This window comes from Plectrocnemia conspersa, unplaced genomic scaffold, assembly GCF_051122295.1.
Source record: "Plectrocnemia conspersa isolate PC_06_02 unplaced genomic scaffold, ASM5112229v1 ptg000002l, whole genome shotgun sequence".
In the NCBI taxonomy this organism is placed as follows: Eukaryota; Metazoa; Arthropoda; class Insecta; order Trichoptera; family Polycentropodidae; genus Plectrocnemia; species Plectrocnemia conspersa.
In genome coordinates, this window is record NW_028277166.1 from 16,875,988 (window position 1) to 17,147,746 (window position 271,759).

At 30.8% G+C, this 271,759-nt stretch overlaps 14 protein-coding genes across 63 annotated transcripts; 10 read left to right on the plus strand and 4 right to left on the minus strand.

Moving 5' to 3' along the window:
• Positions 1-3,901: 3,901 nt before the first annotated feature.
• Positions 3,902-25,490, plus strand: Pvr (PDGF- and VEGF-receptor related). Of its 23 annotated transcripts, XM_088181565.1 has the most exons (25): positions 3,902-3,985; positions 4,061-4,283; positions 11,159-11,512; positions 11,591-11,718; positions 13,362-13,530; positions 14,638-14,779; positions 15,078-15,229; positions 15,762-15,942; positions 16,022-16,145; positions 16,256-16,610; positions 17,036-17,342; positions 18,012-18,170; positions 18,253-18,383; positions 18,456-18,618; positions 18,691-18,933; positions 20,088-20,312; positions 20,390-20,561; positions 22,521-22,636; positions 22,717-22,880; positions 23,235-23,357; positions 23,428-23,600; positions 23,670-23,814; positions 23,886-24,078; positions 24,205-24,695; positions 24,777-25,490. In XM_088181565.1, exons 5-24 carry the CDS (start codon positions 13,441-13,443, stop codon positions 24,630-24,632), a joined length of 3,786 nt encoding a protein of 1,261 aa, XP_088037691.1. In that variant the 5' UTR covers positions 3,902-3,985; positions 4,061-4,283; positions 11,159-11,512; positions 11,591-11,718; positions 13,362-13,440; the 3' UTR covers positions 24,633-24,695; positions 24,777-25,490. The 23 variants fall into 23 exon arrangements, with proteins under 23 accessions (XP_088037691.1, XP_088037690.1, XP_088037692.1 ...); XM_088181564.1 differs by having other exon boundaries at positions 3,902-4,283; XM_088181566.1 differs by having other exon boundaries at positions 3,902-4,283; positions 22,569-22,636.
• Positions 25,491-29,447: 3,957 nt separating this feature from the next.
• On the minus strand, positions 29,448-36,380 carry snz (sorting nexin snazarus). The gene is made up of 15 exons (XM_088181580.1): positions 36,199-36,380; positions 35,854-36,082; positions 35,468-35,781; positions 35,231-35,403; positions 34,975-35,161; positions 33,956-34,226; positions 33,683-33,892; positions 33,428-33,602; positions 33,013-33,350; positions 32,815-32,946; positions 32,314-32,588; positions 31,956-32,249; positions 31,766-31,899; positions 31,420-31,568; positions 29,448-31,314 (listed from the first exon to the last, which is right to left on the minus strand). The coding sequence occupies exons 2-15, from the start codon at positions 36,079-36,081 to the stop codon at positions 31,258-31,260; spliced, it is 2,937 nt and encodes a 978-aa protein (XP_088037706.1). The 5' UTR covers position 36,082; positions 36,199-36,380; the 3' UTR covers positions 29,448-31,257.
• Positions 36,381-38,172: 1,792 nt separating this feature from the next.
• On the plus strand, positions 38,173-41,167 carry Vamp7 (Vesicle-associated membrane protein 7). Its single transcript, XM_088206169.1, has 5 exons — positions 38,173-38,394; positions 38,477-38,690; positions 40,282-40,510; positions 40,582-40,649; positions 40,722-41,167. Exons 2-5 carry the CDS (start codon positions 38,487-38,489, stop codon positions 40,875-40,877), a joined length of 657 nt encoding a protein of 218 aa, XP_088062295.1. The 5' UTR covers positions 38,173-38,394; positions 38,477-38,486; the 3' UTR covers positions 40,878-41,167.
• An 8,973-nt stretch (positions 41,168-50,140) lies between these two features.
• On the plus strand, positions 50,141-119,316 carry LOC148237880 (proton channel OtopLc-like). Of its 4 annotated transcripts, none has more exons than XM_088181190.1 (9): positions 50,141-50,852; positions 95,164-95,406; positions 102,542-102,667; positions 109,090-109,207; positions 109,295-109,400; positions 111,857-112,072; positions 116,727-116,887; positions 117,001-117,166; positions 117,430-119,316. In XM_088181190.1, exons 1-9 carry the CDS (start codon positions 50,623-50,625, stop codon positions 118,434-118,436), a joined length of 2,373 nt encoding a protein of 790 aa, XP_088037316.1. In that variant the 5' UTR covers positions 50,141-50,622; the 3' UTR covers positions 118,437-119,316. The 4 variants fall into 4 exon arrangements, with proteins under 4 accessions (XP_088037316.1, XP_088037318.1, XP_088037317.1 ...); XM_088181191.1 differs by lacking the exon at positions 50,141-50,852 and adding an exon at positions 69,343-69,747 and having other exon boundaries at positions 117,430-118,569; XM_088181192.1 differs by lacking the exon at positions 95,164-95,406 and having other exon boundaries at positions 50,142-50,852.
• Positions 119,317-122,669: 3,353 nt separating this feature from the next.
• Positions 122,670-125,147, minus strand: LOC148237881 (telomerase reverse transcriptase-like). Its single transcript, XM_088181194.1, has 2 exons — positions 125,024-125,147; positions 122,670-124,945 (listed from the first exon to the last, which is right to left on the minus strand). Exon 2 carries the CDS (start codon positions 124,930-124,932, stop codon positions 122,728-122,730), a length of 2,205 nt encoding a protein of 734 aa, XP_088037320.1. The 5' UTR covers positions 124,933-124,945; positions 125,024-125,147; the 3' UTR covers positions 122,670-122,727.
• Positions 125,148-126,995: 1,848 nt separating this feature from the next.
• On the plus strand, positions 126,996-187,339 carry OtopLa (proton channel otopetrin-like a). Of its 20 annotated transcripts, none has more exons than XM_088205265.1 (16): positions 127,070-127,343; positions 161,528-161,692; positions 163,278-163,444; positions 176,494-176,678; positions 176,751-176,995; positions 179,921-179,998; positions 182,285-182,393; positions 182,461-182,621; positions 183,861-184,023; positions 184,111-184,266; positions 184,335-184,748; positions 184,913-185,138; positions 185,208-185,492; positions 185,989-186,229; positions 186,788-186,955; positions 187,040-187,339. In XM_088205265.1, exons 2-16 carry the CDS (start codon positions 161,549-161,551, stop codon positions 187,178-187,180), a joined length of 2,883 nt encoding a protein of 960 aa, XP_088061391.1. In that variant the 5' UTR covers positions 127,070-127,343; positions 161,528-161,548; the 3' UTR covers positions 187,181-187,339. The 20 variants fall into 20 exon arrangements, with proteins under 20 accessions (XP_088061399.1, XP_088061396.1, XP_088061401.1 ...); XM_088205269.1 differs by having other exon boundaries at positions 186,049-186,229; XM_088205267.1 differs by having other exon boundaries at positions 184,162-184,266.
• A 4,873-nt stretch (positions 187,340-192,212) lies between these two features.
• LOC148237883 (TIP41-like protein) lies at positions 192,213-194,290 on the plus strand. The gene is made up of 5 exons (XM_088205244.1): positions 192,213-192,425; positions 192,603-192,782; positions 193,572-193,782; positions 193,921-194,079; positions 194,153-194,290. Exons 1-5 carry the CDS (start codon positions 192,298-192,300, stop codon positions 194,246-194,248), a joined length of 774 nt encoding a protein of 257 aa, XP_088061370.1. The 5' UTR covers positions 192,213-192,297; the 3' UTR covers positions 194,249-194,290.
• A 2,095-nt stretch (positions 194,291-196,385) lies between these two features.
• On the plus strand, positions 196,386-202,525 carry LOC148237884 (uncharacterized). Of its 3 annotated transcripts, none has more exons than XM_088205462.1 (10): positions 196,386-196,471; positions 196,534-196,720; positions 196,789-196,916; positions 198,599-198,859; positions 198,931-199,090; positions 199,157-199,320; positions 201,109-201,274; positions 201,471-201,782; positions 201,872-202,041; positions 202,157-202,525. In XM_088205462.1, exons 1-10 carry the CDS (start codon positions 196,420-196,422, stop codon positions 202,432-202,434), a joined length of 1,878 nt encoding a protein of 625 aa, XP_088061588.1. In that variant the 5' UTR covers positions 196,386-196,419; the 3' UTR covers positions 202,435-202,525. The 3 variants fall into 3 exon arrangements, with proteins under 3 accessions (XP_088061588.1, XP_088061589.1, XP_088061590.1); XM_088205463.1 differs by having other exon boundaries at positions 196,404-196,471; positions 199,157-199,324; positions 201,113-201,274; XM_088205464.1 differs by having other exon boundaries at positions 196,404-196,471; positions 202,140-202,324.
• LOC148237885 (transcriptional adapter 1-like) lies at positions 202,448-204,109 on the minus strand. The gene is made up of 3 exons (XM_088205470.1): positions 203,469-204,109; positions 203,158-203,408; positions 202,448-202,831 (listed from the first exon to the last, which is right to left on the minus strand). Exons 1-3 carry the CDS (start codon positions 204,006-204,008, stop codon positions 202,681-202,683), a joined length of 942 nt encoding a protein of 313 aa, XP_088061596.1. The 5' UTR covers positions 204,009-204,109; the 3' UTR covers positions 202,448-202,680.
• A 1,603-nt stretch (positions 204,110-205,712) lies between these two features.
• On the plus strand, positions 205,713-207,411 carry LOC148237886 (TNF receptor-associated factor 6-like). Its single transcript, XM_088205469.1, has 4 exons — positions 205,713-205,863; positions 205,951-206,102; positions 206,179-206,494; positions 206,560-207,411. Exons 1-4 carry the CDS (start codon positions 205,822-205,824, stop codon positions 207,319-207,321), a joined length of 1,272 nt encoding a protein of 423 aa, XP_088061595.1. The 5' UTR covers positions 205,713-205,821; the 3' UTR covers positions 207,322-207,411.
• Positions 207,412-208,159: 748 nt separating this feature from the next.
• Positions 208,160-238,941, plus strand: egr (TNF superfamily member 12 eiger). 2 transcript variants are annotated; one of them, XM_088205467.1, is made up of 7 exons: positions 208,160-208,721; positions 232,868-233,132; positions 233,204-233,402; positions 233,466-233,643; positions 233,705-233,849; positions 238,245-238,396; positions 238,521-238,941. In XM_088205467.1, the coding sequence occupies exons 1-7, from the start codon at positions 208,365-208,367 to the stop codon at positions 238,788-238,790; spliced, it is 1,566 nt and encodes a 521-aa protein (XP_088061593.1). In that variant the 5' UTR covers positions 208,160-208,364; the 3' UTR covers positions 238,791-238,941. The 2 variants fall into 2 exon arrangements, with proteins under 2 accessions (XP_088061593.1, XP_088061594.1); XM_088205468.1 differs by having other exon boundaries at positions 233,520-233,643.
• Positions 238,942-244,792: 5,851 nt separating this feature from the next.
• Positions 244,793-260,654, plus strand: LOC148237888 (uncharacterized). Its single transcript, XM_088181372.1, has 11 exons — positions 244,793-245,064; positions 251,481-251,752; positions 251,814-253,616; positions 254,377-254,507; positions 254,566-254,781; positions 257,340-257,424; positions 259,040-259,084; positions 259,182-259,394; positions 259,462-259,847; positions 259,916-260,065; positions 260,130-260,654. The coding sequence occupies exons 2-11, from the start codon at positions 251,497-251,499 to the stop codon at positions 260,184-260,186; spliced, it is 3,342 nt and encodes a 1,113-aa protein (XP_088037498.1). The 5' UTR covers positions 244,793-245,064; positions 251,481-251,496; the 3' UTR covers positions 260,187-260,654.
• A 1,014-nt stretch (positions 260,655-261,668) lies between these two features.
• On the minus strand, positions 261,669-267,038 carry LOC148237889 (deoxyribodipyrimidine photo-lyase-like). 2 transcript variants are annotated; one of them, XM_088206192.1, is made up of 10 exons: positions 266,763-267,038; positions 266,246-266,690; positions 266,059-266,179; positions 265,828-265,998; positions 265,565-265,757; positions 263,237-264,700; positions 262,609-263,169; positions 262,346-262,538; positions 262,037-262,278; positions 261,669-261,973 (listed from the first exon to the last, which is right to left on the minus strand). In XM_088206192.1, the coding sequence occupies exons 6-10, from the start codon at positions 263,577-263,579 to the stop codon at positions 261,813-261,815; spliced, it is 1,500 nt and encodes a 499-aa protein (XP_088062318.1). In that variant the 5' UTR covers positions 263,580-264,700; positions 265,565-265,757; positions 265,828-265,998; positions 266,059-266,179; positions 266,246-266,690; positions 266,763-267,038; the 3' UTR covers positions 261,669-261,812. The 2 variants fall into 2 exon arrangements, with proteins under 2 accessions (XP_088062318.1, XP_088062319.1); XM_088206193.1 differs by lacking the exons at positions 261,669-261,973; positions 262,037-262,278; positions 262,346-262,538; positions 262,609-263,169 and having other exon boundaries at positions 264,578-264,718; positions 266,763-267,027.
• Positions 267,039-267,499: 461 nt separating this feature from the next.
• On the plus strand, positions 267,500-268,727 carry Ccs (Copper chaperone for superoxide dismutase). Of its 2 annotated transcripts, none has more exons than XM_088205460.1 (7): positions 267,500-267,633; positions 267,752-267,829; positions 267,900-268,014; positions 268,082-268,242; positions 268,303-268,410; positions 268,472-268,527; positions 268,590-268,727. In XM_088205460.1, the coding sequence occupies exons 1-7, from the start codon at positions 267,619-267,621 to the stop codon at positions 268,717-268,719; spliced, it is 663 nt and encodes a 220-aa protein (XP_088061586.1). In that variant the 5' UTR covers positions 267,500-267,618; the 3' UTR covers positions 268,720-268,727. The 2 variants fall into 2 exon arrangements, with proteins under 2 accessions (XP_088061586.1, XP_088061587.1); XM_088205461.1 differs by having other exon boundaries at positions 267,515-267,633; positions 267,904-268,014.
• Positions 268,728-271,759: the final 3,032 nt, after the last annotated feature.

Genomic DNA, 271,759 nt, shown 5'->3' on the forward strand with positions numbered 1-271,759 from the left:
ATAAGAACTCAGCTTTAAACGAATTAAATTTATATATGTACGGATATTAAATAAAAAGAATAAAAAAACTTTGATATAGATTGAACTAAATAATAACTTTTTAGTGTAAAATTCAAAGCTTCATCAGCAATATGTTTCCATATACATTGTGATAATAAAATGCTTAAGAATAAGTCGCTAATCTGATGTTTATTATTTAGCAAATACCGCAATATTATAAATATTTAAGACAATAATATTTTAATCAGGAACTTTTTAAAAAATATTTGTGTTTTTAACTCGTATTTTGTGGTAATATATTATTGTTAATTATTTTTATTTTTGGTTGAAGCATTTCCTTCATTCCGTGAAAATTATTATTAATTTATATTCTAACACAGTAATTAGACATCACAAATTTATCAATAAAACCATGAAAATCGTCGCGAACTAAACGAACGTCTAGTTAAGTTTTAGTCAAGGATGAGTCATGAGTAAAGTGAAAGTTAAAAGTCTAGATATACAGGTGTTTTGCATCATAGCGCGAGAAAACCCAGTTGTGTTATCGTTATTAATCTTTGAAAAAATTATTAATATTTACTTAGAGGGAAGATTTGTTTAGAATTTGATATTATAATTAACATGTTAACGGATGTTTGCGGTAGGTTTTATTATCTTGTTTTGTTTTCAACGCATTATGGTAAAATAATATATATATGTGTATATATAATAATTAAATAAGCAAAAAAATATTTAAAGTAGTGGCAGGTATTCAAGTAATATTATATTTAAACAGTGAAAATTGTTTATTATGAAATATGAAACTATTGTATAAAGTTGGAAATGGTTTTTTATCTTAAAGTATTGTTAATATTGCAGTATTATATAAATAGAAAATGTGATATTTTTTGTTAAAAAAAAAACAAAAAAAATCTATTTATCTACAAATAATACTTTCGCCGTTGTTTTATTTTACCGCTACTACCTATTTACATTTTGTCTAATTTTCATTCATGTTAATATAAAATCATATATAATTTTGTCAAAAAATGTTTTATTTCTCTAAATTATTCCAAGCGTTGCACACGTACGTCGAAAATATGTCGACAAAACTTTGAATGCATTTATTGGCTTTGTGTTCAAGCAAATTTTGCCAATTTAAATTTATTATTGCTAAAAAAACTTCTGTTAAACAAATTTCAGTAGGATTGAATTTTTTACTTATGCAAATAACTCAATAATCTTAAATTTACAAGTGTAAGTTTATTGTAAAATTTTTAATTGGAACATGGACGTTTCATGCGGTGTTAAGACTGCATGGCGCGATACTTGACAGTTTTACGTTGTCAATTATTGCTCTTAAACTGATTTTTTCCTTCAAAGGGTATCTATATTTTTATGATATGGGATGAAACGGAATCATACGCTCTAATTGTGCATAATTGTTATTTATTATTGTGTGTCTGCTATAAAACAAAAAGATTAGAAAATTTAGTAAGTCGAAAAAAAATTAACCAATAATCTCATATCAAAAGTTCGTATGCTAGTATTTTTTTAGGTTGGGATAGTGCTAGCTCGTATTTAATTCAAGTGTGTTTTTATCCAATTTTTTAGAATAAAAATTAAATTAAACATTTTTGTAATAATCTTTTTACAAAATAAAATTAATACAGTGTAAGTATGATAGTTGGTCAGTATTTCAGTTAAAAAACAATAAATTAAATATCAAAAATATATTATAATTTAAATACTTTAATCGGAAAATAACTTTTTTATTGTACTTTTTTAAATAATTTGTAAAACGTTAACCATGAAACTTATATAATAATAATTTATTGAAATGTGTTTAAGAAGAATAGTATTTACTGTTTACAAAAATTAAATGAGTTTTGGGTATACATAGTATAGGATGGTAAATATAATGATGTTTTTAGATGATTTTTCGTCTATCATAATCAAATGCGCGGCAAAATAAATAAATTATGCCGCGTGAAATAACGGCCAGTGGTTTATAACCATTAAGCAATTTATAAATAGCTAGTTGTCGACTGAATCGTAAATAATTTGAATATTGGACCGCTGGTATTTTTTTACTTCGCGCTCATTTTATAGCGTTTTGCGCTTATAAGATCGATCAATGATTTGCATTCATACGAGAGAAAAAAAAGAATGGTTACAATATAATTCAATCTAGTTTATCGCTGTGCTGTGGAGTTTTGAGTTGGAGTCGAAGTCGGAGTCGGCGGAGTCGGAGAATTTTAAACAGAGTCTGAATCGGAGTCGTAAAAAATCGACCTACTCCAACTCCTTTTTAACTCTTTCCACTCCGACCAATATATTTTTAATTGTTCGTCGTGTGCCATGCGTTTTAAGTCGGTAATATGAAGTAAACAAAAGTTATTATGCACTTAATAAAATGCCCGACAACAGCGTGGTCACACGTAGACACATACAATGGCGTGGCACTAATCCAAGCGAATGACATCCAGGGTCATGTTTTTACACTGGTCATATTTACATATTATTTACTAATTACTTTCACATCTATTTCGCTAACACATCATCAGACTCACATCCTGTCATAAAAATTCAGAGCTCGACAACATTCCCAATAATACATATTGGAAATCATGTAAATTATATACCAAAAATGATTATTTATTTTTTGTTCTTTTTTCTTTGTTGGTATTTATGTGAAAATAAATAATTAAGATACTTAGAAATAAATGAAATATTTTAAAATTATCTTTAATTAATTTTTAAATTCGAAGTCGGAGTCGGGAAAAAATTCCAACGACTCCACAGCCCTGGTTTAAAGACACAAAGAGTACATTTTGGGATTTGGAACCCTAGGGGTGATTGACCTCGTGGCCAATGAGACTGAATGTGGAATCTAGTAAGAGTTTTTTTCAGGGCTGTGGAGTCGGAGTCAGAGTCGGAGTCAGAGTCGGAGTTGGAGTCGTGGAGTCGTGGTGTTTTGGCCGGAGCTGGAGTCGGAGTCGGAGTCGTGAAAAATGAGCGACTCCGAGCATTTTTTAAATTATGAAATTTATGAATTTTTAATTGCGTAATAATGAATGTATATAGCGTATTAATATTAAACGTGTAGAAAAACACCAAAAATACCTGATAAAATTAAACTTTTTTGAGTCGGAGCCGAAGTCGGAGTCTGAGTCGGAGTGGAGTCGTGTTGTTGGTAAATATCGGAATCGGAGTCGTGTTTTTTTAACGACTCCACAGCCCTGGTTTTTTTATTGCAATATTTACATACGATTATATTTCTCCGAGCGGTGGTGAAGGGCAGTTCCTCTTGCGGCGATGGTCGTTCGGGACTTCAGGTCGTCTCTTCGCGTCTGTTGAATTTTATTTTTTACTGTATTATTGATTAATTACGTGACTTTTTATGAAAATTAATTCAACACTTACAAAAATATTGAGTGTGGAATAAATCCGAATTTCGCACTTAAGAGCCTTACACGGTAATTCGGATTTATCCGCACCTAGCACATAAAGGGTTAAGCCTATTTGTGTGTGCGACGGTTAACGGACGGTTCGATCCTATTTCCGGATATGCGGCCTAAATAAAGAATTGTTTCTTCACATCTCTCTCGCCATATATGCGCTTATAAATAAAGCAAACATTTCGATAATTGTGTTTACTAGTCCTCCACCATTTATTAGGCCGAATTTTTTGGCAACTATTTGAGGACGAAAGTGGTAATGATCTTCATTCAAAACCATGTTTTGATACGAGTATTTCTCCTTTGTCTTCGTTCTCATTAGCCGGTTCCGAGTCAGTATCATTTAAATATTCAACAAAATCTCGACATCACTATCATATTTATTTTCATTCAAAAAGTTGGCAACCACTGAATATATGTACTTATCAAGCAACTCAGTCGCCTACAGCAACATTCCGCTCAGTGTCCATTTTGCTTTCGCTCGGCTAGTGCGTCGGCGGTTTCTAAAAACAAATACGAAGCAGTGATTTAAATAATATTTTTGGGTAAAACCTCAAACAAACCAGTTTTTAAAAATAATCAATGAAACAATATTTGTGATGTAAAAATTAAAATTATAGCAAATAACGTTTTACACAAATGTGGTTATCATTAATACAATAGTAATATGTTGATAAGTGCGGTTATATCGCTCGGACACTTCCGTACATTGTTTTGTTAGCTACAATTTGGATAACTCTGGACTGCTGTCGACATGTATCAGAGCTAGATGTTAAAAAATAAACATGGCTCGCCTCAACGTTTTTGTAGTAGCTTTAGCTCTTATCTACGTTATCGCCGCTGGTAAGTACATTGCCATATTTTAAAACTAACGGTTATGGTCACAAGTAGTACTAATACTTGTTTATTATAATGACGCAAGCAATCTTCTCATCGCCAATAAATATTATGGCACATAGCTTGCATTGTTATAATACACTACAACTCTGATTGATGCACACTTTTGTTTGAAATTTTTCTATTGCCAGACTAATCTAATAAATTAAAGCTTTTGGTATCTATCTTTCTAGGTAGATCTGCATAATTTCACACATATCAACAATTTATACAGGTGTTGAAACCCGTTTTGCGTAGCGTTTGGAAATGTCAATGTTTGACAATCAGTCGGCTCTGGCCGTCTTACGAAATGGTAGTAAATACTTGAACACAAATACATGTGTTCAAGTAGATTCAGACCTCAGTACTAATCAGCTCACGTATCCAGGTGTAAAAAATTGCGTGCAATTCGATGCTAAGTTATGGCAAAAAGTAAAACGGTTTCTTCTTGTTATTGTTTGTCATAATTTGACTGAGAGCAACGTTTTTTATTGCAAACAAAAAATAATGATTCATACTTTTTTATTGACTTGTATGAGAAACTTATTATATATAGTATGTACCTATATTAAAAATAAAATCGATTCGTCATTAGTCATAAATAATAAAAACTCGTTTTATATGTATTACTATGATGATGCATATGCATCTTATCGATACATAGACAATTAAAACACGATATACATGCTCATAGTGAATAAACTGATATGCCATGATCTATTATCAAATAATCAGAATCGCATTGACGTAAACGGTTTACTTGAATATTATTATAATCTAATAAAATAATTTACCAGTAAAAAAAACAGAAAGGATTTTCCGCATATTTTTATTATTATTTTGTGGTTAATGACATCCTTTTTAATATGTAAATGTATTATTTTATTTTTAAAAATAATAACCGTATGAAAATATGAATTTTATTGAGACAAGATATATCATATGGCAACATTAATGTATGTAAATACCCCAATGTTTGAAAATATTAGTTTTTGCTTAATTAAAAAATATATATAAAACCAATGTTTATATTATCATTAATAACTTGATAAATTGATTTAAAACAAGAATTGACAAATCCAAAACCGAATTATTAGACATCATTATCGGTTATAATGTTCCGATGAATTTCAAGTTAGTTATAATTTTGCGGTTCTGGTTTATTAAAACCACTGCATTTTAATTACTGCAACACGTGACACATTAATTTATATTTAAATATGATTTAAACGTACACTCTGTATTTATAAAAACGTCATTCCTTATCAAATCAAGTAATCGTTTAACGCTCGCTATAAACATTCCATAAATATATGTATTTAAACATAACCTGTTTATAACGTCACTCATGTTCTTAAAAACAAATATCAACAAATCTATATTTAATAGAACCACAAATTTATGATCAAAATTCCAATGTGCGAAACGATAAACCAGATTTAGATCGCTGCAAAAATAACTTTACTTTACGATAATAATATTTCACGATTTACACATCAGCCAGCTATGAAACAGGCTACCCCATTGCGTCACAATAGTAAAAAACAATAATTAGTATTATTACAATACACAAAAAAATACATAGTAAAAAAACGGACCTGCTTCTCGTAGCTGACTTTATGCATATCCAATGTCACGAATTAAGGAGCTAGATGGCGATAGCCATAGGCGAATCGGCTAGTGCGAACGTCCTGGCATCAAAAGAGGTTCCGGAACCCAAAAATGGAATTCTTTGAGAATAGTTTGATTGTCGATAGCAACCTTCAGTTGTTTGAAAAAATGCTTAGCAACATATAACTTTTCGCGTGAGCTCAGTGAATCGTATCCCAACGCTCCTTAAACAAAGGCGCCTGGATACAAGAACGGATTATAATTAAATATCTCTTATAAAAGTACCTCAGGAACCATTTTAGGTTAAGGGGGAGTATTTGGATATTTGGGTCTTCTAAATTATATATCCTGATTCAAAAACGCTGCAAAGTGTCATTGAGGACGCAAATAACTGCTACGCAACAAAGACATATTTTCACCAAAGAGGGTAATTATAACGTGTTATTTATTTGTTACCCTTTTTTCCCCTTGGGCTATTGTGTGGTCCGTTCAGTTACACTTTTTTGTCACGTTCATTCTTATTATTGTCATGGTTACGGTGATTAAGTGCGTGAGTTTCAAGAAGAACCCCCGCAGTGACATAGGAATTTAAATTTTTAATATATTAATTACTAAATAATATTATTAGAAAAACATATTCCAATACATATTCAATAATAATTTTAATGAACGTCTTATATATTTTATTAATATAACAATATCATATATTGACAAAAACACTTTTGCTGTTGAAACATAACTACCTACGTCTTTTGTTATATCTGTGTTGGTACACATCTGTATTCCATTTTCAGATATTTATAATAAAGGCCCTACAATTTACGATAGCAGAATTCTTACACAATTTAAACAAGTGTATGTTATATGATTTTTTTAGTAAAAATTGACAATTACAGCCAAATAAATATATAGTTGTCACCGATTCTCACATTTTCAATCTGGTGATTAATACTTACTTCGTTTATTATGTCCGATTGACATACCCAATTGCTACCGATTTACTACGTTGTAACGCATTGGTCATACGCCGTAACATTAAAATAAATACTGTACTATTTACTTGAATTTTAACCTACTAGAATCTTTCTTTATGGTAAATTATATTTTTTTTTAAATTGCGTCTTATTTATGACCAACAGTTAATTTTACTTACTGTTTATTAATTTATGTTTTTAAACACTATGTTCACCCATTGGCGTCTAAAAGATTTCTAACCTACATTACACAATCACTAATAGTAAATGAGTTTCAATAATGATAACTAGACCAGTTCGAAGGGCCTAATCCTCTTCAGTCGTCTTTTTAAATTGTCCACACTGAGGAGTTTTCTGCCTCGATGTTGACGTGCTCTTGAAGCATCGCTTCATGTTTTAGCAGCAAAACGTTTTCTAGCACTGGCGAAATCTTTGACACCTAGGTCACGATGTATGTTTCTATTGCGAACATACTACGGAGCATTCACAATGTTTCGTAACACTTTATTATAAAACTTTTAATCATTTTAACATGGCACTGCCTGGCACATCCCCAAAATTGTTTGCCGTAGACCCAAAGTGGTTTCAGGATTTGGTTGTATATCTTGATTTTATTGTATATTGAAAGTTTGGAGCATCTTCCCATAAGCCAATACAACTTTCAATATTTTATTTTATTTTATAAATGTTCCTTCCACCGCAGTTTGGTGTCCAAGGTCCATTATGGGTTTCATTATTTTCACTAAGCTCTAGAATTTTTCCTTACGTTATAATATAATGCCTGCACTACACTCTCTGGAAGTTGGCCAAGGTTGGCCAAGGACAGAGAATAGAATGGGTTACTTCGGTCGAGTTCGGTTCTGCCTGCTCTAAAATCTCTCGGAAGTTGTCCGAGGTTACCGAGAACGGGAGGTAAAGTGGGAGTAATTCAGTCGACTTGGCCAGCTTCATGCGCTTCCGAACATTGTCGGTATATTTCCGAGTCAAAGGGACCGAAGTCGGAGCTGCTCTTTCGAGCGCGAGCGGTGAGATACTTCCCCTTTCGCTCTCTCGCGTTTTAAGTGACGAGAGTGAGAGAGATAATGATATGGTGCTTCGCAAAATGAGATAGAATGAGTAACTCGGTTTAATGTCAGTAAGCGCGTAAGCGTTCTATGGTTAACGCGCATGACGAGCGCTGCATCGTGGTCACGTGCTCAAGTTATAATACCACATGCTATAGTGGGACGCATGTTAACATGCTTTTATGAAACTCGATCTTCAACAGACTCTTACTGACATATTTGAATATTTTAGGGCAGCAAAAGGGACTAATTATATTTTTGATAGTATATTCTTCTAACAGATATCGTTATTATATATTTTTTTCATATAAAATTAAATAATTAAAAAATAATTAGTGGTACTTGATTTTGTTAAAAAAAATCATTTCGAATATCCTAGATCGGTTTATATAAATGTCACACCATAACGAATTCTTATTTAGAATCGATGGCGACAAATTCTAGGATAGTCACAGATGTGGTGTTCGTATTCTGAAGTAGCATTTTTATGCCTCATGGCATTTTGCAAAAGCCGACTAAGATTTTGCGTAAATTGAATATTTACGACCGAAAATTTTTATTGATATTTTATTGGTGAGTGCCCAAACAAACTTTTATAATTATCAGTAGCGTAATTTTAATAATATGACAATTTAAAAATAGCAATTATTTGGCACATTCTTGGATCGCGCGCAAATATGCCGGCTGTACGTGACAGCAGCCGCCGTCCGAACATCATCCACGCCGCGAAGCGCGCGGGCATATGAGATCCGCGACAGTGTGGGCGCCCACTCGAAGTCGTAGATCTCGGCCGACTTCAGTGTAGCTTCGGTTCGGACAACTTCCAGAGAGTGTAGTGAATGCATAAGGGATTTTAAAATGCAATCTCGTCCTTTTTGCGATTTTGACTTCCTTGTTTGTGAAGGATTATACATTCCGAATTTGAAATTGAAATAATCATTGTTTTATGTATTCCATTTTTGCGTGAGAATCTTGGTTCAGATTAGTTTTTACTAATAGCTAATTTGTTTTTAGGGACTCTTGGCGTAAGTTTTGATTCAAAATTATTATTATATGATATTTGAAAACATTGGTTATCAATCGTTAGTTTTTTTGTTCCGTGGGGACTAACCACAGAAAAAAATAAGCGACAAAATAATGCTAGAATTTTGTACACGTAAAATAATAATTCTATTAAAAACATAAAAATACATATTTGTAGTCAACTAATTAAAACTAGAAATCGACTTAAAGTTTGCTAGGTTGAAACTTTGTATACTATACATATATTTTAGTCGATAGTTATTATTGTAAAATTGTGTTTCCAATAACTCTTCTACTTAATTGAGAGAAACATTTTTGTCTCACCCAAAATACTCGGATTCACAAAACTATTTTTATTTATGTCTCGTCTGGTTGCTTCTAATAAGTTTACAATTTAATAAGTTCAATGACATCACATTAAATTTTTTTTATATATACCATTACTGCTTACTTACACACAATTTGAAGGATCGCTGACATGTATAATACATATGTAAAACAACAATTGAACATATTCAAGGCCTAATGTAAATACTATTCGTTCATTCCATTTTTAGTCGCAATTAATACATTTTTTCCGACAAAACCCAAATGTTTTCATTTCCTTTTTATATTGCACTACACTTTTTTGGCTAGTTTATATTATGACAATAAAATTGTGAGACTATTTCAAAGATCTCAACGGCAAATAACGAATCAAGACTCGTCTAATAATATCAATGATCATAAGATGAGGTCAGATTATTCACGACCCACAATGGCAATGTTATTAAGCTATTATACTCTTTGTATGTATAACTAGTTATTCGAATGTCTTGTTATTAATAATGTCATTTAGATCTTCAGATAACAATGGAGATCAAAGGCATTTAACAATTTATTTTAATCTCTAATAGATATATGAACATATACGTAAAAAATGTTTAATGCTATTATGCGTTTATTTTAAATCCTCTCAAGGCCGAAATAGCTTAAGACTTAATTTTCGTTTGTCTGTGCCATGTGTACATTTGCCATATGCTAAGCCTGTGAAAATGCAATAACACATTAAAAGTAATGTAATAATTAAAACAGAGTATGTTGAAAAGAGGCCACAAACTATTTTGATCTTGACTTGAGATACTATTGAGTAATGAACCGCAGAGCATAAACACAATACATGTGTGTTTAACGTGCTTAACACTTCGTTATATTCATCGATGACTCATCATTGCTTAGGTAGATATGTGTAAAATACCGAGACTGAATCAGATTCTCGGTGATTTAGTCACCTTCAAAATCGTTTGTGTTTTGAATATAAATGTCCAAAGACAACAATAAAAAAAACAATCAAAATTTTTTTGAAGTTACTCATGGTAAATTGCATTGTTAATGTGTGCAAATGTGACGAATATAATCAATATAAAAATACTACTGAATATATAGAAATGTATAGACAAGGATTTAAAAAGGGAAAAGTCTAATATTCAATTTTAATGGCCTTAATACAAAATAGTTAAAACATTTCATGTACGAAATATTTTTATATAAAATATATAATGGTCCACACTTAAAAATTATGCACCATCCTGCCTAAATTATTCCAACTCCTTGTAGCTATCGTTGAAAACATCATTGTGGGCGAATCCATCAGGCACGTGTGAAACCGGCCTAATGGTTCTAAAACTTTTACAAATCAGATGACAATCAAATATCCACAATAAAACATTGTCCTGAGAGCAATTTTTGTGAAATATAAAAATTAAGGAAATAAAGAGAAAGATAGAGAGTGAAGTCAGAGCCAATACAACGTCTACTCATTTACAAGTCCTTCATCCAATCAATTCCTCCTGCCGGTCCTTAACAAGAAGCTGAATGGCATAAGAGTTTTTGTTCTCGTTCTTAACGTCCTGATCGAATTGTCGACACCACCTACATCAACTTCAAAGTGCTTCATTAAATACACCCTACGTCGAAAATACAAAAAATATTATATAATGAATTATTATATAATATCACATAAACTGACAATGATAAAAATAAAAACATTAACGAAAAGTTCAATTAAAGTTTCGCGTAAAAACACTTTCATTTAATGTATTTTTTTTTATCATATCGACGATATATTTGCAATGAAAAATATTTTATGCTAATAAACACAAATTATTATATTTTAATATGTGCTTTGCAGAATCATTGATAAGCTATTACGATGGACCTAAAATCGATCCATCCGGAGAGTACGCCGTTGTTATGAGTGGAGAAAACATAACTTTGAGATGCGAAGGAAAGGAACCACTAACATGGGATTACGGTGGCTTAGAAGATTATGAAAATGAATCTAACATACACATATACGTATCCAATACATCGGACGAACGCTACCCTTATGGAACCCTTCTGAATATTGTAAACGCCACCGTTAATAACCTCGGATACTACTCATGCATGTACAACCGTACTGACTACTATAACATGACACAATTTCAATTGGAGGAATTGGAACTAGAGGGACAATCTAAACGGATTTATCTATTTGTGAATGGTATTTTATTTTGTCGATCACTATTTTTTTTATTTTTTATTGCAAGTATGTTTTATTTTACAATTGAAAAAACTTTAGATTCCGTGGAGCTAATTAAGCCCGGGTTGGATATAGTTATTCGCTCAATAGAATACAAAAACATAGTAATTCCTTGCATTCCAACTTCACCCGATGTGGTTGTTACTCTGTATTTGGCTGATGAAAAGGTATATCAAAATATTATGTTAAATTTAATCGAGATGAGCTGAAAGATTTGTTTTCATTTGTATATAATGGATGAGGCACGAATATTGTTACAAGAAAAAAATGCGAGTCCTGTTGTTTTTATATGCGAAGGATGTATAAAAATTTATAGGATTTTAATGTTTGAAATCAATATAAGCAAATTGTTACTTGGGAATAACGATTATTTAGTCATGAAAAACATTATAGATTCACAAACAGCTAACATCATCATTATCTAATTTCGGAACAATTTGCTTGATTTAGTGACTGCTAGACGATAAATGAGTGGATAAAAAGTAATCTAAGAAGATGTTCTATAAAGCTTATTTTTCAGTGATAAAAGCGCACCGCAATGAACAGTGTAAAATTAATTTTTAAATCAATGGTAAAATTAAAGATACTTTCCTAGAACTTTTTAAACATCCTTTATACTGATATACACATGTAAGATTCATAGTGAAATATCTACTGTTTTGAAATTTGAAGAGTTGCTTGAAGTCCTACAACTAATTTAGTCATTAATTTACTTTATTATTATGATGCAGGGTGTATTGATCATAAACGTTAGATCTATTGGGGACAATTGGGAATCCCGAAAGGTCTGAGCTAGAGACAATTATTATGAGTCGAATTGTATTCGACACTAAACTTCATTAGACATTTTTACTTTTTACACCAAACTATTGAGATATTTACTGTGTAGACAAATACATCTCATTTATTGTTTAATAAAAATAGCTATTTATAAATACAGCACAATACAATTTCGCGTTGTTTCACCACTTGAATTTTAACATTGTTTAAAAGTACTATACAACTTCACAATCAACACACTACTCATTTTGTAACGATTAATTGAATAATATCCAACAATTTATCATTAAAACTTCATTATTTTAATTAATGGATTCAAAATGTACTAGAAGCAAGACATTAACTAAAATTGCATGCTTTAAGACTATCGTTCAAATAGCATTTATAGCATTTTAAAACTCGTTCTAAGACATGACTTAGATTTGTACATCTCTTCGTTACATTATCCATATATTTTTTTTAATAACACTGCCTATTATCTTCCTGATAACATTTTGATTGGCTGTCGATGAATCTTTCACTAAAGAAATTAAATCATCAGCTTGGAGTATATTACTTGTTCCCCTCTAGCCCAACGTTCTCACTACGACGGCGAGTTTGTAATATGAACGCTCGATAAGCGGACGTTCACACTACGACGGCGACGGTGTGATTTTATTACTTTTAACTTTTGAGAAGTGATAATTGTTTTCTTACGCTCCCCTATTGGACACAATTCGGTTATAATATACTTCGTAAGTCGTAGAGGGAGTGGTCGGTTAGCTCGTGGTATAATTGTGTTTTTAATCGTATTAATTTTGTGTTTGTTATTAATATTATTAATCATGTTTGGTTAAAAAAGCAGATATTAAACGTTATTCATTCCTTATCCTATACATATTTACATATACAATATGTACATTAAAAAAATGTTTCTTTACTATCGTCCTTATCCATAAAATCATATATTAGCCATTTAATGAGATAATAATTTAGATAAAGCCTAAAAAGTTATACATTTTTAAATTCACATTCTATATATTATGTTCAGGTGATACCTAATCAAAAAATGAAGAAACTTAATGATAGAAAAGTGACATATAATAAATATAGTGGTTTCACAATACCCGATGCCCACGTTCAAGATGGAAATTTTCTATATAATTGTACCGGTACTCGACAAGGAACTGATTCACAATATTTTTTTGTGGATGTACAGCGTAGGTCTTTTTTAAACATTAAAATTGCTATATTAGTCGTTGGATGTACAACTTATTAAATTCAATTTAAAGCAAAATATATATTGAAGTAAATCAATTTTCAATTTAAAAAAATATGTTTGAGTAATATTTTAAATCGTAAAATAATGAAAAAATAATAAATTCACGAATGTTGAAAACAATGAACTAACTGTTGAAGATGATTAAGGTAATTTATTTAAATATATTATGTTAATTATACAAACTCTTTCTTTGAAAATGGATTTAATCAAGTTTGATATCTAATGACAAATATGTATAATATATATGTACATATACAAATAGCTTGTGTGTAAATATATAACTACCATTTTGAATAATAATAGATTTTGTAAATATCAAAGGACCATAAAAATAAGTTCATCTGGGAAATTTTCGTTCATTTTAGTAGTGTTGCGCGAGGAAAAAAGCTACATCAGACAAGGATAAAACGTGGACAAAATTTTTTGAAAGGACGTCTGTCAACTTACGTTTAGAACTCATAATTATTTAAGTATAATGCTTATACACCACTCTATACAAATAAATTAAATTAACATATTTTTTTGCAAATCTTTCGGGGGGAAAATATTTTTTTCTGTTGGAAGCTGAAAAAAAGGTCACTTTGGACATTTTTGTTTGTATACGTATTGCTAAACGAGCAAAAATATCTACGGTGACCTTTTTTTGTTTTAGCTCCCACCAGCATCCGTAAACGATTTTTTTTAGCTTTTTTTTAAATTTCATTTTAAAAACATGAATTTGTCCGCGGGCCGCCAGTTGCACCGCGCTGATCAACATTATAAAAATGAATATGGTAGCTTTATATATTTATATACATATGCACATAATAGCTCCTACTAAATCCTAATAATAACGTTATAATATTGCTTATTGAAATATATTTTCATAATATAATAATGTAAATAAAAATATGATTATAATTTCCAAAAAAATAAAATATTAACCTTTCACTATGGCGATGTATGAACGTTTATTTGACTGGAGTAAAAATCCATAAAAGTTATTGATACATGAAAACAAATCAAGGTCATCAAACTGATTCGTTAAAAAAATTCATTATTGCAGATTAAAAGTTATGATCCTAAAAAAGGGTTTTATCTTAATGAAATTAACCAACCACATGACATTTTAGTTGTTTGTAAAGGCACAAGAGGGGGTATAATAAAAGAAAAACATTTTTTTTTTGATGAGTTCAGAAAAAGTAAGCGTAAGTAAAAATGATATCACAACATTTACATTTATTGGATATTTTGGTGCAGTTTTGGTTATACATTTTCATACTTTTATAACTAAAAATTTTAACAGCACGCTTTTTTATCTGTATGTATGTATCATGCATCGTTAAAATATATCTAAATTATTTTATTAACTTTGCTTTATTAATTATTACTTATAATACTGCTTATGTACTAATTAATCTAATATTTCTATAATGATTTTATGTTTATATATTGTAGATAGATAACTAATTTTGTATATAAATAATTAATTATGTATTTTTTTAGATGTCACAGAGTCTGTGCCTATGCCAAATATTAGTCATGCCGATAATGGAAAGAGTACTGTTGGTGGAGAAATACATTTAAATTGTACAATCGAAGTCGAAGACTCTGTAACATTTAGATTAGATTGGGAGGTCCCCAACAAACACATTGAAGTGAGTTTAATTATATTAATTATATAAGGAATTTTCTATTTAATAAATGTTTACAATGCTAATAATTAAAGGTCAAAATTCCAAATCAGTTTTATTACAAAACAATAATAAATAAAATACAAGGATTGAAAATTGATAATATATAAATATAACATAAGCATATAAAACATATACACATTTCTTGAGGATTTATTGTACTTTTGATATATCTTATGAATTAAATGTAAGCAATAATCAAATAATTACATTAATTTATTATTAGAGGTTGCGTAGTACGCAGAAGTACGCTTATTTAATGTAATTTTCCGATACCTTTTGTAGTGATTATGGAAAAATGTACTCGAAGTTTTGCTTTTAACTGCTGTCAATTTTGTCAAAAAAATATAAGAAAAAACTTTACTTGTTGGGAAGAAACTAATAACAAATTTTAAATGAGACTATAGTCTTACATGCAAATCTGTGTGGCATATATTTGCAATAAAATAGTTTAGCACAGTGTTTTTAATTAAAAAAAATTACTTTTCACATCCAGCCGAGTAGAATAAACAAAACGCGTGCTAAGAAAACCGCTGATAAAAAAAAAGGTTATACAATCGGTGTGAGCAGTCTTACACTATGGAATATAACCAAGGCTGACCAAGGAAACTACGTATGCAAAGTAATAGACCATAATAATAATACAAACTCTAATGAAAAAGCAATATTAATTTATGGTATGTATAATGTTTATATATTTTATTTTGTGTGTAGTATAAAAAAGAGCATTGGTTTAATAATCTCTGAATATTATAGAAAATGGTACGTCGTTCATACTTTTTAAAGATCCTGCAAATTTAAAAGCAGTAAATGTTAAGCAAGGAAAAACAGCCACAATTCTTATACATATTGATGCCTTTCCACCCCCGATAATAACATGGTAAGTTTTTCATCAAGAAAGCGAAATCAATTGATCTATACTTTTTTATGATCATTTGTATCTTTGAATAACCTTGTTTAAATACTAATATATCAGTCGACATTTTATAGGTACGACAATAAACGCAAAGAGATTATTTCCGATTGGATCGATTCACCAACCAAAAAATACAAGATTTTTATTAAACCCGACAAAACAATGTTAAATATATATAATACAACGTTGACAGACACTGGGGTGTACCAATTGAAAGGTGACAATGGCATATCGGTCCAAACTTTCAATATAACAGTGTTTGTGTTAGACGCTCCAAAAATTAACTGTTTTGTCAGCCACTTTTATAAAGCTGGTTCAAAAGCACATGTACTTTGTACGGTAGATGGATATCCATTACCAGAGATTGAATGGTATTTTCAATCTTGTGACGATGCTCTAAACTGCACTTTACCGTTGCAACAGATACAGGTATTTTATAAACGATAATATATAAGTTGTGTCCAAAATGATAAGATATTTTTGAATCATACTTTATTGAATAATAATATTTTTGTGGTTATTTTGTTCAACTTTTTTAATATATTTCAAAAATAAAGTGTTTACAGCAAAAACGTTATGCTAAAAATTACATCCCCTTTGCTGTTGTGCATGCTGGTGCATTGTTATGGTAAAGCAGCGACTAATATTTTTAATGCTTCAATATCGACTTTTTTTAAAATATTTTCTGTATTTTAAGAATAGAATACCTTGTTTAAATTGTAATGTAATTAATGTTAATAAATTGTTTAGTTTCAAAATATATAAATAATTTTGACATAATCTTCGTATATGATTAAGAAACTCACATTTACTAATAAAATTCATAAAATTAAGCATGTATATGATTATTGCAGAAAACCGACTATTCCGTAGAAGAAATCTCAATGATATCGGTGAAAACGATCGCCACATTGCTAGTAGAAAAATCTGGAAAAATAATTTGCAGCGCAAAGAACAAGATTAATGAAACAAAAGTAGCTACCAACTTTCACGTAACTGATGTAGATAATGGATTTGCTGTTACCGGAAAGAAAGATCCGATCGCATCAGGCGATATGGTAAACTTAACTTGTTCGGCATCAAAATATATGTATTCGAATAACATAAAATGGTACAAATTTATTAATAACTCAAAAGTTGAGTTATACAAGGATCAATATGGTATGTATAACAAACATATACAGTATATATTTATATTTAATAGAAAAGAGCAAAAGTTTGTAATAATTCCATTAATTGTTGTTTAGTAACACTATGTCAGTCTACATTATTTATATCTTATTCTATAACTAGGTATAAACTTAAATAAATTAAACTCATGATGTTTAGAAAAACACGTTTTAAATGAGTCAAGAATATCTTGTATTTTGAATTTATCTTTGTAAATTGTATTTGCCATCTATGGAGAAACCATATTATGGGACAAAAGTTCAATGTATTTACCCTGCTTTGTCACAATTATTATCTCAAGCAGTGGTATAACTCAAATTCTCTGCAAAAATCAAGTCATTGATAAAAAGTACAATTATTAATGAAGAAATACCTATATCTGTATTTATGTATTGAACATTTTTTTGTAAGAAAATATAGGTATGATTTAATGTGACAAATTTTGATTCCAATGTAATTTTCCATGTATTACTTAGAAAAGTTTATTACATAAATTATAAACAAAACTCTAGTATATATGTATAAGATAAAGGGAATGGGAGACTCTTTGTACAATGGTGATAGTGGTATCAAAACTAAGTAGTTTTTGCCCCATTCTACTTTATTATAGCTGAATATGTTTCTTTATTACATAATAATAAATACAATATTTTATTACAGGATATAAAATAATCCCTAAAAGTACCCCTTATTCACACCAAGTGTTATTGTTCATACCAAATATAACAAAACAACATTCTGGAAGTTATGAATGTTTAGTTGAAAGCAAATCGGAAGATAAAACAAATGAAAATCAGATTGTCAAACTAGATGTATTCGGTAACAAACAATTCTATCAAACTTCGACTAATAGATGTTTATATAATATAATATGATACCCTAATCATATATTTGTTAATAGATGTACAAAAACCATATCTTGAGTCGACAAACATGAACGGAACTGAAGTTTCGTATGAAATCGGTGTCAAAGAAGTATATTTCGAATGTAAAGGTCGAGGTATGCCGATTCCAACTATCACATGGGAAAAGGTAAAATTAATGTTATGTATAAAATAAAAAAAAACAATACTATTTTTAACAAATCCATATAATTTTTTTAAGGACGGTAATCCAATCAATATGACTAAGGATAGAGTAACCCTCACTGAAGACAGGACGCGTCTACATTTTGACTATATACTGAAAGAAGACATCGGTCAATATAGATGCATTGTATCAAATAGAATAGCAACAGTAGAAAGATATATGTCATTATATACAACATGTAAGTTTTCATTATAATTTATTAGATAATATTTTAATGAATATTCATATTTATTTTGATATGATTTTGTAGCTTCAGAGTTCAAAACGACTTACATTATAATCATTGTCGTTCTCATGGTCGTCTTCTTGACACTCATTTCTGTATTGAGCTACAAAATAAGGAAAGAGAAGAAGCTGATCACAATAGCAGGACTGTTACATTTCGAAGATGGTGCCACTGAAAGTTTGAATCCGGAGCTAGGAGTAGATGATCAAGCAGAACTATTACCTTATGATAAGAAATGGGAATTTCCCAGAGAAAAATTGAAATTTGGTAAGAGTTTTATAAAAAAAACTAGTCTCCGTAATCGACTTCGTCTAGATATCATATCTTCCACACATTTCACTTGCTTATTTTTTTAAATATTGCGTTTTGATCCCAGTGATAATTTATCCTTTATACCTTCAGACAAGGTTTTTTGTTGAATTATTTTTATCTTTAAGAACATGCAGAAATTTTTTGTAGCCCCATTGATGCTTTGCTGTGATATAAAACTAACCATGAGAGAAGCATTTATTTCTAAAGTCAATTCCTGATACACAGAGTGACTGTCTTTGAGACTTATTTATTATCATACTAAAGTACCTTAAAATAGAAATTCAATCCCCTTGAAGCAAAAATACAAATCACTAGGAATCGTAGATATTCTGAGAATAATCACTTTCTTGCCTTCGAGTATGCCAGTCAGGATAAAAAAAATTACATTTTTATTTAATGCCTTCTATCACACAATTATGGTTAATCTAAATCTCCTAGCAGCACAGAGCTACCATCCTTGAGAGTTAGTTTGAATTTAATAATTCAATTATATAACTGGTAGCTCTTTAGTTTATTATTTTGTCAATTTAATAATGTGCTGTAACTCGCATAACCTCTTATCTCTATAAATTAATTTAATCGATTTATTAATTAGCCATAATTGTCCTGCGATTATTCTCCTTAATCGACCTATAGTATTTTTGATAACTTATAGCAGGGCTGTTGAGTCGTTATAAATATTACCGAATCTGACTGACTCCGACTTCGATTTTAACATGTTGCAATAATCTAATCTTAAATTTAAATTTAAAATTTTCCATCCATGATTTTAACTGAATTAGATCTTAAAAAAATACTTGCTTCTGGAAAGTCAGCGCATATGAAATCTCTTAAATTAGATTTGATTATTTTAAGCGCGGAAAATAAACCCTCTTCAAAACACTCATTGTGTTAAAAATAATTATAAAAAGGAGTCCATCGATTTTTTACGACTCCGACTCCACAGCTCTGCCTTATAGACATATTTTTCACCCATTGAATCAATTTCTGTGATATTTGCTATTTACGGAAAATAACTATAGTTTCAAAATGAAATAAGCCAGAGGCGGCTGTATCATTAGAGAAAATTAAAATAACTAATCTATTATGTAACTATAAATTATTTACAGGAAAACAGCTTGGTTCGGGTGCTTTCGGTGTTGTTAAGAAAGCTGTAGCCCAAGGTATCATAGAAGAGGAAGAATCCACGACCGTCGCAGTCAAAATGGTTAAAGGACTATCTGATCCAGCTTTAATTAAAGCTTTAGCGTCCGAACTAAAAATCATGATACATCTCGGTAAACATTTGAATGTTGTCAATTTGCTGGGAGCTTGCACGAAAAATGTCACTAAACGTAAGATTTGAGTTGTGTTAAAAAATACCTTAAATTGTATAAACTAATATATAATATAATATACTTTCTGTTCTTAGGTGAATTGTTGGTGATTGTTGAATATTGCAGATTTGGTAACTTACGCGATTACCTCTTGAAAAACAGACATAACTTTATCGATCAGATTGACCGTAAAACTGATTTACTAGATCCTAGTATTGGTAGTGAAATTATAACTAGGGCATTGTCAGTGAGCAGCAATAAGAGCGTGTAAGTATTTATAAAATGATAACATTGGAATGTTACACGGGAAATAAATGTGATGTTTAGAATCAATATCAGACATGTCCAATTTGCATGGTTCTTTTACAGAAATATAGAACAAATAAGTATTTTTAAAATCGTTTTAAAGTTGAATACTACTTTACATGCAGACTTCTTTCAAGCTTTATCAGACTCGGATAAATTAAAATAATAGTCATGTGATTAGTCATTATTTTTTAGAATTTGCTTGTATTTTGCCGGTACTCCAATGGTTGTTATTTTTATTAGTTTATATAGGGTGTTCCAAAATTAACGAACGAAATTATATTCAACAAACTCTCTTCGCTGTGCATGGTCATTAGACTTCAGTTGTTGTGTTAATTGAATTTTGTAGGCATGGAGACCAGGTGTTTAGCGTCTCCAACTGATCCAGTCTCTCTGAATTTAAAACACTATTCCGACCATATTTTGTATTCAATTTTCGAATTGCGGCCGCGAAACTTTCATTATTTTTGAGATATTGTTCAATAACGAAAACACGTTGTTGTATCGTGTAACGCTCCATTTTTGGTAAAGGTGACGATTAGCGTTCGATATTATTAAGTTGGCAGCACTACATTGCACGCACACGCACACATGCTCATTCGCAGTTTGACGTTTGATGGAATGCTGCGCGCGCATCCATAACATGACATTTGTTTATGTCAGCTTCTGCATACCTAATAGATAAATGATGAACATGAATACAAAATAAAGTTTTGTTATTTATTTTATCGATAATTAGTAATTTAAAAAAATGTTCATCTCTGAAATGATTTCTATACGTAAATTCGTGTAGATATGACTCGAATAGATAAATAGTAAATGAGTTCTGTCGTCTTCCTGCCATCGTGGGATCAAGAAACAGTAATGCAATGCCAATCGCGCAATAATCGCCAAACGTCAAACTTTGAATGAGTAAGTGTGTGTGCATGTACGTGTAAGCTGTGCTCTGCAGTGCTGCCAACTTGACAATATCGAACGCTAATCGTCACCTTTACCCCATTTTTACTAACCCTAAACTCTCAGCTGTCAAATATTTTTTTCAGTGCTGCCAACATTTACTGCACAAATTGCGTTAATTTTAAAACGCCTTTTTCTTGATTTTATCAAAATTAGATCCAACATAGTGAGTCCTATTCTAAAATTTATAAATTTGCTAACATAAAATACAGACATTTCTAGTGGATTGAACTAAAAATTGAAATTTACTAAAATGCAAATCAATGCGACATGTCTGAAAATCACTCTAGACGTAACAAGAAATATATATGTATAAATGAAATTAAGTAACGATTTTTAAGCTTTATAGCAAAATATACATCCGTTTTAGTTAAATTGCTATTACATTAGTGCACGAAGTTTGACTTGATTTTACAAAAATACATATTTTAGATCAAACAGATAAGCGCTAATGCAGTTGTGTTCAGATTAATGTTTTTTACTGTCCACGCTTTAAGTGTATTGATCTTTTTACTAAAAACCTTATTTATAGGAGGGAAAATATCAAACTTTAGTATATTAATAACCTTTTTAAGCGTACCGGTTATAAATTGCCTCTGATTAAAACACTAATAGTAAAGCTAATGATGAAATTAAAATTATTTTTTTCAAATAATGCAACATATATACTATGAGGACATTAAAAACTATGTTAATATATTTTTGATAACATTGTTTTATTATATTCTCCTTCCATAAATGTATAATTTAATAACTTAGAACAATTATTGTAATGGGCAAGTCTACTAAGTAATACAAAAAGATGGATTTTTAAAATATCACTACATGAGTGTGCAAAAATGTATTGCATGATATTAAATTTACTTTGCTAATTTATATATATATACTAATGCGTGTGTGTGTTTTTTTTTACTAATTGTGGTATTGGTGTTTGTTGCATGTAATTTATTACACACAAATCAGTGCACTTAAATCAGCTTCGCAACCTTTATTAGCTAGAAGTGTTTCTAGAGAGGACAGCTGCTACAATAGCAATGGAATAGATACTGGAAACACAGTAATATCGATGGTACCCAATGGTAACTAAACTCATTACTTAAATGATATTTATACATTAACTGATGAGCAAATGTAATATGTTTTGATATGTTAAACATAGGAGACGATGGACCTATTACAAGCTCTGGTAGTGTACAACCAGATTGGCGGTCAAATTACAGAGGAGATTATTACAGTAAAGAAGTGAGACCAATTACGACACACGATTTATTGTGTTGGTCGTTCCAAGTGGCTAGAGGCATGGAATATCTTGCTAGGAGAAATGTAAGAAAATTAGAGTAGAACAAAAGTATGCACTGAATACATGTTATGTCGTTTGAGAATTGGTAAACTCACTAAAATAACCAGTACTACGGGGGAGTGAGGACCACTCTCCGCAACATAAAGGTCTGGTAAGCTGGCCCGATGGGGTTGGACTTGTAGGGTCCAAGTATCAACGATAGTAGTTTACGCATTGGATTAATGTAGCTCTTTTCCTAGTAATTGGAATTCCGTTATTTTCCATTCGTGTTACACATGTGGCCGTGCAATAATATATGTTTAAATATAATTTAATTTTTATGACATCGTATATTTCAAAATTAACCAAAGTAGAATACAAAAATGAAAACATTTTAGGTATTACATGGAGATCTTGCAGCGAGAAACATATTATTGAGTAACGAAAACATTGTAAAAATTTGCGACTTTGGACTTGCCAAAAATATGTATAAAACTGACAATTACAAGAAGAAAGGAAACGTAAGACTAATGCTCGCTTTAAATTATTATTTTGTTAGATGTGTTATTATAAAATTTGTCTTATATATAGGGTCCTTTGCCTGTGAAATGGATGGCAATAGAATCAATCACAGATAAAGTATTCTCAACCCAATCCGACGTTTGGTCGTATGGTATTGTTCTTTGGGAACTTTTTTCTTTAGCCAAAACGCCTTATCCTGGAATGGAGGCCAATGCAGAATTCTATAAAAAACTAAACGAAGGGTATTTATTTTACAAAATTGTTTTATAAATTAATTAAATATAATAACACTTATAAACGATTAATTTCAGATATAGAATGGATAAGCCTGAATATGCAAATCATAAGATTTACGAAGTAATGCTTGAATGCTGGCGAAGTAGACCGAATCAAAGACCTACTTTTTCAGAGTTGGATGAAAGATTAGGTTCACTACTCGAAGACACAGTTAGAAAAGTAAGTCGTAAAGTATTAGAATTTATATACAATATTATCTAAAATATATTTATAAACTAATTTTATTCTAGCACTACATCGACTTGAACGATCCTTATGTGGATATGAATAATAGATGGTTAGCTGATCGTGGACAGAGTGATTATCTGGCTATGATGAATGCCCCAGATTATAATAATTTTGTGAGCGATGCTGTTCATCAGTATGAAAACGATCCATTCGGTGGTTCTACAAGAGTTAATCCATCATCTCCCGATGAAGTTGGTATGTATCATATTAACATAATGTATTATTGTTTAATGACTAAAACCTAAAAGACCTGGGTTCGAATCCCATTTGGAACCTAGTATATTTAAATTTCTAATGTGGTTAAATGTTGCTTTACTTCAGATGTAGAAGGTTATTTACTCATGAATCCTGCGAAACCCAAAGAAGAAAATCCAGATAAAAACAACATCATGGATTCAATGAACGAGCACGAAACAGATGCCAAAAAACCCGAGTTAGTCCCTATGCTCGTACTGCACAGTCCAACTAAAACTACAGGTTCAAACAATGAAGTTGAATCATCATTAACCGAAAAACCTAACTCACCACATCCCGAGAACGACATGTATGAAAACCTAAAAGATAAACCGTTTGAAATTCCCAATGGCAAAGAAAACATACCCATAGCCGAAGATAACTATTTAACTATGAACAAGGAGACACTTGGGAATACGTCGTTCTCAAACCCATCTTACGTAGTAATGCATCCGAGCTATCAACCATCAATTCCTAACATCTATAAAAACATACCTCCTAACATAGTGACTTGAATCGCTTAATGTTTGACATTGTTTTGTGGATATTGTAATTAACATCTGCATGTTTTTTTACATGTGTGTGTTTTTCTTTTTATAAATATTTCATATATATTTATTAATCAACAGTAAAATAATTAAATTATCTTCTTTTTGTAGATGGCCATAAATCACTATTTAAAAAAAACTGATTTGGAGATTAATCTGCAGTGAGATGAAACCAAGTTTATAATTTGTAGTAGCATGAGATAGTTTACGCTGATCAATGCTCGAAGTGAGTGTTGACTTTGGCCATGTAACTAGTGATCTTTTCTCTCATGAAATTCAGACGACTTGCCTGTGGCCTGAAACGGCGTGCTTATTTGAGCACTGACCGGCGTGAAATCAACCATGCCGCTACAACATAATTAGTAGATAATACTGTATAATGAGTCAAATTTTCAATCTATATGAGCTATGAATTAATATTAGATTACATATACTGATCAAAAATTATTTGAGAAAAAAATTTTTCTGTTAATATACTTCTTGCAGTAGTGTTTGACTGTTGGATGAACTTTTGTGAAGTTCATCAGGTTTTGATTTATTATGTCCTATTTATTATCTTTAAGTGGTATCTTAATCTGGGATAGGGCCAAAAGTCTGGGGTTAAGAGAGACTGATAAAACTGAAAAGTTCCTTCTAGTCATGAGCAACGGATTTTGTCAGTATTCTTCAGTAAATTAACATTAACAACGAAGTTCTTATTTCGATCTCAATATCTCGAATTGTATCTAACTTTAAGATGTAAAAACATTGGTAACTTTACTTTAATTAGTAATAAAGTGGCAACCGGTTCGGTAAAACACCCCACATAAAAATTACCCACAAAAATGAGAAAGGCAAAAAAATGTTCGCAAATGTAATTTTTACTATGTATGAACGTATACATATATGAAATTTGTTAGAAAATATACATATTGCTGCTTAATACGGTTGATTTCGTTGAGTATATCTTTTTTACAAATTATTTAATTGCAAAAATGAAATAAGTAGTTTAGATTATTATATATTATATTGAATTTACAAATGTTTAAGAAATTTTATTATTGGTATTATGTGAACATTTTAATTAAGAACTTACCTATTATTATTATTATTAAAAGAAAAGCTTATCCAAAGTAATTTTTAATGCATTTCTGTTAAATTGCATGAAAAATGACACAAAACACTTTTTGATAGCAACAAATATGTTGAAAAAAAACTAGTCTTTTAATGACAATTAATTTCATAAAAATATAATATTAATAAAGATAAATAATTTTTATTACTATAAATTAGACTTCAAATATAGTAATCTAAATTTATTTAAATTTGAAGTTGGCTAGCTTTCAGTAATGCTAATTTTTGTAGCATAAGTTTAGTTTTGAAATAAATATATTATAAATTAAAATTAGTTATATTTTCTAACATTTTCCATGTGGGCCTTTTCAAATCATCATGGCAGCCATATTAATATGTGAAACAGTGTTTCTTAAATATAATTGTGGCAAGCCTTAAATTTTTTTTACTATTTAGTATTTACACATTTGTATCGTAAAATATAATTATGTAAAGCAAAAGTGGAGCGATTGGCGTATTTGTCTTTTCAGCTAGAACAATCTAAGATTTTTATATTGACCTCAAACTCGGCAATTAATTTGCAATGCAAACTATGGAGAGCCACTGCAAGATTTTACCAGTATAAATGTTGAATTTACACATAAAGCTAGAAAGGCATAACTGAAAATAATACAATAGAAATATTTATCAGATCAGTGATTTGCAATCGATTTTTTTTATAAGAAGATTGGCTACCGCGCTACAACTCCTTTCCATGAGGTATGAACATGGAAAAGCTATAAAAAACTTTCTTGTGATAGTCCATAATGCAGGATTAACAATAGGTGCAGGATTCTGAACTGCGCCTTAAGTTGTTCATTAGTTCTTTTTTCGATCAGTTCTTCTTGTAATATGACATCCGATTCTTCAATATCACCGTATGAATCGATAATCCATTGTGCTATTTCCATAGTCAAAACATCTTCAAATCTAGTTTTGAAGTCTGTGTGAAGAACATTTAAATGTTGAACGTAGGTCAAAACATCATCATCCTGGACATTTGTCAATGGGAAAATTCATGTCTTTCGATGCTTTGCTTCAATAGATTAATTCTAGTAAGAAAAGTTTGCAATGATGTACTTTGTTTATGTTAAATTCAGACTGTCACCTTGTAACCGAAAGTTAACTTCATTTAATTTAGTAAATAAATATGTTAAATAGCTAATATCTGGCTTCCGTTTAATTAAATGTTCTTTCAAAATGAGATTTCTAGCATCCATAAACTCTAAAACAGACTCAAAAGGTGGAAAAAACCTTAGTCCAGAGCCAGCGTATTTCAGTGTGAAAGAGTAATCGATGAAAGTCCTCGTCATTTTCTTCACACAACTGCGCAAATAACCTAAAATTTAATGCGTTGCTACGAATCTTGTTTAAATAATTGAAAATAATCTTTCAAAGCACTGACTATTGATTCGCCTTTAGTGTCTGTTGTCAAAGTTCTCGCAAAGAGCAGTTCTTCATGGATTTCTTGGTCCATAACAAAACAAATAAAAAAAAAGAATAGTGCTTCATTACCAAGTATAGTTGACTCGTCCAGTACAATAGAGAAATGGTTCGTCTGCAGATAATTACACAAAAAGCTTTCCGCATTGTGACTCATTTCATCAATACATCTTTGAACTGTGTTGTCGCTCAAAAAACTTCTTTTGAGTACATCATGTGCAAGCTTGCAAAATCAGCTGTTCCCCAATAATATGAAGCTTTCTTGATTTTGCTATAAGTTATGAAATAATGTAAGACACCTGCAAACCATCATCATCTCTTTTTAACATTGAAGCAAACATACTGTCCGGTGAAGTTCTCTTCGAAGTTTTTTTGTGTTTTGAAGTATGTCGAATCTTTGTTTTATCAGTGTGGCACCTTCTCAGGTGATCCTCTAGCTTAAACGGTATTATAGCTTCATTGCTTAAAACTCTGTTGCACAAATGGGGAGATGTTTCTCCGACAGGGATGGAATGAAGCCGAACTTCAAATAATCTACGCTATATTGTCTGCATTTCTTTTAAGCCTCGGACATGTTGAGTAGAAGATATATGAAAATAAAAAAATATATGTCGTGTTATGGTTTATAATTTAATTAACACCAAAAATGCGGATATTTCATTCCAATATATATGTATATTTTTATTTTATTAGTGAAACATCAAAAAATAATTTCTATGTCTATTATAAGTATTATGTACACACAATCTGTGTTAGGTGTATTATGTTATTTACCGAATATCTGAATGTTGATGATGACTTGATGTGAATGGGGGTCCACTCATGTGTATACCAAAAAAATTCTCGCTCACATGGACCCCCCAGTAACTTGTATACTAGTTTTGTAACATTGTTTTTGCACTTCATTATTTTATTTATTGTATAGGGGAAGAAACTGAGTCCTTCTTTACTTTTGTGAGGTCTTCGGAGTATCAGAAATTTTGTACTTTAATTTTATTGACTGTTATTTTTACTTTATAGTTAATTCTCAAGTGTATGGGTAGCCGGCTTTATTGCATTGCTTCGGTTAGGACTTACTGTGTTGTTAAGATGGCCTTGATGTAGACAAGTTTGTTATGCAACAACGATAATAAGATTTACCATATATTATTTTATAATGATTATGTCAATTTTAAGATATATATGACCAATGTTAATTTTTTTATTTAGGATATATATGATTTTATGACCTCTGTAATTATTATTAATACTTTTTAAACAATATTTTTACTGTTAATTATTTAAATATATGTATATATACATATATTGTTTATTTAATTATAAAAATAAATGCATTTTAGAATCTTGCTCATTATAAAGTTATATTTCTCATAATAAATTATTTGTTTATTAGACATTAATATAATATAACACCGAAATCTGATTGTATTTTTTTACAGTATTATTACTTTTTCTTAATGTTATTTGATTTTTTATAAAATTATGTTAAACACGTTATTTTAGTTTTTTTTGTTTAATTACGTGCAGAATACAATTATGATCTCTGTTAAATAAATAAGTAAATCTAAAATTGACTAGCTGGACATAATCACTGTCAAGTCAATGATATATGTTTATTATTATATTATATATTTAACTTTGTTTTTTAATTTCTCGAGCAATGGATTAAATATAATATAAAATATAAGTACTTTTCTGTTATATGAGGCCATTTTTTAATATTAAAATAATAAATAAAAATCACTTGTAAGAATTATTTTTTGGTATGAGGCAAACTTTATTTTTAACATTATAAATAAAAAAAAACTTTAGCCGAAAAGAACATAAAAATGGCCCCCGGTTACAGGAAAATACCAAAATATATAATATTATGTATTAAAAATATATTTTTTATTAAATACAGTAGACCCCCCAATAACACGGTAAATTGGGGATGTGCTATTTTGGTGCGTGTAGTTGGGGAACTGGAGAATAATCATACAGACTTTTGCGATATCCTCTCTTTGGCTCATTCACAAGTAAAGGACACCCAAATAGCACGTCCCAAATTGAGGGGTCTACTAGGACACCCAAATAGCACGTCCCAAATTGAGGGGTCTACTATATATCTTTTATTATTTTATTGTTATGTAAATATTTTTTTTATTTAATACTATATTATTCACTTTATTTTTTCACTTTCACATGAACAAATATTGTACAAATTTCATCATATAAATGTTAATTTTAACAATAAAACGACTTGGATTCCAGCATCGTTATTTATTTATATTATATATGTATATCTCAACAGCAAATATTTTCAATAGATACATTTTTCATCAAGAGTTTTCACTTTATATACATACATTAAAAGCATGTATACATTTGACATAACATTATATAGTGTAACACAATATTATTATCTTTATATATTGACATGCTTCATATTAAACCTAGACTTAAACCGAGAAAAAATCACATTATTCAGAAAATATAGTCTTTGGCTTTATAGAGACGTATTTTTTTACATTATTCATGACTCAGTTCGATATGTGAGCTTATTTAAGGGGTTCGTTTCAATTCGATATTAGAATCATACGTTTCGTAAAATTTATTATCATGCGAGAGAGCGTACATATAAAACTTTCATATCAAATTATATACGCATATATCAACGTTGTTATAAAATCGTAAGTAAGTGTGCAAGCAATAGTCAGTCGATGTTGCAATTAGAAATGTGATTATATTTATCTATCAAAAAAGCCTGATATGCCTTTTTATGTAATCAATGAATAACATTTTAAAATAATTGATTGAAGGATATAAATCAATTTAATAAAACCCTCTTATGAGTTTAAATAAGAATCCACTATGTGGAAAATACTTCACCTACTAAGTACAAGAATATTTTTTTATTTATTAAATTTATGTGTATTATAAATATGCTACTCAAATAACACTTATCATTTTAATTCAACGGTGGAATGAAATGCTCATGATTTAAAATAAAATAAATAAACAATATCAACAAATAAAAATTTGTACCGTTTGATACAAACTAAATAATTATTTTTCTAATTATTAAAATCGTGGATATGCCTATGAAATAAATTATTTCATTTATAAAAATGTAAATAATTGACATTAACACAATATTGAGAGAAGCACAGTAAACGGTTAAATTAATATAAATTCATACCATAGATTAAAATAGTAGCTGAAAAAACATTACTTCATTTTAAAGTTACTATGGCACATTACATACCTGAAACATACAAAAGTGAATCAAACAAAAACCAAGCAATTTTCCCGTAAGTTGGCAGTTTAGTTATTAATTAATTAAGTCTTACATACCTATCATTTTTAAAATTACGAAGTGTTTTTTTTTGACTCACCTTTGTATCAAATAAGAACCAATCTAATACAGTAACAAGACACAATAACTTCTTTTGTAATATAACAAAATAGAATGGAATGTGAATCAAATAATATTTCATAATAAATAGAGTTACCTTAATTTCAATATTTCACTTTGTGAAAGACCAGAATTGATTCGAGATCATAAACGTTAGAAAAATATAAAATTTTAAAATCTTGATCCAACTAATACTGTATTATCGATAAAATCACATATTTTTCCTTAGAGAAGTATTAAAAAATAAAGCACAGCTTTGTGTGCATTATTCAATTATCAATTTACATCATATATATGTTATATAATAACTAATATAAAGATGTATCAAACAACAGTAAAAACAAAATTGTTCTCATGTGCATAAATCGAAAATGATAGCGAATAAATGAAAACAGCTATAGTAAAGTGCCGGCAAAGAGTCGACAGGTACTGGATGATTTGAAGTTACCGATATTAATAAAATACATACATATTCTGTGTGTATACCAAAAATAAACACACAATATGAACGCTCCAATATGCAATTTTCAATTAATCTAATTTCATCTATAAACATATATCATCACAAGTTTATTTATACTGGCCTACTAATAACATTTTTTTTGATTTACTAACATTAAAATTTTCTATTTAAATTATTCAGAAACACATGTGCGTATATTAAAGATGCTGTCTCAATTCCGGAAAGACTTGCACTAGCAACAGCTCAAAGAGATCCTGAAAAAGAAAAAAATGATTCAACAAAAAAATTAAAATACAAACTTCTCAAACTTTTTTGAAAGTGCTCCAAAAGTTGCATAAGTAATTATAAATAATACTTACATAAAACAATTGTTTATTCTGAATATGATTCTGCAATGTATCAAATATTTTTTGAGCTCCTCTTTGCGCAGATTGAGCACCCATAAGACTATTCAACACTTCAGGAATATTATTGATGAACTTTTTGCGTGCCAATATTCTTGTTTCATCTAAAAAAACAAATATTTAAAAATGTATCAAAATTTTTAGTATTGATAAGAAAAGAAAAGATCCAAAAGTTTTCAGTGATTCGATAAAAAAAATAAAAATTTAAAGAAATGTATACTCAGAGAGCAACCGACAGAAACTCAATTGACTTTTGTATGTTAAGCTGTTTGTAATAATTTTAGACTTGTCATATACTTACCCTTCAACTGCTGTGATCGAGTCTCAGCAGGTTTTGCCAGTACTCCACCGGGCCACCAAGATTTGATAACAATCGTAATATAATAATGAAGCATTGGTTCAGAAAATACCCACGTTATTGTATCGCGAATTTGCCTGAAAAAATCACAAGTTACAAATTGTTTGAATAAAAATTACACATTAACAAATACCTGTTTATTGTCCTGCCATAAGTAATTTGCACAAACGAAATAAGAGTCTTTCGGAGCCATTTGAAAACGCCTCTCATATCAAAAACTTCTCCCATAAGACCATAGAGTGGTTCGGCAATAGCATCTTTAATATCATCATTAGCTGCGTTTGGAATTCCTCTTCCAGAACTAACGGTCTTAGTGCCAGTTTCTCCACTTTCACCGTCGAGATATGACGAAATGTCATCTTCTTCCCCGGACTCGCGAATTGTTTGTTCACTTTTCTCGTACGAATTGTGAGAACCGCTTTCATTACTGTTACAATATGGAAACTTAGAATCAAAATAACAAGTCTAGTATTTTATAGTAATAACAATACCTTTTAAAGAGCGTCGAGAATGAAAACCTGGATTTTTTCGGCGATACGTTATTATGCTTGAGATGCTCGGAGCTCGGACTTAAAAATTCGTAAATTGCCTCACTTTGATTCAAATGCTCATCTTCCAATATGAACTCCAGATATTTTTGGATCTGCATTTTGGCTTTGTCGAGTGAGTTCTTATCGTTTTTCGTAAAAAGGAACTTGAACGAATTAGACGGAAGTTCTAGATTTTTGATCCCAGAACAGAGAGGTCGTAATTTTCGATGTAGTTCCTTAAAATATTTAATATATATATAAAAAAAAAACTAAATGATCATATTGTATCATATCAAGTTGCGTATTTATTGTTACATATTTAAAATATTTCATTACTGGAAAGATAAGCCGTGCAAATATTATTTATATTGGTAAGCATCAGCATATATTGATGTTACTCTCAACATTCAGTTAAATATAATATATAAGGTATTAAGAAAATGTATTTAGAATTTAAATTACTTGAAATTGTGCCAAAGTTCTCAACAGCACCCAACCGGTTGATATTCCTTCTTTACTGGTAGAATCTTCTCCTGACGGTTCGTCACTATGAACTACTAGTACAAATTGTGGAAGCTGAGTATCCGCATCGATCTATAAAATACAAAGTATTGGATTGTTTATATAATTTTAATATACACATATAAAAAGATTACTAACTTCAGCATTATGAACAGTAGCTCGCCATTTTCCTAAATGTTGGGCCCATGCATGAGCTCTTGCTAGATGAGCTTCCACTCGATGCCGTTCTTCAGTCAAACCTGCAACTTCTCTACGCAAAATTTCTAATACTTTCGATTCTGGTTTAAGCGATACTTGCAACGCTTGCAAAGCTTGCATCTTATTATCCAATCTCTCTTGAAGTTGATCTAACTTCTTACGAGCGTAGCTAGAATGCTCGCCAACATTCAAAGTACCGATAGCACTATCATTTGAAGATACCGAATCACCGGATAATTGCCTTTCCTCCATAGGCGAACTTTCAACGATTTGTTGATCTAAAATAATATCAAAATAAACGTATATATTAAACATTGAAACCAAAATCAAGTTATCTATGAATTTATTTATTTACCTGTATTTTCTTCATCGCTCGCTAATGCTTTAAGCAGTTTCTTATATTGCTCGCTCAATAAGAATGACTGATAGTATTTGTCATGTAACGTGTTTAGCACCATTTGTTGCACTTCGTAAAATACTTCAGGTCCTTTATCGCCCAATAAGAATGCCTCCATTCGTTTCCGTGTTTCCTTAATTGATTATATAAAAAACATAATAAAGTAAATAAATATAATAAAGTTTTAAGAAATGTTTCACACATCCAATCTACCTTATCAACTTTAATCTCGGCACTAGGCGATCTTATGTACGTATAAAATATTTCAGCACCCAATTGATGCCAATTGCTTCGTCTACTAGATCGTAGCTCTTCCACAGCCATCCAGTATCCAACAAGTCCTTGAGAACATACAGTTTCCAAAAAAAGTGATAAGTACCGTCGACCCAAAACGCTTTCCAAGATAGTGCTCAATGGAAGAATCTTAAGAAATAAATTAAAATAATCAGAAGAGTTCGAAAATTTGATATAAAATTAAAATTATACTTTTGCATTATCTAAATCGTGTATCGGAAATGGCCCGTCCCATCCGAGAGCCGTCAATGCAGCTTCACATTGACCTTTTGCATAAGAAAGTTGAGATATGTATCGTTTGAGCTTTCTAGCAGCTGCAATTTGACGTCTTCCCCCTCCGACAGTATTCGAAGACATTCGTCCTAAGCCTGTGCCTTCAGCTCCGGCGTCGACTTCGATTCCTCTGGCTCTATTGACGTTTTGTAGCGTGGTCGCTTGCATAATCTCAGTTACGATATTATACCTAAAATAAAATAAACATATATACACAATTAAATTTTACACATATCCTTACCTATAAATGCTCAATAGTTATAGGTTTTAAATTTTAATCTGGGCTTAGGATCTTTAATATTTATTCTTAACAAACAATAGAAGAAGAAGGATTATTAAAAAATTTGATTTGGCCACCCCAATCACCTGATTTGAATACAATTGAGCTTTTGTGGGATAGCCTGGATCGGAATATTCGTCAACACTCACTAAACTACCAAAAGGCTTTGCGGGAATGAGTACATAATAGCATTAACAAGCACCATTTTCATTACATTATTTTCAATAGATGTACTTTGAGTGCATACAACAAATAATGAAATTCAAAAAGTTTATGAGATTATGTCAGTTGTAACATGTTTATTTTACTCTAGTGACAAGATAACGGACGAAGAAGAAGCTACCAGTTATCCAGCTGAGTTATTAAATGCAATAAAACGTAGAAGATCACAACAATACAAACTAAACCTCAAGGTTGGTAGCTCTATTATGCCGTTGATGAATTTAGATTCACCTAAAATGTGTGATGGAACACTGTTGGTTGTTAAATCGATTCTAACTGGCTTATTTTTATAGTCACAAGAGTAGTTGCTTAAACTAACAAGAATTGACTCGGGAAATAAATGCTTCTGTACTGGCAGATAAAAATCATTTAATGGAAAAATGTTGAAGGATATATAACTGGGGTATGTCAGTAATAATGTAAATCAACGACTAACCGTATTTGTTTTAACTTTGCCACATCATTACAGTTCTGTATGAGTTTTAGAAAATCTTCAAAACTCTTTGCATACTCGAGTGTACGATTATGAACTGCGGCCGCCGCATGCTGTGCTTCTAAATAATTCAATATCTTCTGATTTAGATAATCCGGCTCAGTGACCATTTGAATGACTGGATATAAAACTGTAACACATTTCAATATATTTATTATAAATCAAACTGTAATATAAAACATAATAAGTAATTTAATACTTTTGCATGCAAGAACTTCTCGAAGCAAATGAGTAGCCGGAGCGAGCGAGTAGCACCTCGGAAGTAAAAACATAATGAAAAGTTCGCTCAACTGTCTGATATATTGCAGTTCTCCTTGAGCTGACGATAAGTACGGCGCAATAGTAAAAATGGCAGGTTTATTTGTTTCAATACTGAAATTGATTTGAATATATTATGAATTAATTATGATATTAATTTTATTAACGTAATACATACGCAGTTGATTTAGCTATTCGTATCTTCTCAAAGTGCATGGTGATCTTGGTAATCATATCACAAGCGATTAATTTATCAACGTTTATTCTAGATATTCTTTCATATAGATCTTGCACAGCTCCCCATAGATCTTCTTTGAAGTGATCGATTACGACATCGGGCTTGTAAGCGTAATCTTTCAACCACACGAATAGGAAATCTCTCAGAACCAATTCAATGAGCTGCTGTAACAAACCGTCAACTGTTCGACCAAAAACAACTGGTAAATGAGGCTGTTGTGTGATTGACGGTTTCGCAAGTTTAATCGGTTCATTCTATTAACAATACAATATACATTTTAGTATCATGTATTGATATAAATTAAATCAAAACAATAAGATACATACCCCAATATTGTCCCTTAATACTTGAAGATCTTTCTCAACCTTCTCTAATAATCCTGAAGGTGTTTGGTGTTGAGAAGATAGATAAATATGCGCCCAAATCGCCGATGATACTCCAAAAAAGATAGAAAATATAGTGACGAGCATAAAACTCGACATGAAGTAGAACCATGGCAGCAAAACTGTGCAAAATATGACCAAAAAACCAAACCCGGCTATCAGTATGTCCATTCTAAAATGAAAACATTATTAAATGTATAATTATTATAAATCTGATTGTTAAATCGCGCAAAATTTAGTGAAAAGTTGTGCAATTTCGGTAAATATGTTTGTAAATTCACAACATACGCCGCAAACGGAAGTAATCCAATTAAGTGCGGCTGATTGAACCAACGCCAATTATGAAATGTCGCCAAAGATGTTAAGTGTCACGGAAAACATTATCGATTCCAATGGTACAATCATCGGGAATTTCAAACATGATTGGAATCGACACACGATTATTTGACAGCACGGTACTTTTTGACAATGACAACAAAAAAGTCGGCCATGAATATTCATTATTTTTTAAATACTCGTAAGTAAAAATTTAAATATTCAATTTTTTTATTATTATTTATGAAATAAATATTTCTATATTAATCTTTATTTTTTAAATTATTTTAATGGAAATAGTTTTAAGATTCACGACTTAGAAAGCTCAATAAAGTGAATATTTAAATACAAAATTAAACTTTAGTAAGAGAGTCAAATAAAATCATATTTGCGGGCGGTGTTGATATAAATACTAATAGCACAGACATGTGATGTAAGTTGTCTTGAATAAGATAGCTGTGCCAGAGAGCAGCATTATATCAAGAAAGTATGGCCAATCAGAAATACATGACATCCTGGTAGCAAAAATATTGAGAGAGAATGCATTATTGCTCCGAAAACAATTTCTTATGTAACAACTTGTCAAGGCTTTGCCAAAAGAAGAAGAATGTTTTAAGTATCTCTATAAGCAATTCCCTGGTTTGTCAGAGCCAAAGTTAAAGAAAGGCATGTTTTGTTGGACTCGACATCAGAAAACTTATGAATAATGAAAATTTGGGAGATAAATGTGAGAAAGAGGCGTGGAAAGCATTTAAACTTGTAACCAGCTTTCTTGAAAATAAAAATAATTAAGCTATAAGTACATTGTTGAAGATATGTCCAAAAATTCAAGATCTTGGGCTGTGATATGAGTTTAAAAATATAATTCCTTCATTCACATCAGCACTTCTTTTCTGAAAATTTGAGTGCAGTAAGCGAGAAGCAAAGTAAAAGATTTCACCGAGATATAAAGATAATGGATATACATTTACACTCTTATCGTTATTTATTTAAATATAATGTATAAATGTCTTAAAAATATGATAGCTATTCTTACCGATATTATTATGGATTTCTGGCACAAAATCAATTATTACTTCTCAGAAGTCAGAAAGTGCACTCCCACTGCGACGGCACGATTTTATTCATTTTAACGTGGATTTTTGCCTTTTGAGAAGGGATAATAGTTTTTTGAGTTCTCCTATTGAGAAAATTTCGGTTTAGATATTCTTCATTTGATTTTCACTTATTATAAGTCATTATATTATTATAAAAAGTATTATTATGAACCCTAGATAACCGAGCGTTAAAACTACGACGGCACGATTTTATTGCTTTTGACGTGAATTCTAAACCGGGGTGTCATTTGAGGAAGGGCCAGGTCACCTGGCCCAGGTGGGAGCATCTGTCTCCTCGAATTTCGCCAGAAAAATACACGTCGTTTAATAAAATGCTGTGAATCTTAATGAAATCGAAATATAAAATATCAACTACTGACTGGCCAACTTTTGCCCTCTCTGGAAAATGCTGAAATTACATCTTGGTGGCACTATATGAGCTTGAATAGTTGAAATGAAGTATTCTAATTTTACCACTTAAGGTTGAATATTTTTTGAGACATTTTATTATTCAAATTTTACAACTTTAAAATTTATATTACTTAAAATTGGTATTTAGATATTTGGCGATGGGATGGTGACAGGTAGCATTTAGACACAGATTGAGCCGATGCAGTAATGTTTGTATTGGTGATTAAAGTTATTTACATGGTTTATATATAAGAGGCGCGGATCAGCACTCCGGACCCACAACCGGCCGTTGTAAGTCCCACTAGGGTTGCCACTCGAGCTAAAAAAACCCGTCACGCCCGTGTTACTAGAGCGCCGCCAAGTTTTGGCCATAATAAAAATTTATATATCAATATAAACAGGCCCCGCAGATACAAAAAACATTATTTTAAAATACGATATACGTCGGTGACTATTAATTTATTATATATCGTTCTATGAGTATATTAGATTCTAACGAGAAAATAGTGTAACAGTAGATGTCATCGTCGTAGAAGTTTTTTTCGAGGGGCAGCACTGACATCAGCCGCTTATTGTTGTCGAGACGTCATTCCGCGTTAATCATCCTGCACTTTGTTATCGTACATTACTCGGTTTTGTGTTAGTCACACTGTGGCAAAAAGTAAGTGCGCTTTTTCTTTTATCTATAATAATGTTTACCTATTTTACAAATATGTCATTTTTATATTTTATTAATATGGCAGATCTTGCACAATGCCAATACTGTACAGCGTAATATCGAGGAACACCGTCGTGCTAGCGAAACATGCGTCATGCGCAGGAAATTTCGCCGAAGTCACAGAACAGATACTGTCGAAGATATCTCCGCACGTCGACAAACTGACATATTCCCATGGCAGCTACCTCTTTCACTACATAAGTGAAAACAATATTATCTATTTCTGTATAACTGACGATGTGAGTGTACTTTTTTACCTTAGGTAGTCAAATTTAATTATATGGACCCAGTATAAAATTAATTCCTGTTTTAAATATGTTTATGTATGTAACTTAGTCAACTTATCTTTTGTCGATATAATATCGTATATAGCGCATATTTTACTTTTATTAAGAATGTTTTGTTTACTATTTCAACTTTTATTGCTTCACCCCCGCCACTGATGTTATCTTATATTAGAATATGATTTCTATTGTGTATAGTTTATTTAAGCTAAAAGCTAAGTAATACATTCATTCAAAATATACATATGTATTCTATTAACATATAATTTATACTTAATTGCAAATCAGCAATATACTTTTCTTTGTGAAATTTTAATAATTTTATAAAATTACTTTTTTCTCTTTTTAATATTTTTCAAGTTAGTTCAATATATACTTTTACACCTTTGTACAGAATTTCTCTTCTAGTACTCATCTTTATGTATTTAATTATTGGATATATTTAAGAATACATCCCTTATAATTATAATGTGACACATTATAACCAAATGTGTGTTATTCGACGTTGCTTTAATTGTAACAGTATTGAAGTAGTAAAGTTGATTCCCACTCTAATTAGGAAATATTTATGACAATAGATTAGTGTAAATGAACAGAATTCTAACATTGTACTACAAAAAAAGTTTCGCCCTTGTCTCCCACCTTTAACCAAATCAAAAATTATTGTCACCCACAAACAAAATTATTTTAGAAATCTATTTTATTATATTTTCAAAGTGATAATTAAATTTAGTATCAGTATATATTTATATATACATATACTCCTAAGTACTTAATTAAATTAACTATTTTTTTGTATTAATTTATCATCACTTTTGCATTGTACATTAGTTAACACAAAACAAGCACGCAATATTTTTTAAGGATATACCTTGTAGCGGTCGAAAATATAAGGTGTCTTAGATAAATACAGTGGGTTATATAAATCGCGATAATTTCTGAACTACTCTACATTTTAAAATGATTTTTTATTATTAAAATGTAGTCACAATTATTTTTTATAGTTTTACACGCATTTAAAATTTACAAATATCTGCCATTTAAAAAATAAAATAAAGCGGATATATAAAAATAATTTAAAAGAAACGTTCGTATTCTATGTTCGAAACAAAACTGAAGTCATATAGAATTTCAGGTTCCTGCCACACATGTGACAAATTCAAACTCATAAAAAAAATAGTAGTAGCAGAGCATCTATGATGTTCCCAATATTATCTTATATATAATTGTTCTAATTGGTATAAACATAGTACATGTCTCGCCTTCCTTCTTTTATCAGTTTATGAGAAGTTAACTCATCATCGTAAAATGTTTCACTAAAATATAAAAAGCAAAAACATCATATTTATTTCGTCATGCTTAATGTGGTCATTAACATTCAATGCACCATATATTTTACAAATGACCTTCTGTGAATGTATCATTATCAACAAAAAATTAAAACCACCGACCACATATGCAATTTTTTCTGAGCTACAAATTATTTAATTAATATTGAATAAACTTACATGTTCGAGTAAATGATATATGTTGTTTTATATTATAGCAATTTGAAAGGTCTCGTGCGTTCCTGTTTCTTTATGAAATAAAAAGAAGATTCAATGCTTCGTTCGGAGAAACTGCAACTACGGCTATTGCGTATGCAATGAATAGTGAATTTTCAAGGGTTCTTGCCAACGAAATGAAACACTATAGCGAATCTAGAGATATTGACACAATTTCAAGAGTACACGGAGAACTTGACGAACTCAAAAGTATAATGGTGAAAAACATAGGTAATTTTTTTTTCCGTAAATAATATTGCTAGTGAAAATTTTGATTAAAAGATAATATTTTATAATTTTAGATAATGTAACTTTACGAGGAGAACGCCTAGATTTGTTGGTCCACCAAACAGCGAATCTCGCTAATAATGTGAGTCTTCATTATCAAAACGTTCGAAAATAACTATGATTTAAAATATATATTATTTTAATCTTTTTCCAGTCTATATCGTTCCGCGACACATCAAGAAATCTAGCAAGATCCATGTTTTGGAAAAATGTCAAAATCTATGTCATTCTGGCTATCGTCATCATCGTTATATTGTATTTTATCATATCCATGTCATGTGGAGGTCTCGCATGGAAAAATTGCGTATAAATTACTGGCTAAATAATTACATTTCAACTATCAATTGATACAAGGGTGAAGTTTTATTGTCAATAATTTAAAGACACTGTTTGTGTATAAATGAACTAAAAATATCTATTCCATTATATTGTTTAATATTTCTTATAATTATAACATACTGTATTAAAACTTAATGAACATAATAAAGTTTCTCATCTTCAAGCAATTTTTAAAAAGATGCTAGTCTCTTAAGAAAAATGATTCGGAATGAACTGCGTGAGATCAAATATATTGTTAAATAAAGCTTTAATCGCATCTTATATTATTATTTTTCTTGCACCAATATTGCTTTATATATAATCTTTATTTTTTGTCTTATATGACATTGTGTATGCGTTTTAGATTATTTTTAGTTACGAAATTAGTATTTTTGTATTATCTATAAACTATACATATTCCATATTATGTTTTTAGGGATTTAAAATATGGATAAAGGAAGAGGAATAGTTTGATTGTGTTATTCAGTACATATTGATATAATCTTTAAACTATAAAACATGAAAGGAATACATAAATCTACTTTGTATTAAATTCATAATATGAATTGATCTTTTTTATACATAGATTATATTGATATTATTTTATCTAATGATTATATTATATTATATTAATAACCTGTATTTTCCCAATGTTCCATAAAATGTAGTTAAAATCAGTGTTCCAATTTATTGAGCAATATTAATATTTTATATTATTAGAATATTGTAATATCAAAATACAGCAATAATGATAATGATATGTTGTTTTCAAAATAAATATTGAATTTGTACATTTTAATCTATGTTTTATATAGATATGTTTTACTAAAAAATCCATAAAAAATAATATGCTATCGTAATAATTAATTTATCTGTTTTATGTTTCATTGTTCGTGTCATTTTGAAAATGTACCATAAGGTTATTAAAAATATAAAAATGTATAAAAGTATTGTTAGATAAATTGTTTTGCACATTTTTGATATATGTAAATTTATACTTGTATAAAAACTGTATGATAAAATATATTAAGTATACATATTATATTACACCAATTAAAAAAATAACATCTTTATTTTATATATTAATTAATGAAAATAATTTACCGTTGAATGAGAAAAATTTATGATGTATACAAAAAATAATTCTGATGGCAGCGGTGAGTATGAAGTTGCTATCGGACTGATTAGAATTAATTTATCGGTTAGGTTTACTCTTATAAAATGTCTAGCAACACTCAACAGGTTGAAAACTCTTTCAAGAATAATTATCAATTGTTTCTCTTCAACAGAATTCTTCAAAAGTTATGAACCATCTTTGTATATAATTTTTCTATACTGGAATGATGAACTTACATAAATATTTGGATTCATAGTAGTAAAAAAAGCAGTATACTCAACAAGTATGTTAGGTAAATATGTATATTATGGCTTTCGTATCTGGCTTCGGTCGCGTTTTACATCCATTTATATCGTATCTTTCAACACTTGAACACAAACAATGTTTTTGATTTTTTTAGACCATATAGGTGCTTTTGAATGCTCAACTCGTGACATGACTTAAATTATCATAAGAGAAGCATTCATCACTCAAGTAAATTCCTGTAACATTAAATGATTGTATCTTATTTATTGTCATAGTGAAGGCAATGTGAATTGTGAATTGAAGTCGCTCGGAGCGACTTCAATTCACATTGCGGAGGATATATTTAAATGTTCCAGTTAGAAATCTCATCTCAATTACATTTTTATGCATTCATAACCAATCTGAATTTCTCAGTAGCTTCGTAGATAGTTTATACTGTGATAATACAAGTAAAATGAACGTGCTGCAACTGGAATATCAGACAAGCTAAGAAAAATTGTTGAACGTAATTTTGACGAGTACTAATTAAGACTACTACTGCGTGAATGACAACAACCAGCTGGATATTAGGTTTGAATAATGTTTAAATAAAAAATATATAAATCATGCGCACTTATAAAATACATATCTTCCACTAATGGAAACAATCATTGCGTATATTTATTTAAATGATTGTCAGAGGTATATGGTTTAAATTGTAAGGTATTTGAAACAAATATACTTTTATCAGACGTGTATACATGTAATATTTTGTCTTCCCTTTTATTCTGATAAGTCGATTCACTTTTCCTTGCAAGACTACCCCCATTTCACTCAAGTGGGGTAACTTCGATCGCAAGATTAATCATTCGTTATGGACCATTCCCATGGTTACTGCACGACGCTCTCCCTTCCTTCTCATAAAATTCTTTCACTGTATACGTAATACACAAAATACACAATATTCCAAACGCACGGTACAAGGAAAAAACATCGTTCAACCGACCATAAAAAATAATTAAATTGCCGATTAGGTAGCAATACCAAATTATTAAATAATAGATGCTATTAAAATATAATCGCTTGCAATGAAGCTTAATAAAAATATTAAACAGCTGTTATTAATAATAAATTATTAATAATTACAGTTATATATTATTTATGTATCTAAAATTCCCTATAATTTTCCATAAGTCAGATAATCTAACATGAATCTACTATGCCTTATTTTTTACCCCCCAAAAAATAGGCACACAATAATAATAATAATTCGATTTTCATTTAATCAGATTCAATAGGCGTCTTTACTTTATTTATATGTGTATAATAAAATAAAGTTTCTCTACAATTTTTATTTTTAATAAATGTATTTATTCTTTTAATAAAAGTTCTTCCCATTGAATTGTAATATGGTTGATAGACTGCTTGCTGAAGTTGGAGTGTTGCTAGGCTGTCTTTTCCGAAGAAGTGTATTGGATTTTACACTCATGATCTTTGCCATTTGGAGGGATTGATTATTTGTACTTATCTTCAATCAGTTGGAGCTGATTGGAGTATATGTAATTTGTAAAATAAGGTATTACTGTCGGTTAGATGGACTGCTTAAATTGTGATCTTTTACAGAGGCTCGAACAGTGTTTTTGCTACTTGAAGTATGCAGCGATACGAAGAATAGATTCTGCAAAACAATGAATTTTATAGATTGTCGTTTTCTTGCCAAATATGACGTTAGCTTTTAGCGATTACATTTTCTTGTTACCGCTTTGTATTAGCTGTTAAATAAGTCAATGACGATTATTGATATGTTATAATTCAGATTGATAATTTAATGCATTATTTTAGTGGCTCCATTGTTTCGAATGATTACATTAGGCATAAATCCAAATAGCGGCTTTCGCTGCTTTACGATGTCCTTTATCGTTTACGTAATTTATTTACAAGTATGTTATTGATATATTCTATGATAATATTGTTGATGTTCATACGTCAACAATATTAAATAATAGCAATAACATACTTATATATTATTATATACGATAGTATTTAAAATATGCAATGCCTATGAACATTATTTATTTTAACGAATATTATGCGTTTTAAGTTGACGAGTTGTATTATTATCGGCTGTTATTTTGTGCAGCAGCTGGATCTGTCGTGATGTGTTTTCGCTGATGTGTCTCGTGTCAATGAAGTATCCTGGTTCGTCTCTGCTGCTGTGACTCCTTGGCTTCTCTCACTGCGTCTCCCTTCTGTGACCAAGTGTCACATCTTTTATATTGTAGACAGCTCTGGCGAATCACGTATGAAAATGTATTGGGGCCAATCGCATTGCTTCTTGAAAATGAGCCGAAAATCAGACATAAACAAATCCTAAATTATTTTTATATTTTTTGTAGATTTTTTATTTATCTAAAATTTGCGAAATTCGTCACTCCCTCATAATTGTCCCAATATTTTTTACGCAGTGAACGTATTGAAATAGAAACGGTTCAAATGGTCACTCCGACGCTCGTTAACCAAGAGTTAGAAGAACAATAGTATTATGCGCAAGGTAGAACGTATTGTCTGGCGCAGATCCTTTCCGAACAAAGAGTAGCTTTTAGTGAATAATGTCTCGGGAAGGATGTGCTATTATTGTTAATTATTAACGTAATTGTTTGGTTACGAGATCTCTTTTTTATTGTTGTAAAAATACTGTGTGTGACTTTCAAGACTTTTAAACTCTATTTTCGTTTGTTCGAAATGATTGCTAGAGTGACCTCTAATTTTAACAAGTGGTTAAACACCCATATTGTAAAAAATATATATTTCTGATTTTTTTATTACAATGTATGTATTTGAGTCTATTTCTGAAACATATGTACGTGTATTATGTAAGCACATTTTTTATAAATATTTTTTTTTTATATTTAATACAATTTGATATACTATATGTTACGATGAATACACGATGCAGGGGGTTGAACGTTTATTAATCAGGTTTTTCCGGTTTTCATGATTTAAAAACATGGAAGGGTGCAGTTAGTTACAAAAATTTAAACCACACTATAACTTGTTTATCTGTTATTTTATACAATTATAAACATCATACATTGATTCTAATTGAATTTAATACATTCCTTGAGATCTTTAAAAATATAATAATAACTGTTTATTTAAAGAATTTGCGTGTCGTTGTTGTGAGCTTGCACAAATTACTTATGCTGAAGTGCAAATACTGATATGTTATATATTTAATATAAAAGCCTAGACGAGTATGTATAATATATACATTTATTTATGCGATATTATTAACACAACCACTGAATTATTTTGTTTGTGATCTAGTGGCCTTTCCTACCACTGGATCACAAACACAATGTCCTTGAATTAGGTATATAAATTTATTTATCTATTTATTTAAATAAATGCGTCCTGCATATAAAAATATAAGTACATACCAGCTGGAATGAAACCAGTTCCTTCCTACTTTGCACTTTCATTTTCACAAAAAGCACATTGAAGATCAGAAGTTGTGAAAGATCTGTAGACATTACGGTGTATATATTTTCGAGCAGCTATCGACTGAATCTGAATTTGTTGGTGTTGTCGCTTGGAAGTGAATTACATAGTTATCTTATGTTCGTATATGAATAAGCTATATTCCTGTCATCTTCATGGCTGTATTCATTCAGATGTATTCTATCAAATCTGTGCTTTGTTGTTTGAGTTAAGTTGACGAAGCTACAAAAATATTTGAAGATCCTTCATTATTTTACAAAGAGGCTTATTTTTTTACAAATATATACGAATATCTATAAATATCATAATACATTTACAAATCCTACTTTAAAGCTATTTACAAATGATACTTGAATTAACATTTATATTGATATTTCTTGCATACGAAATCGAAGGATTAATTACGGTTACTGTTAAGCACAAATTTTATAGTTTAGTTTTGTGAGTGTTTTATAATATACATTAATTGACATAAGGGAGTTATTAAATAAGATAGAGATGTAACAATTTGAATTTTTCTTTTAGTTCTAAATTGACATTTTATTTTCTATGATATATTGTGGTAACAAGCGATATCAGTAGATTATGTAGCCCATAATACAAGTTTTGTTATGAATGTTTTTATTGCTAATAAATTCTGAAGCTATTATTTTTTGCTCTATATTTTTTTATTTAAATTAGATAAGTGAACAACGATATCGCCTCAAGTATTATTCGTTATTATATTCAACAATATCTTTCTTTTTCATTTTCATAAATGGTTTTATTTCTAGCAAAGCTCACAAAATCGTTGTAAAACCCTACTTTTGCTTAGCCATCAAATCTCTCAGTGACAAAACACATCTCTATATTGAGCATTGTTTCGTGCCCGAGATCTAATATAGTTAATCGTTGATACTACAACGTCCATTACATTTTTAATGTCGAATTTATTTTGAATATAAATTTTCAACGTGTTCAACAATTAAAATTTTTAACTAAAAGTGCTGATAGATTTAATTTTTTACACAGCAAGTACTAATATTATTAATATATTCTAACAAAAAAATTGAACAGACCTATGATACAAATAATTTTTATCTGCAGCTGTTTCGAATTTGATAATTTTCACAGCATGTTTTGTACATAGTGCTGTTTGATTATGCAAATGTTCATATTGTCTTCATTACTAAAATATTTTATAAATAAATTAGAGATGTTAGTTTGCCTTTCTTACTGAAAATTATAAGGGGTTTCAGTGATTCATTTAGAGATATCGGTAACAACAAATCACTTTTAAAATGTAATTCTTTAATCGTCCATGATGAATTTAGACTTCATGCGAATGATACTAAACATTGAAGAAAGATCGCTATACAACAAAAGGATAGCGCAGCAATTAAGATAGAATTCGTGCGAGGCACCCAGTATTGCACAATAACCACGAATATTCAAACATTACCGCAACCATAAAAGTCTAAACTATTGTATGAGAAAAACACGCGCCGGAGACAATACGTTCGACATTGTACAATTACCATTGTTATTCAGAGCCCTTGGTTAACGATCGCCATAATTGTCACATCTGGAGCTGCTTTCTCTGACACGTTAAAAATTTAAAGGTGTGTTTCCAAAGATTGGTTCCAAATTATCCGATTCGTTATAGCTTAAATATTAAAGATGTGACACTTGGTCACATTTGAAGAACATCACGAGCAGAGCATCGGAGTATCAGGGTCTCACCGACAGAGCATTTATTAAAAATGACACAGAACTCATATAAAATCCGGAAATATAATATGTTTAAGGATACAAAAACATGACAATGTGAAGCAATTGCTGATGCACATAAAGGTCATATTAAACATGAAGTGAATTCAGAAAAAAATTCTGCTATTATTACTGATGAAACTTCAGATGTAACAACAAAAGTACAGAATTTAATATTACAGCAAAGCCTTTCTAATATAAAATAGTGCAAATAATTTATTCAAACTCTAAATGGATTGTCTGAATTCTTTTCTAAATCTTCAAAAAGATTATGTTCTTCTTTGCGAGAGTTTGAAGCTAGAAGACTTCCTTCTGTAGCACCTACAAGATGGAATTATACATCTCGATTAAGTAATCCAGTACAACTAGAGTCTCCAATTACTCGAACCTTCAACTACTCGAGTATCGAATATTAAAATTTTAAAATACTCGAGTACTCGAGTACTTTCGAGTATTTACCAAATGTACCAAAATAGCTATTATTCAAATTCGTGCACATATAAATAAATGAATAAAATACTTGGTATGTTAATTTTTACAATTATTTTAACTTCACGAACATACTTTTTAAGAACAATAATGCATAAAGTGTCTCGAATTTAATATTACTGCTAACCTTTGGTTTTATTATTACCGTTATGGAAAAAACCCTTTCCGTTGCTGTTGGTCTTATTGTCATTAACGCGTTGGATAAGGCTTCTAATTTATATCTGTTCGCTTTTTATAGATATAAAATTTTTTGAGCTCTTTTTTTATGTTCTCTTCTTTTATTCCCTTCTCTGCTTTTCTCTTATTTCCTTCGACTATTGACAAAATAGCATTTTGTAATTCTTCTTGAATAGATTTTTTTTCTTAAACATATACAATATTCTACTCCTTCTGATTATTGCGAAGAATTTAAATCTATATCCTTCGAAGATGTATTTGGGTGAATCCCTTTCACTCTAGAGCTAAACGGTTCGCAAAGAACTGACTTTACTTTAAATGCCTTTAAAACACACAATTGTTTTGATTTATATTTTAAGCTGAGGGATCAGTATAAACAATTTACAACACTTTACGCTACAACTGCATAGTCATAAAACCTAATTTTTTTTTTTGATATTTAATATTGTTCATTGCCATAAATTAGATAAGTCGGGACTGTCGGACAGAAAACACAAAATAAATTTCTCCGTCGTACCCACTAACATAGCCGACGACCGGAACTATGCAACTATGGTACTATGAAAAAATTATACCTGATAGTAACCGCTCTAACTCGGGACTTCGGGCATAAACGCCAAATAAAAGCAAGACGTTAACCTTTACCGGACCGAGCTAAAGTTATTTTTGTTTCTGAAATATTTCAAAATTTTTTAATTTCGAGTATTAACCGAGTAATTTTCAAAATACTCGATTATCAAGTACTTGAAAAATAGACAAGTATACTAGAGTATCGAGTACTCGATTACTCGAATTGGAGACTCTAAGTACAACAATACAGATGTAAATTTATAGACTTTTTTCGAGACATTTTGGAAAAATGTGAATTATGGGGTTTTGATACCGTAATAATAGCACGAGGCTTTTTGAACTTTTTGGAAGATTTTCAAACTATCAAATTTTTTCAAAACTTCTTGAAATAACTGATGTATTATATATCATTTTACAAACTAAATCTTGAAAAAAAATACCGACGTCTTGAAACAAATCAAATATGAAAAGGATAACAATTGTGATAAATTATGGAATTCTCATGTATCTAAAAAAATATGTATACGACCGAAGACAACTGAGAAATGATTCAGTTATTGATGAAAAGATTGAATTTAGTCAGTAGACAGTATGTGTATGAAAATTGAGTGCCAATTTTCTTCACTCCTTAAGCTAGAATATTACCATCTCTTTACAAATTAAAAATATACGCAATATAAAGAAAATTTTCCGAATGATTTAATTAAAAAACTAAAATAATTTAATACGTTTAAAAAACGAGCTTACTGTTATTTTTTCATGCTCCGAATTTTCATAGAAACCTGTTATTATGAATTATTACAATTTATAAAAAAATAATCTTGAATCAGGTTTCCAAGAAGTATACAAATTAGGTAAACTGATATTAACTATTCCAAGCAGTACCGCTTCAGGAGAATGTTCATTTCTGATCATAATAAGATAAATAGTTGTTATAGAAGTACGCATGGCCAGAAATGACTATAAAAATATATTTATCGAACTAAAACAGAAAGAAACACAGCGTAATTTAAAAATGTATCAAAGGCGAAGAATCGAATTAATGTATAAATAATAAATTATTTTGTTTTCAAAATAAAAATCTTTGTTGTTTGTTTTTTTCAAACAAGCACACCTAACAACGACACCCACCGTACGCCACTGGTATAATTTTAAATTAATATTATTATTTTATGTCATTTATGCAGGATATAATGAATAAAATTAAACTTAATCACCATATGTTAATTGAACAATATCTGTCGCTTGATATTATACATCTATAACGAGCATATTTTTATATGGAAATCTAATCTCATAATACAAAGCAATAAAGACACTTCCGCTCCAATTTAAACGGTTGCCGACCCCTGAATGCAGGGGTATTCCAAGGGTAGGATACCTCCCCGGAGGGCGAGCGGCAGGAGTGAGGGGAGCTGCAAGTGCCTCACACTAGAAGCGACCCACGGGTGGGTTGCACGTGTCCTGTGCGCACATCCTTTCACGTCACAATTCATCCTCAAAAAAATCCCCAAAAATCCATCCAAAAACAACGACATCTTACAGTGTACTGTCGCGTTCAATAAATGCGTTCGTCTTTCGAGAAAAGCTTCCACGGAAGAAGCTCCAACCCCGCGGAAGAAACGTAAACATTGCGTACGCTGAGAGAAAGAGAAGCTCGCATATCCATTGAGGCATAGGCTCTCTTTGTTTAATATTTTTACCAGCGCGACTGGTTTCTGGACCCAGTGGTCGGTCACGCCTCGACATGTGAGGTACTGTATATATTATAATAATAGTCGAATAAAACTCGGTTGTGCTCAGTATATCCGTCTCAACATGCAAGATTGATCTGTGATTATTATTAAGTATAAATGTATGTGTTCATTGGTGGTCATAATCATGTGAGGTGGTCTAGTCATCATCAAAAATGGAAGACAGTTCGCCGGATCTGTCGCTCAAGCTCAGGCGGGGCTCGAGCGACTCGAGGGACTCTTTTTACATGGACTTTGCTCAAGGTATAGACTCGGACATCGAAGAGGTTACTACTATAGAGAGGCCCAGATTACAGCCTCCGGACACTGGCACAACTGATGGAGGAGACACGGACACTCTGGCCACTCCCTCGGGATTGGATGACACCAAGGAAATGCCGCCGCAGTGAGTATTTTTAAAGTTTCATTCATAAAAAAATACTACAATATATTGTTGTAGTATTGTACGGAGTAGAAGCGCTGCGCATGCGCAGAGTTTTGACAGTTAGGACGCTATCGTAGTACGTGTATGCATTGTTAATAATATTGTATGAATGAAATTGTTGTGTTGAAATTCGAAATCATATTTTATAATACTCAATAATCTATTTAATTATAGTAATATTTTTAATTATGACAGGTATTACACATTTAATTAAAAAACCCGAACAAGGAAATAGTATTCCAAGCAATTATCATCCTATTAGCGTATTATCTTAAATTATAAATGAACAATTTGCTTTTCGTGAAAAGCGGAAATAAATACAGCTATTAATGCTAGATATAGAAAAAGCATTCGACACCATTTGGCATATATGTTTGGCTTAACATATAAATTATTTAAATATAAATCCCCTGATTATATTATACACTACCTGAATGTTGTTTTAATTAATTATTGTATGTAATTATTATTAATAATAATCAATAAATCCGATCTTCCAGAGACGATTTAATTATAAAAGCAATATGATTCATATGTGAATCAAACCCAAGTCTTTCAGGTTAATAATTGTGCTTGTTAAAATAAAATAATTTACTTATTAAATTGTATCACCTATTCATTTACTTTATGTTTTAAAATGCGTAATACATTTAATACTGAGTTTGACATTAAGTACGTTTTATAGCTATACAATAATTTGCAAACAATAAATTAAGTTATAAAAATAGATTTAATGGTATTCAAGGCAACCCCCATTCGTTATAAATTTACTGTTATTTTACTAGTCGTTTCGAAAACAGCAAACTCTTTAGTTAGAGCCTGATTTTTATATTCATCTCTGGATTTTAATTATTTTGCTATTAAGCTTTCTGTTATACAAAGATACATTTAGTTAATCTGAAAAATGTACATATGTTTAACAGAAAGCATTTACATACATATGTTTGGCAAAACATGATCAAATTTAACAATCTGAATAACTAAACTTGTAGACGTTTACAACTCAAGATTTGGATAATACTAATTATTACAAGAACTTCCTTATAAAAATTCTAAATACTTCAATCAAATCTAATGTCATGTTGAAAATTATTTTTTTGTGATTTTTAATAATTCAATGATAAAGCGATATTTTTGTTATTAGTTTGAAGTAGAAATATCTTTCTAAAATTTAATCCTGAATACAAAACTTAAATTGAAAAGTTTTGTTAGCAGACAAGCAATAGAAATTCCCGTCACACTTCCGGATTTCAATACTAGAACCCCACACAACCCAATTTGCTCGTTCGTCACCAGCACTTCTATATCCCACATCTAATGTGATTCTCATGCCACTTTGACACGCAACAGCTTTCACGCTTACAACAACGTCCTCCTTATGACCGATTACAACCAGCCGCGAACTCAGCTGATGATGAATAAGTAACGGGACTCGTATAGACCGCTGTGTGAAAGATTGATGCAGAGATGTTATCGAGGCCCTTTATGGACACCCTTATTTGGTTCGAAAGCTCTGAAAGGGGAGCTTTTTTCTGCTTTTATTTCGAACACGTTCTGCGGTGCACGTCTTCTATTCTTGGATTCGGATGTGACTCTCGGGCTTTTGGTAAGAATTACGATCGGTCGTTAAGTATGCGTGATTGATGGATGAATCACTCATAAAACTCGGCGTGGGGTTAATCGACGCTTGATTTAATGTATTTTCGATTTTAACGTATATAATAAAACTAGATGCAATGAGCGCTGCAGTCTGTTTCCTAGCAAAATTATAAGGACTTTATGGCATCATTATGCTTGCTCTGGTGTATTTTTTTAAACATACGATGCTCATAAAAATCATCCACCAAATTAATTATATAAACACTTATATGTAATAGCAGGTACTAATTGATTATGTGTATAATGATACCATACCACTTGAAAATAATTAAGTTTACACGTAAAGTTGGGTTAAGTTTAATTTTAAAATAGTTTGATGATTCATTCGCTATTAGTATAAATAGCAAAGATTCATTTCGTCGTCATCAGATTCTGATTCGTCAAATCTATGAATCATACATTTTTAATCCCAATATCCCCAATCTACGCAAAGTTTGACTAAATTTCGAGTCCGTCGGAAGTGTTTTTATTGATATTCCACCCTCCATTGTTCACAAGTTCATCGTACCAATGCTGATGAGTTATGACCCAAATCTTTCCCCTCTCTCTATTTTCGACGGGGGTAAATAGTTGTCATCCACGGCGACGGTGCTAAAACGCCCAGCTGAGGAATGTTGCCAGGTCTTCTTTATTCAATTCAACAGACTGGAAGAAAAAACTCAAGTGTTCCTTTGAGCGTTTAAAGCTTTAGTCAACGGCGTGTCTTCGTGAAGCGGCTTTACGAGCTCTTAAATTTTGATCGCTTCCTAGATTAACCAACTCTTTGCTTGAAGAATAACGCTTGGTAATCAAGAGCTATGTAGTTAAATAACGAGAAAAAAATGTGTGAAGCACTCTAGTGTGATAGTTTAAAGTTTTTCATACTGTAAAGTGGTCCTTAAGTTTCAATAAAAAAAATATTTATTGTTCCATTGTTTACAGACTAGAAATTGGCTTACATGAGATGATTTTTTCCCAGTAAAAGCGAATTGTATTTTTATTGTCCCATTATTTAATTTAAGTGCAAAATCGATACCAGCTTCTTTTCAACAACTGAAATTATCCAGAACCCAAATTTAAATTTCACCCCTCCCTCGCTTAATAATGTATTTTATTTAAAAGCTCCAATCTTTTTTTAGTTTTTCTTTGATGCTGATTATCGCCCTTTCCATTTTTTCGATTAATTCAAAAATTTTTGCGATGATTCAAAAATTAAAATTTAGATTAATCGTACAATGTTTTATGATTTGTTATTATATTTTGGAATTATTATGTTTAAACCTTACAGTGCGTTAGAAAAACCTGTAAAAAAATGTCTTCCTGGATAATCCGTCACTGGTTGTCCCAAATCTGGAGTCAAAATCCTAGCTGCTATCCGTTGACTGCTTGGTTCTCATTCGAATCCGAATAATGAATATAGAGTGCTGCTCTGCTGCCAATATCCGAATGAAAATGTCTTCTCTAAAGCATAGTCTTGTCTTTTATTCCTTAAATTTCTCTGGTCGAAAGGCAAACGGCTCTTTTATTTCGTGCATTTCTATAAGCATTCAGAGTTCATAGGGTGAACGAATTTTTTACATAAAAGTTCATTAATTTTTTTGTCGAATATAACGTTTACTATTAACGACTTCCTTTTGGTGTCGCCGCTTTATTTTAGCTGATATTTGAGTTGTCAAAATTGTTATAGAGAATTAGTGAGATTAAATGCATTATTTGAGAAACTTCCACAGTATATGTCTTGACAAGAACATGAATATTTAAATTTTACTTTTTTATGGTTGCGAAATATGATTTTGACTGTGTGTGTTTTGACTACATTGTTAACATGTTCTTGCCTTAAATGTATTTCAAAATTTGGCTTGGTTTTTTACTACCGAAAATAATTTCATAAGGAAGGAAAGTTCAACTGTTTTATTTATCTGTGAAAGACATTCTTATTTTATCGAAAATATGTAATACTAATTTTTACAGTCCAAAATAATATTGTTCGCTATTTCTAATAAAAAGTTACCTTCAATTTCATAAAAACCCTTTATTTATCTACCTATAAGTAAAGAGAAGAGATAATCTAGCTGTAATTTTAGGTTAAATCACATTTTTCTGTAAAAAAATACTGATTTTTTTGGTGTAAATTAATAAAATGCAGTAAAATTATATTTTTTTTAAATATATTAAAATTATGTTTCCTTTGGTTAACATGTTTTTGTCTTGCACTTTTCACATATGACGTGAAATATCAGTAACTGACCATTCACCCGAAAGACCTTGGTTCGAATCCCATATGAATTTTGCTGTTTTTTAATTTATGCCGTACCTGGGTGATTATTTTATAATTATAATTCCGATTGATCATCATAGATTTGCTTTACCCAGATTTTTCTAATCTCTCGTGATGATTAATTTAAATTAATAAAATAAACATAAAAATTTATCGACTATTTGCGCTTAGGTCACTTGAACGATGCACATTGCAGTTATTTTATATAACGTTAAAATAGGGGGGATCTACTTTATTAAATGGGGCATTATATTATAGTATTCCGTACCATACTGTCTGTCAAGACACTGAAAATATCGATCTTCACTTGAATCGCAACTAGCTTGTAGCGATAACAAGTATATTATATCATGTTAATAAGTCTATTTATAAACTGGAAGCTGGAGTTACCGAGAATTCAATTAGAAGCCCACAAACCCTCTTCACAGCCTCATGTTTCAATAACGACACTCAAATTCATGAAAACGTATGAGTATGATAAATTGGACCGAAATTTTTCTAAACTGTGAACCGTTTTTTTTTTGTTTTAGCCTGTTGACAATTTACGTGATTTTTATTTAAGATTTTTTTATTCAAAGGAACAGCATTGTGATTCTGACCCTCTTAAGACTATGGCCCCGGGGTGGTAGTTAGACCACTGAATTGCACGCTTTTAAGGTTCTAATCCTGTCTGACCGAATCGCTAGATCGAATTTCATGTTCCCTTTTATACCGCAGTGTCGTTGGCCTTTAGATTTATAGTCGCAAACGGCTAGCCGTTAACTATCGGCTGGACATAAAAAATAGTTTCATTACTGTGATCGCAATAGGTTTTCTCCAGATTTAACCCATCTACTGATACTAGATACAAATGAAATTTTACGGAATTCGGAGACAGAGTGCGACGAACCCGGAGATCTTTCCCAAATTTGAATAGCGTTTCGCACGCGATCATTGTCTCGCTTCCTCCTTTGCTTCTCTCCCTTCTCGTGAATTCTTTAATAGGGATTTGGGGAATGATAGTGGAATTCGGCCGTAAGGGGAATCGTGGCAAAGGGTGGAAAACATCAGTAGATATGTACAATAAAAAGTTTTCGAAGGTGAGATGAAAAAAGAGTTTAAATAAAATTAACGAATCGATTAGTTGTGATTAGGGATTCCAATCCCGGGATCCCGAACGATTTTCAATACCCGATGAGTCCCGGGATTATAAAACATAATCCCGAATTTTTCGGATTGATTGATTTATCAAGCACAATCGAATTATTATTGACAACATCGTTATATTTCGTGTACAAACTTGCGCGAGTTGCACGTGTCATATGTGAATCTTTGAGGCTGTGAGTCTGAACGTGCTTTTTCAGCAGCAGGCTGCTTAGGAACCAAAATCAGATCAAGGCTAAATGATAAAACACTTGATGCTTTGATGTTACTTTGTGAGTTTTATTCAAAATAATGTTTTCAATTAATTGTGTCTATGAATGTACATATGTACATACATTGTCAAAAGTTCATTTTTTTCTTCTCAAATAAATATATAAGACCTAGCCTTTTTTATTTTTATTATATTATTTTCTATTTTAAGCCCAAGACTAAAATTATACGTACTTTATACATTGTACGTTATTAAAAACAGATGTAAAAATATATTGTATTATTCATTTGAAATTATTTTTATCGATAAAATAACATGAAAATTATCCCGGGACTGGTCCCGGGATCCCGGGATCGACTAACTGCAATACCGAAATCCCGGGATCAAAATTTTGGCCCGGGATTGGAATCCCTAGTTGTGATGTATAAAAGCAATTTTAGTATATTATTGTAATCGTTTACAAATCAAGCATAAATTTAATTAGCATAATGATAAAGATTTATTAAATATTCATAGTAAAACAATTTATATCGTTCTTAGTCGTTTTTCATTAAATTCATTAAATTATTTTAAAATAGGTTTACACACATATGCTATCAAAGGATACGCGTTTTACCTCATTTAACTATACCCGAATATGTATCTATTACATTTAGACTCTAATTTATGCATCAAGCTCGTTGGTTTTAATTAACTATAAAAGCTTTTTAGATGTTACTACCATGTAACTCGCACGCTTGAATTTAAATGGAGGTAATTAATAAATGATAGGTTATAACGATTTCCGCTTTTTGTTGTATACAGACTGATTGTTGGTAATGGTATTCATCCTCGGTTAATAATAAAAAACGCACAACATCGTTCAATATAAAATGCAACATAACGAGGGTGACAATTGGTTCAAATTACCAGAGTCCGTGTATCAGTATATATGTGGATAAATAAGTAATTATATACAGGATCATCCAGCAAAAATATATTAATATTTATTGCAAAATATACCTTAAATTTAAATGGTTAAAAATAGGTCGTTTAATTTTTTTTTATTCTGTTCTTATATTATAAGGCTGTTCTAACATAGGTGTATTTCTTCTAAATGTTTATGTATACCAGCAACGATGGTTTCACTGCCAGGTTTTGTTGCCATTTTGACGTTTCTACGAAACATATGGACCTTCTTTCGGAATTCTAACCCTTCGGGGTGTGACTTCGCAGCCAGTAAGACGCTGATGGAAACTAATGAGAAATTTATTAGTTAAATTTACATATTGCGACAAACTATGATTGCCGATATCGTTATTCTCCGAGCGGTGGCGGAGAAGCTGGCGGAGAGATGAAGTCTAATTGGTGTGGCAGCGACAGTATAGCGAAGGTTGATCCTTTCTGCTGCGGTGCTCTTATGATGGAGTCTCTCTCAGGATGTGAACGTCCATGAGCTCCTTCGAGTGTCTGCTTGAACCTCATTGGAGACCAGCATTATGTATTCAGGGCTGTAAAGCTTGCTGACCAATCACAATCATGCAGTGATCATCCAGCCAATTGTTGCACTCACTTCTTAAAACAATGACATACATATGTATACCCTTTTAGAAAGCGACATTTGCTTGATGGACATTTCCGAGGTCAAATTGTGCAACGGGAATATTGTGACCTTACGGTGTTTTTTTTCTTCCGGTGATATATTGTTTCTCGTGACCGTTTCGTAATAAAAAAATAGAGAATCATTACTTGTTATTTATGCGGGAACCCCTTTTTTAGTCCCACTATTGTTTTGTTTATCTTTATTGATTTTTTGTCACAGATTTTAACGCGAGTAGTGATTCGTGTTAGATTTATGATGATTGTTTTTTTCTGTGGCTATTTATTATACAGTTAGTGTTCGCAAAATCTGTCTGTTGATTGAAAATTGCTATTTTTGAACCGGTTTGGTTCAACAATACCAATTTTCAAATGTCATTTTGCAGATTTCTAATGCTATTGGTATTAATAATTAATCCTGTTTTTAAAGCGGCAATTGCGCCGGAAAAAATATTTTAGCGCCATATCGTTAGTCTATTGTCTTTTGAAATTTCTTTCGCTAGCGGCTAGTAAAAACGCTATTGTTGACCATTCTTTTTTTAAACTTTTATTTAGTACAATTATTTTAAAACTTTTAAAGATAGTTAACTATTCAATATTGATTTGTATTTAATTAACTATTTTTTTAAATTTATTTATTTTATACTTATAGGTATATTTTCACTGGCGTTTCAATAAAGACTTTTTATTGGTTAATATGTATTTCTACTAGCGAATATATAATTGAACTGATCGGTGTTAGTAAAATTATATGCTACTCTAAATTGCCGTTGAAAATCAATTTGACAGTTGCGTTTTGTCCATTTGCCTCAAACCAAAACCTAACCTAAACGAAATAACCAAAACCAACTTGACCTCATATAAGTTCTAAAACTAACTTTAGTTTTTATACTTTCGTCAGGTTAGGTTTAAGTTTGATTTAATTTATTTTAAATATTGTAGTATTTTGTCGAACGATGTGATCATCCGTTTGTCTACAAAACTGTCTACTGATACTGGACAGTGAAATTGTGAAGCAATTGTTTGGTCAATTGTAACCAACTAGTACAGTACATATATGGTATAGAAAAATATATATAAACTTAATGCAAGTGAAATATATTAATATTATATAAAATATACGTTTCTAGATTTTTATTATAAAATATTTACAAATATGTAATTATAAAAGTTTAATATAATATATTATTAATAGTATTAAAAAAATAAGGGTAGATTTGTATTAGAAAATGAGAAATAAAGTTTAGTCGGTTTTCTAAATGAGATTAAGTTTATAATGTATTTTACAATTAGCTATAAACTAAAATATAAATAAATTTTATTACGATGCTCAAAAAAACATTTTTTTTTCTTTTTCTCGTTAGCTTTAAAACAAAATACTAGTCATATGCTGTACCTAATTTTTTGCTCATTCCTTGTAACCTAGTTGTATGATATTTTTTAATCAACAGATGTCACTGTAGCTTGAGCCATTTTTAAAATATATAATAAAAACGCATTTTCATAAATAAAAATTTGAGTCTGCTGCTGTGGTTTGTACCCGTGGCCTCTGGGTTATCAATTTCGACCTTACATACTACGCTATTCCGACCTTTATAATTTAAGCAATACAATTTATTCTTAACAAATATTTTTTTTTATTGCCTTTAAATGTGAATTTATCAATCTTTTTTTAAATTAAAATTTTATATTCAATAAAACAGTTTCTTAACTGAAAGTTTATTAGAAATATTTTAACCATACAAATATATAAAAAAAATCTACTATGTAATTTATTTGGTTATCTCTGTATACCACACATTTTTAATAGCTATCTCACCATATGTCAGTCTAATGTCTATTTCTTAAATTAGTTTGCGTCATATGCTAAGGGCACTTTTATCACTGCTCTGTCTGGATTGAATTAAAAATGGCTGTATTTGTTTTGAGATATTTAATCAAATTATTATATTAATACCCATTTTGTAATGATTTATTACGTATTTTTTATTATTCACATTTCTTTTACATGAACTTGAAAAAATTATATTAATATCCAGAGCACCCGGCATACTTCCTGGCAAGCATTCACACCGCATGTCTCATTGTCTGGGTATTGGTCCGGGCCTCCATGACCATTATGTTCCATTTCCTGCTCGTCCTGCACATACGTACGTAAACATATACACATTTATGTACGTATACTCCTACAATAAAATAGAATCGGAAGTGGACCGTCTTCCGGGCAATCACCGATTTCGATCACGATCTTCTGCCTATTCAGATAAGTGTGATAGATTGGAATATATTAACTGCATATTCTTATGGCTGCTGTTACAATGACCATCAATAATTCAGAATGTTAATATCTTATAAAACCGATAATCATAAATAACATATAACTATAGTTTTCTTTCGTATCCGGTTTGTCCGATTTTTGTTCTTAGTTGTTTCGTATTCTTTAACACTTAACCATATACAATGATGGTAATAATTTATGGCATAATAGAGGTTTCAGTGACATTGCGATAAATGTAAAATTAACTTGACTCTCAAGTTAATTCTTATCGCATTTGTCGATTGCAAAATGAATCTGGAATTGTTGCTACGAATTAAATGAATTATAGGAATAAACAAATTCTTACTTAAAACAAGTACAGAAAACTCATCAAAGGAGTCTGCGGATAGTCGCTTACATGCAGAATAATTATATATATAAATGTATGATGCTGGTGTTGTAAGTTACACAAAGCACGTCAAGTTTGTTCTAATATTAGTAAGCTAAATATTTGATCTCAAAATGGAATGGAACAAAGGTATAATACTAAAAGCAAATATGTCTCTATCAAATGACCCGAAAGGGTCCTGATCCTTTTATTTAGCCTTTTTATGCTTGGGAAAAAATTAACAATTCAATCGTCCCATTCAAACAAAGGTCAGATTAAATCAATAGTCCATTTTTTCCCTCGCCTTATCTTAAATGTAAATTTACATTTTTACGTAGTATTTACCCACGTTAATTACCGCTTTAGTTACGTAATTTACCGGTCGATAATATCTAATTTTTTTCTCTCTCTCCCGTCACGGCGTATAAAAAAATTAAAAATCGGGAGGGCTGTTAAGTTAATTAATGTAAGAATCCATTATGGGGAGAATTCCTAAAGCTTGTTATACGGTTGCGTGTATGATTGTATTATTTTAGGACGGGTATGTCAACAAATTAGGACAATTTAGTGATCGATGATCGTCCCAGTTTTTTATACTATGTACTTATGAATACATGCGGGTATTAGTTTATAACTATAAGTAATCAAGCTAATTAAACGAACCTTGTTACACTAATTATAACATAAAATATATATTTAATGGAAATATTAAAAATTATATTACACAGGCTTCTCAAAATATGATTAATTATTTTAATAACTATATAACAAATTTAAATAATCTTAAAATATTGATGTACGTACATTTGGACAAGTATCTTTACTAGATTATAATAACTATTGTGCTATATAATATTTAACAAGAGCGTTAGATGTCTGGCTCGTTTCCTGATTATATAAATTTGAGAAATTAAGCATTTTAAAATATCATATAAAATACTAGCACGATAAATTCGCTGACTATCGACCTGAAAGACCTGGTTTCGAATCCTATATGGACCTTAATGTTTATGAAATTTAATCCTGTCTATGAAATTCAATCGATTATCACATATTAGATTTAGATTTTCCTAATCTCACGGATGCGTGTCGTGCTGATTAATTATAATCGAGCTAGGTCGTAAGTATTAGGTATTGAAAACTCTCTAATAATAAGCTACCTTAGCTTTAAGAGAATATCCTATGTATTCAACAAACAAAATGTTAGTTAAAACCTGTTTAAAGCATCAATATAACTTTACCAGTAGGTTAATATACAAATATATTGTTTTAGAAAGTTCATTACAAAGCGAAGAAGACATAGAATATATACTATTAAAATTATAAAGCTAAAATGTCATTTTTAGCTATGTAAATATTAATGAAAGAAACATAAAAGTAATTATTTTTAATTCTCAAGTTTCATAGTTATCTCTTTATTTTTAACTAGGAACCTGTAGTCACTTAATTTATAATCAATTCTTTATTATTCAAGTATTTTACAGTATGGCAGTGCTCTTTAATTTATTATATAATAAATCTACTAATATTTTTTAATCATTTTCTTGACTCATTTTTTATCGTTTTAACTAGAGCTTAGAAAAAATGTATTACCTTTTTGTTTATTTAGCAACGAATAATATGTTATTGTTGGTCTAATTAGTTTTGTTTATAATTTTAGCGCTTTTCCAGTTGATTTTTCTCTCTGATTAAGCATTCGACAATTATTTTAACTAACTTTGGTGTGTAGATTTTAACAAAATATTATAATCCTTCTTCGTTTGTAACGACCAAGCTAAATCGTCGCATTTAAACAATACAAGATATGACAATTTCTACTCACATGTATAAAAATATCGACATTTAAGCTTACCGGGAAAATATAATTTCTTAAGTAAAAGGCTACCGATATGACGGTAAAATTTCCTTTCTGGCGCAAGTTATAATATTAAAACAGATATTTATTGCTTTTTCTGGCGCGTGTTCAAATACAAAATATTAAACGAACACGCAGTGAAACCTAGAAAACTACCGATACTTGTTTATGCATATATTCGGGTGTAATATGCATCTAAAAGCTAAAATAAGTTTATGTATAATAAGTTTAAATCACTTATGCTGATCAAGTGTAGCAGAAAAATTGTAGATCTCTTTGCATTCCTCGCGCAATATCACATTTCACACTAAAAGTGACTTAAATATACTTTCGACCATGAGCTTGTCACCAGTGGAGCTCGCGCCAAATTGACACAGACGCTCAAGTGGTCGACAATATTGCTACTTCATTATTCTATAAGTTTAAAAAAGGCGTTCAATCTGTTTATTTCACTTTATTGATCCAATTTAATCTTATCAACTCTGAATCGATCTTTAAGATGACTTTGAAATTTGGAGCTATGGCATGAACGATCCATCACGTATCTATATATATATTGAAAATATCAACCCACTGCACAAATTGTATGGTTTGACTATAAACATAATATCTACGCATGCATTGATATTTTTATTATCAAAAATCGTTCAATCATTGCCTCCATTGTATGTATTTTTGTTATATGCCATATTATATTGAACGGAAAAATCATTATTTACATTCTCATACTGTGGTTTTTCTTTAGTGTTATTATAATCAGTGTTGTGTTTTAATTCCTAATTTTCACTCTTATTATAAAATTTGTTATTGAAATAGCATATTTTTGTAGTAAAAAATTGAATAATTTATTGAGTAATTCTTGAGAAGATATACTACTCAGAATCACTCATGAAAATTGATGGCGAACTTATGCTATCAAGTGCAACATTTAAGATATTATCACAAATGAACAAACACAATTATCTAGTTCTATTGAATCGTCCGATGAAATGGTACTATTTAGAGGATTTTTAAAGAAGTAAAGAATTGGAAATAGGTACATAGATTTTTATTTCTACAGATGTGGACATTAAATTCATATTTAATAACTTTAACCATGTACAAAGATTAGATAGAAAAAAGCGTATTTTAAAATTTTGGGAAGAAAATAAAAATACATATTCTCATTTATACAAAATTGCAATGATTTTTTAGGAGCTTCAGCAACACAAGTTATTGTTGAAAAATATGGTAGAAATTTAATTTTTAATACAAATAAAAGCATTGAAAACCGTAAAAACCGATATTTATTCCGGAACTGAACCTATATATATATATATATTTTTTAATTGAACCGGAACGAAAAAATAACGGTTCAATGCCCTAGAATAAACTCTTAAAAATAAAATCCATAAGTTCTGAGCTGTTTATTAAAATATCAACTTTTGAACTGATGAATTAGCTTTTCTTTTAAACCTATACTTTATTAGAATCGATTCGAAAATTTCCACACGTTCAAAACATTTACATTTTTCCATAGTACTTTCTCATCGCGTGACCTAAACAATTTTACCTGTTGATCGAAACTGGGTAGCAAGTGTCACGTACGTGCACTCTGAAAGCATTACCTGTAACGATATCAGCAATGCCTTCATGCCACAAGCTAGCCACATTTCTTATAAAACCATACAATATACACACACACGCCATCGGTTATTGACATGGCTACAAAGGGAGGTGGTTGCGAGCGGTGGTATGGAAATAACCCCAACGTTTTGTTCAATTGCTTGGAACTAAATGACGCACACCGGCGGTGGTTGTTGATAACATCGAAAATGTACTGTACCGATTTTTGTGGGAGATTGTGGAAGATATGTGTTACTTTTTGAGCAAAAGTAATATTATTTTATTGAACGATTTATTAAAGAAATTTAAGTCTTATTGAGAGCATTTCTATATATTGTTAAAAAAACTGTGTGTAATTTTTTGTCAAAAAAAATTACATATTGATTTGAACTTTCATACATGTTTTTAAAATGTTTCGTTTTTTATTTCTATTTTGATCTTGAGTAATTTCACTAAAACTCTTTACATTTTTAGTTTGACTATATGTTATAAAAATTACATTTTTTTGCAATTTAGTATAATATACTATATTTATGCGAAGCTGTACATAGATTTAATTATGTATTTTTAAAGCAGAACAACATTTATGTATAAAAAATCGTTTAAATAATTAAGCCAAATATTTTTTAAGGAATCACAAAAACAAATTAATTTATTAAACGAAGGTCGAATTTTTGACCATTTTTTTAACCGCCGGAAGTTTTGCATAAGTTTATAAATAAATATTTATTTTACTTTTTTATTTTTTTTAATTAATAAATATCGTTTTTCTGGTCTTAGTTTACCTAGTTTTTCACCTAAATTACAGAATTTTGAATGTCTTATTTTATTAATTATTTTTTATATTAGCGTAAATAAAAATAAAAATATTAGTAAAATAAGCAACCACATTTTTAATTTATACATCACACTAATAAATTTCTTAAAAAAGTTTTCACTGATATTGTATTGGTGAGTGCCCACACAAGCTTTTATAATTATCAGTAGCGTAATTTTAATAATATGACAATTTAAAAATTGCGATTATTTGGCACATTTTTCGATCGCGCGCAAATATGCCGGCTGTACGTAACAGAAGCCGCCGTCCGGACGACATATGAAATTTGCGACAGTGATCGCTTACTCAAAGTCGTAGGTCTCGGCAGACTTCAGTTGTAACTACAGTTTGGACAACTTTCAAAGAGTGTAGTGCAGGCATAATATTTTGTCAATGATGTGATGCCACAATTCTGTGGTCTTTGATCATGTAAAAATACGCGAATGTGTATTACCAGTAACGTTATATTTTCACTGGCGTTTCTGTAAAATCATATTTAAATATGTAAATTTACACCGGTAGATACATATTTATACTAGCAAAAATATAATTTAACTAGTAGGCGCTAGTGAAATTATATGCTACTCCGAAACGTTCATTTGCTGTTCCAACTCAAACCTAACCTAAACAAATTAAATTAATCTAATGTATTTTTTAAAACTATTTATAGCTTTTAAACTTGCATTAGGTTAATTCGTTAGATTTGATTTTAGTGTATGAACTTACAATTCTAAGAAACTCTGTAGAAATACGCGTATCAGATCCTCTGATAAATAAAAAAATACAGTCTTACTGATACTGAGCAGTGAAATAGTAAATCAATTGTTTGAAGCATTTTAACTGTCTGAGTTACTGAAATTATATTTATATAGACATATTTGTCACATGCAGAAATAAATATCCCAGCAAAGTATAAATTCACTGTAACATATACATTTATAAAGTATAGTGCAAAGCCCTCTATTCAGATTATTAATTATTAATATCTACATACTTTTCAAGCACACGCTTTCTCACAAAACTTTCCTAGTCATTTAATCCAATTTCGCAAAGTATCCATCTTTACACGCATATTTCCTCAACAATTTCCACAAAACGCGAGTTTTCATCTCCAGCCGCGAGATTTGGTCCCTTTGAAAAGTTTTCCCCGAGCATACATTTTCTCATAACGCTTAATTTTCAACATTATTACGCGAGGAAACTTTTTCCTCGGATATAAGCCCCAAACTCGTCCGTGAATTCATGTTAAATTCTCCAACCACCATCCAACTACAGACTAGATGTCTGAGTAGATTTTGTATAACTTGTAACTAATTACACATCTTAATGAAACAAGCTTCTTTTTATTAATCCTACTTGTATTTTTACTTGAATTATATTTTAAAATATCTCAGTTAATTTAGATTATGTTTAAAAAAATGATTTTACATTTAATATATTATATGGCAGATTTATTTTCTAACGAATTAATGTTTACACTAGCACTTGACGGATTGCACGTGTGTTTGAACATTGACCACGGGATGTATCGCATGACCGAGAACATCCCCTCATCAAGACTTAATCGATCACCACAAAGAACCATTAGGGCCGTGTCATAAAAGGTCGTGGGGATGTAAAATGGTTTGACTCAGTTAATTGCAAACGCCCAACCCCCAGTACAATTTAATGTTGCGCTATCAATAGAGTCGTTCTCCAAGGGTGAAAGGATCTCATTTTGATACAATCGAAGCAGGATACTATGTATAATATTTAATCAGTTTTACAGTGATTCTCGCCGCTCTTTGTTTTCGTGAATGCGGGTCGGGTATGATTATGTAGGCTTAATTTTAATTTATGATGTTACGATTGCTTTTTGGGTTATGTAGGTATAAAGGTGAAGTTAATGTTTTTCGCTAGGGTTTTATTGCATTCATGGTGTAATTAAACCTTATATTAGATATTAAACTTGAGAATTATTGCAAACAATTTCATAAAATCTACATAATACATTCATATTTATCTACTTAAACGTATAGTTAAAACAGAAGGTGTAAATTAATTAAAATATGCAAAAAAAATGATATATGTATACATATAAACAATTAGAACAGATCAACACAATCTGAGAATTGGTTTAAAATTTAGATAACTGTGTTTATCGGATATTTATCTTATACGGTACTTTAGAAATTATTTTTAGGATCTTCAGGTTGTGTAAATTCCTATATAAACTTAAATAAGTATTTTCCTAGTTTCAAGATGCATATTTTGCAGAAATATATTAAGTAATAATATTTTAATCACAATATTTTTCATTTCGATGAACGACGACGATAATAAACAATACAATAGGGTGAAAAACCTGGATCGTTAATCGCATAATTAGTTCTAATTTATCCGAAACTTGAATTTTTTTATTAAGAATATAAGTGTATTTAACTACTTGCAACAATTTATTATTTGGTTATTCGCTATGGGTTTTAATAGCGAAAATAGAGTTTTTATATATGTTAACTTTTAGTAAGATTTTATCTAAGGGTTAGTTTTTACATTGGTAATGCACTTATATTCAGGAAATTTAATAACTTAATTTAATAATCGGTAGATTTGTCCATTATTTTGCCAATTTATTAAAATTAACGTGATGCAATCGTCAATTATAAATTCAAAAAAAATACTTCATCAGTTGCGCATTATGTTTTTGGTTGAGGTGCGCGGACCGTCCCGGGTGGCACTTACTTGGGGGCGGCATTTTCGCAATGGAAGGATCGCTCGTTAATGTGATACTTGAAATGAATGCGTTAAAAATATATATTCACGAATAGCTAAGGGTTAAATTAAATATGTGAAAATGATGAACAAAAGTGTTGTTGACTTGAAAATTTGCAATCAAATGTTTATATAGAAATTTCATATCGCTAGTAATCTGTTTGTTCAAAAGTATTGTACATATAATAAAACCAGCTTATACATTTTTAATAAAAAAAATTAGTTTATATTATAATAAGTATTTCATTTTATTGTTAATTTGATTTCACTATGTCCATAAATTTTAATTCGAGGTACGTATTTTAAAATATTTCAATACATATTTATCAATTAATATAAATAAAGCCCGCAAATCGCTTAGTAACATTTATCATAATGTAAATCGACATGTTGATACTGTAATTTTATTCGTACATACCATTAAGTAATCATCCATTTAAATACCATATAATCCGTCCATTATCCATTTGATGGACAATTTGGTACGTTTAATACGCAAATTTAATGGCACGCGTATTATTTTGTATCATTAAATAAATTATGATAATAATAGATTATCAAATACTAGAATGTGCCTGGATACTATGGGACACTATAGCTGTAGAGCTATTATGTGTGACGACTGTAATAGCAAGATTGGCGGAAAGGTCGGCTTAAGGTGGAGGTCACTAGGATAACCGTTGAAGGGGAATACATTATTTACAGTAAGCTTCAATGGTTTAATAATGCGCTATGAGTGGATCCGAGAAGGAGTAATAAAAATGCGCCTATCTACAACATGTTCCATAAAGATATTAGTTTTCATTGTAGCTAGTTTTTAATACATTATGTTCATAGGTTAGATCAATACGATTTAGCTATATTATATATCACATGACTGATACAATAAAAGTTGATTTTTAAAAAACTATATTTTTCGCATTTTATTGCTCTTAATTGCCTTAACTTATATGTATATGTATGCACAAATACATATAAATAATTATATGCATCATCAGTAGCGCATAGATGTGAAGTGGTTTCGTGGAAGAAAGGAACAGATCATTAGATAATAACATTATATACTGGTAGTTAGGAACAGATAAGATTCTACTGTTACTAATAAGTTCTCGAAACAATAATGCACACAGATAGTGTTGTGCTCATGCATGTGCTCGCGCCACACAAATTTATTCAGCGCTAGCTGCTCAAGGACCACACATTAAAAATGCAAATATTTTAATTGAACCATTCGGCCGTATTTTTTTAAATTATTAAAGCATTGGATGTGCAATTCATTTTAGGTTTTTATATGTAAAAGCCTTAAATTATCAATTAAAGATTTCCATACAATTTTGGGGACTTGTACGCAATACAATGGCTGATAAATTTTTCATTAAATTTGATTGTAGTTCCTCATCATTTTGCGTTAGTTTATTTGCGAAAAACTTTATTATTTTAATTTTAATCTAATATTTCCTGACACCCAAAATTTAGTTTTTTATCTATACAGTAATATTAGACGTGAATAATCGATCAATTCTGTAGTTTATACTGTCCTGTATATCACACCTAGGTAGTAAGATATTAACTCCAAAACATCGATATTGATCAGATGGCCAAAGATTGGAAGGGACGTTGAACATACCCTAGTTTTGAAAGCTAACAACGACAGAACTATAGTCAGGAACTTACTTCCTTCAGAAACTTTAATTATGGATTTATTCTAGAACTACCACTTTACTTTCAATTTGATCTGAAAAACCGAGAGTTACCGATTGCTAAATTTTAATGTATCCATATCTGCGTAGTTCGTCAAACGTTTAACAGAGTCGCCTTTCCTATTATACATTTGCAGAACCCCAATGCTTTCGTCCGGACTTTAATAGCTTAATCTGTCTGACGGATGAAGGATCCGACGATTAAATGATTTCGATCCGATCCAGGACTCAGTTCTCCAAGCATGCTGGCCGAAGAGCCCTCGCACACAATGTGGTCCTGAACCACCCGGTGTTTTTGTGTTATACCTTAATAAAAAAAATAATAATCCGGTTTGTCGAACGAATAATGGTCTAGCGTCCTTCTCTCTTAACTTTTCGGTTGCTAGGAGGGAGAGCTGGCAGATTTGTTTGGAAATTTTCCATCTGCGCAAATTATTTCAGGCATATTATTATTCGAAAGCGGCGGCGAAAGTTATTTCGTTTCACAGTTTAATGCCTTTCGGCGTTGCTGAAATTTAACGAAGTACCCTTTCAATTACCCTGCTGACGTTTACGAGTGTGTAGCGTAATTAATACCGGAAAATATTATATAATAGAGAGTGAAAAATGAACAAAATGCAAGAGACTACGTTTAGGTATGTATTATGTTTATACATACATATTACATTGTTTCATGCAAAATTCAATTTGCGGTAGTGTTATTAGACTATCAAAGTTATGTTGTTGATTATAAGAGCAATAGATTTACTTATTAATATGAATAAATCATTTTATTTGATTTTTTAAATCATTCATATTCAGAAAAAAAATAGGAGGAAAAAATAAAAATGTATTACTCTCAAGATCATAAAAAATTGCTTGAAAACTTAATTTTTTGTTGCACTATTTTTACTCAAAAATGTAAATACAAGATAATATTAATTTATAAAAAATAGTTTGACATATAAATCCATATTTTTTTCTCTGTATATCTCTTTAAAATTTTCTTCTCTTCTCCCACGGCGTTGCAGAAATGTAAAATGGTTTCTTTCTCGTGTTTAATTTTTGTTCTGTATGTACCATCTGCTTCCTTGGTTGGACCGAATATTGTTCTCAATTTTTTTTCAAAGACTCTGAGCTGGCTTTTTACCCTTTGTGTGGTTCTCCACGTTTCACTGCTATAGGTATTGATGAAGCGGATAATTGTTTTATATAGATGAGTATCCATGAACGCAGGACCTTCGAGTATGCATAGTAACATTTATTTACTAGTAGAATACGTTTTCTCATTTTTTCGCTCAGTATATTTCAAGCATTAAGTGAAGATACTAAATAGAGGAGCTATTCACGCCCTCATTCTATCACCTGAATACTGTATATTGGCTGGATCTCTCATTGGCTGATCATGAATTTCGTTTTGTCCTGGTTTATCTTCAGCCCATATTGATGGGAAATATCTTTTATTTTTTCGCCATGTTTGATGATGCTCTGGTTACGTTTACTTGTTATTAACGCATCAACAGAATATGCAAACACTATGTATTATAATCTATATATCCATTTATACTTGGATTTCTAATTATGGCTTCCATCATCAGCTTAAAGATAAGTGTGGATAATGCATCTCCTAGTTTGATACCCGATTTTATTTCAAACAAAAGAGATTGTGATTCTCGAAGACCTTCGATTGTTGACAGCACTGAAATGTTTATCGACATACAACTTTCTGCGAGAACTCAGCGAATCGTATCCCAACCCTCCTAAAAGAAAAGCGCTGGGATATAAAAACTGATAATAATAATAAGTAAATATCCTATTATAAAGGAATCTTATTAAGAACCTTTTCTGAACCTTTATGACTAAAAGAGAGTATTTGGTTATTCGGTGATTCCAAATTATAAATCCTGATTCAAGTTTATTATTATAAATGATGTATTAGAATATATTATGTTGTGCTCAATAGTGAGATCCCTCTATAGTTATTACAATTTAGTTCATCCCTATTTTTCTATACGTGCAAATTACGTTTTCTGTTTATATTCATTATTTTATATATTATATTATTGTAAAAAGAGCATCACCTCTATACATAAAGAGCTCTCTCTTATTTTTGTCCACCCCTGGTGCTTTGTGATCTTATTATTCAAATGTGGGATCATCAATGTTCATCTCTGCTGAGAAGTAAGATGCTTCTTGGATACAATTTTGCTTAGTAGATTTTCAACGAACTCGTACCATCTCCCTATGATTTCGTCTTTCTTTATCAGGATTTTTCCTTTCTTATTTCTGCAGGCATTGAGCTGTGCTTGGAAAGAATTTATAAAAAAAATAGAGTTGCGTACTCTTCTTTTTTCTATATTCGCACCATATATTTCATAATTTCTGCATAATTTTATAGGTATTTTTCTCTTCTATTTGTTTATTTTTGTGTTGTTTTTTGTGCTCATCTGTAAATTAAAAGTGCTCGGTAGTTCTATACGATACTAAAATTGTAATCTTTAAAACCAAGCAGTTAAGAGCGTTTACTCTTCTGAACGTCTCAAAATGGCTCGTATGGGGGTCCGATCGAACTGATACTTCGCTTGTTTTGAAGCAAAAAACTATTTTTTTTATATTTTATTTAGATGTAGTTTAGGCTTTTAAACGTTTCATGTATAGCGATCTTTTCGTTAAAATTTAAACCTACTGAGTTACTAGTGTTAAATTTTTATACTTGTCGCCATTTTGCAAAAAAATTGACACATTGGATTTTGCTAACGAACATATACAGGATGCTCAATAATTCTATACTGTCACAAAAATTCAATTTTAAATAAGCTCACACTGACCCTAACTATATTGCAAGTCTTATGAGCGTATGTATGGTAGGTCGATCGACTCATAACACTAAACGTGTTTTGGAAAAAAAACTTTTTTTTTTAATTTAATTTTTTTAAACGGTATCGTAAGTATATTCGAAAGCTCTATTTCGTATCAAAAATTCAAGTCTATATCTTTAAAAGGAACTAAATACAACCGTTAACTATAACTTTTAGCCATTTATCTGCTCAATTCTGTCCATAGTAATATTGACATTTTCTCTTGCACTTATGGAGTTTTGGTTCAATTCGTATGGGACAATGCACACCTGTTGAGGTGATTTGTGTCTGTTGTTTTGTCTTGTTTATATTTGTATGTATTATGATGTATTAGTACTTTTGACTATCGTGACGCATTAGGTTTGCCTGTCAGATCACGATGGTTATAATTTTAATAAATAAATAAATAAATAAATATGCCAAGTCGCATAAAAGCTCGTTCGGGGGCCCGGTCAATTTACCGTAAGACTCGTTTTTTATTAAAAAAATTGTTTTTAAATGAAAATTAAGCTTCTAAACACTTTTTGCATACGTCATTTTTCAGTAGGATTTTATTTTGCAAAGTTATGACACTTTTAATTTTTACGTTGGCCGCCATTTTGTAAAAAAAAAATATATATTTTTTTCATACAGAACGTATAATTATACAATATTTTAATTATTTAAAATATTTGAGAGGTAGCTTAATAAATTTAATAGACTTTAATTTTAAATTATACCTAATAAATATAATTGTTCACGATCAAGTGACAGTTATTATATTATTAGGTATGGTAATTAAATTTTTATATGCTCATAAACTTACTGCCATTATAAACGAACCAAGTATCTATATATTAGTTATATAGTAAATATACTATATAATATTATGCTCATAATTTGATTATCTAAATATAAAATGCTCCAATATAAATAATATATACATACTGCTGTACGGTATATCAAACATAAATCAAATTTTACCCTGTAAAATACTATTTTTTTCTAATCCACCACAAAACTACTATAAAATTAATTATAATAAATTAAAAATCAATGCGAGTTCACTAATTTATTAAATGTATGCGTCCCACTAATTGGAGGTAAAGCATTATGTTATTGTTTGACGAGGCACAACTTAGTTACAACTTAGCTATCCATTTTATTTGCCTAAAATTAATATAGGTTTGCAATATAATGTATTAATCAGCAGCTTAATATTTATAACATAAAGATAGCAGTATTTTATGTAATTAATATAAATCCTGCATATTTAGATAAATAATAAATCAAAGACAGAACGATTATAAAAAAAACTAAAAAAATTGAGCACAAAATACGATTTGCTACGAAAAAAAGCATTACATATAGCACAAAAGCTACTTTCTGAATCCCCACTGAATTTGGGTATACTGAAACGAAAGTTTTTCGCTCTCGTGCAATTCCCATAAGATTTGCAATTTTCATACGACGCTCCAGCGACTACTTGAGCATTTTTCAACAAGACACGGGTGTTTTTTCTCAGTCTATCTAAAATCTAGAAAATAAAAGCAATTTGCTTCTCTATGCTATAAGTATTTTGCTGGATATTATTTCAGGCGTCCCCCTTTTTGACGAATACGGCGTGTAAGAAATCCAATTAACACCATACTTCAAAAGCAAAGTTAACCGGTAGGACAATCAAAAGTTTTTAATGGGCTTAACTGTGAACTCTCCTCTTTCTTTCGTTAGTATGGCTTTCAATAATTTATATACATACATCCTGTATAAATTTTACACATCAAAGGGGTAACAAATAAGTATTATTTTAGAGAAAATGTCTGAGTTTAATATTGATAAAACACATATTTATGAATATAGAAATTTCTTATACCACAGTTGAATCTGTTTCTTTGAATAATAATGTTTATTGTGAAAGTACTACCTAGAAAGTGGGTGCTTTTGTAAGCAATGTTCCGCTCCTTTTATTTTTTGTTTATTTGTGCGGCACCTATTAACTTAATATAAGCTCCGTAGTTTTGACTCAACTAACGTTTTCAATCGGTCATTATAAACTTCATCTTTTAAGCTCTCGTTCTCAATACAAACATTTTGCACTCATCATTGCACTGCATGTTCTTTAATTGTATCCTTACTAGAAGCTATATTCACGCAGTTACAGCTGCTTTACCACTAGAGTCTCCAATTCGAGTAATCGAGTACTCGATACTCGAGTATTTTTGTCTATTTTTCAAGTACTTGATAATCGAGTATTTTGAAAATTACTCGATTAATACTCGAAATTAAAAAATTTTGAAATATTTCAGAAACAAAAATAACTTTAACTCGGTCCGGTAAAAGTTAACGTCTTGCTTTTATTTGGCGTTTATGCCCGAAGTCCCGAGTTAGAGCGGTTACTATCAGGTATAATTTTTTCATAGTACCATAGTTGCATAGTTCCGGTCGTCGGCTATGTTAGTGGGTACGACGGAGAAATTTATTTTGTGTTTTCTGTCCGACAGTCCCGACTTATCTAATTTATGGCAATGAACAATATGAAATATCAACAAAATTTTTTTTAGGTTTTATGACTATGCAGTTGTAGCGTAAAGTGTTGTCAATTGTTTATACTGATCCCTCAGCTTAAAATATAAATCAAAACAATTGTGTGTTTTAAAGGCATTTAAAGTAAAGTCAGTTCTTTGCGAACCGTTTAGCTCTAGAGTGAAAGGGATTCACCCAAATACATCTTCGAAGGATATAGATTTAAATTCTTCGCATTAATCAGAAGGAGTAGAATATTGTATATTGTTAAGAAAAAAAATCTATTCAAGAAGAATTACAAAATGCTATTTTGTCAATAGTCGAAGGAAATAAGAGAAAAGCAGAGAAGTGAATGAAAGAAGAGAACATAAAAAGAGAGTTCAAAAAATTTTATATCTATAAAAAGCGAACAGATATAAATTAGAAGCCTTATCCAACGCGTTAATGACAATAAGACCAACATCAACAGCAACGGAAAGGGTTTTTTCCATAACGGGAATAATAAAACCAAAGGTTAGCAGTAACATTAAATTCGAGACACTTTTTGCATTATTGTTTTTAAAAAGTATGTTCGTGAAGTTAAAATAATTGTAAAAATTAACATACTATGTATTTTATTTATTTATTTAATGTGCACGAATTTGAATAATAGCTATTTTGGTACATTTGGTAAATACTCGAAAGTACTCGAGTACTCGAGTATTTTAAAATTTTAATATTCGATACTCGAGTAGTTGATGGTTCGAGTAATTGGAGACTCTACTTACCACCCGTTTTTATCCCATACAAAAATTTGCTTCCTTTAAATTTTTATTATAATAAATATAATTTTTTAGAATACTGCATCTTTGATGCAAACATTTACAATTATACCAGATAGGAGACGCTAAGCTTTAATCTGGTTAGTAACCGAGCGCCCAGAAATGGGGGAGGCGTTCGTATCACGCGGGAAGCGAAAATTCTGTCACTTAATTGAATTAGGCAGGAAGATGAAGAAGCAGAAGAAGGACGAAAATGTATATAATGTACAAGTAATAAAAGACGTCGCTCTGTTTGAACGATTCGAAATGAGAGAGCGTTTGTGCTTTTGATACGTCTACGGCAGTATCGATCTTACCGCTAAATTCAATTTAGAATGTCTTCGTAAAGATTTGTTTAAGAGATGGTTGTGATGGATACAATTTTATATTATGAGGGATGTTTGTAAAGTAAAGATATAAAGCTTAAATAATAACATTTATTAATTTTCGACATAATTGACATCAATGTATTTAGTTATTTTATTATTTTTTTTATAATATTGTGTATGCTTACATTTTTGATAGATTAATATTTCGTAGTTTTATATGGATTATAATTTTACTACTGTTTTGAGCTAATATTAAACCTGAATGAATAATATGCATGTTAAATACATTTCATTTACAACATAGTTAAGATTTATTGAAAACAGTCCTTCCACCAGATATTTGTTGCTGTTGTGTTTATTTTGTTGCCAATTTAAAGTGATTCAGAACAAATACGTACACATCCGTCGCGTATCTATAAATAATGTCAAAACTTTTTGACTCACCCTCTACGTAGGATTTGCGGAGACAACGTCTGCAATTTAGAGGATTTAACAAACTCCTCCACCGCTAGACACGACTTTCGGCTAACTGTTCTTGTACAAGTACACTGCATGCACAAGTAGGTATGCCTACATGTGTATATACATAGCGATGTCGCAGACGAGCTATTCAAAAACATTTAGTCTTGTGTTTTCGTGAACGAAGTAAAAATTTACAAATCTTTTCGTAGATAGATTTAGTTGAAAAGAGCAATTTTGAAAATCCGCAATATTGCAGCAGGCTCAAAAGCTACAGGATAAAGTGATTCTAATCTTTAAATTTACTTTTAGTAATATCATTTTAATGCGGCAACAATTCATATTTGTACCGAAGACTTTATTTATTCTTGGTATCTTCACATAAAATATCTCCTCATATTTAATATTGCTGTTTTGAAATAATTAATGCCAATGAAAGCAATGATTTTTTGGCGATATTTATACAATTCTTCGAAATGAATCAAGGATTTCTTCTGCAAATCACTTCTTCAAGCATCGAAAACCTAGTGTAATTTAAGATCGAGAATATTAAGTTGTGATGTGATATCTACCATAAGATATAATTTATGCAATCACTCATCTTCTGTCAATTCTGAATATTGCACATTATTTTTTTTTTTTAGGAATATTTTAATTTCGTTTTTCGCCATGTTAAATGTCAAGAAAACTGTAGTTGTTTTTAAAACTATAGCTAAATCATTACCTAAAAAAATTTAAACGATTTCTCAGATTATTTCATTACAATTAGTAAACAACATTTCTATAAAAATCGAATTTATGAAACTCACAAAAAAAAATACGTAAAACATCTATATAATTCTTATGCTTTAATGAAATAATAACGATTCAATACATTTGTTATATATATATACATATATACAATAAATTGCATAGAAATGTGTTAAAGGCATGATCTCAATTCGCCCTTGGTTTTTTGTCAACGAACCATCTATCGACGTGAACTTCAGCTTTGAAATGAATCCCTACATTCCCACTGCTGATAAATGTTAGTAGCGAGGGAAGAGCAAAACATTTTTCGCAATGATCAAAATACCTCTGCGTCATTGTTGTTCTTTCATTGTTAGAACCACGTTAATATCCACGTGTCACGACGCGTTCCTTTGTTGGATTTGCACTGAACGTGCGACAACAAAGCTGCGGGGTGCATCCTCGGATATCATCACCTTTTTCTTTACGACGAGAAAAGCGTGGCATGGGAACGACAAGGGGGCTGCCCTTTCCATTGTTAGCTACCAGCTAGTGCACAATAGGGCTACTGTAGTGCGACAAGTGAAACGAGCGTTTTCCTGCCGGCTTCGCCAGGGCAGACAGCCACTTGACTTCCAGACGTGGCACAGGAAGCGATGCAAGCTTTCGCCGGGCAAAGGCTTTCACGGTCGTGGTACTACCTAAGGTTTGCCCAACGATGGCTTTTTACTGGAATCTGCCACATAAAAAAACACGACATGCTATGATATTTTAGGAATCAATTTGGACCATAGTTAAAGGAAATCCTGTTTAAGGCAGGGCGACACGAAAACATAATGTGTCATAAAATATTATTTTCCATATATGAAATTAATATTCTATGTACATTTATATTTGGGTTAATTCAGTTTTGGCTACAAAATCAATATATATAAAATTAATTGAGCTAATTTTTATAACTATAAACATGTCTCATGTCATCAATCTTATTTTTAAATCCGTTTTATTCCTACAAAAATGTGTTTATTGATGAGTTTTACAGTACATTTTATTTTAGTGCTTCAGTTATTTTAAACGTAATTATATTGCAAAATAGCACATAAAAATGAACTGATAAATACGACAGCAATTCAAAAAAATAAACCTTGCAATCACTGCTATAGATTGTGTGGTACGTTAAAAAATATTGAGCTGATCATTTAATTTTCGTGGATTTTTCATGGGTCTAAACGTATTTTTGAAAATTATATATTTTTTTAGTAAAATTGTATATTTTATATTATTTCTAAGCAATAATTTACATAAAAATGAAATGGACTATCTGAATAACATTTTAGTTATAACACGGACAATGATCTGAGTCACGTTAATAGTTTCTTGTAATAAATATATTCTGATAATAAAAACGCTAGCTTTTTATTAGCATCTGTGATAGTATTGTAGTACAGGTGGCCCTCGACTTTCGCACATAATTGGTTCCTGAAAATGTGTGCGAATGTTGAATGTTCGAAAGTAGAGGGAAGTAAAAAAATTGAAATTCTGTGTATTTTAAAATATTTATTTATCAAATAAATATAAGATGTTTAAGTGGGTTTTGCGGGTGTTTCCTTTGAAAAGTTATCAAGAGCTAACTGTTTTCCACATTTATTTCTTTTCTTCGTATAGTATTTTATAACATGCTATGTTTTTATTGACCGCCCTACGCACTTGAGATATGCGTTCTCCATTGGGATCACAATCTTCCATAATATTTAAAAAATTGTCAAGATGCGTAAAGGCTTCATTTACATTTTTCATTGTTAAAGAGTTTTCAAAAATAAATCTGTTTCATCTACATTAAATATTTGGCTAGAGGAATATTCTGCATCTTTAATAATTTTGGATAATTAGGAAATAAATTCTTTTGCAGCATCTTTATCCGCATCAGCCGAATTTCCAATAAATTTAATATTATGAAGAGAATACCTCATTTTAAAATTGTAAAACCAACCGTTACTTGCTTGAAAAACTGTGTTAAAATCTTTTTTTTAATCTATCTTTCCAATCTTTGTGCAAACTAAGAGCTTTTGATTGAATAATTGAAATACTCAGAGGGACATCTTTTTGATGTTGGTCATCGATCTATGATGACATGTTTTTTTGCCGTGTTTTTTAGGAAACATATCTTTAAAGATTGTGGAAATATATCTTTAATTTCCACAGTTTTGAACGTATTCCTTAATTATATTTTTTTTTGCAAAATTGATCGTAAATCAGTTTGTATCATACGAACGTCCAATTGATGCAAAAGATTCACCGCTATCAGGCGTCTAATAATTTCCATCTTTGTTTCGATCGTGGGAAGTTTGTGAGTCCTTGATTTCTTTTTGTTCGTATCAACACTTTAAAACTTTTTTAAAAAAAAAATTAAATTAAAAAATATGTTTTTTTTTTAAATGTGCGAAATAGCGAATTGTGCGAAAGTCGAACGTTCGAAAGTCGAGAGCCGCCTGTATATGAATCTCCATTTAAAATTTGTTTTAATCACCATTCAATTTTTTCTTATTTAAAGCTCTAATAACGGTTAAAAATCGAGCATTTTTTATGCTTTAGTGGGTTTTTATTCGATGCGTTGAATATGTATTTACGCTGATTAAATAAAATAATGATATATAATTCTAATTTAAAATAAATGTTTTAAATAAATTATTAACTGAATCTCCAATTTTTTTTTATAAAAATAAGTTACAGTTATTCACATAATTTACAACGATAATTATAGTATTAGAATCTCTATATCATTACGATGATTCTAATCCTAATTTTAGTATTAAAATTTTGCTGAAAAAGCTCTGTACATTTACGGTCTCCAAATTGTTTCAGCATATAGCATTTATTATTTATTTATTTTATTTTATTAATTTATTTAGCTTAATAGCTAATCTTTACATCTAACAAATTTAGTAAACACATATAAAAATATATAAAAAATACATAACAGGAAGAAAAAATAAAAATATACAATAATAAAGTCTTAATATTATAATTTATTTCTATATGTACGAAGGTGTTTTTTTATTCCATTTATGAAACCCGTTATATTTTTGCTGTTTCGGATTTCTCTTGGAAGACTATTATATAAATCAAAACCTCCGTACATAATTCCCCTAGCCGTACTCGTTTTCTTATACTTAATTATCTTTAAATTTTCTCTATTTCTAGTATTATATTTATGTACATCTTTATTTCTTATTAAATACTTATTAAAATATTTTGGTAACATATTATTTTCTAACTTAAATATAAATACTAAAACATTCATACTCAATATTTCTTGAACATTCAACCATTCTAATCTATCAATCATACTTTTACAATTAGTTAATCTATTTTTATTTAAGATTACTCTCATTGCCCTATTTTGTAATTTTTGCAACATTTGTTTATATAATTTATTTAACATATTTAACAGTGTTGCACAATAATTAAAATGGGGCAATATTATACTATTGTAAATTTTTTTTTGTATTTATACTTAATATATTTCTTAATCTAGATAATAAACCTATTTTTCTACTAATTTTTTTTAATATGTAATTACAATGTTCTTTAAAATTTAATTTTGTATCAACAATTACTCCTAAATATTTTATATTATCCACTATTTCTATACTAGAGTTATTTATTACTATTTTGGTACTATTATCTAACACATTTTTATAATTAATAAACATACATTTAGTTTTATTCTCATTTAATTTAAGTACATTATTCTTTAACCATATTTCTAATATACTTAATTCATTATTTAAATTATTTACAATTTCTTTAATGTTATCACCTATGCAATACATTAATGTGTCATCCGCAAATAGATGAATTTTACATTTTTTCACGTTATTAACTATATCATTAAAATACAAAACAAATAACAATGGTCCCAATTTAGACCCTTGTGGTACTCCATAAGACACTAATTTCTCTTCAGAATATACATTATTTATTTTAACTTTTTGTTTTCTTTTATATAAGTAATTATTAAACCATCTTAAAATTATATCACTTATACCTATACTCTCCAATTTCTTTAACATTATGTTTCTGTCTATTGTTTCGAAGGCTCTCTTGAAATCCGAGAAAACTGCTCCAATGATTTTGTTTGTATCCTTAGCCAACAGCCAATCATTTATCACTACTTGTAATGCAGTTTCAGTGGAATGCTTTTCTCTGAATCCCGATTGTTGTTCACATATTATGTTTTGAGAAGTAATAAATTCCTTTAATTGTTATCCATATTTTATTATTATTAATTAATATTGTTTTTAAATCTGCAGTAAAATTTAATGCTATAAAAAATAATTTCTAATTAATTAATAGATAAATTTAGGAATTTTGCGAAAAAATCTTTGTAGTGAAAAATTCTGTTTTAACCTTTCCATCTTTTCTGCGAAAGTGCATAGTCTGATAATGCACACGTAAATTTCAATATTTTATTACAAACATAAATTCATCGCATAATCATTATTACAAACATAATTCTTTGTCATTTAATTCGATAACAAAACAATTCATACTCCACTCTGTTTAAAAATCACAACATTTGAAGTTCACTTGTTTCTTTTTTTCTGGCTTAATTAGTGACACAATAATCCACGGGTAATAAAATAAGAACGAAATATCGCAAAAATCGTTACACGAGACACTGAAGAAGCTATCAAATTGTGCAACGTCACAGTGGAATGCGAAGAGCAATAGGGGCACCACTTAAGGTCAAATCTTTCAACTTCTTAACTCGATAGTCGGCCGTTCCGTTATAGTGCAAGCTTTGAAATTAAAAAAAAATATAAAATCTAATCTAATCTAATCGCAGTCCGGAATAAAATATGTAGCGGACCAGATTTGTCCCGCGGGATGTAGTTTAGTAAGAGCAATGTCTTTATTGCTACTAATTTAGGTCCATCCTTTTAAATGGACAAAGCTTCATTTTGTTAATTATTCATATTAAAAATCAATTGTAATTGTTTTAGTTGGATTCTAAAAGCTTATGCTTACGATTTTTGGTAGATTTCGTCTTTAAAAATGCTTAACAGTACTTTTTTTTTTGTGGAAGTTTGTTGATTTATTATTTAAATTTGTTCAATTTTACAACACTATTTTTATCTCACACTTAAAACAGTATATTTAAACTATTTCCATATGTAATGCAGATAGACCACTGCGGATTTTCAGTATTTGTATATACATTAGTCCCATCTGTATCCTAATAGCACAATAAGCTTTTAAATAAGATTATTAAACAATAAAAAATCACCCGAGCAGAATTTTGTTAAATTTTTTTTTCTGTAAAATTAGTTGCATCTCTGCATAAATGCAATTTCATCAAGCCAAAACTGAATTAACAATATAATTGTAATGTTCTTTATATTTTATGGTTAAAATTTAGATATGTGTATATTATGTATCTTAAATAGAGTACATAACACATTTTTCGTGTCACTTTCACGATAGCCCCGATGGAATAATACAAACGTTATATTATATTATTATTTTATATATATATCCCTTACAATTCGCAATATGTGTGTATCAATAATTCTCGTACGCTGACGCTTCCTCTTTTATATATCGAAATAGAAAAGGGAAAAAAAGAAGAGAGAGATAGGCCAGAAAATCAAAAAGCGAATTTTACCGCTATGATCAAAGGATATTTTCGGCGAGGCGTTTCGACCTCAATTTTCACGTGAGATTTACTTTTTTATATAGGATATATGCACACGTGCGCGTATACAGGCGTGTGCACGTGTACATAGGCATGGGTATATATCACATAAGTGGTTAAGAACCGACCCCACCGTGCGTGGGTACGAAATAGGTACAAATTTCCACTCCCTTGCACTTATCATTTTCAACGCACACGCTTTACGGCCTTTTTCCTTGTTCTCGTGTAAATTGATAAAACCAATTTACACGATAGAAAATCTAACGAATGTCTGAATAAGTAAAAATATTTTTACAAAAATGCATGAATTCGATCGACAGTTTCAGATAAGATTTTTCTATATTTTCTAATATTTTTAAATACTGTCGTTAATGTAAGATTAAAAGTATTTATAGGAGTAAATAATATCTTTATTATAAATATATGTACTCTTCAAAATATTCTTGACAACATTAACTATTTAAAAAAATTCTCAGTACGGTCCATGATTATAGCAAATTTTCTGATATGCTGGAGACAGACTTTTAAAATTTACATTGCAACTGCACAATTATATTATATAACATATACTTATAAGAAAAGCATCTCAAACTAAAAAACACGGATAATCCAAACTGTCAAAATTTGGTTTAGATATGCTTTATTCAATTCTCAATTATTGTTTACACATTGTTTATAAAAATCTTAATATGAACGCTACATTTTGGTCCCTTTTTAAAAACATTACCTAATATTTCCGATATAAAAAATATCTAAATTATTTAAAAAACCGCTTGAAAAATATGTCGAACTCACCTCGACTAAGAGTTTAAAAGGTTAAAATATCTATGATATATTTACAATACATATTACCGTTTTTTTCATTTTTTAATAATTTTTCTCTTGATAATTTTCGAATATCCTATATTTTATAAGAGCTATTATATCGATATATCATTCCCTTCCTTTTGAGATGTTTGAGTCATGATTGAAAAGTATCATTTGAATCGCGATCAAAACACTTCTCTGTGTTTTCCCGATAAACATTTTAATTATTTTATTAATCTGCATATTTCAGATGTATCTACCTCAGTTTCTTATAGTCCAATACGTATAGCATCCAATGTCATTTTTTTCCCCAGAAATCGAGCCATTATCTTTCTCAGCAAAGTTTTCGGATGAACATCACGATAAAGCCGTTTCATTGATAATGTAACATTAGACGGTAAAAATTGTATAACCATATGACCCTCGTTCTTTTCAATAGGCTTTCGTTCGGAGCATTACCTTTTAACAATACTGCTTTAAGAGGCAAACCTTTATTTTTTTTAAATCTTTCATTTAATGAACTTTCATTCATGTTCTATTTTAGTTATAATAATCAACAGGAAGATTTTTTATTTCAGTCCACTTATCTTACCACATCGTTTGTTTTATATTTCACATTTTCACAACAGACTTTTTTTGTTTATATATATAATTTTATTTTACCGAAAAAATATTGATTTCTTAGTACGCTTACTGATTCGTTGCGGTTTTTATTAACTGATACCAAAATTTATATATTTTAGATCAAAATATATATTTGAATTACTCACACCCAAAGTGGCAGCTTTATAAGACCATACCTACATAGGGCTAAACTTTTCCAAAGTATACCGAATTTGAAAATGCCCTTTAAACTTTCAAACTCAAGTTTGAGAATATAATAAAGAATTTAAAGAAAAAAAAACGCAAAAAGAAATAAACCGCCGTACATTTTATAAGGCATTCAATTATGGCTCGTCCCGTGAAACTTTTACCTAGCGGTGAAAACGAAAGCGCGGACGAAAGGGAAACGACGTACTACGCCAGGGATCGGCAACATTTAAATATTACGACCACTCGTGTCTCATTGATCGTAAGAATCAATTTTGAGGTTATGGCCTATGGTTTATAGCCGCACTGAACCCAACGATCCAACGCTGTTTTTTACTTTGCAATTTTCCGAGAAGCATCTAGGAAAATTAAAATATATTTTTAATTTATCGTTATGATAAACTAACGCTTAAATGCATTTAATAAATGCATTTTTATATATTATGTATTATAGAAAGAAAAGCTATTGAGCTTTTCATTAATCGTAATTGAATATTTGCTGATTTTATAAACTGGTTTGCTTCACTCTATTCTAATCCATGATAATATTTAATATAGATGTCTATGAGCGCGTAGATATATATGTATATATACACACATATACACGTGTTTTGAATGTAAAACAGTCTTAACAATCAAGTCACGCGTCCGTGGTCAGCTCGCAAACCAATTTACCATCCCTATCCAATAAGCTAGCTGAGATTTCCACCACCAAGGTCCAACTCCCTTCATATAATCAAACAAATCAAGCTGTTATTGCATTAAACGTATGCGAGTGCTTCTCAAATATTACCGTGTTTTAAAATAAACTTATTATTTAGCGATCAGAGAATTTATAGAATCTTTTTAATACTTAAACATAAAATAAATTATAAAGTACTTATATCAAAGTAATACAAAAAACTATCGAAAAAAAATATTGCTTGATATACCGTTTATGAGATATTTATCTCATAAAGAATCACATATTGTATCTTATATTTTCACTGTTTTAGTGAAATCATATCCAAATACATTTTCACTGATATATGTATTTTTACTAGCGAAGAAATAATGCAACTGTATGCTGCTCTACAATGTCTATAAAACTGAATATTCTAGTTGCGAAACGTAAATTTGCTGTTTAAACCTAAACCTAACCATAACAATTTTTTTCCGGAGGGGGGAAACCTTCAAAAGGCACCTCCAACATATTTTTCTGCTTTCGGTAGTGTGGGATTTTTACCCACTAACCCCCCCCCCCCTCTGCTCCTGTCAATTTCCAGGTATATTGCTTTTACGCATTAAATTTTTATTGTATATAACCATAACAAATTTATAAAACGAGTTTTTACTATAGTTTCGCTTATTGCACTTGACCTACATCTGAAACCTCTCACACTGCTCATGCAGTGTGTCCTGAGTGTACGCGTGCCACTGAAGATTTTGTTCGTTTGCTTTTTAATTCAAAGAAACGTTAAAAAGTACACGTGACTACTATTCGATTTACGCGATATTTCCTGGAACGTATCTACCGCATAAATCGAGAGATGAGTGTACACAATTACGCAGTATTGCAATAGTATCTGTGATAAAATTATTTATAAACTACCTGTTACTTTTATATAGCATAAATTAATGCATTTTATCAGTATGTTTGCTTTATTTTATTTACTTTCTGAATCATATCTGTGACTATGGAGTATTTGCAAGATAAAAGCACATTTTTATGATCGCATTTAGCACTGTACAGGTATTGGTGGTGGTCACGTAGAAGCTAACCATTAAATTTGGTTAGTGATAATTTGTTAATTGTTGGCCTAATGATTTATGTATGACAGTGACAGACCCACCAACATACTTATAATATATTACTTATAGCTTATCTCTCACATACTATACAAAAAATAAAAGTCACTCTGCATATGAATTATATTTAGATTCAATTTAATTTTAGATATGTTATTTAATTAGATTTTTGGTTAGGTTAAGTCAAAACAAATAGAAATACTTATGTTACTGTGATTTTCCTAATATTTAGCATAATATTATATCACGCCCTTATCGTTATTTAATTAACACGTTCTCAAAGCTTCCAAAGGTGGCACGGGCATCCGAAAATTACGTCGAGATATTCGCGTTGCATTCTTGTTCCCCCGGAGCGTTGGCGTATAGATCGTGATGTGGGGCGCAGTCGCACACCCTCAGCCTCCGCCCACCACCCGATGCCGACGAACCCCTTTTTGCGGATTGGGGGTGGGCGGTGGGACAGTTTGCCCGAATAAGCCGTGCTTATACACAATTGAGAGCGAGCAAGAGGGTATTCCACGCGCTGCAAAGCTGTCATAAAATCGGGTTACTGCTCGGCACCGTGACAACACCGAGGCTAATAACATAAAATTAACGTGAAACGTTGTCTATTAATATATTCTGGGATAAGTGATTGATTGATGGTCGTGAAATTTTTGCTGATCGTAGATGAGATAAAAATAAAAAAATCAGGAGAGCAATACAAGCTATTAATGACCGAGCAGCGTAGGATGATTCATAAATATAGCTACAGTAATAAATGTGAATCTTACGTTATTGTTGTTGTTTATTATTAATCTAAAGATATTCTACTTTAATTATTATAAATTATTTATATGGTTAAAACATTGCTATCGATGGTTTTGCTTCAACAACACTTCATGGATCGTTTTAGTTTGTCCTGATTGAGTGTGGCGAATAAGTGGTAGTCGGTTGGCGATGAATCGCATACTACGGGAGATAATGGGGCCGGTCGCCGAAGCGTTGCGACTGGCCATCGTTCCTTTGTCGCCGCGTTCTGTCAACAAGTATTCAGCCTCTTGTTCAATTTTGCTGCTGTGACTCCGTGGCGTCTATGTGTCGTCCTTCTGCGTCTCTTCTCAGTGACTAAGTGCCACATCTTTTATAATGCTGGTTCAAGACAGTTCTTTCGAATCACAGATAAGGATGTTTGCAAACCAATTGCATCGCTTCTTGGACACAACCACAAAATGTGTTCATGCCTTCAAATATAAATTGTCCAGATGGTAACCAAGGGTAGAAAAATAATAGTAATATGCGCATGGTAGAATGTATTGTTTAGCTAGCGCGCTTTTTTTCCAAAAAAATATTAGTTTTTTCAGCAGTACTTAACGAAACTGTTTGCTGTGTTAAATACTGTATGTCATTTCTGGTTTTCGTTTATTCGAAATTTGTAGTAATAAGAATAAATTATAACAAGTTGTTGTAACACATATTATATAATTTATTCTCAGCTATTAAAAGCTATAATTTTACATGTTGTACTATCGACTTCAACTAAAAATTATATATACTAAAAAACTAGATTTAAAATACTTTAAAATATTGTTATACCGCAATCTATCATAAGCTATATGCAAATTTTAAAATTCAATCAAAATATTATTGTATTGATTACCAATAAATCAAAAATCAATGATATATGTATGTATAAAAAAACAATCTCTCGATAAAATCTATTACCTATAATAGATTAAATTTGATGTGGATAAAATCTTACGATACGAATTATATAAGCGTATAAATCTACATATATAGCTATATATCTTATATTTGGTAATTAAAAATAATATTTTTTTAATATTTTTAATAAATGAGACACTTAATTTGTCATACTTTGTATAACATCAGATTTCATTGTAAATGTATCAGGTGTCTTAAGTATAATACAAGCTACGTTGTAATTGGATTTTTTAAAGATAATTCTTTAAAAGGAAAAAGGTTTCTTATTATTATAATAAATTATAGATACAATTTATCAAACCGACATCAACAACAATATAATAAAACTTTTGAGAGATATGATAAATTTGAGAAATAAATTTCATTTCATTCCACTCTTATCTTCAGCGTTCACTCGGGACGAAAATTCTTTATGGTACTTTCTCATAAATCAAAAACTTTTCTTGCGCACTGAGAACAAATTTTAACGCTTTAATAATTCACACTAAAGCTCTGAATAGTTTCATTAAAAATCTGACGAATTATCTTCACTCCATCATAATTGATTTAATGTGCTAAATGAAGTGTTATATAATTAAATAAATATTTATATAGAGGCTAATCACGACAAATGTTAAAATGGCCAACCAATTTTAGAACCCCATGTTGGGTTTGTGCTTTCGAATGGATATAAAAAATACTAAATTCACCCCCAAGCCAATTCAATCCGCCCCTCGGCTGATCACACGTGAATTTTAAATTAATATTAGACGAGTTTCGCTAGTATACTGTAGAAAAAAAATTGTTCTAAAATTAGATTCGTTAACAGGTACAGGATGTTTGTGAAGGAATTTCCTGAATGGTTGTTACGTTTGGAGCGTCGAGTGATTCATTAACAGACACTTGAATTTTTTGCCTTGACAGATGTGAACATCTACACCTATTCGCAACACGTGTCTATTCTGCAGAAATAGTAATATTTTTTTAATATTATATGGTACATAATGACACATTTTTTTATGGACGTTTGCTAATGACTGAAAAAATCTATTTGTACGCTTTGGAGGCGTTTTTCTCTGTAGAAATCGCAAAAAATATACAGCTTATCGTCGATCATTATGTTCACTATTGATTTTTAAGACTATGTTGATCACTTCCTCAAGTCGTAATGATACAGTTTTCAGATTAAAGATAAAAATATTATAGCTCACTTGTACATTTATCTCATTAAAAAAAAATATTCCGTAATTTTTTTCTGTCGTTCGTTGTGAACGTCCGATGTGTTTTTTTTTTTCAATGTTTACTTATTATTGAAACAGTTTTAGTATTAATAATAACTTTATTTAAGTACTATATGCTTCCAGTTTCACATCTATCAAAGCGCATACGCCACATAATTATTATATTATGTACCATCCAATATCTTATGGAGTTCCATACAAAAGCTATATGGAGGCTAATTTATTTGGCCACAAGCTAGGCGGCGAGAGCAATACTATTCTTTGTTTAACTACGACGAAAGACGGTGACCGGCGGGGCCTCGACCGCTGATTTAATACCTTTGAACTAATATAACTATTCTTCAATCAAATTTTACTGCAACAGCCTAATTTGTGTCTAATTGCCATCCGTCACCACTTGTCCGCCAAAGATATGATTATAAATTAGCATATTTTCGCTTTAAAAAAAGTATAAAAATAACTTACAATTTCTTGGGCAAAGCATGTCCATATACATGTATACATTTATGTATCTTGTACAAAAGTACCTTTAGAAACTTGGCGTAACTTATACGTATCCATGAAAAGCTGAACCTTAATAAGATCAGACGATGCAAGGCTTTCCATTTCCAAAACTTCACCTGAAATTACTAAAGGATGTTGCGAGTCATTAATTAAAACGTGCATTTCCCCTTTCACGTGTGTATCTCCATATGTATGTATCATATGTAGTTTAACTACTGCAAACTTACGGTTATGGAGACAGAAACGTAACGCAGTTTGCGGTTTGCTAAAATCGATTAATAACCACCATTGAAATTTATGGAAGCGTCAATATCCACGCGCACATATAGATATAAAGTGGCATTAGGGGATTTATTTGGCATTAGCATACGATCAATATAAGTCATTTATATCGCACGGTTCGTTAAATATAATGCGATCGGTAGCACTAGCAGATTAGTTTAATCAACCCCATTTGGTGCAGAGTGTCTGACATTAATTTTGTTGTAGGTATCAACCAAATACAGAATGGCTTAAAAAAATAAAATTTTATAAATTGGAATATTTATGAATTTTATCTATAGACAAAAAAAATAGTAAAATCTGTTTTATTTATTATTAAAATTAATATTAATTTAATCGAAACAATTTATAACTAATTAACAACACTTTACAATTTTGTTAATTAAATCGAATGCGTTGCGTACTTATCGCACCTCTCATCTTCTCCAAAGATTTATTGACAGATATCACAGCAGTAATCACCTGGGTGTAGGTTATTTCATTTCTATATGTCATACAAATTGTATTTGCCAAGTTAATCATTTTTTTATTTTTTCAAAAACCTTATTTTTTTAACTCTTAACATGACAATACGTCAACCGAGGTCGTTTCAAGGATTTATATAAGAGTTTGCTTTTATTTATGAGATTTTTTCAATTCAGATGGGAGTTCAATAACAACGGTATTTTATCGAACTTACACAGTGAATGACTTGACACCGTTAATCTTAATATGTGAGGAAAACGCTGTCTTTGATCTTAAGAAAATAATAGTCTTTGTCTTGGCATCGTTTAATTTCATTTTTTTTAAGAAGTAGAAATTGTTCAGTCGTCGCAAACCGTTTTCCAGCCTTATATAAATTACTTTCCTGCTGGATGAACACATATATCGCGGCAGCCGCATTTAATGTTGTAGTGTATAAAGAAAAAGACAAGGCCTGAGAATGGTGCCCTGCGGTGCTTATCTTTCTCAGAGTTGAATTTGTTAGGCATTAAATCAGTCATAGGATTCAAGAGTGTCGAAAACCTATTCAATGTCGATACGAGCCACGATAGTATATTTACAAATGTTTAATTAAAAATTTAAATTTATGACTCGAGTGAAATAATGTGGTTATATTTATATAGAGGTGGAGTTTTTTACAAAATTGTTTTTTTGTATTATATTATATTTTATTGTGAACCATTTTTTACTTTACGATGTTCTTAAGCGGTGTTACGATTTTTAAATTATTAGTACGGCAATTTAAAAAAAATCGATTTAATTTTATTTCAGTTTTTATTAATAAACGTTTTTTATTTCTTTCCTCTTTTAAGTTATGATTTTTTTTATTTTTTAAATAGTCGAAAATTTTAAATAAGATTGCGGAATAGGTTAATTAACGAACTTATTCTATATATTCATTAGAGCTATTTTTAAAATAATTTTCATGTCAATATGACTAAAACTACGACAGTTATCGTGTTCTCAAATTTCGCTATTTTCTCTCTGATTTTTTTAAACGAATACAATTTTTTTAATTTAATATGATCTTTTCTTTCTTAATTGCTTTAAATTTTTAATTTCTATTTTTACAAGCTCTTTACTTTTTTCTCTAATATTTTTTTGCAGAAGCTGCGATTTTTTGCATAGCCGCCATTTTAAAATAAAATTTGATAAACTAACTTAACCGAGATATTTTTAGAACAAGCTTTATATCAATATGAAAACAATGACAGTTCTTGTCGTATCCTCAAATTTCGTTATATTCCACATAAAAGGTGCGATTTACTAGGGAATTATTTTAAGAGATGTATGTGCATTTAAACAAATACTTTGTTTCATAAAACGAATTCTTTGTGCATTTATGGAAGGTATATCTTTGGATTTTTTCTTCGCTCTAATATGTGGCGTAGCTAGGATATGTGGTGCCCGGGGCGATCCTTAAAATTGCCGTCCCCCCTATACATTTTATACATGGTCATAAAATCAGTATTTATTAAAATAATTAATTGGTTATTAATAAGCTTTTGTTATTTGTGGATATATATTAGTGCATTTAGGGTTAAGTACCACAGTAGACGATCCCATCGCAAATATGACGCCCCCAAGCAAGTGCCGCCCGGGGCGGCCCGTCCCCCTCACCCCACCATAGCTACGCCACTGGCTCTAATGCTCGCTCGCTGCCTTATTAATATATCCAACGGTAATTCACAAACAATTCGTTTTATTGAACAATTATTTTATATAGTGCTCATTTAAATTCTCCTTCCATATAATTGACAAAAAATAGTAAAGAAACATACTTTAATTTTTAATAAATTTATATTCTTAAAAGTTTTTTATCTCTTCACTTTTTTATTTTTTCAATGATTTGAAAAACCGCCATTTAAAAAAATATATTGTGTTAGACTGGCTAACAAACTTAGCCGAGATATTTATTTTATCAACATCTATTTAAAGATCTTGTTAGAGAAAATAAGTTTCACGAATATGTCAATAAAACTTCGGCAGTTATCTTCCTAAACTGTCATAAATAACCAAAGACTTTCTAATTAAAGTTACGTTATTTATAAGTTGATGCATAAATAATGTCGTATTTTTACATAGATTATGATTTCATTTTCTTTAAACTAAATTTTACTATTTGTGCAAAATTTTGGCATTGTATTATTTAAAAGGTTTCTTTTAATACACTCTTCAGTTTATAACTGGCGGTTGGGCTAAACCCTTGTGAAATTATTTTTACCTTGATAATCAATTGATTTAACCTTCATCCGTCCCTCAAATCGACTGTACACTAAAGTCCCTCGGGTCTTTTTCGACCCAGGTAGAAATTTTTGACTTAAAAGAAACAAAATGCAAATTAATTAAATTAATTTTATTAGTAACGGTAATGTTGACTGTTTACGAATAATAAAGAGCGATTTATGGGTTACTTATTTATTTATTACATTTATTACATACATTATAGGAAAGTGCCTTACAAATAAATCTTTTACAATATTTACATTCTAATGCATGTTTATTGTCCGATTTTGGGCAAATGTGACATCTACCTTTTTTTTTGAACACGTATCCTTGCTGTTGGTACTTCTAAAGGAGATGTAGTTGTGCATTTTTGTTCTAATATAAATTGTTGTCTTTTATCAATAATTTGCCCACGGTTTCAATGAAAATTCTCCTTTGATAATTTTTTTTTATATTCCAATCTGGATAAATTCATGTAAATATAATAAATGCATTTGATATAGATATATCTAATATATTGGCAAAAAAAGTAATTGGTCATCTATTTGTTTTTCTTCGAGTACTGTAATTGGCTATTTTTGTCTAAGGTATCAACTCCTCCTTTCGTTGCATTATAATCTAATATAATGTTTGGTTTATTTTCAGAACCACCTGACAATTTCTTCGTTATATGAAGAGTGCTCTGAAGAACAACACATTTCTTTTTTTTAGGAATGTATGACACTAAAGATGTATTCTTTGTAAATGCAAATTTTGAAGTAAAAGTTGCTTTGCCTTTTACTTCGAGCAATACGGGTGGAATTGACGTTTTATTTTTTTGAATAGTGCCAATCATAGTATTTTTTTTTATAAGTAACATTTGACCTTGTTCATAAGAAGTGAAAAAGTTGTCAACTGTTACATTTCTCCCATCAAGTTGTTGACACAAACCTAAAACCGCTCGCCTTCCTTGATTCCTTTCAGGTGCTTAACCAGCTACTTTTCCAGTGTATATATCTATATTCCAAACATAACTATTTTTGCTAGCACCCAAAATGTAATCCCATATTTAGCCGGCTTTTTTGGCATGTATTGTCGAAACGGAATTGTATGAAATCAATTGCTCATCGATTATTACATTTTCGCCCAGATTATAAAGGTATGGTAGTATTTCAACCCATTTATTCTAAAGTTCTCGAATTGGGGCTAATTTGTCAGTATTTCTTCTAGCAGCTCGTGTACTACGATCATCAAATCGAATGACTCGATATAATTTTGAATCGTTTTAGTTACATAGTAGCCCTGAATATATGTCGACCCTTTATTTCGTGCCATAAATTTTCCAAATCCTCATTATTCAATTTATATATACCAGCTAACAACAAAAGTCCAATATATGCATCCAATTTGATAATATCAATATTTTGCAATCCTATTTATACACGATTTCCTTCCAAAATGGTATTTTGAATAATAATAGTTTTTATAGAATTTGTAAACAATAATTGAAATGCAGAGTTCTGTTGATATGCGAGAAACAGCATACCTTGTGATTCCAGGGGTAGTTCTAATCATGTTTGATGATGATTGACGACTATGTTGAAGGCTTTGATCGCCATTTAATACCTTTATCTTTAGAAAGATATGATTTAGATCCAGGAGGTACATCATCTATGTCACTATCAGAAGTTTCAGTCAATTCTTCAATATGATCTGACGTCTCTGAGCAGGTATCATTTCCCGATGAAAATTCAAGTAAATTATCTTCTATTATAATCACTTCAAAAGAGTATTTCTTAGAAGGTGATAAACAATAAACATCTGTTTGCGCCGGGAATTCCAATAATTTGACCTAAAATAGACTTGGGTCATTTTCGACCCGAGGGACTTGAGTGTTACTTTTTTTACAAGAGATAATCCAGGTAACATATTTATTTTTTCTTTTCAAAAATTAGTTTATTATCTCAACAAAATCAAAGTCACGAAATTACAGATATGTAGTATTAATATTTTAAGATATATTTGCAAAACAAAATCGCTTCGGGTCGAAAAAGACCCGAGGGACGGATGAAGGTTAATAAAGTTTGTATGAAAAAAAATCTTTTCTTAAAAAATACTTCTATTTTATATATAAATTAACTTATAGATTTAATATTAATTTTAAATTATGAAGGATAAAAGTCTTTTTACAAATGTGTATTTTGGCAATTTCATATTTGAAGCACAGTTCCATTTATTATGTTTTACCTCTTCTTATCGATTATTTTTTTCATTTTTGTCAATTATAAGCAATACTCAGTGGAATCAATAGTTTGATTCCACTAAATACTACTTCCAATCCCACCAGATACACAACATGACTTTCTTTGGGTTTCAGAGTAATTGTTTTCGACCAACGTTGAACTGAATCCAACTTTCATCGCCAAATCGCCATCGCCATCGTCTAATAAAAACTCGTTTTATTGCGTTAAGCAGAACTTTTCATCTCTATATACAGCATCGGGTAGAGCACAAATAAGTTTTAGCCTTTTTGGTAGTAAAATACCATATTATTTAAAAAAAAATCTTTTTATTTTCAGATTTTTATTTATAATAAGTATAGCTGAAAATCTGTTTTTATAATTGTAATTCAATTAAAACATCGATTCTTCTAGAGAAAATTGATTTAACTTATAATTATCGTTTTAGAACATTGATCACTAAATATTATCTGAAATAGTTGTTCTTTCATAAGCTTCTATGGCTTTATAACATCTTCGTGGTCTCATAGTCATTCATTGATCGATATCAAGCACTTTTTAATTCCATATTCATTATGACGCGGAACCGCCCCGCGCATATTCCGAATAGCATTAGATCAATCTTCATTCATCCTTTTTGTTTTGTGCTTGCAGCTGCTTTTCGATCCCGAGTAATAACTTGAGCGGCGGATCGAGCTCCAGGGCCTCCCTGCGCGACGGTGCCGAATGCGTCACGCCGGGGGCGGAGGCTCCACTTCCGAGTCCAGCTTCTCAAAACCCCACGCTCGTCTCCCCGGAGACCCTCAGCCGCCGGAGCAGCCCGATCGAGGGCAGCGAAGCCCTGGGGCCCGCGCCCTCTTGCTCCTCCCACCATGTGCACATTGAATCGCCCCTCAGGTGAGTGAGTGCTAACTCCTCAGAAAACTTTCCTTTTGTTTTTCGGTACTGCTCCTTCGGGAGCTTTGCAAACGCGCGACGTGACGTTTGGGAATATGGATAAGTACGTAATGATCAATAGATTCAATACCTAGCACCAGGGTAATGATGAGGATATAAAGGTGTCCGTTTTCTGTATTCAAGATTAGATTAGATGAAGGTTTTTTTTCTAATTTATTTCTGAAAAGAAATCCTTAGATATTTTCTAGGAAACATTGCGTAAATCGTGGCATAGAATAAAATTTGTAATAAAACAATAAAATAGTTTGCACGCTTACTTTTTAACATTTCTTTAAATTATAAAGTAAATGAATAACATTTTCAGCCACAAGTGTGCACTCCAAAAAGCAACTCAAGACCAAATGCATGGGTAGTGTGAGTGGTTCCAGATGTAAACTATTTGATCGTTTTATAACAAATTTTATTCTATTGCTTGATTTACGCGATATTTTCTAGAACGTATCTACCGCGTAAATTAAGGGATGAGTGTATATTATTAAACTATTGAGTTATACGAATTAAATATTTATAAATTATTGTAAAAAATAATATATTTTTAATCAAAACCTATTATTCGTATTGAACAACAATTTTTTCATGAACGGTTCAAAGAGCGCTATGTTTATTAATAGTTTTTTTATTTTTTTGGAATAATTTACTTATAAAAGTATTAGTATTTTATATAAATTAAGTAAATTTACCAATGCAATAATTTAATATAAATTTTTTTCTTAGTAAAATGTAGTTAAAAATGGAAATAATAAATAAACCACAAGTTAAATTTTAAAGAAAATGTTATAGATGATTTTGATAATTTATGAAAGATTTTCATACAACTCGATTTTTTTTACATATATGGTGTTAAAGTATCCAAATCTGTTAAAGTAGCTCTTTATTTGTGAATTTTTGGACCTAATATGATATATACGAAATAATTTAATTTAATTTAATCATCACGATATTTATCGCCAAATTTACCACTGGTGTATTACATATTTTGATCAAAAAGTATTTTGTAAAAAATAACTATTTAATTGTATTCATGATTCAAGTTGACGCATTGATCATGAAAAAAATTCGTTTTTCGTGTTAAAAGCGCAATAAATAAAATTCCATTATTATATTTTATTGGCTGACAAGCTCATTCGTTCCTTACGATAATTGATTCCGAAGAATTAGCACCTCTAAATGCACCAAAACGGTCGTTCATGGCCTTTAAAAATACAAATGATATTTAATTGTATTGATAAACAGAATGCGAAATGACAAGTGCGAGGTTGACAAATCCCAATATGTTGAAACTCTGACAGTTACGTAGATATACAAATAAAAAAGAAAATGGAAATATAAACATATAAAAATATAATTAGACATACCAATATTTGTAATTGGGCGTCAAGTCGGGATTGGGTGGGTGATCAAACCTCCCTTAGTCAAAGCGCATATATTTTACATTAAATTCGGAATTCGCTTTTGTCAGAACTTCCATAAGAACTTCCTCATGATATCCCTGACTTGAGATAAAAATGATTTCATCCGAAGTCTCACTGAAGTGGAGCCACGCAGACCATCGACAGATAAAAAATAACATTTACTATATGTAAAAAATACACCCTGACACATAGGCCATGAAGCACTACTAATTATTTGTTTATTGGTATTATATCTCAATCCTAGTAAAATAAAAATCAAAATACAAAGTCACAATTGACATACAAGTTAATTTAATATTTGCATCAATTGACTAACGAAATGCTTTATTTGGTATGATTTAATTAACTTTATCAAATTGTTTCTTTTATGAAATTATACAGGGTTAACCATTCGAGGCTATGGGTATTGGAATTGCAAAGAATGTTTATATATGTACACTTATATATGCTTTTGGTAAAATATGTTTTTCAATTTCCTTGAATATATACGATATTTTCCCATCTTGAAAAAACACACAATAATGGATTTTCCCGCATATCTATAATCTATATGTTTACATATAGCCACATACATCCACTAGCGGTATAACAAAATCCGAAAGCATTTAATCATACAATACGTACACAAAGCATCAGATTTACGACGTTCTCTATCCCCTTCCAAACAGCGAAAGATTGAACGTCTATTTATGCACATACCTAGATTTTTATCATAAATCACGATGGCGCGAGCCGGAAACGCTCATATCACGGTGACTTATCAGTGCTGCCAGCGGTGAAAAAAATAATAACAGCGCCGGGGAAAATAGATTGAAACGTTTACAACGCGAAATCTGATGTGTCATGAATATTATATTTGATATATTGAAAGCGCAGCCTCTCTCCTATGCTACGCGTCGCACACATTTTTGGTATCTTTATTTTTTGCTAATCGATAAAAATATATTTAATTACATAATTAAGCAATTATATATTTTAAATCAGTAATCATGAAACTCATACTTTTCTACAAGCGGATTTATTCTGATTAATATTTTATAATCAGTAAATTTTGAACTGGCCCAAAGAAGTAAACGTCTTGAGAATATAATGGGTACTTGAAATCATCCTCATTAGAATGTCTGATTGCTTAACATCATTGTCGTTTCGCACTTTATATAAGTACATATGACTGTGAACGAGTCGCAAAACAATAGTATAAATAAAATCGTAAACAAGTTCACCCCTTCGAGGGTCTTTAAATGGTCCAGCCTGGGTCTTTTGCTCTTCACCTTATTTATTAATGACATAAATACGACAAATACAAATTCAAGTCTTCTTTTGAATGCAGATGATTTATCAAAACATGCATTCGATTTATTGCAGACTTTAAATTTAGATTGTCTGTATACAGTAGTCACCAACATACGGCCCGCGGGCCGGTTCCGGCCCGCCAAAGATTTTAATCCTCGATTTCTGCGTATAAATAATTCATATTGGATACATCAATTTTATAGAATTTTGTTATTTGGTTGTGAATTCACAGCAGCTATATTTCAATTCATCAATCGGAATTTGATTTGGTAGTAAGTAGGTGTGGACCCAAAGTAAAAAAGTTGGGTATTTGATCGTCTTTCCGTTAATAGTATTTGCTATACAAATATCGTGACTAAAAAACAAGTTTTTAAGTTCCTAAATAAACTCCATAATCCACCTAAATGAACAAAGTTTCATTATACACACACAATAAATCTCTCCGAGTAACGAACTTGTCCCTATGCGACCGTTATTCCGTACAACCTGAACTCCCAAAATACAACTTTTCGAGTCGAACTTCCCAAGTCACGATTTTAAAAGACTCACAAGAGAGTCAAAAATACCATGGTTTATTTATTCGTAAACATATTATATGGTATACACAATTGAGATCTACACGTGTAATAAATCAGAGTTTAAGACCGAAGAGAGAGAAACTTGTCTACGTATGCTATTTACCAAACGCGGGCTTTGTTTCTCGGCTAAATATTTACTCTAAGCACAGACGTGTGTATACTGTATACTCCTGTTTTAATACGTAGCGCTCGGTTCGTTTATCCCGCGTAGAGACAAAACGTTTTAGGGTGTTTATTTAGGGATCGATATGTCAGAACGTCTATTATAAGGAGCGTTCGGCGTGAAACCACGATGGGCAACTTTGGCAGTTTATTTATCACCCGAAACCCCTTTGCCCTTTCGGGGGAAATGTTTCACAACTATCGACTGTAGGAAGACATGTGTCATCTGCAAAGGTTCGGGGAGATATAATGCTATCGATGAAATCAGAGTTTTGAGTTAATTAAGGGGTTAACTCCCGGAAACCTAAGGAAATAAATGGCTTTACAAATATATATATATTAATAAACAAAATATGCTTCATTTACATAAATAGTATTTTGCTAACGATTTAACAATAAATGACTCCATTGATTTAAAAAATCTTAATTTTTAAAGGTTGTGAAATCGTTAGATGTTTTTATATTATTACTCTGATTATTTAATTTCGTATTTTAAAGAGATAAGAGTAAATGTTTTAATAGGCAAAAAATTGTAAGGGAAGAGTCAAAGTATGAGTTTTCGCATTATTATTATTATTTTTATTATTTTATTAATATATTTAGCTTAATAGCTAATCTTTACATCTAACAAATTTAGTAAACATATATAAAAAATATATAAAAAATACATAACAGAAAGAAAAAATAAAAATATACAATAATAAAGACTTAATATTATAATTTATTTCTATATGTACGAAGGTGTTTTTTTATTCCATTTATGAAACCCGTTATATTTTTGCTGTTTCGGATTTCTCTTGGAAGACTATTCTATAAATCAAAACCTCCGTACATAACTCCCCTAGCCGTACTCGTTTTCTTATACTTAATTATCTTTAAATTTTCTCTATTTCTAGTATTATATTTATGTACATCTTTATTTCTTATTAAATACTTATTAAAATATTCTGGTAACATATTATTTTCTAACTTATATATAAATACTAAAACATTCATACTCAATATTTCTTGAACATTCAACCATTCTAATCTATCAATCATACTTTTACAGTTAGTTAATCTATTTTTATTTAAGATTACTCTCATTGCCCTATTTTGTAATTTTTGCAACATTTGTTTGTCTAATTTATTTAACATATTTAATAGTGTTGCACAATAATTAAAATGGGGCAATATTATACTATTGTAAATTATTTTTTTTGTATTTATACTTAATATATTTCTTAATCTAGATAATAAACCTATTTTTCTACTAATTTTTTTTAATATGTAATTACAATGTTCTTTAAAATTTAATTTTGTATCAACAATTACTCCTAAATATTTTATATTATCCACTATTTCTATACTAGAGTTATTTATTACTATTTTGCTACTATTATCTAACACAGTTTTATAATTAATAAACATACATTTAGTTTTATTCTCATTTAATTTAAGTACATTATTCTTTAACCATATTTCTAATATACTTAATTTATTATTTAAATTATTTACAATTTCTTTAATGTTATCACCTATGCAATACATTAATGTGTCATCCGCTATAGATGAACTTTACATTTTTTCACGTTATTAACTATATCATTAATATACAAAACAAATACTCCATAAGACACTAATTTCTCTTCATAATATACATTATTTATTTTAACTTTTTGTTTTCTTTTATATAATATTATATAGCAATATTACTCCTAGTCTGTTTAGGTTCGTTTTCTATACATTGCTTCAATCTCCCTACATTATGATTCCGTTGCAATATTCTTCCCTGGTTTATAAAACGATCGATAAATAACTCCCCAAGGGTTTTAACCATCTGCACAATTTAGTGGTCAGTTCGAACAAACGAAAAGACAAACTAACACGTCTCAAAAGTAAGGCCAAACAATGGAAAAGTGATCTCGAGACTGTCTAATAGCACATTCCTCCCGTGACGTTAATCACCTATAAGTACCGTTGAAAAAACTACTATTTATTTGGAAAAGATGCGGGCTAAACAAATACTCTACCCTAAAATTAGACAAACATATATCTTTAAACTATTCTATCGTATAATATTAGAACAATTTTGGTTTAGTTAAGTAATATTAAAAAGCTCTTTATTTTTACATTTTATACTTAAGGAATTTGTGTGACATAAAAAAAATATTTTCATCCTTTAACCATAAAACCTTTTTATACAGTAGTGATGCAATTAAAATTCCATAAGCTCACGGGACGGTATAATAAGTTAAAACTAATTAATCCACATCACATAGAGATAGTATTAATGATACCACATTTGAGTACCTTTATTTTTAATGGGACAAAAAACAGAAGTATCATGACCCTTGTTTGGATCGTGTATTATGAAATTGTAGAATATAACTAAGGAGTTATATTGAAGAGTTAACGTGACAAAAAAATCATTCAATCATAAATTAAATATACAAGCTTTTTAATTGAATGTAACTATAATCTTTAAAAATAAGTAGTACAAAAATAATTGAGCCGTATGTAAGCACCTATGTACATCAAGCTAAACCGCCGCTCTACATTTATGGCTTATTTATAGTCTATTTGAAGCTTTTATGCATTCCCAATTTGTCTCATTTGCCTCAGGCTATCTGCTCCCACAAACGCAAAAGGGAGAATAGCGATCTCACATAGCTGTTTATACTTCGAAAGGCTTTTTAAAGATTAATCTTAAAAACCTTACCACGAAAAACAAGCTATTCACACGTTCTTAAAAACAAAGATAATAAAAAATACACATATTGTATTATATCGTAGTCCTTTTTGGCTCCATACAAAGCTCGTTAAGATAAAAAAGGCCCATGGAAATTTATTGATGTCGGTCAAAGGCCCACACTAGATCTTGTCTAAGGAACGCACGAGGCCAGGGAAAAAGTTAACTTACCGAAATAAATTCACTTAGTTTTAACGAAGTAAATGTTACCTCTTTTTGTGAATACTTTAACAAAGATGTTTAAAATTTAAAGCTGTTACTTCCCTTCAAGAATTCCGTTATTAATGAAGATCGCTTTAACTCGTTAAACGCCGCTTGTTACAACAGCTTAAACTAATGATTAGGGTGCTATATGACAAGCGGTTTGTTGTTAATCTTACAAGTAGTGTTATACTAATATTATTAAATATTACTACAAATATATAATTTAAGTGTTTAATTTAGAATGCTTATTCGTTTCAATATGATATGCAACAGGTATTATTATAAACATAAATAATATGAAAAATATGTTAGATTTTACCACGAATCTTATATTTGGCTCACCATATTACGCGAAAAGATTTTTCATAAAAGCTGAAGGAGTCTAAGTACCTATGTTTAAAAATTCTAATTTCCTTCTGGCGACGTTTGTCACTAGCTAGGGGAAACGCGACAGTAATTCAAGGGATCCTTTATAGAGAAAACTGTCCCAACTCGCAATTTTCAAACAAGAGAGTGGCATAAGGAACCTAAGGTGGTTTTTGTCGCTACGTGAGAATAATGCGAAACAACCCCATCTTTGAATTTGCATGCATATGGGCATCAAGATTGCGGTTTCGTTTCTTAACGCAGTTTCGCCGAAAAGAACAGATTTTGTATAAAATGAGGTTTTTATGATATTTCCTTTTTTCTTTCAGATTACCAACGCCGCCTATGATCTCGTTTCCGCCTGCTCTTTACCATGGGATGCACCTTCCTCCACCTCCGCCGCTCAGAAGACCGTCCAGAGCTGCCCAGGGTCAACACGTGCATGCAATTGGAGCGTGAGTATAGTTTATATCTCTTTATAATAAAAACAATTAGATATATTGTATATAAAATTTAGAGAGAAACAAATATTAACTCATTTTAATTAAATACTAAAAAATGACGATTGAATCAGCCATAATGAACGCGTAGTTTGTTTTTTATATCGAAAATTACGAAACAAAAAATATATTTTGCGTAAAAAGTGCAGTAGGGTGGTGCAAATGTTGAAGACGGCTTTAGGCGACGATGTTATGTTAAAACGAAGGGTTTATAAATGGTACAAACGTTTCTAAGTGTATGGGAAGTTTAACACATAAACCACCGATAAAAATGTAATGTACTTTGTAATAAATCATTATTAGGGAGATTGCTAAAAAAGTACAAAACAAAGTTGCTGGTGTAGTGGGCATTAAATGAGTAGCAGGCATATTTGTTCCAAAACTGTTGAATTTTCAACAAAAATAGCACCGTTAAAAATTAATATACAATAGTTAAATATAGCCTCTGTTTGTATGTTTACGATATCGAAACAAAGATCAATCATATTAACGGAAACGCCGTGAAAATCTAAGACTAAAAAAGCAAGTCAAGTTCGATCGAAGTTTGAGGTTCTCATTAACATGTTCTTTGATTATATTAGTTTGTACGGATGTATATTGATAATATCAAGTACTTAAAATTGATGACCCAAAGAAAATGGAATGATGGGATTGTATATATGTATATATCTATTTCCACAAAAGATTTTAATAAACCGACGCAACTGCGGCTACCACTCGCGACAGTCCAGGTAGGAGGTTAGGCTTAGCCTCAGTCCACACTGTATGCTAAAGCATAAACCCGACTAGGTTAGAGTCCTAAATTTTGAGCCACATGCAACTTTTGAAAGAGGTTAATCCTTAATATTAATTGTTAATCCTTAATAATCCTTAAGCCTACAATTCAAACACAACATAACTGCAAATGATGCCTGATACTCTTCCACGTCACAGATTTTATTATTTAAAGAAAGTTTATATTTTTAGTTTTGATGTTAGAATTCCGTCATCTATTTGATGTAGTAATATCGATAATAACGCGGTGAATGTTGACTTCAAAGTCGTTCATCGTCTTTATTGTATCGGCGTAAACTAGCGACTTCACATATCCTTACATAAAAAAATCCAAAGTCCATTACGCGAAATTATCTGTTCATAGAATGTTTCCTTCAATAAATTGATTGTGGCGCGCGCTGTGTGACATGTTGCGTCGTGTTATTAAAACCAAATCTCTTCTACATTAATGCCATACAATTGTGTAACGAAAAAGTCAGTAATCATGTATCTATAGCGCTCTCCGTTGACTGTAACGTTCTGGCAGGCATCATTTTTTAGGAAATATGGACCAATGATTCCACTAGCCCATAAAGCGCACCAAACAGTGACTTTTTGTGGATGTACCGGCGTCTCAATAATGGGTTATCTTCACTCCAAATGCGTAAATTTTGCTTGTTAATATAGCCATTCAACCAAAAATGAACCTCATCGCTGAACAAAATTTTCTGGTGAGAATGAGGATCAAGAGCAATCTCGTTTTCGGTATATTCACCGAACGTATGACGAGCACGATAGTCAAGCGGCTTAAATTCTTGAATGAGCTGAATCTTGTAAGCTTTCCAAGGTTTTTCCGCAAAATCTTCCATATAGTGGATGGACACAGCTCCAATTGCTGTGCACGGTGGCGAATCGACTCATTCGGGTCCTCCTCAATACTACGCTTCACAGCGGAAACATATTGGGTGCGCACTGTACGACGTCTCTACGGATGCGTATAATCAATTAGAGTATGCGTGGTGCAAAAACGATCCATGGTTATTCGATTTATTTGCTCGGATAGACGTTTTTGTCGACCGTAAAATGGACGTAGCGCACAGTAAGTCTATTTATGGTGAAATGGCAAACAAATCAGCTGTCAGATGTCAAATGGCTGTCGCTGGAAAAAGTGTTGTCAATTCGAAAAACAAATCGCTTAAAAAAAATTCCTTTATATTTGCTTGAACGTATATGTATGTAGTCAGCTATTAAGTTATATATGTATATATGACTTATTGTCGGTAAAGATAACTGTTTTCAACAGGTACGATGTTAGTTTTTGTATATTATTAAGCATGTACATTTTTATATCAGGTGGAGGAGAGCTCATCCAAGATTTTCCATTCTTTGTTCCCTTATAATCGACTTTGGAGCTCAGCGCTAGCGCAAAGTGGGTTTTTCGCGCTATTTATTTGCGGATCCACTTTGCGAGAGAGCAATGGCAATACGTGCGGCCGGATTTTATTCCTCTTTTACCTTTTGTTCTTATGAATGATTTATGTGTCGGCGGCTCGAGTGAGATCCGTCTGCGCTTTCAGACTCTTGCCGCTCTGGTCTCTTTTCCCGTCATTTGCGCCCTTCATACCTATCAGCCGGCACTCAACCCCCTAAATCGAAAAAGGAAGCCGATGGGTGGAGGTTTTTCCGGAGGCGGCGAAGGAGTCGATAAGTTCAGGGACCTTGGGTCCTGCGAGCGGGAAAATTCTATCGCATACCGCAAGGCTCTCTGAGCGAAATTGCTTCTAATGTGGAAGTGCGGCAAATAATAGCTCGTGGAATATATACCGACAAAGAATCCCATTACAGGTGGCTCGGCTTTCTTATTAATTCGAGTATGCGAACCCTTTAACCTTACATGTATATATGTATATATAGCTCTATAGATGCTCTTCATTTACTTTATATGTTATACCTACGTTGTATCTAAAGAAGCTAACATAATTATTTTCTTCTTCAGAGTCATACCCATTCTTTCATATGCGAGTGAACAAGCCTTTAATAACATATGACAGGCTTGCCGTATATTACTTTGTATAACGGCATACATATTATTTTCCACGACAATGCTGTCCATGGATGACATCTGCGAAGAACGACTTTTCTTTAGGAAAGAGAAATATGTCTAATAGTATAGAGACAGGTGAATAGAGAGGGTATTTGATTTCAACAACTTCAAGTTTCCTTATTCCTAAAATTAGTTGCTCCATATTTGATACAAATATAGTCTATATGCTGCTTTATTATAAGTCATATTTCATGTGACATTCCCGAATTAAATTGTCACACCTTATATAAATGTCTTGTTATTAGGGAAAACATAAGCTTTTAAGTAAAGTTCTTTTAATAGTCATTCAAATTTAGAATGAAGAAAAAAAGAAAATACTCAAAGTGCGAGGCAATCAACGAGATTATAAGATTAAGATGCGTTTTAAGTTAATCCCTTATCGCGGTTGAGAAGGGTACTCTGACGGTACATAAATTCATCCCTTTGTTCCACAATGAGACACTCGGTCCGTGCCTTCAGCTCTTTTGCTATTTTTCCCCTTTATCTACCCACAACATTATCCAGAAATGGGTTACGTTACGTAAATATTTTTTACACGAACACTGATTTATACGAAAGCCGTAAATACAAACTCGTAGCTAAAGTATTTTAATTCACAGAATATAAAGTATTAATTTGAAAAAAAAGTTTATACAAAATTAAAATTGAAAAGTTTTGCCTAAAGCTTTTAGCCCACCCCATAAAATATACTACGTTACATTGTGCGTAAATTTCGTGATTTATCATCCCCGATAAAAAAAATACACGAACATGCTCGCATTGATTAATCTTCAGTGAGTTTTATTCTGCGTATTTGCATATTTTTTCGATTGTGCTCGTTCCGGTCGTTTACAGCCCCGAAGTCAATGTTTTTCGAATCACCGCCTAGATTGATGTCTTTTAAAAAATATATACTATATTCATTATACGCATTCTCTCAGTCCTAAAACAATTCACGCAAAAATTCAATGGTGCTTAACGCATTTTTAATGACACGTTCTTGGGTGTAATTTATCATACGAAGTACAAAAAAAATATAACAACGCAACTCCCCTTCCAGCCCAGTGACCCAAACTTTGGGATAGAATTAAACTCTGGATTTGCTCATTTTTTAATACGGAAAATCTCGCGAGTGCCTTTTTTGTGCGAAATTCTGGACGGAAATGAATTGCTAAAGTTGCGTGTGTTATTTTTTTTAATTCTGATTAAAAAGTTTGCCTACCATCATTAATATTCGGATTTAATAGTAAAAATAAACTTGTGACGTGGTGCTTAAAATGACCGTAGCAAATCTTAATCTTGTATAAGTATGATGTTTGTTTAGTGATCCATTTATATTTTACTAAAAGAAGCGCTGCTGTTGAAATTTTTATTTATATTAAATACTCAGGTAAGAGTATCGTAAATTTTAAGCGGAAAAAGTAGAAGGTTATCACAAACTTTGTGACATTTAAATACGTAATCTGATTTTACGTCACTGTCAAAATTTTCGTAGATGCAATACCTCTGTATACAATACTTATTAAATCGCAATATTTCTTCGTAGTTTACGAAACAAAAAAAATATATTGAGCTCTAAAAAAATATTTTTATATTTATACCGTCTGTTCTCCACAGGATTCAATTTTATTGCTTTTGACGTAAATCTTCATCATTTATTTTTATTTTATATTGTTTAAGATTACCTGCCTGATGGTGTTTCGTGTTTCCATGAATTGATTTTTTTCCTCAGATACAAAAAAATTTTAATTGCCCTAATAATGCTACATTGTTTCATAATATTTATGTTATTTATATAGTTTTTTTTATTTAACTTAACTGAGCTGGAGAAGTACTTAGATCACCCAATATTTGTCTAAAGTGGCCTAGCAATAAATAAATAAATATATTCCTCAATATTCTTAGTTGAATAGAGTGGGGTAAATAACATTTATTTTGATGCGTATATATTTCGGCGTCCAGTTGGACGCTGAAAGAGCTTTTTAATACAAATGTAACACAAGCATATATTAAAATAATATAAAAATAAAATTCAGGTGTCAGTGCCGGGCGGCGGCGTCGAGTGAGTAATATTCTATGTTAATCCAAATCGATTATAACAGGCGATCGGAATAGATTTAAAGCAATTGATGGTACTTCACAGTAATGAAATTATCAAAGTACTCGCTGTTACCTTTCGAAATTTTTAGATTTTTACTGTCTCTAATTTATACTTGTCAGTTTGTGGCAATAGTTTGAGTCCATCGCTCTCCTTGCGTCTGTGTGACTTTGTGAGTTTCAAGTATTTTATACTGTATTTAGGTGTTTCGAATATGTCAATTTATGTTTGGCAAAAAACCTTTGTTTGATTGTTATGAAAAATTTATGGAAATTTGTATGGACCCCACTTGAATTTTCACAAATGCGATTTTTTATTGACGCTCTCCATAAATACCTGACTATTGCTCTGATACTTTCACGAATTTTATTCTTCATGTCAATAAGAGCTTATTGACAAGCGCTTTTTATATATCCCCATAAATTAATGTGCTCGCTAAATAAAATTAAATTTTCTGGAAATCTCCAAGGTATATTCATGGTTTTTCATATACGATCTGAACTAATTTTTCTTACTTTATGTGAAATCATTGACAAGTTCTCGTATTATGGCTTACCTCAAGAAGAACTTATTTCATAAAATTGTCACATTTATGTAAGAACAATGGAGCGATGATTTTCAAAGTAAAATTCAAGTAAAGGTTTATGCATTATTTCAACGTAATATATTCCATATTATTTTTCTTAGAATCTAAAATAAGAATAAAATAATATATAGACTCTAAAAAACTATTTATATTTTCATTATTAAAATTAAATATGGCCCACAACGAATAAAAAAAAAGTTGTGTAAATATTAAAACGTGTTTTATCATAATAAAAAAATAAACTAATACAAATTATAATATAAAAACGTTTGCAAATAAATATATAAACTTAAAACTTAAACTATGCAGACTTAATTGATAAAATTAAGTATAGAAAACATAATTTTTGCTTTAAAAAATAAAATTTAATTATAATTACTTGACAAGTTTCCCAATGCGTCATGATGACCATTATAAACACGCTAATTATACCATTAAATGTTAATTAAAAACAATTAAAAAAATATATTAGCATCTTCTCACATAAATTTGCAGCTATCGCAAAACTTTTTTTTTTAAATTAATACTGGTTTAAATATTAAAAAAAAAAATTCTAATTCAGGACTGTTTTGTGTAATCACTTAAATTCGGCGCGTAATTGATTTTGTTCGGTAATAAAGAAAGTTAAAGATCTCTCTTAAAGTATTTTGGTATTATGTTGACTTTTTACATATAATGATATATCAGTGGTATAAGTTTTTGACTAATACCTGAAAGACCTGGACACTAAGAAGTATACCAAAATATTATTTTAGCAAAATTATAGTTTTTTTATGTTTACGCTGAAGTAAAAGTGTCTATCTAGGACCTTTTCAACCGTACGATATCTCACTATATATATTTTCTTATTTTTTCAGAGGGGATGCTTTGGCCGATACCTTATCGGCTCTCTACGGAAAACTTCTGGTGGTGATGGGCATCGCTTTTCCCATGGCCGAGGTCATCTCTACATACATACCGCCCTCGTTCTATGAGGTACATACACAGATACGTTAATCTGCCGATCCTTTCATTCTTTTCACCGCGATCATTACGCACACTAATCGTTTTCTCTTCTTTCAGGGTTTCTACTTGTACCTGTATTTCGGCAGCATGGCATTTTTGCTGTACATGTACGCGGCCCTTTTGAGGGATCGGTCAAAAGCGCTGAAAGCCGCTGACAAAGAAAGTGAGTATAATGCGATGAGTTTCATGAAAGAAGTGTGTTTAAAAATAAAGGATGCATAATTAATTGGACGCCTGGTTGGTATCACAAAGAGGAGTCCTTTGTGGTAAGCGTGTAAATAAACAACGACCACTCGTGTAATTTATTCTCGAAAGCTTCGAGTGCTCCTCTCTCTCTCCATCCATTGAATGCCACTTGAGCGTGCTCGCTAATCCGAATCTCTCTGGATTTGCAGCTTTTTTTAGCTCGTGCTTTTTAACAACACGAATTAAATGGACGTCGATTTTTCACGATAAACGCTTTCGATAAATTTAACTGAACACAATTCAATTTAACCTTTGGATTTTTACTGTTTCAATTCGTTCACTAGTCACGTATATCCATTTTGTGAGATGGCGAAAATATGTTTTATTTGTATTAGTGTACTATTACTAGAGAAGCATTTATTTGTTTATTATATTTGTAATCTTTGATAAATATTATAATACATATTTATTAACTATTATTGAATATCATATAAAATATTTCGAAGTCGTATTTAAAATGCAGACATGCCCCAATAATATTTATATTAAATTCAAATAAAAAAACACCCCTTTTGCCACCGGTTATTTCGATCATTTTCTGTAAGGCAAAGTAAAGCAATATGTTTTATTTTTAAACATACATATCATGAAATTAAGACATGTCCAGAAGTGATATGCAATTAAAAATAATTCTATAATGCGTTTGTATTCTATGTTTCCTTTGAATACGTTGTTTGTGGTATGTTACCATGCGATTACGTAAACCATATAGGCTGATACAGAAGTAAATGCTGCATGTATTTTCATCATTAAAATTCACATAGTAATAAAAGTTTTTCACATACGAATTTTCACACATCATAGTGGCAAATGTGTTCATTAAAATTAATTTTATATTATTTTTAATGTTAAAGTTCGTGCACCTGGCGTGTTTGTAATTCATGTTTTCACCTTTTGGTAGCTTTCGTCTGCGCTTTATCGCCGGAATTTCATCTCTGCGACGGAAATTCACGGCAGCCTTCTACCGGAAATGGGATGTTAAATTATGTTTTATTATGGAAAATGCAGCCGGGTCCGCTCGGAGCCGTTTGTTCCCGGTTGTACATTTACCGGTTAACCGTCTACGGCGCGTACATTTATTGCTTTTTTTACTTTATATTAAAACATTTTCATTTTAATTATTATGCGCAGTTAAGACTAACATTATATTAATAATGTGTACTTTTATAATAAGATATCTAAAACATACACAATTGAAATTTTGATGAACTTGCTTCAGATTATATAATTGACTAGCGCTACATATGCGGTGTTAGATTAACGCAAATAAACTTGTGCTTAGATCGAAAGTACCATTTTCTTCGGGTTCCTAAAGTGTAACTGAGCAAAATTAAGATAGCATATATTATACTACGCATTTATATTGTAGCGGTTTCAACCACTTGCACAATATGTTATAATTTAGAGGTCATTCTAACGATCATTTTGAAAAAACAGAAACACGTATGGCGCGTACCGTGAGATACTTTCCTTTTCGCTCGCTCGCGTGTTAAGTGACGAGAGTGAGTGAGAGATAAGGGCGTGCGGAACGCATGTAGCGCACGCCTCACTCTCGTCACTTAACACGCGAGCGAGCGAAAGGGAAAGTAACTATTTTTTTATTAGCCATGCAGTATATATGAGAATCTTTAACTTATTATTTTTAAAACTAAAAGAACAAATTTTATGAATGGGCTTAAAATTGTTAAAAGAAAGCTGAAAAAAATTATTAAAAGATATTTGCGATTAAAAAGTATTAAGGTTCTTCGTGTTAATATTTTTACCATTTATTTTTTATATGTTTTATATAAAAAAAAAACAGTGGATCATAGAAATCAATTTAAAATTAGTTTGAAAACCATTTCTTTATAGTTTTACGATTACATGTATTTTGAATTAGAACGCTTTGATATAAACGTTAGAATATTATAAATATTTTAAATATATACAATAACTTTTATATTAGTAAAAAAATATATTTTTAAGTAAAAATTGGGAACTGCTGATTTATGTTTATTTATATAATCGGCATATTCTCCCTCCCTTTGCGGTAAATTAATGTGCATTTCACGGCGTTGAATATTAATGAAACCCCTTCTGGCAGCTGAAGGAGTAAAGTCCTGGAAAGTTTTCTCGTCAGGTACTTGAACTTCAGACGCCGTTTTAATCACGCGTTTCTTCTTGAAATTCACAATGTATTTCAGTTTATACAACGCGCCGTGAAAAAATTCCCACTACGAGAACACAAAAAAACGCTACATAATTGGAATTAATTTTTTTTTGAACGTCTAATCCTCATCAAAACCTTACACCATATACCGTCTGGCGCCTAAACGAATTATTTACTTACCATAATTTCCAAGTAAATTTTAAAGTTGCTTAAAATTATTCCAGAGAACCGCTCTTCTTTGCCCACGCCGCCGAGGTCATCGTCTTCTGATTCTGGAGACGAGTCAGAAACGTCTAGGAAGCAGACCGATACCGAGATGTCCACTGCCACTGATTCACAATACCAAGGAGGCCTGTCGAAAAGGATGTCTTTGGGATTTGTGGTGGGAGGACCGAAACAGCATCACTATGGCAGCTTTTACCTCAGAATGGGAGCCGTTGGTGAGATGAATATTTATAATTTAACCTAACCTGTGTATTGCATATAAGCCGCTCTAACTTAGTGATTAATTCAACTTGGATAAGATAATCTTCTTTTTATACCATTATTTAAGTCTATATTTCGTGTTTGTTTATCATATTGAAAACTTTAAATGTTTATTAATAACATTGGATAACTTATGTTATTTTAGAACGTCTTATTTCAATACGGTCCGTTTCGAATGAATAAAAATCGACTACTTGATATGAAACGGCATAATACAGCACCACAAATCTATACCCGCTACAAAACTCTTCGATATCAAATTTATTGATTTATGAGGGCACATAAAAATCAAGTTTCACATGAGCTTAACAATATCATTCTAAAATCAAATTCCTACTTAACTGTCGTTAGAGAGAAGTAAGAAAAAGAGCCCATCGAAATAATTCGTCGGAAATTCGCGAGTGTCAAATTACAAAAGGAAGCGGCATCGAATTCGAAATCGATTCTCAGCGAGCGATAAGAACGTCTTTTGGCTTTGTCCTCGGCCATTTTCCACCCCTCGCTTCCTTTTTGTGGATCCAATTTCTCTAGTCGTCTTCGCTCGCCATTCCGTGTAATTTCAATTTATCACGCCGCCAAAAGAGGACGCTCGGCCCTAAAAGTTATTTTACATATTGCCCCGAAAGTGTCTCGTTAGACTCTCCCTTTGAGGCGTAATGAAACGGAAGTGCCGCCGCGAAATAAAAAAAATGCTTTTTTAATCGGAATTCGGTAGAAAACGAAAAAATCTAAAACAAACGTAATAAATAAATGAATTACTTTGCGGAAGGGAGAAGTAGAAAAAAATGCGCAGTTGCTCCCCCTCACCGCTATTACAACGTGTCGCCACGTTGTAATAACACGGGTAAATGTATTTAACCGCTTAAGTGTCGTGGTGGTTTATTTTGCGAAAGAAATCTAGCACTTAGATAAATAATAAATATAACTCGGAATAAAACCTATCTATCTCAACGAATATAACGCCACCGTAGAATTTTCAAAATCATTGATAATTTTTAATTTGGTGTTGTTACACGACCGAAGATAAAATTATACTGATTTGGTTTAAGTAGAATATCTTTTTCATAATCATAAAAACAACGATTTCAAAATCAGATACGACCATAACAACTTTTTTTTTCATGCTCTAAGCAAAATGCTTATGATTCGTAGTGAGATATGTAAATACAGAATAAATGTTATTCGCTGATAGTTATATTTATCTTTCACCCTTCGCCAATTATTGTCCTGCGTCCGATGTAATCGAACAAAATTACCAGACCGTGTATAGCCAATAACGAACCCCGAGCTCTGAGTTTGACAAATTAAAATTTTCTAACTAACGAGCCATCACTAGTTGGACATGTCCAGAAAACTACGCTTTGGGCCGCAATCAAATTATTTGTTCTGCGATGCTATTGCGGTGTTTAATTAAAGTCATACTCGTTTAAATTTAAATTTAATTAAATTAGTAAGTGATGCGACTAAAACGGCAAAAGGCGTGCGGTGACTCGTGTCGCTTATTAAATTTTAATTATTTAAATTAAATTAAGACGATCGTGAGCTAACGACGATGGTAAAAATAATACATAATATTAATATTAAAGCGAAATAATACGTCTCATCGCTCCTTTTGGCGCATTTTGAATCTGAACTTTCTCCTATAACCGTATAAAATTCAGATAACACAAGAACTGAAGCCTAAAGACCATAGAAAGCGAAGAGTTTTCGCAGATTGGGTGTTAGAGAATCAGGAAGTTGATGCTGATTTTCAAATATATTCCAATGTGTTTCACGAGAGACCATTACATGCACAAAAAGTGACTGTTTGGTGCGTATTGTGGTCAGGCGGCATCACTGGGCCTTACTTTTTTGAAAACGATAAAGGTCGGACTGTAACAGTCAACGGTAAGCGCTACAGGCGCATGATAACCGATTATTTTTGGCATGAACTCGAATATATTGACGTAGAAGACATGTAGTTCCAACTAGACAAAGCAACTTGTCACACATATTTTGGATATTTTGCGTGAAAAGTTCCCACGTCGCATTATTTCACGTTTTGATGACGTCAACTGGCCGCCAAGCTGATGCAATTTGACGCCGTGGAATCTTTTTATGGGGTTACAAAATTTTTATCAAAAACTCTGCCAAAAAAAAGTAAGCACAAGACTTTTATGAATTTGGAATCAGGAACCTCACAAAATACATTTAAATCTATGGTTACTATGTTTAAAAATAAATAAAAAGATTTTCTAAATGTATTATAAGTCGATATCAAAATAATATAATATCCCATATATCCCATTTTTTCCATATATTACAGGAAACAGTAAAAAATGGACATATGAATCAGATATAAATTCTAGAGTTTAGAATCTAACGGCTCACTGAATCATTATTGTAATTCAATAATATATATATACCTGTAACCCAATTCTTGATATATTCAATATTACTAAAAAATAAAATCAAATGATTATTTAATATATATTGCATATTAATTTCACTGTCCAATCATTTCTTATCACCCTTTCAATTTCCATCCCTTCGATTAAAAATTAACGAAGTTTTACTGTATATGAATAATGAAACAAGTGACCCTTCGCTTAAATTTTTATTTAGCTTCACAAAGGGGGAAATAAAATTGCCCAAATAAGTATCCAAAACATGCGGGTGTTATCTTCGCATTTCACTATACTCTATTTATCATACTTCATAGTAACATGCATTAAATAATAAGTGGCTTTTAATTCCAAGAGATGAAAGCCTTCCCGCAACACCATAAAGACGAACTCGCAATAAAATTTCAACGAGATCTGTTTGTTTACGCTATCGTTTTAATATTCACGACTCATTAAAGTTTACCTAAAATTTTATGTCGCTTTATTTTTATATGTCTTCCTTTAAACATAACATAATTCGAGGGATGCGAGAGTTATGGCGCTGTTTTTATGAGCCATAACTGTTTGTTTAATCAATAAAAAACTGAAATGTGAAACGTATCGTGTTTAACACATGAACGAGAATTAATGTATTGGATATGATTATTAAATCATATTTTTTTATTAATAGAAGCAAGCTAGCAATAAAATTATATATAAATCCCACTAGATTATTATAGGAGCAAATATGCTTTATATTTAGAGTATTTACTATGTATTTAGTGTTTTTAAACTAATCTAAATTGACCCGAAATGACATGATATTGGATTGTATAAATAAAAAGTTTAATACTATTTTAAAGATAAAGCTTAACATTGTTTAGACTCTGTAAGGTGCTCGAATTGTTCCGGACACAAATTTTGCGGACAGAATTTTTTTTTTGCGGACAAAAAGATATTTTTAATATTATACTTAAATAAGAATTTAATATTAACATTTAAATTGTTAAATTTTATGAAAAAACGTTTTATCAGTGTTTACTGGTTAAAATGTTATAAAAATAATCAAAATAGCAACAACAGCTATTTTGAAAAACTGTTAAAACATGTTTCACGCAGTAAAAATATTAATTCATTGGGTTTAATTCTAGTTAATTGCTACATTGAACTCGGTAGTTAAAAATTCAACAATCCAAATGCTTACCTTATTTTTTTATTTTAATATGATATTAAAAATCTTTGTCCGAAATAATTATTGTCCACAAAAATCCTGTCCGCAAAAATCAAATAATAATTCAGTGTCCATAAAGATCGCGTCCGGAATAATCACCGAACTACTTTGTACAGCTTCGGCGGGTCAGGTCGGAGGAACGGGTTAAATAAATAGTATATAAACGAATTGCTTCGCTTGCAAAGTCATGAAGATTCTAAAGGTAGGTATTTTATATTCGTTAAGGAAGAACTGCGGAGTTGTTGCACTCATTTATACATCTTTCCATCGGACAAAGTTTGGCGATTTGTCTCGTAGCCAAAACGAGAGTGCAATGAAATAAAATAAAGTAGTGTGACACCCCCCGAGCTTTCGCTTGATGTAATAATTTACCGAGCTGGCATTAGTCTTTGTTTGGTCCCTACGCGTTTCACGTTAGCACAAGACCCCATGCCAGATAACGACACATCGCAACGACTTCCGCACCATTAACTTACGGCGGAATTCTTAAGAACTATACACTTCTTGAAAAAGTCTTCCCTATACGACTATTTATTCATCAAAGTAACACAATAACATAGGATTTATGCGTATCTCGTTTCAGCTTCATGCTGAGTAGATATTAAATAACAACGTCTAAAAGAGTTGTATTTCCTCTTCATATATGATATTGTGCTAAAATGGATTAACTCTCATTTGGGGCAATTGTATTATATAATTCTGTTGATGCGGGAAAAGATAGAAATATCTTCAGAATATAATAATAATAACTTATTTAATCAGGGTTCGTGTATATATTCTGAACGCTGCTTCTGAAATCTAAATATCCCAAAATTTTCAATGTAATTCTCACATATGTAGCGTTACCAAAACCATAAACGTTTGAGGATCTGTGTGGTTGAAAAATTAAACCACTTTGTATACACGAATATCGACTATGGAACTACTCTGTCCAACTTGAATCAAATCGCTTCATATGATGTAGAATGATTAATTTATAATGTAGGTTAATAAATTTTATTAATTTTCTTTCAGCATTCGGAATTGGCTCTATGATATATTCTGGACTGGAGTTTGGACAATACTTTGAATTAGAACCTGATACCAATTGCCATAATGTGCTGTTGGCGCTCACTCCTGCAACGCGAATGGCCTTCATATTTATTCAGATGTATTTCATTTTTCTAAATAATGAGGTAATCAATCAAATTTTCACACTTGAACTAATACATAGCTCTGAGCTTGTAGAGGAATATTTGAAACTAATTAATATCTGTCAGTACTTAATTTAACTATTAAAATGTTTCAGCAAATGAAAGTTTACAAACATAAAGTAGTAGCACGATTTGGACTGATGCACATGGTCGGCACTAATTTGTCAGTTTGGCTCAACGTCCTTATACAAGAAACGAAACACGAGATTTTAACGTTTTACAATCCTGAAAATAACACATTGGGTATATCACACAGAATAAGTATGTATTTTTTAATAATATTTACATAAACCCCAGATCTATTAGGTATTAGCCACCGACTTATACAACTGGTCTATCGTGTTAGTGTTCAAGTTAATTATTTTGTAGTGATTTATTTCATATTTAAAATCGAAATTTACATACATTTATGCTCTATAATCTATCTATTATAATCAACTGTAAATCTGCAATTAAAAGAGTATTTCATTAAAGCAAAATTATTGCAATCAACATGTAATTTATGATATATTTTTTCATTTCAGCTTTAAAGAATACGTTTAGTATTCTTGGAACACCTGTGCCTTCCGATCATCCGGCAGCAGCACATCTCAGAGTGGCTCGCGGCTTGAAAGGTCCTCATCACATATTCGAATGCAGAAGAACAAACATCATGGGTACGCTCGTTCAAGATGCGTCTCCGTTTTTGTTCCCTTGCACGATCGAATACTCTCTCATATGCGCCGCCATCTTATACGTCATGTGGAAGAACATCTCCAAGTTTCCCAAAAGAAACGTAGCAGCGGCTTTGAGCAAGCTGAAACTATCAGAAGGCCACGCCTATAAACGATCGCCGCATCTCTACTCCGTTGACTGTGCGAGAGCTCACAAAGGTCTCTTCATAGGGATATTAATTTTAGTATTGACAATAATATCGCTCATACTATTCTTCGTTCTGATCTCAAAGAAAGAGTTTGTAAACTTAGCCGTCATTGAGGTGAATATATGTGAGTTGACTTTGTACGCTATGACTACTTTGGCAACGTTGATTGGTATGATACAAGTTCGGCATTTGAGATACGACGGCAACAGAAATCTAGAGCTTGATAATATATTATTAATAGGCGCTCAAACCGGAATGTTCATCTATAGCACGTTCACTATAATAGGTGGACATTTCACTATTGAGAAGAATACTATTTTGGTATTGATAACGGCTTTATCTTCACTTATACAAACGACATGCCAGACGATGTTCATATTAGACGCGAGCAAAAGATCTGTATCGACTCCGGAGCAAATAAGAAGAAAACCAGGCAGGGAGATCGTTACGTTCTTACTCGTGACCAATCTTGCCATGTGGGCCATAAACACTTTGGAGAAGAGCAGAGCCGAGTCGCATCCGATTCAGTTGCACTTTTACGGACTTTGGGCTTGGACGATCATCACGCACGTCTCGATGCCATTGGCAATCTTTTATCGGTTTCATTCTACCGTATGTTTATGTGAAATATGGAAGAGAGCGTACAAAATGAAGCCTACGTACATGTAGCAATCAAAACGGAGGTATTGAGCGATTATAAACAATTGAGAGGCCATTTTTTGCTGTTAAACTTGACTGCTCATCATTATGTTGTATGAATTTATATTTATTGAATTGATGTCAATTTAAAGTTATTATACCTGATTATTTTCAATACCTCTATTTAACATCATAGAATACACGGTACAAAAAGTTTTTTACTGTATAAATAGAATATCCTGGTTTATATGACAAATTAAGTGCTGATTGCAAATCTGTACAGTTTTTTTGTTAATCGATTTTGTTACTGATGGTTTATGCTAAAATTGATTATACATGATATATAACACATTTTTCAGTATAATATTAATAATGTGTTATTGTATTGTTATTATTATAATCAACTAAAACAAAAAGCATATTATCTAAAAACTAATTACAGAAATTGACAATACAATATAACTTACTGGTTGTTTTTTGTAATGTCTTCGAAAATCGAAGTTTAAAACTTCGATTCAAATTAATGCAAGTTATACTATATACAACATAATCTATCATTATCAATATAAAGAATACAATTATTTTATCAAAATAAAGGTGTTACTTAGCCAAAACTATCAAAAATAAAATCGGCTTAAATAAAAAAGTATATAGTAGAAAAGAAGTTATATTGGATTTTCAATCAGTGCATATTTTCAAATAAATCATTTATAGGAATAAAACTAGTTGTACAGTGATAGGTATTGATATCCAAAATACAAACACCATTACAACCAAAGAATATCAAATGGTTTTTTCCATGTGATTGTTACAAAAAATAGGCTTAACTATAAAGTTTTATAACGAAATGTCTGTACATAAACGTTGAGTTTCAGTTGAAATCCATTGAAATCTATTTATTGTTATGTGATTTATTTCATAGTGCATATTTTATTGTATTTATAGCGTTTTACCCTATTTTGCTTGTGGATTGTTTTTGAATCTCAACCGATATAATCGCCCATTCCAATACCTCCCTAACTTGTATAGCGTTTAGGTCTTTACGTGTTCAGTTTCATATTAAATTCATATTTTTTGTACAACCTTTACATGTAGATGTTTTTTTAAGTGTAGTGTAAATTTTCAGATGTTTATACACCTGTGATTTTATGATATGAACTTGAATTCAACTGAAAACATATCCATCAATATTGTATTCACATTACAAAGAAGATGTTCACTAACATAAAATTGACTCGTATTAATGTTGATAGTAATATTAAATTACAGTCTTCCTACTATCACACAATATTGTACAAATAGTTTTAAGCATGTTATTACATAATATTCTACATTTCCTTTTTTTCGGATTCTATGTAGTACTACATGAAACATTCATCTTGTAAAGGTATACAATTTCAATAAGAAATTATAACACTTATGTATGTATTTTATAGTTTATATAACTCTATGTATGTATATATAACGTATGTGTCATCATGTGGATGATTCTTAATGATATTCAAAATTGTTTAGTTCCGATCACAGACTGAAGACGATCAGAAGTTTTAGACGAATTACTTTTTTTTGTACATATCTCAATCTTTCAATAAGTTTTTTTAGAACAATTTTTTGATATTAAAGAAGTAAAGTTTTCTTAAATATATACTATTTAATATGATATACAATTTTTTAATGATATACATTATATACATACAAAACGAAAATATTTTATAATACACTTTTTTTTATATTTCGGGATCAATGGAGTGTAACGTTTTTTTGTAGGATATTTTTTATTTATATTTGAGAAAATAATATTTTTCCACTGTGCCATAATGTAGTTAGGTGTATAATACAATATTTTGTTATTATTTTAATATTATGTATGACAATATTGCTAAAAGGGTAGACCTTAATATTTTAACTAATCACTTTTAAAAACTTATCCATATTATAATATCAAAAAAAGCGTAAACCTAAAATATTAGACGAGGTAAATTTATAATATAGTATAATAAATAGCATACTTTAAAATCTTGAATAAAAACTTTCCATCCGGTAATTATTGTACGAAAAAGGGCTTAGTTCAAGTTTATCAGTGCTTAATAAAGTGTTTGAATACCTTTATAAAAAATATTTTGCTCACCATGAATCGTTAAAACTGTGGAACGGACAATATTGTCTTGTTGCAACAAAACACCTATCTACACCATTTGATTTGATTGCAGGCTGCAAATTATTCTAGAGAATAGTTCTTCATTTGCTATACTAGTAACAGTGTTCCCCCTGGGCAGTGCTAAAATATTACCTACTCATTCATTTTAAATGAGTCAGCATAATCCTCACTCATCGATTTTCCTTTACGTTACCTTTAAATGTTGCAATGAACTCTGATGTCTTTATATGCCTGGCTTAGTTGTAAATATTATGTTATAGAAGTTTTACTAGTACATTCCTACACTTGCTGGGGTGACAAACATGTATCACCATACTGAACTTCAATGAATTTCAATGGTTTTTCCCATATAACTATTCAAAAATTGAACAACAATGTGCTGCTCCACTTTATTCCATGTTTGGTCATTTTAAACTACTTCTGTATCTTGGTGTAGCATTTCTGATTCATACTGCCATCTGTCGGCCACTTTTCGAACTCTATGTAAAACTGCTGCCAATTTACAAAGCTATAGAGTAGTGTTTTAAGCTTTTATAATATATTAAAAATTGGTTGATATAACCATCTCTTACGAAAAAATATTGATTAGGTATATCAGACATAGTACTATATAAAATTGTCATAAAAAGCATTAAACACTATTTTATTCAATCGACAACAGACTATATTTATTATGGTTGATAAACTCATTTGCGATTGAACAGTAATTTGTCTATATATGATACAGTATTTTTCAAGTTGTGTAATTGATAGATATTCAGTACATCGTCCACTTTCTACACGTGGACCCATTTATTAGTGCTAAGGTAATTAGTATTTAGTTTTTTCCAAGCAGTTCATATAAATTAAATCGGGTATTTATTTAGGTAATTTATAACTAAAATGTAAATAATATCTAAATATATATGATGGCTTATTAAGATCATAATTATGCCATTGATATATAGTGTGGGTGTTACTCGCCTGAGGGCTGGAACAAAGTGTTACAATAGTTCTCAGAATTCAAAGCAAAGTTTGTCTTGCTGCTAATATATCTATAGTATATTCTAGTTAAAATATTAAGGTCTATAGCATAAAAATGTTTTTTTTTTATATTTAATTTATTTTTAGCCGTACAATATCAATTGAGATATCGAAAAAAGATTATGGTATGATGATAATGCTGGAATTTGAGTGAATCTGAAATAAACATTTTTATTCCACTGTGGTGGGACCAGGCGATGCCATCTATACGGAAGACTGTTGCGGATCGCATAATGATTGGATTATGATTGTACTAATGTAATGGTTGCATAATGTTTCGGATGTAATGATTAAATAAGTTTAGGTATAGTTCCTTCTTTTGCATAATACAAAAAAAAAACGCTCCTTATTCTCTAAACTATACGATAATTTTCACTTCATTCCTATCGGGATTAAAATATAATTTTAATTAAACCTTTGCCAAAGATGTGTGCATAAATATATACATGTATATTGTATAAATATTTAATGTTGTGACGAAAATTACTCAAGATGATATGCTTGAAAGTGTATGTTGATATTTATGAATATTGTGCTTTATCGTTGTTGAATCTGTTTTATTACTCGCAGTTTTTATTTATTTCCCTTTGTTCATTTTATACAAATCGTCAATAATCAATGAATATTTATCTCATTCAATATGTTGTATGTACAAAATTTACACTGTCCATAGTTAAATTTGTTTTGTACATAAGACACATTGTAATCTGATACTGAATTAAGTTTTGTTGTAGATATTATATATACGATTATGTTATTAGTATAAATAGTTTCGGTGAATGTATAGTATTTTTAAATCTCAGCTTATCATGATGAATTGTTAAATTTACGGCTGCTATGAAAATGTGTTATTGTTTTTTCATGTTTATTATTAGTTACTATGAAGATTATTTATGCAAATTATCAATATTATAATAATATATGCAAATTGTTTATATAAAAAACAGATTTCTGCAATTTGTTTTATAAAATTCTTCATTTGACGTTGCTTACAAGTGTCGACGTTGAATTGTGATTTTTTTATATAAGAAAACCAATGCTTTCGTCCTATTCGTAAAGGATATGACTAAAATACTCGTGTAATTTTTATTAAAAATAATTGTATTCCACAAATTAGTTTTATTTATACATTCAAATATATTATTTACAATTTTTCAAACCTTCAAAACCTAGAGGCATTATATTGAAATTTTTAATCTGACGTCTCATCTCTGATCTTCGACAAACATCTTTAACAGCAATATTAATAAGAAATCCATCAGAATCAATCGACATGTAATGATTTCTCCATTTGCCTTCAATGCAATTCGATTTCTTTAGTTGAATGCTAATCAAAGGATTCAGCTTTGAGCAAATGTTACTTTTACAAGCGAAAAGACTTAATGCCTTATAAGCCACATAACGAAAATGATTGATACAGAATTTAAAATTAACATTCTTCGGTTTATTTTCCATTATTATTTTTATTATTAAATCACACATTCTTACAACAACTTTTTCTTTATACACTTTGAATAAAATATCAGCTTTAAAGTCCGTATCATCACAAAATAAGAGTGTTATAATCGTACAAAATTTATTAGCCGATATACATAAAGTAGTGAATATATTCTTCCAAATTGTATCTTCAGAATTAACCAACAAGCTTAAAATTAATGATGATATTGGAATAGTCGTTTGAGCTATTCTCTGCTTTAAAAACTTGATTTGATTTGAAATTGATTGATTGAAAGCAATTCTGTAACATATCTGACCACAATAAACAGTCTCATCTCTGGATACCTCTAAATTATTTGTATTAAAAGTGTATCCATAAAAATTAATGTTTTGATCAAAGCGACCGTGAATTGTATTAAAGTTTGTAATTGTTTTTTTACAATTGATCTTGCCTAAGTTGACCATTTTCTCTAAAAATGATTTCGCCAACAAAATATCATCAGATACAAAAAGATAATCGTCTACCAGTCTGATCAAAAATTTTATAACACCATTTAAATCAGTCCTATAATCATTCAGATTATTCTCATCGAAATTATTATAGAATATATCGCATAATATTGGAGAAAATCTCATTCCTTGCACAAGACCACTTTTCCATTCGTATACGCACGATCCGTAACGTATCAATATTGGCTTTTTTAATTCTTCGTTTAACTTCTGATACTCTTTACAAATTGTTCTTTTAAGCTCAATGTTCTTCTCTCGTTTTTGAAAATTAAAATGTAAGCTTCCAAGAATTGATTTTAATTTTACAATATCAACCGAACCGAATGCGTCGGCTAGATCGACTTTAACAAAATATAACTTAGGTTTATTCTTTTCATACCATTTCTTACATAACAACACATATTCATCATCAATCCGATTCATTAGATTATAATTCAAGTTGATTGATTTAAAAAGAAATCTTCTGTTACACTCTAATCTCTTTTCTAATTGTGTTTTTTTCTTATATCTCACAATTACTCTAAAAGTATCGTAAGATTTCAACATCAAACGCATAACTGGTAAAGTTTTCTGAAGCGATTTATTTTCACATCTTTTATCAAATAGTATTTTTTTCTTAGTTCTTACTCCATTACTGTATATGTTACACTTTACAATCTTACCGTTATTTTCAAGAATAGAAACAAATCTACTACTTAACTTTTGCCAGTGAGATTTGAAGTAATAATATAGTTTCTTAGACTCGTGCGTTAATTTTGTAGTCGTCACATGAAAGTTTACGGCGAGAATGGAACATACTACATTCTTAATAATAAAAATCAAAAACTTCATCAATACAATTTTTTTATCAGCTTCAATATTAATAATATTTAACCATGCAACACTGTTAATATCCCATTTTTCAATCACTTTATCAGTCGTTACACATTGCCCGGACATACTGTTTATTATTGTCGATATAAACTTATAAAATGTTTTACGATTTCTCATACAACCGTAAAACTCTTTAGGTATTAAAATTTGTAAAATATGAACAAGCACTTTAGTTATTTCTTTATTATTAACGTGCAAGTCTGTTTTAAGTTTCAAATTAACAAAATACGACTTGAAATCATCTTTTAAACTGATTTGAAACTTTTCCTTTATTTGCAAGCACATATTCCAGGTGTGTGGTAATAGCTTTTCTGCCAAATTTTCGTTATTTGTATCCAAAATATGCTTGAGTAAATCCAGGGAGTTTAGCTTCTTCTTGCACAGAATATTCGATTTATTACTTGCGATATTGCGACAGAATGCCTTGTTACAGAAATAATCTGTAAAGCATATTGTTTCTCTGATGTTTTTTATTTGATCTGAAGGTTTGAAGCGCTTTTCTCGACTTTTGAAATTTATGTTCATGTTTCAATATAACCTAAAATGTGTAATTATGAGAGTGTGCATTAAATCTGATAATATTATATTAACACATAATGAATTTTAACTGACTTACAAAATTTAAACTGTTTGTATTCACATTAAAGACTTTAGAACATTTGTTTGAACTTCTAACGTCAAGCAACTGTCATAAAACAATTAATCATAAGCAAATAAGGAACATAATCGCTTGCATCGAAGGCAAACTTTTAAAATAACGACATTGACATTTGTCTAAACAAAAAAAAAACCGTCCAATAAAAAAATGATTATTACATTTCTATTTTTATTTATTCATTTCAATAATAAAAATAAAAAGCTTAATAAATTACTTTTAATTAATATAAAATTCCATCACGATTTTTTTTGCTTACTATTATTGTTTCTTCTCTTTATAGTATTTTCTAATCAATCATGCCCATTTTGACGCGGACGATTTACAACTTCTAAGAAGTGATTTTTTTGCGCTCTCTCATTCAAATTCAAAATCTCACATTTCAGAAGTAAACGATTTACGTCAAAAGCAATAAAATCGTTTTATATCTGTCATAGTAAAAATGCTAAGTTAGGGTGCCTGAGCACAAAATTAAGGTCTCAAAAAGAAGATATCTGAGAAAAACATGAGGTATGGCGATTCTTCATGCTAGCAGTGTCGATAATGAGACTTCGCAGATCGCGTGTAGATATTTATTATGCTCAAGATATATTGTTATGATATTTGAAGAAACGTGCGTTGAGAAAGTCTGGCGGTGCTTCGCCTCGCTATCTGGGCAGCCTGTTTAATGTAACTAACCTAAAAAAATACTCGCAGTACTACTTCCAGAAAATTTTCTATTGCGAAATTAAACTAGGATGAGATAAAATTACAATCGACTAACGCATACATAGCGCATATCATTACGGTCAATCAACTAACGCATACATAGCGCATATCATTCAGAAATCTTCATCAATAAATTTCACAAGTTACTGCCGACTTAGGAAGCATTATAATTTATCTGAACCCACACTTAGACCGAGAAAACAGCCGCTTCCCTCTTCATGTCAACCCTGATCTAGCTACGACTTTCAGCTTATACTTATTTGTAGCCGACTGGATTATACAGACACAGACAAATCTATGAGAACATATTTATAGTAATTACATGAACTGAACGTGTTTTAAAATTTGTTGCAGAATATTAATAATATAGATTATAAATCATAACTAAATAATTTTCCTTCTAAAAAATAAACCCGCTCATAGCTAGGTCAGTACATATTGTTCAATAATATTTATTTTAATATAATTATTACTACTATATCCATATTTTCTATCAAAAAATATCTATATTAGTTTCACAAATATAAATTTTAGAATTCCAAAAGATACATACATATAACACAATTTTTTTTCATTGACACCCTCCGATTTGTCAACGAGTGATAGGGGCTAAATTATAACAAAATGGGGGAGAGATTTCGCCGAATTACGCAGATAAATCTTTCACATTGATCATAACGAGCAGATAGAATTACTCCATCGTAAAATAAGCGCTACTTTGACTCTCTTGTTAAAGTATAATATGTACTTGAATGTGATGTCATACATACGTACATCATTCATACAAATAAACATGATTAATCTAGACAACTTATGCTTTCATGTGATGTATAATGCTCAAACAGGATAGAGTCGAGCAACACCAAAAGTGACGCTGAATGCATTTCTTTACCCCTCCAAAAGTATTTGAAGCTGCATCGAGAGCTTCTAAAACTATTGGCATTTAACCAAAAATCTACGATTTTAATAGCTTTTACCATTTTAATTGATATACATATTGAGTTTGCATCATTATTCCTATGCCAGTCACTCCTTTTAGCATGCTTTGTTTATTTTATTAGCATATGTGTTCCATTTATAAAATAAATATAGTAATATAAATTCATCGATCCGCAATGTTCGTGACCTATTATAAATATATCTGCCCTTATTTTGTGCCACAATATCTTCCCGATCGCATGTTGAAAACGTGTGGTTTGATGCATAGGCGTATCGTATAATTTATGTACTTTTTTTTTCTCTGTAGACGCATACATACATACATTTACGCTGCCTGCTTAGTTAGTGGACGAACTCAGCTCACTCTGAAGTTATAGTTCGTCGCGTCTGGTCGACTCGGTCTGAGCCCAAAGTTTTTTTAAACCAAAGTTTAGTTACACTCGATGTAAACAACCGGTGTATATATTACAAGACTTACGCTATCAATTTTATGTAACAAGTTACGGTCACGGTTGAACCGCCGTTAAACGATAGCATTTATAACAGTAGGTACAAAAAATTGTTGTGTTTTGTGAGTGTATCAATAATAATCAACTTCAAGGCACATCGTGATTGAACTCTTCTTCGAAATGGCGTAAGTTTGTTTTATAATAAATGTTGTTATACATTAGAACGAGTTTTTTTTCCGATTTTAACTCGACGGTCGACCCAAAACTAGTTTGATAGACTGTCAAGTTAACCGTTCGTCTATTCGAGGGTAGTGGTTAGTCAAGACTATAAAAAAATGTTCGGAAGCTTAAATGGGAAGAGAGGGGGAGTGCAACTATGGTTTCGAACTATGACCAAGCCCTTTGTCTACTGTGCAGACGAGACTGTTTGAAAAGTAGCGTAAGGGTAGGGTTGCCATTTATTTTACAATTCACCTTTGACCTCTTAAAATTTTATGATTAATAATAAATCCCAATGAATGAATTTCAGTTTTTATTATAGAATTACATATGATACATACACACAATTTATTTTTTTTACTTCCCTCTACTTTTGAACATTCAACATTCACACACATTTTCAGGAATCAATTATGTGCGAAAGTCGAGGTCCTCCTGTACTTAGAATATGATAAGAGGGAGATTTATTTTTTTCAATTTTAAAATATGATTATTACTACATTCAAATGATTTCCTGTCGGTATTCTACCGCATGCAGAATTATGTAGAATGCTTCTAATGTGACTCATTTTACAAAAAATAGGAATTATATAGTAGACATCCTGTGTCATACAAGAAGAAAACTTTGAGAAGGGAAAATAATGTAAATTCCTACCTCATTTATCGATAGTTTAAATAAATAGGGGGCAAATATAATACACTATATATTTTAATTAAAATATTTATTTTATAATATAACTCCTATTTATAATAATTAATTTCTACTTGGCTACTTAGAGCTAAAAGCGATTACTTTTCACGATAGTTTTTGTCAGTTTTATGATACTTTATTTTCATGTTTTTTAATTTGCATATTGCTACAAAACCCGTTCTTGCACTAATACACATCTTAAATAGAACTAGAGAACAACATACAAAAATATGTAACAATACCATAAAAAACAAATACGTTAAATTTGAACATGTTGACTTTAGTGATTGTTTTTTATTTATATTTATAAGAAAGGGATCTTTTTTAAGCTTAAAATGTATTTTCAAGGTCTAATGATTAGGAAAAATGTTTGTTGTTTTCTATTCTATACTATTTTATCCTCTCCCCCCACCCCATCTCTTTCATTAATTGTCAAAATAAATGAAGTGCAAATATAGTTCAAAGTATATATTATAATCATAGCAATAAGTTTTGAGAGAACTTTAATTTGTATATATTATAAAAATAGAAAATAAAATAGGCAAGCGCCGCTTTTACGTCCCGCTGGTTTTTATTTATTGTCCTGATCTAAGTGTAGGGTGTTTATATTTGTATAAGGATATGTTATGTTATACAATAATATTATTACTGTGCATCAATGTTGAGCGTCTTTGAAGATCAGGTTAAAATCTTGATTTTGGACATCATAACTAGACCGGGTATATGTGAAGAGAGAAGCGGTTGCTTTTTCGATCTTAACCGTCTCCGTCGATGGTCGGCGTAGTTCCACTTGGTTCGGGTTCAACTACATGAATTTTCGTGTGCTTGAATCGGGAAACTAATCCTATGTATACGCTGATGAATGATTAATTATTAATTAATCCGGATTCTAGGGAATTAATAATTATTCCTGTAGAATATTAGGATCGTAAAGACTATTGGCATTTTGGTTTATTGCGCTTTTAACGCGTATATGCGCCGAGTATTTTTCTCACGATGAATGCATAAATATTTATAAGTGCTTTATACCTAACTGAAAGTGCCCACAATATGTGCATGTATTCAAACAAAATACAATACATATTGCTATAATTTAATAATTAGTTTTTACTTGGCCACCAGAAATGCCTTTACAGAGTTTAAAACGATCACCTGTTTTGCGAAATACACAAAAAAAGTATTCTCAAATCGCATTGTTAATATTATGATACTTGCGTGGAATTTTAAAAATAAGATGAACATTACAAAAATAATGACGATATATAAACATCATTTTAATTAATGAAAGGGGGATCTTTTTTATATTTAGTTTCACATGCAACTTTTGAATTCCAAAGATTCAATGTCAATCCACATTAGAATTGAATAATTAATGTTATATATTATATGTTATATGTACAATATTCTTGATAAAACTCCTGATTTTTTTGATCGAAATATGCCAACCCTGACAAAGGGGGAGTTTGAAAACTGCAGGAGAATAAAGTAACGTCGCAATAAGCGCTGGGGAGAGAAATTAGGGACGCTGTACAGCATCAAACAAGGGGCTTCGATATTTTTGGATCGTACTGCTCAGACTGGTTTTCCGTATCTTTTAAATGTTTTTAAAAACAAGCTAAGATTTGGCAAGTCGGTCCATCGAGATTCCATCGAGTACAGTTGGATTCTGGAACCTGTTCCAAAGTACGACTATTAAATATTATTTGAACTCTCCAATTGGCACCTTTGTGTGGCATGGTGCTAAGAATTTTAAGTTTATCGTTAGTGCTAAAGATTAAACTCTGCTTACTTGTCTATATTTACCCCTTTTATGGTCGCGCACGTATCTTTCGTGCTTGACCATATTTATGTACATACATTTAAACGAACGTTTCGTTGTGTGGAGCAATTAAAATCTTAAAATGGAAACGGTGTGCCTACTTGAAATTGTGCATGTCGCTAGAGCTCTTTGTGCACTATGCACCCCTCTGGATATCAACAAAAAAAGTCTTTGTTTTAAAATATAATGGCCGCAAGAGTCGCCGTACTTCGAAATGGTGCAATTAGTATATGAGTCTTTAGTTTTCGAATCCATAACGAACTGACTTAAATAATGAAGTTGTTTAAAGTCGTAACAAATGGTCGCTGTGACACTGAACAGTCTTTACACATTAGCATGACACTCTGGAAGATTGAACCCGTGACCCAAAGGATGCTAGACCATTAATTTGTTCTACACGAACGCCTACTTTGAATTAGTGGAATAACATAGAAAACATCTCACGTGTCATTACCTCTTTGTAGATATATGCTAGTGTGTGGAGTTCTCGAGAGTTGACCAAGACGGAAACGGCCACAAATCTTAGTGGGAATAAATTTTCAATCTCGTCTGTTTGACGACGCTTATTATGCTGATTGGCAGCGAAACGGTTGCGCTCCTTTAATGGACCGTGACATAACCATAAGACGAAATTGGCACGTTAAACAATTGACAAAAAATATTAACCAATTGCACATTGCTTTGAGAATCGCAAGTGGGTTTGACCAGGAAACCGGGGTTGATCGTCTAATATCCGGACTTGAAGTGCTGTGTATAGAATATAATATACATAGATGCATTCGGTCGGAGCACCTGTTAAGATATTATAAGAATCGGATTGGGCGAGGCTGTTTGAAAATCAACCCAAGCTCCTTTGTGTTGACGTTCATACATACGCACATAAGGGTGGGCCTGTTCAGTTAGGGGTGGGTGGATATGGCGCATGCGCAAATCGGAAAATCGGCTCGATAGGCCTTGCCTACAGGTGGTCTGGCGGCGCGCGGTCTACTATGTCTACCCCATCGACCCACTGAACGCCCACCCTTAACTGTGATGCATTTTCGCCAAACAGCCATCATCACGCCCCTTTCCTAGGTGTTTAAATCTGGTTAAATCACCAAAAGTCTTCTGTTTTATTCTCGTTTAAGCCAATTAGCTAATTTTTTTCAATTTCTAAAATTATACTAATCATATAGATATATTTTGTGAGCTTCTATAGCTCTAATAACAATTACATTACATATGTTTACAGACTAGCTTATCTTTTTGTTTATAATGTTACATTTTTAATATTTCTATATCTGTAGAAAATGATTTGTGTGCACTTATTAAAATTAAAAATGCAGTACATAACATATACGCATGTAGCGTGTAGTATAAAATATCTACAGTATAATACATACTATATAAATGTAATTCTTATGCTTCCTCTACACTCTCTGGAAGTTACCGAACCAAAGGTCTACCGAATATGGTCGAGGTCGCCGAGATATTAGAGCGGGCAGACCCGAGCTCGACCGAAGTAGCCCCGAATTAACACATTATATTTTCCGTCCTTGCCCAACCATGGCCTACTTCCAGAGAGTGTGGAGGAAGCATTACACATTGACATAAAACTTTGTTATTTTTGACATTCATGGACGATAAAGTATTTAGCCCCGCAGGGCGAATGATATAATAAGTACTATTGTATTTGGGATCTCATAGAGGGTTTGCCGAAGAAGTAGCAATTAAGATGTTTTGATTTGCAAAAACATTTTTATGAATATAGATGCAGGCCTGCCGAGAGGAGGGGGGAGAAGGGACAAATTCCCGGGGCTCGTTTTCCTTGAGGGACCCGATTGGAAAAATCAAAGCAAGAATATATTTATAAAAAAAGTAAAAACCGACCTCAAATAACGAATCTGAACCAAACTACTTGTTTGATGTGTTTCAGGTATAAGTTCCTATAGACCTTTTTCATGCATACAAGAAATAAAAGTAGCGGAACATTGCTTTCAAAAGCACCCACTTTCTAAGTTGTACTTTAACAATAATCATTAATATTCAAAGAGGCAGATTGTTGCTTTTTGACGCGGCTCTTTTATGTTAAAATTTGTTTGCAAATAATTATTGACTTTATTGCTTTTTGTACCTTTATTGCTTTCCCAGGGAAATTTATTCTCTTTCAACAGAAATTTTCGAGATACAGCTTTTTTTTATTTTTAGTGTCCTTTGATATTTTCAAAATCTGATCACCTTATCTAAGGAGGCTTCTCTCCGTAGGTACATCTCTGGGGCTTGCAGTTTTCTGTAACGGGGCCCAACTGGCTTGGTTAGCTGTTGGGGCCCAATAAGCCAAGGGCAGAGCCCCGACGCCAAGCGCAAAGGTTGTCTCTGCCGTCTTTCCTCGTCAGCGAGCAATCACTACTGGGTTTTGGCTCTAGCACCTGTTATGTCTGAAAGAAGAAAGGGGTTTTCAGAGCTTTGAATAAAAAAATTAATCTTCGACTATCACCTTCTAAAAAAACAGTTCATTATGTCGTTACGAGAAATGGTTTAACGTTACATATGTATATAATTGTTATTTCACATTATTAATATATTTTTAGATGTAAAAGTTTAATCAATAAATAAATTAGGACGGAAAAGCGCAGTCCGTAACGTCTTGGACTCGTAATTGTGGGTTCGACCCCCCTAGCAACAGCATTTGAATTTTTATTTATAAAAAAATATTATTGAAAAAACCGGACGCAGCTTTAGTGGCACCTATTGATTATAAACTATATTACACATAATAATTTATAAAAAAATATTTAGATGTCACCGATTCCCAGACTTTCAGTCTCGTGGTTAATATAATACTTGTAGGTATGTATTCATTATATATGACTGACTTACCCAGTTGGTACAGATTTACCCCGTTGTCCCGCATACGCCTGTGAGGTTACAACCGAAGATTTAAAAATAAACAAATAAAAATGTTTTATTTATAAATTTTCAAATGTTTATTATTTTTATTCATATCTTACTTTTTTAAAAGGGTGCAGAATCGTATTTAGTCGTGCAGAGCAATTTTTATTTGAATATACTTTTTGCGATTGTGCAGTGAGAATATCTTCTAAGAACTCAAGACACCTATTTACTGGGTCAGTAATTTAATTAAATTGTTGATAGTCTAATGGTCATTTGTTACCTGTCAGAAATTATAAATGAGTCTGTTTCATATATTAAATGTTAAGTTTTAAAACTAAATGATTAGTTCTATTTTGATTGAATATTGCTTTATGAATAAAGAATAAATTTTATATAATTTATTTTTACAAAAATAACATTCTAATACATACTACTGTAACGTATGTATGTACATTTGTAATAATAATATAAATTAGTTTCGGTATGGTCGCTATGACAGGCTAGTATTCTATTCGGCATTTTAATATTTGTTCAAGTATTCGTTCATATTTGTAGTGAAATATTTTGAAATTTTCATTTAAAACACATGTGTGTATCATTTCTATGGTTTTGTGTATTACAACAACGCAAGTGACTATTTTTTCTTCGATGTACTGTTTCATTATCTAAAGCCCAATTATGTTATTTTTAGTATTGGAAATTTCGCTTTATGTTATTTATAACTACCATGGCCATAACAACTAATAGTCGTCAAACAAAATATTGAAGTTGAAAAACACTTTGACGTAGCCGAAATTACTCATATATCTGAGTAAATGTATTGCAGCTGTGGACTCTCAATGGTCAGTATTCACTATTTTTAATCTTTTTATAGCAAAACGAATAGTCTCGAGTAATTTATATTTATTAATTTTATTTTTTGATTTATATTTATGTTCAAGTAATTTAAATTTTTGCACATACCATGTTGTCTTTCCTGCAGCAGGTTAAAATTAAACCTTGTATCGAATAAAGTTAAAAACACAATTATTTTTTAAATTAAAATGAATAGTTTTGGTACTGTTCATTGTTTTTTTATGACATAAAATTATGTGTGTATTAACTTATATTCATACTTTTTTTCCTCTCATTATCTTATATTCTATATAATATATTTAAATACTAGCTTTACTTTCTGTTCATTCCAAAGGTGACTGAGCATTAATTAATCGACTATATATTAAAAGTAGTATTGACTTTCAAAATAAACCTTATTCTTAAAAGTATATATAATATGCTCAATTCACCCGAATAAGCTATAAAAATAGCATTCAAAAAATATTTTATGAATATTAACATATTAAATAGCTGTTTGTTGTCATTTACATGGTAGTTGTCTTCACAGTTGAAACGGATAATCAAATACAAACTAATCAAAATCACATTTTACAAATTGTCTTCACTTGTTTTCAAATGTTGGTTTATTACTTTATAAAATATTTTTGTAGAACGTAATTATCTCATATTCTAATTATATTTCGTTTGTTTATTTTTATATGAATCACACATAATATACTCGACCTTAGTTTGTTAATGATAACATTGATAACCCATACTTCCTCTATGTTACATGTAAATACTTCTATTGTATGACTCAACATATACAATTATTTATCAAGTTAGCAAAAGTTTAGTGAGTATTGTTTGAAGACAGTAAAAAACAGATCATGATCGATTATTTAATTAAATGGGCACCGTTCTAACCATTAAAACCTCTTAACTTCTGTATTATGTTTCAGCTTACATCGCATTAGGTTACACGTACATTTTCTTAGATACATAGCTGGCGTTTTTTTTCTCCCCTTCGCGAGTGTCGCACTTTCGATTCTATTTTACTCTAATCCAAAAGCCAATTCCGAGGCTTAGCGTTCCGCATCACCCTCCTTCGTTATTTACATGGGTATGAGTCAGCGCATCTATCGTGTTCCTGCCACAGAGATGAACGGAAATAATAGAGCACGTGCGTTTTGGCACACTTCCGCATGCCTCAACGCAGGAGGTCTAAAAATAGTAAATTATGATTTTTTATTTATATTGATAGCCATTGTTCAAAAGTAAACGAACATGTAGCTCTTGGATTTTGGCTAGAAGCCATCCGACTTTCTTTAACGTTGATATAATCAGTATTGCTTATTTTTTTATAAATTAAAGATATTCGTAAAGTATAGTTAGAAAAATATTTTCAAAGCTTTTTACTTTGAAATTAGTTAATAATACATTTATAACACCCCTTTATTTCGTTAAGGTTGAAAATGAGTTTGTTGTTTTAACGACACTCGCGCCTGTTCTTTTCGACACCAAACGAAGTTTCCGTAACCTAATATTTCGGTAACCGTTTCAAAAATAATAGTTCTGATTAATCGACCGTTAAACACGTATTAAACAGATTTTTCTTAAATTTATTGAAAGAGTATTTCAGTGATAATATATTACTTTCTTCCAGCTTCAAATATTGCCAAAGTTTGCCTGTTTAAAACGCCATAAAAGAGTTAGGGATGAGTTTCAGCGGCAGTTGAACGAATTTCAACCAGTAATCATGGCCAATATTTATTATTGATTTAATTATGTTTTTTCAATGTTACAAGTAATAATGTATTTTCGTCAAAGTACCGAGTATTTACATACCGGATGCTCTGAAAAACAGGACATGTTCGCAAAAATCTAAACATCTGGCAACACTTATTCATAATTTGGTCATAATTCGACAAAATTTCCATCTTAATACATTCATAACTGTCAAGTATAGCAAATATTATTTTGATTATTTTTTTTAATTTGGCCATAACATCACAAATTGCGTGTACTGTCGTAATTAAAAATGCTTTAGTTATTATTTGTTTGTTTATATCTCAGGATAGCGCGAGTGGGATTCGCATGTATGAAAAACGAATCGATGAAAAGTTGAGAGCGACTGCGTTGGCGCGTGCAGGCTCGCGTGCCATCGTTTGCGCGCCAATGTTCGGAAGTAAAAGGCGGCAAGCGGCAAACGGCTTCGAGAGGCCGACGCGGCGGCCGGACGGACGTTCGCGCATAATTTCTTATATTTACAATTTCCCATCATCCGAATCGAACCGAACGTTTGACGTTCGAACGACGACTGTAAACAATCGAAACGAAAAATTCATAGACAATCGACCGAAACCGAAAATACGCGCGCCATGTGTTGCTTTCAATAAAACATAAATAAAAACATGAACAATAATAATAATATAATTAATTGTGATTTGTGCGCGTCGCAGAACAGAATCGAGCCCAAAATGTCTTAAATAAATCGTTACAAAAAAACGCGGGGGGCGAATCTGTTTGCCATTTTCTCTGTTGCTCGTCCTGTCAAAAGGTGAGTGAACCCTCCCACCGAATGCACACCCTGCGCACTGTATTGTTTGGGGTTGCGCGTCTTTTGCCTTTTTGTGTTTTTATTTAGCTAGAAGCTGAATTTATATTACGAAAAACTGTGTAGGCTGCCCAGGTTGCACACATGAAACACGGATTAATTATCCCGGACGTCATAAAGGCGGCCGCAACAAATCTGCGACCCACGCTTTGTTTTTCATGGCGTAATATTTTTTGACATATGGCTGTAATCTAAATTATTCGATCGTTAGTTATACATTTTGGCCATAACACCTTAATTAGATTAAAAGCGCTACATATAAATACATAAAAGTGAAAAATAATATTTATTTTATTATTACAATAAATGATATATTACCATATACATATGTACATATGTATATGCTCAACGTAAAATAATATCATTTTCGGAGGGGGTATATACCCAATTTACCTACTTTCCCCGAGGGAAGGTAATCTCTAGTTACGTCACTGGATTATAACATAAAATCAGGGCTGCGAAATCGGAGTCGGAAGCATTTTTGGATCACAATCAGATTTCCAAAACCTAATCAAATAATTTTAATGAAAAAGAAACCTTGTTATTGTCCCAATAACAATTAAATAGCCATACACGTTAGTTAATAAATAAATTTTGCACTCTAAGAGTTTAAATATAATAGTTGCCCCTTTGAATACCTGAGCTTAATTAAGACAAAATCATACCCTGATAAACATTTTGCTCAGGGTTAGATTTAAAGTTTCTGTTTTGGAATTTGCGATGTAAATTTCTCTTCAATAAGTAGTATTTCTATTGAATCTTACTAAGACGCGGAATGAATATAAAGCTTTTCTTTAACATTGATTTTTTCTGTACTAATTCAATAAATCCATTATTAATTGACTATTACTTCCATGTGATCATGTCATAATAAAATATATAGAGAAATACAGTGAATGCGTCTTAATCCAATGTTGAAAATCCTATTTTAGACAAAAAATAAAAATTGCGAGTTAATTGACCGAAATTTTACGAAATTAATTAAACGTTTTTTGTGTGAGTTGTGCGTAATTCATTTTTTTAATAAATTTTATTTAATTAATCTACACATAGAGGAGTCGGACAAAAAAAGGATGGAATCAGTCGGGATTTTTCGTGCTTACTCCTCAGCCCTGCATAAAATATCTTATAGTATTCTAGTCACGTTTTTCGCATAGCATATAATATCATGTCACAAGCACGGAAAAGGTTCAATAAATGTATTTCCTCTGCATTACTGCAAAGTAATCGTTTTTGTAAAGGCATAAAGGTACTTTTGTCCTCCCCTTACCGATCAGTAAATATTGTGTAATATTCTGCAGGGCTGTACACAACATGGCCCAATTTAGTCTGACGCTAAACGAGCGCTAAATGAGCGCTAAATCGCGTTCGTCAACCAAACAATTCGTTTGTCGTCCTGGAAATTAACAATTTATTAACGGGTTTAATTAACACCGACTTGCCGGGGACGTTTGTCCATTAGGCCGATTAGACGACCCCGGCTAATCTATTATCCAATTATTACATAGCTTATAAGTATACATGGTTATTTTTTCTAATATAATTAAGCTGACACTAAACTATTATACAACTTGGAGAAGGTTATGTAATCGAATGTTAATTACAATTAGCACGGAATTGCAGATGAACTCTTACTAGGATTACTATACGTTTCGGTTTCACACCATATGTTCCGGTTACACACAGTCATACAACCTAGCACAACTCAGTATCCCAAAATGAACAAAAAAAAATGTGAAGAGCTTTTTTTTTAAAAAAAATATCGTAACAACCTTTTTTTTTAGCTCTCAATATTTTGCGTTCCAACCTCAAAATGTAAAATTTTCTGAAATAACCTTTTTTTATTAGCTGTCCCAGTTTACATAATATTTATTCTTCTTAATTGTTTCACATGTTGTCCAGTTAATAAATGTTTTTATTACGGTATGAGAAGCCCTTAATCTTCAAGGATTCAATAGCGAAAACGAATTTTAATGCAACAATATGTACATACCGGACATAACCTCAAAATGTTGTGTGAATAAATAATCGTTTTACCTATTTTTTCCACCGACTTATAAGAAATCGAACATTGGTGATCGCAATCGGTCAGTCGAATGTATTTTCATTTTAATATGATACACAATATATCATATCTCGTGCTAAAACGTTTGTCTAAACAAAATATTTGTTGAAATCTGAAAAATGCAATTAAAAGCCTCGGGGTTGAACCATCACATAAACTTGAATAGGATTTAATAATAATATTTGTATGAAGCAACATTAGATACGTTTATCTGGTGATTTCTCCACTGGTAGACCAACATCAATAATTTCAATAGCAAGTCGCCTGCAGGAAGTAAAAGTCTGGCCACCTATAAAAAATAACATTTTTTGTACTCTTGAAACAATTTTCAATTAGTATAAAATCACATGCAAAACGATCAAGCTGTCGGAACCACTCGAAACAATGCTACGAAATTAAGCAAAAGTGGACTTGCTAAAAGCTTATAACTCTATTGTCTTGTTTGTGTCCTTTGGACTTTCTATGTACCAAGATTTTTCTCGTTGGCGTTATACAAATTCAGCGAATATCCATTAATAGTCAAAGCCCTTGCAAAAATAATCGGGATGACTAGAAAAATGTGACGGTCGGTAACAAATACGAAGGAATGTGTTGCATCTCCACCAACAATTACTCAGCATCCTTCGGACCCGTATTCCATAGAATTACATCATTACCAACATTACCTATTCTATTTTTTGTGCTGAAGATTTTGATTTTTAAATATATCAATATCCGAAGAGTTTTTACTGTCACTAGATTTCATTCATAGTATACAACTTTGTTCTGACTCTTTGCCGAAATTTGATAAATATTCTCGACATTTTTATTTGCCGGATTGTTTTGGCCCAATTTAGTAAAATGTGAATTTTATACGAAATTTTAGATCCAATATTTATATTCCACTGCTAAATTGCCGTCTTTCAGTAATGGTCGCATTATATTGTACCCAAAGGAAACCACTATAGCTAATTAATTTATCGAGGCACTTGAGTCACTCCCCTCAATACATGTGAAAAAAGTTTTATTATACACCAGGTGTGTTAATCATGGTCTTGTATTAATATAATAACTATAATGACTAAATCGTTAGATACTTTTATAATTTACGTAATTCACATAGATCACCCGCATATTATCCAGTGTTTACTAATCACAGATTGTACATAAATTTTAAGAGAAAGTGAGGAATAGTTTGAAGTAAAAGTTAATATTTTATACATAAAAAACGTATTTATAGGAAAAAGTAGAAATTATCATAGGTACTTTTGAGTGTGGTTTGTGTGTATGGTATACATAACCGGTCGTTGAAGATATCAACGCCACAAGATACATGGATGTTTCAATTGTTAAATAAACGAGAAACGGCAGCCGGTAAACCTGTCGATTCTGGTATGTCATCGTATTTGATACATGAGTATATATTTAATTAAATATGACATAAGATATATTCCATTTCAGCATTGATACTCACAGATATTAATAGTCTTCTAAATATTATGACAACACCCGTTATATTCTATATAATGAATGTGCTACAAAAAGGGTTTACAGACAGTAACATAAATTTTAGTGAAAAATACATACCCAAGATTCTGTCTTTTATATTTTAATAACATAAACAAGCTTGTCATGTTTAATTTTTATTTTAGACTCTTGAATGATCATGTAAAAATACCACACTCTAGAATTCCTAGATTTTATTAAAATTTATACAACTATAGTACAAATGTATTTTAGTTATATGTCTAATTTAGAAGAAACAAACAGTATTTCATATGCGTGTTGTAATAATGATATTCCAAAATCGTAATTCTACAATAGGCACTAAATTTTTTATCGATACTTTTTTAGTACAATTCAAACATTGCCCCGACAATGTGACGTTGTTTAAATATTGATTTTAATCTATAGAAACACTAAGGTAATAACTATTAAAGGTATGTTCTGTCCTTGATTATGTAATAATAACATTATTGGCGTTGCGATGCGGTTGACTTGTCATCATACACTGCTCCTTTCAGTACAGCATTCAAGGTCTCCTTGAATTGCAGTTCTATTGATCTCAAAACGATTTGAATGCAAATAAATCGTAGGCACATCTCCAGCTGCTAGTTGCCCCAAAGGCGTTCGTGTCTTTGCATAAATTCTTTCCATTGATTCGATTCGAGACATGGTAACATATGGAAATGTATATAATGTAATCGTTGACCCCCGGTTGAGGTCTCGGTCGCATGTTTTATTTATTTATTTTGAGAAAAATAAGCACTTTAAATAACCTAAAAATATGCAGGTATCTGTATGTCATTGTTTAATAGCTAACGATGAGCAATATATTCGACACTGCATTCGTTACGAGTTTCAATAAAGAAGAAACGCCGCTTAAACGTGAAAATTGATCTGTTCGGGTATCAAAAACGTGCTGTGTCTCACTTGAAAATATTGGTTTAGGCGCCACAAAAGCGTTTATTTCGATGTCATTTATCAGCCCCGTTCTGAAGATGAAATACACGTTACTTAGCTTTTTAAGATGTGAAGGCTTGCGTATCGTGCATTTTCTTATTTTCATCTCATTTACGTTTATTAGTTTTGACATCACCCTAAGGGGTGTGACTTCGCTGTCAGTAACCCGGAGATGGAAACTAGCGAGAATTTTATTAAATTGTATTACATATTGCGACAGACTATGATGGACGAAATCATTATTCTTCGAGCGGTGGTGGAGAAGCTGGCGGAGGGATGATATCAGTGGGAGATTCTCAGAGTTCTGATTTGCGTGACAGCGACAGTCTAGTCCCGCTCTGCTGTGGTGCTCGTATGGTGGAGTCCCTCTCAGGATGTGAGCGTCCATGACCGTATGTTGTCCGCGGGTGGACGGGCGTCTGCTAGTCTCTTCGAGTGTCTGCCGCTGTCTGCTAGGTCCTCCCTGGAGACCAGCCTTATGTATTCAGACCTGCAAAGCTTGCTGATCAATTACAATCATGCAGCGATCATCCAGCCAATCTTTAGAAAGTGACGTTTGCTTGATGGAAATCTCCAAGGTCGAATTGTGCAACGGGAATATTGTTACCTTACGGTGTTATTTGTCTTCCGGTGATATATTGTTTTCCGTGACCGTTTCGTAACAAAGAAACATTCATTCAATGCACCGGAGAATCCTTGCGTGTTATTTATGGGGAAACCCTTTAGTTCTAGACGTAACGAGGGCTTTTGTGCGCTCCCACTATTGTCTAGTTTATCCTTATCGATGAATAATCATTTTTGGTCACAGATTTTAACACAAGTTTTAAGAATATGACCATAATGCCTTTAAGTGCCCAATGCATACTGGTGATTTTATTGATGACTTATAGGTGGCATCCGCGGTATATGGGTTAATGGCACAATAATCCCTGTTGTTTTTATATTGCTAACAAATTCAGTTGTATCATAGAAATACGTATTTTTTGCAAGTTTGTCAGCCAGCCTATTTCGCCGGCTTGTTTCAAAATGGCAACTATTAAAAAAATCTAAAATATTCGTAGCTCCGTTACAAAAAAAAAGTAAAGAGGTTCAAAGGTTTTATAACATATTTATTAACTAAAATACAGAAAACTGGCCACAAGACCTTCGACGAAATTATTTTTCCAAATTAAAAATATGTAAAAAATTCTTTATGGTTAATTGCGATATACAGTATGGATTTTATTTATTAAATATTAAATTTTGCGCCCTAAATGATATTTATATTGTTTTAAAACAGAAATTAAAAAGAAATTAATGTATAAAAAAAGCTACAAAAAATGTGTTTTTTTTTTAAATGTATATAAACCAGGGCTGTGGAGTCGCTAAAAAAAACACGACTCCGACTCCGACTCCGATTCCGATATTTACCAACAACACGACTCCACTCCGACTCCGACTCCGACTTCGACTCCGACTCAAAAAAGTTTAATTTTATAAGGTATTTTTGGTGTTTTTCTACACGTTTAATATTCATACGCTATACACATTCATTATTACGCAATTAAAAATTCATAAATTTCATAATTTAAAAAATGCTCGGAGTTGCTCATTTTTCACGACTCCGACTCCGACTCCGGCTCCGGCCAAAACACCACGACTCCACGACTCCGACTCCGACTCCGACTCCACAGCCCTGATATAAACTAGTTCTGTTTTTTTGCTTTATATATGTATAGTCTTTTCGTTAGTTTTTTATTATTTTTAACTACCTAGCTAAAAGTATTACTTAATATATAGACGAGATTATACTTAAAGAAATTGCCTTAAAGATTTATTTTAATAAAAAAAATTGACTATAACTAAAACATTGCCAGAAAACACTAGTTGTAAAATCAGCGTATTATTTCATATTTAAATATACAATATATGACAAAAAAAATGCATTCTAATAAAAACAGAATTTTTGTAGCGATTTCTATTTTAAAAATTTCACTTTCTTACTTTAAAAATTCATAACAACAATTTTTATAAAAAACTGATTTCAAAATATATTACATATCATAGTATAATCAAACATAAAAATGCAGTAAAAACATATTTTTGAGTATTTTGTCAAAGCAAAAATATTGTCAATGATATCTATGATACGAGACCTTTATGGAATAAAACTAGTTATCTTATATATTATATAATATATAGCAAAACAATATTATTTCACATGTATATTTTTATTTAAATTATATTACAAATTAACATTTAGTTTTATAGAAAATGTATTAAATTAAACCAGCGAGATATGATTAACTATATCTTAGTCAGTTGTCTTTAAATATTGAACGTTGTTTGGAAATACGACGAATCCTACTTAAAAAAATAAAGTACATACAATAAAAACGATCAAATTCGACACAATTGAATGAAATTTTGGCGTGGCTCACCTGTGTGTAATAAGGCAACATCCGGAGGGTCCACCTCGAATTATCACAGTATTATTCTCCATTGTTACCTTTGGGATAACGACTGATATAATACAAACAGTATCAAATGGTAATCACGCATTGATTCAATAGTCTTATTGGAACGTTTTTAAATTAAATTTTAATTACAAAATGAAAACGAATATTATATAATTACATAATAAAAAAGCAGCTAACATTTTTCCACATATGTATAAATTTATTCATACATTTCTGAGAGAGAAACGCTGGTTGCTATGTGAAATATGCAATTATCCAAGGAGAGTATTCCTACATTTACAGACGCTTCTATATAACGGGATTGAGCGAATTGAAACGTTTTCATTTTTCGAATTTCTGCGATTCTGTAAAACACGTTACGGTACTTTATACACAGATTATATAAATATAGGTACGAATAATTTACGAACGGAAATGCAATCTTGTAGCAATCGAGCATCGAAACTGGTTGTGTGGAGTATGGATGATTTCCGATTAATTTGAACGAGCGTTGAATAGCTTATTGCCACTAGGACTAGAGCATCTGAGAATTATTTTTTTATATTTAAATATATGTATATTAAATCGTTTGCTTATTATCTTTATGTCTGTGACAGCTCCAATACTAATATTAAATAATAGCTCCAATACTAATATTAAATAATTTCTGGATTCAATATATTATGCCAATTGTTGCAGGTTTATTTTAATATGTTAAAAGTATGCTATTGTGGCAATGATCCTGACTGGCCATTTGAAGGTACTAATTGATTCTAGTTGATTCCTAGCAGTGTCTTTGCTTTGCAATGACATTATATCAAAGAAGAAAATAATTTATTAAAAATCATTTTCTATGGTCTAACACCAAAAGATATAAATAATATGTTTATTTATTCACTTCACGACAATATTCATTAGAGTTAAAACACAAACTTCCACTATAAAATAAACGAATCTCGTTTAATACCTATGAGACTACCCGAAACACTTTGTTTATTTATTCACCCCCATAACAACACCTGTTGAAGTTAGTTCTATTTTGGTAACAGCGATGAAACCAACACATCTATACTATATACATTTTCATTGAAAACATACTTATTCACACTATAGATTAGCATCGCTCATTCCGCATATAAATTAGATCTCCAGCAAATTATGTCGTCTTCTTATTCAGAGCATTTATATTATACAAGACTGTAGCGTCACTGATACAAAACGTTTAAATCATATTCCATTGTATTTATGTAGATTTTTTTTTATAACAAGTCATGCAATAATGTGTCAGAATCGATGACCTGCCACCGTCTCGGAAATTGTGGAAAATTAGGTCACGAATCGTATAAATTTACAACCCCTAATGAACCACTGCTGCATATTGCGGTCGATATTATAGAGAGCGTTTACCAATGGAATGAATAACTGGTTCTTCGTGCTCAAACTACACGATTTATGCTCAAATCTAGTGAAACTTAGTTACTGAGTGAGTTGATGAAGTGATCATGACAGATTTTCCGACAGTTCTATAATCTATAACACAAACTAGGAGTCATAACTTTTATATGATATAACAATTGAAATGATTTGAGTGCAACTATAAATAATCAGTAGATAATTTTATACGTTATACTATCATATGTATAATTTATTTTTTCATCTGGAAGTAAATTATGTATTTAGTGAGTATGAAAACGAGTTGATTGATTCTTACGTTATAAAAGTTTTGCGACTGCTCTCTTCTTCAACACCCAACGCTTGCAGTTTTTTACCATAGCTTAATACTACGGTAATTTCATAAAAATCTGTTCTATACATTTTACTATTTTTTCTTAATATTTTTAAATATATCAAACAGTAGCAATTAATATTTTTCAATAATTTATTTCATTATTCTTGTTTTATGTCCGAAATATTATTTTTCTTGTTAAAACATCAATGCCATTTACATAAACTAGGAGACTAATATCTGCAGCAATTTATTCTTTCATTATGAATTTAAAGTGCCGCCATTTTAAGTAACGTTGAACAAATGAGTAAAATTCTATGTCAACGTATCTTAATTTATAAATGGTTATTATGATTGCCTCATTACGAACAATAAACACACGATTATTAGCGCGTATGTGTCAGCAAAAATATGAGTGTCAAACTACATTGTGAATCAAATGTGCATTTTGACACACTAATCATTCATTTTAACAATGATTATACATTCTAATTTGTCCCGGGAGAAGCTAGTTTAAAGTAATATATTATTAATACAAAAAGTATACCTTAGCTATGTTTTAATATTTGAGTCTTACTAATTACTAATCACATTGATTAAATACTACTATAATTTAGAACCCGACAAATGAAGTACCAGCAACTTTCATGGTATAAATTTTAGGTATGTTATGCAGGGGTTATACACTCATATTTAATTCAGTTAAATTTGTATTCACAATATAAGTTTCTAAAATGACAGTTGATGAATATATTGAATATATTATTGTTAAAAACAATTAAGCATATATTATTTTTCATAGCAAAAAATATAACCCGGTTAGTGTAAATATAAAAATAGATTATTAGAATATATTTTTGGTACATAAAATAAAATACAGATGTAAAAATGTATAAAGTTTCTGTTTACGAGCGACTAAACGTGACTTGCTAACTAATTCTCACTTAATTATATGACAAAATAAGTCATTGACATTCTAATCGCTATTAATTTCCTGGCTAGAAACTTTTATAGATTCTTAAATCGCTTAAATTCTTACTTATACATTCCATACATATTTGATCGAATAATTACATAATTCATCCAACTTAAAGTCAGCATATAATTGTTTTAAATATACAACTATAAAAGAACAAATAATATAATTTAATAGTGCGTACATATTACTTACACACATTTGAATTACTTATTAAAATATATAGTTTATATTATTAAAATACATAGTTTTTGCCTTAACACAATAGCGTCATTCACTCCTTTCAATACTTTCAAATTATTGGTTAAAAATTGCTTTGGTTACTCATATTCTTGCTGTTCTTCTGAAAAGAGGTCTCTTTTTCTCTGGTCCTCAACTTATATTAAAATTTTCGCTGAAAACGAAATCCTCTTCTTTCAGATTTAGTTCCTAGTACGCTAATAATATGGTCAACTCTTTTAGTTTGCATACTATCCTCGGTTAACTTAAGAGTGAGGTTATATTAAATGTTACTCGTAATCAAGCGCGTATGGAGAGATACTTTTCCTTAGGCTCGCTCGCACGAGTGAGAGATAAGAGCGTGTGGAACGCATGTAACGCACGCCTTTATCTCTCACTCACTCTCGTCATTTATAACGCGAGCGAGCGAAAGAGAAAGTATCACACGGTACGCGCCTGCTTGTAATAAGCATTGAAATTTCACTCAACGTATGACAGCTTTTTATATATCATACGTTCTGTCCATATGTTTACCTAAATGTGATTCGTATGTAATTCTTTCAAAATATTTGTAAAACACCCTGTTTTTGTTTAATAATTTCACATCCTTTTCATTCAAACTAACCAACGTCCTTAATTATGTTTTTTTCTTTTACGAAGTAGCTCATTGTAAGATTTTTTTAATATCTTAATTTTTAATTAATCATCACGATATTCATCCGTGGAATAAGGAAAATCTAGGAATACCTAATCTGTGATGATCAATCGGAATTATAAATATATAATTATCACTAATTCCGATCTTCCAGACACGATAGTTGAAAGTTGAAAAACACTAAGGTACATACGGGATTCGAACCCTTTCTTTCAGATAACAATCAGCGACTTTTTTATCATGCTGGTTCATTGTTTTAGAATAGGAAAATATAGATTCTAATGAAGTTTATATGTTAAAAAAACTATATTACTACAATATTTTCCATAGTTAAAATAACGTGAATCGGAAATTTATTCAATACATAATTTACCCCTTCCCTAAATTCTAATAAATATTGCACAATTTTTACTGAAAACGGGTAGTGTCACGAACACACCGTGGCTGTTATCGCTACGTGTAGTTATTAATTATTCAATGTCGCCGAAATTCCTTATCGTCCTTTTTCGACGTGATGGTCACGCTAGCTTCCACCGGGGCTGCCATCACGGACTGCACTGTAAAGAACAATTCTGTGACTTAATCTAAAATCAACAAACATATATTTTTTTGTAATTTTTGCTGTTGTAGAAAAAAATGAGATTTTACACGCATAATATATAGTATGAGATTATCATTTTAATACAATTTAAACACTAGTTAATCAAACTAAAGTCTATTAAAACTAATGGTTAAAAATTAGCGTAAAATCCTTATCAAAAAAGATTTATTAAATAAACATGTGATCTTATTGTTGCGGTCGTAAAATCGATAATTTATTTATTTTATTATTTATTGTAAATCTTTCGTTGCGATATGACACGCCTAATGCGTTATAACGGGATAAACACAATTAACAAATACTACGTAAATAATGAAATACCAGACTGAAATTACTCTCTAAATTATTGATGTATATATTTTATTAATTATAAGCTATTGTTATAACTTATAATTAATTTATGTCACTATGTACGACCAATTTTATTTTAATTCTTTATCCGTGAGATTAGAAAATCTAGTTAACCTAATCTTGAAATTGGAAATCATAAAACTGTAAGAGACATATGGGATTTGATCCAAAATCTTTCAGATCAATAGTCAGAAACTAATAAATACCATTGAAAGTTTATCAAATAATTATATGTATATTGATAAGCTGTATTTGGTTTCAAGTTTATTATAGTTAGCGTTAAAAAAGCCTTGACTCACACATAAATTTCAGTGCTTTGTTTACTTGTATTTGATTGTCGTCTTTTAATTTCAGCTGAAATTAACACAAAGGCTTTGTTAAGAAAGAAGTTAAATTCCTCATAACTGTATGTTATAATAAGTTGCTCTTGTATAATAGATTATTAATATTGGCAATTTCTTCATGCAATTTCTTTATCTTCAAATTAAATAGAACGCGTACCTAATTATATTTATTTTTATATACTACGAAAAGTAAGTTCCACTGTTAATATTTGTAAATATCCAATAATTTGTGTTATATATCAGCCTTATCAAAATTAATACTTTATTTTCAAATAAGTTGATAAATAAACTGAGAAAGAATTTCTTTTCATCCATAATTTAAGCTTGCCTTTGAAGCATTCTATAATTGCTTCCTTGTATATGTATTCAAGTTGTTAATTACAGAAAAATACACCTGAAAGGTAATATCCTTGAATCGGAAAATTAAATTTTATAGGTCAAAAATCTTTGTACACAAAAAATTATAATTAATCGTTGAAGCACTTTTCTGCATGATTAATGTATCGACTGATCTATAAATAAAGTAAAAATTTTGGACTAAATAGACTCAAGTAAATATATTAAAAAATATTTAAATATAAACAGAGACAAAATATTTCTATAAAAACGTGTAAAGTTCTTTTCAACTTACCTGTTAATTATAGCAGTAAAAAATACATAACGTCTTAACTACTAGAAGAAATATTGTAGAATAGGTGTAGCTAACCATAAACCCAAACCAACGGTGAACTATTTAACTTATTTTAAAAAAATACTAAATTATGGCTATTTTAATTAATTCATATTTTTGACATAGGTAGTTAGTGTATCAAGCCACAGAATTATTAACGCCGCCACAAGAGGCGCTTGTAGAGTATTACAAAGAACTTCTTTGACGGTGATCTTATCCGACTTTTTTTCGTAGTAAATGACTGTCTTGAAGCGTGACCGAATAATTTTGACACGGAAACGAGATAATTTTGTACGTGGTTATTAACTAATCGAGGATGTAATGAAATAATCAAAACATGCAGTATATAAAAAGCACCTTTAATAACAAAAGGAATATTATCGTATGTAGAATTTGATTACTAAATTTTAGCTATTCATACAGTCAAATGATATGTATCATTAAATTTAGTGTTCGACTCAATAAAAAATAATCAATATTTAACAATCGCACATGACAACTATTTCACTATAATCAATTTTTGCTATCGTATTAGTTATACTTCTAAAACATGTCACATAATATGTATTAAATTCTTAGTTTATACTACTTTATCTAATGTAATATACAGGACAACTTTGAATTTACGCGTTTTATATTATTTTTAATTTTTATTACTTTAAGATTATGTAACTATGTGGGGTATGACTTCGCAGCCAGTGAGACGCAGGTAGAAACTAGTGAGAATTTTATTAGATTATATTATATATTGCGACGGACGATAAAGAACGTGTTAAGAATAAGGGACGCGACCACGACTCTCTAGGCTCGACAGATTGTCAAAAAAGCTCCTTAGCATATTTTAAAAGTGCTTTGTGCTAGAGACGCTCTAGTAAGAACGCAATGAATTGTATCCCAATGCTCCTATCATAAATGCACTAGGATATCGTACAGAACATGAATAAATTGTAAAAGTGACACGAAGAATTAGCTCATGACAAATTATAACGAATGTTTTTTAAAAGTGTGTATAGATTTCATCGACCTGTATTTTAGAATCAAGGGATTATGTCAAAAGGCACTATAGGTTAGTGACCATGGAACGATGTGGACGAAACCCGTGTTGTTGATATATAATACTAGTGTAACAAGAATATGCACAACATTTACTGAGTGCTTCATATTTATTTTATATTGACTCAGTAAGATAGATTATTATAATTATTTTAAAATTATAACAACATCAAAGGATGTTTAGGTATTATTTGATTATTATATATTTTATGTAATATATACAGTCAACTGATTGATTAGTTATATATTTAATCATCTTAAAATTGTAAAAATTGAATTCGTATGAATTTTAATACTGTCAGACTAATTTGTCACCTTGTTAGTCACTTATTATATCATAAACGCAGGTTAACAGTATATTTAATAATCCAGTCGTGCCTCACTCATCAAATTAACACAAACCAATGAAGTTATTTCTAGAAATTAAGCGCCGGGATTTCTGCCAGAACGGATCGATCGCCAGAACCGTCTACTATTATACACACACAACCAGATGACATTATGGACTATTTTCATTTACGAGGCGTGTTCTCTTTGTTTACATTTGTCAACTGGGTCATGTTCAAAATTCACAGACGTTAACATCAGATGCAGAAAATCCAGATGCACTAATTGTGTTTTTGAGAACAGTATCCACATTGGCCGCGTTCCAAGCAATCCTTTGCAAAACGAGCTCATCGAACCAGGAAACGCCTAGGTTAACAAACTAAACTAAAACGATTTTAGAATCGATCAATAGCACGAAAGTATCATCAGTCAAAACTTAAAACTAAAATACGTTCCTCAACACCCCGGGCTCTAAAAATAATAAATCACCGGATCCACAAGAATCCCGTTGCAGTATACGACCTTGGACAATGTCCATCAAGCAAATGTCGCTTTCTAAAGGCGTATACCTATTTCTTTGTTCTAAGAAACGAGTACATTGGCTGGATGATAGTGCATGATTGTGATTGGTCAGCAAGTTTTGCCGCCCTGGATACTTAAACCTGGACTCCGATGAAGATAAAACAGTCACAAGTAGCCACTCGAAGAAAACAGCAGACGCCCTCCGCCCGCGGACAACATACTGTCATGGGCGTTCACATCCCGAGAGGGATTTTTCCATACGAGCACCTCCGTAACGGAGAGGGATCTTCCTCCGCTCTACTGTCACTGCCACACCACCTACAAGACATTTTAGGAGCTCCCACGGACATCATCCCTGCGCCAGCTTCTCCACCACCTCTCGGAGAAAACATCTCGCCATTTATCGTCTGTCGCAACATATAAATATAATGTAATAAAACTCTAACTAGATTCCACCAAGCGTCTCACTTGCTACGATGGGTAAACGAACCTTAAAAACGAAAAAACTGCCTGTTCCTACTAGACTAAGAGACACAATTAATGTTAACATATTTTAATACGAGTTTAAAACTTTCTTACTATTTATACAATACATAATAGAACTGTAAACACTTTAATAATATATTTTAATTATATTGCTGTCAATTACCATTTTATGTTGCGGTTATATAATAGCTACTAATTTTCTTTAATCACATTTGCTTTTTGCGCATGTTACATATAAGGCTTTGAATCGATTGAATCACAATCCAAATAGATTAGTTTCTCGTAAGCAGTATTGATTATATTGTCAATTACGTTGTCTTTATTTGGCTATCTGGACAAACTTCTACCAGTCAAGTGTTTGATTGATTCCATCCAAATATTATATGTTCATCAAATTACGACTAGTAATGTTTAGTATCCTTATTTAAAAATTGGTAAAACTTGGTTCGGTTATGTATATTTATATAGTGTTAAATTATTCAGTTAAAATTTTACATTGACGATCTAACTTTGACGCTATTCTCCTAGTCCATGACACGGTCGTAAAGTATAAACCAGTCATATTTATAACTTATAACATTCAATATTAACAGCACCTCGTAAACGGTGTGCAGTAAATATGATTTATTGATTTTCTTGCCATGTGCAGGTTATAAGTTTAAGAAAAAGATTGCTCTCGTTAACTTTTAACGATGATAACATTGCGTTTTAGCATCTGTTGCAAATGTTGAAACGGTTGTCAAATGTTTATTAATAATATTCCAACACATATATATGTATATATGCATTATATATATATAATAGATGAGTGCCAGAACCCAATGTATTTTCTCAGAAACAAATATGTATTAGATTAAAATCTAATCTTAACTAAAAAAACATGAAGCATCGAGACAGAAAATAGAATTCAAAAGAAAAAATATTTCTGCAACGTTTATATAAAAATCGGTACAAGTAATTTTTGAATTTCTTTAAATTCGACGTTAATTAAAATATTACTATCGACATATTATCGTGAACCGAAATGAGTCGGTCAACTAAATAATCTTTTGTCCCCAGAATCTCTTTTGTGCCGAAAATAAACTCCTTTTATCTTCGTAGGCGATTATTCTATATTCACGTCGAGTGGCCACTAAAAATCGCAGATGATGAACCTTTTATATCTATTTCATTCATATTAAATAAAATTTATTTATAAGTTCTAACGAACCGCTGCTTAATGTTCAGCAACGCTTCTGAATTTACAAATGAGTACAGAAGTTTTATTGAAAAAATATTTACATAGTTACATCAAAAATATAACGCGTTCTAAGCTATAAATTGATGCCGGTTGAAACGTTATTTAATGCTTGGTTTATCAGGTTTTTATTTTAAGATTTTTAATATAATATTTTATTAGTATTTTATTACTTTAATATCAAAACTATTTCAATTGAAATACACATAAAATTTCTTATAATACTAATCGAAAGCAAATAATGTTTTTGAAGAGCACGTTTATGATTGAGAAAATAATATTAAATTTTATTTTAATGGATCGATATCAAAGTTCATAAGAAGTGTAACTGCAATTTTTCACATTATACGTAATTGTTTTAAAATATAGTTAGTTAAGTTGATATTTGCTCATTTTTGTTTTAAATCATATAAATCTATTAACCCGCCGTTGGTCGCACGGCGGCGCAGCGCTCACCCTATCGGTTTTTTTGATGCCGTTTTTTTTGTATGAAGCATATTAACTTGCGGGTCCCTCTACTTTTCAAGAATTATGTTTTCTTCAATATTGCAGGCTCAAACACGTGTTTACTAATTTGATATACATTTGGTTTTGCGTATTAGTTGTGTTATATCAAGGATCGAGAGAGAACGTTATTTACACGGGTTAGATTCGTGCTGGAAATTTTGTTTTTTGGTAGTTTCTTTTTATTATTATTTACTTTTTTGTTATTATTATTATGTTTTTAATTTACATAGTATAAAAAAACTTTTTTGAATTTTTTTTTGTTTCTTTAAATAATTTAAAAAATTAAACAAATTTATCGCAAAATTTGCAAATAAAAATATAGCAGTATTTAGGAGAGAAACCTGACACTACGATAATTCAACACCCAGAACCAAGTGAATAGAATCGTCCAAAATGTAATTTTTGCCCTAGGAAAAAAATCGCAAAATCACCATCAAATGCCACATGTGCTATAACCCAATATGCAAAGAACATTCATCGGCATTATGTCCAGATTGCATAACTAGGTATTCAAGTAATCAAGATCAAAAATAATATATATTTTTTCATGTTATTTTTAAAGTTTTAGGCATATATCTAAAAAAATTATATTTTACTTTTAAAATATTTATTATTTTATTTTTCTGCTTTCGTTATATAAATAAAAGTTTTAAAGAATTCATTTATTTTATATATTCAACACTAAAATAAACCAAAAATAAAAAAAATAATAAATATTCAATATTTAAACTTAAAAACAGAAAAAACTGAGAGGCGGCTATTCGCTCAGGCGCGACCAACGGCGTATGCAACACTCGCGCGACCAACGGCGGGTTAAACAGTATGTTTACTCTTTCATGGCATACATACGGAGAAAGTTTTATTAGATTAGTTTTATCTCATGATCTTAAGAACTGGATATGTTTAAGTTTATTTATCTACCGATTGAATCTAAAAGCATAATACATATACACAATTACATATTTTTTTGTTGTAATTAATTTCCTAATATTGCTCTTATATTAGATGAATGGAAAATTGAAAAAGTCAAATTAAAATACCATATGTTTCAATGAAAAGTGTTAAAATATAACAATGTACGACGAGATTTTGCCAAAAAGATGAAATAAATAAAATTATACAACTATTTAAAAATTACATTAAATGATTATATAATAATAGTTTTCGGTTAAAGTCGATTTTTTTTATTAATTCTATAATTTTTTGGACTATTTGTGATTGATATATCTTACTACACTTTCACTGTATTGCAATATATTTTTGCTACAAACATAAGATAAACTTAAAAGTATGTATTATATCGAGTTTATTTTTAGTTTTAAATTACATATTATTTTTAAGTTATAACAGTTGCAATTTGTATAAAATATAGTTAATGTATTATGATATGTGTTGTTGATTTACGTAGTTGCTACGTCGTAGTAGTAGTCGATTGAAGTAAAAGCGGTTGCTTTATTTGGACTGTGTCGATTTGGCGTAAACTCCACTGAATGTGAGTTTTGCTCGACTCTCATGTATTCCAAGTTGCGAGGTTAAAGTGGAGATGATTTTTTTTTGGCAACATTACAAAGGATCAAATAATTGAATAGCGATCCACGATCCTATTTTCCCTAACTCCTTGATCAATTTAGATGACTTAGGGCAGAACTGAATTTTCTGTTTTTATTTAATAAACATCATAGTATACTCTAGCTATTGAGCGAGTGAAATTGTTCCTGATTGCACATGTCCAGAAATGATAAGTCGTACTATCACTCATTTGTAATGGTTATCTTTAAAAGCATGCATATCTGCCGTTCACAATATATATTGTTTGATCGTTATTTCTTTTATAAAGAAGATTCCTTTTAGTCAGACCGCTAAAACGCCGTTCTCTGCAAATTCAAGAGACAAAAATCCGGTAGTTTGTATGATTATTTTAACGGATTTTCTACAAGTTAATTGCATTGATCGCTACAAATACTTTTATGTGGGACGTGCGTAACATAAACTTAAATATAATAAGGATATCATTGTTTGTTGGTCAAATATATTCATGACAAAACTAATTTTTCCACAAATTTTGGGAACAGAACAACACTATTTATTTCTGAAGTAATTTTCTACAGTAAAACAAAAAATATGTAGTGTAATGCAAATTATATGTTTAGTTTCTACATAAAAGTGTAGTTAACATATTTTTAATTAATTGGTTATGCATACTCTAACCGTTTTCTAGCAACGTAAGTGCATTTAAAACTTGTAGATATCGTAACTCAATTTTGACATTGTTGACAGTTAACATGTTGTTATCTTAGGGTCTTCGTGTATTTTGAATAAACTAGAATCTAGGCCTACTTGTGGCTCCTTCGATATATGCGTTCATATTTTGCGCTTTGCGCTCGGAAGTTATCTATAAATGTTTTTATATACATTTTGTATAAAAAAATATATTTGTTTATAACTATTTCTTTATTAAATTCAGAAATATCTTTCGAATTATTGTAGAATCATGATAAGATAATAATTATATAATAATCAATGTCGGGCATCGTGTTTCGTACATTTTTTAATATTACTATAATATTATAATTTTCATGGATGTTTCAAAGGGTCAAATATAAAAACAAATTAATTCAATAAGTCTGAAAATATATATAAAAAAAACAATATAACCAATCAATTTGGTAGTTATAATATAACTAACAGTTTACAAAATATGTTATTTTTTACATGTTCCATTGTTTGGTCAACATCCTGACTCCCACGAGCCATAGTAACCGCGCTAACATTTCCGATCGGTTAATTGTGAAAAATGGTTGCCCGCGCCTGACCCTCGACGTGGAAACAATCAATTTTGTCACTACAGACCGCTTGAATTCTCTCCCTGGTGCTGGGATGTTGATGGATCCAAGGGTTCTTTTGCCTTTTCACAATATTCACATAGTCTGGATCAATGGTCTGCGTGACTTGAAAGCTTTTGACTAGAAACGGGCTCCGTTTTATCTATTTTTATACCCGTTTTCGACTATAATACGTTAAATAAATTTTTAGATTTATATATGTTTGACTGCTGTAATATGGTAAATTATATATAAACACGTTATGTCGATTAAGCTAAATGTGATGAATTAATTTAGGCAGTTATATAAAATAATTAAATATCTTCTCAATTTCGTTTAACGTTAAGGAGTGATAATAAATTCAATTGTATAAATAAAAGAAATCATATGTTGGTGATGAAATATACAGAGAATAATAATTATTAACCCCTTGATTGCCAAGCAACAATGTATCGGCTGTCAAATATGAAAGGTTAAGTGGAATATTCAGTATTGTAGTTCTAAGCTATATTCATATACATATATGTGTATTACTAAGTAAGTATGTACACCAAAATTATATCATAAACTAAAAGTTCTATTCTTTTTTCAAAGAATTTGAGAAATTATGGAGGAAAAAATCGGGGTACAATGAAAAAAAACACAACCACTTAAATTACAATGGTGATATTACAGAAAAATATATTTTCGGTTCTATGAATAATTAATAATATAATGTAACGCTGCTATTTTTATTTATTTTCTATTCCAAATCTGACTTCGATATGTCATTAGCGATATGATAAATGAACTTACTTGGTTCATTTTTATATAATGATTCATAAATATAACATAAAGCATAAAGATTGTGTTGAAAGGCGTTCGTTGTACTGTAAAATAAAACATCACAAATCAGATCAAATTATTTATTGTCCGAATTTCGTTAAATGTTTACGTTATATCGTTTACGTAACGAAGTGTTGATTGACCCGATAACGTTTTCACATGTGTCATGGCGGATTATTCGTACCGTATGTAATATATAAATTGTTTTCTTTTCTGCCATTCATCTTCGTATTTATTAAGTCGTGATTCAGAGATTATTCACGCTTGCTTAGCACCACAGAATTTCCGCTGTTGCTTTTTTTTGCCAAGTTTCTGTATAGAAAAAAAGAACACTTAACAAATCTACAAATATACTGAATTAAAATTGTATCATAAAAATATATAGTCACACGTCATAACCAATATTAAATAGAATTAATTAGGGTTTTATAATGAATTATTATTTTATACTATTAATCAGATAAAGTGAATATATTTCAAGATAATAATATGAATATTTAGTATATAAATAGTAGTACTGTTATACGATTTTCATCAAATTTAATATGGGATTAAATAACGGTAGCTGCATCGAGTTTACTATTAGTCGTTTATGCTAAAAGTCACTAAATGTGTTTTAATTGCATTTAGAAAGATGCTCAAGCTTGTTTTTATAATTGTATTATAATATAAAACAAGTTATTTTATCAAGGCCATCGCTATTTTTTGGCATTCAAAACACATTATTATTAGTGTTTAGTGATGACCTAATGATTTTAGTTATTTTTTATTCATGCTTTTTTCTACAAATCGACAGTTTTGAAATTGACAATATAATTTATATAATATTGTATATATTAGGTAATCTCAAAATAAATGTCGTTTCTGTAATTAAAAACGACTATTTTTTTATTTTATTTTAAAAATTTGACTATTTTGATTTTGATTGCACAAAGAGAATTTTTCAATATGCTATAATATATGATAATATTAAAATCAAAATATGAAAATCATAAAAAATAGATGTTCAAAATACGCGTCTCTAGTGATCGTCGGGCGATTCGTGTACCTTGTATAATGGTCCTTCGACAAAACAGCTGATGCAAATTAAGAGCCAATCACATTAATTTTTAGCTCCACCTCTAAATCATCCCATTTTGTGAAAGCTGTTTTCAAGACATGTAGTTGGGTGCCTGTCCGATAATTACAAAGGATAGTTCAAGCAATGCTTATTCTATGCGATACTATTAGTGTGTTTTTTTATTTCGAAACCTTTGAAGAAAATGGGTGAATGAGTTTTTGTGGCTTTTGTGCAGTTTGGCTATTGTGCAGTTCTGGGTGTCCTGACGATTTTTTACATATATTTTTGCTAGACAAGCCATTGTCGTTTTTATGATTTTTAATGCTATTGTTGAAACCCCTACAATGGATTATATATTTTTATCAAAAATATGGAATGACTTATTTGTCATTTAATAATGTTAAAAAATATTAACTTTCAGCGCATAATTTTACATTTAATCATCACGACATTTTTTTATTCAGTGTAATTAGTCATACAAATACTATAATAAAATTACCAACAACTTATTAAGGCTTTATGCCTGAACTACACTCTCTGGAAGCTGGCCAAGGTTGTGGGTTACTTCGGTTGAGTTCTGTCCGCTCTAAAATCTCTCGGAAGTTGTCCGAGGTTACCAAGAATGAGAGGTAAAGTGGGGGTAATTCAGTCGACTTGGCCAGCTTCGAGCGCTTCCGAACATTGTCGGCAAACAGACCGAAGTCAAAGAAACCGTAGTCGGAGCTGCTTTTTCGAGCGCGAGCGTTGAGATACTTCCTTTCGCTCTCTCGCATGTTAAGTGACGAGAGTGAGAGAGATAATGATATGATTTTTCGCAATCTGAGATAGAACTAGTAACTCGCTTCAATTTCAGTATGCGTGTAGGAGTCCTATAGTCAACGCGCACGTCGAGCGTTGCATCGTGGTCACGTGGTCAAGTTTTAATACCACATGCTTATCGGGAACTTCAACAGACTCTTACTGATATCTTTGAATATTTTAGGGCACCAAAAGGGATTAATTATATTTTTGATAGTATATTCTTCTAACAGATATCTTTATTATATTTTTTTTCATATTAAATTAAATAATTAAAAAATAATTAGGGGTATTTGATTTTGTTAAAAAAATCGTTTCGAATATCCTTAGGTATTTTCCTAGATCGGTTTATATTAATGTCACACCATAACGAATTCTTATTTAGAATCGATGGCGACAAATTCTAGGATAGTCACAGATGTGGTGTTCGTATTCTAAAGTATCATTTTTATGCCTTATGGCATTTTGCATAATCCGACAAAGATTTTGCGCAAATTGAATATTTACGACCGAAAAGTTTTCACTGATATTGTATTAGTGAGTGCCCACACAAACTTTTATAATTATCAGTAGCGTAATTTTAATAATATGACAATTTAAAAATTGCGATTATTTGGCACATTTTTTGATTGCGCGCAAATATGCGGCATATGAAATTTGCGACAGTGTGGTCGCTTACTCGAAGTCGTAGGTCTCGGCCGACTTCAGTTGTAACTTCGGTTCGGACAACTTCCAGAGAGTGTAGTGCAGGCATTAGATATAATTATATTTTTCAATAACTAATAATTTTACCCAAAGTAATAAAATACGTAACCCTGCAAGGAAAAAAATAATAACATATAAATCTTAGTGATAAAAAGAGCAACACTGATTTACAGAATAATTTAATTCCATTGCATGTACCTAGCTTACATATAGTCATAATCAAATATTTAAGTGCTCCTAAGGGAGCTCTTCTTTGTTACAAGAAAGTTGAATTAGGATATATTTTTGAGATTATTTCTGAGATTACACTGCAATACTACAAATTAAAAATAAGTAAGACGGTTCACTCAGATAATATATAGAAAATCACTTACATGTTATGGTAAACCATCATTTTGATTTAGTGCTTATAGCCTTAATATAAATCTTACTGTCAAGCCACAAAACAATCGGGCATTGTATTTTGGATCAAACTGGTTGAAGCGTATAATTAACTGGAAGGGCATCGAACCAGTGTTATGTTATTATAATGCAGGTTACATGCATGTCATCAGGGATTACAATAAAAGTCTCTAAGTGATTCATGATAGTCTGTCATTAGTATTTTAATTACAAATATCGTGTTTTTTATAGTATTCTGTGCGTAATCATTGATTTATCAAATCTAGCTCTATTCAATACTTACTTTTTTGGGAACTTTGTTTACTTACCAGATGTTTTCGTATTTCTGGATCAGTGGGTCAGAGCAAAACTATATTCGATCCATTACCGAGAATGATATCTATCAACACACATTTAGTCATGCCTGTGAGTAAACTGTCTAAAATAATCGCAATGTCAAGTCTTGAGCCCAGAATGCGTTTATATAATAGCGTTCCTATCACACACAGGAATAGTCATTATCACATCATAGCAATGATGCAAACATCCCGTAAAATAAGCTTATACCGAATTACTTAGCAAAATATATTATAATCCAGATGTTTGTAATGTTATAAGATAAATAACTTATTAATATATAATAGATTAACAAAGTAAAAAAGCTTTATACAATACTTTTCGATATAACTATATTCTGCTCCTGATAACACATACTGATCAATTGCAAGATTTGTAAATTTAGAAGATACTGTAGTGAATCTTAGATACACTAATTAGATATTTCAATACTAAATTCTAAAGGGATAAGTTGTAAGTAATTCTAAAGGGACAAGTTTTAACTACCTACTTCACAAGCCTAGTAATTCAGAATTCTCAAGTTTATTTTTATAAAATGTTTTTGAAGTTAAGTAGATCGTACACCTATGTTATCGTAACCAAAACTTGCACACAAATGTTTTTCGAATACATGTTAATGTGTTAATTCGAATTTCAAGTAATTCTCACTGGATCTCATTATCTTTGATATTTGACGATCTTGTATGATACAGATATAAAAATTTATAGTTGAGAGATTTCTCTGAGGGTGATGTTACTTACACATTAAGAACCCATGATTTAGATGTTTTATCGTCCAAATTCCCATGGTGCCAGTAGTTACACATCGGTCATCGAGATCGATTCAATCACGCACTGGTGTCAGGTTGCACTAGTCACGAGTGTACACAAAAAAGGCACCCCTGTTCTACAAATATCGATTTCTCGTTAAGCCATATAGCTCTCGGCTTATCTGGCCATAACCGGTCATAAAAAGATCTCGTAATCAACTACTAAGAGCAACGCGTTTGATACCTACGTGCCAATGGGCAGAACAAATGTTTATGAGCAACTATTTTTTGTTGCACTATATTATCTGCAATCTAAAGCAATTTAGATAATTGTATGTAGTTGCGGGTTCGAGTAACTCGTATGTATTGTTCATTGGTAAAATACTTAAGATATAAAAATATGACATATATTTAATTCAGACTCTGAAATTGTACTTCTAAACAAGAACTAATTTGGAACATAGAACCTTAAATTGTAAATTATTAACTCCATCTTTAAATAAAAATAAAATGACTATCATCATATGGTATAAAATTTAATATATCCAATACAGAAATTAATCTTAAAAATCGTCTAAAAACAACACTGTAAAACCATATATAAAAATATTTATATAAATTCAATTTTAACTAAAAAAAAAATATACATGAGAATTCTCGAAAAATATTCACATAATATTATCCAATTTAAACACCCAATTTATTTTTATAAACATTATTATTTTTTATAAAACTGGTTTCATTGTAAGGATTCAGCAAATGGATTTAGTAAATACTTATGTAACTATTATAAAAATATGTTATTTTTTTCCAAAAATCAAGGTGAAAAATATGTTGGGTTTAAATACATTTTATAAAAACAATTGTATCGACTACATTTGTTTACGTAACGTTTAAAGAAACCCATAAAGTTCCAAATGGATTGCTTTGTTATTATCTAACTTGTTTTTCCGAATTTCTCGTGTTACGTAAATCATTCTATTACTGTATTAAAAATATTTTTTTAATTAATTCCAGGTGCCCAACTTATTGTGAGCCATGCAACGCTGCCCCTACATCCACGAGATGAAGGAGCGACTCTTGGGCGATAAACCGACAGAGATGGTCATGATGGAGACCATAGACTCCAACAAGGAGGTGCTGGAGGTCACCCCGGATCCCCAAGTCGGCACCATAGTCAAGGTATACACATACTTATCCAATTCGATGACCCAATTGTCACGTTCGACCCATTTCCTGTCGCTTCCTTAATGCAATATTTGCCGATCCAGTTGTTTTAACCATCACCGCTCCTCCTCACCTAACTCCTGACCGCAATCTATATTTAGATCCTTATGGTGCGAGACGGACGGTAATCGTCCACATTATCATATATTTCAATTCAGTGATCAAGAACGATTATGTCAGCGCGTGGGATCTTGGATCTTAAAAGGAAGTGCTTCTGAAACTTTTGAAGAAGTTTTAAAGCTATAGAAAAGATGGAGATCTGTAGTACGATAGTTGATATTCTGAATCATGGACTATATCATAAATAAAAAATATTTGACTAAATATATGGTATTGAAGAACCATTAAGATCGGGCAGTTTTTTTATAATATATTTTAATCATTATGGTCCTGTTAATGTCATATTTTATAAATTCTTTGTTTAGTCTCAGTTTTAGTAAAGTAAATCGTGACCTTCTCTAATTTTCTATAAAAGTAATATATTGTACTGATAAATAAAAGTAGTGCAAAGCTATCAATAGTTTTATATTACCCGTGGAAAATAAATATACATATATTAGTGCCAAATTTAAGCAAGATCGTAATGTATATTATATTTAGTATTTTATTAAATAGCTAATGTCATGATGAGTATTAGTAACATATATTTATAATATACATACATATACATATATGATAATAACATTTCAAAACCATTAATTATTTCACTAGCAACTAACTCCAGTGTTTTTATATTAATATTTATTTATTTATTGTAAATCTTCCGTCGTAACGTGACAGTGGTTAGCCCAATGCGTTACAACGGTGTGAACACACTCAATACCTAGAAGTAAGTATTGAAACACCAGACTGAAATCAGTGTGTAAATTAATTATATTTATTTTATTTTTTTATTATGATTTTCCTCCATGAGATTAGGAAAATCTAAGCATATATATTTGATCAAAATTAAAATAATATAAATCTCCCAGATCTCCCAGACACGATAGAAATTATGAAACATATGGGATTCGAACCTAGGTTTTTCAAAGTATTAGTCAACGACTTAGACTTACCTTAAAAATTTAAAGAATTATATTATTTTACTTTTTATTATCTATTAATGAAAATAACCGAAAGTTAATAAACCAAATTGTTCTTAAATCAGTCATACGCTTAAGCAAGTCACTACTCTTAACGCAAGAAAAAAAAAATTACCAGCACTAATTGACTAACTACATGTTTTTCGTATATCATAAGTGGTAAGAGGCAAGCTGGAAAATGCTATCGTCATCCAAAAAATAGCATTGATAACATTGTATGAAATAAAAAATTGTCATTTGTGAATGATGATGAAACTGCTTAATATATTTTAGCAATAAGATAATTTTAAATAAATGGCTGCGGAGATATAATTAGATGCGACTAGTCCATGCAGTACTTTCAAAGCATAGTAAAATAATATATGGTAGTTTACGCCTCTAAAAAAGGCAAAACATAGATCCATGATAATTATAACTCTGTATACTTTAACTAATCTCGTCTTATTTATATTTTTCAGCTGAACTCCGACGGATATGGATCACACACGAGCCCCACACACACTCCACATTCTCATGCACACGTATGCACTCCTCTAGTTCCCAGAGATACAGGAATCGACGAGTGTCATCATCAGTGTCCTTCTGAAACATGCACGGGCTTCAAGCACTATCCAAAGAATGCAAAGTGAGTATAACATTGAAAAACGTTATTTAAAAAGTCATCTCATATTATTTTTATCATTTCACTTATCAAAACGTTTGCGAGCATAACTGTTTTATTAAATAAAAAAGCAGTACTAGGTATCTCCGCGATCTTCGAGCTCTCTCGCCAGGAACGTGAGCTGGCGGAATTCTTATGAGATGTAGCTCTTATCAAAATTCTTTATGATCAGTCATGATCCGCTTCGAAGACATTATCTCGATCGGTCGAGAGAAGTGTATTTCATCCGAAGGTCATTAGAAATTGCAGCTGGTTTGTAACTTTTTCTTATAAGGCATTTCTAGTCTTGTTCCATTGCTGGTTTTCCATGACGCCTCATAAATTTAGCAGCGATGTGTTCTAGAAGAGATTTCTAAAAATATAATGCTCAATACCAAGTAGTTCAATATTGAATAAAACATTTTCTTGACTAATAAATTAATCCATACCAAAAATGTACACAACTAAAAGAAACAAGAAAGCTCGTCTATATTTATAGATATTATATTTCAACAGCTGCCTTTCTTTAAGAATCCACTTGAGTATAATGAGTTGCAGTGGATTTGATTTTAATTAAGAACAACTGTTTGCGTTGTTCTAACAGTATTTTCAATAATTACAGAATTAACAGTTAAGTTAAATTAAAATACTATAAATTTACAATATATACAAAGGCAAAAACATATTTGAATACAAGGAAAACGGAATTTTATCATTGATATTTTAGATCGCTTTATAAACGCCTTTTTTTTATTTCTGACACTTCAGATATGAATAGCATGTATTTATTTGCAAGTATCGTGATTTTATTATTAGTTCACTCCTACAAGTGTTACCAAAATGGCGATGACTAACAAAACTAGTTATCTAAAATCTAGAGTCAAGAGTAAATTTTTCAACCGATTTGGATCGTTGCATTTCAATTCATGAATCGATACGATTATAAATAGTCAAATAAACACAATGGTCTTATTAGTATTGTGATTTCAATACAATGAAGTATTTAATTATTTTTTTAATAAATAATTTAGATATGTTTATTTGCCAGAGAAACTATAATATGTTTACATCGTTTATCTATTTTATAGTGATCTATCTGGGTGTGTTTATTTACATATCTAGATAGACATATCTACACCATAAACCGTGTGACAGTTCGATATTGGATTTGTAGTCTGTCCCGCATCCGTTCTACTGTATCACAATGCATCTTTTCTAAAAAGTAATTCGAGTCATTCAATTACATTTCCGGCTATGTCCAACACATGAAAGATTTCCAACGGGTTGTGTGGTATTGAATAGGCGCAGTGGTCTTATAAAGCTCCCGATAGTATTCCATATCTATAATGAGATATCTCATATGAAGGGAGATTTGATATCATACACCAATGCTTATAACGGATATCGTTACGAGAAATGATAAGCATTTCAAGAAAATCAATTGAAAAATATAATTAATAGGACTAAGCATTTTATTAAATTTGGAAAATGTTGAAGATAAAAATACTGATTAAAAAATAAATATATTTCTTGGCGTTAAATTTAAAAAATATCGAATTAGTCCATCAGCAACTTTATATTATTATGTAAAGATACACAATATATAATATGAATATTCTATCAGTATAAGAAATCTTTCATTTATGATTAAATGTATTAATATTATCAAACTCTATTTGTAGCCAAATATCCAAAGCTTTATTAATGAAATATTTATTATATTGTATTATACATACAAATATAGTTGTGATCTATGTATTAAAAATAATAGTATAAAAGAAGCTGCTTGGGTTAATTCTTCAGTAATAAAAATTATATTAAGCTGTAGTAATTATATTCACTATTATTATTCATACGAGGTACACATTTATTATGCTTTACTTAAAAAAGCGAGCTTTTAATTAAAATTTAATATAGAAATAAAATTATTTTTAAGGTGTGCCCCTAAATCGAATCATGTACCATGCAAGTAAACCTACAATGTAGTAAACGACAGTGAAAACCATAAATAAATTTATTTATCATTCAACTACCACAACAAGCATTAAAAGCTCATCAAACAGCAGGTGGTGTATCTATAAGCTTCAAAAGTTCAAATCGTATAATATAATACACAGCAACATAACTTTCAATGAATTCCAAACGTTCGTTCAAATATCACATGTGATATTTCTTTAGAGAAAGTTAAATAGCAATCGTATAAATAAAAACATAGTAATTAAATAACGATCAAAGATCGTTTAACGCCTCGGACGCCATTATGCATTTAACCTCCTTTTTATCGTGGTAGATTGACGATTGCCAGCAAAGTCGTATTGTGTTACCATTTTCAGTAGACTATATGGCGCCGTTTGACCGAGCAATTGCGCTTTGTGTTCACATTAAGTGCAATTGCATGTCACACATGTGTGACAATCGTGCGACACGATGGATCTTGATCCGTCTGAGAAAAAATTCTCATCATTAAAATAACTAGCTGACGAAAGCTTGAAATGCGCGCTCTAGCCGCAATAAGATCGCGTGCAGTTAATTTAACTGCGTTTCGAGCAGTAATCGTTAACTGCAATTGAAGTTTTTTTAATGACCACACTGGCTTAATATTATTTATTTTATTTTATTAATTTATTTAGCTTAATAGCTAATCTTTAAAAATATTAGATTATGGCTTTATTATTTTTAGATGAAATAATCAGTTTATAGCTTTAGTGGATTGTAGGTTCAAAATATGTGTTTATATGCGCCCGAAGAACGTTAATATTTGGTCGATTGAATACAAAAAGTTGAAAATTAACATATAAAGTGCTGAAATAATTACGTAAACGTGCCGTAAAAGCTAATGAAACACATTTGACGGCTCTAAAAGTCTGTGGTGAAAAATAGTTTATAGCAGAGTATATGGAATAGTTAGACTACGTGTATAAATTATTTTGTATTAATGATTATGCTTAGATAAGTTTAAGATGTTTTTTCCACAAACATTACTAAAGTAAAGTATATGGATGTTGCAGTTTTTAATGTTGATTTAAGACAGATTTAAACAGTTAAAATCTATATTTTTCTTTCTTTCATATAAGTTGCCGAATGTTTATAAATTGGAAGTATAATTAAGTAACAAACCTTACTTATTACCCTAATTTATTTAGTTAAATGTATTATATTTAATGGTAATGAAGTGTGTTTATAGAAGAAAAGTTTACAAAAGCTTCGCGATTAATTGTATATTTATTGATTGATATCATTTAATTTTTTTCATATTAATTTACCTAAATGGGTTATATAATTTTAATTACTTGTGTATACTCGTGGCTAGGGATTCCAATCCCGGGATCCCGAATCCCGGGATCCCGGGATCCCGAACGATTTTCAATACCCGATGAGTCCCGGGATTATAAAACATAATCCCGAACTTTTCGGATTGGTTGATTATCAAGCACAATCGAATTATTATTGACAACATCGTTATATTTCGTGTACAAACTTGCGCGAGTTGCACGTGTCATCTGTGAATCTTTGAGGCTGTGAGTCTGAACGTGCTTTTTCAGCAGCAGGCTGCTTAGGAACCAAAATCAGATCAAGGCTAAATGATGAAACGCTTGATGCTTTGATGTTACTTCGTGAGTTGTATTCAAAATAATGTTTTCCATTAATTGTGTCTATGAATGTACATATGTACATACATTGTCAAAAGTTAATTTTTTATCTTCTCAAATAAATATATAAGACCTTCCCTTTTTTATTTTTATTATATTATTTTCTATTTTAAGCCCAAGACTAAAATTATATGTACTTTATACATTGTACGTTATAAAAAACAGATGTAAAAATATATTGTATTATTCATTTTAAATTATTTTTATCGATAAAATAGCATGAAAATTATCCCGGGACTGGTCCCGGGATCCCGGGATCGACTAATTGCAATACCGAAATCCCGGGATCAAAATTTTGGCCCGGGATTGGAATCCCTACTCGTGGCTAATAATTATTAGATAAAAATATTTTATATCCCTAAATGAAGTGAAATACTCTCGACTTATTAGGTCTTCAAACATAATGTTTTTTTATGTTGCGATAACAATTAATTGACTTGAAAGCTTATAAAACTAATTAATATATGTGTTTTATATGAACAAACTTGTCGGCTTTATACAAATATCTTTTCTGGGCGAACCTTTATTATATGGCTTAAAAGCATTTGCAAAAATACTTGAACAATACGACGGTCGATGCCAAATACAAAGTTATACGTTGCATATATCCACCGAACTAGTGCCAGAGATTATATATTTAATGTAATTACAGCATTGTCATTACAAAATTTCGAATTAGCTGTGGGGTTTCAACCACCTGCACAATTTATTATAATTTAGAGGTTATTCTAACGACCAATTCAAACAAATAAAAAGTATCGCATAAAAATGAAAGAGAGATCCCGTGACCAAACAATTGCGTAATTATTGACAATATTGGACGGACTTTAATCATTCGTCCCGAGACGAAAAATCACTCAATAGTGCCGTCAAAAAAAACTACTCTTAAAATTTAAACGCTAGACTATCCCACTTCCAAAAGCTACCACTTCAACTTCCATCACATGATAGCGGCATCTACATTTTTCTATGTATGTCCATAAAATAAACTGGTACTGTCTATTTGACTCTGTCTATTAACATCATTACGCAGAGAAAGTCTAACTATATCTATACTAGACAATAACAAATAGTCTGTTTCCACCCTAAAGCATCGCATTGGCTAGTCGATGGAGAACTGGGAAGGACGTTAGACATATTTATATATATGTTTGTATGTATACTCATAGTTACACAATTTGTGATAAATAATATCATACGTAATTATTTATTTAAATGAACTCACTTTTTGCACAAGCGCATTAATAATATTAAATATGATTTGTATTTATTTCACCCATGACTATTAAAATATAAAAAATATATATTTAAAACTTATTTCTATTAGAAAAATATCGAAAATTATTCCATTACGCGGCATCCAAGATAATGATTCTATTCGTTGCTAATCAAATCTTCAAATTATTGGAAGAGGGGTCGTAAAATAATCTATGGATATTATAATATGTAACAATAAGTAATCGATAAACATTATTAATATTATTTTCTTATTAATAATAAACATCAAAGCACAACAAATCTTCAGACTGGCTCTAATAAATTAATTTATGCCTTTTCAATAATAATACGTAGGAATTATCAAAAAGCAAAAAATCATTTCAGAAAGCCTGTTTACCTGTATTTTCTTGGAAATCACATTTGATGTTTATTCCAGGAAATGAAGGCAATAATATTTTTATCCCCATGTGCTTCTTAAACTACATGAATTTTTTCGATAATTGTATTTTTATTTCAAACTAGGTTTCACTTTTAGTTAAAAATATTGCCTATCTAATACAGATTCTATAAATATCTTACATCAAAATATCGAGTAAGTAACTCCATTATCACTGAAAGCTTCACCGCAATGGGCTGATAACAATCTTGTCTGTGAGGAACGGAATATTCGTTTTAAATGTATCTTGAAGATATAATCATAACCATTAACGAAAAGGATCCCTAAATTTTAAAATGACATTTATAGATATACTGAAACACGCGTTTTTATCTTAAACCCAAATAAAATATAATATTACTTTTTCAACACACACAAGAAACAAAAAATATTTAACGACACTTATCTAGCACTCTAAACCACATGTTCTAAATTGCATTTGAAACTTAAAGTTTTATATGTGTTCTTATGACATTATAGCGATATTTAAATGCATTTAGAATGCACTTGGAGTAAAGCTCCTACACCCCTTTTAGGTAGGAAACGAGGAGCTTTCGTAAGCTCCTATCGCATCGGATCGATACCAGAGAAGCGTTACCAACCAGCCTCCCTTGCGTACCATCCACCCTGCATTAGACCCTTCTGTATCCACTCTGACACTACCGATGTGGTAGTGTCGATATGCCAAGGTGTTTCGTAATATTAATAAAAGAGCGTGCACACTCTGGCGGCGCTTTATGGCCCGACCTTTTTTCATCAGGTACAGTTAAAGCGTCTTGTAACTTCACTCTACTTCAAATTAACAATATAAAATTTACATCCATTGTATTTTTTCATTCTTAACAATAAAACATATCTTCAGCTACCATTTTCCATCTTTTAGATAATGAAATGTATGGGAATATTCTCGCGAGATATAAATATCATCGTTGCCGGAAATCAAAAATTTCTTTTATTGTTTTTAGTAGCACAAACCGCAATAGTTATCATTTAAATCGTTCTTATTATTGCTACTAATAAACTATATTTTATTCCTTAGTAAATTTAATGGCAACTATTATTATTCAAAGTCGATATTTTTTAGTACATGATAAGAGGCATAATCGTGTAGGGTTATTTATGTTCAATGACACTTGGGAGTGACTTTGCAGCCAAATAAACGCTAGAAAAGCTGGTAACAGTTTATTTTAAATACATATATAGAGAAATGTAGATTCCGCTATCAGACGGTAGAGTTGAAATGGCAGGTCATGGAAATCAAAGAGTCTTCACTGACTTTTCGAGTTATATATTGTCGGCTGTGATTTCGGTAGAGCGGTTGGGAATGTTGTGATGTTTTCTGGATGATCCACTGATGTATCTCGTGTCGATTTGGTCTATTGCCTCGCCTCTGCTACTGTGATTTCGTGTCATCTCCCTTCTGCGTCTCTCACCGCGTCTCCTCTCTGTGACCAAGTGTCATATATTTAATAATGCTGGATCGACACAGTTCTCACGAATCGCAGATGAGGATGTGTGTGAGCCAATTGCATCGCTTTTTAGACACACCTACGAAATATTTACGTCTTGAATGATAAACGCTATGATATGGGTAGTAGAGCAATTGTATTATACGCAGGGTAGAATGTATTGTCTAGCTAGCGCACGTCTTATTATTAACAAAGAGTTGTTTTTCGACGGTACTTACATATGTGTGATTAACGTTACGAGACAGAAGTGCAATTAGGTTATCCGTATAATAGTTCAAATTAATAACACAATTATTTAGTCACGAGATATATTTTCTTCATACACTAATTTTTTGGCATTAATGTATGAAGACCCCTCCCCTCCCCCCATAAAATTTAAAAAAATGCATTTAAAGAGTCGTATTCGCCCAATATTAACATATTGTTGTATATCCGCGGTAAAAGCGCAATAAATAAAAATGCTATTAGTATTTACGACTTGTCGACAAGTATTAAAAGTTCAGTGTTGCCAAATCTTCACTTGTTCAAACTCCAGCGGTCACGCAGCTATTTTTATAAGAAAGACGATGGAAATAAGCAAATTTAATTCCGCCTCCCAATCGTCGCAATTGGCGCACGTCAATAATTACCACCAATAATGTAACTAAATACTTCCGATTTCAACCGAATTCGCACCAAGCAACGCCAACCGCCAACCGAGACTTAAAATACCGAGAAGGCAGCCGCTTCCCTCTCCACGTCAACCTTGCTTAACGAAGTCTGAAATCCGGCAATCAATCCGATCTTTAGAGATTTTATATTGTATTATTGTTCAAAAATTGCTGCACAATAATAATAATTCATAACTTGCCTTTTATCATATATAAATAATCACGCTGACAGTTTGTTCAGGACAGATCAACTGTTATATTACTTTTACTTATCGATTAAATTAACTTTGTTGATTTTATATCACGGATAAGAAGTAATTTTAAACATATTGTATAATGTGATTTGACTGGAAAACAAAATTCGGCATATCTTCAGCGATTCTCTCCATTTCTACGCATTTTCAATAAGTTTGGCCAACTCGAATTATATAACACACACATGTTTGGTTTTCGCTCGGATTTCAAAGGAATGTATGGATTCGGTTATCTATCCTTTTACGGGTAAAATGCCACATTCACATTTTTTTTCATACATCACACGCCGAGCGTAAACACGTTACATAATAAAAGCACGTGAACTTATTTAAAAAGCTCGCAAAACCATTGTACTACGGGCTATTAAATTATGGAATCATTTAACACACAGAGAACGACCTACTCTTTTGTAAAAAAGCTTTTCCCACGTTTACTCAAACAACGATAACATGGAAATCGATAACTTGATGAAAGTAAAACAGTGCGAAGTAAATGACATGATTTTATGTGAAACATCTAGCGTGTCTTGTTTATTATATAATAGTATATACGATTGGATATTGCTTATTGAATCTTGTGAAGATCGTAATTTAGAATCAACGCTTGATTTATACTATATGATTCACCATCAACTCTCAACATGCCACAGATTTAATGGAAGTCATGTAAATAATTCAATTGTCCTTCCATCTTGAGGGAAATCTTCCTCTTTCTCCGTTTACTCGTTGCTCATAATATTATGAACTCGTTCATATTAAACACCCACAACATCTACTTTTTCTCGAACCTTGATTCGCCGATCTATCATGACTATATCATTAATCAAATGTATGCTTTCTCAAGTGATAGACCTTCTGCTGCAATGTCCATATTTCCTTCCTATGTTTAAAATCTGCTATACACTTTTTGATTATTGTGTATGTAGAAAAATATGTTCCTGCTTCGGTGTTATTATATTTTTGTGCAAGTATTTGATCACTGTGCGGTGTTATATTTTTTTGCTTTTAAAAATGTTGATGAACACTTTATTTCTAAAAATTCCACACAACTCACAAATTACCGGATTAACGACAAACTTTGCAGAGATACTAATGATAGTACATAACTTCACAAAATAATAATGCGTCTAGTATTACATTCTCTGTATCGAGTCAAGAAACTATCACAAAACTAACTACAATTTTTTCAATTTAAAAATTCATAAATATATACATATATTAGAGCCAGTTTTGAGAGTTCAAATGTACCTAAAATTTGATTTAATAATGTATTATACTTTACATATAGTTACACATAAAAATATTACTCTTAATATTATATATGCTTTATAAACTTATGCATTTTATCTGAATTAGTAAACATCCCCCCCATTTATAGATCGTAGTTTTGACGAAAGTTTGACTTGTACCATTTTTTGTCTGGACATGTAATGTGGACGTGAATAAATTATTTCGGTCAACGACTCTTCCGGATATGAACTTGAGAGATGCATCAAATAGTGTTGCAGCGGACAGTGCAGGTGCATCGTTGGCACGCGGGCCGCGGGGTCACACGGGGTCACTGGGTCGGCTGTGAGCGCGCGCCGCCCCTGCCAGAGAGCTCTATCGACCAATCGCGGATGCTGTGAGCTCCTTTACGGGAAAATCCAAGGGTGGTGTGCTTTTCCGGAAAACGTGCAATATTTTTTTCTCCTTTAAATATCGAGATATAATATTAAAACTCCCGATATTGGATTCGTCGAAAAAGTGACACTATTCAATATTTCTGAAAATTCGTCAAGCAGCAAGTACTGTCTACCTTTTATAAGAAACCGCTATATTCTGCTTGAAAATGTTGCAAAAATGCAGGGAATTAGTAGTATATTATTAGTAGTTATGGTAGCAGACACTTTGTGCATAATATTATGGTGTGTTGATCCATGACTTATATACAGAAGTGTGACAATTTCAATCACTGTTAACTGGTCTATTCATAATTGATCCTTTACACGTAGCGAGCGCCACGGTGCCTGCCACGTAACTACCCTCTCCTCATTTGAGTCCAGACTAAAGTATTCATACTGCAAAGCTTGCTGACTAATCACAATCATGCAGCGATCATTCAGTCAATCATTTCACTCGCTTCTTAGAACAACGAAATAAGTATACGCCTTTATAAAGTGTCATTTGCTTGCTGGATATCTCTTAATTTGAATTGTGTAACGGGAATGTTGTAGCCTTACGGTGCTATTTGTCTTCCGGTGATATATTGTTTCCCGTTACCGTTTCGTAACAAAGAAATATTGTAATTAACTCGAGTTTCAAGAATAATATCCCCACAAAAGAGGGCATTTATGTAGTTCCCATAATACTTTTACATTAATATATATTTCGTACATCCATACCTTTCGTACAGCAACCTTTTCAAACCCACGCTTCCCAAATAAACATGTTAAAGTTTAATCAAATAAACACCAGTAAATATTTTTACTATTTTAGATATTGACTTTAAAACTCTTTTAGAACAACAAGGATTTAAATCGTGGTTAAATTTGTCTTACAATAAAGCTGTATCATTCAGAGCTCGGGACCCAAGCCCATATCGGACGGCAGTTAGAGATGAACATACAGACAATGATACAGAATGAATCGAATACACGTGGTGTGAGAGCAAGCGAAACTAATGTAATGATCCGAGGCCATACCGTACCATGTGACGTAGTTCGTTCTCTCAAGGAGTGGTGCGTGTTGTCGGGGATAGTGTTCACAGGGAGCGTGTTCTCCTGGAGTCTACTTAATTTTGAGGTTCAGTAGAATTTTTTTGAGAGATACATTGGACGCGAAACAATATTTTTACTGATCAACTTTTGAATTCAATGAAATATATTTTTGATAATTATCTTGAGCAACTGATACTTGGCGAATAAAAAATGCGATGTCAATTTGAACGCTCATTGAAAAAATTTTGGATATTTTCGCCATGATATCCGATAATTCACGACACATTAAGCGCTTTAATGAAGACTTAAGACAGTTATTTTTTCTATATTTTTCCTGAGATAAAACCAAAACAGGAAGGCATTTCACGCGCCACCCCTGTACCGTCACGTGATCGTCCCGCCCTCTGTTCCCGGTGCGCCGTCGCCCGGGAAGCGCCGCGCCCCGCCACCGGCGTCTTTTCGAGCGGTGCCTCTCCGGGATCCACCATCCGCACCACATCCCGGCCGGTCCCTTTGTGAACTCCTCGCCGAAACGCTCCACAAAACACCTCTAATCTCCCGCATGTGATACGACCCCCATCGTCTATCCGAATTGCTAAAAATGGGGAAAGAAAAGCATCCCGAGCCGGCCCCGGAGGTCAGGGTGGCCACGGTAGACATGGAATCCATAGACAACATGGCCACGCTGCCCGTGTCTCAGCAGCATCGCCAGCAGGGCAGCGACATAGCTATAGCCGAAAAGAACAACTCGGCCAACAAGGAGATGGAGCTAAAGGGAGTGCAGCCGAAGCCGGCCAAAAGGTATCACCGGAAAAAAGGCGAGAGTTTCCCGCCGATTTTCCGCTCGACGCCGATCGATAAGCCGGCGAAAGAGATAGGAAAGCTGCGGGATACTTTTGAGCGCCCCGCCTCTTCATGGTGGATGTGTTTGTATCGATCGAAAAGGGATGCGGGCTACTTATAAGTGCGCCAACACTAGATAAATTCACGCGGAAGAAACGGTTTTATTCGCTTTCATCTCATAAAATATTAATTTTAAAATAAATCTAACATTTATTATTTAATATGCTACATAGATGAAAGATGTTAACTTATTCAAAGATTAAACGTCTGATTCAATATATTAAACGTTCAAAATCTAAAGTTGATTTTTTCAGGAATCATGAAAACGTTTAATTTAGTATGTCTTATTTTGAGAAATTAAGAATATTTAATAATGATAAATTAAAATTACTAATTTTAGGTAAAAATGTTTTCAAACGACACCGGAAATATATACATATATTAAGTCGAAATATGTACATATTCTGATTTAATATATGTACATATATATTTCCGCCTTTAAGTAAATATAAATGAGAAACATTTTTTTTCATACCTAATTACTTGCATATGACAATACTGTTTTTTAAACATTTTTTTATTAAATTTACAACGTAAAAGGTTTGAAATTAGCAAACTTCTCAGTATATATGTATGTGCATACTTATGATTGATCATATATAATTCCCAACATAAAAAAAGATAGAAATATCTGTTTTAAATAGATTTTTGATTTTGCTTTAAGCGTATTAGCAATATTTTTTTTACCTAAAACAGTTTTTTTAAATGATTCAGATTTATGATTTTTTTATTATAATAAAATAAAATTGAGCACAACTAGTTAGTAAGACAAAATTCTCATATACGTGCTTAATCATATACACTTATTCACAATTATCTATTTTTCAAATATCCAGTTGGATTTATACCAAAAGCTCTCACTATCCAAACACACTTTACTGAAATTTTCATCGATATCAGTTGGATAGTTTTAGCCCAAATGATAAACACATTTTCACCTAAATTTTATTGTGTCACTTTTTCGAAGAATCCCATTCTTCCTTATACGACATATGTAAAATCATATTTATTTATGCAAAAATGTTATTTAAAAACATAAATTTGAAATACATGATTTTACCGCGAATAAATTGATTGAAGACAATGCGGGCTATTTTTAAGTGCGCCACTTGACACACATTTGTTCATATATAAATAGCTATTCTAAAGGTTAATGATGCAATTAGAAAAACTAATTCATAAGATTAATAAAAATTGTATAAATACAAGTTTTTATTATTATTATTAGTAAAAGTAATTACAAATAATAATATTTATAATAAAAGTTATGATTTTTTCAAATATAAAAAAATATCAGATTTTTTATTTTTGTTTATAACAATTAGTATATGACATAGGCCACCCTTAAGTGCGCCACTGTTACTGCTGTATATTTTTTTGTAATACTGTTTCATTATTTCTATAAAAATATTATTCATTATTTAACTTAAATAATCACATAAAGCTTTTCAGTGTAAAATGACTAAGTATGTTTCTTCCGCGTGGTGTTTTTAAATCAACCTATAAAATATTCAATCTAAAAAAGATTTATTATATACATAAATACTGTATAATATATAGTAAGCAATTTATATAAAAATACAGAGATATTCAATCTTCACTCTTATGCCTGAAATAGAAAAATTGACTGTTGATATTTCCCATTGTTTTTTTAAAATAATTTAATAATTTTGATAAGTGGAAAAATATAACACATTTTTTTTATTATTTAAGCACAATTATTTATTTTTAACGTTACTTTCATGTTACTTTCAGAACTTCACTCTTCATCATCATGAGTTTCATCTATGCCAAGCTTTTAGTTGTCATCTGCATTGCTTATGTCATCAGCGATGTCATAACGCACAACCTACCATTATATTACTATGAAGGATTCTTCTCGTACCTCTACGGCATGAGCATATTGTTCTTGCTATACGTCTTCTGCTTCCTACTACAAGGTCGGTGTAATATGATAAATATCAAATTTAAAATCAAGAAAGAGATTATTAATTAGTTTTAATTTTAAACAGAGAGCACTTGCTGCAGTGGTGGAAGTCCGCCGAAGCCAAAGCCTCCACCGCCGGAGAAGAAACCCAAGAAGGAAAAGGAAAAGGACAAGGAAAAGGAGAAGGACAAGAAGAAAGACAAGGAAAAGGAGAAAGAGAAAGATGCCAAAGACGGAAAGGACGCTAAGAAAGAAGGAAAGAAAGACAAAGACAAGGATGGCGGTAAAGAGAAGCCATCGAAAGAGTCAAAGAAACAGAGCCAATTCCAGGTAATATATCGCCTATTATTTTAACTCATTTTAAAATTGTAATATATTTTATATTGAATGTTGAATCATCCTTTTACATGCACAGTTATTAAATTCGATCTATAGATTCATATAAGATTTTATTTATTTATCACATTTTTTGAGCAGCACCTTAAATGTATCTTTATTATAATATGAATATAAATAATGCTTTTATAAATTTCATTTTATATCTATGTTGTTATGTCTAGCTCTAGCATTTCTTTATGTTTTGATGTTGTATATCGCAAATGAATTAGTCAAAGTCACTAAACGCGTTAAAACAATTACTAAATTTGTGCTTTTACGCTTATAATTATTTGATGTCATCAACGGATCGGGTTGTTTCAAGATCGACGATCGAAAAGTACGTAAAGTGAGCAATAGATATAGACTATGGTATTACGTGACAATTTTGTTTTTAATAGTAAATAAACTTTAACCATCAAAATATTTTTACTTGAGCTTTAACCATCAAAATATTTTGTTGGGTAAAGGCTATTGTTAAAGGCAAAGTATCCACGTTTTATCTGATATAAACTGTGTTAAAAGTTACTTTCCGATTTTAATGGTACTAGACACTTTTTAAGATTAATTTAAAGCTGATTATCGGACTACGGCATGTGCCAAAGAAACATAAGCCAATTCTTTTCCAACAACAAGAACCTTTGTCGTTCATACATCGCTCAAGTATTCCTTATAGTATTTTATAAATAGGCTGTCATTCTCTATTTGAGAACATATCCTTTTCTTAAGTTGAATAAATTATCCTCATGATCCTAGAGTGAATCTGAGCGAATTTTTGGAAAATTGTTTAATACAATATACTTGTATATCCATGGGAAAGGGAAGATCGATGAGAGGTGGGAGTGACCTATATTTGGATAGGGTCTTAAAGAGTAACTATGCAAAATTCGATTTAGATAAGTCATATGATCACTAGTTAGGCCTTGGATTAAAAAATGTATATGCTCTGAAATTAACACACAAATACAATGAACAGATGTTGCTGTTTACCAGGCGCGTACGGTGAGATACATTCCATTTCGCTTGTTCGCGTGTTAAGTGACAAGAGTGTGTGAATAGAAGTGGGCATGCGGAACGCATGTAACGCACGCCCTTATCTCTCACTCACTCTTGTCACTTAACACGCGAGTGAGCGAAAGGAAATGTATCTCACTTGCTGTTTACTGCTAGTTAGAGTAGTTATTCGAATGGTAATCTTAGGTAATGTTAAGCTTATATTCAGCACTGTAGTCGTAAAGTTTGCAGAGAGTATACGGTAACGCACTCTGTGATATTGTTGATTTTTTGTCTGGTGCTGGAATATTTTGATTCAACTAGAGGGTATACGCTATTTTAAGGAATACGGCGTATATCCTCATATACCCTTCATTACATGACTGCGTATATAATATCTGGTATTTCTATTCTTACGAAAGTTCAAAATGTAGATAAATGTAATTAAAGCTTAACAATCATGGTATGCAATTATTTTAATGCACTCTAATTGATTTTTTTGTAAAGCAAAGCTTTACTCTTCAACTCAATAAGATCAACCTTTCATCTTTCATAGAGTCAAATCAGCATCTTCCAGAGTCCAAATTAAATGTGAAAAAAAATCTTATCTACTTATAATTATTCAATTAATCTTAAGTAATTAGTTATTAAAATATTAAGTAAGTCTTTCTAAAAAACAAATATTGCCTTAAATACATTCTGGTATTCGCTTACATTTTATACTCTATAAAGTAATCTCCAAAAATAAAAGCACTTTTCAAAGTAAGGAAATATACATAGTTGCATTTCGGTAAACATCTCGTTCAAGTTCTAGTTTTTTCTTAATTATAGTAACTTTCAAGTTTTAAATGACAATTTAAATGAGCCATATATAAAATAAAATGATCCTAAAAAAATATAATGAGACCTAAAACAAATAATTTGTGCATTAAAATAAATAAGTTGTGCATTGGTATTGGTGTGGTTTTCGCAACCGCTGTGCTGATGCTGTTGCAATGTTCCGCGAGCTCCAGATCATCCGCGCAGTGAATAAATTAAGTTTCATTGATATTGCCCAGTGAAATTATAAATCAATTGTTTGATTTTTACCTGGCCTTATTTAGTAAAATTATATTCATACTATTGAAAATATAACTTCCAATTGCTGTACAAACCCAAACCTTACCTAATGAGAGTTCTAAAACTAATTATAGTTGTTGAACTTCCATTAGATTAATTCGTTTAAGTTAATTTGGGTTTGTACAGCAAATGTTACTGCTAATGCTCATTTTTTAATGTTGTAATACAGAACTCATTCCTTTTAGTGCACACTACAAATAAAATGTTGCTCAATCTAATAATTTTTATTGAACATAAATATATTTATTAAATGCTCATTTTTTCTTATTGTAATGCACAAACAATTTGTTTTATGGAACAAAGTATTTATTTAAATGCACATATATACTAAAATTATTCCCCGTTAATTCAAACCCAACTTTTATTTCTTAAATTTAAATTCTAAGGTCATTCAAATGTGAGAATATATCTACTTACAATATATGCCAATGATACAGTGCTTTGGGTTTCAAAATTTTCGAGCAATTTTCAATCGGCCAAACTTTAAATTATATGTAACACTGCTGCCAATTTACAGTACAACAGAATGGTGATCTCTTTCGTAAATCGAACAGTGTATAATTTAATTGAATATGTATATGATTTTAATGTATCTTATTAAATACTAAAAAATCGGAAATGATCTTCTAACCTGCCCGTATCATAATTTAGTGCGTATTATATTATTATTATTTTAAGTTACTTTTTTCCTTTTCTCGGCTCCCGTTTAATTATATGTTGCATTGCATGCTATTTTTGGTTATTTTTCGCCGTTTGTCATTTGGACAGGAGGTGTATCCCCGTAAGATGCGCGACATAGTCCGTGAACAACAACTCCGAACGGCGCCATTGAGCGCACCCGAACAGGTGAGATTGTATCATTGAACGGAGGAAATGAATGCGCTCTGCTTGTTGTCTCATGGTTGCTGTTGTAGTGTTTGAGTCAAAGTTGTTATACATCATTAAACTCACTTATTAGCAGTATAATAAATATATATATTTGCTCATCAAGCTTGAATATACCGCCCACGGTGAACTCGGAACATCGTGCCACTGCGATAAGTGAATACGATAGATAAACCTTTGCAATTGCATCGTCGCTTGTGTTGTGAAAGAATTGAAACTCAAGTTTCAGTTTTTTGTTGTTGATGTTATTTTCGCTTTTGTGTATGTCAATAGAGCTGTATAAAAACGCTTTCAGCATTTCATCCACGCTGTAGTTATAATGCGAGAAATTGCATGAAATATATTGCACACATCACAGTATTATGTAAGATTCATTGTATTGAACTATTGTCATTTTTTAAGGCTATATATTAAATGTTTAAAAATTAAAAAGAAGGAATATCTACCCAACTATAACTATGAATAATGATAGTTGATTTGCTTTATAGGACAATTTAAATGAGCAATATATAAAATAATTATTTAATAAAACAAATTGTTTGTGCATTACTGTTAGACAGATCAGGCGCGAGCGAGCATTAGTCAGAACAGTTAACACCTTATGAATAACTATCTGCAATGAATCCGTTTCCAAAAAATTCCGAAGAATAACCTTACATTAATGCACAAACAATTAGTTTTATGGAACAAAATATTTATTTAAATACACATGTCTCTCAAAATAATTCCCTATTAAATAGTATCCTTTGCTTTATTGGCTGGAACATGTGTTTAGAACTATTTAGTATTAAAATATACTACTGAACTCTAAATTATTTGTATGTTCCTGACTTGAGATATAATGTTTTATATAAATAATTACTGCTTAAGATAATGCTATTTTAATATCTATATGATTTTAATGTATAGAATAAAACATGTTACGTGGCATCTAGAATTATTATTAAACTTGTCAGTTTCTCTATTTTTTTCACTAAATATACATAAGTATAGAACAAATTAGCTTCTATTTCTCTTTTATAATACGTTAATTAACGTACAGACTTGTGATACCAAACACAGACAAATTAAAACAATTATTCAAAGAGCAGAATTTGATCATATGATATTTTGTTTTACATTTTCTAAAACAGATTGCTCTATATTTTTAATTTAAAAAAAATCTTAGGTAATCTCATTTTTTTAGTATCATGTATGTGTGTATTTAAAAAAATATCTTTAATTATACAAATACGCAACCTCTACATTGTTTTGTGTTAATTTTCGCATCTGAATCTAGGATTACCTCGTCTTGCTATAACTTTAGCTATAGTTTATAAGATATTTCTTCTTAACATTTCATTCGATAAAATTAAATCTAGCCACACAATATATTTATATATTTTTGTAATAAATATGAACATACACTGGGACAAAAAAAAGATTTTAAAATGCGTGATTTTATGAAATTTTGATACTATAGAAAAATAATAAAACAGCCCCATTATCGTTGATACTGCAGCCATTTAAATAATATCATTTATAATAATCTGTTATACTTTTTCAAAATTAAATTGTGAAATACGTCATTGAAAGTATGTATTTAGAACTATATTTCATTTAATGTTTTTTCCCATAGCTTCAATGGTTTATTCGAGATATGATCATCACGTCTATAAAAAGAACCTTTATTAAGCTTTACCTTTTTATTAGTATTAAGAATTCATGAGTTATAAGCATTTAAAATAAATTCGGTTTTATTGAGCCACCTTGTATGTATGTTCATGTCATCAGCCTAGTTCTAACTCCACGCAATTCATTTTATCTGTTTAAAAATGTATATTATTTTCACACTAAAGTGAATTAACGTTGAGCATAATGATTATTATTATTGAAAATTACTTCAACGTTGATGAAAAAATATGTTGCATCGATTTAGAACTAAGCCTATATTATATTGATTGTAAGAAAAATATCATTTCTACACTCAACTTTTAAATTGATTTAAAAACATTTCAAAATTGTTAGCATGGATTAATAAAAAAAATATATTTTCAAAATTAAATTATGATATCATTATAATGAAATAATCTCAAGTATTTTTTACAGATACGGTACATTTCAATGTATTATTTATTATTTTGTAATCACTCTCTTGTATAAAATGCATCAAACTTAACCGTAAACATTTTGTATTGACTTTACTAACCCAAAATATATAAACGAGTACAATACATAATTTGTTTATATTATTCTTTATTTAACTAGGACGTCATCGAAATTGAATCTGGTGTTCAGCCGCGACCTGTCAGAAAGCGCAAGACTACACAAAACGACCACAGCCATGGAAGTTTCTTCCTTAGAATTGGAGCTATTGGTAAAAATAAGACTTGATGTATCATTCAAATAAATTATTGTTATATTAATTGTACAATTAAATTTAGCTTTCGGTCTTGGTACGATGATTTATAATGGACTGGAGTTCGGAGCATTCTTCGAGGTTCCGTTTACATCTCCATGCTATCAGATTTTAAGAGGAGTTAATCCAGTCTTGCAAATGATATTCACATTCATGCAAATGTACTTTATCTTCATGAATTCACGGGTAAGAAATTATATTAATTATTATATGTATTTATAAATTATTAAAACCTCATATTTATATAATAATGTTTTGGTTTATTACTAATTAAAGTAACGTTGATTAGGCTATGATTTAATAAGCAGAGAGAGTATTTTAAGCTTTGTACTAAACGTAAATTTTAAAGAAATAAATACATAATATATCAGTAATGCTTTTCCTGATAATTTTATTCTATAAATTTATATGTAAAATATAGACTTTTGAATTTTGATTTTCGAATTCGATTTTCGTGCAGACTTCAAGAATAGCGTTACTGAAGACAGAGGTAGGCCGCTATAGATCTTTGAACTTGAATCGAGTTCTCTTATTTCATCTTTCTCACAGTCATCGCCATTTATGCTTATCTTTTACTTGATCAGACTTATTAGTAAAAAGATTCTAAAGCTTTTTATATAAAAATGACTTAGCAAACTCTCACATGTTTCACATGCACGTCTTTTCATTAAAGATTGCATAATTACATCACAAACATATACAGTAAGTCAAGTAAAAAAGTGACTGGAATTACTTTAATTCTTTATTTAAGGATTACGTCGGATCTAGTAATTCTAGCTAGAGTATCAAAAGCCAATAAATCCCATTTTGCCAACCACTGGGCAAACTAATGGCAAATTCACTTTGGTGCATGTTACAAGTGCAGCGGCTATTTTAAGTTACTGCTGTTGCATCCTTGATGCATACACTGCTATATGTTGTCAATTTACAAGACAATAGAGCAGTGTTTTGAATTCTTATCACACTTTTAAGGTTTTCATTTGCCTCACCCTCGTATTTACAGACAATTGCTCAAAATCTTCATAAAGACATATTATCATCTACGCAAAAATTGTTCGAAATTAAAAAATCAAGATTGGTAAAAATTAAAAACTAATACAATTTAAGGCCACCGATAATTCTCGTTAAATCTCAAGTTTTAAATATATATTTAAAAAATATTTCGGTATTTACATTTCTACACACAGGAAACGGGACAAACGGGATATTATAGAAATAAAATGGTTTTCTTATGAAGAAAAGAAACATTTACGTTAAAACTATACTGGACACTTTTTTTCCTGCCTAACTGTATATATTTAATATTATGTTATAAACTAATTGTCAAAATTAAAAAATAATGATAAATAAATTAGGCATGTGGTAATAATTAAAATTGATATATTATAAATAAGTATCTAATAAAAGGATATCATTATTTATTAGCTCAACATCCATCGTTTCAAAGTCATTGCTCGTTTCGGCCTCATGCATGTTGTCGCTACAAATCTGTGCGTCTGGATACGAACGTTGGTTTTGGAATCCTTAAAAGAGATCACCGCCTACCATACCAAGCGCGGAGATCACCCCGAAGATGGAATCATATTAGGTTAAATCTTTATTATATTATTTTTGTATTATCGCTAAAATTTGAGCTGTTGACAAAATTGTGAATGAATCGCTTCTTTATATTCAGAGAGTATTCGTCTTCATACATTACGTAATGCTGGTAATGTTTTGGGTACAGAGATAGGCGGAACTCGAAGCGTACCCAGTACCACGCTCGCGACAACTACTCTGAGAAGTATTCAGACTATAACGACCACTCCGTTCACCACTACGGACATTCCAAGTATATAAATTTATTTTTTATTCATGAGAGTGTGTTCTAACATTGCATTAACATTTTTGTCCTTTCAGCCACCACCAGCACACTTTATCCGCCCCATCTATTCATCAAAACCCCATCTTCCGTGCTAATAAAAAAAATTAAAACCACCATTGCTTCCACTACTACCACTTCGACTTCCACCACAATCGACCCCTGGTTCAATCCTCAACCTGATCCAATCGATCCGTGGGCTAACGATGATCCTTGGACTACTCCTCCGACATTCCCGCCTTCGACTACCGCCGCCCCACTAACCACGTTCACCACGCAAGCGTCGACCGCTATAACCTCCGCCGTTCAATGGGTTTATCAATCGCTCATTCCTAATTCCATGTTAACGACTAACTCTGGTAATGTTATTAACTCTGACGATAACAATATCTGGAACATGCCCAATAACAATAACTACTATGATGTTAGCAATCCATCACCTTCGATCCCAGGTTGGTTTGTAGTACTAACATTCCTATCTAAATAAAGTTGGGCTAAAAGCTGCTTTATCTTAATTTATAGTATAGTATCTTTTAGTCCATTCTTAACATCTCTACTAACGTGACTAAAAATAAATATTAATTATTATTATTAAATTTATCATTTGTTATTACAGCTCAAGCAAATACCGAATTCGAGTCTTTGGATAGTTTGTACCCGTCTCCGTTAGTCAGCCTTAACAATTCTACCTATGGAATTCCTCAGAGTTGCGGAAGAGTCAATATCATGGGAACCATTGTGCAAGACTCGGCTCCTTATTTGTATCCGTTCATAATTGAGTACTCTTTGATTGGAGCAGCTGTTATTTACATCATGTGGAAGCACATCGGTCGTCACTCACGGTAAAACTGATAAAACTTATTCATTATATTTAGAATCCAGCATTAATAAATTATGAACTCAATCTACAGTTTCATAAGCGAAGAAGATCTGGAACATCGTTTAGAAGTTATGCTCTCGCGTCGTGCCGTAGCCATGGCCCACGCCCAACAAACTGGTCGCGTCGATTGCGTCGGAGCCTCCAAAGGATTGTTCTTCGGTCTACTTCTTTTGGTCGGCTCTCTAATTTGCCTCATCTTGTTCTTCGTGCTGATCCGTCATCCAGAACTGGGTCTTCTAGCCATTTACTTGGCTGACGTTTCGCACTGCGTCCTAATGGCATTGTCGATAATCGCTATCATAATTGGGTTTATTAGGTAAGTCGGAGTGATGTTTGCACTACTCATTGCAATTAAAAACAGGAATGAACGCGTCATTACTCACAATTTCAATAATCAAAAAAATATTATAGTTTAATCACAAACATTTTAATTTCAATGAGATCTGATTATATAGTGATATGTACAACTTTTAAAATATGAACTTGCTCATTGATTAAACTTTCTAATGTACACATATATATATAACAATACAATGTAATTGGATCTCTTGTCCTATTTTAAATGCATTTTTTTAATTTCATTTTTAACATTATAAACCATTTTTACTTATTTTTCGTTTTTATTAATTTCATTTTTTACTTTTTGGTTTTATTATTACTAATTTTATCATTTTGTTTTTCATTCCCTGTTGCGTTTTTCTCCCACCGTACATCCATTTTTATTGTATAACTCCTAATATACTTATAATTTCGCACATTATATCCATCATCGTTTTAAACGCTTCGGATGTAACTTTGTGTCATGACATTAGAGCTTCGGCGATGTCATGGACCTATAAATCTCCCATCCTTACCCACCACTATCCTTACAGAGTTCAACAGTTGAAATTCCGCTCCGAAGAACAGTCTGACCTCAACGACATCCTGCTGAGAGTCTCCGCTTTTGGATTGTTCGTCTACGCAGTGTTCAGCGTAATCGCCGGAGCCTTGGGAGCCTTTACAAACGAACCGAATCTACTCGTCATGATTACTGGAATATTGAGTGTTGTTCAGGTAATTATTTTATTAGTCACTTTTTAAATAATAGCTTCTAAAACGAACAATGGGATGCACATATTTATTTGGTCCACTTCATTTTAGAAAGGGTATATGAAATCTTTGTTCAATTCTTGAACTAATGATATTAAATGATTCAGTAAATATATCTGTGCAGATAACATTTTAAGAGTTCTTAAATCAATCTTGTCTACTTCAGATAATGAAATTTGGTCGTCTTTTTGATTCACTGCCATAATTTTACAATTATCTATTATGGCATTTTCACCATATATTTTTAAAAAACGTTGAAATCATTGACCATATTTTAAGATGTGCTTTTTTCGTGATAACACAGTTCATCAAGATTTTTACCGCTAAGATAAAATTTGTCATTATTTTTTTACTCATATAAGATCTTGGTTTTTAATACTTTTGCTTTGACAAAATACTCAAAAACAAATTCCATTTACTTATTGTCATAGATAATGTTAGACTAGCTATAATATGTAGTACACATTGAAATAATTTATGAAACACACTATGGCTACCATACTTATTCATATTATATCTTAGGTTGTACTTCAATTGCTGTTCATCGCCGATGTGTCTAGGCGCCGCGTACACTTGCCGGAACAGGATCGCAGCAAGCCAGCACGCCAAGTTGTTACATTCTTGCTCATCTGCAATGTTACAATGTGGCTTATCTATACATTCGAAACACAAAAAGTTGCTTCTAACCCCGTAAGAATAATTAATATTATTTTTTATAATACACATTTTAATCGAAGCCATAATTTGAATTAATATGTTTCAATATTATTTCAGGTACAATTGGACTTTTATGGATATTTGGCTTGGGCAATTGTACAACGCGTGACCTTGCCTCTGTGCATCTTCCATCGATTCCACTCGGCCGTCACTCTAGCTGAAATATGGAAGACGAGTTACAAAGCACGTTTGGAATAAACTGTGCAAATATGATATTGTTTGACCTTATATTAAAAAAATCGACAAGTCAAATTAAAATTTTATTGCTTTCAATTTAATTATATCTTTATATTGGAGGCCACTGGTGACATAATTTATTTACGATGTAGCAATAAAGATGAGATTTTATTTAAGTTATTTTTTTGTATATTATTTAATATGATTATACACAATGAAATGTGTAGACGTCTTCATTAATTTAATATGTATAGTAAAAAATATTAACATGTAGATTACAAACATTTCATCATATATTATAAATATAATAAAGAACTAATGTGTGATGTGTAGAAATTGATAATATTCACAAAAATGTCCAAACTAGTTGACAAAAACATTATATATATTAACTGTTATATTAAATTCAGATTCGATATATGTGGATAGAATAAATTTGGATCATTGAGCTTTGGCAAAAATAACACTTGACTATCGATTCAATGTGAGGAAAGTGTGAAGTTTGCCAAAGATAACCGTAAAATATTTCATAGAGTAAGAAATCAAAATTAATAATGTAACGCTTGAAACTTTGAACGCTATCGTTGGAACTTAACATCATTAGACGAGTATTAAAAACATTGTTGTAATCAATATTGCGTATTATCGACGTTAAGTAAATGTGTGAATTTTTCTTACTTATATACTTTTATAATAAATACATCATCAATTTTTACATTTTATAAATTTTAAGTCTTATGATACTGATGAAGTAGAAATATACATATTATCATATATATTATATAGCTTATGTTGTCTCTTTTGTAAGTGAAACGCTCATTGTTATGAAACTTTTTATTGAAAGAGTAAAACTTCATTATGGCGAAGTATCGAATGGAACAATCGTGAGCGTTGTCAATATTGATTTACTGATATTTTCTGTCGTGAAAAATATATAGAGAGGTTTTAACGGTGGTTAGTACAGGTCAACCTATGATGGACTGGTTATATTGCCATTTTTTCGGCAAAGGGGTTGGTTATGAGGCGAATTTTTGTATATTTATGTATATTATTGTGAGAATGAATTTAAAACGTATACAAGATGAAATAACGTTTTCGTTTACAACGAAACAATATAAAATAGCACATAGCGAGTATATATACATAAAAATATATATCTATGATAATTAAATGTTTAGTAGTGGATACGTAATGTTTTGCAAAAATACGAAAGATCACTATTAAACAACATTATTAATTGTTGGTTTTTTAAATAACTTTATATACAGGATAACACGATCGAAGGTAGAAATTTTGTAGAGATTGTCTAACTGTGCTTCAATTACTTGAAGGAAGTCTGATTGTTTTTCTTCAAACACTTCTCGTACCTTAGTCACTGTTTTGTCTATGTGAACTGCGTGTGGAGAGATTACTTTGTAATTTAATGAATAATGCGAGATTTATTTATTTTACATTATGATATTTTAATCGACCAATTAAAATGTTTATATGTTTTTATTTATATTTATAAGTGTGCTATATTTTACATTTTCCAATTTCGATTGACCAAGCTTCAACTTTTGTACGTGCATTTTTTTATTAAATACATATTTTTAGAATGTATGTATTACGAAATAACTGAAAGAAATTCAATCTACGACCTTAAGAGGGATCCTTTAGGATTAAAATCATTCAACCAAAGAGAAAACTCATCTTTATTTGATACAAACATACATTTCAATGTTTTTCTTAAGTCATTAAATGGTGCCATTGATTTTTAATAAGAATATACATAAAATAATATATACAAATAATTTTTAAAAGCTCAGTATTTATGAGTGTTGTGAATCTATTCAGCAAAATGTCTAAATATATGTATAATTAAAAGTGTCATAAAAAGCTCATAAATAATGGACTTATGTGTATGTCTAAAATTGATGATTTTAATTGTAGAATCTTTATTATTGTTATGTAAACATTATTTTCGAGTGCTAGGGCGTGCAGTTTGCAAATGCAATACAAACAAAGTAAATCTATAAATCAAAAACACGCACAACGGATGAAATACACTTCATAATTAGTCTATCTTGAAAAAGAAGATATTTCAAAGTGAAACTTCGACGAATGTGTGAAATTAACTTTACAATACGTTATCCGTCCTGCTAAAAATTGTGTTTCATCCAAAAAATGTTTGAGATTATAATTTTATTAGATTGATCATATTGCTCATATAAATTACACTATGGTTGTGTTCATCTATATACGTGTAGTGATTTATGCATTATACACCATCATATCTATCTATATAATATAATGTAATACATACATAAAATTCACACCACTGCCAAATATTTAAAATGTATAAAAGAAGACTGTTTGATTTTATGGGTCCCAAATATTTGTCTGAAAATATTAAAAAAACTTTTAATACTAAAAATTTGTTATACAAATTAATATTATTTAAATATAGATTTACTTTTTACAGTTAAATTGTATACACGTTTACATATAAATATGTATTATATATAATTTATAATTCTAATTTTTATATAACGCTATTTTATAATTCTTTTTTTATATAAGAATTTATAAAATGTACGCCCTTTTATAAAACAGACTTTTCAATACGGAATACCCAGTCTACATTGTTTACATCTTTCATAAGTTAATAGTTGCTTATCGAAACTTGTGCAATTAGACGTAAATATATAAAATAAAAATGCAATTTTATGTCCACTAATGTCTCACCCATGCAGAGTGTAAATACCCTCTGGACACCACGTAACTGCCAATTAATTTAATAAAAGGCTTAATAATTCTTAAATTGTGTGTTTTATATGTTTAAGAAGACAGTCTTAACATTAAATATATTTGAATGTTATTACATATAATTAAAATTAATATTTAATGTAATGTGATAAGTTCTACTATTCAAAATTATGTATATGTCTATTCTAAATAAATAAATAAAAATATAAAATATTATTTGTTATTAATTATTATAAGTTATGGAAAATAAGTATGTGGGTGAATATTTCATGATTGCAATCAAAAGATAGAAATACTTGAAATGGGTGAAGAATGTCCTGATTTAGATAATGAAAAACGATGATAATTATCTTGACATGATACAAAACGTGGAACAAAAACTCCCAGACAGATTTCACTGTATGGAAAAAGTCACATTCGCGCTTTTAAGTATTTTCGGTACAACGTACTACTGTGAGCAAGCATTCTCAATTATGTAATATATTATAAATCTGTATCGAAATTGTTTAACTGAAGAAAATTCAGAAATACGCATAAATTTAAAAATTATGAACCAAATATTGAGGTGTTAGCTCCCAAAATTAAACTTCAAGGGAGTTACTAATGTTTGAATATTGTATTTTTATGATATTATTATGTGGCGTGTATTATTATAATCAAATAAAGTCTTATTTCAGTGGCACGCTGAGAGTCCAGTACTTTGAATTACCAGTTTTGTGGCACGCTAATGCATTTGGGTTACCGACCGCTGATCTAGAGAATATTTGTTCGTTTAAGGGTGCTAGCGTTAGCTAAAAAAATCATTTCATATATTTTTAAACGAGCAAAAATTTTCGAAGTGCCCTTTTTTAGTTCTCGTAACATCCCTAAATGAATAAAAAAATCTCAAATGCACTTTTTTGGCCAGTTAGACGGCGCTACTTATGCTTATATAACTTTCTGACACGGTGTTAAGTATAATCAAATGGCGTAAATGACGCCCTCCTTCGGGGTAATTGGCGCCCTATTCGGAGCTAACGCTCTAAGACACCGCCCGTACAGTCCGCCCATAGAATAAGGTGACCAGACGTCATGCTTTTGGCGGGACAGTCTCGATTTTTAACAATTTAAGATATGTTTAAATTTAAAAAAATATATTACAGATATTTTGAAAGAATGCTGCGCCCCTATAAATTTTACTTATGTTTAAATTTAAAAAAAAATATATTACAGTACAATTTTTGCGTTCTATGATAATAAAATTTTGTTGCTCCAGAGCATTTTTTTTAAACCATGCCCCCCTCTCCCCCCGCGTCCCGCTTCACCAATTTTAAAATCTAGTCACCTTACCCTATATCGCAACGATTTTAATCGCAACGAAGGCAATCTAATCTCACAATCCAGCTGTTCGTTCGTATTAGTAATAAACAAAGTCAATATTTTCAAATTTAAAGCTTGTAACTTCACAAGATCGAATTTCATTAGTGACTTTATAGTAAATAAGTCGGATCAAACTCATTTTCCTCGTCAATATACTTTTATTTACTTTTTTCATTGAAAACGTAATGGTTTGCTGTTTCATTGATATGAAATTGTACATATCTATGAAACTGAAACATATTATGTTGTACGATGTAACGTAACTTTTATATATACTGGCGCAATGATGGAATATACGTAGGTTGGTAGACATATATTCTGTGACTCTTTAGCCCCCTTATTTATCACGTGAATTTACTTTATTTCAAACGTTACGTGATAAAAAAAATACAATTTCAAAATACAAAAAAATAAATAGTAGAAAATAATATGGAAAAATTCTCAAAATTAAAAAAGGCAATGTCTCATTCATGACAGGATATATAAGATTCATAAAAGTGAGATTTATTCCACCGGAAATATAAAGCATAAGACATTTTAAAAGCAATTGCAAATGTAGATTTTAGTATATTGCCCCCCATTGCCACTAGTCACAAAACACCCTCACCCCGCTACCTGCTGAATTTTACGAAATAAAAAGCACGCACTAGTACAGTAAAGGCTGGACAAAGCTACTTACTTAAATATATATATATGTATAGCTAACGCCATCGCAAACATTATTATGAATCTGTCTCTTCAGCCAAGACGAGCTGACAAAATGACTATGCCCCTTGAACCACGACGAGCAGCTTTATTTTTTTATAATTTCACGATATTTTAAAATTTATTTTTATTAAATATTAAAATTATTTTTTAATTTATATATAGCATTTAAATTATGAAATAAAATTTGATAAGTATTGGAAATATAAAATGATTAATATTGATTTCAAAAAGTTTTTTTATTCTGGTATCACTGAAGCATTCATTTGACAGCGGCCGAATCGGTTGCATCCTACTGCTAAATTTGATCAAAATTATAGTATAAAATGCACAGCGGTTACAGGGACAGCGTCCCCACGATGTTTCTGGGTCCGTGGAAAGTTGAGGCGCACAGGGGGCGCATTCTCGGCAGCGGGTGCTCCTGCCAGCAAGCGTCGTCTTGTCAATTTTGCCGGTAATCTATACTTTCGCCACCTCATACTAATCAATATGCCCTTAACATAAATACTAGTATTGATTCATCAATCTGATATTGATAAAATATATACAAAAACTTACCAATTTATTTATGTTTTATAATGTCAACAAAAATAATAAATAAAATAATTAAATTTTTTTATTTATTTTTTAGATTTACTGAAAAACTTGGATTTCCTCACATGCCCGATATGATATTTCCAGACAATAATTTATGTTTAACTCATAGTGGCGGAGGCCGTATCGAATTTACAGCTTTAGAAGCATTGAAGTCCATTAACATCAATAGAGAGCCAGTTCAAGTGTCTTGCGCGGAAGAATGGCAGGAATCGAGGTATTCAAATTCTATATGCTGGGAAATATTTTATATGGTTACTTTGAAAATATCTATTTTTCTACCTTACAAAAACATATCTGCATGTTTTTTTAATCATAAACTTCGTTAGTGTCGTATATTTTTAGTCATTTATTTTGTAATATGTTAACTAGTATACGTAGTATGTATAAATTTCACTAGGCTTAAAAACATTATTTATCATGAAAAAAGGTCATAGATCTATACAAAAAACTAAAACACAAAACATATCATGATCAAAAAACTATTTTTTTTTATTTAACATTATTCACTTGACATCTGTGAAGTTCGAAAATATAAATGGTATTTAAAACATCTGATTCTTTCTCTTCTGTTGGGCTAAAATTGATTGTTTATTTACGAATTTACTATAAATCTTAAATATTTTCTTTCTGACAAAAATAAAAGTTTTAAGGTTCAAAAATTCTCGTCCTTCCTCACTGAAAAATTATGCTTAGACATATGCCATTTGGTTGATATTCTGATGTCAGGAATTTGTTTTTAGCATATTAAATTACACCAAAACAAAAAATAATTAAAAACGTACTTATGTAAAATTAGATTTTTTCGTATTGATTTAAAAATACATATATTTATATATGTGCTCTTCATATCATCTGGAAACAAAAATTGATTTATCTTAAAAACATAAATTAAAAAACAAATAAAATATTTTAAATTGGCATAAAAGTATCCATTTATATCTAATTATCATATTTCTATAACATATGTTTGTCTATATTAAATATAATTAATGTTTTTTTTTAGATCAGGAACTGAGCAAAAAGTCGCTCCATTCGATTGGACGTTCACAACTGACTATAAAGGATCCTTTCATGAATTCGAGCTGACACCGACGACAGATAAAATAAATATGGATTTATTGAAGAAGAAGGATAGGATACTGTATTATGAGGATATATCTCTATTCGAAGATGAACTACACGACCACGGCATTGCATCTTCTACAGTTAAAATTGTAAGGAAATCTATACTTTTGCAATTACATTATAGAATGATTATCAATTGTAGGCAGATGTCCAACGTACATTAAAAAAATATCTAGTTATTGTCATCACATACCTGTCACCCTAAAACGATTGTTTACGTTTTACAGAGAATAATGCCTTCTTGTTGGTACATATTACTGAGATACTTTTTACGAGTAGACAACGTCATATCGAGGATGAATGATACTAGAATGTTTTATGAACTGAATTCGCCACACGTTATCATAGAAACAACGTCCAGAGAATCTACATTACCAGAATTAAACGTAAATATTTTTATAAGCAAATTTATTTATTATTTATACATAACCGTTATATATATATTATATGTTTTTACAGTTACCGCCTCATGTGTACACCGATCCTAACGAACTTGCTCAACATTTAAAATTAAATTCCCAATCTGTACTGCAAATTACTCTTCCATCAGTGTAAACTTATATTTAATGTAAAATAAATTTTCGTATACAATCACAATGTGTGTATTTATAAAGTTTATTTGTGACTGAATATAAATTTGTTAAAAAAATATTGCATGAACTTGATAAATATATAAATAATACATATACAAATCATTATAGTTTTATGATTATAAATATTTTGCGAACCTTGAACAAATGTATCAGATTTCATACATTTGCTATATAATTATATCTATTGTTCAATTGATATTATCAATTATGTTATCTCTTGAAACACAAAGTAATGCCGTGGACACTTAATCTTACGATCTGTTGTGTTTTTGAATATACATGTTGTAGTTCTTAAACAATAATTAAAATGGTGTAATTTTATGTAATTATTAATGATGTTCAAGTATTCACATTGGTATTGAATAGATTTATGATAATTAAAATTTTTCAATATTAGTGTTGAACAGCTAAAACCGTCTTTTGCTCCCGAGTATATTAAATAAATTCACGGATTAAAGTTAATATAAAACAGCTATTTGGCTATAGAATTAAAATTAGAGTGTGTCTAACGAGAACGAAAAGATGGCAACTGCCTGCTATGGATATGAAGATAAATCTTCAGTTCTTAGGATTCTTATTTATGTACATACATACAAGAAGATGACTTACACTAAGATATATTAAACAAATTATGAATGCTACGAGCTCAACACTTTTAGTGTTGAGAATCGGAAATTTATGAATATAAACACGACGAGTCCAATAACTGTGAGTATCTGGATGAAAACAAATCAACAGCTGAAGAATATCTTTTGTTTTTTAACCGCACAAGGATAGCTAAGAAGAAATCACAATATTGGAAGCTACTGCTTATATCTTCTATATGCTAATGGAATCTGTAATTTGCATGAAATATAATCGCAAATTAATTGTGATGCTACTTACAAATAATAAAAATGAATTTATTTAAAGGTTACTTTAAGAATTTATTACATCAGTAGAAAAATAGAGTTATTAGTGGCATTGTCGCCATTTTGATTGTAAATTAAGTGAAACAATTACGTCTCAAAAAGTAATTGTGAATTAAAATCAGGGCAATAATTTATTCAACGAAACATATAAACAAAGCAAATTCGTATATTCACCAGGCACGTATGATGAGATACATTCCCTTTCGCTCGTTTACGTGTTAAGTGATGAGAGTGAGTGAGATATAAGGGCATGCGAAATGCATGTAACACGCCCTTATATCTCACTCACTCTCGTTACTTAACACACGAGCGAGCGAAAGAGAATCTATCTCACCGTATGCGCCTAATATTCACAGTTGAAATATACAGGATTATTTAGTATATTTATTTATAATTAAAAAATATAAAAGTTTCCTCTGTTATTAATATATCTTCCAATGTATTTTCATTTAAATTATTTCGATTGTCTCGCAAAATAAACTTTAAGCCAGCGAAAGCCCTTTCAACACTAACTTGTGTTGCTGGAGCTCCTAAAACAACCATTGCAATTTTGTATAAATGAGGATTTGTATTTTTATTTTCCTTCCGAAATTCTAAGCAATATTTTTTTTCTGTCTAATCTTTATACATAGTTTTAAGTTATTGAATGCCCACATCTGTAGAAATAGGAAATCTATGTGTCTGTATTGCCAATTCTTCACTTCTTATAAAACCCACTAAATCGTCTACCTTTTCATCGGATGTTTCAATAGAACTAGATGATTGTGCTTATTTATTTGTTATTGAAATCGATATCTTTAAGAATTATAATTTATTCCTAATATTTTTCAAATGTTGCACAGCTTGCATTTTTTGTGACTGGATGCTTGAGCATGGACCGAACCGAAATAAACCGATATTTTTCCAGTTTTCGCTCCGACATAAATAACGTTTTTTTCTGGTTTTCGATTCAGTTCTAGTTCGAAGCCCTGATTAAAATGCCGATTTACAAACATTTTAAGTTCTTTAATCTAAGGGCTTTATTTAATTATTTAAATAAAAAATACTTATACACAAATCACATAATGCATAAACATATCTGATTTATTAAACGATTGTACAAATATTATAATTCAGTATAGATAAAAAAGTTTGAGGACAAAGAAAAAGGAATAAATTATGCTGTGATTTGCTGATTTAAACAGTTTATCGCCTCTTATTGTTTAAAATACACGTAAACACTATGCTTAAACAATTTGCTATTTGTATAATCACTATAGTAATATTTTCTGAAGGTAACATATAAATATATTTTAATGGATAAGGTGTCTAAATAATACATATTGTTTACTTTAAGGAATTCATTGCTTCAAATATAGACACCCATACAGTATATTACATGGTATAGCTTTTCCGCATGAAGTAGAATTCAAAGCAGGGCACGATATTCAAGTACAACTATGGAACACGACAAAGAATCAAGTTAATTGTTTTTTGAAATCTCCCGACTTCACAAAACACAATCTTAATGATAATAACAACAGGTATTTAGAGATTTTAATGTGGTGTGATTGTTTTTATGGTATGTATTGAAATGTTGTGTATTTTTAAGATTTCAAAAATGGGGTGACTGTGGTGTGATTATCAAAGACATTTCGGAAGCCGACATAGGATATTGGACCTTAATATCGGAAGCTAAAGATGATATTATCGAAGGAATAGTTTCAGTTTTGATTAGAGGTAAATTTGTATGTTTTTTAAATCAGACAAATCAAACATTTTATTATAAAGTTCAATTCAAAAGCAAACATGTGCAAAGAAAAGTTATCATTTAAACTTCTAGTAAAGTTAGTTATATTTTCAAACATATGTGTCTACATAAATAACATTAAAGTAAGACATGACTAAAACTAAAATTTTATTGAAAATCGTTGTATCTATTTTATATGATAAAATATTATTTTATATTTTTTTCAAAATCTAATTTCATATAGTTGCGTCACGTTATATAAATCAGAAAACAATATTTCTTAGAATGTCAATAAAGTGTAATGTTCTTAAGCATTTTACGGAAAATTAAATAAATGCGATTCTAGATTTCACAGTTATTGAACAAATACACAAACATAAAATAGCTTTATTTATTTTAATATTTTTTTATAACATCTTTCAGTTTGCTATTATTTTTAAACTCATCAAAATGAATTGCTTTTAACAAATTTTGCTTATTTGTTATTGAATTATTATGATATATTGTACATAATTAATTAGTTTATATCTTAGTTTTGGACTCTAGATCATAGTTATGAATTTTTAAAATGAACAAAGTGAAATCTTCAGTATGAAAGCTGTAAAAAAAGTTCTCAGTAATGTTATACAATTTAATTTCATAGTTCCCTATATAGTTTACTACTATAATTAGTTTCAATCTATCATTTAGTAATTGTTTACCAAAGTGTGATGCATAATTACATATATAATTTCATTAGAATTAAATCTATTTAGATATTTATTATCCTGATTAATATGTAGAATTATACGATAATTTTAAATACGCTACTAAATATTTATAACATGTATACTTCATTGTTTTATAATTGATTATATCTTTTATATGACTAGTGTGTAATTTTTTATCATTTATTAAAATCGTTGATAATACACATGCTATACAAATACGTAATACACATGCTACTAAAAACTAATGACGAATAATTAAACTTAAAAATATAGACATAACTATATTTATATCTATATATCAACGTTTTTTACATTAAAAAACAGTAATTATAATCCAGTACTAAAAAAATCTGCCAAATGTAAATCAAATATGTATTGTAAATATCATAATCGGTATAAATAAAAGTAATTTGGGTATTTATTAAAAACAAAAATTTCAACACTTTGTATGCGGGAGACATCAATATTCGTTTCGCGATGCTTATTGGTTAAAAGCGGGAGAAGAGGACAAAACTTTTTTTGTAATGCAATGTTGGAATTTTATTCATCTATGTCCTTTTGTTGTAACTATAATATATAGATCTATTCTAAATAGTAACTATTTATGAATCCTCTTTACAACATCAACATGGTCGATTAGAAAAAGCTTTTTTTCTTAACGTGCACCACTTGTTGCTACTCTTCATCTGACCTCAACTTCAATAAAATAGAATCATTCTTTTACCCATTTAGACTTTCTCTACTTTATCGCACGTTACAAATGATGTTGTCAACTATCACGTTTTAAACCACATGCAACACTGCTCCCAATTTACAGGACAATTCTATCAAAAACTCAATGTCTATCACAAAGCAAAGTTTTTAGCGATTGGCATCAGCAATGGCAGTTCTTGATCGCAAATTTCAAAGACATTCTTTATGTTGATATTTAGCATTTTATTGTACTATGTAAATATTTTTAGATAAAGATCCAATTATTTCTGATGAAATTGATGTGGAAATTATAAACAGCGATGAGCCAAGTGTCTTAAGATTTGGCGATCAAGAGACATCGTATTGTTATTTATCACAAGAAGGCATCCCAAACGAGATCATGTTGTCGGGAAACTGTTCAATGAATCTCAATACAACTAACGAGAATGTGCAAGGAACATGGAAAATTTACCTTGGCGTACCGGGAGTCATGGAGGAAGAAACAGCTAATAGCTATGTGAATGTCCTCAGTATGTATTTCATTTAACAAATAGGTCATTACAAAAGTTACCAGCTTCAAAATTTGTATTTTAAATTGAAGCTGAAAACGTCGACGCTGGATATGTTGTGAAAGATGGAGTCATATATATACATTGTAACTTGGTACATTCCAGTAGAAACATTAGTTTCTGCCGCTTTGAAAGAGATTCGGACAAAAAAGGATTTAATTTATTGGACGGAATAGGAAAAGGAAGTCACAGGTGTGTACTATTTCAGTTTAATCAATTATAATATATTCATAATTATATTGTTGAATATTTTTATAGTTATTTCGGTACAGGACTTGTCAATAGAGATTGTGGCATTAAAATAAACAAACCAGCTTCGGAAGATTATGGAAAGTGGAAATGCAGTGTGGGCTTAGTAGGTCCAGGAAAGAATACTACCATATTACAAAGGGTTTTGTTGATAAACGGTTATTCGTCTAAAAGTATGTTTAAAATTAAAATAAAAGTTTATCGCTTATTATTTTTTTATAGAGTAGGGTGAATTAAAAATATGTACTAATTTATAATACCATTGTGACACAATCTTTAAATGTATTACTCAAATTCTTTTTAAATTCACTACAATACATTTTTGTCAAAAATACATTGAAAACTATATGGGAAAACACGTTTACTTTTAAATAGCATTATTTTTATATTTATTTTATTAATTGTCACAACTGAAATTATTTCTAAAAGGAGCTGGCTTCATACCACTCCCAAATGGAAGACCTATGTACTACTTGGCTAAGTTCAATATTCTGACCTTCAACTCTCTTTTTCGTTCAGAAGTGTTTTCATCATAAAAAAATGTTTGTTTTATATGTAGAGAATTTTCTTAGATATATTATTTTTTATTTCATCAGTGTCAACTTGTAAATTATTATTAAAAATAGACATTGCCCCTTCTTTCTTTTGCCTATGGTTCTAACTTTAAAGCACTCCGCCACGACACCTTGCAGATAGACTTAGTAGTGTTAACTGATCGATCAAGGAAATAATTTTAACTAAATTAATAAAGAGTATTAAATATAAGTATACTATAAGCAATTTAGTAAAAAATATTTTGGAAATAATCAACTATTCGGTTGAATAGATATTCCATTTCAAGTCCCGATAAAAAATAAAATGTAACATGTTTTACTATAAATCGTATAGATTTTTTTTCTACTGTTATAACAAATTATTCATATACACCTTTTATGATATTTTGTATTGGGATATTTGCATTTAAATAAATACTGTTCCATAAAACTTGTGCATTTATATAAGGTAAATCTTCAGACAGTGGCGTAGCTAAGGTATGTGACGCCCAGGGCGATCCTTAAAATTGCCGCCCCCCACCCATACATTTTTTACAGGGTCATAAAATCAGCATTTCTTAAAATAATAAATTGGTTATTATTATGCTCTTGTTATTATTAGCGCACATCACACTAGACGATCCTATCGCGAATATGCCGCCCCCAAGCAAGTGCCGCCCGGGGCGGCCCGCCCCCTCCGCCCCCCCATAGCTACGACACTGTCTTCAGATTTTTTCATTGGAAAAGGATGCGTTGCAGAGAGTTGTTCATAAGGTATTCACTATTCTGGCCAATGCTTGCTCGCATTTAATCTTCTTAACAATAATGCACAATTAATTCGTTTTATGGAAAAATTATTTTATATATTGCTCATTTAAATTATCCTCTTTTACATTTACATAAAATCATTTGATATTAATTTTTTACTACTCGGTGTACGTTTAGATAACTTTTATTCATTGATAAATTTGTCGTAATATAATTCACGACTTACGAAATGATACTTACTCTAACTGAATAAAGTAATAAATCACATATACAGATGATAAAATATCTATTAAACTTATCTAAAACCTAACCTTCATGATAGGTCAGCAAAGACAACAATAATATTTGTCGATTTCATTTATCGTTAGTTTAATGTCGGTCTATTAAATGATATAAGTAAGTGTTTTCTTAAGGATATATCAGCTTATTAAATCTTAATGTTGTCATAATTTTAGTGCTCGTCTTTCAAAATACATTTGTCAGTCTCAATCAGAATATTAAAGAGACTAGTTCGTTGTAAATATAGTTTGCAACGATGCATGCATTATTTATAATTATGTCATTTTTAATTATTGTTATGATAGACAAACATAATGGCAAGTCATTATCATCTGATTGATTATTAAAAATATATATTAACAATTTTATTTATTTTTTTAGCTAGGCGTACTATAATATTACCGAACAAAATGATCATCAGTGTGACTGATAAAGAGTTACTAGTGACTTGCAATGCAAACACTACCATTTCATACTGTTCAGTCCAACATCCGAACGGAACAGAATTTCCACCAATTACCAATAATGAACCAGACTATCCATATTGGTAAAATATATTATTTAGATAGCAATCAAAAAGTTATAAAGTTAAATATTATATTTATGCCTCTGTATACATATATGTATGTGTATATTGATTATCTATGATTAGAATTTTTGTTGTTTGAAATTTTCGCTGTATGCAATTTTCGTTTGCTCAATAATCTATGATTCTTGCTTTATATTTTTTTGTGGATTTATAGGTATCCTCAGAAAGGATTAGATGTCGGCATTTGCGAGATTATCATAAAAAATAGCACACTTAATGATAGTGGTACATGGACTTGTTACATGGGTGGCAGATTAAATTCTCCTGGAATCGAATTAAAATCTGAAGTTCAGGTCAAGATTGGTGGTCCACTAGTAGCTATTAAATCGAAAAATTATGCAAATATAAATGAAACCATATCATTACATTGCATCACTGCTGAAGGATATAAAACTTTGAAATATTGTCGATTTTCACTGCCAGATGGAACTAGGTTCAATATTGATGATAGAATTAATTCTACTAAGTGAGTATCTAATGAAAAAAGATTATAAATATAACTAGTAGTTATAAATCAACGGTGGAAACAAATAAATATTCTAACAATTCTTACAGCCGATTACTAGGGGAATATTACTTTATGCGAAACGCTTCTACGAAAAGAGGCGACTGCGCCATCACAATAGACAAAGTTCAGAAAAAACATTTCGGAATGTGGACCTGTGCGGCCATGATAAACAATGATAGCATGGAGTTTTACGATAAAGTAATGATAATTGAAAGAGGTAAGTCTTTCGGCCCCCAATATGATATGCATATGGATTGATTAATTACAAATGTGTATATTTAATTTATCTCAATCACATAAATTATACATTTACAGACCTTTTAAATTCACAGAAAAAGCCGGTAAATCTTTGGCATCGGTGGCTGGAATGACGGTAGGAATTATAATAGTATTTGTATTAGCCGGTTTTGCAGCAATATTTGCTTGGAAACGTCGACGCTCGTCGCGCAATGTGAACGAGAGTAGACGAGTAACTTTGGGAGAGACGGTCGAATTCACTGGTCGAGTGTCAGGCGACAGCGACACCAGCAGCACTCATATCAAAATACTTCCACAACTTCACAGTACACCAACTTACGGTGCTTCGACAAGTATGCCGAGCTCTAAATGATAGAATTGTAATGTTCCTACGATAATTTTATTATATAATTATTTGTTATATACATGTTTTTATTTTTGATTAATAAATTATAAAATTGGATTAATATTTATCTATAATTTAAGAGTGATCTGCAGAACTTAATTATATTGAATTTAATAATAAATAACCATAATCCCATTATGAAGAAATGAATTAGATTTATGAGTTTGAATATCACTGTATATCGTAAACAAAACGAATTTTTTTATAAAATTATTAATAACTCGGATGGCAGAGGAGAGTTGCAATCCTTTCCATATTTACGGCGTATACTGAATGACTGGCAATGACATTTTTGTGTACTTTGAGAGTGTCATACACTTCTTGCATTGATATCCTTTCTTTTCGTACTGTAGAATGTGGCGCACTATAATAAAAACAAAAAATTAAATTAATCTTTGTTATCATAATCAGTATACTACTTTTATGTTCCCTCTGTTGAAAAGTATAAAAGAAGTATATAAAAGTGGTATAAATTAAGTAAAAGTATTCTATAGTGTATTTAAATTTAAAAACTTATGAATTGTAATTGTATTTTGAAAACAGATGTTTAAAATACGCCAATGTTATTCTATATACCACCATACTAAGCACCGTTCCAACTCAAATACACAGTGACAAAAAATGTGCAAGAATTTACACTTAGCAAGAGAGATCAAACTGGTAAATGATACATATATCAAATAATTATACCTGCAAGCTAAATTATGAGCAGTAATTTGTTCGGCTTCATCTATCGTCATCGGACAACTTGGTACCAAATCTCCATTTTCATCCAATTCAGTGATTCCATCTATATTTTCAGATCTCTTTATCAATTTATCCGTATTTTTCAACCACATATTTGGCACTTCACAGCCGATATCATAAATAAAATTTCCTTGTCTCACTTTATAACCTTTCCTCTGTGTTATTATTGCAGTCAAAATGTTTTTTAAGAACACCTGAAATACATAAGTTGTCAATATTACATTTTTTAAGTTAATAACCTTATTAAATAATACCTGAACTGCAGTCACGACTATTTCGATAGTCTCATCGTCAGCTCCTTCTAAGCCTTGCTCCCAAGCCGTGAGCATAAATCGACCGGTCACTAAAGCGTGATCGGGTAGAAAGTATTCTTGTGAAGCGTATTTAACGTAATCGCCGCTCGATCCGGGTGGCGATCCAGGCGGAGATCCCTGCGGCATGTAATCCAAAATATCCACAACTTCAAAATTCGATTTATCAGAAGAACCTTTAGAGCTGTGTTTGTGTCGTTTGCTGTTGCTGCGAACGTGCGACGTTGTTCTCTCTTGTGCAGAGGTTATCTCGGCTAGGCCGTCAACTTTATTCAATATTGCTAAGAAGAATTCGTTATGTAAATGCACTTGATCGGACAATAGAAGTCTCCTAGCTTCCGAGTCAAAGTCTTCTTTGGAAATTTTCATTTTGAACCATAGTTTCATGTGGTCGAAGTAAGCTTTGGTTTTCTCGCCCAAAGCTTCGGTGAGCAGTTTTCTGGCATTGTTTAATGTGTCGTTGCTGACATTTTGCTCCGTCATTCTCACGATGAGTAATTAAATGAACTATATCTCGTATATTACAATTATTTTAAATAAAATAAAAACCGCCGCTATGACGGCGAACTGACAGCTTAAAACTTAAACAGCTGGGATTTGTTATTTTGGTCCCGATGCATTATTTTTCGTCCATGTCTCTTTTCTCTTTCAAAATTAATATAATGCTATTAATATTAATCCTAAGTAATGGAAGATGAATAAGGAGATTAAAATACAAAAAAAAAACATTAAAAAATGTCACATTTATTTATTTAAATTTAATTAAGACCATCGTAACCAATGCGACACGATGATCAAAAACAATAATTGTATTATTTCAATACACAAAAAAATATAATTAAAATAATATACAAAAATAATACATATAAAGAAGTCAACAAAAAATCATAAAATATCAAAATTAAATTATTCGAACCGGACCAGCTCTTCGTAGCAGATATTAAACAGGTCAATGTGCAATGCCAGCGTATTAATGAGCCGGATGGCCACAGCCATAGGTGAGTCGGCAAGTGCAGACGTCCTAGCCCCAACGGCTATCAAAAGAGGACGCGATCGGGATTCTCAAAACTGAAATTCCTTGAAAATAACTAAATTGTCCACAGCACCTTTCAGTAGTTTAAGCAAATGCTTAGTGATATACAACTTCATAGGATAACTCAGCGAACCGTACCCCAACGCTCCTAAAAGAAAGACGCTAGGATATTAGAACGGATAATTTCCATATGTTCTTTTATAAAGATATCTTAAAAACCCTTTTTGAATCTTTTTAACTAAAATATAGTATTTAGTTATTCGGGGATTCCAAATTGTAGATCCCGATTCAAAAATGCTACGAACCAAGGTGTTATAAAGGACGGGAATAACTGACGGGTCGTCAAAGTGAAAGGCGTTTCTCATAACAAAGCCACATCTTGGAAGATTTATCACAGACATTGTGTATGTATAGAGAGAACCTCCACTTGCTTTAGTGGAAGCTTCTCCAGCCAAAATGTTTCCACCGAGATCGTAGAAACAAACTGATAGCGAACGGGATCGAGAAAATGACATAGTATGGCACTTTTTGATACTAAAGGGCAAATGGTTGATGGGTTTTAGAGACACATTTATATATTTATTTAGGTTTTATTATGGCTAAAACTTGGCGGTACTCTGGTAGCACTAACTTGATGTAGACATTCTCTTAGCGAACTTTGACGGACTCGCAATGACTTTTCTTTCATCCTGAACAAAAATTTGATATATAATATTTTGGCGACGGAGTGGTGACGGGTGGCAATTATACATAGATTGAGCCGCTGCAGTAATGTTTTATTGAATTTTAGTGGTTGTTTACATGGTTAAAAAGCGGACGCAATGGCCGGAAGATTGCCAGTCGAGAGAATAACCGTAACGCCAGTGCTACTTAAGGGCCACCAAGTTTTGGCCATAACAAATCTAAATGTAAATCGGCCCCCATAATATATTCAATTTTTTGCGATAGCGGTCATTCAAACGAGCAGCACAAAAAAAAAGTGAAGAATATTCCGTGTAAGCAATGTTCATATTAGCAATCTACTAGTGAAAATTATTCGTGTGAGTAGTTGCTTTGCAACCAATGTTCGTGTGAACAGTTAACTTGTAAGTAATAATCCGTTCACCGTTTTTACTACATACATTGCTAAATTGTTACAGTTATGGAAAATAATTACAATAGTAACAACCGTTATCATGTCACATCCCTATGATGTGTCATCCGACATAAGTTGTGTTGAAAACATTTTAATTATTTATTAATGTTGTCTAATTTATATATCAAATGGAAAATACGAGGAGCATTTCAGCTGAAGAAAATTTAGCGGTAAGAACTTTTGTTACAGTGCATATTTTAGGTTAAAAAAGAGAAAATATGTCCATGCATCTAATTATGTTAACTTTCAACTTTCAGCCTCCTTTCAATAGATTCTGTTCGATCGATGGACTCACCGATCAACCGCCTCCGCAATTTGAGTGTCCAATTTGTCTGAATTGGTTGACCAAACCAGTACTCACCACTTGTGGTCACAAATTTTGTAAAGATTGCATCACAGCTTGGTTACAGTGAGTGTCGACGAAACCACAAAATTCTTTAATTATTTAATCCAAATTTATGACGTAAATAATGTATATATTGCAGACAAGGCGGTCATTGTCCGGTAGACAATGTGAGTTTGAGAAACGTCGATATATTCCCTGATAATTACACGCAGAGGGAAATTTTACAACAAACTGTAGTATGTCCATATGCGAGCAACGGTTGTACTATGAAAATAACTCCATTAGAAATTGAAAATCACTCCAAAATTTGCAAATATAAAAGGGTGCTGTCCACTCCGAGTCCAAAAATATCAAAAATACCATGCTCGTTCAAATCTTTAGGATGTAATGTTCAATTTAAGAACGAAGAGCAATTGACTATTCATTTGGAGAGCAATATACAGACTCATTTGAATGTAAGTTGAGGATTTATATAAATATATATTTATATCACTCGTTTAATTCGATCATTTTATTTTAGTTTCTAATGGCAGCTTATTCTAAGATAACTATTGAAAAAGAAGTAAACAGTGCCTGTGAAAATGTCACGGAAGAAGAAGCAGTCAATCTTTGGGATCCACCTGAAAAAACTAACAATTCAGTCGTCCCTCATTCGTCGAACGATGTCGATTTACAGCCGAACATGTCAATGCGAGGCTTGATTAAAGCTCTTTATGAAAGAATAGTCGTTTTAGAACAAAGAAATCACGAACAGGATATCGCGATTGGAAACTTATCGCGCTTAATAACCACCGTCTCCAACTCTCAACGGCAAATAGTCGACGATATCAGTTTAAAATACTGTTTCGGAACGTTTGTGTGGAAAATTGAGAATTTTACAAGCAAATTAGACATGTTGATGAACGATCAGAAAAAGATGTTGTATAGTCACGGTTTTTATACTTCTCCGACCGGTTATAGGTTTTGCGCTAGGTTAAATTCGTCTCCTGTGCAGTTAAATTTTTTGTCTCTCCATATACATATGATGAAGTCGGCAAATGACGATTGCCTCGAATGGCCGTTTACTGGAAAAATTTTGTTTACTCTCGTCAATCCGACTTTTCCGCAGCTGTCACAGAAGGATTCAATGATGACACGTCCCGAATTAGCTGCTTTTCAAAAGCCGACTTCCGATATGTCCACAAGAGGCTTTGGATTCACTACGTACATTTCCATCGATGATTTAAAACTAAAAGGCTATATATCGGCGGATATTTTAAATATCCTTATTAAAATTGAATAGTGATAGTTATTATATTTTTAAATAACATATACGAATCCGTCCATATGAGATTCTAAATTTAATATAATTTTTTGTGTAATATAATAAAAATATTTTATATAATATTTTAGTCATTCCACAAGTCTTTTTTAATTATAAATATTTAAAATATGTTATTTACAATTTTACGATATTAAACATATTTTGTAAATTATATCAAGAAACATAAATATATATGTATATATTCATTTTTTTTATATTTTTATGATATGAAATGTATGTATTTATATATTTGCTCATTTAAAAGTAGCCCAGTATGTTTACAATAAAAAAAATTTAATACACTTTTTTACAAAATACATTACTAATTTGGCAATAAATGTGTCTTCACAAGTTTTACTTTTCTGAAAAAAAATGTGATTCACAAGTTGTGCTATATATTACAAACATCAAAAATAGTTGTTAGATTTAAATAAATTATATGTAATCATTTTACTTAAAAAACGCACTTTTTATATTATATTAACTGTTGATTTGTAAGCTAAGCTTTTTGTTATCAACCTCCATAATTTGTACTTAAATACAATTTAAGTTAAGTTTTTTATCATTTGTTTATAATATATGAATATTGTAATATATTACAAAAAAATATTTATTATCTATTGTTTACACTATTTGTTTTGTAATAATACATAAATTTATAGATCGACTTGCTTTTATTATTTTAATTAACACAAACATTAACATACATGTACATAATTATATCTATAAGTAATTATAGTAAAATGAAACTAGCGAACTTGTAAAAACACTGATAGTGTGATGTATATATATAAATTAGCATTGTGCTCTTCGAGTCAGTTGTGTCCAGTATTTTGAAGCGAAAGGTCTCATCGGGCAGTGGTTGTTAAACTGTTCGTTCGTCAGACACTACATCTAAAACAAACTCTTTTACTCTATAATAATTTGAATTTATTGATTCACACATAGCCCACATATAAACTGATTCAATCAACTCTCATTAATAACAAGTGCATTCACTGGTGATGTAATATATCCTTAAAATGTTGACCAAAGAAGAGTCTCGCGTGTTTTTAGAAAACACCTTAAACGAAAAAACTCAATCTCCTAGTTCACTGGAGTCAGGCAAAGCTTTCGTGATAACCAAGAAGATCATGAAGAACAGGAGTTATTTGGCCCATTTAGCACTGCTTGTATCAGCTGTTTTGACGATATGGCTCTTGGGTTTGACCATAATCAGAGAACACCAGATCAGAGAGCTCAGCAGGGAAGTCGAGTCTCTGAAAGCAGATTCGAATAACATCAGGAGTAGGGTGATGGAGAAGCTCGAGTTCTTGGACGAGCTCAAAGAGAGCAATCTAATTAAGGAGATTAGAGAGCTATCCAACTTCGAGCACAAGGTGAGTGTTTTTATTTTATACATTCCAGAGATAAAACTTTGTAGTGCATTTTATGATGAGAATATGAGGCGAAGTATTTTTAGATAGAGACCACCTATGTATTATAGAAAATTTATTGAGATTATCTTAGACTTACATACATGTTCTGTATTGATTAAAATTTCTTATTAAAATGAAGTATGTTTATTATCATTATGAGATAAGACATTATACAAACAAACACCGCCGGCGTATCAAATCTCTAAAAACAAATATTGTTTTTCTACTAACAATGCTTGCATTCCATGCATACTATCACTTGGGTAAATATGCAGTTTTTTCACCTGTGCGTAAATATTTATTAGAATTAAAAATAGCTAGCATGTGATATTTTCGTAACGCGGAAAGTATTCGTGCGGATCTGCTACGTACATATATTTTTTTAATGCCTTTTTCTATTTACATTATATATAATAATTTAAGTCGGGTAACGATATAATATTATGTTACAAAATACTTGAGGTTTAATTCTTAATTCCATATATTTTACCTCTTTTCGCATGAATTATTTTAATCACATTTGCATTAAAATAATTTTTAAATGTAACTAAAATTATACTTCGGATCTCTTATTAAAAATATCTTTCTGTTACTCGTCGTAATCTATATAAATAAAAATGGTGTATATTCATTTTTTTATGACGAATGATTTTCCTTCAAAATATTAAACATTTTCTATATAGCATTATCTATCTGATAACACTTTTAATTGTCAGTTATGACACAAAGATATATTTCCTTAGACCTATATTACCCCCTCGAGTAAAAAATAAAATATAAACAATCAAAATAGTCGATTAAGTTTTACTAAACTTTTTCTCTTCAAGCTGAGAAATGATATTATGTATTTCATTTTTAATATGTCAAAACGATTATAATACTATTTTCGGAGTTCAATCGTTTCAATAAGTTGTTGCGAAAAGAATGTTTTTTTTCTTTTTCTTTCCCTAATAAAATAAAGGGGAAGGATATCGATAACCAGGTAAATGGTTTTATGCCAAGGAACTGGGAAATAAAATATTAGACACTATAAGTTGTTGCGAAAACTTTTTTGTCACTGCCTTCGCAGCTCTTAACACCCAAAAGGTCTACTTTGTTTATAAATTCAATGCATGCTTCATTGTTGGAACGATGTTTAAGAAGTGCCTATGCCAATCATTAAAGCTCCTCTAACACATCGTTTCGGAAAAATAAAATATTGCAAAAAAATAATACATGCGTCTCAATTGATATAAAATACTATATAATATTTTTATATTATTATTAATGAAAATAAAGCTTAAATCCACAATGTGCAGCTTAAAAGTGACCGATTCTTTTACAAATTTTATGATATTAGAACATTTTTTGCAGGACTCTATTATCACTGTTTGGTCCAAGTAATTTTCTATATTATTAATAAATAGGATTAATACAATGTCTTAAATATGTATAACAATGATTCAAAATAAGCGATCTACTGATAATAACTTGTCTGTAAAAATAACTATTTAGAATAAACTGAACCTGATCGTATCACTTTGATGAGATCGAAAGTGTAAAATTTAACAGCGTCGTTTATGGTTTCCATCAAAACGCGAGGCATTCTTCTGAACGTATAAACATAAAATATAAACAAAGCCAAGTATAAAAACATATCTGTATCAAAAGAGTTTGATTATATATATCTAAAATAACTTCACATGTGTATCATATTATATAGCCATATGAATAGTGATAAAGCTGAAATTGTATTTAAGATTTATTTATCTAGAATTCCTTTGCTTTAGATATGATTAAAAAAATATTTTATCAATCTGTTTCGTTACGTACACTATAATTTTCGTTCTGCACTAATTTAACTAATGTATATTACCAGCACGATATACTGTGGTATAAGTCGGTGACTAAAACCTGAAAGACAGTAGTTCGAATCTCATATGAGCTCTAGTTTATTAATTTTCAACGTGTCTGTAAAATCTGAATTACTGATTATTATATAATTGCAATGACGATCGATCATCCTAGATTAGGTTTACTTAGATTTTCCTAATCTCACGGATGTATATTAATTCAAATAAAATCAAACTTGATCTTGCATAATATATTATATTGATTGTAAGCTGTAATAATAGTTAAAAATTTAAAAAAATAGACGTCTTTAATTGATTGACTTTAATTTCATGGTGTTTCACTAGTTATTGATTGTGTATACGCCGCTATAACGAATCGGGCTAACGCCATTTTAATTTCAACGAAAGATTGACAATATATAAATACCTTACAATATAAAAGCATACTTGATAAAGTATTAATAGGATAAGAAGTAATATTTATTTGTAAAAAATATTTTTTTTAAAATTCTTTTATCTGAAAATATACTATATGTTTGTTTTCTATGAATATCATGAATTAGCATGTATTATTAATGCGTTGTTATGGCCTATAATATTTATATACAAGGGTGAAGCAAATAAAAACTTTAAATATGATTTCGAGCATGCACAACGGACAGATGGCAGACAGATAAATCCGTGGTTTTTAACATCACACACGATCGGATTTGTCCGCCGGACATCCATCTCGGACAGCCAGCGCTTAGAAAGTGTATAGTACTTCTAGAATAAAAGTATAATATCATATATGATAAAGGGACATATCCATAAGTGATGTTAATTTAAACTCGGTGGGCCTGACCTGGTTGATGAGAACCTGCTATGGAATTTTCTAGTCCACTCGTACACTGGCTGTATAGCAGACATGCATCACCTTACTTAAGTTTCATTAATTGATTAATTTAATCAGATTACAGCTTTTAACTATTCTAAAAACATTTCGCAAGGGCTTTCGTAATACAAATTATATGTGACACTAAAATTATATAAATATTATAATAATAAATTATATACCTTTAATTTATAGAATTTGTATCGACCTTTGAATTTTACTCGCCGTCATATATTATATTAACAACATGAAATATGTAGCTTTAACAAACAATAAAACAATGTGTGTTCTCATAGAAAAACTGTATTTTTTTAGTGAGATAGTCATACTATGAATATTGAGGCTTTGTTGTATAATAATATTTTCATACATCCTTTTGCTTCCTGTGAGTGACAATCATCGGACAGCTGGAATCCGATTATTATTGTCAAGTCTTCAAAAATATCACAATGGAGCTAATTTGATAAAAAATGTTGTCGAAGTGACAACATTTCATATTCATCTTCAATCTGAAATAATGCTACTTATATGGTAGGTAAGGCTACACTCATTGCTTACTTTACAGCTATGGGTTGCGTGGCACATAGATTTCACACGGAGATATGTGATGCTATTTTTGTTCAATACAGTATTAAGTTGATTAAATATTAGAGACCTTAAGCTAGAACATTTTAAATTTCTACAGTGTTGAAATAAACAATTACACATTTTTATAAATAAAAAATACATATCAACTCTTTTATCCTTAAATCACATCAAATCATATAAAATCTGATTTTCATCGTATTCGTCTAATTTCAACCTGAGTATACAAAATTATTTTTAACAACGTCTAAAATGAATAATTTACGAGCGAAATACCGAGATCAGTAAACGAATTGTTTGATGCATCTAACGTCCCACGTACATTCTTCGAAGATGGACGTCAGCTCGTCATCGGCACGAGCGGTCAGGGGTATTAAACGGTGGCCGGAAATAGTATCGTTACCCATTCCCGATAGTTTTTTGCGCACGAAAGTAGTCCAACTTTTGCGTCAGCAGGAAATTTGATTGAACAATGCGTCGGATTTGCGCTGAAAGCCAGGAAACCGCCATCAATCTCACTAATGCGGTTTGCTATATAGGCTATTTATTATATAGTAGGTACAGTGTTGCTTTATAACATTTAGTTCGGCAAATGCGCATGATTTTATGATAAGATTTTTCAATAAAAAATAAATTAAAATGTTGTGGCTTAGCAAAATTATTATAGCTTACTACTTATGCGGACAATAACACATTTTTATATAAAGTTTTTTAGGGATAATTAAAAAAATATTTATATACATTAAGTAATAATATTCACAAAACTAAACCTTTTTCCTGGTTTTATCACTAAAAATACAAGGAAGCATATGATCATTTTTATTTTAAAATTTTAATTCCATGAAAAAATTAAAAACAATATTACAAAATGTACATAAGAAAAACACTATTATCTTTTCTGATGGCTGCCGTTCTCGTTAATACCTCGATAAAGACAGATTTAATTGAGTATGAGGAAAGAGAGAGAGAGAGAGAGAGAGAGCTGCATGACGGCCTCACTCTGTTACAGCTTACAGGCGAGTAGTGACGACACCCCTTGAGGCTGGTTAAATAAAGATATTTTAAAGCTTGCACGATACTTTTCTTTATTTAAAGTAAAAGTTTTTAATATCAAATTCTCATTAATGAAGTAATTTCCTTTCATTATTCTGCACATAGTAAAAAAAATACAGAGATCGAAAATAAATAATATGAATTTAATTATTATTATTTATTTTATTGCTCGCTGTGTTAAAAATGATTTATAGTTTTTTCTATTTTTTAGTAATCTACTCAATATTATCTTAAACAAACATAGCATAACGTATCGCAAGCTGAAGTGTATGTGGCGCTCAACACATAGCAATGAAGTCAGCAATATAGCAAAATTGTTTTGATTACAATAATACCGGCATTACTGAGAGAAAAACACTAAAAACCGGTATTTTATTACTGGTAATGACATTATTGTTATTATTTTAAATAAGTGACCGAAAAAATAGTCCAAGTACCGCTTGCATGATTTACCATGTTTTTTTATTAGTAAAACCAAAGCATTCGAATATTCCGTCACATATTGTTTTGATATATTTAGTATTTTTATTAAAACACTTAAAGCACACAATATTTATGGAAATTCAGGCGCAAATCTTTCTTCTTTTGGAATTATAAATCTAGGATAATGTCGTCTTTCACAAAATATCGTTTTTGATCGATCACTTCTGGATGCCTCTTAAATTTTTATACCAGGGGCCAGAGCACCACTCGCCAATTTATTTCAATTAAATATATTACTGATTATTTTTTGTCAGTTATGGTTATCCGAAAGTATCTTATGAGAAGAGTGCGTAGAAAATTGTAAATCTGTTTGTTTAAAATTCGACATATTTTAAAAAAAAAAAACAGATTTACATGATTAATGATTGTGATGTAATTTATTTATCATATTTTATTTTAATTATTCCACGTTTATTATTGATTTTAGAATATCATAATAATATTTTTTTTCAAAAGATTTATCACTCAAAAGTAACATTAATTAAATGTCAGTTATAAATGTATATGTAAAAATTATAGAATAAAAAATAAACTTGATTTTTTTTTTATTAAAAATATCATTTATTTGCTTTTTTAAATAAATTATGTTATACATATGTGTAAAATTTGAAACTTTTTTTGTGTAGTCTAATATGCAATACCTGCTTATGTTTTCACTTCGCCAGCCATCCCTATCATAAAAAGAGCGCGATCATTTCTCTATTACATAACAGAATTACTGGGAACTGCTAAGTATCGTTAGCTTTGCCTGAGATAAATAAAATATATTCATTTTACGTTGACACGTCGCGCATATACATGTTAAATAATATTTTTTAAATCTTTTGCATAGGTAGTGTGGGCCGATATTTCGGCCTTCCTGAACTATAAATATAAAAGGAATAATATTATTTTACTTTGATACCCTAAACCGATAAAACTACTAGGTTAATCCCCTAAGATGAGCTTCATTTTATTCTACGCTTTTGCTTTGAATCAAAATATGTATCATCGTTTTCGTAATTTTAAGCTATGGTGATATAGTTTTTAACAAATAAGATGTACGAATTAAAAAAAATATTATCATTACTACCGGTATTTCATTTTGTAATACCGGTAGTATCGATATCGGTACACAGATTTTTACTGCAGTATAATAATGTGTATTAGCACTAGACCAATACAATAACGCAATACTTTATTGTTAATATTATACAAAATTATCTTTTAAAATTCTCGTTTTGGCCTGAACATACTGAAATTTTACTTAAATAAAAAATAAAAAATTGAATCAATTTAAAAAAAAATACATAATAAGAAATTAAATGGGAAAATCTTAGGCTAATATTATTTTTAAACTTTCACGTTTAATGTATAAATAGAGAGGAATGCAATAATGATAAATGTTCATTAAAGTAATAATATTGTTAAAATACATATTACAAATTAATATGAATTATTTTATTAAATTTATATAAAAAAAAAAATTGTCAAAAAAATAAAAATAGTATGAAAAACAAACATATATTGTTCCATTTTTTATGATATTGGTATCAATGATAAATAATAAAAACAACGAGTGGTTTTGAGCTGTCATGTCAAATGAAATAAGTGAACACGTCAAATCTATTGACAAAACCTATATCTAACAGTCATAGAACTCACGACAAGCAACGAAATAAAAGACAATAAATTTTTGAACACACTATACTCGCATTATTTACATAAACATAGATAATACATACATACACGTATTATTTTCAATATTTACTAGGCCGCAATCATTTTTCTTACTACAGTATCATACTGTGAATCAGCACCAAAACAATGAAATAATTTAATAGTATTATATAGTACATATGTCAATCATAATACAAAAAAAATGTTTTTTACGCCTTTCTTTAAAAGTATTTATAAACTGTATCAAGGCACTAAGTAAAATAAACAAAAAGCATATTTTTTACAATAGATTCTTAACACCAAAACCGCTTAGCGAATTTTATTAATTTTTCTATGCTAATTCTTGGAACTGCTTGTTTTAAATAAACGTAAAACGCAGTACCTAGGAATAGATACATAGTTCTAAAGCGTATATTTACAGAAAATCTGAATCATAAACGAACACATAATCAGTATTAAGCATCGCATAGACGTTTATATTTAGATATGACAAAACTATTACTTACTTGCAATTACACTTCGGATATAGAAATGTAACACATTGCGTTGACTGTGAGCTTTTTATTCGTGCTACCGTCAAATCGATCGACTTTTCAGTAATAAACTATTACTGAAGCAAATTGCAATAGATTACAATTATTTTAATAATATGCTTTAAATTCTATATAAATTGATAATAATATGTAATCAATCAATAAAGTAGACTTATTATAATCAAATGAGATTTAGACTTATCTTTTCACTTTGCTATCCTATAGAAACCACCAGATAATATTTGTTGAGATAGGAAATAAGTCATTTTACGTTTTTCTTGTTGGTACACGTATTGAATGTAGTGTAGAATTCGTAATAGATCATTGACCATTATGTTCGCTAGTGACTGTCAAATTAAATATTATTGAATGACAATACTCCAAAATAATATATGTATGTGCAGACCCAATAAAAAAATATTAGTTTAATTTCTAATTTATAATCTAGTTCTAATTTACATAAGTTTTTAGCAGTACGAATAATATTGGCACGAATAATAATAATATTTGTTATTAAATATATTGATTACTAAAATAATATTTATTTTTATTAAAAACAACATGACGTATTATATTCTAATTTGATTATAATATGTTAATATTTTATTTATTATTTTCTTATCGAAGATCAAGCTTAGAATTTTATTTCTTATTGTGAATTTCCGAACGATACAATAAACAAATACACATTATCTATAAAGATAATTAAATCGTATAATATTACTAGCAACGATGTTGTATTTTAAAACAGGGATGAAAAAGGCAACATGATTTTAATTAAAAAAATATTCTATATCAGTATATTCCATAAATGTAATGCTTTATCTAAACAACAATTTTTATCTTGTATAAAAAATAAATCTATCTATTGTGGTCATTGTTGACCATGAAAAAAGCAAGGTTATACAAAATTTAACCAAGCATCTATAAAATATAGCATCCGAGATATATTTATAATCATTGTCTTACAATATTGCAATTTTTCAAAATTAAAAGTCACGACCAGTCGATGTTTTAGCTTTTAGTACAAGTACAGTTGACCCCCTTATATCATAGAGATTGAGACTTCGTTATAAGAATACTACGTTATAGGGGACTAGGCACCCATACGAAATTTGAGGTTATGTAAATTCATCAGTATTTTGTGAATTTAACGAAATCAGAAAATCAAATCTTTTTTGACATTTTTATATTTTAAATGACCTTGTATTTAGTTTGTAAACTAGAGCACATGCTCTTATTGCGACATGCGCGCGAAGAATGTCTTTGATTTTGCGACTGTCAGGGAATCAAACGCAGCAGTTTTTTTAGTTATTTTTTTAAACGCGTAAGCCTACAATGAATAAATAATAAAAAGTAAATAAAAATTATCATACTTTTTCTGCAGTATGTTTTATTTTAGAATATTAATAGAAACCTATAAATTATATTAAAAACAAGTAATATTGATAAATGAATTTTTTTTTTTAAAAATCGTCATTTTAAAATAAAAAACTAGCTAAGTTTAGAAAGATTAGGTATTATTTTAAATGCACTAAAATTTTAATGTTGGATATAAAGCGTCTTATATATTTTATAAAAATATATTTTGGATTCATTAATACTTCTTTAGATTTGTAATAGATATGTATTACATAATTGAATAGTTTTATTATAAAAAATTAGAATGGTTGAAACCCTCTGAAAAGTGCATACATAATGTATTAAAAAACATGTACATTGCTTTGCTTGATCATAATTTTTTCCATAGCTATTAAAAAATAAATATTTTCCTACTGTATTGTGATGAATTTACCTGGAATATTATAGCGCGGCGGCGTTTCGCCTATCACAGAATACGTCTAGTGAAATCAAGGGACAAACAGTAACAAAAACTAACCTATATGGGGAACGCTATAGGAGGGACCGCCGCATACGTTATAGGGGGGCTTACTATACTATATCCATAACCGATTCGATAGATTCATATTTTTAAAATTATTTCTTTACATGATGCACATGTCAAATAAAATGTTTATATTTTAGGTATTCCTCAGTAATACAATTGTATATTAAACTAGATAAGTACAATAGGTATATCTTTAAAAGTTATAAAAATAAATATTCTGTCAACAAAATCAGGAATTAATTTACCAATATAGTCCAACGAATGAGTTGCCAGTCGGATTCTTATTACTCGAAAAATTAATATGATTTCCAAATTGTATGTGAATAAATATTGGATAGAGCAATATCTGCATTTATTACAGAATACTTACGATGTTTTCAGTAGTTATATTATAGTAATTGTTAGGACTTGCTGCATTGTTATGACTGGTTATTATTATAATGGTTAATTTTGTAATATGTAATGTAAGAAATAGTTGATTTATAATTATATTTAATTGCTTCTAAAAGTTGTTTATCACAAATATAATATTTGTATTACTGTCCATCTTGAAAGAACTTGGCTCTAAAAAGATACTTTTTGCCGACCGTCTTAAAACGTGTGGGTATAAGGTGAAGGTTATTCATACAGTTTTCGTGCATATTTTCGTTGGAAATTATGAAAATTACATCAATCTGACACGGCTCATATTATATATCAGATGACTATGAATGAACAGAAAATTATAATTCGCATTCATATAAGATTATTCATACAGCTACATAAGTGTATAATGGAAAAACATAATCCTTAACTATAATAATACATTTAAAATAAATTTAAAGACTGCTTATTCATATAAATAAAAATAAAAAAAACACAATTCTCCATAGAAAAGATTAAATGATTAAAATAAATTGTATGTCTGATACTTTTATTTCACTATTTACTTAAGTCAGAATATTTCTAAGATTTTAAAATATTTCTTGGTCATCTTGTATCACATTGTCTCATAATCACATTTGAGGCGCCGGTTCTAGCGTTGGCGTAATTTGTCTCATCATTATCACTTCCTTATTTAGTCGTCTTCCTTTTTAAAACAATACCATGTACTCGGACTTTCTTCAAATAAATATTACCAACAAATCTAATATTAGTGACATAAACAACGATAAATTTGATGATTCGCAATGCAAGATCCTTTGTATTATTTTAAGCAAACTGATCCTTTAGATATTTTTGACTCTTCATTTTCCTTGTGTACATATCATGACCGAAATAATTTCTTAACACATAATTGAAAAGCGCATCTCTTTCGTTTATATATTCCATTACTTTAAATACTTTGTCCCGTCAAGTCTCAAGACGCGAAGTATACTTCTGTTTACATTAAACGATTTTAATCTCTTAGATATGTTTTGGTTGAACGTTCGTTTAAATATAAGATGTATATAGAAAGCTTATTAACAAATCATGACTGCTATTGGTTATTATTATTAGGAAATATCTTATCGATCGTATCTAAAATAAACTTACTATTGTTTGTTTATTACATACTTAATTTATTATATTATTAAGATTGTTTCATAGGAAATATAATCATGTATAAATGATATGTTTTTTCTACTATTCACGTGATTACACTTTGAACCTATGTAGACTGACTAATTTTTGACCACCAAAAATTAGTCAGTATACATTAAAATTATTTGTATGTATTATATAACATCGTTGTCAAAATAACACGAAAACATTTTTGTACTTTTTGACCACAAAAATAAAATTACAATAAAAATGTCAGCAGTCAATAGTCGAATATATTTTTTTAAACTTTTGCTATAAAACTCTCTAAAATACATTTTTTAATTGTTTAAGATAAACTGTAATACATAGACAGTACTTATTTTAGTAATTTAAAGTTAAATGTTAGGTTTTTGATAAAATTACGAGTTTTTGTCATAGAAAATATATACAAAAAATGTTTTTGTATATTATATAATAGTTACTTTTGATAGGTGATTTATTTCTTACAATTAGTTTTAATTCTACTGATACATATCTATAATATATATGAAGAATATTTACAGAATTAAATTTGAAAGGCCTCAAGGAAGCTATAATATGTTTATGTGTAAAGTTATACATGTTTTTTCTAGAACCTATTTTTTGTAAAAATTAAATTAGTTAAAAGTTAAAATAATTGTAATCAAGTCTAATTCCAGTGATATAATCCACAAAGCTACGTGTCACACTTAAAATTGATAACCATTATCAGAAAAATTATATGAACCTTTATTGCTATTGCTATCAAAATATCAACTGAAACAATATAATCTCTCCATCACTATGATACCATAAAAAAATTGTGACGATTTCAATAGCTAAAAATTATATTTGTAATGGTTTTATAACTTAGATCTAAAGGAGTCCAAAGTGTATTATTTATATTTAATCATAGAAATGTAATTAAAAATATTAATAAGGAAAAACTGATGACACAGATAATTTTATAGTGTAATTTCACATATACACAAATCGAGTTATCTTCGCTTTGTGGCTTTGTATCCTTTGAGTACTGCTTTCATATGTACCGAAAAAAAATGTGTGGCTTCGTAAAAAATGCGATGTGACGTCATTTTACATCATAAATTGACTCCAATAAATAAAATGTGATCAAATCTATGACCGATTTTTTTAGATGTGTATGATTATAATCGATTAAAATAGTTTAAATTCTACAAATGATATATAATCTTTGAATCTTCATTAGATCCTACACTAATCATCGTCAATTTAAACTTTGTACTCTGACATAATCGAGAACCAATTGCTGGCAATATCACAGACATCTGTGAGTGCGCAAATGTGATGCTGCAATCTTCGATAACCAACTTAAGCCCCGTTGCATCGGATCGCAATAAATATGGATCAATTTATCCCAGCGACATCGAGATGCGACGTTGGTCAAGGTCTACATCGATGGTTAATTAATGCATCTATAATATCTTGAAAAGCGGAGGACAGCAATTTGCTCTCAAAGTTCAATTATTTGATGCGACGGCACATCGTAAATTGTCGACCTTCGTAAGTAATCGCCGGTTTGCCGAATTTAATTCGTTGCGGTTAATTAAAAAATTAAGATGATTACACGCCTATGTTGGATGCTATTGTTTTCAGTGATGCATCTACAATGTAGTTTTTCGTTGTTCATTATATCCACCTTGAACGAATCTGCTTTTTTCTTCAATATGTAAAAGTCTCCACATATTTACATATTTTTGGTATGCTCCAAATACTAGATACTTTTTTTGAATCGATGCATTCGAGATTCTGCATCTAGTTGTCCCAGAATACATAAATAATTTGACTAAACTCTTTGTTTTTAATGTCTATAACACCTATTGAATAATCAACGGAAGGTTGACTTAAAGAAAAATACTTAACAATTGATCTTAAATGATAAAAATTGTGTTGACTTAATAATTTAGCAAATATTTCCATTTTCGCATTTCACATATAGGAAACGAGGCAGACATCTTATAGCAATAAAATTATTTGACGCGATTATCAAAGTATGGATTTGTCAAATATATACACAATTAAATAGTATTATAAATAAGATAAATTATGTATACAGTTTTGATTCATAAGGAGCGGGTTAAAAATAATACACGTACAAATACCTATAGGAAAATATAATTTTGTGTATAATAAGAGCAAATAGCAAGACTATCGTTCATAATTTTAAAGTATTAATTTAATACAGATTTAAAATAATTAATAAATACTTCATCATTGGTTATAAATTTAGTTAAATTTATTAATAATTATTTTTTCAGTAAATTTCTACACATACAGTAGTGTGCGAAAAAACGCATTACTTTTTAAAATCGTAAGAAAAATAGGATATTTCCGTCATCGCTTGCTGGAATTTTAGGATTTTTATTGTATTCATTTAAGGGTAAGTCTCTATTGTTTTCTAGCAGCTACTTATTCAGTTGACTGACATCTTAAAAGTTATAATGCCGAATCGCTCACAATTAAGTGAAAATCAAAAAGCCGATATCATTGTGTATTCGGCAAAGGGGTTTTCGACAAGGCAAATTTTTCAGTTTGTTGGTTTGAAGGCAGCAAAATATAAATAAAAAAATATTAGTTATAATGCCTTAAGTTGTCTTCTAAAGTTTCTTTCTTTAAAAATAGTTTTTGAATCTACTAATGAATTTCTAAGTATTTTTACTTATGTATGTGTCTAAAAATGTTATATACTTTTTTATATTTTTCATTAATTTTTATTTTTTTAAATACACATTTTTATGTGTAATACTTCAAAAATCCTTTCAATAGTTAGAAAAAAATAGAATATATAATATGTTTTTAGTTTCATATGAAATATGATGATTTTGAAGGTGATGCTTTTTTTACACGCTACTGTATGTAGGTAAAACTAATAAAATAATTTGATTGTATGTTGATAGTATATCGATGCGCGGGCCCGCGTCGGCGTGCGAGCCCGCCAAAGTTGCGTCCGTCACTCCAGTGTTACCAGAGTGTCGCCAAGTTTTGGCTATAATAAACATAGTTGAATTTCGCAATTGTAAATTACTAAAACGGGGATAGTATAGGGGGCCAATTTATATATGTAAGCATTTAAACATGTTAATAATAATATTCAATAAAAATACTACTGCAGAGGCTCAATCTGTGTCTTATTACCACCCGTCACCTCATGTCGGCAAAATATGTAAAATAAATATTAATAAATCCGAGTTATAAAAAAGCGCTTCAATTAAGGAGCTCAATGCTACCGTGTACTTTGTATAATCACATAGTGCGCAGTACACTTACACATGCTTCTTTAATTTGTTTGCCAAATTGTGGCGACTGTCGACCACCATGAATAGTAACGCACAAAAAATGGCAATTGTCTCATTGTTAATGCCCGTAACCAAGAATGTTCACCATTAACAATGAGACAAACATCATGGCACAAGAGGGATTTCTTTTGACCACACAACACGGGTCGTTAAGAGAATCCCTTTTGTGACTAAACGGTGCGGATGCAATTAATCATCACAACAGCAAACCCTTTCCGTAGATTGGCTAGGAGATCGACGCACAAGCGTGATTGGCCAGCAAGGGTGCATCCCCTAAAAGAATATAAGCCCGGACTCCGACGAGGAGACGGCAGTTGATCCGAGTTGATCCGAGTTGATCCGCAGTGGACTCAAGACCTTGGTAGAGAGCCCAAGGACAATCCACGAGAGTCAAGAGAGAGTCGAGACGCTGAGGCACGAGACAGAGACCAGTTGTCAGAGAACGGAATCGGCGGCAAACGACGACCAGCAGCCTTCCTGAGGAACCAGCTACGCGCCCCCACCTGACACTCCTGACACCTGTCGCATGCAGCTTGAGCCATCTTGAGCATCATCAACTGCACGAACTCCGACATCACGAGAAACGTCACGCCATATTCGTCCATTAACAAACTTGTAAATATAAAATAATAAACAGTCTAATAGGATTCGATCAGGAGTCTCATTGGCCGCGAGGTCAACCACCCCTAGGGTTACACCCCCTAAAAAATAATACAACCAACTCTCTTCTAATAGAAAATGTCCAAAAAATCTATACATTTGTTTGTCGGTAAAGAGCGATAGCGCAAAAAATATTAGGATCGCATGCTGCGCCAAGAGCGATCTGAGATATACGATTTTTATTTATTTCAGTTGTGACTTTTTAATAATGATTTTTTTGAATTATTTATTACATAATATATATAATTAACGAAACAAAATTAAGCATCCCAACACAAATACGTTTAATATTTTTAAATGCCATATTATGTAAAAATGCCATAATATCATTTTTCCACGTTAACAAGCAGTAAATCCAAATATCATGAATATATTTTGCTTCATTTTGTTTCTTCAGTTTGTATTTTTTAGAAGCTCTTTGAAAATTACAACATATTTTCAACGATTACAAAATACATATGTAATATAAATTTATATCATTATTATTCAATGGCAAGCTGTGATTTCAATAAACGCAGATATGTTTTTGCGCTTCAAATTGGCACCACTCGTGGAGCACTGTTGTACAATTTCCATGATTGACGCCTTGCAACAATTGATTATAGGACAAGGTTGAATTGTCAACGGTTACCACAATCACGATCCAGATGGTGCGTTTATACGACTTAAAAGGTGCATTCGATGATCAAGGTCTCAGATAAAATATGACCGAAATTCCCCCAATTTAAAATATAATAATATCTACAAAACCATATCGAGCTATGGCAACATTGACCCAGCGGCCATTTTTTGAATCGGTGACCTTTGAATGGGAAAATTAATTCGATAATTATTAAAGCATGTGTCGTTTGAACGATTAATTAACACCCCGATGTACTAGTATATTATAGTAGTAGCTCTGTGTTTGCCATAATATTTTTTACCAACCAAGGACGCAATTATCGCATCGTTGAAACGTTATTAATATCCGTCAAATTTGCGGCGAACAGTGTCCAGTATTCGATGACAGCAAATTAGGAATGTCATTGTCAATGCTATTTTAATTTTAGAAATCTTTACCTCAAATATTTTTTTTAAATACTGTAGTTAAATATATTTACATACAATTATTAATAAATAAGTTTATACACATATTATATATAAATACAAAAATACAACTAACCTGTTTTAATGATAATGAGCTAACGAAATAGAATTGATAATAATTTGTTTAAAAAATTAGAAAACTGATCGGAAGATGTCTCTAATTAATTCAAGCTTTGCTTATGTGAACAAATATTTTTATAACTATTATTGGATATATTTAAAAATATATTTAATATAAATATATTAAAATTAAAATAAATAAAAAAATGCCTACTTAAATATGAATATTCATTATGATTTTAACCCTAATAAATAATTTCTAGGAAAATTAATTATATTTTAGCTGTGTCTGGGGTAAAAGCTAACCGTTTATAGGTCAGAGGTATAACATAAAATTAATATACATTTTATTCATAAATTTTAATATATATCCAACAAAAGTACGTTGTTTCATTATAAAACTGTATGATAAATTTGTGTTTGAATTGTTTATAAATTTCTGTATCGTTGTAGTCACAAATGTTCGGAAACAAAATTGTTTTTATTTATTTACATATGTATGTCAAGTATTTTTTATATATGTATGTATTTTATAAAACAGAGTCAAATGTAAAATAAAAATTCATAAACCGTTCTATTATTTATTCGAAAGTAAATTGGAAGCGGTGTCACATATAATGTAATTTAAAGAGAAGAAAGCATTATAGTAGCTTGAAATAACTGCTGTACTGCGACATCTAATTTTTGAATAGTGTAGGAGAAACTTATTTAAATTAATCGACTAAGATAGTATAGTGATGTATGTCTGTCAATCCAGCAAGTATATCAATGGATCGAAATGGTGTTTTAAAGTTCAGAGCTTAATAAAATTAATTAGTTCCCAAATAATAATTGATGTTTTAATAAGTACAAAATTCTACAAAAAGCAAAATTCAGTACATATTCAAGGCTTGAAATAAATTATAAATTTGCTTTAATTTGGATAAATATTAAGTTGAACACGTATTCGCAAACGTGCCCTACGTGAATATAAATGTGTAATATAATTTTAACCCGGATGAAAAACATTTCAGGAAAGTTTATTACAACCTTATGTTTAATTCGAACCTATTTGGAATCATACATTATTCATGCTACATAAAGAACCTACCACGTGTTTATAAATATATGCACTTTGCGTTGTAGCCAACGAAATATTCCAAAAGTAATTTAAATACAACTAATTTATATTGTAATTTTGCTTATCTCCAAATCGCTCACACAAATGTTTATATTATACATTGCGTGACACATACTTATATGTCTAAGAAATGAGAACGTGTTTATTTATAATATACATATTACTTTTTAATACTGTTACGTATTTCAGATTTAATCTTAGCCATTTGCCACTCTATATGCATTAATATATATGTCATACGTGTGCAATATAACCATTTACGACTCATCAACTCTGAACTGAACACCGCCCTAGCAATTTAGTCACTATGAACATATTGCTTATACTCTTCTAGCCATCCATGATCTTATTAAATTCCGCCTACGGCGTAACGCTTCATAAATGAGATTTGTTTGATTTAGCGCTCAAGATTAAAATTATTAAACTCATCTCGGTGAGATCAATTAATCCGGAAGCAGCGTCTGGAGGTCGTCGAGTACAAAAAACACGTGTGAATCATCATGATGTCGCAATTAATAAGCAAGGATTAAATCTTAGCACTCTTTCACATATAAAGGCAGCAAGAGTGCTTTCGAGCGAAATAAATGACATTCGCGGCTTTTAAAGTTACGCTTCGAGTCACTCAAGAAAATGGCAATCGGACGTGACGATTTTCGCGCTACGAAGAAAATTTCTGATGGGTTTCAACGCGTTGCTTCTACGAAAATATTTTTGATATTATAGAATTTCATTTAGAGAGACTTGTCTTGAGAACCTCCGTAGCTATTTCTAAATTATATTATCAGAAAGTAAGCTCTTAAGATAGATTAATAAAAACCTTTTTCCTTCAAGGTGTCAATCGGGTAATGAATTAAAGATGACACACTTTTCCAGGTTTTCCGCTCCGAATCGCAACTTCTGTTTCCGTTTTTATGGGTCGTAACGTAACATTGGCAATGGCAAATAAAGATCGTTATCTTCAAAGTGAATTGTATAAATTGCAAATGTGGCTCATTTGAAAAGATGTAATAATATATTTTTCTTTTTGAAACTACAGTAAGTCTTTGACTTAGACGTAATTTTAAAGATTTTTTAGGCAGGCAGCTAGTGCTATAATAATAGGATAAAGCTGTCAAAAATATTAGCAATATCTTGGGAAAAATTTCAGTATTTATTATATGTAAGTAATTTATAATAATGCTATATAAACTCATTCTTTAGTTGGTCAGGGATAATATGCAAACTCTTCAGGTTGACGATATTATTAGACCAATCAAATTGGCTAAAGAACTGGATCTTAAATTAAAAAAGCAACTAAGTTTTAATGTAACTTGAGAAAGTAAGACTCTTTTATAAAAGAATAGCAATAAAATGAGCCAAAGAATAAATTTTTAGCCAAAATAATCCCTGATTATTTAAATGTGATTGAGAACGATTTGCGAAAGTTTCAAAAGCAGTGAATGATGCTATAACATGCTACACAATAATTAATGAAAACTAAACTAAAACTTAGATGGATCAAAGGTTGGTGGTTCAACATACGCATTAAAAGTACAATTATATCGTAATGTGGATATGCCATATTTGTCTCTTTGATAAGCATTGTTTGTTCAGTTTGTTCAAAAGCCTTTTAAATGATAATCAATAAGTAATATACCAGAAAATGTAATTCATACCATTTCTTGCAGATTATATGTGCATACCAGTGTTGTGCGGTCCATACATGCTGTAGATGCAGCGCATGCCTTGAGATTGTAAAACGATTCTAAAAATTAATTATTTTATCATTTATTATTTTTTTTAATTTACGTAATTGTTCTGAAAATCGGCTAGAGATAACCATACCGTGGGAGCGGCTAAAGCCGACTTGCTGGCCAGCTATCTTGCGCAGTCGATACGCGTGCGCCATGAACTGCTTATCGGGAATTGAATTTGTCGCGCATGCAGTTACTCGTACTCGTATTTACAGTCGCCTGTTATCGACCATTCATGCAATTGACGTTTTGAATCTGTGTATTTCTCCGGAATTTCGGTCTTCATATCTCGCAGTGGGAGCTGCCGGCTTCCCATACCAATAGCCGGGTAGGTGTGAAATCTCTCGTACATTTTGTTATTTGTTTAAATCCCGACGATCGTGTTCTAAATTTAAATAATACGAAAATAATTTTACAGAACCGTTTTTTATATCACTTCAACGCTTGTGTGGAACTTTTTTTAATTTTATGAGGTTCAGAATTCCATTTAAAATTTATAAATTGCATTAATAATGTGATTATTAAAAATGAACTAAATATATTTTAACGGAAGTATTCAATTTAATAAAATTAATTTATACCATACCGGCGACAAGTGCTACTGTAGAAAGATAATTTTCTACAATGAAAAGAATAAATACATTCACTAGAAATAGTTAGTGAGAATAGATTGTCAGCACTATCAATCGAATAAAAACTTTTAGATAAATTAATGAAAGACAATATATTATATGATGCGGTTATTGATGACTTTTGTAAGAAGAAGCGTCGAATGAAATTAATTTTGAAAAAATAAATACATAATATATTTATTAAATAAATTCAGAAATATAGTTTTTGTTTCCCCCCCCCCGACCGCATGCCTTGTTTCAAAAGTCACTGCACGCCATTGGTGCATTAATTTATATTCTTTATTGGTAGAGAAAATGCTCTTACTATTTTTAGTGATATTTTGTTTTTAGCGTGTAGAAGTAGAACCAGGTTTTATAACGGATTAAAAAATCGGTTATCCTTTTTAAAATGATTAACGTTATGAATAACTGTAATACGGTTAATATCATATCCAACTCTTCGGTTAGAATAGTTATAAATTCCTACAGCCTTATCAATTTCAGGCAATTTCAATTTCGTCAATAGTTTAAAAAGTTTAATGAATTTCCATGAGGTGGTGACATAATTTATAAAGTGACATCGTATAGCACTTGATCTATCGACAGCTGTCATATGTTAAAAGGACCAATACAACGCACTAAACGATTTTAGATGTATGTATTACCAATATCAAATTGCAAATGACCCAGATATATGAAGATATTTATTAGTTTACAATAGAAGCTTTATATAAAGTACTCATAAAATAAGTCTAAATTATTTTTCTTAGAAAGGTTTCCGATATCACGTATATCGATCTAACATAATATAATACATACATACATTGTATATACACGAAAAGTGTATAAATAAAAAAAGAAAGCATATAAAGTCTAAATTTAGGTAATTAAGAATGCTACCTTTCATATTTCATGCTTTTGTGGAAAAGTTTGAGAACATGTAACACTCGAGCTTACGCGTATTTTTATTAAAAAATGTTACTTTAACTTTTTTGTAAAAAAACCAAGACACGTTTGTTTAATATAAAATTTTAATTATTATTAAACATATGAAAAATGCTTTGGTATTTAAAATGTTACCGAGTGTTCCAACTACGACGGCAGAGACATGGTTTTACATTTTCCGAATACATTCAAACAGAATTTAGTCTATTAAAAAAATAATTATTACTTCTAAGAAGTCAACAATTTACATTAAAATCAATAAAATCGTGCCGTAATTATATATTTATAATTATATAAAATTAAATTAAAATTAGCATAATTAAATTTCCATCTGAGTGAAAATATTGTAGAAATTACACGCCTTTTAAACTTTACCCTCAAAGCTGTGTCTCCGGTACTCTTTCTTTTTATTTAGATTTTTACTTATGTTTACTCTTAAGAAAAAAATATCGCTAATCTTATTCAGATTAAGAATATAATTTTTTCTCTTCCAAAAGAATAATTTAAAAATTCTTAAAAACAAACAAGATACATTTAATTTTATATTATAAATTAAATTTAAACATAAAAGCTTACTATATACATATATAATACATACATACATATTATACTAACAAAAGTTAAGAAGTCGGTATTGATTTATTGCAAAAAAATTTAAAAGCGCCTTGCGTTTTTATTCTTGAATAATCAAAAATGAAATGTAATTTATGTGTTAAGTTAAGCTTTTTTTATATTAATTAAATAAAATTTGATATGTTTGATATAACTAAAATATTCGATAAAGCTGTGTTTGTTATAACAATGGTTATTTTAATGTAAGAGTTCTAAAATTATATGAAAACCTTAAACAAATTTTTACAAGTAAAAAAAGGATTTATATTTAATTATAATACTAAAAATAAAAATTGAATTTGCTCCGAATAATTTTCTAGCCGCCGGTAACGCATTCGATTGTTTCCACCAATGAAAAACAAGCATTCAAATATAAAACAAGATGGCCGACATCAACGTGACAACAGCTTTAAATAATTATTATTTATTAATAAAATTTTGCTATGCGACAATAATTTTCATTAATTCGTCATGTGCGTTGTTCGATTTGACTGAATATAAATAATCGGATCGCAAATTAACTAGGTGTGTTATAATACTAGATAAACAATCATAAAACAATCTTCGTAATGAATCTTCAAATTTTGAATTCCTGTCGACGCACCCCTAGGCCAAAAAAAGTGAGTTTTTCCTTTTACAATACATAAAAATTATCATTTAATGCACAAATGCAAATCGGCGCTGTTGCAGTGGGAACGCTATATATAGTATATCAGCCAACGGACAGCTTATAAATGTGTAGTTTCTTAGATGTTTTCTAATAAACGACATTTTACAATGATTATAAATATGTAATTGCATACCTGAAATAATCGATAACCAAAATATCTAAGGGTGAGTTATTTTTAATTCCGATATGGCAAAATGGTTTTTTTCAATTTTTGTTCTGTGTCATCATTCCTCTCTCGGAATAGCCAAATTCAAGATATTCAGTTTCATCAAACTTATGTAGTATGCTCTTTATAAAAAGATAATACTTGCTGACGGTGACTTCAACATGAGAAGGTTAACCCTTTGTTTATATATACCAATTCTACGTTGTAGCCATATATGTCATTAAATCATTGCTTCTAAAAAATAATTAAGAACAATAAGACCTTTATCAAGAGTTAAACATTGAACACATTATTACTACTAATTAATGAAATTTAAACGACAACCGAAGAACAAAATTGACGAAAGTTACCGTAGAGAATTAAACACGTAGATTGGTATCTCTTCATCTTCTTCAAAATTGTCGCAATATGTCATATTTTAATTGTTTGCCATACGTAAATGTTATTAGATCTATCATTGCTTCTGAAAATTAACTGTAAACGATACTATATAGTGGGTAAAATGTAACTTTTTGTTTACACTAATACGATTCTTTTAATTTTTACTAGCATTGTAATATGTTTAATTAACTTTGGTGTGTATATATATTTAATTGCCAAATCACCGCTGTTTGTCTTTTAATATTAGATCCTGAAAAGTCAATAGTAATTTTGTTAGAATAACTGTGACATATAACCAAACACTTACTGGCACACTCATAATTTATAGTTTTGATTGTATTGTCTATATAATTCCAAATGCTACATCACTTTGAATCATCTTCAATTGTAACTTTGTAAGAAAAACGCTGTGATTGTAACATATTTCACTGTTTATTTAATTGCACAAAAATTCGCGCAGCGAGCGCTTGCCAGATGACAGAAGAACTGTCACATGTAAAAAATTTGAAAGGGAAATCCCTGTTTTGGGAGCGTTTGAAAACGAACTATGAAATTGATTTTATCGATTTAAATTGTAAAACACTTTACAAAATATGTATAAAAATCATCAAATTCTAAAAAAAAATTTTTTTTTAATATGTTTAATTTATACGGGATTTAAAATATATAAAATAAGTAATATAGATTTGTATTAGATTCTCTATACAGAAAAAAAATGACTTAAATTTTGGCGAACGTTAGCAGTTTAAAGTTATAGTTTTTAGAGAATTTTTGAAATTTTGCTTGAATAAACATTTTCAACAAAAGTGAGCAAAGTTTCAAAATAAGTACCGTTTATTACCAACCAACTACTAAACTTTTAGTTTTACATGTATTATTTTGTTCGCTAATTCGCATATTTTATATAGTTGTCCTTAAAACTCTTAAAAGCTCTTCGCTAAAATTCACTGAAATTATTTCCTCTAAAGCGATAAAACTATTTATGAGTTGTCTTTTCTGGAACAAAGCCATGTCCATAAACGGTACTGATGCTATAAGTGGTTTTTCATGTGTCATAGATTGACCTTTTCAGCAACCGGCACCTCCATTAATCTTATGGCAAAACGCAACTAATTATTATTAACAATAAATCCTACTAATATATTTTATTATGAAGCAATATATTTAATAAAACGAGCGACTGTACAAATAAAATAATCTAAAATAGTTTGAGAAACGTTGAGTTAATTATTCTCATCGATATTCTGACTCACACCCTGCGTCTCCTACATCCAAATATAAATCGCATACATAATACATTATCACAATTGACAACAGTAGCTCGACATATAGTACTACATATCTATGGAAAGCCTTCAAGTACTTCCAGTGAACTTTTCCATAAAATCCGAAGCATAGTCGTATGTAAAAAAAAGCGGTCGTGAAGGGGTTCTCGTGCTTGGCATTGCAGATTCAGATGACAGTCGTACGAATAACAATGACCCACTTTCGGGAACAATGGGAGGCTGGCTGTACGTGTCGGCAGTTTCTATTCTCGTTTTGGACTCCCTTTTGACCGCTTATGTGCCATATGGGTAAAGAGAATTCATGTGGCGCAGGTTGGGTTCAATGTTTCCTTTATATTGTATATTATTATTTTACATTTACTTGGAACATGCTTGTTTGGCTTACAAACTTAATAAAAAATATATATCAGCTGTATTTGATGTATAACAATATTATAAACAATAAACAATGGAAAATAAAACACAACGTCAAAGTGACGCGTCGCCTTCTCCAGACTCAACAATAATTTTTTTTTAATTAAATAATTATAATTTCAATAATTTAGATTACCAATTTGAATCACCTGCTAAAAGCTTGTGGTCAGATTACGCACTCATAAAAAATGAAAAAAATTAATAACATATACTATATTTTACATCTTTGTATTTTTATTTATATTATTCTGTCGGTTAGCTTATTAATATTGCGAAAATATTTTTAATATCCTAATGAATAAAACCACCATATCTCTGATTGAAATTATATTTAAATTATCATCTCATTAATTATTAAAAAAAAAATTAGAATAATAAAGCTACGCAGATCAATACATGAACTTGTCAAGTCTATTTTAGGCAACTAATAATCATTTTTTAATAGTAAAATGTAATATTTATAAGCTATTTTCATACATACATAAATCATGTATTTTTACCGCTTTCTATACATTTATCTTTTTCGTCTAGCTTTACGACACCCAATCGGTTAGGGTCGCTCAGAGGTCAGACGCTATCACCTGCAATTTTTTTTTTCAGGAGGGTGTGGCAGATTTGGATCAAATGTTCATTCCGGACGATGGTGACGGCGATGACTATGATGATGGCGAGGAAAATGATGATGACGAAGAATCAACGACGGAGACGAATAGCGAAGAATACGACGACTTTGCCGATGTGGACGAATTGGGCTTGGTGATGGAAGGAAAATTAGTTCTAAAGAGCGGCGATGACGTATTGCCTTTGATCAAGAAAGTAATGAGGATCCTTCCAGAAGACATGGAGAATGATACTGAATTATATAGTAAATTAAATAAAATATTTCTTAACCTCTATTTATATTTAATAAAACTTTTCTTTCGTTATGATTCTAAGATCGTTCCAAACGTGGCGTGATCGAAGAGACTCCAGATGGCGTTCCTATTCTTGAAGAACCTTACAGAGTAGCTCGAGCCAAAATTCTTAATCAACTGTCAAATATAGCTCCTGAAAATCTTAAAGCAATGCCAGAACACAACATGACAGTACCTAGAATGCATTTCAGATGGAACAACACATCAGAGCATCCCAAAAGGTGCATATTTCTTATTAAACATAATTTAATAATAAGTCTATATTTATTATTATAATACTGTAGAAAACATCATAAAAAGTACGACTATTCAACAACAGAAAGTTCTTTACCTACCAGATCTTCAAGAGTTAAGACAGACGCAGAAAATATGAGACTTATGGAGAATCCTCGAGTTCACAGAATCAGACGCGTAATGATGAAAAGCGGTCCCACTTCTTCAGATCAATCGGCTGATTATCCGGTTTGTTTTATATTATTAATTTATCTCGAATTATGTTATATTTTTATTTTAATGGATACAGAATCAGCAACCAGATAGTTCAGAAACTCTACCAATGAAGCCTACTAGAGCAGGCGCAAAGAGGAATCAAGGAAAAAATATGTTGGTCGCTCATTTCAATGGAGATACCAGCTCTTACAGAGTTGGCTATACAGATCATTATGATGGTAAGTTGTTTACTGATCGTTTTACTAGATAAAGTTAATTATATAATAAATAGTACGGGAGATAAAATGTCTCATTGACTCTCTCCTTTTGCTATAAATGAAATTTTAATTTAATTTGTCAATAGTATATTCATTAAATAAACTATTATTATTAACGCACTTTAATATTCGCTTAGACAAAATTCATTGATTCTAAAATCAAAAAGTTAGTTCTTCGGAAGCTAAGCAACTTAGGTTTTTCGATGCAGCTTTTAAAGAGTTACTTAGGCGCCGCCGTCAGTAGGTGAGCTATGGAAATAGTCGCTTCGATGAGTATTTCGCTCATTCTGGATTACCACTTGAATCCAATCGGCTCCTCTGATGTTTATGCACTTTATATGACATTCATGTGGAAATTAAAACTTGAAATATTTATATGCTGATGACCCGAAAGTGTTTCAGAGTATTCGCACAAATTCGGATTTACTCTCTTTACAGAAAGACCTAGAGTCGTTGTGGAGGTGGTCAATCGACAATCGAGTCGACAATCACGTTGTCACATTTTCCAGGCCTTGTTCCAAGGCTTTTTTGAAAATTCCACCTTGTTCGATGGAATTTTCTTACAGTTTAGGCGGATGTGCTTTTAGGCAGAAATACTTCAGTCGATGACGTGAAAGTGACGTTCGAGCAGGGATAGAGATTTTGATGTACGTCGCTAAAATTTGCGATAAGGCGTCGGTGATGCTCGACTTTGTTATGCGGAGCGCGTGTCACTTCAATACTTTATTGCCGATTCGCGTTCTGTATGATACTGTATGATAGCGTCTTCGAATATTGCTCCATTGTCTGGAATCATAGAAAAGTGAAGTACTCCTTATTGTTGGAAAGAATTCAAAGACAATTTATAAAATATCTCTACAATGAGTAGTACGAGTCATATCCGTATTTATATCCTAATGCCCTTTTGCTAGGAGCGTTGGGATACAATTCATTGCATCTAATCAATGAAGCCCTTTCAACGTTGCCAAGAGGCCTGTGTCGACAAACCGTCAATGCGTTTTAGAGTGCCCTAGAAAGCTGCGATCGCGTCCCTTATTCTTGCCTATTGCGCCCAGGGCATCGGCTCTTGAGAACGCTCCTCTTGCACAAGCCATCCAGCTTCTCAACGAGCTTGCCAAACACAAGGATGTTTTCGTCGATAGCTATGAGGAGCTGGAAAAAATGTATGTGGGATGGTGTGCACCATAACTGTTTTTTTAAATGTTTAATTGTATAAATATTATTTGTACACAAGACGCTTATTTTTAATATTAATAAATCTCTGTTGATAATAATGTCGTTCTTAAGCAAGCAAATATTCTTCTGATGCGAAAATATAATATTACGCCTTAACAAAAAGGTGTCAATCTGTTGATCACATAATATAGAAAGTTACCTATATCATTTTTTCAGTGAATAGAGAATTAACGACCAAATTGACAGGTATATAAATATGTTTTATAAAGGCGACAAAGAAAAAGAATAATACACATACATTGTTCCGTCTTACACAATATATACATATTATAAATACATTGGATAGACAATTTGCGGTGAATATAGTGATCAATAACAACCAAACTTTAGCACAAAGTCTCGCGGCGCAAAGTTCCATCATTAGCGACGATACTAATTGAATACTGCGTTTTTAATTAAAGAGGATGTTCGAGCGATATCTATTGTTAGAGAGCTAAAGGCCTTTTTGCCAAAAGTTTTCCAATATTTTAATGAACTGTCTACCGTTTTCTTTCTCCAGTGTTATTCGATACATTTATTCATGCCTTAGGGCGAGTTGCAAAAACGTTTTTTGAAATGAGTTTGTTTGAAGCTGGAATTGCCTAAAAATAAGTATAAACAACGTAAAATATGTATTATCCATTTATTACAGAATTAATCAAAATACGACACAAATATATTATGTTACGAAAATTGCTCGAATTACATAAACAATCAGGTAAAAAATAACAATTAAAAATTCGTCTTGAAAGTTAATTAACATTAAATTTTATGTAGAATAAAATAAAGTAATAATTAGACTCATTTGAAAAACTAACACGTAAAGCGATTGCGAGCTGCGTTAAGAGAGCTTTAAAAGCTCTGATTGCATTATAATGAAACTTGCTCTTATAGATAATTAAATAGCTCGTACTTGTGACGCCTTTCTTTAGATAAAACGTTTGAAATTAATTTAGCACTAATCAAATTAAGGTTATTCACTTTATTCTACAAGTAACTCAAATACGAATCTACCCTATTCCGTTAGTTCAAACAAATTGAAACCGCGAAATCCAAACGAGGACATGTACAAAACTTAAATTAAAATATATATTATTATCGAATACTATTAAATATCTTCTCATTATGTATCACGTTGATATTCTGGATTGTTCTCAAAACTTGGTAAACGTGACATGGCTGATATTGATTCTAGACGACCATAATAGATACAGATTCATAATCTAGATTATTAACATTGAGCTGTCGTGCTGGTTATATTTTACAAATACAGCACAAATATATCTGATTTCAATCTTAATAAAAATATTAAAAATTTCGCAAAATAAATCGCTTTATCTTTTTACCTGGAGAATTCACTCATAATAATAGATCGACAAAATTTGTTGATACTTGCAAAAGCCTATTTCACTTAATAATATTTTGAAGAAATTTTAATTGTTTGTCATTCTAAGAATTTTATTATACTTTACTTTCATGGCTTAATGCTGATGAATGTATAAATAATTTATTCTTAAAATATAATTGGGCGTAAAAGGAGTTCAACTGGCAAATTATTATTTTAAATATACAGGAAGACACAATAAGTTAAATCCCTTTTAAAAGACATTGAGTCTATATATGAATCGATATCTAACAGGATATGCATAGTTATTCTTTAAGACCCTATTAAAACAGGCACTTCATCTTTTCTATTTTAAACTATATTCAAATTTTAATTAGTTAAATTATATTTGTACTAGTGAAAATATAATTTAATATGTAACATTTATACTTGTTATTCTCGTAGTCTTGTCTGCGTCTCGCCATTCAGTTAGATTTGAAGATCGGTTTTCAGACATCGGAGCACCACCAGTTTTGGCGTAAAGAGGGAAGCGGTTGCTATTTCAATATTTTAAATCCTCGTTTTTATCGATCGGATTAATATATAAAGCTCCTATTTGCAGTATTGTTCTATTAATAGTTGTATATTTTAGTCCGAATAATTATTATTTGTTATTAGGGTTCTCAATCGAATATTCGATTATTCGAATTATTCGTCCGGTTTTCAACTATATGAATATTAAAATATTTGCTCGAATATTAGTAAAATATTCGATTTTACCATCTTAAATGGAATTTAAAACAATCTTAGAATAAAACAATTTGTATATTTGAGCAACACAATTAGTCGTTTTATTTCTCATATATACATGAGTGACTAGTGCCGCTCCAAAATCCATGATTAAAGGCGAGACAATGAAATGCTTCCTCACAACAACAAAAATGCTTTTACGCCTTCGAAAAACATGAATAGAATGTTTATCGGCCGTACCTATTATGACCTAAATTCGAGGAATTCGTTCGTTGCACGAAATAAAATGTTGAAAAGGCCCATCATTTACTATCATTTAACGCTTATCTCAAAAATAGGTGTGCGTGGCAAATATTTGGTAAAGTTTTTGTATTTTTTTGTTTTAAGACGCAAATAGTTAATCTCAATTAGTTCAATAATTCGATCGCGATTAATTTATTTCTAATTATTTAATTTATATGCAAATCCACACAAAACAAATGCTAAATAAAATTCGTTTCAGACATTATTAGCTATATTATGTCTTTAAAATGTTCCATCAATTTTGCTAAATTAATTCAATCCCAGCTGATCCTAATTCTTGTGATTTAAAAAAGCTAAAATGACGTCACTGATCAAAAAGTATATAATAATAAATAAACATTTTCCTTTTGATGCCCTCACTGATCAGTAATTCGCACAGCATTGTGTTATGCATATTTTATACAATTCAAGTAGTTTAACGATTATGCAATTAATAAATTAGTAATTAAAATAATTATTATTAAACATTAATTATTTTTTAAATAAATAATATTCTACATGCAATTAATTATTTTAATACAAACCGAGAGAAAACATATGAATATATTCGAATATTCTAATAGTTGAATGCTACGAATAATTGAAAACTCTATTTGTTATATTTTTTAGCAATTTAAAATCCATTCGTTTTTTGTGGTTCACCCTATATATCTAATGTTAAAACAAATATTTGCCTGTTGAGTGTATTTTTTTTCAATTTATCTAATTGATATTAAGAACAACAATTAGAGCATCTAGAAAAACTAATTTATTTTTATTCACAGGGAACGGCAGACTAAGACACCCCCACGACGTTCCATACACAGCTTGGAGTCCGGCACCTTGGCTGGCGCCCTTGGGTCTGGACAAACAGTTTCAATTACAAGACGGCTCGGTTTCAGTACCCGAATCCGGCATATACTTTATCTATGTCCAAGTGAGTACACTGAGATTTAAATGAGAAAATAAACAAGTTGAGAGCCACTGAAACACTACAATTATTGACGTTCCACAATACGTGCGCAATTCCCGTGACGTTCACCGTTCGGAATGCTTTTCAGATATATTACCACGACGAGCACGACACCAACGGCTACAGGGTGTACAGAAATAATGGTATAAAAGACGAGACCCTACTGCAGTGCACCACGATGACCCATTCAACGATGAGGGTGGAAAAGTCCAACACTTGCTACACGGCTGGAGCTTTCCATTTAAGCGCTGGAGATAATATATCGGTGATGAATATCGGAAGTATGAGGTACAGCATCATGGAAGCTGGTAAGAGCTTCTTCGGATTTGTGATGCTTAGCAGTACTAAATTAAAATAAGTCTTGCCATATAGTAGTTTAATACAATAATTATTGTTTATTGTAAAAAAATATCAATAATAATATTGCTGTATTTAATCTTGTATCCAGTGCCATATATTACGTATACTATTAATAAATGTATTTATTAAATGATTTTTTATAATAAAAACGTATTTTATTATACTTACACGAATAGATCTGGAATTGGGTAACAGGTGCCACAAAATAAATTAAGTGATGTATATTTATTGTTAATCTTCCTTTGTAATATAACATGCATAAGCCCAATGCGTTACAGTGGGATGAACACAATAAACACATACAAGTAATTAATGAGACTTTACTTAACTACCGTTATATTCTTTGTTCTGTGGTTACCATGCAGTTGTTTTCGCTTCAGATTTTTAATGTTAATCTACTATATTTTGGGTCTTAACCGTGATTGTTTTACATGTAGTTTATTACGTATGTTAGTCTCACAGAGTAATGGAGGATTAAATGCGTAAATTTATTGAATACCTAAATTACGACTAACAACCACAATGTAGTTAATTTTAATGACTATTAGTAGTATTCGATTATTATATCTTAATGTAGCTCAATTTTATTTTAATTATCAATCACGATAGATTACAAACATATAGGAAAACCTAATCTATGATAATCGATAGAAATTATAATTTTATAATGATCACTAATACTGATTAAAGCCCAGGTTCATAGGTGGATCCAACGGACTAAGCTTAATGCAAGATGAAAGTGTATAAATTTGAGTGATGTAGAGTGCGTGTCCTAGTTCTTCGCGAAAAGCCTTTTTATATGTTTGACCTGTCTGCATAAATGAGTTTTGTCCATACGTCTCAATAACAACGATGCTTTGTTTGCTTGGCGTGACAATAGCATTGTAATGGCTTGACCACTTATTTTAAAATACGCATAATGTGTTGTCTGTATGAGAGTAAACGAGCAGCTGCTCTTATGTTTTGAAAGCCACGTTCATATATTATTGTTTTTTATATGACTTATCTAAGGGTTTGATTTATTATTTCACGTTTGAGGCCAAATCTTTCAATTACTACGGTTGTTTAGCATTAATTTATATCCCTTATTGTTATTCCCTTTGTTGAAGCGAGTTGGTATTTCCTTTTCATTAAAGTTTGTATAGCTAAAACTGTCATTTAATTACAAATACAAAGATTGAGTTTGCCCAGATCCGTTCAACATATATAAGCTATATAATATAAACTAGCCAGGATATATTAAATATTCCGGTTATGAAACAACAAAACGTTTTTAAATCACTGGGTGGCATTTATAAAAGAAGCTGTGTAAGCTGTTCACTGAGAATAGTGCACACATAGCATTGCGCTTATATATAATATATACAAATGCCACTGCTAGCACTAGCCGATGTCCAAATCCAGTGTTTTCATGCAATAAAAGTATAACTTTTGAACACACAGGCCCGCCACATATGCACTGATTTGTTCGAGATGGATGTTCGGCGGACAAATCCGATCGTGTGTGGTGTGAAAAATCACAGATGTGTCTGACCGCCGCCTGTCCACAGTCCATGCTCAAAAAGATTGAACTTTTTGGCCATGAATTTAATTAGATTTTCATGTATTTACGAAACACATTAATCTATCTAAATTTATATTACAATTTTAATGCCATTGTATTGTAACTCCATTTTTGTATTTCGCAAATATTTTGTCAAAACCTAAAATTGAGTGTATTTCGACAAAAAAAAATTTAGTATAAAGCACTAATCATATAAGCAATCGGAAAAAATATTTAGGTAACTTGATATACAGAAGATTTTTCCAATATATTTTACTGAATAAATCGTCGGCAAGCTTAAATACAGTATTTTATAATAAATAAATAAATATAATACACTATTCTGTTTATATTGGCTCTCCTGTATGATATATTATTGCTTGAACTTAGTTTATTAAATCGCTGAACAAAATCCTAGTCAAAGACTAGCTACAATTACCCTGATTGCACGTGGATTACAGCGCATTTTGGATGCGACTTAGTACTATAGAGCAAAGGGAATAAATTATATATACAACGTTTAACATTATATAATAAACGAGAGTATCTCGTGTTTAAATAATATATGTACATATTAGAAACATAGAAAAAACCGTGTTTAATATACAATGTTTTAACATTATACTTTATTAAAATATAATATTGTATCTGAATTTTGACGTAGGTTGCCTGGGGCAATAAGAAAAACATACAAAAAGATGAATAAGATAAATAAGAATTTTTCGAGATCAAAAAACGCTCCCTTGCTTGTTATTGCGGTAAATTATAATGATGTAAAACTGAATGTAATATTACATTTGAATAATGATTGTTTCTACAGTTGATTTTATGAGATAATTCTTGTTAACCCTCTTATTCTAAATGCTTGATTTTATCATTTAAGCAATTATAATTCTTAGAAAGCAAGTTAAAATATGGGTATCTTGTAAAATTTAAATCGAATTTACCTTTCTAGAATTCCTTTAAGCCTTTTGCGGCCGGTAATGGTTTTTAATATTAATGACATTTCAGCATTTATAAAAATACTTTCTGCCTGTCTAAATTTTAATTTATAAAAATAATTTATTTAAACGTATATATTTTCTTATTACGCCGTTAAATATTTAACGATTAAAAGTACGAGCACTGAAGCACGTATACTGAATAAATATCAGATGTGTCAAGCTATGATATATTTTATATATGATACATACTTCCTCTGCGAAATCCTGTCTACTCATCTTAGCAACTAGCTATCATGTATTATAATAAAATAATATCTACAATACATTATTATATACATCGTACAAAATACATAATTAAGAAAAAAATATATTAATACCTTTTTTAATTAAAGTAGCGCTGGAGTAACCATATGTCTATATTAAATTATATTGATATGTTTTAGAAAACTTTGGATAGACAAATAAACACTTGATATGTTTATTATATAGGATGTTCCAAAAAACCCTGAAAATATATATGTTAGATTAAATGTATGTAATACATAAAGTACATAAAAAACCTGTTGTACATAAAATTGTAGCAAATGAAAGTTTCTCTTGTTGAGTTAATCAAATCGGTTGTAAGTCTTATTTCTTATTTATTAAGTTAAGAATTCTAATTTAAGTTTGTCAATATTAACTTTATTTATTATTTTTATATACGTACAATATTTACGTATTATTTGACTACGACTATATACGTTTAATATAAGAGAGTCGTACGACGTTATTATTAATAAGGTCTAGCGCACATTCAAATGAGATCAACTATATATTTACAAATAAGAACTTAACTACAAGTAGCTCAATAACTTATTATTTGATTAAATTGTTACACTATGTTACGCAATATGCCAATGATCTACAAATTCTAGACATTTACAAGTTATATAAAATACATAAAGTCAGAGTTCACCGTGCGAGAGCTTTTGTTGATTTCAGCAGATTTTCTGATCTTTAATTAAGATACATTTATAATACTAATTAAGGTACATTAGCAAAAATGGAACAGATAGCATTATATAATTTGTACCTTACACGCGGTCACGAGTTTTATTAACTATTATTTAACTCGCAACATTTTGTTATATATTCACGTACAATTTGTGTAATTAGTAAATAATAAGTCCAGTAATTTCGTTTCAACGTTTACAGGTGGTCATGATTAAAAAGCGTATATCTAATATTGCTAACCTTTTGTACACATTTGTTTAATTGATAGAAGATTTTCTATAAGACTTTATTTCGGTTCTTATTTTAAAATCCTTAATTTTTTTGTTTTGAATTATTACATTATTTATGTATAACAAAAATGAGCTGTAATCTTCAGACAGAATGTCATTTTCTGTCAAAAATTTTGCGCTACGCGGCTAAATCAAGCTAGACTTCTTTAAAAATAACTGATCCAAAAAATATATTCAATAAATTTTAGCTACTTTTTAATCTTATAAATATTTTCTTACAGTAAAATGCCATATATCAAAAATAATTTCACTTTACACAACCAAACAAATAATAATAAAATATTTAAAATAATATGTAAAACTATTTTTTTTAATAAAAACTCTAATATATATACATATGTATATGTAAACTTTATATTTTTGCGCTATGTTAAAATAAAGTATTTTTGAGGTAAGGTAAATATTTTTATAATTGTGTTAATGAGTAAAGTAAAAATAATATCAATAAATAGACAATTTATCGGTCCCTATCTACTAAACTACCTATTCTTATCCTGACAAATAATTCTTAGCACAATGCAATGAGAATTATCAATAAAAAACGACGAGAAACCACTATTTATATATAAATAAAACGTATCCAAAACGTCGCAAGTCATCAAGATATTGCGCTGGGATTATTCTCTTTACGTATAACGCTATAAATACTATCTTTCACATCAGCGAATGCGTATCGATCTTGTTCAAAAATTGTAAAAAAGTTTACTTTTCTGGACGTTTTAAAGATATTTATTCAAAAACATATTTATATACAAACTATTAAAACCTACTATTTATAAAAATAGAAAGGCTGAAAATGTTTTTTTTTAAATATACGTAATTAAAATCAATTTAAAAAAAATAATAAATATTAATAAATAGGTCGGAATAGCGTAATCTGTAAGGTCTAGACTGGTAACCCAGAGGTCGCAGGTTCAAGACACGGTAGCATACTCAAATTTTTATTCATAAAAATGCACTTTTATTAAAAACCAGCTTCGGCTGCAAAGTAATATCTATTGATTATAATATATAATACATACTGATTCCCTTGTAGGTTACAATGCAATATTAAAAAAATATACATATGTTGGTGTGAAACTTATTCGTGAAAAATCATGAATTTTACATATATAGATTGTCCCAAAATTAACGCAAGATTTGAATTAAACAGAAAACACATTTTTAGTCTTTAGATTGTTATTTTATTATTGAATCATAAAGTACATAGGATAGTATTATTTATGATTATTATTTATTTTTACTAACCCTAAACTCTCAGCTGTCAACATTTACTGCACAAATGACGGTAAATTCAAATCTTTTGGGACACCCTTTGCTAGCACAAAACTAATCTTATCAATAATAAATATACTAAACAATAATTATGTAGCAATTTAGTAAAAATAATTAAATACCTTCTTGATATGATATAAAAAATAGGTCTATTTAAGGATAACTGGTCCTTTTTAACTACAACTTTTCTCATAAACCAAATGTAATTTATCATTAAAATCTAGAATTCACAAGCTAAGTACTTTTTTAATTATAAATAAAAAACACTGCTTTGCTACGACAGTTTATTGTATCTGCAAATGATCTAATATCCATATTAGTAGGAAAATTTTAAAAATGATGAGCTACATCTTCATAATTATAGTTATTTTAATAAAAAAAAATTATATATTTGAATAACTTTTTTTGGTTAATTATTTCTCGTCTCTAAAAGCTTAATAGAATTATAATAATAAATTATTGCTAGAAAGAGACTTAAAATTATATAATACGTATAATAATATGTTCAGATCAACGAATGACACATATATGCGTTTCCCAGCGCTAACGAATCAATGCTGGTAAAAATGGTTTCAACGCCAGTTTTAAATTTATTTAATAAACATACAGATTCACTACGTATATACATATAATGTATACTTCAAACCTATAATATACCATTGGTATCACCTTTGATTATCTAATCCATAGCAACCGGCTCCCTCAACGATTCGCTCGAGCTCCATAACTATAATTCAAAATGGCGGCTGTCAATTTAGAGCAAAGGCGATGTGTTTGCGTATATTAATGTTACTGAAACGCTTTCAACGATATTAAAACGCGCTAAATAAAAATCGCAAAATTACCAACAAAGGGTCGCATTAGACCCCAATCCCTACTACCTCCTATGGCCATGCTCCATTATATCGATCCGCCGAGACGAGTTATATAACGTAGCCCCTCTCGCTCTTGTGCCACACACCGTTCCGGCAGCGCAGACTGGACAGAGCTTTTGCGCAGCTTTTCAGCTGGAAAACACGAGAAGTTGCACCTATATAGTGAGTGCACTAGTCCATTCATCAATCGAGAGTGAAATATATCTTAGTTGTACTTTTCATCGAAGAAAAATCTGACTATATCTGATATTTCTTGGTGTGATTTAAATCCAACAAGTGCTTTTTTAACGTTGATAGTATCATTGATTTATCTGATTGATTATAGAGGGCGTCGAGACGTCAATGTGTTGAGGTGAGCTTATTTTAAATATATTAGTTACTAAGGCCGCAGTCGTTAAGGATATGGAATACTTTAAACCAACAAAACAAAAAATCATTATATTATATAGAAGGTTTAAAAAGTGCATTAAAGATCATCTAAAATCATGGGTCTTATCATCATATGTTTAAATGATATTATTAAGTGGTGGAAGTGTGTGATATTACGCGTTGCGTGTTGAATTGTTTTGTCTTCTAAATTTTGTTCAATTTTCTACTACCATTCAGCATGGTAAAACCTTTACAAATTGATTCTGGAATATTCTAAGATTTAAAAATATTTTTTTATCATTATATTAACGAGAGTTGAAAGTAAAAGCATCTTAAAAATCACAGAGGTGCTTTTTATAATAAGTAAAATTTGTGCTTTATAATAAATTAAAAATATACATACTTGCCCCACTTAATTTATTTTATTTTATAAATATATAGACGTACATATATTTATTTGTAGTTTTTAATTATAGGCTAATTACAATTATTCGCATATAATATTTAAAGTTCATATATATAAAAGCTGTTTATTTATCAATTTTATTTTATTGCAAATGTTTATCAGAATTGATTAAGTAATATTTTGTACAATCGCTGACGCAAAAAATATTTCATACACATATAAGCATAAGTACGATTTAATTTCCTTGACAAATCCAATATATCATTCTTAAAACGTATCTTTGAGAACATTTAACAATAAAATTTAATTTTTACGTCCAGAAGGATTTTTTTTAAATAAAAAGGATTTCTATATATTACTATTTTTGATAGCAAAAATAGTAATATTTATAAATACTTTTTGTAATATATATTATTACGTAATAAGAGCCTTATTGACGTATTGTGTATAGTCATCGGTTCGTTTTCCTGAAGCGAAATCTAATATTAATTTAATAAAAACGAGCCATCCAGTAATTTAAAGTTAAATATTTGTCACTAAATCTCAGAATCAGGTATTGTCACAAAAATAACCCTTATCTAGTCGGGCTTCGTTGCAATACACTATGCGAATTCAGGCTAGACTCGACTTCCTACCTAGGCTGTCGCGAGCAAAAGTCACAGTCGGTTAAACTGATTGATGGTCCTTAGCATTACTAATAATGTTATGCCTGCTATATATTCTCGCTAAGTTGGCCGAAGTTAGGCGAGGACGATAATGTAGTAGGTCACTTCGTGGTACTTCGCTTCGCCTCGTGTCGGTATTTGTGGCCCGAGTCAAAGGGACCGAAGTCGGAGCACGAAGTGACTCACTCATTCTACTTTAGTTTGCATGTGAGTCTTGTGATTCTCACGTATGATGAGCGCTGCAACGTGGTCACAGGAGCAAACGCTTCTTTTTGGAAACGGTTGCCGGAAAATTGGTTTATCGGAAGCTCAGGGTAAAAATAAATATATGTGTGCTCTAAAGCAGGGTTATTAGTCATACAATGAAGTCCTTGAACGTTTATCTATTCAAACATGAAAGCTTAAAGTATCAAATTTCAGATCAAAAGAAGACGTCTGGAAATCTTAATAAAATAAAAATTTATACATATAAGGGTATAACAAGTAATCCCAAAATAAAATGTCTTAGAAATATTATCTGGATTTTGTATCTTTATTTTCCGAATATCTCTCGTGTCTTTAATTGATGTTAACCTACGCATCTGCCAATCATAAGAACCATGACAACGATACATTATATAGTATATCACCTATAAAAGTAAGCCCCTGACTGGTTACTTTTATTGATCTGTTCTTAGGACAAGTCTGCTTTTAAAGTATTTTATAAATATGTTATTTTAAAAATCTAATACATTTCACAAATGTATTATTTATAAATGTGATACAATAACCAGATTTTGGCTTAACTATATATCATATTTAATAATGTAAAATTCGAGCCTACAAAATAATGCCTTGGGTCCTTTCTGCATTTAGCGATTCGATTAAATACACACAATATCCAATTCACAGCTACGTAAGCGGATTACGCAAATCCAATTAGGGTTTGTTATGTTAGTTTTAACGCCCATATTGACGACGTATTTATAAAACGTTCATCTATCATATCAAATTTGCGAGTACAGACATAAATCATTCGATATTACCCCATAATAAATCACGGATTTTAGCACAACTCTGTCCGAGAGAAAAATCGCAGCGGGTGACCTTTCACCTTGAGTCAAATTAAAATGAGATTTTGAGTATTTCGAGCGAAATTTCATTAGACGAAGTTCTATGGTTTACTTTTTGGGGCTTAAGATAGGTGGGAGGGTAGAGGGGAAGGAAAGTGTGCAACAGGTTGTCCACTTAAAACGTACGACTACCACAACACCTGAAATTGTGACCTAAGGGTGATAACTTTTAATTAAAGCGCATTGTGAAATTGAAAAAAAAAAATACTTTTTAAATATATAAAAATGTTTTTAAATTTATTGGTTATATTTTAACTATATTTTTTATAGTGAGTGATAATATATTTAATTAAAAAATTAATGAGCATATATTATTTATATGAATGACCACTTATTTATAATTAAAAGTTACAATTTTTTTATTTTATAAAAACTGACTTTAATTTATGCGTTACGTTTGTTTTAAATTCAAATTACAATATTGCGTAATAAATTAATAACATCTACGTTATCTCAAAGATTGAGTTGCGCTCTTGTCGATTCAAAGCGGCTGCTTGGCTGAACCAGATCTGTTAATCGAAGTAGCTGCTTTCTCTGGACTTCGATTAACTATTAAGTCGCCTAGATCGTGTATTTGCAAACCGGATGCGATATGGTAGTCCAAGTGGTAGTTCCAATGTTTGAAAAGCGATATTTTTATAGCAGCGTTTTTGCGTATATGATCGTTTAAAACAGCGAACTTTCTATTTAAACAATCAACGCTGATTTGGGGCGGAACTGTATTTTTTTATTTTAAAATATCATATAATAATATTCCAATTGTTTGGCAAGTTCAATGCGTCGCAAATATTTGCGAACGGTCGCTTATCTTGAAAGTGGCACATTCTTTTATTATTAGCGCCATTCACAATAGATCCCGTGTTAACGTTATTTGCGCCAGAATAAAATAAATCCTCGATCCATTGTGTTCAAAATTCCTTTCACGTGCAATGCACGTGCATAAGTCAAAAATCGTATTAATTACAACGCGACCATTTTTGGCTATCTTCATATTTGTCCTATGTTAATATGTGAATTCGTTTATTTTAGTTATTAGTTATTTTAATATGAGAAGCGATTTAATCGATGACTAACACGAAAGGGTGAATTTTCGATACTTTTATCACCAACGGATTCATCGTAAAAAGTTATCGATACTCCTTTAGGGCCCTTTAGATAGCTTTCCCTTTATATATTCCATTGCCACAGATAAAATCAAACATAAAAACAACCCTAAAATACAGATAAGTTGATAATCTATAAATAAAAGTATATTTTTGAGCGAAAGTTTATTTTAAATTATTTTGCTTAACAAACTAGTAGCAATAAGTATTTTATAAAAAAAAAATACTTTTTAGATTATTCATAAAATACATAAAAAAATAATGATATCTTAAAAACTTAATCGATGAAGAATATTCATATAAAAACATCCAAATCCGTGATTAGCGCATGTAAAAATATCTAAAAATAATAGATATTTAATTAATGATTCTAATTTTAGTTACATCTACTATTTTTTTATATAGATGTCTAATAAAATAATTTAGTTTCATAAAAATAGTAAACCTATAAACACTATTTTTAAAAAATGCGATATATTTAAACAAATGAAATATTATAGTATTTGTATAATATTATATTATATAATACAACAAAAAGATACAAATACATTAATATTTAAAATTAATAGAGTAAAAAATATATTTTGTTAGCGAAGAAAAATGCCTGTTATATAATATGCAATATTAATTTCAAAAATATTTTAATTCTTAGAAATGTTTAATATGTGTATTCATAACGCACGGGTCTAGTTACCATCACTGTTAAAGTTTAGTTATTGAGTTTGTGAATTTATCTGTAATATTTTTTTTATTTTCGGTATATGTGAGATATATTCTTTTTAGCTCACTCACGTGTGACGGGAGTGAGTGAGAGATAAGGGCGTGCGGAACGCATTTAACGCGCGCCCTTATCTCTCACTCACTCGCAAGTCACTTGACACGCGAGCGAGTGAAAGGGAATGTATCTTACCTTACGCGCCTGATTTTTAACTACAATATAAAATTATTTATAACAATATATTTTTTTACTACGTTACTATTGGAGGGAATATTATAATAGCATAAAGTCAAAGACCTAGGTTCGATTATTTTAAAAACCCTAATGATTTTCAATTTATATCAAGGCTGTGAGATCAAAATTAGTGATTATTATAATATAATTGCAAAATCACAAATCAGGTTCTCCTAGATTTTCCCAATTTCACGGATGAATATTTTGATTAATTATTTTTTTAAAAACGAGCTATGTTCTGCATAGTGAAATTTAATGAATACAAACTGTAACTATAGTTTATAATTCATAAGATAAATACCACTGTTTTACAGGCTCAGATTCCAGTCTGGTGTCTCACTAAATACTTAAACGTGTCAATTGTGTTTACCCCATTGTAACTCATTGGGCCAACGCCTGTCATGTTACGGCGTTTTAAAATAAATATGTTATGAAATAAAATAGTCTGTCTCACGCCTTATATTTAGTATTAAAATTATTTTTGACTTGTGTAGTTTTTTTCATAAATATATGTTTCTTAAGCTAAAGTATTTATTACACGTTTTAATTTAAATATATATTTTATTTTCCTGAACTTTATTTCTCATGATTATCTTCCAAGTTTGCAAAAATAATTTTGATTGCCACAAAGGGTTTTACCGACTCAAGTTAAGCTTATTGTTTCTAATTACTACGAACACGTATAATTAATAATTTACCTGTTAATCTAATAATATTTCGTTGATAAAGGACTGTTTATCTATTCATCAAGCAAATATAGCTCAACATACAGATTATACATAAATATTTTTTTCTCGATTAAATTATTAAAATTATACTAGAATTAATCTACTAGCATTACAACTATAAAAATATACGAAAATGTTAAACTACGGGTTAGTTAGTCACTTGGTAAGGGTTATGTGTTGACATAAGGCCATAATTAATCTACCGTCTCTATTAGGCGTATCACATATACACGTATATTCTATTGCGCAGTTTTTCGAGATATTTCCTAGTATTTTCCATGATATTGATTTGCTGTTTCTAATTTTGTGCTTGAATGTTGAAAACGTTCCTTACTTATAAATTCTTTATGTGGTTCGGACTTTCATATAGACATTCATTACAATAAAATATAAAGTAGTACTGTCCTAATAAGGGGTTAATTGAGGCATTAATGATAAATAATTACCAGTGGTACTATGAGAATATTTAAGCAATGTTATTTGGCATAAAGTCTGTTTTTTTAATCATATAGTATTTTTTATTTATATTATATGCTTTACTGTTTTATAATATTTCCGAAAGCAATACTATAAATGTGTCAATTAAAAATTAATATAATGTATGGTAGAAATGCAATAGAGAGAAAATGGTTTTGTAAAGTACCGATCTATGCAAAATAAAAACCAGGAAATGCGACTTTTTGGATTGGCTATATTTTCTGCAGGATCCTACGGTGCATCTAAGAAAATTATGTAATTGATGGCATTCAATATAATACACATGTACAAAATAAAAAGAGGTGAAAGTGTGTCTATGCTTTGACCAGTGTCTTATTTGAAGAGTGTAGAGTTGTATAAAGTGCATGTATCATTCAATATTATATGTTTATATATAATATAAATACGTATGTATTATATATAATGACATTGATATACGATGGCAATTTGACAAGTTCTCGTATTTTTTATCACGTACCGAATTTCGACATTTTCCATTATTCACAAGTGTAATTTCAGTCTTTCGGTTGCCTCACAAAGATGAACTTTAGGACTTATTGCGTTTTACATAGCACTATGTTCTTTGCATAGATAAAATAAAAAACAGAAACGCAATCTATTTATGATTCCGAGAATTTTTCAATCAAAAGGTTGAAAAACATTTTCTATCTCAAAGATAATTTTTATATAAAAATAAATATTTGTATGAATGCACATGATCACGAGAAAAATTCTCACGTACTTAATATATTTATTCGATTTGACCTCAAACATTGGCATTTGAATTATGACCTTAATGGTTATTCGAGATCTTTTCCGTGGAATTTAATATCTAAATTCCTATGCGCTTCTCCAGCTATACGCTGCTGTAAGATATAGGATGTACCATAAAGTCCATATATATATAATATAACTTAAACCATATATTATTAATGAGAATACATTTATTTTTATAGCGGATAATTTGCGACAATGCGACGAACGAAAGGCTTCATTAGCCTCCTGACGCTGATAGCTATTGCGGGTTTGCCAGTTTTAGGCTCGGTTAGTCGCAGACCTGGGGTTGAGGTCAAAAGTAATGAGTCTCAGGGGTCTTTACGAGGAGTTCTGAGGGCACTGGAAAGACGTCGACGTGCCCCTCCCGGAGCTTACCCCCTCGCTAATTTTCAAGATCAAGACCCTCAAGACATAATCGATTATTTAGGATCAAGGAGCGAATATCAATCAGGTATAAGCATACATTGTATTTATATGAATCCATTGAGCTAATTAATTATTAATTGTTTCAGAAAATCCTCATGTATTCTTAAATAGGGTTGAACCTAGTGATAAAGAGCTCCTTATTAGTTATTTAGAAAAAGACGAGTATCCAACCGATGATCTTAATTACAAAGCTACAGCGTTCAGGGAGAGGAACGATCAACTGAAAGGATCATCTGAAAGGAAGAAGAGCACGTCTGCTTTTAGAGAGCTAGAATCTAAGAATAACTATCAATCGGAACAGATGCAGTTTTTGAAGAGCCTTGCTGATAAAGAAGAAGAGCGAGAGGAATCTGAAGCTGAATACGCTGAACTGTTGAAGAAGTTGTGGGAGAAGTACAAGTACACGCATCCAGAAGGTCCCGAGTACAAGAAAAGAGTCATTAGAAAGCGACAAATACCAGGCGATTATAGTCCATCTGGAGGATGGGGACCAATAGCATTCAAGAGGAAGCGAAGTTCTAATCAAAGATTGGAAAACAGCGATGCTCCAGATTTTCTATATTCTTTGAAATTCGTTTCGCAATCTGATCCTGCAGCAGTTGAAAATCTTAAGGATGAGAAGCTAGTGGACGAAGAAGAAGACTCTGACATTGCTTCTATGATCAACAATCAAGAAGAAAATAAATATTCTGGATATGACCCATCTCAGCCTTTAGAACTAGACGATGATTCAAAAATGGCTCTGCAACCCTTAAATTACTCTCCTTCAGATGAAGAATATTTACCAGACGGCAGCGAGCTCATCGAACCGCCCAATGAAAGCATTTATCCAATCTCAAAGAGGAGTTCAAATCAACGCTTCTCAAAGCGAAACTTGCAAAATTCCAAATCTAAGCAATTCAGAAGCATAGTGACTGATCCTAAGGTGATGAAGGATTTAAGCGCAATCTTTGGAAACTCTTTTGACAGTTCTGTACAGAAACAAGTTAAACGAAGCAATGATAATAGTCACATCGATGAATTTGATTCGCATGAATCTAAATCTCCCTCAATAGCAGCTTACAGTCACAACGATACCATCGATCATAGCGCTAGTGAACCACATTCGAGACATGAACACGAATCCAAGCCACCGCTGTTAGTCAACACTATTAACGAATTTGAACACTCCCACGAAGGACCCGATGTTAAGGAGATAGAGGAGAAAGAATTCGCAGAAGGCGATGATAGCCATCTTAAAATCGAACATCCGATTGTTTTGGAGAAAAAGTCCATCGACTGGTCAAACTATTTCGGTATGGACAAACGCAAGAAAAAGTCAATGATGGGCATAGCTTCGATGGCACACAACCACAACGCCAAGAGAATGATGAACTACAATAATTGGAAGAACGTACATCACGAAGAGTCGAGCGAGAAGAGCTCCGATTCAGAAAAGAGGAAGCCTAAGCAAATCGATCAGATGAAACTGGAAACCATGGATAACAAATTAAAGAATATGGAGAGCGTGATTGTAGATGATGCATTGTCTTATGGAGCCGATGGTTTGGACACGCAAGAAGAACAAGAAATGAAAGAGAAGATCATATCCCGACTTGCAGCCGCTTATAGCTTGCAGAAAATGAGAAAAGCGTTGCACGAACTCAAGCTTAGTCTACGCGCGCAAAAGGATTCTCGAAATAATGAAGGTGAAGACAAAGAGAAACACAAGAAGTCAGAAGTTGAACCGGACGATGGAATTAAACACAAACTAGACCCTGAAGATATAGCGGCGTTGGAAGACAATTACTTTGAAAATGAGCAAGGAGCTGGTCATTTCCTGAACGGGCCTCTTGAAAGCATGTCCGAGGGATATATGGGCGGTGCTGGAAATAAATTCCAATACTATGGTATGTTATAAGTATTTTTTTTTTAAATTATACCTTAGCTTTAATAATATTTTCGTATCTGTATTCGTATGTGTTTTGTTCTGTTATATAAAACATTTAACTTTTGACCACAACCTTGTTAAACTAGTTTCTATGGTCATCTCATAACATTGATCATGAGAGAAGCGTTCATCTCACAAATCAATTGAACAAATTTCCTTCCTACATATTTATTGTCATTATAAAGAGAAGGTAAATTGTGAAGTATAATAATTTGAAGCTCAATAGCAAATCACTAATAAATAATGGGGGGGGGGGGGAGTTGGGAATATAAACATTTTTAACAAATTTGCTAGTCAAGACTGTGTCTTTACATTACAGTTTTTATAGAATTCCAAAATTCCTCAGCAGCATGATAAGGTTAGTTTGTGCTGTAGCAATCTTTATGAACTAAATAACTTGTAGACCCATTATCTTGTCAGGTTATTAAAATGAACGTGCTAAAATTGTCATCATCTCTTGAATCGAGAATGATTTCATTGCTTTTTATATTGATTGGTATTAGTATTGTTCATTTTAGGAACCATTTATTGTAAGTATTTAGATAATTAGTTAATTTACGTCATCTCAATAAATTGACCATCCACAAGTCACGAGTCAGTCGCCCCATATCATCGGGTCGAGTCCTTATTTTGTATTGCTAGATAGACAGCAGAAGAGAAAAAATCATTTTAACAAAACGTAGAGTAGTAACTCAAATCTTCATAATTCATATTTTCAGATAACGACATGAGAGCTTGCCCTATGCTTGATCGCATAATTGAGAGATGCCAGAATGTAGATATTTTAGCTGGCGATCATGGACAACTATTCCTGCCGTTATGCAGTCTCCATCAAATATGCTACTTATGCGTAAGTCACGCAGTTCTTTGCTTTAAAAGTAGAAAGATGTTAATTATATTTTTTTCAGGGTCCTTCTTCGCCAACTGGATGTGATTTGCTGTTCCTCTCCGAAGCTGATTCTATCTGCGACGGTCGTTCTGGTTGCCAAAGGGCTGCAAGAGGTGCGCTTATGGCTCTGAGGGATCTTCACGGTCCTTTGGCTCATCACATGCAAGGAGAATGCTCCAGAGACAGCTGCGTGGCTAGACCTTTGAGGGAGAACGATCTCTGGCAGCAACCCTTCCGACGATAAGTACATCACTAAACCGCATTCCCACGGAGACGAGACGGAATTGAAAAACAGAGCCAAATCAACAAATTCGAGGGCTTCGTATCAATCAAATTTGTTATTTCAAAATACGATATGAGTCCACTTCTTCCAGGGAGTATGGAAATAAAGAAGTTCGGCGATCAATCTGAAACTGCACAAAATTGCGTACAATGAAGAGTACATTTTAAAATACTATTGATATGATATTAATAAAAAATAAAATAACGCGGGTTGAGTATCGCTGATTTAAAAATCCCTGATCTAACGAAACGTCCCGCGGCAATGACAATACGCATTTCGGCTGTTTTTAAAGTCCATTTGTAATTTTTTGGAGTTTTTTTCTTCAAAATTAAACTACCGTAAACCTTTTATATAAATATAAAATTTTTGAAAAATGTTATTATCGAATAATTTGAAGCATACGAGCCCCTGAAATATACTATGTCAAAATATTAAATCACACACATTGATTATTTCATTGTTAATACATTTTTTTAGTAATTAGGAAATGATAATAATATATAGGATATTTATTCGTATATTATATACATTATAAATATAGGGCTATCTTAAAGTACGTACGCCAAGGGCGGCCCTGTATTAATAAATATATAAATACACATTATATTGTTACCGATGTACGACTGTATTTAAGTTTTAATTTAGAGTTTTCTAATACTTGTATATTATTAATTGTGTTACGGTACAAGGTGTACTTGATTTAAAGGTGCGTGATTACTGTGAAATCAAAAATGAATTTATTTACTAATAGATTTATATTATTTATAAATAGTTTAATATATGATATAAATATATATGTATATACATATATATGTTGCTGTTTTTGTGTAAGCGCATAAAAAATGCTCACATTCTAGCTTCTCAGTGTCGAACTATTTTAAAGAGAATTTTACGAAGAACGAAGTGTTTTTAAAAGTATTTTTATTGAGTATTTTCTATTAAAGTGTACTGTATACATCAATATATACTATTATTACATACACATATTTATTATATGTATATTTTATAAAGTATAAAAAATACACTAGCGGCAATTTTATGTATTGCCCGTCGTTGAATGTTATCAAAATGTATTAAAATATTATTGCATTGATGTAACCATTGAATTATATATACATATATAATAAAACCAGTAGTAAGATGTTTAAGCATTATTATATTTTATTAAATTGTTCCTCCCAAATAATAAATTATAAAAATCTTAGTAAAAGTTCACAACAAACTTTTTAAATAGAACAGGAATTAAATTACAACCTTGGCTAAAAAGGGTCCCACTAAATAAATGTGCTTTATCTTTAAAAGTACTTAAAAGGTTTTTTTGTATAATTTATTTTAGTATGTCTGGTTTTAATTATAGCTTTGTGACTAATATTATGAGGATATAAAATAAAACACAAAAATAACAGTTACGGACCACATTATCCGGAGGCGCAGACCATCGGCGACGCGTCTCGGAATCGTCGTCCTCGAGAAGACGAGCTGGCGCAGACTTCTAAGGAGCGCCTTGCTCTGTGCAAGCAATTCAAAATGATAATGATAAATGGATATTATGATTTAGATCCTTGCTTTATTGTTTATTTATTTACAAATTTATTTTTATTTACCATAGTTCTGTGCCGTAAAGTTTTCACAAAAATCCAGAGATTTAATATTACTGTTTGTAAAAACAGCGGCTGCTTTTCTCTAGCCTTCAAAGTTGGCTGCGAGTTCAGGCTAAACTCTCGTATATTCCCAGTCGGAAGCGAAGTGAAAAGTTCCAGTGGAAATTTTGGACGGAAGTACGTAAGTTAATGAAGTAACCCAGACCGCTAATTGCATTTAAAATAAAGAAAAAACGCCATAACAAGTATTTTATCAAAACAACCCCTGAAGAAAACAAAAAGAATTCGCTGAATATTAACGTCATATTCGACAAGAAAACGACCCGCCTATAAACAAATGCACTTCAAATTGCATTAAGAACACCGACGCAAAAATTGCGTCATAAAAAATACCGTTCTCAGACAATGGACGAACGAATACAATAGAAAATATCCGTTTTATTGCTTTGGGTTAATTTCATAGTGATATGTAGAGTAACCATCACTTCATATTATGCAGCCCGTTTAGCCGTTACTCTTATAAATATTTTGTTACAAATTATATTTATACCTTATTAGCTTTAAATAATTTATAGATCACTTAGTAGGGTGTCCACTAATTATGGCCATAGATAATACTTTGAGAATTCTATTGCTAGCGATAATTATATTGGATTTGATTAAAAATATATTTGCAATGTTACAATATTTGCGCTTGCTAATAAATAAGATATTTTTGAATCATTGCGCCTGATTCATTATGAATTTTTCTGACTTATCTAACAATGGATAAGAATCGATAACAGTATCTATTATCTATATGCGTTGATAATAAGCTGGTGCGCTTGGTTCATATAATTTACAAAACAGTCTAACGGTAGCCAAGGTGCTCTATAATCATTTTTTTATAAAATTATCTAAATTATTACCGTATTTATTGCATTATATATTATTTTGAATCAACGCATTACAATGAACGAAGACGATCATTTTTATAACTATTCTTCAGTTAACAGTGAGTAAAAACAGCTTGAATCTATTAGAATATGTATATAGTAATGCTTTTTCTTAACCCTTTGGATGCTCCACTGATTTTAAAAATTCACCTATTCATCAGTTATTCTTATACTGGATTATAATTAAATTCATTTAAAAACTGTTTCATGCCATTGTCTTACTAACGGGGTAACAAGTTCACAAATTAATTGACTTCAACGGCGATCTTTGCTAGCATTCATTTTATATAATGACTAACAACGATAGATCACAGTTAAACTAATATTATAAATATCCAGCAATAAATGTTCATATGATAGTTATTTAGAAAAGAAATATAAAAACTAAATTTATTTTAAAAGAATTATTATTTATATCAGGCATGTAAAATATGAGACCCGCCAACTTATTATAAATTACAAAATATTTTTTTTAATCTTTAAATCGACTTCCTACTAAGTATTGCTAATGAGTTTTATTTTAAAACTTCCATTGCGAGGCTTCACAAAATGATTCGGTAAGACAAAATATTTATTCTTTTGTAAACCCAAACTTTTACTCTCTCAAGCACACGATACGGATATATATTATAGTAATGATTTAAATTTCAATAAATATGTTCAAAATATAAACAGGAGTAATGATAAGTATATCGAACATATATCTATATCATGTACTTTAGAGATAATATTAGGGGCGTAAACCCAGACTTGCCATCTCTTTCTCAATTATGAATAATAATGAAATGGATAGCTCTCGAACTGACTGTGTAATCGCAAATATATAGTATGTTATCTAAATATATTTAGGTTTTCATGATTGATATGTTTTTTTTATGATTCCTGTTATTTTGCAGAATAAATATTCACTTCGAAAAATCTTGAGTTATTATAATCGATTGTCAGACTAATGTAAAATAGTTTATTTAATAATTTTCGATAATTGATTATGATCTTGGTGCGTAGATTGACCTTTGTGTTATATTTATTAAAATCTAACAAATATATAAAAGAAAAGAAACTCATATACAAGTGAGAAAATTGCACATAAATTAATCAATTGAAATTATAATACAATATTATAAGCTTATACTTTCCGATAATTGAGATTTCATCTCATCAGTCATCTCTATGTGTTAATTAAAAACATAAAACAAGATGTATTGATAATGATTTTTATCTTGAATCGTTTGAAAGTTTTTGCCTAATCGCACAATTATTTAAATAATAATACGCAAAATAAATAAATAATATAATATATTAATAGTTTTATATATTAAGGTGATTTTTTATTATTTATTAGTTCAGTAATATATATTCAACCTTCATAAAATGATCTCAATATATTTCGATAAATTTAATCTATTGTATATATCGATAAGTCCATTTTGTACATATTTCAATGATTAATACAAATACTCCATTTTTGTGCTCGTGTGGAAATTTTATGTGGAACACTCGTTGATTAGCGAAGATAAACAATAAAAAATAGATGAATTTATCGATAATAAAAATATTATCTATGACCATGCGTGAAAAATTTCCTTATCGTGTGTAAAACAATAGCATATTTTTATATATCTTACAAATATTATTCATAAGGAAAATTTAAGAAATAATTGAAATTTGTTTTAGATCTAAACCAAGAAAACCCAGTGACACGGGAGCCTACAAGAGATGGTAAACATCATTAATTTAAGAAAAATCGATATGATTTACAAAATATACCTATTTAAACATGATTTTAAACGATAAGCAATAGAATCAAACGTTTTAGGCCGATATCATAATAGAATGCAAAATATAATTGAAGAATTACCGTTAATTTCTATTAATACAGAAGGATATCCTGGAGTTAGAAGGCCAATACCGGTATCCACCATAGATTGGCAATCGACAGACAGAGCCCAATTTATTCCGGTGAACGGTCTTGATTTTTTGATTGGCATCCCCAGTATAATGATACAGCAAACGATCGAATTGGGCGATAGTGAGTTACTGGACCATTTGTAGATATATTTATGACCATTCCATAATTTTATTTAAATGTATTTTAGTGATGTCGTCAATGGAGCCTGAAAACAGATACATATTGAAAATACCTGGCGGAGAAACGTTGTACATGGCCAACGAATTGTCTACGCCTCTCAATCGAATGATATGTGGATCAAATAGATCATTCTACATGACTTTGCTAGATCATACCCGTCAGCAAGCTTTAACGCTAACAAGAAAAACTGGCTTCTCTTTTTGCTGCCTTCCTTGCATGGTACAGGAAGTAGAAGTAACTGTTCCTCCTGGAGAATTCCTCGGATGTGTACAACAGGAATTTACGTTCACTGCTCCTCGTTTCCTTGTGAAAAATTTTAATGAGGATGTTCTATACATCGTCGAAGGACCCAACAGGAATATTTGCTGTCCAACGATGGAAGCCGAGTTCAGGGTAATTCATAATTTGTATAAACCAACTATAAAATATAAATCATTTTAAAATTACTATGATACTTTTAGATTATAAGTGCAGATACACTAACACAACATGGCTCGATAATCCATGGATGGGATATACAATCTTCAAACTTTAATATGGTAGTAACGTTCCCAGTGATGGCAGCCGATCCAAAAATTAAAGCTTTACTCATAGCTGCAGCAATGCTGATCGTTAGTGACGTAATATTTTTGATCTTATTGACGTTGATTCAATAAATGTTTTTATTCATTTCAGGAGTACGTGTTCTTCGTTGCTCCAAAATCGACGAGCTGTTGCCGGTGTTTGTGCTGAAGTAAGAATTTTTAAATACAATAGAGTCTCCCTAATGTGATAAAACAATATTTAATACAGATTATGAATTACCAATTTATAATAATACATATAAATGAAACATATTTTATATAATAATTTTGTTGATATGTTGTACAATATGGCTATAATAAATTATTATATATATTTTCATATTATTTTACTTTGATAATGGAAATATCATTTTTGTACCGTTTTTAGACTATCGTTAAGGCGATACGTGTACTGACTGAGTGCAACTCGAAATAAAACGCTATTTGAAGTCTCGTCGTACATAATATTTATTGCACAGTATGTCATAATGAGCCAACGTGTAAAAATTGCAATGACTTCGCTCAACGTGACTAGTTGCATCGATTCCTTTTGCGGAACTCGCCTATTAGCAGCGGCGTATCGGAATCCTCTCGAAAGTAAACAGTTTGGAGTTCCACGCTGACGTCGGCGAATCCATACAGGAGGTATTAGGGGGGCTTAGTAGTAACTTGTCATGAAAATGTGTTACTGAGTAGTTAACCAAATCAGGTTGAAGATCGAGAGTCATATATCAACTGGTAATTAAAGTCGACCGGATCTGTGTCATTATTGTCGCTATACATCCATCGCTGATTTATTATCTCTAATATAGTACAGTTCCAGCGGCAGGATGCTTCTATGCGATTTAAACTTTAAGACACTGATTAAAAATTAATATTATTACATACCTTAAAACTATTATTTGTTAGTTTAAAAATTAGTTAACAGAATTCTGTCGACTGTATTGTATCTGTTCTCTCTTCTCTCCTTGAGAAGCTGGGCCTTATTTTCCTGTGAAGTGCGACCTTGCTCCTTGTGGGAAGACCATCTAATAGAGCTTGAAAGACCACCTTAAACACGTTGATTGCTGCTTGAATCGTTTATTTTCTAAATGTATAACAATGAAGGCTTACGCCTACATCCGTACATCACAAACGCATGCGATATAAAAAAGAACGAGAAACCACCGCTTGGGTTGGTCCAAGCATCTTGCCCATACCTCAAGCTTTGCTAAGCAAGTCTCAAAAAATCAGATCAGTGTCTTTATAAAGTTTAAAGTGACAGAAATACAATGATGTCTCAAAAACAATGCATCCTTTACTATTTAAAATAAATATATAACGTTTCTTTAAAAACGATATTAATTTGCTGTGAAATATTATTAAAATGTAGAAAAAACATTTATAACTAACTTGCAACAGTCAACATTTATAACAAACTTGCATCGAAGTGCGACAATCTTTTAAGCACGAGATAATGTCTAATATAAGTTTTAATTATTATATGTACAAGCCAATGAAGTCTGCGTTTTTCAACGAAGTTTTTAATATAAATTTAAAGAAACATCGTTTGAAAAATAAACTTAAAGAGCATGTAAGGAGTAATATTCTTATAATGTTATAAGGATATGGAAAAGGGCGATAATAGATGGAGTTACTGAAATAAGTAATATTTTAAAATATATGTATATTTTACATTTTTTTTCAAATTAATAACATACAACAATTAACATGCTATCTTAATGTTCATGTTTAAATTATTAATATCTTATGTGAATATTAAATTCCACCATTTTACTGAATTAAAAAAATATCATTATTTTTTGTATTTATGGCATTTACCACCATAACGTGCTATATAAGCATTAATATCAAACTTTCTCTTACACCCAGCATAGTTCATGAATCTTATCTTGCCGAATATCGGACGCTCTTTCCAACCTTGGTCGTGTATGCCGCATATTGACCACATACATCCTGTACATGAATAAATTATAAATATGAATAACCTTAATAAAAAATTAAATCAAATTTACATACCGACAAATCCATTCGGATCTCGTCCATCCAAGCTATAGCGATCATTCAGATATATAGCATCTTTTAAAGCTTGCTCTGGACTTTCTGTCCATTCCAATATTTTTTTCGCCCAATACATCCTCATGAAACCGTGCATCTTTCCTTCAGAAACCAACTGATTTTGAGCTGAGTTCCATAAATCATCGTAGGTTAACGATTTCTCTAATTGTTCAGTGGTATAAACGTATTCTCGTTTATCTTTTCTATGGATAGAAAATTAAAATATAATATTGGTACAATTAATAAAATGTATTACGTTATCCAATATACTTATGGTCGTTTAGTGTTTTTCTTGCCCATTCATTCGTGCCTTCAATACTATCATATTTGTCGTTATAATAACAAAAATTATCAGCCAATTCTCGACGTACTATAGCCTCTTCACAAAACGCTTCTACACTATCTTTAAATTGAGATTTGTATTTCTTAACGCTTAAGATAGCTCTTTGTACCGATAATTGTCCTACAAGGAAACACAAATTATAATGCTTTTAATCTTTATAAACATAATTTACAATATATATATATTTTACCAAAATGAAACCATGGAGAGAGATCACTAATTGCATTTCCTAAAGGATCGTTTCGTTTGGATGAAAATATTTTTAAACGACTCGTGCAGAACTCTTTTAATTTTTTTAGTCCTTCTTCAGTACCAGGCTTTGCCCAATCGCACGGACCGATTGATTTATCTACATTTCTGGTTTCCAATGCCTTTTCCCAATCGATAACTTCCATTTTACTATCATTTTTAAAAGGATGTATAACAACTGGTGGAAATTCTGTTAGATACTCATCCAATTTAGAGTTGATTTTATTTCTAATGGTTCGCGCACCATACTCTAATTTGACTGAGGCCGTCCAGCACGGCACTATATTATGAGCGTCTACTTGTATTAGAGGCACGTCTTTGGAGAGTTTATTTTTAACATCCTCAACCCATTTCAAAGGTCCTCTCAGGGGACTGAAATCGCAAACAACAGCGCCTATTTTGTGTTTAGTAACAAATTTTGGTAAGACTTCCTCTGCAGAACCATCGAGTAAATGGAAGTTTATATCTAATTTTGATATTTCAGCGCTCACTTCTTCCAAACCTGAAGAAAACATACAATTGAAATATATTGCATTATTACAATACATGCAAACAACATATGTATCTACCTTTTAAGAGAAAATGAAAGTGTCTGTGTGTAGCGTCCAAAAATTTAGGTAACAGACAAAAACAAACTTGTAGAGGTAGGCGGTTTTTCAATGCTAAACGTTGCGCATAAACCAGAGCCCAGTTGTCTTGCACTCTGCAGTCACGACTCATCCAATACAGTATTGAAGCAGAAGACGATGGTACCATTTGCTCGTTTGACAATACCCTCACGCGACGTTTCACGTTTGAACACTCGGAAGGCGATTCGAAGGCTTCCTTTCGCGATTTTATAATTTCTTCCACGAATCTCTTAAAACCTGTATCATCCTGCGAAATCTTGGCTTTCTTCGCAGAGCTGGCCATACTTCAATAATTTAAATCAACCAACTCTGATACAAGCGCCGCTTACCGCCACTGTTCGACAGCTGTCTTAGGTGGCAAAAAATTGACCATAACCTTTATTTTAAAATAAAAAATTACCACAAATTTTAAATATGTAAATTTAAAACATTTATTTTATCTATGATACATAGTGAATCCATAAACAGTTAATTTATTAGGAGAAAATGAATAGGCTCAGTGGAGAAAAATATGAGATGCTTTAGTAATTAAGTACTAGGTACTCCCTCTGTCCCATTATGAAAAACGATTCTCGCCCATCATATGTAGTTTGTCGCAATAAATGTATTATATAGTACATATTTTAGTTTTATAAAGGATATTTTGTTCAATTTTTATTGCTGCAGCCCTCCACTACAAATGCTCACGGGCCGCCACTTCATAATGAACGTAATAAAGATAAACTTTAGGCGCATATTTGCGGTTGAATGTTTGGTGAATAACAATGCGCAAATCAGAGGGGATAAAACAACCCGCATTGAATCCGTGTACAAAGAAATTTTTACTTGTTGTTCACATCCGATTTTTCCCAATTATTTTAATAAAGGCCGCTGCCAAAAAGTCCTAATCAATTCTTTTTAACATTTAACTTTTCATTTTATAGAGGACGACTAGTTAAAAATCTTATAAAAATAATCAAAATACCAACAACAGTAATTTTTAAAAACTGATAAAACGTTTCTTTACAAAGTAAAAATATTGATTAATTAGATTTAATTTAAGTTGACTGCTACATTGAAAATTGCTATAATTAAAAATTTAACGATCCAAACATTTACCTTCTTTTTTAAACATATTTTTAAAAATATATTTTTGTCCAGAACAATCTATGTCCGCATAAATCCTGTTCGGAATAATCAGTGTCCGAAATAACCTTGTCCGGAAAAATCCGAGCACCGTAATTATATATTATTATTTAAAGTGTTTTAATTATGGGTTATAAAAATAAAATAAGATATCTAATTTTTCTATAAAGTTTTATTATGAATTTTCTTATGTCTTGTTAAATTAGTTCGAAGAAGAAAGCTTTTTTTACAAATAATACAAAGATGATTCTTTTTGCCAGTGTGAATCTGCACATGAGCCTAAAATTGCATAAAAAACTTAATTAACAATTAAAGACGTAATTTGAAAGTATTTCTGGCAAGCACATCTTAATTGACATTTTCGTAGAAGATAAGTTTTAATATCAACTTTATTTCGTGTGCTGTCTGTTTCTTAATATTTTAATTTCATTAAGAATATTTGTATTTCATTATATGACATGCATTTATTGGCCAAATTCAAGGAGAGAGCAAACTCTTTTTGAGTTTAACCTCCTATTTAAAATGCACGTCAAAAGCGACAAAATCATGTCGTCACCGACGCAGTGGAAACGCTCGATTATGTAGAACACATATTAAGACTTTTATAACAATATTACTACTTCCGGTAAGTGAGAATCGAATAAAGCATATCGGTACCGAGCATTTCCACTGCAACAGCGACGACACGATTTTAGTGCTTTTGACATGGATCTTTGACTTCTGAAAAATTATAATTATTTTTGCGCCCTCCTATATTGACCAAAATTTAGTTTGAATATACTTTCACTACTCTCATATCAGAAGTCAGTAGTAGTATCGATAAGGATAGCTATCATATTTTTAAAACACAATGTAATATCGAAGTGCAGACAAACCCTGTAGCAATATGCGAGATGCGACGTCTGTCTGTACTTCTTCTGTTTATTTTCACTTGAGAGATGAGTTGGCTTAGTTTGTATTTTAGACTTGACCTAATGACTGTTTTTTTCATGTGTTTCATATTTCTGATTTAAGGATGCGTTTTGTTAGGGAAATAATTTTTAGCATCAAATTTATACCTGCATATGTAGCAATTTATAAATGTCAGTTAACATGTTCTTGCCTTGAAGTCGTTTATTAAACACTAATATTAAAGATACATACACTTCTATGCGATGGAGTTCTGAAAATCTTTTCACAATATTTGCATTTATAAGGTTTTTCATTGGAATGTATTCTTTCGTGTTGTTTCAAGCCATCGATTGAACGAAAGCTTTTCTTACACACCTTGCAAAAATGTACTTTTACGCCCGTGTGAACAGTCACATGTCTAGCCAATAAAGATGGAAACATAAATCTGAAAAAAGCGGATTATATTATATCAAAATGAAATCATTACGGAATCAAGTACTTAATTTGTAATTTACTTTAAGCCACACTCGGAACACTGATGTTTTTTATCTACATCGTGCACACCTTTAATGTGTGTTTTCATTGAAGTTTGATAACAACTAGTGAAATCACAATATAAACATTTGATGTCTTTAATTCCAGAATGAATTTTCTGGTGTTCCTTTAAATTGCAATGTTGTGCAAATCTATATTGAAAATTATTTATTTCATTATTTATGGTATACTCTTATTATTCACAAACGTACCTTCTTCCGCATTGAGCACATAGATGAGGATATTCTTTAGTGTGCCTCATTACATGTATTTTTAGTTGCGCTGAATTAAAAAAAGTCTTATCACATTGTTTACATGAATATTGCTTAACTCCTGAAATTAATATTAAGTCATAATGAGGGCAATTGAATAATCATAAATTATTTTAATTAAAAATACCTTCATGAACATTTTTTCTATGGCCGATTAAATTTGACTTTGATTTAAATTTAAAATCGCATTTATCACATTTATATGGCCTATCTAAATCACTATCGCATTTATGTTCAAGTAGCAATTTGTCAGAAGTAAATAGCTTATTGCAAAATTTACATTGAATTGTAGTATTAGTCTCTTCTTCAGAGTGAAAACTTGAATCAGCTTCGCTTGACTGGTACAATTTCGCAATCGGTTCATCTTTATTAACTAAATCGTGTTCATTTTTAGGTACATTTGAATCGCTTTTTTCGGAGATTAGTTCCTCTTTTATAACACTACATATATTATAAACATTTCGTAGCCGTTTATCAGATTCGTGGCACAATTTAACCAATTTCGCAGCATTTTGAAACTGATCCCTACATTTGTTACACATGTTTTGAGGCAACCCATCATCTTTAAAAATCTTAAATATACACGGTTATTTTAGATATTAAGCTGAATAATGTAGGTAAAGTAAAGAAAGAATATATATTACCATGATTCCAGTTAGTCGAACAATAAATTGGTATAAGCTTTCAGACTTAGAATCATTGTCGTGTGTTATTTCTGAATCGAATATATTTTCTAGCTGTTGAAAGCTTTTAGAGTTTGAACATATCCGACATATTGACAACACATCCATTTTGGGTTGTTTTATTGTAATTGTTCTTCATAAAAATGATTTAGCACACGAGAATTACTAGTGAAAACTTCAAACGTCAGTCACGTGTCAATAAATGACAGCTGCATATAAACAAACTGTGAACGCACTGGCAACACTTAATTGCAAAATATTTTTAAATTTATATAAAAAAAAATCTACGCCTTTTGCATGGTCTACTCTACAATTTTGCAAAGTTCGAGAAAGAAAAAGAAGAACGACACTTTCACTCTCTTATAAAAACTAAAGTTTTCCCAAGCGAATAAAATAAAAAATATATGTATGGACTAACCTTAATTTTGCAGAAACGTCGGCCAAAACAATCTTTATAAAACTCGTTAATTAATACATTATATCAACTACAAAAAAAACTAGCATCAGATACCAATGATGTTTTATATACACTTACAAAAACAGACAGTAATATTTTTTTATTATTTACAGTTAGAAATTATTGTTGTGGTTATTTTATTCTCGGTGTCAATTAAAACACATATAACTTATTAAACTCATATTATTTTTTTCTGAAATGTATTATATGTTCATAATATTATTTTAAAATGGACGTTAATATTGTGGTTATGGTCATCATTACCCTTCGTTGTGGCTAGCCTGAGTAACCTTCGCTCACACGAACTGTCAAATCAACTTTCGAGAATTTAGTGTATGTTAAATACAGAACTCAACAACCATGGCTTTATCCAAGGTAATAAAAATACAATACATAGTTTATAGTTTTTTAGTTATTCGCTAATATTTGATTTTAACAAAGATATTAGTTTCTAGTAGAAAATTAAAATTTACAATAAAATTGCTGATTTCAGATGGAGTTTATGGTTGAAAATATAAAAAATAAAGACGACCTAAAGACTCATCTTTTGCAGAATCCAAACATACTACGGGTTAGTAAAACTACTTGAAATGTGCATAAATTGAGTAAAAATGTGTGTACATAAATGATAAAATGAATAGGCAGAAATTGTAGGAAAAGATGCAGTCGTAATAGAAACTACATTGACTTGTGACAAAGCGACAAGTGTCATGCAAAATATTGCCGGTGGAACTGCAATTTTATGGGGCCTCGGAGGTAATTTACATTAATTAAATTGTTAATGAATTAATGATATATAAATTTTTTATGTTTCTTAACGTAGAAGGTGGAGCAGCTGTGGCAGCTTTAGATGGACAAGGTGTTCAAGGTGTTGTAAGATTTGGAGGTGTTAAAAATTGTGATGGACTAATCGACGGTACAATAGATGGTTTGCCTCCGGGTAAACTCAAGATTCAAATTCATACAGCGGGCGATCTATCAAATGTTCGTGAAACATATTATTTAATTTATTTAACTGTTCCCACTTAAAATATAATTTTATAGGGTTGCGAATCTTTGGGACCAATATGGAAACCGCTCGGTGATCTCGGCAAAGTTACAGTAGATAATAATGGAAGAACTGAATTTAAATTTACTGTTCCAAGCTTACAAGTAATGAAATTATTTAATATGATGTGGTTCGAATCGTGTTCAAATAATGAAATTGTTTTAGATTGATCAAATTATTGGGCGATCCTTTGCTATAGCTTCTCCGGATGATAGTAAAAGGTAACTAAAATACGTACATATATTGATAATTAAATGCTTTTAAATAAATATTTTGTTTTTAGATATGCTTGTGGAGTAATAGCTCGTTCTGCTGGACTGTTTCAAAATAATAAAAGAATATGTGCATGCGACGGTGTCACATTATGGGATGAAAAATACCTACCGGCTGCTGGAAAAGGACGAAGAAAATAATTTACAAATGAAGATAACTTAAAGAAAATATTAAATACCTATATATTTTTATTGTATTTTCGCTACAAACGTAATAATTAATATATGGTGATGGTCAAGATACTATGAATATAAGGACAATTGGTTCAAATACAATTTTGATCTGAAATTTTCGACTAAAAACATGAAATTAATTTTATATTGCTTAATCAATTGATAAAATAATAATGTTACCAATTGTAAAATTTACACTTTATATTATATTTGTTTAAAAAACTAAAATGATTGCTTTTTTAAATATATACACATACAGTAATGCCCCGCTTAACGCGAGGGATACGTTCCAGCAAAGTAGAGCGTTAAACGAGGTTATGTCACCATGTAAATATTGGGGTTAGGAGAAAATTTTTAATAATGAATATGTATTTTCTCAATTAAGTTTATTAAATATGTTTTTTTATAACAATACAACAAAAATTTATTTCTTACAAATATAGAAACATAAATAAACATACATCTGGTATTATTAATTTTAAACCAACCTTTAAAAGTGCATCAAGTAATAAACACTCAATGCGAAAAATAGAAAAATTCAAAGAGATCCTAAGTCATCATTTACGTTTGAGATCATTCAGATTCTTTTGCATTTCCAATTTTCTGTCTTTTTATCAAAAATGTGTCTAATGTCATTTGCATTTTTCGTTTACGCTGTGTAAGAAGTTGTCGATAAGTGGATAAGGAATCCATGACACCCCGTCTTGCCTTTGAGCTCCTATCAAAATCTGTGTCATTTTCAATAAATCCACAATTTCCGTTATAGTGTCTAAACTAGATTTTAGAAATGCCGTTAAAAGTTCTTTTTGCTCCTCTTCAGAATTGCTACTTTCAATATTTTCGTGTTCTTCTTTAGTTTCCTTGAGTTCATCATTAGAAAAACTTTCTGCTTTTTCTTCTAATATCTCTTCAAGATCTTACACATCAACCTACACCCGTTTGTGTTGCTAGTTCCCAGGGCTGTGGAGTCGTTAAAAAAAACACGACTCCGACTCCGACTTCGATTCCGATATTTACCAACAACACGACTCGACTCCGACTCAAAAAAGTTTAATTTTATCAGGTATTTTTGATGTTTTTATACCCGTTTAATATTCATACGCTATACACATTCATTATTACGCAATTAAAAATTCATAAATTTAATAATTTAAAAAATGCTCGGAGTCGCTCATTTTTCACGACTCCGACTCCGACTCCAACTCCGGCCAAAACACCACGACTCCAACTCCGACTCCGACTCCGACTCCACAGCCCTGCTAGTTCCACTATTACGTTGATAACAACAGTCTCTTGAATAGTGTCATCTTCTTTGTTTAGATCTGGCCATATTTTCTTCCAAACCCCTTTCAAACATTTTTCTGTCACCTCATTCCAAGAAAGATTTATGTTTCCTACGGCATCTAGGATATTGTAGTTCTTCCAAAAATCTCTTATTGATTGTTTTTCTTGTCCGTCTGTTTTCTCAAACATCTGTGTAAATGTTCGCCGCAAATAATATGCCTTGAAATTTGATATATCACCCTGATCCATCGGTTGGATCAAGGCAGTTGTATTAGGTGGCAGGAAAACTACTTAGACTGAAATGCCTGTATCTAAGTTAGATAAATTCTTTGACGTTTGATATGTAAATGTACGCTGCACTCCGGGCCGGTCCTAGGTTATTTGGCGCCCAGGCAAAAACTAAATTTGCCCCCCCCCCTCTATTAATACTTTAATACTTTAATACCTGATTACATGAGCGCAAAAATATAATTCAAATTAAAGTAATTTAATATTATATTTCAGACCATACTCTTTTTTGCGATTGTGGGTATTGTTATAATCGTACTTCGACGCGCCACGTTTCGATTCGTATCCATGCGCGAAACGGACCTATCGGAGACGAGCTACCCACACCCAATCACAGAAGGGCTTTCCCCCACCAACCAATTGCATCCGGCACGTGCCTCGACTACTATATAAGGAGGGTCACGGCCGGATCAAATCACTCTTTCTTGGGAATCCAAGCCGGGAGGAACTCTCCCTCTACTCTTCACTTCTCGTTGGGAATCCAACTAGGGAGGAATCTCCTTCGTCACATCAAGAACTTCTGATAGGGAGGATTCTCCTTCGTCCCATCAAGAACTTCTGAATGGGAAGACCTCTCCCTCTTCAAGAACCTGTCCACGTCCAGGAGTCCGGAGTCTAGACCGTCCGCGCGTCTACGCTTCGTTAACCAGTCCACGAGCGACTTTTGTATCATTTTAACCGTCGAAATAAACACATTTACAACCTACCTCTCGCCTATTTTAATAGTATCATTTATAACAGTATTTAAGAATTTGTAGTTTATTTTTCGTCGCGATTTTTTGCGCGTGAAATAATCTAAAGAGTACACAGTAGGGTATACAAGAATAACTAATATCAGATTATATTTTTTTACAATATTGTTTGATAATCTCAAGTAAATATTGCGCTTTCATTTGGTATCATGGCGCCCCACACGATCTAGCGCCCCAGGTGATCGCCTGTACTGCCTGTCCCTCGGGCCGGCCTCGGATGTACTCATATCAGTGGCGATCGGCATACTACTCTTCCGCGTTACGCTTTGGATATCAGGGAGTCCCACGCGGTGTGCGATTTTCGGGGAATACCATATTCAAATAAAACAGCGTTAAACCGAAACAGCGCTAAGCGGGGTCTTAGGCCGGTTTCACACGTGCCGGATGGATTCACCCGGCACCGGGCCGGCGCCGTTTACAAAGCTTTCACACGTAGCCGGTCTCTGGCCGGTTTCTGGCCGGTTTCTTCCCAACCCGACCTATACTCCGTCAACTGGTGCCAGTAATTTAGGATTAACGGCTTCACATAAGTCCTTCGTTTTCGAATCAATAGGAAGAGCAATTTTTTTTATTTTTGTTATGTAAAATGTACAGCAGTGCCTCATATTTATAATAGAGTTCAAAATTATGTTTTCTTTTTTCAGAAACTTGAACCAATGCATTGATTTTTCGATTTTCAGTGT

Coding starts and splice junctions, on each gene's coding strand:
- Pvr (XM_088181554.1), top strand. CDS start 4,226: ATGGCTCGCCTCAACGTTTTTGTAGTAGCTTTAGCTCTTATCTACGTT. Junction 15,230..15,761: donor TCCCCAACAAACACATTGAA/GTGAGTTTAATT, acceptor TTTCACATCCAG/CCGAGTAGAATAAACAAAAC. Junction 18,934..20,087: donor CAGAGAAAAATTGAAATTTG/GTAAGAGTTTTA, acceptor AATTATTTACAG/GAAAACAGCTTGGTTCGGGT.
- snz (XM_088181580.1), bottom strand. CDS start 36,081: ATGGACATACTGATAGCCGGGTTTGGTTTTTTGGTCATATTTTGCACA. Junction 33,603..33,682: donor CCGAGATTAAAGTTGATAAG/GTAGATTGGATG, acceptor TAATCAATTAAG/GAAACACGGAAACGAATGGA. Junction 32,589..32,814: donor GAACTTTGGCACAATTTCAA/GTAATTTAAATT, acceptor AAATATTTTAAG/GAACTACATCGAAAATTACG.
- Vamp7 (XM_088206169.1), top strand. CDS start 38,487: ATGCCAATACTGTACAGCGTAATATCGAGGAACACCGTCGTGCTAGCG. Junction 38,691..40,281: donor ATTTCTGTATAACTGACGAT/GTGAGTGTACTT, acceptor TTTATATTATAG/CAATTTGAAAGGTCTCGTGC. Junction 40,511..40,581: donor TATAATGGTGAAAAACATAG/GTAATTTTTTTT, acceptor TTATAATTTTAG/ATAATGTAACTTTACGAGGA.
- LOC148237880 (XM_088181190.1), top strand. CDS start 50,623: ATGGAAGACAGTTCGCCGGATCTGTCGCTCAAGCTCAGGCGGGGCTCG. Junction 102,668..109,089: donor CACGTGCATGCAATTGGAGC/GTGAGTATAGTT, acceptor TTATTTTTTCAG/AGGGGATGCTTTGGCCGATA. Junction 109,208..109,294: donor TACCGCCCTCGTTCTATGAG/GTACATACACAG, acceptor CTCTTCTTTCAG/GGTTTCTACTTGTACCTGTA.
- LOC148237881 (XM_088181194.1), bottom strand. CDS start 124,932: ATGAACATAAATTTCAAAAGTCGAGAAAAGCGCTTCAAACCTTCAGAT.
- OtopLa (XM_088205265.1), top strand. CDS start 161,549: ATGCAACGCTGCCCCTACATCCACGAGATGAAGGAGCGACTCTTGGGC. Junction 184,749..184,912: donor TCCATCACCTTCGATCCCAG/GTTGGTTTGTAG, acceptor TTGTTATTACAG/CTCAAGCAAATACCGAATTC. Junction 185,493..185,988: donor ATCATAATTGGGTTTATTAG/GTAAGTCGGAGT, acceptor TCATGACATTAG/AGCTTCGGCGATGTCATGGA.
- LOC148237883 (XM_088205244.1), top strand. CDS start 192,298: ATGCACAGCGGTTACAGGGACAGCGTCCCCACGATGTTTCTGGGTCCG. Junction 192,426..192,602: donor TCGTCTTGTCAATTTTGCCG/GTAATCTATACT, acceptor TTTATTTTTTAG/ATTTACTGAAAAACTTGGAT. Junction 193,783..193,920: donor CATCTTCTACAGTTAAAATT/GTAAGGAAATCT, acceptor TACGTTTTACAG/AGAATAATGCCTTCTTGTTG.
- LOC148237884 (XM_088205462.1), top strand. CDS start 196,420: ATGCTTAAACAATTTGCTATTTGTATAATCACTATAGTAATATTTTCT. Junction 196,721..196,788: donor CTTAATGATAATAACAACAG/GTATTTAGAGAT, acceptor TGTATTTTTAAG/ATTTCAAAAATGGGGTGACT. Junction 201,783..201,871: donor GATAGAATTAATTCTACTAA/GTGAGTATCTAA, acceptor CAATTCTTACAG/CCGATTACTAGGGGAATATT.
- LOC148237885 (XM_088205470.1), bottom strand. CDS start 204,008: ATGACGGAGCAAAATGTCAGCAACGACACATTAAACAATGCCAGAAAA. Junction 203,409..203,468: donor TAGTCGTGACTGCAGTTCAG/GTATTATTTAAT, acceptor TATGTATTTCAG/GTGTTCTTAAAAAACATTTT. Junction 202,832..203,157: donor GCTCATAATTTAGCTTGCAG/GTATAATTATTT, acceptor TTTTTATTATAG/TGCGCCACATTCTACAGTAC.
- LOC148237886 (XM_088205469.1), top strand. CDS start 205,822: ATGGAAAATACGAGGAGCATTTCAGCTGAAGAAAATTTAGCG. Junction 205,864..205,950: donor CAGCTGAAGAAAATTTAGCG/GTAAGAACTTTT, acceptor TTCAACTTTCAG/CCTCCTTTCAATAGATTCTG. Junction 206,495..206,559: donor ATATACAGACTCATTTGAAT/GTAAGTTGAGGA, acceptor ATTTTATTTTAG/TTTCTAATGGCAGCTTATTC.
- egr (XM_088205467.1), top strand. CDS start 208,365: ATGTTGACCAAAGAAGAGTCTCGCGTGTTTTTAGAAAACACCTTAAAC. Junction 233,133..233,203: donor GAATGATACTGAATTATATA/GTAAATTAAATA, acceptor TATGATTCTAAG/ATCGTTCCAAACGTGGCGTG. Junction 238,397..238,520: donor TATACTTTATCTATGTCCAA/GTGAGTACACTG, acceptor AATGCTTTTCAG/ATATATTACCACGACGAGCA.
- LOC148237888 (XM_088181372.1), top strand. CDS start 251,497: ATGCGACGAACGAAAGGCTTCATTAGCCTCCTGACGCTGATAGCTATT. Junction 251,753..251,813: donor AAGGAGCGAATATCAATCAG/GTATAAGCATAC, acceptor TAATTGTTTCAG/AAAATCCTCATGTATTCTTA. Junction 254,508..254,565: donor ATCAAATATGCTACTTATGC/GTAAGTCACGCA, acceptor TATTTTTTTCAG/GGTCCTTCTTCGCCAACTGG.
- LOC148237889 (XM_088206192.1), bottom strand. CDS start 263,579: ATGGCCAGCTCTGCGAAGAAAGCCAAGATTTCGCAGGATGATACAGGT. Junction 262,279..262,345: donor AAAACACTAAACGACCATAA/GTATATTGGATA, acceptor TTCTATCCATAG/AAAAGATAAACGAGAATACG. Junction 261,974..262,036: donor AGATCCGAATGGATTTGTCG/GTATGTAAATTT, acceptor ATTCATGTACAG/GATGTATGTGGTCAATATGC.
- Ccs (XM_088205460.1), top strand. Junction 268,015..268,081: donor AATTTTATGGGGCCTCGGAG/GTAATTTACATT, acceptor TTCTTAACGTAG/AAGGTGGAGCAGCTGTGGCA. Junction 268,411..268,471: donor TTACTGTTCCAAGCTTACAA/GTAATGAAATTA, acceptor AAATTGTTTTAG/ATTGATCAAATTATTGGGCG.